This window comes from Gigantopelta aegis, chromosome 13 (assembly GCF_016097555.1).
Source record: "Gigantopelta aegis isolate Gae_Host chromosome 13, Gae_host_genome, whole genome shotgun sequence".
Classification (NCBI taxonomy): domain Eukaryota; kingdom Metazoa; phylum Mollusca; class Gastropoda; order Neomphalida; family Peltospiridae; genus Gigantopelta; species Gigantopelta aegis.
The window spans coordinates 27,017,370-27,305,727 of record NC_054711.1 but is presented as its reverse complement, the minus strand read 5'-3'; the positions used below and the strand labels follow the sequence as shown (position 1 = coordinate 27,305,727).

General features: G+C 38.1%; 3 protein-coding genes across 9 annotated transcripts; 1 reads left to right on the top strand and 2 right to left on the bottom strand.

Annotated features, from left to right (window-relative positions):
• Window positions 1-12,666: 12,666 nt before the first annotated feature.
• Window positions 12,667-54,589, bottom strand: LOC121387445 (solute carrier family 35 member F5-like). Its single transcript, XM_041518561.1, has 13 exons — window positions 54,524-54,589; window positions 46,014-46,201; window positions 42,611-42,748; window positions 38,582-38,629; window positions 35,984-36,059; window positions 33,348-33,410; window positions 30,432-30,568; window positions 23,070-23,239; window positions 22,310-22,476; window positions 20,647-20,806; window positions 17,605-17,695; window positions 16,780-16,937; window positions 12,667-14,191 (listed from the first exon to the last, which is right to left on the bottom strand). Exons 2-13 carry the CDS (start codon window positions 46,116-46,118, stop codon window positions 14,131-14,133), a joined length of 1,374 nt encoding a protein of 457 aa, XP_041374495.1. The 5' UTR covers window positions 46,119-46,201; window positions 54,524-54,589; the 3' UTR covers window positions 12,667-14,130.
• A 2,528-nt stretch (window positions 54,590-57,117) lies between these two features.
• LOC121387871 lies at window positions 57,118-67,449 on the top strand. 5 transcript variants are annotated; one of them, XM_041519103.1, is made up of 5 exons: window positions 57,118-57,251; window positions 61,450-61,505; window positions 62,082-62,159; window positions 63,588-63,723; window positions 66,864-67,449. In XM_041519103.1, exons 2-5 carry the CDS (start codon window positions 61,503-61,505, stop codon window positions 67,394-67,396), a joined length of 750 nt encoding a protein of 249 aa, XP_041375037.1. In that variant the 5' UTR covers window positions 57,118-57,251; window positions 61,450-61,502; the 3' UTR covers window positions 67,397-67,449. The 5 variants fall into 5 exon arrangements, with proteins under 5 accessions (XP_041375037.1, XP_041375034.1, XP_041375036.1 ...); XM_041519100.1 differs by having other exon boundaries at window positions 57,119-57,251; window positions 62,079-62,159; XM_041519102.1 differs by having other exon boundaries at window positions 57,127-57,150; window positions 62,079-62,159.
• Window positions 67,450-79,698: 12,249 nt separating this feature from the next.
• On the bottom strand, window positions 79,699-213,244 carry LOC121387435 (mitogen-activated protein kinase kinase kinase 2-like). Of its 3 annotated transcripts, none has more exons than XM_041518547.1 (16): window positions 213,219-213,244; window positions 174,311-174,403; window positions 120,767-120,873; window positions 118,664-118,710; window positions 112,710-112,815; window positions 108,660-108,803; window positions 107,542-107,664; window positions 103,218-103,285; window positions 95,943-96,031; window positions 92,992-93,066; window positions 90,871-91,062; window positions 87,023-87,171; window positions 85,494-85,619; window positions 84,353-84,482; window positions 83,105-83,279; window positions 79,699-82,243 (listed from the first exon to the last, which is right to left on the bottom strand). In XM_041518547.1, the coding sequence occupies exons 2-16, from the start codon at window positions 174,330-174,332 to the stop codon at window positions 82,009-82,011; spliced, it is 1,788 nt and encodes a 595-aa protein (XP_041374481.1). In that variant the 5' UTR covers window positions 174,333-174,403; window positions 213,219-213,244; the 3' UTR covers window positions 79,699-82,008. The 3 variants fall into 3 exon arrangements, with proteins under 3 accessions (XP_041374481.1, XP_041374482.1, XP_041374483.1); XM_041518548.1 differs by lacking the exon at window positions 213,219-213,244 and adding an exon at window positions 190,341-190,494; XM_041518549.1 differs by lacking the exons at window positions 112,710-112,815; window positions 118,664-118,710; window positions 120,767-120,873; window positions 174,311-174,403; window positions 213,219-213,244 and adding an exon at window positions 112,389-112,684.
• Window positions 213,245-288,358: the final 75,114 nt, after the last annotated feature.

Here is a 288,358-nt window from a genome sequence, read left to right as displayed (position 1 = left end):
GTAATCCTAATTTAGTTTGCTAATACAATCTACTGATTCCAGTATGGTTTACTGGCTAATGCAAATATCTTTTATCTTAATCTAGTTTGCTAATACAATTTACAGCTTCCAGTACGGTTTACTGGCTAATGCAAATGACTTTCGTCCCATTGCAGCATGCTAATACAATTTACCGAGTTCAGTACGGTTTACTGTCAAATGCAAGTGATTGCCTTCGTAATGCAGTTTGCTATTGTAATAAATTTACTAATACAATGTTAGGTTTACTATCAAATGCAATTTATTGCCTTCGTAATGCAGTTTGCTACTGTAATAAATTTACTAATACAACGTTAGGTTTACTATCAAATGCAATTTATTGCCTTCGTAATGCAGTTTGCTACTGTAATAAATTTACTAATACAACGTTAGGTTTACTGTCAAATGCAAGTGATTGCCTTCGTAATGCAGTTTGCTATTGTAATAAATTTACTAATACAACGTTAGGTTTACTATCAAATGCAAGTGATTGCCTTCGTAATGCAGATTGCTATTGTAATAAATTTACCAACACTGCGTACCGCCTCCCTTGTTTACTTTCTCCCCAACACAATGTAGATTATTGCTGTCTACACTATTCGCTTGTTTTGACCAAGATATACTGCTTCAGTGCGGTCTTTTGTGAAGAATACTGTTGTGCATAAAGCTGTGAAAGTGTTGTATGTCATTACATTTGGTTCTTCCTAGTGTATGGAATTTTCTATAAATGTTTTTCTTGCTATATGGTCTTCTGTTTTATTTCTTTTAAGTAACCGGCTTCGGTGGCGTCGTGGTTAGGCCATCGGTCTACAGGCTGGTAGGTACTGGGTTCGGATCCCAGTCGAGGCATGGGATTTTTAATCCAGATACCGACTCCAAACCCTGAGTGAGTGCTCCGCAAGGCTCAATGGGTATGTGTAATATAATTAAAATTAGCTCCACTATTACATGTGGATCTAACACCAGCCAGTTGGAGTTCATGTTCACCAATCAAAACCTTACTTGCAGAATCCTGCCAGTGATTTAAAAATAATTTGAAAACATTCCGAATTATCCTGAGGGTATACGATATGTTTCGTGTGAATTACTAATGCCTTAAAACATGTTTTATTTTATAAAATAAATAATTTGTAATGTAAAACTGAAGACTGATTTAGTTGGGGGGTTTTTATAAATAAATAAATAATTTTTAATGTAAAATTGAAGACTCACCCCGTACGAATTGGTATGGTTCGCTGTACTGCGGCCACTAAAATAGACTCGCCCGATATTTTTAGAATTTGTATGCTCCCAAATTATTATTTACAGAAGAAATGTTACCTGGACATTGGGGACTACACAGTGTTGTTAGCAATCCGATTAAAATTAGTTCTACTGGTCTAAATAAGGCATTCGTAATTCACATGAAACATATCATATACCCTCAGGATAATTCGGAATGTTTTCAAATTATTTTTAAATCACTGGCAGGATTCTGCAAGTAAGTTTTTGATTGGTGGACATGAGCTCCAACTGGCTGGTGTAAGATCCACATGTAATAGTGGAGCTAATTTTAATTAGATTGGGGTAGGTGTAAACCACTTGCACCGACCAGTGATCCATAACTGGTTCAACAAAGGCCATGGTTTGTGCTATCCTGCCTGTGGGAAGCGCAAATAAATGATCCCTTGCTGCCTGTCATAAAAGAGTAGCCTATGTGGCGACAGCGGGTTTCCTCTAAAAAAACCTGTCAGAATGACCATATGTTTGACGTCCAATAGCCAATGATAAGATAAAAAATCAATGTGCTCTAGTGGTGTTGTTAAATAAAACAAACTTTACTTTTATTATCCACATGATTCAAGTAATGATGTCATTTAGTCCTAAAGTTGACGATGGTCATTCTTCACACCCTTGTTTTGGCTTCATAAACTATAAATATATAATATCCAATAGCAATTTTTATATATATATATTTGACAAAAGGTACTTTTTATTTGTCATTTTTAAAAATGTAAACTTAATATTTTGTCCAAAATTATGACAAATAAAAACATACCGATCTGTAAACTATGGAAAAGCATTGGTGCCAAGTGAAAAAAAAAATCTTTTTTTTCTTTTTCGAGTAGTTAACTAGAAACTTTGATGGTTTCTCGGGCATTAACAAAGAAAATAGTTTTAATTTTTTGATGGGCAATAATTCACAAACAAATAAGTATTTGTTGGATGTTGACAGAATTTTCGGGTTCCTAATATAGAATAATTAATAATGAAGTTAATTCACACTTCTGTTGCGTGGCCTCCCATTGTTCAAGCCCACCGATTTGTAAACCGGGTTATTTTTGCGAGATCTCGCATTTGTTCACGGTTAGCACTGCTACACGCACATGCGCAGTGGAATGTGGGGCAGATGTCTGGTGCTGGATTACGTTTACATAACAATGAACAGAAATCTAACTGTAGCAATAAACAAAGAACAATGAAACGAATTCATGCATTATTTGTCCAGTCGGAGATTCGATGACGTGGCCAGATGGATCAGAAGATTGGATACCGTAATGGTCGAAGTTATTCTTTGTTACTGGATACCTAAAACGGCTCATATATACACTGTGTGTGTGTGTGTGTCTTGCATGTATGTATATATATATGTGTATATATTATATATATAAATATATATATATTTTTTTAAATCACCACAGACATTCGCCACATTGATTATTTTGTTGCCACTTTTATATTTCTATCGCATTTGGCGATTGTGGCGACCGACCGGCCGAGCACTGGTATTTGTTAATGTTTTATGCAAATTCTGCAATACAGCTTAAATTATTTTGTGTTGTGTCCCAAACTTTTGTAACCTCAAAATGACCTTTAATAATTCAAGTAACATTTAGATTCACCAGATTCCTAACCAAACCTCAATTTCAGTGTCTTTGTACAATAACAAATTAAGTCAAAGTCCTATCCTCAAAATATATAAGTACATGCTTTTCTATTTATCCGTTTTTCAAAAATCATTTCCAACAATTAAGAACTTTTTATCAGTTATTTGGTGAAATGCATCAAATATATTTTCATATTTGCATTCAATATTATCCTTAAATTATTTTCAGGAAACAAGAAATAAAAAAAACAATCTTTAAAATGTCTTAAACTAAGTTAAAGGGACAGACCCTAGTTCCAGCCCACGAAAATGTACACCCAGTTGAGTTAATCTACAAACGTGTAACAAATTTGGATAAAGTTACAATTGAGTGAAACATGAGTGTGACTTTGAAATGGTGAAATACTCTCTAAAAATAGACTAAACTCCACTCCATATCTGTTACTACTCGGACACACGTGCGTTTTTAAAAATACGAGAAATGTATTTTGTAGTATTAAAAATACCAGGATGACCAAAAACACTTCGAATGTACGGAAATGGATAATCTAAACAATAAAATCTAAGTAAAGTATGATTTCAGTTATCAAAAATGGCTCTAATAGTCAAACATATGCCTTAATGTTTAAAAACTAGGTTATGTCCCTTTAGTTTGTGGAATTTTCCTTTTTCGGGTAAGGAGTAGTATTGCCCCAATTACATGTAGTAGAGCTCTGTAATCCCTTTGTAAGGTGATGTCTAAAGACTTTCAGTGTTTGTGAATTGCAGAAGTTGATGTTACATCAATTATTTAAGTTCATTTCATCAAAATACATAGACATAAGATGTTTTTTCAAGTTGGTTTTATCACACAAACTGTTTTAATATACAATGGCACAAATGTTCCTCCATTACTGGTAACAGAGGGACAGGTTTTTAATTGGTCACAATGACTAAATTTATATAATTTAAAAAATATATAACTTGGTAATACTTCCAAGCTATTAGTTGATCATAAGGATTTTAAAAACAAATATTTTTAATTTGCTTTGTCATAAACAAATTGAAAAATCATGTTTTTCGATAATGGAGGGACACCACAAGTATATTTTAATTAATTACTAGTAAATAGCTAGCTTTTTATTGCTATTTCTACCCTTCAAATGAACACTAAATTAGCTGTTATGCAGCAAAGTTTCCTGCATGAGCGTCAAGAACTGTTACATCAACCATAAATATTAGCAATGATGCCTGTTTCAGTAGCTGAAACACTTGATGGACTTCTAGAAGTTTAGAGGAAACCTGCTGTCGCCACATAGGCTACTCTTCTACGACAGGCAGCAAGGGATCTTTTATTTGCGCTTCCCACAGGCAGGATAGCACAAACCATGGCCTTTGTTGAACCAGTTATGGATCACTGGTCGGTGCAAGTGGTGTACACCTACCCACTGAGCCTTGCAGAGCACTTACTCAGGGTTTGGAGTCGGTATCTGGATTAAAAATCCCATGCCTCGACTGGGATCCGAACCCAGTACCTACCAGCCTGTAGACCGATGGCCTAACCACTACGCCACCGAGGCCGGTCACCTTCTGATCATACCACACAAGTTACTGAATTCATAAATAATTTATTTTCTCAAAGGTGGCATTTTGCTTGATCTTGCCCATACATGTATGTATGCTGCTACTAGAAAGGGGCGGTATTTACATATAGTTGATATAGACTAGGGGTATAGTTGATATAGACTAGGGGTGCTTTTAATAATAGTTTTTTAAAACTATACTTGGTATAGACTAGGGGTGCTTTTAATAATAGTTTTTTAAAACAATACTTGATATAGTGTAGCTCAGTCGGTTGAGTGCTCGCTTGAGGTGTTTGCGTCAAAGGATCGAACCACCTCAGTTGATTGGGGGGTTTTCTCGTTCCAACCAGTGCACCACAACTGGACAAAGGCCGTGGTATGTGTTTTCCTGTCTGTGGGAAAGTGCATATAAAAGATCCTTTGCTGCATTAGAAAAAGGGTTTCCTCTGATGACTACAAGTCAGAATTATCAAATGTTTGACATCCAATAGCCGATGATTAATTAATCGATGTGCTCCAGTGGCGTTATTAAAGACATACTGTCACGGATTTAAGAACCTTATTTCTCTAAAAATGGACCAGCCTTGGTGGCGTCGTGGCAGGCCATCGGTCTACAGGCTGGTAGGTACTGGGTTCGGATCCCAGTCGAGGCATGGGATTTTTAATCCAGAGACCGACTCCAAACCCCGAGTGAGTGCTCCGCAAGGCTCAATGGGTAGGTGTAAACCACTTGCACCGACCAGTGACCCACAACTGGTTCAACAAAGGCCATGGTTTGTGCCATCTTGCCTGTGGGAAGCGCAAATAAAAGATCCCTTGCTGCTAATCAGAAGAGTAGCCCATGTAGTGGCGACAGCGGGTTTCCTCTCAAAATCTGTGTGGTCCTTAACCATATAACCATAAATAAAATGTGTTGAGTGCGTCGTTAAATAAAACATTTCTTTCTTTCTTTCTTTCTCTAAAAATTGATAATAAATAAAAATTACATTAATTGTTGGAAACCAAATCTATCGTATCACCGTAACTGAACCATGATCGAGTGAAGTCCATGTCAACCCTCTCAGCAATTTTAGTTTTTGAATTATGGACCATTGCCATAATTCAATTATTTTTACAAAATCTCATTAATAAATGGAGTATAGTGGTTATGAAGATGGTTTAATAATGTACATTTTGGGACAAATCAAATTATTTTTGTTCAGGTAATACTTTGTTAGGCCATTAAATAGGTTAGTGATCTGTGCCTTTAAATAAAACAAACTAACTTTTGCTACTAGAAAAGTAGCAAAGGATCTTTTATATGCATGTTTTTATTGTTCATTCATTTAGTTAGTAATTCTATTTGCCACCATGCAGTGACCATATACAGTTGATGGATACGGTACAGGTACCTGTAAACGTATGGTGGGGATGGGGATGGGGATGGGGATGCCATATTCAACATATAAACAAGGAAACATCGGAGAGAATGATTTTATTTGTCACAAAGGATATTATTAACAATACATGTACAAACAGAGTTAATCACTTTCACAGGAGCTCATACATTGTGTAATTCAGTATACAATCCGAATATCTGGCGCCTACTTCACTAAGTAAAGTATGTTTTATTTAACGACGCCACTAGAGCACATTGATTTTTTATCTTATGAACGGCTATTGGGCGTCAAACATATGGTCATTCTGACACAGTTTTTTTTAGAGGAAACCTGCTGTCGTCACATAGGCTACTCTTTTACGACAGGCAGCAAGGGATCTTTTATTTACGCTTCCCACAGGCAGGATAACACAAACCATGGCCTTTGTTGAACCAGTTGTGGATTACTGGTCGGTGCAAGTGGTTTACACCTACCCATTGAGCCTTGTGGAGCACTCTCAGGGTTTGGAGTCAGGATCTGGATTCAAAATCCCATGCCTCGACTGGGATCCGAACCCAGTACCTACCAGCCTGCAGACCGATGACCTAACCACGACGCCACTGAGGCCGGTACTTCACTAAAGAGACTGTCCCCACTTTGTCACTGTTGTAACATATTTCCAATGGAACTTTGTTAAACGACTAAAATTATATACATGTATAACAAATATTTTCTTGTTCATAATATTAGTGTCTGTATATCTAATGTATCTTCTTGTTCCAAGGGGTGGGACATAGCCCAGTGGTAAAGTGCTCGCTCGATCATTTGGCCATTTCTCGTTCCAGCCAGTGCACTACTACTGGTATATCAAAGGCTGTGGTATGTACTACCCTGTCTGTGGGATGGTACATATAAAACATCCCTTGCTGCTAATCGAAAAGAGTAGCCCATGAAGTGGCAACAATGGGTTTCCTCTCTCAATATCTGTGTGGTCCTTAACTATATGTCAGACGCCATATAACCGTAAATAAAATGTGTTGAGTGCATCCTTATAATAAAACATTTCTTTCTTTCTTTCTTATTCCAATGTTTGTAATGGCCAAAACTGGATTTTACCTCTCAAATACTTTCTTGTATATGAACAAAGTATTTATTAGGAAGTAAAATGAAATCATAAGGACCAGAAACACACTTGAGTATATACTATATAGACATTGATTTTTTTAATAGGAAAATAGTTATAATGGACATACATTTAACCAAGTGATAACGTGCACTTCCGATGTGCGGTCAGTCCAGGATCAATCCCCATCGGTGGGCTATATCAAAGGCCTTGGTATGTGTTATCCTATCTGGGATGCTGCATATAAAAGATCCCTTGCTACTGATGGAAACATTTATCGGGTTTCCTCTCTAAGACTATGTTAGAATTACCAAATGTTTGACATCCAACAGCCAATGATTAATAAATCAATGTGCTCTAGTGGTGTGGTTAAACAGAACAAACTAGTTATTAAGGATATGTTAAACACATTTTAACAGCGGCGGTAACTTCAGAACTGTTTCAAATTTTCAGAAAGAGCATAAGGGAGCTTAAAAGAGCATACACAATCTTAAAAGAGCTTATGGGAGCTTAAGCGATCTTTGTTAACTTAGCCTAGCTCTTGCAGCCTCACCTAGTCTCCATTAGGAAAATTAACATGAGACAAGGACTGTTCCACACTTATAATGGGGAGAGGCAAATTGGTTTATATCCCCATCACACAAAATAAAATGATGTATTTAAACCATGTATACTTGTACATAGAGAAAGTATTGTAGCAGACCCAGTAGGCAGAAAAAATATAATTGAGGTGCATCCTCAGATGTGGATTTAGGTAGGGGAAGGGGAGATCCCAGCGGCCTGGCACCTCTTATTTTTGGTTACATTTTTCTTTACTGGCCTCGGTGGCGTCGTGGTTAGGCCATCGGTCTACAGGCTGGTAGGTACTGGGTTCAGATCCCAGTCGAGGCATGGGATTTTTAATCCAGATACCGACTCCAAACCCTGAGTGAGTGCTCCGCAAGGCACAATGGGTAGGTGTAAACCACTTGCACTGACCAGTGATCCATAACTGGTTCAACAAAGGCCATGGTTTGTGTTATCCTGCCTGTGGGAAGCGCAAATAAAAGATCCCTTGCTGCCTGTCATAAAAGAGTAGCCTATGTGGCCGACAGCGGGTTTCCTCTAAAAACAGTGTCAGAATGACCATATGTTTGACGTCCAATAGCCGATGATAAGATAAAAAATCAATGTGCTCTAGTGGCGTCGTTAAATAAAACAAACTTTACTTTTTACTTTACATTTTTCTTTGTACAAGGTCAGGAATTGTATTATCAGTGCCACCAAACTGGCCTCGGTGGTGTCGTGGTTAAGCCATCGGACATAAGGCTGGTAGGTACTGGGTTCGCAGCCCGGTGCTGCCATGGGTCCCACTCGGAATGAGCTTTAACGACTCAATGAGTAGGTGTAAGACCACTACACTCTCTTCTCTCTCTCACTAACCACTAATAAATAACCCACTGTCCTGGACAGACAGCCCAGACAGCTGAGGTGTGTGCCCCGGACAGCGTGCTTGAACCTTAATTGGATATAAGCAGAAAAATAAGTTGAAACGAAATGCCACCAAAGGAACAAGGTTTGGTTTTGGTTTTGTGTATGTATGACAATATATTGGACAAAAATTTGTTACTGAGATACTAGAAAACCATGATGTCCAGAAATGCATGGGTTATAAATTCCACATTTATCCCTTTCCTTAAGTCTTAAAATTATACAAATTAATCTTGCTTTTGAGTGCACGACCATTGTGAACACAAAAGTTTAAAATCTTCAAGGGTAGAATCAGCCCTTTCCCTAGCCTTCCTGGATTATCTATTGTATTTAATTAACAAAATCAGATCACAGTGGGAGACCGAGTAACTCTTGTTCACATCAGATGTGGTATTGCAAGCACAGGACAAGAACAGCATGCCCTGTAATGCATGCAGCATGGTTTTGGTTTTGCTTTCAAATTGGAATCAACTTGACAGAGCTATGAGCAAACATACAACAAAACATCCCAACTTGATTGTAGGAATGTTTATACAATGGGGACAAGCTAACAGAAATACTGGTATAGTAATTTGATGAGCAAATGATTCTGTGAAAAAAAAGAAAAACAAAGAACAGACTCTCTGTTATTGCTTGAGCTATTTACTGAGCTGTTAATAGCTACATGTACACTGCAAAAAAAAAAATAGATAGCTAATCATGCTAATAATGATACAATGATATTTATGGCCACATACTATATGACGTTATTCATGCTTATTACAATTACCATATACATTGTATCTTTGCCTGTAAGTCGATCTCAGCTATATAAGTCGAGTCCCTAATTTCAAGCCCTGAAAAAATAAATCTTTTATTGACCCGTTTATACGTGGACCCGGCAGGTGTGAAAACTCGAAATATATACATGTAGCTTAGATGATTATGCTCAATGACGATCATATACAAATTACAAGAAGTTACCACTGGGGATAAAATTACACAGCAATTTCTCAGATTTCTATTTTAAAGGGACGGACCCTAGTTTTTTTTCATTAAAGCATATTTTTCACCTAGACCCTAGTTTCAACCCGTAAAAATGGACACTAAGTTTGGTTAACTTACAAATGTGTAACACATTTGGATACAACAGAGTGAAACAAGAGTCTGTGATGTTGAAATACCCTTCAAAATAGACTCAAACGCGACTCCATAACCGTTACCTCTCAGACGCACGTGTTTTTAAAAATATGAAAAATGCATTTTGTGGTGTTAGAAACACCCGGATGACCAGAAACATGTCGTTTGTACGGAAATGGATAATCTAAACAATAAAATATAAGTAATGTTTGATTTCAGTGATCATAAACGACTCTAATAGTGAAAAATATGCCGTAGTATTTAAAAACTAGAGTTTGTTCCTTTAAGGGGGAGGTAGGTATAATTTTCACCAAGTAAAATGGATTTCATCTGAAATACTGAACACTTACCGTTACCGGGTATTTGAGCTTATGCTTCAGCTTTTAGTTTAAATTGTTATCACATCCCTATATGAAACAGTGCACAATGGGTCTTTTATGGCTAAACGATGATTAATTAATGTGCTTTAGTGGTGGTGTTAAACTTTTTTTTTTTTTATGGCTAAAATTTTCCATTTTAATAGAATCGTCTATTACAATACAGGGAAAAATGCAATCAGTTTAAAAAAAAAAAAAAAAGTTTGTTTTATTTAATGACAACACTATAGCACATTGATTTATTAATCATTTGCAACTGGATGTCAAACAAATTAACTGCTAATTTTGACATATAGTCTTAAAGAGGAAACCCACTACATTTTTCTATTGGTAACAAGGGAACCATTAGTTTACGGTCAGGTTAATATTCATCAAAAGAGAAAAAAACTATCCACATTTTGTACAGTTATTTTAAAGTAATTAAAGCTCAACATTTTAATGGTTTTAAGGCAAAATGTTCTGAGGTCAACTTGTTTTTACGTAATCTGGTTTTTATTATATTGGGTATACTTATTTTTGGCACAGTGCCCATCTAGATATTAATTGGTGCAATCTAAAGTCAAGCCAAATTTCAATGAAATACAGAACTGTATTTCATTTTGGACAAAATTCACGAGTAAATGAACAGTGCCCATCTAGATATTAATTGGTGCAATCTAAAGTCAAGCCAAATTTCAATGAAATACAGAACTGTATTTCATTTTGGACAAAATTCACGAGTAAATGAACAGTGCCCATCTAGATATTAATTGGTGCAATCTAAAGTCAAGCAAAATTTCAATGAAATACAGAACTGTATTTCATTTTGGACAAAATTCACGAGTAAATGAAAAGTGCCCATCTAGATATTAATTGGTGCAATCTAAAGTCAAGCCAAATGGCAATGAAATCAAGAACTGTATTTCATTTTGGACAAAATTCACGAGTAAATGAACAGTGCCCATCTAGATATTAATTGGTGCAATCTAAAGTCAAGCCAAATGGCAATGAAATCAAGAACTGTATTTCATTTTGGACAAAATTCACGAGTAAATGAACAGTGCCCATCTAGATATTAATTGGTGCAATCTAAAGTCAAGCCAAATTTCAATGAAATACAGAACTGTATTTCATTTTGGACAAAATTCACGAGTAAATGAACAGTGCCCATCTAGATATTAATTGGTGCAATCTAAAGTCAAGCCAAATTTCAATGAAATACAGAACTGTATTTCATTTTGGACAAAATTCACAAGCAAATGATCAGTGCCTATTTAGACATTGGTGCAATCTAAAGTCAAGCCAAATGTCAATGAAATCAAGAACTGTATTTCATTTGGACAAAGTTCACAAGCAAATGATCAGTGCCTATCTAGACATTGGTGCAATCTAAAGTCAAGCCAAATTTCAATGAAATCAAGAACTGTATTTCATTTTGGACAAAATTCACGAGTAAATGAACAGTGCCCATCTAGATATTAATTGGTGCAATCTAAAGTCAAGCCAAATGTCAATGAAATCAAGAACTGTATTTCATTTTGGACAAAATTCACGAGTAAATGAACAGTGCCCATCTAGATATTAATTGGTGCAATCTAAAGTCAAGCCAAATTTCAATGAAATACAGAACTGTATTTCATTTTGGACAAAATTCATGAGTAAATGAACAGTGCCCATCTAGATATTAATTGGTGCAATCTAAAGTCAAGCCAAATGGCAATGAAATCAAGAACTGTATTTCATTTTGGACAAAATTCACGAGTAAATGAACAGTGCCCATCTAGATATTAATTGGTGCAATCTAAAGTGAAGCCAAATGTCAATGAAATCAAGAACTGTATTTCATTTTGGACAAAATTCACGAGTAAATGAACAGTGCCCATCTAGATATTAATTGGTGCAATCTAAAGTCAAGCCAAATTTCAATGAAATCAAGAACTGTATTTCATTTTGGACAAAATTCACCAGCAAATGATCAGTGCCTATCTAGACATTGGTGCAATCTAAAGTCAAGCCAAATTTCAATGAAATCAAGAACTGTATTTCATTTTGGACAAAATTCACGAGTAAATGAACAGTGCCTATCTAGACATTGGTGCAATCTAAAGTCAAGCCAAATTTCAATGAAATCAAGAACTGTATTTCATTTTGGACAAAATTCACGAGTAAATGAACAGTGCCCATCTAGATATTAATTGGTGCAATCTAAAGTCAAGCCAAATTTCAATGAAATCAAGAACTGTATTTCATTTTGGACAAAATTCACGAGTAAATGAACAGTGCCTATCTAGACATTGGTGCAATCTAAAGTCAAGTCAAATGTCAATGAAATCAAGAACTGTATTTCATTTTGGACAAAATTCACGAGTAAATGAACAGTGCCTATCTAGACATTGGTGCAATCTAAAGTCAAGTCAAATGTCAATGAAATCAAGCAAATTAACAGTGTTTCATTCATGATTTACTTATCTCCCCTAAAATACAATGATAACAGTAATATGAATGAACAAGGATTCTTAAGAGTACTGCTAAAGCAATACATGTCCCCTACCAACCAATTTTTTTTACCTCCCAAGATCACGGGTCATAAATCACAGAAAAATTAGTAACTCGCTACGAATATCAAACTTTACATGATAAAGCTATACACAAAATTTCAGCTGAACATCTCCCGAGACATTGCACAACAAAAAAAGATCAGGCAAACTTTTTTTCTTTTTTTTCTATGTTCAAGAGCCATAACTCTGTGAAAAATGGGTAAATCACCATGAAAGTCGAACCTTATCTGGAACAGTACATGATAAAGCTATATAAAAAATTTCAGACCAATATCTCAAGGCATTGTGGACAGACCTACAGACAGACAGAATGACGAGGACAAAACCTATAGTCCTCTCTGGCTATACCAATAGAGACAAATAACAAAGCTAAAACTAAAAGGAACAATACTTTGTTCATGTAAAAATAATGGTTTATTTACTGAATGAATTGGGGGAAAAAAAGACTGCATCATATGCAGTCATGTGGGATATAAAAAATACACCAGAAGTGGTGAAAATTTCGACCTGGGACGAGGCTTGCCTTCTTTAGGCAACCATTGGAATCGCTAAATGTTAGGTAATCCATCTCATAATCTTATGCTTCCAACCCAAATTTCTGGGATTTGATGAAACGTGGATTCCTGGTAAATTCACTGCTCGTACCTTTCTAAAGCCATGTCCCTAGTAATTAGACCATATCATATGTCTTGGGCTACCACAACATTTCTTTTTACTGTCAACTTTAACATTACTTTCAATGTTTTGGTCAATTTATGAATTTTGAGAAATTCATGTTCCTTACAATGGTCAACCTGTTGTTTTGAGTAGTCCAAAGTTAATTTTATGCAAAAGTAAAAAGAAACTAGAGCCTTGGATTAATTAGTTGTTCTTTTAAAAACATTTTTATTCATAGATTGTTAACAGATATATCTCAACACATTACCAGGGAATATTGGAAAAGATTTATAGATATTAAAGAAAAAATCCATACTAAAAAATTTGAAGAAAAAATCAACTAAAAAAATTAAAGAAAAAAATCAATACTCAAAAAATTAACAAAGCTATTATACTATGTAGCATAGAAATGTAAATAAAGCGGAGCAAATAATCCCCGAAAGTTATATTTGTTTAGAAAATGATAAAGAAACAGGTAATATATATATAGTTGGATTAATTTAATAACAACAATAAAGAGAATTGTAATCATGATAAATTTGTTGTAACTGACAGGTCACTCTTACAGGTTACTATTACTGTTATAAGTTACAGGTTACCGTTACTGTTAAAGGTTACTATTACAGTTGCAGGTTACCATTACAGGTTACAGTTACAGGTTATCAATATAGGTTACTGTTACAGGTTATCAATACAGGTTATCAATACACGTTACTGTTACAGGATATCAATACAGGTTACTGTTACAGGTTACCAATACAGGTTATCAATACAGATTACTGTTACAGGTTACCAGGTCCGTATTTTGTGGTATCTGGTACATGGGTTAACAGAATGGTTTCTAAAATCATGTCGCAAATACTGTAAAGTTTAAAGTTTGTTGTACATACATGTACATGTAGTCTAAAGTCATTTATTCACATATATAGATAACCAACACAGAGACACATGAATGACTAGGTACATTGCTCTCTCAGTCAGAGTACATTCAACATATATTTATAAATATCATTAGTGTATATACAGATTATATTCCTCAAATATCACTGGTTGCTTTCAGAAATGATTAAACTTTCTGTCTGTTCACGATCGAGTTCTCGTATTCTGAAAGATAAATAAATATATAAAGTTAAGTAAAGCAATAATTCATACAATTAGGTGCCTTATTTGGCACATTATGCCTCACGTATTATAATTTCATTACTAATGCAAAATACAGACACAATTACAGTTTTAATAAACTTGTGTGCTTTCACTATTGTTAGCTACTTTCATACAATTATACCTAAAGTTTGTTTTATTTAACGAAGTCACTAGAGCACATGGATTTTTTATCTTATCATTGGCTATTGGACATAAAACATATGGTCATTCTGACAGTTTTTTTTTTAGAAGAAACCAGCTGTTGCCACATAGGCTACTCTTTTACGACAGGCAGCAAGGGATCTTTTATTAGCGCTTCACACAGGCAGGATAGCACAAACCATGGCCTTTGTTGAACCAGTTATGGATCACTGGTCGGTGCAAGTGGTTTTACACCTACCCATTGAGCCGTGCGGAGCACTCACTCAGGATTTGGAGTCGGTATCTGGATTAAAAATCCCATGCCTAGACTGGGATCCGAACCCAGTACCTACCAGCCTGTAGACCGATGGCCTAACCACGACAATTATACCTATCTCATGGTCCATTCCTTGACATGGTGAGGAAGCCAATAAAAAGGACGTAAAAACAATGATTTGTGTGACGAATGCTATGTTATATTGCAGCAAAACCATGTTTTTCTCAAAATGTCGTTTATGAATATATAGTGAATTTTTCATATGTTACTATACAGTAACATAATTAAAGTGGATACTCTATCCTAAATTGTTAAATAGTAAAAATAGACTCAAGACTGATGTATTTTTTAGGCTACATCATAATGTTGAATTTTCTTCATGCACATAAAAGCAATTTAAAACATAATTTTTTTTTTTTTCATTTGGAAGATATTTAGCATTCAAATAATTTACAATGAACTACAGTAAAGTACACTTAGAACAAACTACTGCATACAACGAACTGGTTATAAAGTCCCATTTTTTTCACGCTATATATTATTAAAATGAACCAAATATTTTGTCCCAAATTGTGAATTTCAGTGTAAATTATTGACTATACAACGAACCGAACATAAATGAAACACGACCACACAGAACAGATCAAAGAATGTTTGTTTTTACTTAGTAGAGTGGTGTCAAGGGATTAAGTTATTGAACAATTAACAGTACATTCTCACTTCCCTGCACTACATGCTGAGATGACTTCTTCGTGACCCCTTCGTGTATCGTCAAATGTTTTGCAAAGCGTAGCTTCAAAAGTACCATTTCTTGTGACAGTCAACAAAAGTTCAAATGAAATTGATGATGACACACCATTGGCTACACTTAAGAAATGTACAGACAACCAGCGACCCCAGTTTCATATGTTATCATTCAATTGTTCAGATTAAGGAATTGTCTTTGATGAGGAACTGATGCATGATGATATTATCTGACAAATTACTGTGAAACAAAATGACCATAATGATAAGACATTCGGACAGTTTTGCAAATTATGAGGCCACCACTAAGTAAGCAGACAAAAACAAATTATAATTTAAAAACCCAACATGATTAAATGCACTTTGTATTAAGTTTTTTTTTTTTTTTTTTTTTTTTAAATAAATTGTTAAAATTTGTGTATGTAAGGCATTTTAAATGAGAAAAATCCAATATGTCCGACTTTTGAAACGAAAATGGACAACTTCTTCAAATGTATACAACGAACAACTATTTATCATGGTCCCTTCTGGTTTGTTATAAGAGTACTTTACTATATTTTAAACAATATAAGATCACAGATAAAAGCATTAGGTCCGATTTCAGTTGAGGGCTGTTCAGGAATTGATTATACGAGGGTGGGGGAGGCATCAATATTTTTTTTTATGTCTGATGGGTCCGCTACAATTCTTTTCTATGCACTCGTATCAAATAAAATTTAATATACAGGATGTAGATATATTAAAAGGTTTCCTCCCAACCCCCACTGCCATTGATAAATTCTCGAACAGCCCTTAGAGCTCATGGTTACAGGACGTTTCATACCCGATTTGTTTCATCCCTGGACATTTAGTACACACTACCATTTTATACCCTAGACATTTCATCCCCTGGTCATTTAGGACATGTTTTGTGATGAATTGTACCTGTATATTGTTTGGTGTCTTAGTTGTTCCCTCGGGGGATTATAACTGAGGGGTTTTTTCAAGGTTCAAACATGCTTGCTGCACGGAAAGATAGTAATTTCTGAGAGAAAAAACCCCAAAACAAACTTCAATATGTTTTTTCATCCCCTGGTCATTTATACGCTGGTACACACTTTGTAATAATTTATCTCTGTGACACAGGTTGTTGCAAGACGATATCATTTGATACAGTAATATACAATTCAAACAATAATGTTTATAATATTTTTTATTGAGATTAACAAATACTGTATTAAAGATTAAATTATTAAAGATTGTTAAAGAATACATTAAGAACTATAAACGTGTGCTAAATGACCAGGGGACGAAACGTCTCGGGAATAAAACGGTAGGGTGTACGAAATGTCCACGGACTAAACAAATCAGGTATGAAATGTCTCATAACCGAGCCTATGAATGTTACCTTGGTTTCATTGTTCTTCGCCTAAACACAACGTGTAAGATTTTTTTAACTCCCAGCAGAACTGGGTCCCAGTTTTCATAATGAGTGAGAAAACTGATGGCAAAAAATGAGATAAAAACAGGAACAGATCCAAGATAAAACAGCCATGAGTAACCAACCTGAAAATAGTATTAACATAATAAGTTAATATTCACTGAAATACAATTCCTGTATGCAATAGGGAAAATGCATTAAAGAGGCAGTGTTGAGTTTGTTTTGCCAATGTAATATGTTTCCCAATTACAGAGCCTTTTTTAACAACCAAAATTAGTGATTAAATCAAAAACAATTATTCGGAGTATCAGTGTCTGTAAACTCAAGGCTTCTAGATTATGGTAGCCCACTCCCATGGCTAGTGATATTCAATGTTGGGCTAGTAAATAACTACTATTGCCATGCCCAACAGCTAGTGAAAAAAAGAAGGAGAGTTAAATGTTGCAGTCTATTTTGTAAATATGAATAACCAGTCCTCACCCAAACCCTCCAATGTTAGTGTTTTTAACCTCTTTATCCCTCTTTAGGTAACATATCTGATTATTACTATTATTTAGTAAAATTGTATAAACTTAAAGTAAAATAGGACTAGTGAATTTTTAATCGTGGCTAGTAAAAAAAATTAATCACTAGTGGATTTTATAAAAAGTTTTGTTGTGAATTTGGTTGGTTAAAGGTCAGGTAAAGATGAAAAGAAAAAATATTTTACATTTTGTAATATCTGCTAAGTTTAATATTTGCTAATCTTTTGTGTATTAATTTTTTTTTTTTTTAAATGACGGAGAGTCTCACCCCTTTCATTAAGACGTCTGCCATCATAGTCATCGGTATCGTCAGACTGAGCGACAACGTGGCAATCAGAGAGGATGTCAGGAAACAGCCCCTGTGGTGAAAATAACACAAAAATACTATTGTAATGTCTCTGTTTTCTTCTCTTGGAAACAATGGAACTTCAATCCAAAGTTTTAAACAGAAGACACAATTCTGAATGCTATAATCACAACAAATTATCTTTTAAACATTAACTGTGAAATCTTAATTCCCAACTTTCCTTTATATTACAGTCAGTTGTTTGTTTATACTTAGTTTTGGGCTTATATCCAATTAAGGTTCAAGCACACTGTCCTGGGCACACACACCTCAGCTATCTGTGCTGTCTGTTCAGGACAGTAGGTTAGTTTACTAGTGGTTAGTGAAAAGGAAGTCGGTATAGTGGCCTTACACCTACCCATTGGGCTATTTTCTCATTCCAACTAGTGCTCCACAACTGGTATAACAAAGGCCATGGTATGTACTATCCTGTCTGTATACTGCATATAAAAGATTCCTTGCTGCTAATCGGAAAGAGTAACCATTGTTTGGTAGCAGCGGGTTTTCGCTCTCAAGGTTCGTGTGGTTCTTAATCATATGTCCGACGCCATGTAACCATAATTAAACTGTGTTGAGTGCATTGTTGAATAAAACATTCTTTCCTTCCTACTCACTGAGTCGTTTTCTTAATTAAGTATGGTGTGCTACATATGGATTGAGGGCAGTAGCTCCACAGATAATAGGTCACCACATTTTTAAAGAAAATCGACAATAGTCTACCATCTGTTTTGGGGTTTTTTTCTCATCTTAATAAAGTCAAACGGTGAGATAAAGCTCTTGTTTTTCCGATGACAAAAAAGTCGCTGTGGGTAGGAGCCGGTACCAGGATGTAAACTCAGTACCTACCAGCCTTATTAGTGTTTTCCCTAGCTTGTTTTAGCATGGTGCGGCACCATGCCTCAATAGTCTAGCACCATCTTGCCTTAATGAGCACCATGCTGCCCTGAGATTAAACAAGCCTTTTTCACTAATTAATTCTAAAATTCTAAAAACACACAAAAAGTTATTATTAATTAATAAAATATGCCTTTTATATCTTTTGCCATTCATTTATTAAAGCAAGCACATAAATTACATTAATGTTTATTTCAATTAATTTTTGTGTATTTTTAATGAAAAACAAGTGCCCCGAAAATGGTGAAAATGCCCCAAAAGTATTTGGTCTATCATGCCTAGCCAAATTTCTTGGGAAATCACTAGCCTTAAGTTTGGTGTCTTAACCACTACACCCTCCAAGACCAGTGAAATGTGTAAGAAGAGACAATTAACCACCATGTATTGTATATTATCTACATGATGCACTGGTATAATCACAACAGGCCAACAGTACATGATGCACTGGTATAATCACAACAGGCCAACAGTACATGATGCACTGGTATAATCACAACAGGCCAACAGTACATGATGCACTGGTATAATCACAACAGGCCAACAGTACATGATGCACTGGTATAATCACAACAGGCCAACAGCCATATCAAAATATTGTTTAAACTATACTGTCTATAAAATATAAAATAGACCAAATAATATAACTAAAATAGTTATAGAAACTCTTATCCAATGTTTAAAAACATGAGTTAACTTTTCACTGGTATTTAAAAAAAATTTAATAAAGAAAAATCCACATTGTTTAAAGGAAAAGTTTTAGTTAACGACGCACTCAACACATTTTATTTACAGTTATATGGCGTCAAACACTGGTTAAGGACCACACTGATATTGAGAGAGGAAACCCGCTGTCACCACTTCAAAGGCTACTCTTTTCGATTAGCAGCAAGGGATCTTTTATATGAACCATCCCACAGACAGTATAGTACATACCACAGCCTTTGTTATACCAGTTGTGGAGCACTGGCTGGAATGAGATATAGCCCAATGGGTCCACCGACGGGGATCGATCCTAGACTGACCGTGCATCAAGCGAATGCTTTACCACTGGGCTACATCCCACCCGTCCACATTGTTTAATGTCACTAGCATGGTTATTATGGCAATAGAGAGGAAACTGACAATGACACATGGGCCACGCCAAATAAATAGAACTAAGCAGTAACCCATTTCCTTTAGATCGATGTCACAGAGTTAATGTACATCAGGTGAGTGCTGTACTGCTGACCTACTGAAACATGTACTGGCGAGGTACACGATATACCTGTCGTAAGTAGGTCGCAATCACCTAGTTACGGTACGCGACCCACCGCCAACAAAGTTGTGCTTGCATGCAAGGTTTGATGATCCTATATGAATTGATAAGGAACATATGGCGCGGACAAGGATTTCCTTTTATGTCCAGTAATGTGTGAAAAGTAGGTCGTGGTGACCTAGTTATGGTACATAACACACTGCCATCCCAACACACTGCCATCCCAAGTTGTACTTGCATGCAAGGTTTGATGATCTTATATGGATAGATAAAGAAGATAAAATATGGCCTGGACAAGGATTTCCTTTAATGTCCAGTAATGTGTGAAAAGTAGGTCGTGGTGACCTAGTTATGGTACATAACACACTGCCATCCCAACACACTGCCATCCCAAGTTGTACTTGCATGCAAGGTTTGATGATCCTATATGAATAGATAAGGAAGATATTGCCTGGACAAGGATTTCCTTTAATGTCCAGTAATGTGTGAAAAGTAGGTCATGGTGACCTAGTTATTGTACACGACACACTGCCATTTCAACACACTGCCATTCCAACACACTGCCATCCCAACACACCATCATTCCAAGTTGTACTTGCATGCAAGGTCTGATGATCCAATGTGAATTGATAAGGAACATATGTCCTGGAAACGAAAAGTCTACGGACAGACATACGTTCGGACAGACAACACCATACCCAAATACGACCGGTTAAAGATGGGCATATAAAAAGTGAAGTGAAATTCCTCCCTTACCCAATAATCTCTTCCAACTATAGATTTGTGCATTAAAAATAAATCCTTCAACAACATACCACAGCCACAAAAACTCTGAGAAGATTGTGCCCACAAGACCATTAACCGCTATGAGGAGCCATTGTTGACCGTTCGGCCACTCGAACACTTCACACTTCGTGTAGTGGAGAATGAGAAAGCCTGGCCACAGGACCAGTGCACAAAACATCCCAACAAACCCTGAAACAACACACACACACAAATTGTAAACATAACAAGAATTATATGGAATTACACGTCTCGCCTACCATAAACTTATTTTGTGTCACTCTTTGCTGCATCCGTAAATGTCAATCTAAATGCATGCTTCAAAAATAAATTAATTAATTTAAATAAAAGAATTAAAGGCATATTGTCACAGACCACCGACCTATTTAATGGTCTAACAAAGTATTACCTCAACAAAAATAATTTGATTTGTCCCTAAATGTACTTTATTCAACTATCTTCATAACCACCATACTTCATTTATTAATGACATTTTGTAAAAATAATTGAATTATGGCAATGGTCCATAATTCAAAAACTAAAATTGCCAGAGGGTTGACATGGATTTCACTCCATCATGGTTCTGTTAAGGTGATGCGATAGCTAGATTTGGTTTTCAACAATTAATGTAATTTTTATTTATTATCCATTTTTAGAGAAATAAGGTCCTTAAATCCGTGATAGTATGCCTTTAATAATTAAAATATCAATTTAAAGGTGCAGACCCACAACCCGTGAAAACAGACAGTGAGTTTGGTTCATCTACAAACCTGTAACACATCTGGATAAAGGTACAATAGAGAGAAACAGGAATGACTGATTTTGTGAAGTAAGGTCACAGAGTCTAGTTTCAACCTTTGAAAAATGTTAATTAAGTTTACTTCATGTACAAATCTGTAACACATTTGGACAGAGTTGAAATAGAGTGAAACAACAGTTTGTGATGTTGAAACAGGGAAATATCTTTAAAACATAGACTAGAGCTCATCTCGGAAATAACTTTAAAAAATAGACTAGAGCTCATCTCGATAACCATTACTATTCAGAGGTACATAACTTTTTTTTTTTTTAAGTATTTTGTGGTATTAGAAACACCAAGATGACAAGGAACACTTAGGATGTATGGAAATGGATGATCTAAACAATAAAGTGTAAGTAATACAACAGTTGACATCATTGCCTTTACTATCTCTCTCTCTCTCTCTCTCTCTCTCTCTCTCTCTCTCTCTCTCTCTCTCTCTCTCTCTCTCTCTCTCTCTCTCTCTCTCTCTCTCTCTCTCTCTCTCTCTCTCTCTCTCACTGCCTCTACCATCTCAAACAATCTCACTGCCTTTACTATCTCAAACAATAACACCTATATCTCACCTTTTGACTTTATCAAGGCAAGATAATAAAAAATATACCTAAAAGAAGTTTCAGACACACCAAAATATAACAAATATGCCTCAATGAAACTGGAATATTTTTTAAATATACCTCAGGTAACCTGAAATATGTATTCAACAAAAAAAGAAGAAGATTTTTAAACAAAAACATATTTCAGTCAAGTAAGAGACCCACCAAAAAACAAGGTTATAAAAATATGTCTGATTTAAATTGGAATATTTTAAAATATATATACCTCAGGTTACCTGTATTCACACAAAAACAAAGATAATTGTTTTCTAATATGCCTCAGTCCAGTAAAAGACTCACCAAAAAACATGGGGATATCAAACTTGTCTTCATGATCGACCTTACGTCTGAGAGAGACGAGGTAGAGGGCATAACAGAGAGCACCCACCACAGCCCACAGGGCCCCCGCCGGCACCCCCTTCTCCATGGAGATGTCCGATACACTGACCACCGCAATACCTCCAATACTAAAAGAAACCAGAGAAGCATTGTACCAAGTTTCAGAACAATTCAATCAAAACTGTACAAGACATACCTCCAATACTGAAATAAACCAGAGAAGCATTGTACCAAGTTTCATTTGGTATTTGTACGGTTTAAGTATTATGGTAGTATTTATATAGTGAATGTGTTATATAAAATATTGTCTTTGGCTTAAATTAGTATTTATGTATTGAAAGTGCAATATAAAATATATATAATTAGATTATTATTATGAATGTGATTCTGGTGTGATGCAAATGTATTCACTCTTCGTTAATTACCATGTAATTTTAAATGATCATATATACATGTACATGTATTTGTTATCATAAGGAATAATTTGAATATTTATAATATATATATATATATATATATTAAACATAGTATTTACTATTGTTATATTATGTATTTTAGGTCATTTTTTTCGTGTTTATGTATGCTGGAAATAAAACACAATAATCAACAGAACTTGCAGTTTGTGTTAATTCAACACAAAACCCACCTGCTACATACACAATATTATATCGTTTTAATATGTGTACTTATACAAATATTGTATTTAAAAATGACACCATACCTGAGTAAAACAGACACCAGTTTGGAGAGAGTGAACTTGTCGCTGGGTCCGCTAGGACAAACAGCCGAACAGACCAGAGTGAATAACCCTGATGTAGACGAGAGAACATTCACAACACCAGCCTGGGTGTTGCGCAGTGCTTCCTGGTATGAATAATTAGCGAAAAACCACTGGAAAAGACAAAAAATATGTTTTGCTTAAAGGTCTACATTTATCAAAAGTGTAATTCACTATTGTTTGGTATCTATGTATACCTTTTACAATATATATGAAGTATCAATAAAATAAATTTTAAAAAATTTACCCTTTTTTAATATATTCGCAATAAAAAGTCACGTTTTTACCATCGCTTGCCAAAAAGCCTCTGAACTCCAAAAGTCAAGTCACGTGACCCCTTTCGGTCATTTTACATGGAAGTGGAACACATGTACACCTGTATTTTTAAAACGCGAAAATGTTATTCTGTTGAATTGAATTGTATGTTTGGAATATTTTTTTGAAGATATCTTTCAAATGTGAAACATGGTGAACCATTGTTCGGTGTATGGATGTACAAAAGCTGCAGTTAAAGGCAAAAAAAGTTTGCATATTTTTCCGAAAGACAAACCGACATTGTTTGCATGGAAGCAGTTCTTAAACCGAACACATGCGTATTGGAAAGGACCGTCAAGATGGGATCTGATTTGCAGTGACCACTTCACACCTGGGGATTACGACAATTATTTAAGATGATCGATGGGAATGGCACCAAAACTTTTGTTAAAGAACTTGTCTGTTCCAAGCCTGTATCCCCCCTGTATTTGCAGCCCGGAGCCCAAACGTCGCCGGAGACAAACACAAAGCCCGAATGTTAATGCCGAGGGATTTTCTCCTTCTTCCTCACCAATCGAGGTAGCATTAGAATAAATAGACAAATGCGACAAGTCTGAAATGTCCAAACTAATGTCCGATAAAAAATCAGCTATTTTCTGAAGAATCATTACATGCTGTCACCATGCTAACCTACTAATGAATGAGTGGAATTTACCTGATGCTACGTCACAGGTCAGATGCGGGTCAAATCAACTGGATCAGTGTTTTTTCCTACAAGCGTTTTACAAAAAGTCGCTTTATTAATAATTGGGGTTGTATTTTTGTTTTTTATGGTTAATTAATGTAACCTTTATGTATTTTTTATATATATTGTGTATTAATAATGTGCCATGATTGTGGACTTTTAAAGTGACAGCAAGACTCTAGTTTTTAAACACTACAGGATATTTTTCACTATTAAAGGAATGCTAAAGCAAGGCTTTTGGACTGGTATGCATATTCAACGATACATAATGCACATTATTGCTTAATATCAACAAGTATAATCGTATAGTTAATTACTAAAACGGTTAAATGTGACGTCTATTATATACAATGGGTGCAGCCATTTTGTACCATCACAGTAAATACGCCCTCTGGTGAGCTGGTGGTTACGTAATACCTAACGTGTCACGTCAGGAATTAGTCTTCGAACTGAAGAAACAAAACATACCTGATTTTTGCCGATGTATCGCAATGTTCTGTAATAATATCCATCCCACTAACATAGCATCGTGTATATGTGGTTTATTTTTCAATACAAAATAAACCACCATTGTTAAAGTGTTGAAATAACTGCATTATGTTTTGTATATAAATTAACCCACGTACTGAAATAATATTCGGAATCTTTTCTTGGTTAATTGGTCTTTTCTTTCTGTGGCCTGTACCTGTGGTTCTTGATTGGCAGGTGTATATTTAGACGGTCCCCAGACATTGTGTTTATTTTATTAAGATCACAGGATATTGTGTGATAACCTCAAATCGTAATAGACCTTACCAGCCGTCCTGCTGCTTTATTATTGTAAGTAATTCTGTAAAACTCTTGATTAAGTAGACTTTCCCATCTAAAATCACAAAACTGACCAATTAAGTAGTCAAAAAAAGGAGAAAATGATCACTTGGGTATCGTAAGTGGTCGTTTTTGCTTGAACATATCCTACCAATAGGCCTAATAATATGCTTTTTTTCTTTGGATTTTTTAAAAGAAAAAAATACTATAACTCCATTTTGTTATATATTGAAATATATTTAGTTAAATAGTTTATTTGTGTGGTTTTACAAGTCAGGTTGTTGAAAGCGAAGCGCTTTGTCGTAAATTAGACCATTTGTTTACACTGTGCATAATAGAGAAGTTTGACGGAGCTGACATCACTTCGCCCCAAGCTATACCACCGACGTCACAAAAACTAAACAAAATGGCTGCCCCTAGTTAGCAAGAATAATAATGTTTTTTTATTAAATCTAAAATTACGCATTTTTCATTTGTTAAATTGTCAGTATGTGTTGGTGGTCCGGGTATGCATCTTTCTTGTTGGAGTTTAGTCTACCTTTAAAACCGTGTTTGATAATTTAAATTAGATGTATACTTACATTTTATTATTTAGAATATTCATTTTCATACACCTGAAGTGGTTCTGGTCATCTAGGTTTTTGTAATATCCAGAAATTCATTTTTCATAATTTTAAAAACGCATGCTCTTCTGAGAGGTAATGATTATCGGGACGAGCTCTAGTTATTTTTAGACAGTATTTTCCTGTTTAACCTTCTGACTACTGCAGGCGAGATATCTCTACCGACAGCACGCCAGTCGATATACTGCGCACTGTATACAATGCATTTCTCAATTCATATTTCACGCCGTTCTGACTACTGCAGGCGAGATATCTCTCCGAAAGCACGCCAGTCGATATACTGTACACTGTATACAATGCATTTCTCAATTCATATTTCACGCCGTTCTGACTACTGCAGGCGAGATATCTCTCCGACAGCACACCAGTCGATATACTGTACACTGTATACAATGCATTTCTTAATTCATATTTCACACCATTCTGACTACTGCAGGCGAGATATCTCTCCGACAGCACGCCAGTCGATATACTGTACACTGTATACAATGCATTTCCCAATTCATATTTCACGCCGTTCTGACTACTGCAGGCGAGATATCTCTCCAATGCATTCCTCAATTCATATTTCCTGCCACAGCACGCCAGTCGATATACTGTACACTGTATACAATGCATTTCTCAATTCATATTTCACGCCGTTCTGACTACTGCAGGCGAGATATCTCTCCGACAGCACGCCAGTCGATATACTGTACACTGTATACAATGCATTTCCCAATTCATATTTCACGCCGTTCTGACTATTGCAGTCGAGATATCTCTCTGACAGCACGCCAGTCGATATACTGTACACTGTATACAATGCATTTCTCAATTCATATTTCACGCCCTTCTGACTACTGCAGGCGAGATATCTCTCTGACAGCACGCCAGTCGATATACTGTACACTGTATACAATGCATTTCTTAATTCATATTTCACGCCGTTCTGACTACTGCAGTCGAGATATCTCTCCGACAGCACGCCAGTCGATATACTGTACACTGTATACAATGCATTTCCCAATTCATATTTCACGCCGTTCTGACTACTGCAGGCGAGATATCTCTCCCGACAGCACGCCTGTCGATATACTGTGCACTGTATACAATGCATTCCCCAATTCATATTTCCTGCCATTCTGACTACCGCAGTCGAGATATCTCTACCGACAGCACGCCAGTCGATATACTGTACACTGTATACAATGCATTCCCCAATTCATATTTCACGCTGTTCTGACTACTGCAGGCGAGATATCTACCGACAGCACGCCAGTCGATATACTGTGCACTGTATACAATGCATTCCCCAATTCATATTTCACGCCCTTCTGACTACTGCAGGCGAGATATCTCTCCAAACAGCACGCCAATCGATATACTGTACACTGTATACAATGCATTCCCCAATTCATATTTCCTGCCATTCTGACTACTGCAGGCGAGATATCTCTACCGACAGCACGCCAGTCGATATACTGTACACTGTATACAATGCATTCCCCAATTCATATTTCACGCCGTTCTGACTACTGCAGGCGAGATATCTCTACCGACAGCATGCCAGTCGATATACTGTGCACTGTATACAATGCATTCCCCAATTCATATTTCACGCCCTTCTGACTACTGCAGGCGAGATATCTCTACCGACAGCATGCCAGTCGATATACTGTGCACTGTATACAATGCATTCCCCAATTCATATTTCCTGCCATTCTGACTACTGCAGTCGAGATATCTCTACCGACAGCACGCCAGTCGATATACTGTACACTGTATACAATGCATTCCCCAATTCATATTTCACGCCGTTCTGACTACTGCAGTCGAGATATCTCTACCGACAGCACGCCAGTCGATATACTGTACACTGTATACAATGCATTCCCCAATTCATATTTCACGCCGTTCTGACTACTGCAGGCGAGATATCTACCGACAGCACGCCAGTCGATATACTGTGCACTGTATACAATGCATTCCCCAATTCATATTTCCTGCCATTCTGACTACTGCAGGCGAGATATCTCTACCGACAGCACGCCAGTCGATATACTGTACACTGTATACAATGCATTCCCCAATTCATATTTCATGCCGTTTTGCACACAACTTTTTTAAACACTAAACAGTTTATTTCACAGCATGCTATAGCTTTTGTTTGTTGTTTTTCAATGGAAAATATATTGGAATTTTTAGTTCAAAAACTGGTTTTCGGGAAGTATTTTCGTTTGACAACAATGGCAGCACATCGCGATAATTTTCAAGGATCGATAGCTGATTGTCACAGCTAATTTGATCTTTTTAGCAATAACGAAAATCACCAAGTATTGGGATATGAATCATAGTTCGTTTTTAAAACACAATTCTGGTGAGAAAACCACTGTTATTGGGAATAATGGACATAAATACTGGAAAGCTGGCAACAAATGCCCGTAAGTAAACGTTACTTTTTCAGACCTGTCAACCTTTAGTCAAGAGAAAGCAGGAGGTGTGTGTTGAAAAAGCAGGTGATTTTGTCAAAAAGCAGGAGATTTTTTTAATTCACACAATTTAACCCAAAATCGCAAGATTTAAAAACAACATTATTACAATAAGTTATATGAATACTATATAATGTCATATATACTTCTTAACCTTAGATCTTGGCATTTTTTTTTTTTAAGTTTAAATATCCAAAAATGTTAAGAACATGAACAAGAAATAAAAAATTTAATTAGTACATTTACGGTATTACACTTACAGCCTTACAGTTTGCTCTACATTATCATTTGTGGTTAGTGTACCTAAGTACCAAAGACAAATTTATATAAATCTTATAAATTAATATTCAGTTTTTACTATAATGAGGAACGGTGGCGTGGTACTTATTTAAAATCATTATAATGATGCAATAAACATTGTATTTTCATTAATCATAAGTAAAACCTCATTACGGACATCATGTGAAATATACCGGAATTATACCCATTTCCGTGAGTAACTTTATGTCAATGTCAAACACAACATTTTTTAATTGTACAAAAGTAATTTCTTGAAGAGTACCCTTATAACCAACATTTTACTGCACAAACATACAAAATTAACTGACACAAGTATGTTTATACAGTTAATTAGTCTTTTCGTTGTCTTGCTGTGACATGTGATTTTAACATGCATCGTGTGTATCGCTGTCAACTCGGAGTCTGGCAGTTCAGATTCGTCATAGTTGCATTATGTAATCCAGTGGGAAGACATTTTACAATTCAGAGGTGTTATTAGAACTAAATTGGATAGGTGTTTTTTTTTATATGCAACACTGAATGTCAATACACAGCCTGTTGAATTAGCGGCAACACGCTTCGTAGCCATTACGATGACAACAAACATTATAATAACACGTCATTTTATAAACTCCATGTGCTTTTTTAACAATATAAATAGGCTATCCCACAATTCTCACTTCGGCAAAGGTTAAACAGTCGGGACAATTCGGCCTGTTACATTCTCGGAAACCGAAAGTAGTCGACATTTTCCGAATGAGAAAAAAAGGCAGAGTTACTTCCCTTCTGTTATTTTGACAAAAGAGGATCGATTTTTTTTTATGCTTACAAAAATGTCATTTAACAGGAGAAACTGTCTCCCGCACAGGTGAAAGGAGATTTGATCAAATACCGGGAGACTCCCGCGGAATCTGGGAGGGTTGACAGGTCTGCTTTTTCTATTTTTTGCCTAAATTTAATTGCTTCTACAGTCACCGATTGGCTGGCTTAAAAATCACGACGTTTGGTTGGTTGCTTGCCATCGCCGGAACTTCACTTTCATTCATATAATGTTTCCATTCATGAGTCAGGTTACACATACGTTATATAATGTACAAAGATTTTCAAAAACAAATGGACTCATTTGTTTCGTAAACATGAAATGGTATATTTTCGTAAGCAGCGGCTTTAGTAATATATAAAAATAATTATTTTCAAATGCAAATACAGTTGTATTATTTTGTACTGTAAAAAGAACGCCATTATGCTATGACGTCACTTACATTACGACATGTAATGCGCGTATGATTATATGACTTAATGGCTGATGGCTTTGTTGTAGACTGCAGAGCAATTTTTACATTAAAATCAGTTAAAATTGACAATGGGCAATAAAGAGAATAACCAACTTGCTAGAGGAGTTATGAATTATCTGTCCCTCGTGAACGAATGTTGTGAAACATTCATTCACTCGGGACAGATAATTCATAATTCCTCGTAGCTCGTTAGTTATTCTCTAAGTATTACCACAGCATGCACTCATAACAGGGAAAATACTTTCCATATTTTCTCAGTGACAAATATTCTGCATTGGTCTAACGAACAATACTATTGGACAATTTGACACTTACAAACCAATGACTTTATCGGTACTAAATATGACGTCATCACGATTTGTCAAACACACAAAATGATGTCATGTAGTTTAAAGAGTTTGCGTTTACGGCTCTCTGTTTTTGGTGTTAAATTTATAACAAAATGTAATTTTAATGCAATAATTATAGATTTTGAAGCAGAATAAAGAGAACTGTGTTTTTGAAAATTATCTATGAACGTGATTAAATTACAAGATTATAGTTATTCTCAGAACAGTGCGTAAAGTGGTTTACATAGTTTATATACAAGTTAGCCTTCGTACATGTGCATGGAAAATAAAGGTTTTTAGAGCAAAAATAGCCGAGGCAATAAATAGAATAACAAACTCAGTACCGCTTATTATCAAATTTATGTCCCTCGTGAAATAATTTTCATTTGTCACTCGATAAAGCTCGTGACAAATGAAAATTATTTCACTCGGGACATAAATTTAATAATAACTGGTAACTCGTTTATTATCCTCTATATAACCAATACATGTACCACTCACCAACATACAGAACAGGAAGGCCATCTTCAAAACTTGCCGGACCGACAGCTTGCCGAGTGCGTGTAGTTTCTGTTCCTCCGCTCGTATTGATGCAGCGTACGACAGGCGAGCCAGCAGATGCTCTTCTGCATAGCGGTCTGAGAGAGAAACAGGAAGGAATGTGTGTTTAATGTCATAACGAGCAGCACATTTTAAACTATGGCTATTTGGAAAGGAAAGGAATGTTTGTTTAATGTCATAACGAGCAGCACATTTTAAACTATGGCTATTTGGAATGGAAAGGAATGTGTGTTTAATGTCACCTCAAGCAGCACATTTTAAACTATGGCTATTTGGAATGGAAAGGAATGTGTATTTAATGTCACCTCGAGAAGCACATTTTAAACTATGGCTATTTGGAAAGAAAAGGAATGTGTGTTTAATGTCATAACGAGCAGCACATTTTAAACTATGGCTATTTGGAAAGAAAAGGAATGTGTGTTTAATGACATAACGAGCAGCACATTTTAAACTATGGCTATTTGGAATGGAAAGGAATGTGTGTTTAATGTCACCTCAAGTAGCACATTTTAAACTATGGCTATTTGGAATGGAAAGGAATGTGTATTTAATGTCACCTCGAGAAGCACATTTTAAACTATGGCTATTTGGAATGGAAAGGAATGTGTGTTTAATGTCACCTCAAGCAGCACATTTTAAACTATGGCTATTTGGAATGGAAAGGAATGTGTATTTAATGTTACCTCGAGAAGCACATTTTAAACTATGGCTATTTGGAAAGAAAAGGAATGTGTGTTTAATGTCATAACGAGCAGCACATTTTAAACTATGGCTATTTGGAAAGAAAAGGAATGTGTGTTTAATGACATAACGAGCAGCACATTTTAAACTATGGCTATTTGGAAAGGAAAGGAATGTGTGTTTAATGTCACCTCGAGCAGCACATTTTAAACTATGGATATTTGGAATGGAAAGGAATGTGTGTTTAATGACACCTCAAGCAGCACATTTTAAACTATGGCTATTTGGAATGGAAAGGAATGTGTTTTTAATGTCACCTCGAGAAGCACATTTTAAACTATGGCTATTTGGAAAGAAAAGGAATGTGTGTTTAATGTCATAACGAGCAGCACATTTTAAACTATGGCTATTTGGAAAGAAAAGGAATGTGTGTTTAATGACATAACGAGCAGCACATTTTAAACTATGGCTATTTGGAAAGGAAAGGAATGTGTGTTTAATGTCACCTCGAGCAGCACATTTTAAACTATGGATATTTGGAATGGAAAGGAATGTGTGTTTAATGACACCTCAAGCAGCACATTTTAAACTATGGCTATTTGGAATGGAAAGGAATGTGTTTTTAATGTCACCTCGAGAAGCACATTTTAAACTATGGCTATTTGGAAAGAAAAGGAATGTGTGTTTAATGTCATAACGAGCAGCACATTTTAAACTATGGCTATTTGGAATGGAAAGGAATGTGTGTTTAATGACACCTCAAGCAGCACATTTTAAACTATGGCTATTTGGAAAGGAAAGGAATGTTTATTTAATGTCATCTCAGCACATTTTAAACTACGACTATTTGGAAAGGAAAGGAATGTTTATTTAATAACAAGCTTCAACACATTTTAAACTGGCTATTTGAAAATGAAAGCAATGTTTATTTAATGACACCTCAGCACATTTTAAACAATGGTTATTTGGAAAGGAAAGGAATGTTTATTTAATGACACCCCAGCACATTTTAAACAATGGTTATTTGGAAAGGAAAGGAATGTTTATTTAATGACACCCCAGCACATTTTAAACTGTTTGACATCCAATAGCCAATAATTAATTAATCAATGTGCTCTAGTGGTGTCGTTAAACAAAATAAACTTTCTACATGTATATTTTGTGGGTTTTTTATAAAAAAACTTGTTGAAGTGTCTTGTATTTTTTTATAGATAGACATGTCCGAAAATAAGGTCAAATCAAGCAAATAAATAAAGATTGAACTTAACCCACTCATAACAATGGGATAACCGGGTGGGGACATTGGACCACCACCCATCTCCGATCACACCTCTTCCCCCCACACCCCCTCATTACCTTCTATATTTGTCCATTGCCCCCAAAACAAAGGGATGTTTTATTTGTGCTTCCCACAGGCAGGATAGCACAAACCATGGCCTTTGTTGAACCAGTTATGGATCACTGGTCGGTGCAAGTGGTTTACACCTACCCATTGAGCCTTGCGGAGCACTCACTCAGGGTTTGGAGTCGGTATCTGGATTAAAAATCCCATGCCTCGACTGGGATCCGAACCCAGTACCTACCAGCCTGTTGACCGATGGTCTAACCACGACGCCACTGAGGCCGGTTTTACTTCTGAAAAGTTCTGGCTGTATTCTAATCCATTACATGTTTCAGCTACTGAAACGGGCGTCACTGCTAATATTTATGGTTGATGCAACAGTTGTTGATGCTCATGCGGGAAACTTTGCCGCATAACAGCCAATTTAGTGTTCATTTGAAGGGTAGAAATAGCAATAAAAAGCTAGCTATTTGCATAAAAATTACCTCTTTATAAACATTGATATACTTTAGAACCAATTTGTGTAAGTCCATTAAAACTGATCTCTTATGCCAACTATAATATTGGTTTAAAAAGAATAAAATTTGGGCTATTCAAAAATTGCATGGACAAGACAAAGTGCTGACATGACTCGCCTGAATGGCAATTAAAAACAAAAAAATTCCTGATGGTATAAAATGTTCTAAATTCTAAACCACAACCCTATAAACTTGGAATCCTGTCTAAATCAGATAACTATTAAGTCACCGGCATGATCCGGTTTAGACCGGTTTCACTGTAATACCTTACACAAAAGTAAAACAGAACTAAACAAGCTGAAAATTAATAATTACCTGAAAGCTGTCTGACTTCGGATAAGTTACTAAATCGAACATTTCTTGCAGGTTTTTCTTTAGCTGAAAAACAAACATAAATCATCTCAATCATAGCCGAGGAAAACATTTAAAAACAATATTGTTTACTCTAACCCATCTTATTTGCAGCCATTATTAAGTACTACATGTATGTGAAGAAAGAAAAACCTGCTATCACCAGAACAGGTAGTAGAGGACTCATTGGATGATTTTTAGCCTCCTATTAACTGTTCGGATGTTCAGACCGGTCTACTGTTATAGCGGAAAATAAATGTATGTATGTATGTATGTACGTACGTACGTACGTACGTATCTAGGTATGTATGTATTGATGTATGAATATCTATATATTGTATGTATGTCGAAGTTGACTATTACATACATAGATATTAACGCACTGGCGCAGGGGATAATTAAATCCTTTCTGGCCTCAAAAATTGTCCCATGCCGTTGCTGGGACTCGAACCTGTGGCACCGATTCGCCCGCAAATTGCAAGACTAACCACGATACGCTCTGAGCTATTGAAGCTTCCATAAAAGGAAGTTTCTTTAACTCAACCATATGCATGGGGCCATGTATGTATGTATGTACGTATCTATGTATGTATATACGTATGTATGTATCTATGTATGTATGTATTATGCATGTATGTACGTATGTACGTATGTACGTATGTATGTATGTACGTACGTACATATGTATGTATGTATGTATGTATGTATGTATTATGTATGTATGTACGTATGTATGTCCAGTAAAAGACATGAGTTAACTTCTTACTGGTATTTTAAAGATTTTTGATAAACAAAACTACACGATTGTTTTAGGACACCTCAGCCACTAGCGTGGTTATTTGAACACTGGTCTATGGCACTAGAGAGGAAACTGACAATGACACATGTAACAAGCAGACCTCTAAGAATTGAAAACAAACAAATTACGTAACCCATTTCTTTTTGGGGGTAAATTGTTATGTCTATGGTGGTTTCAGGTCAGGTTAAGTTGAAAAATAAAATATTGGTTAATTTGGGGGTTTTAGTGACAATTAAGTACTGACTTCCTGGTCACAATGTTTTAAAATTTGAGGTAACCAATTGTCAGCTCATGCAATTTTTACTCAGGTAACCAATGGTTCAGTTATAATGTCAGTTATATTGGTGGTGTTACCTAACCCAATGGTTCTGTTCTACCGGCCTTGGTGGAGTCATGATTAAGCCATTGGATATAAGGCTGGTAGGTACTGGGTTAGCAGCCTGGTACTGGCTCCCACCCAGAGCGAGTTTTAACGACTCAATGGGTAGGTGTAAGACCACTACACGTTCTTCTCTCACTAACCACTAACAACTAACCCACTGTCCTGGATAGACAGCCCAAATAGATGAGGTGTGCCCAGAACAGCGTGCTTGAACCTTAATTGGATATAAGCACGAAAATATGTTGAAATGAAATGAAGGTTCTGTACTATACTGACTATCCATAAATATTTTAAAGAAATATAAACTGTGTTAATTGGCTACAAAAAAATAATGTCCATGGTCTGTTTCAGACAGACATACTGATGTCAGAAGGGTAAAATGTTTTTGACTGAAATAGTTTGCTGAATGAAGGTTTGCTATGAATTTAGCTCCATTTCAGACAAGAAATTTTAAATAAGGAGAGCTGTAACAATATGAGCTTAAAGGGACATTCCTGAGTTTGCTGCATTGTAAGATGTTTCTGACTAATGAAATATTTCTATGATTAAACTTACATATTAAATATATTTTCTTGTTTAGAATATCTGTGTCTGTATATTTAATGTGTTTCTGGTCGTCTTAATATTAGTAAGCAGCCCAAACTAGATTTTGTCTTCAAATAATTTTGAATGTAAGAAAAAATTATATTTTTGGAAATAACATGAAATTTAACCTAGTACAAATATTAGAACGATCAGAAACACGTTTAATATACAGCCGCCAATATTTTATGCAGAAAAATATATTTGATATCTAATCATCAAAACGTCTCTGTTAGTCGGTAACATGTTAAAAATTGCAGCAAACTCAGGAATGTCCCTTTAAGTTTAAGTTTGTTTTGTTTAACAACATCACTAGAGCACATTGATATATTAATCATTGGTTATTGGATGTCAAATATTTGGTCTTAAAGAGGAAACCCGCTACATTTTTCCATTAGTAGCAAGGGATTTTTTATATGCCTGTGGTGTGAATATGAGGTGTGGATGGGACAAAGTCTGCCTGTCATTGAGAAGCTTGAAAGAGATTCGCCCAAACGTTTACATTTTTCGGCAGCAAAGAATACTGACACACATATACCTCACACAGCTACATCTGTGAATGATCATGTACTACTGTTTAACAAGAAAATAACAGAAAAAGTGCTGTGAAATCACTTTTATTCGTGGCCGACTAATGGTCATGTAATTCGTGGACTAGTGCAGTCAACAAATTTACGAACACAATAAAAATAATTATAATACGTGCAAACTTATAATACAAATTTATAAGTATACTGTCTTTTTGAACCACAAATTTAAGTATCAAACAAAATGTGAATTTTAGCAAAACCATGAAAACTGAAGCACACAAAAATAAATGATTTAACAGTAACATACCAGCTGCATCATCTGACTCTGTCCCACTGGTGCTAAGTTTATCATCGTGTTTCAGTGGCACAAAGATAGGATCACTCTGAAAACATAAAAGAAAAATACTTCAAAATGTTAAACCTTATGATACAAAAACAAACCGTCAGTCAGTTGAGTTCTCGCTCGAGGTGCTTGCGTCGCAGAATCGAACCACCTCGGTGATCCATTCAAGTGATTGTTTAGTAACATACTGATATAAGTATTCTGCCTTTTGAGAGCTAGACGAACATTTGGACAGTTATCTCTATAATGAAAGCATGGGGTGAGATTTAGCTCAGTCGGTTGAATGCTCGCTTGGTGTGCTTGCATCGCAGGATCAAACCACCTCGGTGATCCATTCAAGTGATTGTTTACTAACATACTGATCTAAGTATTCTGCCTTTTGAGAGCTAGACGAACATTTGGACAGTTATCTCTATAATGAAAGCATGGGGTGAGATTTAGCTCAGTCGGTTGAATGCTCGCTTGGTGTGCTTGCATCGCAGGATCGAACCACCTCGGTGGATCCATTCAAGTGATTGGGTTTTTTCTCGTTCCAACCAGTGCACAACAACTGGGCTGTGGTATGTGCTTTCCTGTCTGTGGGAAAGTGCATATAAAAGATCTCTTGCTGCATGGGAGAAAATGTAGAGGGTTTCCTCTGATGACTACGTGTCAGAATTATCAAATGCGTGACATCCAATAGCCGGTGATTAATGAATCAATGTGCTCTAGTTGTGTCATTAAACAAAACAAACTTTGAAACTGAAGATCAGTAACTAACAGCAGGGCTTACCCTGTCCCTTATCAAGTTCGTTCCAGTGTGAGCCCTGTACCAGTACCGTAATAGGCACCCTGTGTTGTTTTATTTAGCAGCTTAATATCGTACACTTTTAGAAATACATGTAGATCTTTACTAAGAAAAGAATATAAAATACGGAAATGCCTTTTCAAATCAATCTTCAACGATTTCAAGTAGGTTAACCTCTGTAGTATTTAAATAACTCACTGATTTGAAGTTACTGTATTATTTTTATTACTAAATGTTGCCTCTTAAATAACAGCAAACTGAAGCAGTGCTCGGGCTAAACGGTAGACAATTCAAACATTTTGTGGTCAACCTATATTGATTTTTGTGCTTGGTAGTTACAAAAGTATTGGACTTTCTGAAAACAGTAGTCAAATAGCTGTCTCAAAATTGTCCTATTTAACACGGAATATATTCACAGACATAGAAACTGTATTGAAATGCATGCAAAAGTGAATGGTGGTATGTAACCTTTATGTAGCCTATACTCTGTAACAATTAGCACTAAAATTCATATCATGTACATTTTAAACTCTAAAAACTCATAAAATATTTTTGGAAAAGAAATCTCAATGTAAATAAAATAAGTTTCTTTATAAATTTCCATCAAATTGCATATAGGTTAAATCTTCTTTTTTGATAGAGGGGGGGGTCAAGGCAACAAAAAATGCTATGACAGTTGGTACAGGTTTAAAAGTTACTAACATATATTTATATGAGTATGAGTAGAGTATGTAGTTATAAGCCGATTCATTGGCTTTTACACGAGTAAGAGTACAGTAAGTAGTTGGTTATTAGGGTTTAAGTTGTCAATCACGTCAAATTGCCAAATGCAATTAGGAGATAACCATATGGAGTTTTTAGATTTGCGGATGTTATTGTCTATTTGATCCTGCAAATGTCATTTCTGACTGAAGGCGTTAGCCTGAGGCAAAAAATGAAACATTTGATCAAATAGATAATAACACCTGTAAATCTAAAAACTCAACATATGGTTATGTCCATTGTAAACAGAATCATTTTTCTACGGAACTAACTGTATATTTGGCATTTCTTGAAAAAAAATACCTGGCTACAATCTAACTGTAGACCCTTGAATCGTCAACTTTGCCTGTTCCAATTGCTAATGACATCACTTTCTAATGACGTCATTAGCTTTCTGGGTGTTATTTTCATTTGATCCCGGAAAAAGAATGTAATTAATCAATCAATCACAATACAGAACACACTCCAGTCAGTTTACAATTTAAAATTGAAATTAGTGAAAACATCTCATTACCAATTCGCCAAAAAGCTAATTTTACAACAGTGCTGTTTGTATGTGTATAGCTATTGTCAAAAATAATTCTGTGTAACTAAATGTTACCTGGATTTGGCTACAGGTTTTCTCATTAAATTCGATAAATTGCTATTAATGTTTTGTGAGCAGCTTAACGTCTAAGTTATATGCCAATTCATCGGTTCCCTTTTGCCACAAACGGACGATACATTGAAAGGGAAGCTTTTTTAATGACGCTTGCACTGAACTGCTCTTCCAGGGCCATAGCTAGGATTTTTTGTTTGGAGGGGTGGGGAGGCCACTGAGTAGTTAATAGTCTAAAACTCCTTAAACAGTTAAGAAGAGAATTGTCTTTAAATTTCTAGAATTTTTTATGATTTTTTTTTTTGGGGGGGGGGGGGAGGCAAGTAACCCCCCCCCCTGAACAGCCCACCCCCCAACGAGCTACGACCCTGTCTTCTTATTCAACAAGGAATGGCTACCAAACAACTGAACGTACCAGTAAGTTGTCCGACGCTTCTGGACTGTCTAGAGCAGAATCAGTAATCTGAAAGCAAAGGAATATGTTTGTTTAAGATAACATAATAATTAAAGTTTTCTTACATTCATTATGTGCTTTAAAGTCCAGCTGTACCAATGTGAGTTTGTTTATTTCTCCCCAAAACTATGACTATATGGTCTCCAACATGGTTATTTCAACATTTCCCCAAACTATAACTATATACGGTCTCCAACATGGTTATTTCAACATTTCCCCAAACTATAACTATATACGGTGTCCAACATGGTTATTTCAACATTTTCCCCAAACTATAACTATATACGGTGTCCAACATGGTTATTTCAACATTTCCCCAAACTATGACTATATGGTGTCCAACATGGTTATTTCAACATTTCCCCAAACTATGACTATATACGGTGTCCAACATGGTTATTTCAACATTTCCCCAAACTATGACTATATGGTGTCCAACATGGTTATTTCAACATTTCCCCAAACTATGACTATATACGGTGTCCAACATGGTTATTTCAACATTTCCCCAAACTATGACTATATACGGTGTCCAACATGGTTATTTCAACATTTCCCCAAACTATGACTATATGGTGTCCAACATGGTTATTTCAACATTTCCCCAAACTATGACTATATACGATGTCCAACATGGTTATTTCAACATTTCCCCAAACTATGACTATATACGGTGTCCAACCTGGTTATTTCAACATTTCCCCAAACTATGACTATACAGTGCCCAACATGGTTATTTCAACATTTCCCCAAACTATGACTATATACGGTGTCCAACATGGTTATTTCAACATTTCCCCAAACTATGACTATATACGGTGTCCAACATGGTTATTTCAACATTTTCCCCAAACTATGACTATATGGTGTCCAACATGGTTATTTCAACATTTCCCCAAACTATGACTATATGGTGTCCGACATGGTTATTTCAACATTTTCCCCAAACTATGACTATATGGTGTCCAACATGGTTATTTCAACATTTTCCCCAAACTATAACTATATACGGTGTCCAACATGGTTATTTCAACATTTTCCCCAAACTATGACTATATGGTGTCCAACATGGTTATTTCAACATTTTCCCCAAACTATGACTATATGGTGTCCAACATGGTTATTTCAACATTTTCCCCAAACTATAACTATATACAGTGTCCAACATGGTTATTTCAACATTTCCCCAAACTATGACTATATACGGTGTCCAACATGGTTATTTCAACATTTCCCCAAACTATGACTATATGGTGTCCAACATGGTTATTTCAACATTTTCCCCAAACTATGACTATATGGTGTCCAACATGGTTATTTCAACATTTCCCCAAACTATGACTATATGGTGTCCAACATGGTTATTTCAACATTTTCCCCAAACTATGACTATATGGTGTCCAACATGGTTATTTCAACATTTCCCCAAACTATAACTATATACGGTGTCCAACATGGTTATTTCAACATTTTCCCCAAACTATGACTATATATACGGTGTCCAACATGGTTATTTCAACATTTCCCCAAACTATAACTATATACGGTGTCCAACATGGTTATTTCAACATTTTCCCCAAACTATGACTATATGGTGTCCAACATGGTTATTTCAACATTTTCCCCAAACTATGACTATATGGTGTCCAACATGGTTATTTCAACATTTTCCCCAAACTATAACTATATACGGTGTCCAACATGGTTATTTCAACATTTCCCCAAACTATGACTATATACGGTGTCCAACATGGTTATTTCAACATTTCCCCAAACTATGACTATATGGTGTCCAACATGGTTAGTTCAACATTTTCCCCAAACTATGACTATATGGTGTCCAACATGGTTATTTCAACATTTCCCCAAACTATGACTATATGGTGTCCAACATGGTTATTTCAACATTTTCCCCAAACTATGACTATATGGTGTCCAACATGGTTATTTCAACATTTCCCCAAACTATAACTATATACGGTGTCCAACATGGTTATTTCAACATTTTCCCCAAACTATGACTATATATACGGTGTCCAACATGGTTATTTCAACATTTCCCCAAACTATAACTATATACGGTGTCCAACATGGTTATTTCAACATTTCCCCAAACTATAACTATATACGGTGTCCAACATGGTTATTTCAACATTTTCCCCAAACTATAACATTATACGGTGTCCAACATGGTTATTTCAACATTTCCCCAAACTATGACTATATGGTGTCCAACATGGTTATTTCAACATTTTCCCCAAACTATGACTATATGGTGTCCAACATGGTTATTTCAACATTTCCCCAAACTATAACTATATACGGTGTCCAACATGGTTATTTCAACATTTTCCCCAAACTATGACTATATATACGGTGTCCAACATGGTTATTTCAACATTTCCCCAAACTATAACTATATACGGTGTCCAACATGGTTATTTCAACATTTCCCCAAACTATAACTATATACGGTGTCCAACATGGTTATTTCAACATTTTCCCCAAACTATAACATTATACGGTGTCCAACATGGTTATTTCAACATTTCCCCCAAACTATGACTATACAGTGTCCAACATGGTTATTTCAATATTTTCTCTAAACTATGACTATACAGTGTCCAACATGGTTATTTCAATATTTACCCCAAACTATGACTATACAGTGCCCAACATGGTTATTTCAACATTTTCCCCAAACTATGACTATACAGTGTCCAACATGGTTATTTCAACAATTCCCCCAAACTATGACTATACAGTGTCCAACATGGTTATTTCAACATTTCCCCCAAACTATGACTATACAGTGCCCAACATGGTTATTTCAACATTTTCCCCAAACTATGACTATATGGTGCCCAACATGGTTATTTCAACATTTCCCCCAAACAATGACTATATACGGTGTCCAACATGGTTATTTCAACATTTTCCCCAAACTATGACTACATGTATATATTGTATCCAACATGGTTATTTCAACATTTTCCCGAAACTATGACTATATATTGTATCAAACATGGTTATTTCAACATTTTCCCCGAACTGTGACTATAGGGTGTCCAACATGGTTATTTAAAATGTTCCCCAAACTATGACTATATATACGGTGTCCAACATGGTTATTTCAACATTTTCTTCAAACTATGACTATACAGTGTCCAACATGGTTATTTCAACATTTCCCCAAACTATGACTATATATTGTATCCAACATGGTTATTTCAACATTTTCCCTAAACTATGACTATATATTGTGCCCAACATGGTTATTTAAACATTTTCCCCAAACTATGACTATATATCGAGTCCAGCATGGTTATTTCAACATTTTCCCGAAACTATGACTATATATCGAGTCCAGCATGGTTATTTCAACATTTCCCCCAAACTATGACTATACGGTGTCCAACATGGTCATTTCAACATTTTCCCCAAACTATGACTATATATATGGTCTCCAACATGGTTATTTCAACATTTTCCCCAAACTATAACTATATACGCCATTCAACATGGTTATTTCAACATTTCCCCCAAACAGTGACTATATGACTAGTTTATGAAAGGCTCTGGTATGTGCTGTTCCACCTTTGGATCAGAATTCTCAAATGTGTGACATCCAATAATCTCCGATTAATAAATGAATGTGCTCTAGTGATGCAGTTAAACAAAACCAATCTCTCTCCACGCCCTCCTCTCAATAAACATAACAGCACATGCATTGGTATTTGATGTACCAATAATCGGGTATTTAAAAAGATATATGTTTTATTTAAATTCTTGTTTAAGTTGAGCCATGTTTGTAGTAAGTTATGTTTCTGCTAAAGTATGTGATATTTTTAAAAATTAATTTATATTTTCGCAATAATAACATTAAAAAAATGAGAGAAAAAAATATGAAAAAAAGATTGGAATGATTTTTAAAACAGCCTCTTAGTTCACAAGTGTTGTGGAAAAAAACAAAAACACGTTTAAACTTACCTTTACAGTGCGATTCCAAAAACATTGTTCCCTCCATGGTTTCCAGATGAGAAACCCAAACAGATACGCAGCAAACATAACAGTTTTAACATACGTTGTGAAAAATGGCTTTCTGTATCCAGTCTGTTCAAATAAGTACTGAAAATTGAAAAAGAAAACAAAATTTAAAATGTTGAATCAACTGCAATTTATGATCTGTTCAGTAGGGCCTCCGGGAGTTCAAATTATTGGACTTGAGTACTCAAGGGTCATACTCGACCCAGACGCGAGTACCCGACACTTACACTAGATGATGAGACTAAGGAATAAAAAAGAAAGAAAGAAAGAAATGTTTTATTTAACGACGCACTCAACACATTTTATTTACGGTTATATGGCGTCAGACATATGGTTAAGGACCACACAGATTTTGAGAGGAAACCCGCTGTCGCCATTACATGGGCTACTCTTCCGATTGGCAGCAAGGGATCTTTTATTTGCGCTTCCCACAGGCAGGATAGCACAAACCAAGGCCTTTGTTGAACCAGTTATGGATCACTGGTCGGTGCAAGTGGTTTACACCTACCCACTGAGCACTCACTCAGGGTTTGGAGTTGGGTATCTGGATTAAAAATCCCATGCCACGACTGGGATCCGAACCCAGTACCTACCAGCCTGTGGACCGATGGCCTAGCCACGACACCACCGAGGCCGGTAGACTAAGGAATAAAGTAAAATAGCTTTATCAGGGCTAGCTCTGCTACTTGACAAATTCTTCAACTGCAACTTTTCAGAACAACTGGCAAATTTTATTTTAATTTGGCAAAAATAAATTGGGTAATAATTTATTTTATTTTTATTTGCATTTTTTTAGATAATTTAACGAAATTTTTCCGATCAGCCAGAGCTAGATCATGCATCTTATTTCCAGCACTGAACTTCGATGTCTAATCATGCCATTGTATTGCATTAAACATTTTCAACCTTTGCTTTCCCTCCATATCTCATAGTCCTGCAATATAACCGGCTGCAAGCAAATATGGCAAAATGACATAAAAGATATAATTAAATGAGAGTACTCTTCCTTGCATGGGTACTCGAGTTCTGTGAACAGACACGAGTCTTACTGGACTCGGCCCGTGCCCGAGTACTAGAGTACTCATGGAGACCCTACTGTTCAGTTTACCATGTTAATAAAGGTTTTGGTTACTTAAAAATATATATATACTCTATAAGTTATATGTAATATAAACATGTAGGCATAGAATAAGCACAGTGCCTGGTAACCCATGAACAGGTTACCACAAAAAACAGAGCTAGTAACCTAGGGTGTGGTGGCCGTACATTGGGCATTCCCCAAAAACATAATACCGCCGTGTAGATAGCCAGTCCTCATAAGCCTAGGCAAAATACACGGCCGCCGAGTAAATAGCCACTTCTGTGTTAAGCAACAAATACATGTATGCTCACATCCATTATGGTTGCATTTATGGAATTCATCTTTGTTTGAAATATATACATGTAGCACTGTGTATGTACAATAGTCAAATGGACCTGAACGCAAAATGATCTTTTCAAAATAGGGCATCAAGTAAGTTCAAAGAATGCGGTTGGCAGTACAAATCAAATGAGGTAGTCACAACGATGGATGTTTGTTAAAGCAACCATGTATATGACATTATAGATTAAAAAACACACAGAAAATATGTAGGTGCAGAGCTAGGATTTTTTAATGTGGGGAGGGGTGGCCATATCATTATGTAATATGTTCAGTCATGCTAATAAATAAGACTTCTCACTTTATGTGAATACAAAGGCAAAATTAATTACTTGATAAATATATACAATAAATATATAATACATGTGTATATGATCATTTTTTTAGAATATGCATCTTTAATATGTGCAATCAAATTATTTATACGAAACAAAACAAATTTAAATAAACAAACATACGAAGTGCTTAAACATCCAGTCTTTCCTTCGAAAATAAAGCTTCTTGTGAAAAACAAATCGGGAAGTAGAGAAATATATAAAGTACTGAATAATGCTACTGTAGTTCCTACATCACAATTGAAATATTCTCATGAAGGATGCTGTTTTCCTACTTCAAAATGGGCAAAGTATTATAGTCTTCCATTTATGATTTTGAAAGACCCAACTCTACTATGGTTTCAGTACCAAATTTTACATAGGATTATACCAACAAATTAGTTTTTATATAAAATAAAGTATATTGCTTCCAGTACTTGTAACTTTTGTTATCAGCAATCAGAAACATTGCAACACTTGTTTTATGATTGCGCTAAAGTCAGTGAACTTTGGAAAACTATAGAACAATGGTTACAGCAAAAAGACGAATATATTCAGCTTGATAAAAGTATGGTTCTATTCGGCAGCATACATACAAATCATAAATTTGTGAATTGGCTTATTGTCAATGTAAAGCATTATATATATATATATATATATATATATATATATATATATATATATATATTAAAAATGTAATTACAGATAAATTACAAATAGAGAAATAAATACTCTATAAAAAAAACTGTTCACATAAAGAGTTTGTTGAAAACTGGGCACCTTGGCAAAGATGTCTAGAAAATTAAAGTTAGCCTTAATAGTTAAAAATAACTCCAATATAAGACACATACTGGAGGTTCTTTTTTTTTGTAACCTAAAAGCCAATAACGTTTGTTTCCTATATTTGGAAATATGGATTTTTCTTTTCTTCTTTTCTCTCTGTCTAGCTATTTAAATTCTCTTTTATCATATATTTATTCTAACATTAATTTTTGTGCTCCAAATTTGACTGTTTCAATTAATTAGTAAAAAAAATTAATGCACATTATATTTATATATCTATTGTAAGATAAGACCGGCCTTGGTGGCGCAGTAGTTAAGCCATTGGACTACAGGCTGGTAGGTACTGGGTTCGGATCCCAGTCGAAGCATGGGATTTTTAATCCAGATACCGACTCCAAACAATGGATAGGTGTAAACCACTTACACCAACCAATGATCCATAATTGGTTCAACATAGGCCACGGTTTGTGCTATCCTGCCTGTGGAAAGCGCAAATAAAAGATCCCTTGCTGCCTATCATAAAAGAGTAGCCTATGTGGCGACAGCGGGTTTCCTCTAAAAAAAAAAACCAGTGTCAGAATGACCATGTTTGACGTCCAATAGCCGATAAGATCAAAAATCAATGTGCTCTAGTGGTGTCGTTAAATAAAACAAACTATACTTTACTATTGTAAGATAAAAATTTCAGGGCCCCAACCCTGACATTATCAATATATAAATATCTGGGGCAATAAATATTTATTAAAAAAAAAAAAAAAAAAAATTACTTGCTAAATAAGGGGAGGGTCCTTTTGGACTCCTACCAATACGAACATCCACGTCTACGTACCTCTGTTAATTCTGATGACGCCACCCATATTAAATCAACTAATATTAAGATAACAATTCCAGCAATGAGTCTGTGAAGTCTTGAAAGGCCACTGAGTCCCAGCATGACTGTTGAGAGTTGGTTTCTCCTGTCGTATCATACCACACACACAGTTCGACAGACATGGACAAATCTTTGTATTGCTAAATCTGTTGGGGGGAAAAAAAGAAGATTATTTTAATGACATGTACCATTCCTCGGTCTAGAGTATAGTAATATCTTAAATGGCTCATATAATTTAAATTACATGTATGGGAGAAATTAATTCAATTCCCCTCAATCTTTTTTTAATCTTAAAGTTTGACGGAGTCAATGGTACACGTGTGTGATCATGTCACATGCAGCTAAAGATACACATTGCATGTAGACTTATCGTCATAGAATTAAAGGATCGACATTCCTGAGTTTGCTGTAATTTTTAAGATGTTATCAACAGAGACTTTTTAACGATTGTAATTACATATCAAATATATTTTTCTGCATAATATATTAGTAGCTGTATATTAAACGTGTTTCCAATCATTCTAATATTTGTACTAGGTCAAATTTCATTTTATTTCCTAAAATATATTTTTTCGTATGTACAAAATTATTTGAAGACAAAATCCACTTTGGGCTTCTTACAAATAGTAAGACGATCAGAAACACATTAAATATACAGATAATGCTATTCTAAACAAGAAAATTATTTAATATGTAAGTTTATCGTAGAAATATTTTATTAGTCGGAAACATCTTACAATCATAACAATTGGGTTAGCCTATTTACCGCCCGGTAGCCCCCGGAGACAAAACCAGAGCCCGGAAGTTAATGCCGCAGTGTATATTGTTCATATTTGGCACAAAGATACACCTCGGGATGGTGCATCTATATATGTTACAAAAAATAAATATAGGAAAATGTCTTTTTGAAAAAATTGCATTTTTCATGTTCGGGCTGTACATAACGAAATCTGAATTCACCGCTCAAAGAAGGAAACATCAATTAATCAATTAAATATGGCATATACAATCATAGAATTTGACATAACAATACCTATAAGTGTCATGTATTTAAATATGTAAAAACAAATAAGTGTACAAAACGAAAATAATTTTTAATAACGTTTTTCATCTTCGGGCGGTGTACGTTACAAAAACGTTCCTCACAGCCCGGAGACAAAACCAGAGCCCGGGTGTTAATGCCGCGGTGTACATTGTTCATATTTGGCACAAAGATACACCTCGGGATGGTGCATCTATATATGATAAAAAAATAAATGTAGGACATTTTTTGTTGTTGACAAAATCGCATTTTTCATGTTCGGGCTGTACATAACGAAATCTGTATTGACCGCCCGAAGAAGGAAACATCAAAATTGATTAAATATGGCATATACAATCATGGAATTTGGCATAACAATACCTATAAGTGCCACGAAAACGTTCCTCACAGCAAACGTTCCTTCTAGCAAAAACATGGAATTTCTGTGTCAGTTCAGAATGAAATCTGCTCCAATATCTTTGGCGAACGTGGGCTCACTAATTCGTTAAATGAACAAATATTCGACGTTAAAATGACCGATCTCAAGAGATCGAAGGATAGAAACACTTGTCCCTAAGTGTAAAGAATACCTCGACCGGGTGTTAATGAATGTAAAAACAAAAGAATATTTCTGCCGCAAATTCAGAGTGATTGTATTCCACTGAACTGGAAGAATAATAACTGTGAGTCGATGAATCACATTGTTAAGCTAAAAACAGACTGGAAAATTAAGAAAATTCCAGATCTTGTCGACATATTCTACAAGATAGTACAACTTCAAACAAAAGAGGTGAGACGTGCTATCCACGGCCAGAAACATAAGCTGGTCTTCAAAAACAGAGGAAGAAAAACAGAAAGCCTTAAAAAAAGATTGTTCAAAAAAATTAAATCTGACCAGGTGCAATCAACAGACGGCAAGTTGACAGTTACGCTTGTAAAGAAAGTCGAACACAAACATCCTTTCAGCTGGAGGTAAACAATTTCCAGAGGCGTAGGCTAGTGGGGCAAATGGTCCGCTTTCAGAGCTAAAACATACAGGTTTATACATATGGAGTTTTTGGTGGTGCAAAAACAAAATAGAAAAAGGTCCACTTGGTTCATAATCAACCCATCCCCCCCCCCCCACCCCCCACCAGGTCCAGATCACGCTACGCCCCTGATTTCCGTACTAGTATAACTGTCCTCCGTGATTTTGCCGATCCCTATCATGTAATAGATGTACATAGCTATTTTTCATTATTATTATTAATTTGCGATGTCATTTTTTCTAATAAGATGTATAATATTTATTATGTATATGTAGGTATATAACACGGATGTAAATGTGGCATTTCATGGAAATAAACGTTTTTGATGAAAACAATGTTACTGTTAGTGAAAGTATTACTGTTTAAAACCATGTTCTAATTTACTTTCAGCTAAACTCTATGACTTGTAGGCGTAACTTTTTCAGCCATCCAGCAATCGGTGAAATTTAGGTTAGACACGCTCGTGTTTCTTAAATAGATACACCACGAGCCAAATTGAAATGACCGACAACAAAGTGTGGTACAATAATTGTTTAAAATGGTGAATGTATTTTTATACAATGTATTTTACAGTTAATGATTGTTTTACTTTGTATTTTATGTGTCCTATAATATAGGACGGGGGCTTCTTTAGATGATTAACTGTTGTATCCGGTGACACAACAAACAGCAAATATAAATTTAATCCACATATTTAATATTTGATGTATTCATTTCATGTTGTGTGCCGTGCCATGTATCACCGGTACAGATCAAATTACATTAATATATATATGTCCATTTTTTAACCCTGATGAAGATGTGCAGTTTGTTGATAAATATGTGAAAGGAGAATTTGAAGTTATGTTTGACGAATTAAATATTGCTATTTCTTGTGATGAAATTATGAAGGCAGTTGATAGTTTACATAATTCTAAGAATAGTGGTCCAGATCGTATTTTGAATGAATTTATTATGAGTGGTAAACATGTACTTTGTCCATATTTTTGCACTTTATTCAACACTATTTTTATGTCTGGTCACCTTCCACGCTCATGGGCTGATGGTGTATTATACCACTGCACAAAAAGGGTAGCATTAATGATGTTAATAAGTATAGAGGCATTACCTTACAAAGCTGTCTGGGCAAGTTATTTACGAAAATCTTCAACAGCCGCCTCACAGATTGGGCTGAAAATTATCAGATTTATATTGAAGGACAGTCTGGTTTCCATTCAGGTATGGGCACTGTTGACAATATTTTAGTTTTACACATTAATTACTCATTTTGTTAATAATAATAACAAATTATTTTGTGCTTTTGTTGATTTTTCAAAGGTGTTTGATTATGTTGTAAAAACATAATCTGTGGTATAAACTGATACAGATAGGAATTCGTGGAGAAATGCTAAATATAATAAGATCGATGTATAACTGTACTAAATCATTTGTTAGAACATGCAACACTCAATCAGAACCTTTTGTTTGTAACATCGGTGTTAGACAAGGCGAATGCCTTTCACCTTTTTTATTTGCTATGTATATAAATGACTTGGAGGATGAGATCATTCACAAAGGTGTTGGTGGAGTGGATACAGCATGCTTAAGCTGTTTATTCTTTTATATGCAGACGACAGCGTTATTAGCGGAAAATGAATTAGATTTGCAAAATTGTCTGAATGCATTGTATGAATATAGTATTAAATGGAGGCTATGTGTAAATATTAAGAAAACAAAAGTTATGGTATTTCGTAAAAGTGGTAGACTATCAAATGATTTAGAATTTAGATATGGTAATTATCCAATAGAAATTGTACGCAGATTTTCATATTTAGGTGTTGTATTTACGACAGGTGGATCATTTACTGATATGCAAAATATCCTCGTGGGACAAGAGCAAAAAGCAATGTACCAAATGTAAAAGTATTTACAACAATTTATGTCGTTAAAACCTTGTCATGAGTGCGATATATTTGACAAATTAATACATCCTATTCTAAGCTACGGCTGCGAAGTCTGGGGGTTTATTCAGGGAACGGCAGTAGAAAGAATGCATTTGAAATTTTGTAAGCAATTACTTAGTGTACAGCAGACTACTCAAACTGATCTTGTATATGGCGAATTAGGTAGATATCCTTTGATTGTGCATAGACATTATAGAATTATTAAGTTCTGGTTGAAAATTATAAAAGGTGACAACAGGAAATTTACACAAATATGTTATGATATGATGATAAGTGGTATGATTTTGTTCCCCACTAAAAATAACTGGGCTATGCGTGTTCGAAATTTGTTAAATAATACTGGCTTTTCTAGTCTGGCAAAATCAGGGTGTAGGGAATGAGATGGTGTTTTTATCATTATTAAAGCAAAGATTAAAAGATATGTTTATACAGGGATGGCACTCGCGATTAAACCTTTCTTCAAGAGCATCACTATACCGACATTTTTCAAATACTTTTTCTTACAAGTCATATTTAGACAGTATTTCTGTTGGAAAATATAGAACTGCTTTAACGAGACTACGCATTGCTGCTCATAGATTATTAATTGAAACGGGAAGATAAAAACAAAAAAAAAAAACAAAAAAAAAAAAAAAAAAACAAAAAAAAAAACAAACAAAAAAAAAAAAAAAAAAAAAAAAAAACACACCAAAAAAAAAAAAAAAAACAAAAAAAAAAAAAAAACAAAAAAAAAAAAAAAAACAAACAAACCAAAAAACAAAAAAAAAAACAAAAAAAAAAAAAAAAAAAAACAAAAAAAAAAAAACAAAACAAACAAAAAAAAAACAAAAAAAAAAAAAAAAACAAAAAAAAAAAAAAAAAAAAAAAAAAAAAAAACAAAAAAAAAAAAAAAAAACAAAGAGCAAAACCTAACCCAATTGCACTGGATAATCATAAATGTGCTACTTGTAATTTAATAGATGAATTCCATTTTATACTTGTTTGTCCTATGTACAAATCTATCAGACATTACCTACCAGAATATTATAAAAATAACCCTAGTATGTTCAACTTTATAGAACTGTTAAATAACAACAATGAAAGAATAGTAAGATGGTTAGCTGTGTATTGTTTTAAAGCCTTTGAAAAAAGAAACATAATTTTGTACAATTAAGTTTTCCCTGCATGTGAATGTGAATGCGTAAGTAAAACGTTTGTTATATATATTATGTGTATCTTTAATTTTGCATTTAGTTATTTTATAAACATCATGTTAATACTCATGGGCCATGTCGCTAATGTATCCCATTTATGTGTCAATACGATTTACACGTTGTATACAAACATTATATATCTGTGTATATATATATGTATATATTATGTGCTCAAGGGCCATTAGCCTAATGCGAATAAAGTTCATTATATACCTATTTTGGATACCCCCCACCCCCCCACCCCCAATCAGTGTTTCTGCCAGAAAGAAATTTTTGGGTATGGCGCTATGAAATTGAATGCAGCCACAGTCAACAGGGGATAAGGGGGGCCTCCCCAACAAAGAAAATGGGTTACATTTAGGGTTTGGGTTAAGAAAATTTAATCATACAATAATAATATTGTCTCCGGGCAACATTCGGTCTCCGGGCTGTGAGGAACGTTTTCGTGACGTACACCGCCCGAAGATGAAAAACGTTATTAAAAATTATTTTCGTTTTGTACACTTATTATTTTTTTTTACATATTTAAATACCAGGGCTCGCACTGTCGGTAGCCAAATTAGCCATTGGCTAATTTTTACAAAAAATGGCTAATAAAATTTGCAAGTGGCTAAAATTTTGGCTAAGCCATTTTCTGTCTTCTGATGTGAACAAACGGTTACGTAATCTATCCGACATCGCAAACATAATAATACTACCAAATATTCTATTAGCGTAATAGCGATCTCGCGACCGGTAACGAGAAACGGTGTCATGCAGAATACAGCGTAGGCCTTATAATGTTTGCTTATTTTAATAATCACGGTTATTAATTTTTAACGGCAAGCATTCAACATGTATGACAGCAATGTCTGGAAGATCTATAACTTGTTATTTTTACTTTGTAAAATCTTTGAACCAAAGTAATAAAAACAGACCAACAATGCGTGTCAATTTGAATTACACATGCCAGTTCAGGGCCAAAAGACATGTAGGACCATCTCAAGGGCCGAGTTCAGCCAGACCGAGCGAAAACAAAACGTTCGTTAGACTGGTTTGTGCGCTTCACGTTAAACCAAATGGACAAGACGAACACCAATCAAATAGTTCGCGAACGTTAGGAAGAACGTTCGTTGGCTGAATTGAGGACAGCTCTCAGTGCGAATATACGTCACGCTTCAGAGTCAGCTGACACCCGCGTGTCAAGAGACATCGTTGCGGACATTAAACAATACGATTACGCAAAAATAAGTTTGTAGAAAACTAGTTATTCGCATCAATGAATGCCTAACTGCAGTTTTTGTTTATTCCTTTGTCTTTGTTAGTTTCGTACCCATGGTCGAGAGCACGCATGCAGATCGCGATCGCCGGAAATGAATATGTAGTATTTAAATTATACAAATTGCAGTTAAATGGACACTGAATAAAATTAGTTTACTGTAATCATATTTGTTAGATAATTTTAGATATAAATTTGTAAGACTGTGAGGTGACATTTAATAAGTTAGCTGGATTTTAAAAAGACCGTAAATTTTAATTTTATTAAAGGGTTTTTGGGTGGTTTTTTTTTTTTAATAAATGGAGTATACTGTGGCGAAGTCGGCATTCTTACCTGAGGTATTTTGTAAGCAGAAATCAAAACAAGCATTTAACACGACGCTGAAATCAACAGCAACAACATGGCACAAATTATGAAATCGTTTGGTGTGGGGAATTGATGGGTCACTTAAAAAAAAAAATTAATAATAAAAAAAAAGTTATTCAAACTAACATAAAGATTGTTATTTAAAGAAATGAGTTCCATATAAAAAAAAAAAAAAAAAGCTCTCAAATTTTTATTTGGGAAAAAAGGAAGAAAGAAAAAACACCACCATCCATAAACATCCACCCACCCCCATATTTCTGTATGTTTGTTAATTTAATGTCATAGGCCTTAGAAGTGGGTGTGGGTGTATGGGGTACTGGCTTCAGACTCTGAAGATATTGCTTAACCCCATCCCAACCCCACCCCTGCTGAAAAAACTGGAAGTAATATATTAACTGCCCCTACCCCCATTAAGGTTTTGTTATTCCTATTTATTCCAGTTTGTACACAATTAGCTGAAAAAGATACATTTTCATATTCATATATAAATACTCTATACAGTACTGCATAAAACAAATTTGGCTAAAGCATTTTCAATATGGCTAATGAAAATTCCATTTGGCTAATATTTTGGCTACAGGTATTTTTGATCCAGGGTGAGCCCTGAAATACATGACACTGATAGGTATTGTTATTCCAAATCCCATGATTGTATATGCCATATTTAATTGATTAATTGATGTTCCTTCTTCGAGCGGTGAATACAGATTTCGTTATGTACAGCCCGAACATGAAAAATGCGATTTTGTCAACAAAACTAAAATTCCTACATTTATTTTTTTAACATTATAACATATATGGATGCACCATCCCGAGGTACATCTTTGTGCCAAATATCAACAATGTACACCGCGGCATTAACACCCGGGTTCTGGTTTTGTCTCCGGGCTGTGAGGAACATTTTCGTGACGTACACCGCCCGAAGATGAAAAACGTTATTAAAAATTATTTTCGTTTTGAACACTTTTTTTTTTTTTTTTTTTAAATATTTAAATACATGACACTGATAGGTATGGTTATGCCAAATCCCATGATTGTATATGCCATATTTAATTGATTAATTGATGTTTCCTTCTTCGGGCGGTGAATACAGATTTCGTTATGTACAGCCCGAACATGAAAAATGCGATTTTGTCAAAAAATTAAAGTTCCTACATTTATTTTTTTAACATATATATATGCACCATCCCGACGTATATCTTTGTGCCAAATATGAACAATGTACACCGTGGCATTAACATCCGGGCTCTAGTTTTGTCTCCGGGAAATGCCCGGGCATCCGGGCGGTAAATAGGCTGACCGTAACAATGTAGCAAACTCAGGAATGTCTCTTTAAGTAGCCTAATTTACAACAAATATTTACATAAAATAAATAAATGACAGATATGGTGTCAGTCAATTGTTATTGACTGTCAGTTACTGATATTGACAACTGACAGGTCTCAAACGTAAAACCATGTCAATTTCGTCTGTCATTTGAGAATCCACAGCAAACAGTGGCGAACACCGGCGATGACCCAACTGACAGGTTGCACCTTCCCGGAGGTCGCGCATAATCTTGACACATTTACCACTTTGATTTAAAAATTAGAAAAATGTGTCAAGATGTCTAAACTACTAATCTAATAAAGAATGGAATCAACAAAAAAAGATAGAAACCCATAATATGGTTCAGATATGACAAAAGCTCATCCCCGGAAGTCTATTATAAACAGGAAGCAGTTTATTTTGACAGGAGTGGCTATTGATACGGAGTCCGTGACATTAAACAAAACTATCAAAAGTTAAAGTTTGTTTTGTTTAACGACACCACTAGAGCACATTGATTAATTAATAATCGGCTATTGGATGTCACACATTGGTAATTCTGACTCGTAGTCATCAAAGAAAACCTACTAAATTGTTCCATTAGCAGTAAGGGATTTTTACATGCACCTTAGCACAGACAGGAAAGCACATACCGCGGCATTTGACCAGTTGTGGTGCACTGGTTGCAAAGAGAAAAAAACCAATCAGTTGAATGGATCTACCGAGGTGATTTGATCCTGCGATGCAAGCACCTCTGACGAACACTCAAACTATCAAAGGCTGATGGCTAAACTTTAAAGTAAAGCAAAAGAAGTTTTTATTATATATATATGTGTGATTTGCAAACACTGTGACTAGTCGAGATCACACTTAAAAGTCGAAGTTAATTTGTTTTGTTTAACGTCACCACTAGAGGCTAAGAGCACATTGATTTTATTATTATTAATCATCGGTTATTGGATGCCAAACATTTGGTTATTGTGAGAGGAAGCCTGCTATATTTTGCTATCAGTAGCAAGGGATCTAAATATGCACCATCCCACAGACAGGATGAATATATATTTATTTATTTATGTATAGATAGATAGATAGATAGATAGATAGATAGATAGATAGATAGATAGATAGATAGATAGATAGATAGATAGATAAATATGGGGGGAGGGGAGGGGCGAAACGACCCGTTTGGAGAACAAACCTACCCGGGACGAAACGACTCAGGGCGAATCTGGATAAGGACGAAATGACCTGATACCGACAGGATCGTACATCCCATAGCCAGTTGTGGTGTACTGGCTAGAACTAAAACTGAATAAATAAATGGACCTACCGATCGCGCATCAGGCGAGCGCTTTACCAAACTAAATTTCATATATCTTATGGGGTTTTGGAGGGTATCAGGTCGTTTCGCCCTTATTCCCGATCGCCCCGTGTCGTTTCGCCCCGTGTCGTTTCGCCCCCATACCGGGTCGTTTCGGCCTCTATACAGGGTCGTTTCGCCCTCATGTTTATGTTTGTGAATGATGAATAAATTTGTTTACGTGACTCTAGTTGCAAATCAGATATAGGTTATCAATTTGTAACCCTTTATCAACCATAAACACCATTTATATGTATATAATTAAATTTCTGTTACATTCATTACAACGTAACGTCATGCGATTGGTCCAGACGTAGCAACGGGAGTTTGTTCATTTTTCGATGAACGTAAAAATTACGTCGTCAGGGAACGTCATATGTGATGACGTCATTTTATATGGGCAAGTTGTCTTAATGAGCGTTAATGTTTATGGATAAAAAATAATTCAAAATAACGTATGACGTTTTAGTGTTATTATTAGCATGTATCATTCAAATTTAATTATAAGTATTGTCTGTGATTTTTTTTGTTCATACCCCGATGAACGTAAAAGAAATAACAGACAATCCTTAATTGGTGTGTGTGTGGGGGGGGGGGGGGGGGGCGCTTTTTGCAAATTTGCGAAATTGGCCTCTGTAATATCCATTGACGTGTCATGTTTACATCTATACTGAAGAAGATTTATGATGAAATATTAAAAGGTCCATTTGCTTCAGTTTACATTTAAATACATGCAGTTTTTCTGCTGTCTGCCATTTTGGGTTTTTATGGAATACTCTTCAAGAGGGGTGAAAGACTCTAAAATATTAATATAAAATCAATGATCTCTAGTGGTATCTTTAAACAATCAAATAATATTAATAATAATAAAATAATACAACGTCATGACATTTGCATTTATATCATAACATGTTATTACATTCAACGGTTGTTAGATTAAGTCATATCCTTTCACCCCTCTTGTCGAATATTCCATAAAAAGTCAAAATGGCAGCCGGCACAAAATTACATGCTTTTTGCCCTATGCGATCTCAGCGAAGTCGATACAGGTGACATGGTTATCATCTAGTATGTGGAATCCATACCATTGTAATTGTTTTTTCAAGGTTATGGTCTGGACAAAATGTGGGTAAAATCTAACGAAAAATAAAGGTAGGAGCAATTTATTGTAGTTGTCCACATTTTGTTTCGGACTTTACGTTTAAGTCTACAACCTTGTTGCCTGTTAGGTGACTATTACGACAAAATTATGGGTAAAATTATTTTTATATACCAAATTTTGCATACTAGTACCACCCCAATACATAAGGGCGAAACGACTCATAATGGAGGACGAAACTACTCATTCTAAGGGGTCGAATAGAAATAAGAGCGAAACGACCCGAATTCGTTTTTGGGGGAGTGTTGTTGTTGTTTGTTTGTTTGTTTGTTTGTTTTCGTTTGTTCGTTTATTTGTTTGTTTGTTTGTTTACCAGTTTTAGGTTCGATGGATTAACTATTAAATCACCGAGGCGGTCATTTAAAAAATATTAGGCCTATATACACGGCCGGTGTGTAAATAGCCTCCTGCAGCGTAAATGAAAAAGGAGAAAATTCCGAAGAATGATAAAAAAAACATGTAGGCCTATGCAATTCTAATCGTCTTTATGAAAGTTTACACAAACTATGAAGCTATGAAATAGAAATCGCCAGGATTCCTTGTTATTCCCATTGACATATGTAATTAGATTAGTGGTGATATTGTCCAAGAATGTTTGCACGGTCATCAAACACCAGGATTCTGTAAATTAAAATTGCACACCACGAGTCTTTTTCTTTTTTGGGGGTGGGGTGGGGGAAGAGGGGTACCTATACTGTTTTTGAAGCAACCCGTGTTATGGGGTGGGTAGGAAAATATAAGAATAGATTTAAAAAAAAAAAATTTTAGTTGTGGTATATACATTAAATAATGTATATATACAGGGTTTCTGCCAGAGGGTAAAAAGGGTATGGCGCCATACCCAAATTATTTTTTGTATTTTTTTTTTTATTGTTTTAAAGTTAACCTTTTGACAAAATTAATTACTCTTATCATTACTGTACAACTTTCTTAACCTTAACAGTAATTTTAACCTTTTTTCTTTCTGGGGGAGGCCCCCATACCCACTGTTGACTGGTTGCATTCAATTCCACAGTGCCATACCCAAAAATTTCTTTCTGGCAGAAACACGATATATTTCAATCGGTAAAAAAAAATGAGCATGGAGGTATTACTAATGTGAATCAATTTCCATCTTGTAAAAATAATTTCAGCTTGGTTTGACGTAAGACGAAAAGTAAAAGTGTTTTGGAAATAACCATTCTTTTTACTATTTTTTTGTGCAATTTAGAAAGGAATTGGCTCCGAAATAAATAACTTATAGTAGGCTAAATTCCATACTGACCATTTAATGAAAAAAGGTGTTCCCTGTGGGAAGGAGTATACACATATTAGTATATATAGAGAGAAAGTAAAGTAAAGTTTGTTTTATTTAACGACGCCACTAGAGCACATTGATTTTTTATCTTATCATCAGCTATAGGACGTCAAACATATGGTCATTCTGACACTGTTTTTTTTTAGAGGAAACTCGCTGTCGCCACATAGGCTACTCTTTTATGACAGGCAGCAAGGGATCTTTTATTTGCACTTCCCACAGGCAGGATAGCACAAACCATGGCCTTTGTTGAACCAGTTATGGATCACTGGTCGGTGCAAGTGGTTTACACCTACCCATTGAGCCTTGCGGAGCACTCACTCAAGGTTTGGAGTCTGTATCTGGATTAAAAATGCCATGCCTCGACTGGGATCTGAACCCAGTACCTACCAGCCTGTAGACCGATGGCCTAACCACGATGCCACCGAGGCCGGTATATATAGAGAGAATAACAAGTTAAGAAAAAAATCTGCCCGATTCCCCCCCCCCCCCCCCCACACTCCCGGCGTCGCCTCAATGTAAAGATGGGGCTTATATATGGAATGAATGAAGTGGGGGGGGGGGGGGACCAGGCGGATATTTTGCCCTGGTTAATGACGTCGGATGTAGATCTGCTTTATCTTGTGAAGGTAAAAATCGGAAATTCTGCGAGGCTCTGCCATGCGGAATTTCTCATTCAGCCTGAACAGGATAAAGCAGATATCCGACGTCATTGACTAGTTAATATCTTTATCCTGCAGACCATAAAAATTAAGGGGAAAAGCTATTATTTATGTTATTTCAGCCATATTGTACAATGACCTAGAGGTCAAATGAGCGATTTTGTAATGTAGCTATGTGTGTAATGTCACATGAGTGACGTCAAAAGTCAAATCCTGTTAGTAGCAGAATATGACTTTTCTTCATCCGTTATCGTATTCTATCACTAGAAAAGGTGGTTGCAGAACAAAAATAAAAATGTAACACAATCCAGTAATTATTTAAACTGTTAATTTCTAACCAGGTTTTATAAAGCACATGCATTTGAAAAAATATCCTTGGTACCTCGTGCACAGTTTGTCATTATTCACTTTTAAAGCCACTGTGCATCATTAGCACATGATAAAATATATATTTCTAAAATATGCACAGTGGATGAACACTTCAATTAATATTTTTTTAAAGGAAAAATTCAGTTTGTCATGACTAGTCAGTTCAACACTTTCTGCCTACTGGTACATCAAAGGCCATGGTATGTGCTATCCTGTCTGTGGGATGGTGCATATAAAAGATCCCTTGCTGCTAATCGAAAAGAGTAGATCATGAAGTGGCGACAGCAGGTTTCCTCCTTCAATATCTGTGTGGTCCTTAACCATATGTCTGACACCATATAACCGTAAATAAAATGTGTTGAGGGTGTCGTTAAATAAAACATTTCCTTCCTTCCTTCTTTCTGCCTTGATTGCTACTTGATGTCAATACAGATAGGCTTAACATTCATACCTGTGAATAGTTGGTAAAATATCAATTTTCTGATGTACAGGAGCCAATTTCACAAAGCATCGTAAGTTTACATCTGCGACTAGCAGTTATACCAGACGTATACCTTACTCATGTTTGACATCTATTTCACACAGAAAATTATATCATTGTGGAAGATGGAGCATTTTAAGGACAAAATAAAATATGTGAATTTCTAACTGTATTTATTGTACGATAATAGTAATAAGAATTGTGATTTTGTCATAAATTTATGTTTACGTGCAAAACTAGGCTTACGATGTTTTGTGAAATTGGACCCTGATTCTTAATTAAAATAACTTAAACACTCAAAATTGTTTACAATTATTTGAATGTACTATTACATGTAATGGCAATAAAATGCAGCATACTTTTTTCAAATCTAATATAATAATGGAACAAAATTCTAACAACAGGCCATGAAAATCATAAAAATTAAATTATTTAGCCTTGTTGATCTGACATCAAGTGAAAGAGGGTGAAAGAGCAGAACTGACTGTTCTTAACAAACTGTGCATATTTTAGAAACATTTCAGGGATTCTACAATGTTTATAAAATCCACTAGCCATGGGATCAGTGATTTTAAAAATTTACTAGCCACAATTAAAAATTCACTAGGGCTCTGTACTTTACCTAATACAATTTTGCTAACCGTAATAATCAGATATGTTACCTAAAGAAGGAGATAGAGATTAAAACCACTAAAATTGGGGGCGGGGTTGCAGGCAGGATATTAATATTTACAAAATAGACTTGAATGCAGCATTTGATAACTTCTTTTTTTTCACTAGCCGTCGGGCATGGCAGTTGTAGTTATTTACTAGTCAAACATTGAATATCACTAGCCATGGGAGTGGGGTTACCATAATCTAGAAGTCCAGCATATTTTTTCATGTGGTGGCTTTAAAAATAGAAAATTATGAACTGCGCTGCACATGCTCAAAGAATGTATGTTTTTCCAAATGCATGTGCCTGAATTGATGCAGCTAGAAACTAAAATACTTTCCTGTTTACTGTCCAGAATGGATTTGTTTTACGTCCATGTTGTTGATTATTGAACTATTTTAATTTCATGTTCCGTAACAGAAAAATATAGAATATTATTTCCATAAGTATCGTATTCCTTTTTTTTTCATTAGCTGAACGTAGTTTAGGACATCGATAGTATACTGATGGAAAGAAATAAGGGAACACATCAAATTGTAGACCAAATTTAATTCACTACTGGCGTAGTAATGTCTGTATTTCATACCAAGTTGTAATGTGGGACTGAATGTCTGTAGTGTTGAATGTGCTGCCTATATGTTCCCAGTCAATTTCTGACAATATGAATTGATTTTTGATGCAGTCATTATTTCTTGTTGCTATCTGTGTGATCCTTTATTTCTTTCCATCAGTATATATATTACATCGGCTCATTCAAATCAGTGGATGCATATATGTAAACATTGTTTTGTTGACATTTTCTTTTATGTTGTTTAAAGGAACTATCCTAAGTTCTTCTCTTGCATTTGTCTTACCTTTTCCGCTTTAATTTTTTTTTTACAAAAATAAAATAACCACATGTGGTATTGTACATATACCCTATGTGCTATCCTGTGTATAAAAAGAGCACACATATCCCTTTTTGATAGGAGCTGCAGAGGTGCAGAAATTAAAAATATTTCACTAGCCACCAGAATTTCTACTACTCTGCCAGCCTATAGAACAATATATTGTTGTTTAACAGTATTAAAAATTATAATATACACTGTCCTGACCTCAAATGAAATATATCAAGACCTAAACCTTGATTGAGAAGTTTTCACATTTCTTTCATATAAATGTAGATTTACAAAATGACATCCCACAAGTATTTAACAGAACAATCTATTCAAAACACACTGGCAACATACTTTCAATGTAAACAAGTTATTTCTAGGAAGTACATGTATTGACCTTTGACCTATTCTGTTTTCAGAATGTTGCGTTTGAGCCTTTTAAAACTGTGATGTCTATTAGACTATTACCAATATGGTAAGTCTATTGTGTATTTCGTCATCATTCTGAACCTGTAGTTTGAATGTTTTGGATATCTGGCATGGCTGCTGTGGAGTCACAGATTTGATGGAAAAATGTTTACAGTTAGTCATAAAACCCCCACTAGTAGTTGTATTTTGTAACTTGTACGTCAGAATGTTTACTCGCTTTTGTATTTTTGGTGAGTGGGCGAGCATTTTCTGCACCCATGATCATCAAAATTGTGTCTGCTATAGTTCTAGGCACAATTTCACAAAATATTGTAAGCCTAGTTTTGCACGTAAACATAAATCTGCAACCAAACCACAATTTTTATTACCATTATAATTCAACAAATGTAGTTTGAAGAAAATATACAGGTATTTCATTTTCTTTTGTCTTTAAAATACTCTAGCTTCCGTAATGATGTAAATTTTCTGCACGAAATTGATGCCAAACACACGCAAATGCACAACCAGTATAACTGCTAGTAGCAAACATAAACTTATGATTTTTAGTGAAAATGGGGCCCAGACTATAAACTCGTGGTATTTTTATTTGTTTATTTATTTAAATAGTTTGCTTTTCCAGAAGATGATACCGTGGATTCGCAGACAGATTGCAAAGAATTTGAGACTACCTCAGAGAGGACTGTTTGGATATTACATATCGGTAATCAATAAGTAACTATACATAGAAGTAATGCTGTGTCATAAAGGTAGCTAGGAGACATCGGGGGATAGTGCTGGAGAAAAACATCAAATTTGGCCAAAAACTATAGATATTTGTGCAAAATATGCTAACCTGAGACCTTTTTACAGTGTATTTCCATCATTTTACCCTCAAAATTAGTTGTAATCCATGTAAAAATGTGTAGTGATTCACCCTATATAGCTGTTTGATAGTACCGTAATGATAATATGGATAAATGTAGTCTGTCCACAGGACTCGAGTACCCGTACACGGTAGAATACAGTGATCAACTATAATACAATGGACAATGTATGACAATGATTTCAGCAGTAGGTAATCAATTATATAAGTTGCACAATAATTATATGATCATGCGCTAGTTTCTCTTTTTAAACTGGCCATCCATCCATCACAACACTGAACATATCAACCGGTTTCTAACTGCAGTATAATGGCATGATTTGGCATCCATGTTCAGTACTGGAATTCAGATGTATATAATGCTATTTTACTTTATTCCTTAATCTCATTATCATCTAGTGTAAGTGTCAGGTACTCTGGTCCAGGTCGAGTTTTGCCCTAGAGTACTTTAGGCCAATATGTTGACTCGTGGAGGCCCTAGATAAACGTTGTTATCCAGATTTGGGCATTTTCTATTAATTTGGGTGAAAACCAGCCTGTCCCCCTACAAAAATGTACATCTATGCAGATTGTATTTAAGTAAGTGTGGATGCATGGAAAATCTATGCACAAGCAGCTGTAGGGGCATATTTACCATTTTTCATGAATCAACACTTAGAACTATTAATCACAATCACAACTTAATCCATTTTTCACCAAATGTGCCTGCAAAAATAAGGATTATTTAAAACATTTAAAATAACAGTTTGGCTAAAATCACAATGATTAACTACTTACTAATGTGTTGTTTATTTATAATTAGATTTTTTATTTAATAATTTCGAAAAAAAAAAAAATTCATTTCTATTTTTAGAGAGTTTTCAAGAAGTGGAATTCTTTCCTGGAGCAAAATGCTGTTCACATTTAAAATAACAATTTCGCTTAAATCACAATGATTAACTATATATTAATGTACTAGAGTATGGTAAGCCAAACCAAAAATCAACCCTTTTGTTTATTTTTAACTAGATTTTTTAATTTAATAATTTCAAAATGACATTTTCTCATTTCTATTTTTATAGAGTTTTTAAGAAGAGGAATTCTTTCCTTTGAGCGAAATGCTGTTCGCATTTAAAATAACAATTTCGCTTAAATCACAATGATTAACTATATATTAATGTACTAGAATATGGTAAGCCAAACCAAAAATCAACCCTTTTGTTTATTTTTAACTAGATTTTTTAATTTAATAATTTCAAAATGACATTTTCTCATTTCTATTTTTAGAGAGTTTTTCAGAAGAGGAATTCTTTCCTTGAGCGAAATGCTGTTGAACTCTGCAACATCCAGCCTCATCATCAAGTTCTCGAGGTGGGCTTCGGCCCGGGTATAGGCCTGGAAGAAGCCTATCGCTACATAAAAGGTCAGAGTTCATCACGCATACAGCTGGATCCATGTTGATAAAACTTTAAAGTCCAAAGAAAGAAATGTTTTATTTAACGACGCACTCAACACATTTTATTTACGGTTATATGGCTTCAGACATATGGTTAAGGACCACACAGATTTTGAGAGGAAACCCGCTGTCGCCACTACATGGGCTACTCTTCCGATTGGCAGCAAGGGATCTTTTATTTGCGCTTCCCACAGGCAGGATAGCACAAACCATGGCCTTTGTTGAATCAGTTATGGATCACTGGTCGGTGCAAGTGGTTTACACCTACCCATTGAGCCTTGCGGAGCACTCGCTCAGGGTTTGGAGTCGGTATCTGGATTAAAAATCCCATGCCTCGACTGGGATCCGAACCCAGTACCTACTAGCCTGTAGACCGATGGCCTGCCACGACGCCACCGAGGCCGGTATTTTAAAGTCCAGACTCTAAACTTAGCCACATGTTATTTTTTAGCTTTTTATCTGTTGAGGGGGGATTTTTGTTGTTTGGGTTGGTTTTTTGTGTGTATTTTTTGTAGACAGTAATTTCCTCACAATAGAATCCAGGGCTAACTTTATCACTAACCAAATTTTAGAAACAAACGACTATTATTTATTTTTTTAATTTGATAAAAAAAAATTATGTAATGAACAATAGTTTGTTCAGAAATAGCTATGATGCTGCAATTTTTGAAGTTTAATAAATAATTTGGCCAAATCTGCTTATTCAGAGCTAACGTTTGTTTTGTTTAACGACACCACTAGAGCACATTAATCATCAGCTATTTGATCATTCAGAGCTGGTCCAGGAATGAACCTGATGTCACATCTTGAAACTGGTGCAGTTTTAAGCTTTTAAAAGATTATTTCAGATTTTGTTTGTAAATTATTACATCCCTATCTCCAGTCTTCACTTGTATACTCAGTGGCAGATATAAGGGGTGCCCCAGTGGCCCGTCCCCTCCCCACTAATTTTTTTTTTTTTTGCAACACATATATATATATACATGTATATTGTTTTTTGTTTTTTATGTTGGAGAATCTGAGAAATTCCTTTGAGAACGTTTGTGGCCTTTGCCCACATGTCATTGGGGTCTCCCCAAATGGATTTCGTGGATCCACCACTGATGCTACCACAACTCTTTTATATGCACTTTCCCACAGACAGGAAAGCACATACCACGGCCTTTGACCAGTTGTGGTGCACTGATTGAAACAAGAAAAAACCCATGGATTCACCGAGGTGGTTTGATCCTGCGATGCAAGCACACCAAGCGAGCACTCAACCGACTGAGCTAAATCTCACCCCATGCTTTCATTATAGAGATAACTGTCCAAATGTTCGTCTAGCTCTCAAAAGGCAGAATACTTAGATCAGTATGTTAGTAAATTTTCTTTTTTATTTTAATTTTAGAATTTATCACCCTATATATGAAGTGTTTCTCATCTGTTGTGTGTGTGTATATATGTATATGTATATATATGTGTGTATACTGAACAAAAAAAGAAACTTCCGATTTGTACATATAGTATTTGTTGTGTTAACGAATTCATTGTATAATGAAATGATATAGGTAGTATTAGCCGTGAGCTGTATTATCAGGATTCATGAATTTTATCAATTATTTTTGCACTGTTAATCGTCGACAACGTGAAATTCAATTTGCACGTGCATGCATGGTTTGACATGTCCCGTGTAGTATTCAGTCAATTTGTTTTACTTGTCTTACCGACATTGTTGTCAAGTGAACGAAAACGCTTCAAAATTTAAAAAAAAAATAAAGTTTTTTACATTGTAGCCATTTTAGTATGCCAAGAATACCCAATAATGTACGCGAATGGGCGATTGGCATGCTTGATCCTGGCATCTCGACAGAAGACGTTGCAAGTCATGTTGGGAGTTCTAGTCGAGCGATACGAAATCTTCGCGTAAGATTTCGAACGACAGGAAGCACCAACGACTTGCCATGTCGTGGACGTCCGCGTGTTACAACGCGTGGTCAAGACCGCTATATGATGAACACACATTTGTGCAATCGATTCCAAACTGCCACCGCTACTGCTGCTAACACACCTGGGCTTCATAATAACCAAATCAGTGGGCAAACTGTTCGTAATCGTCTGCGGGAGAACAGTTTACATGCACGACGTCCTTACGTCGGATGCGTTTTAACGCAACGTCATTGTCTAAATCGTCTTAGTTGGGCACGTGTACACACTTGTTGGATATGGCGACGCTGGAATACCGTTCTATTTTCGGATGAATCCAGATTTTCTTTACAACGTGGTGATGGCAGGGTGCGTGTCTACCTTAGGAGAAATGAATGCTATGCTGACTCTTGTGTTCTTGAACGAGATCGTTTTGGGGGTGGGGGTTGTGTCATGGTCTGGGCAGCCATTGCCCATGGTTATCGTTCACCACTAGTTGTCAGTGATGGCAAATTAAATGCTCAACGTTACCGCGATGACATTCTCGCTCATCACGTCATTCCTCTGTTCCATAACGCCAACATCTCGATTTTTCGGCATGATAATGCCATATCTCATACAGCTAGAGACACTGTAAATTTTCTTAGGACAAATAACATTGATTTCATTGATGACTAGCCCGCTAAAAGCCCTGATCTCAACCCCATCGAGCATGTCTGGGATAGTCTGGACAAACGATTGAGGTGTCGTCCCAACCCACCCGCTAACGTCAACGAACTTCATCAAGCGCTCATTCAGGAATGGAACAACACAGGCAGAAATCAACACTTAGTAAATTCTATGTGCCTGCGATGCACTGCAGTGGTCAATTCAAGAGGTGGTCATACCCGTTAGTAAGTGTTTTTTTTTTTTTTAACCCCTACCACACTTGGTCAAAATTTCGCCCAGTTTCTGTTAACCTATGGCCATGATTTTTGCACCAAACGATGCATCATGGAACACTCTTTAAACGCATATATAACAATTATTCCCCCGGTTTGTTTTCATCAAGTTATGTTCAAGCAAAGTTAGCGGAAGTTTCTTATTTTGTTCAGTATATATATATATATATATACATACATACATACATACATACATACATACATACATACATACATACATATATATATATATACAATATTTTTTTATATTTTTTTTTACAGATGGTCCAGGAAAGGTTCACGGAGTTGATCTGTCCGAGTACATGGTATCCATGGCAACTGGCCGATTACAGCAACAGATTGACGAAGGGAAGGTTGTTCTTCGTATGGCAAGTGTCGACAACTTGCCGTACAACACGGACACGTTCGACGCGGTGTACCACTGTAACTCGTACTACTTCTGGCCCGGCCCCCGCGAGTCCATCAGAGAACTGTATCGAGTGATGAAACCAGGTGCAACCATGGTTACCACTTTGAATTTGAACAGAATAAAGAAGATTGCAAAACAAGGTCTAATCACAAATCGAAGCTACGACCCTCTCAGATTCATGATGTGTTTGGAACAGTACGGATTTGAAAATGTAAAGTTTAGATATTTAACTGTTAGGGGTCAAACATTCGAGGCGATATTTGCTGAAATAACACAAAAACCTGTTTATTTTGATCTAGATAAAATTGAAACAGATGCCAGTGAATCTAAAGACTGCGATACACCAGAAAAGACAGTGGATTTAAAAGTGAATGAAAAGGTTTGATGTGCTGTTAACTAGCTATGTCATCATATGTATTAATAAATGTTTTTAATATATTTTGTTGTAGATTTTTTTGTCCTCTCTATGGGGAAAATGCATAGATTTTTTAATATTTTGTATAGATTTTTTTGTCTAGTCTGTGGAGAAATGCATAGATTATTTAATATATTTCGTATAGAATTTTTTGTTCCATCTATGGGGAAATGCATAGATTATTAAATATATTTCGTATAGAATTTTTTGTTCCATCTATGGGAAAATGCATAGATTTTTAAATATATTTTGTTATAGATGTTTTTGTGCTGTCTATGGGAAAATGCATAGATTTTTAAATAGATTTTATATTGATGTTTTTTGTGCTGTCTATGGGGAAATGCATAGATTTTTAAATAGATTGTTTTGTCCTATCTATGGGGCAATTCATGTAAAAGATCCCTGGTTTCTTCTCGGTATCTGTGTGATCCATAAGCATATGCCTGATGTGCTGAGCATGTCGTTAAATAAGAAAACATTCCTTTCTTCTCTCTTTCTAACAAGTGTCAAAGTAACCATTTATTAGGAAACAAAGAGCCAAAGTTCAAAATCTGGTGGGGCATTGTTAAATAAACTTTCCTTTATTTTAAAGTTTAATGTTTAACAATATACATTTAAAAAAAGAAGTTTGTTTTGTTTAATGACACCACTAGAGCACATGTATTTATTAATCATCGGCTATTGGATATCAAACATTTGGTAATTCTGACATAGTCTTAAGAAAACAAACCTACAATATTTTTCCATTAGCAGCAAAGGATCTTTAATATACACCACCCCACAGACAGGATAGCACATACCACAGCCTTTGATATACCAGTTGTGATGTGAATTTGTTTGTACAAAGTATGTGCACACACACCGACACATCCACTCTGGCATCCAGAGACAGGACTTGGGATAGACATGCTCGAAACCTTGGTGGTATAGGAGTATGATAAAATTTAAATAACAATAATAACATCCCCTCTGGATCTAGATGAACAGCTCAGCCAGTTGTACATGTAATTTGGATAAAAGCATAACATTGAAAATCATGAATCTTCAAAACCAATTGTTAGTAAATAAATAACAAATCACAAATTATTTTGATTGTAACTTTATTTCTTTTCACTTCCTTCTTACAAAAGGTTGCATAATGAGATTAATGAAATGAGTCGCTTAGTATATAAAATACTATAAACAAAATGGTTGCAGTGATGTAAAAATGGTTGCACAGAACACCATGTTACTGACCTTTTTACATGTTTATAATTAATATTGTTTAGTCAACGAGCATATACATAATAATTATTGACAACCATATATACATGTGTATATTAATGGCACTGGCAATTTTTTCCTTCACTTTAGAGTGTTTTTCCTTTTTTACTGAATTCATCATAGAATTCAGGTTTAAAGTAAAAACTGGGATACAGTAACACCTATTTGTGATTCAGTATTACCCCATTCCACCCTTGGTGATGGTTTCCCTTGCTAGTACTACCCCCGTATCCCACCCATAGCTTTGTGGACAACAACTCCTGAACACTTGTATCGAGACAAATAAATGAAAAGGTTATTAAAATATATAATGCACCGTAACTGATTTTATACATTAAGCATATTAAAAAGTAACACAAAACGTATGGTGTTTTTATTATTAGTAAACAATGTTAAAAGATGGAAGTCTTTAATCATTACCGTACTATACATAATATATATCGGTAAAATAATAGAACATCGCAACCACTGTTTAAACATCAGACATCATTCACTTTGTCGCAATTTCATAACATTTTCTTATTCTATTTAACAACATTCATAACAGAATTTAATAGTAACACCAGTCTACATTTCATATAACAAGTTTTGTATCGGGTCAAAGGTCAACAAGTATATATTATTATTATGATAAATGTTTACAAAAGAGATAAGAAAATAAGATATAGGTAATAATTATTGTAATAAAAATAGCTGCAAAATTGTCTTACAGTTGCTGGATGGATTTTTCTGAATGAAAATGTAAATGCAGCCAAATTAAAAATATATAATTATATCCCCTCCCTCATTTCCCCCACCCCACCCTTGCTGAATTAATTTTCCAAGTTAAACCAATTTTGTTTAACACAAGCATTTTTCTAAAATAGCATACCCAAAGGATTTCTAGTATTTTATTGTTAATAAATAAATCAAGGCACAATGTTGCATATGTTCAGAAATACAAATGACTGGTTAACAATTGTAAATTCTACCAACAGGGATTACATTAGGGATCATGAATCAAAAAAAAAAAAAAACCCCTCATATTATGACAGACAAAAGTTTAACATTTGACCACTGCTACACTTTTTTGCTTAGAATATTAATTTCTGTACATCCAGTAGAAACTGAAGATTGTGTCTTCAGCTGAGTGAGTGACACACACCACAATTTGCATGATACTGGTTTTTGAAAAGGTTTTTTTCTTTAAAGACACCACTAGAGCACATTGATTTATTAATCATTGGATATCGTTGGATGTCAAACATTTGGTAATTTTGACATATTCCGTAGTCTTAGTGAGGAAACCCACTACATTTGTGCATTAGTAGCAAGGGATCTTTCATATGTACCATCCCACATACTTTGATATACCAGTCATGGTGCACTGGCTGGAACTAGAAATAGCCCAATGGGCCCACCGAAGGGATCGATCCCAAACAGACCACACATCAAGCGAGCGCTTTACCATTGGGCTATGTCCCGGCCCAGTTTTTGTATAAATACATAAAGGATTCATCACAAGTGTTTTATAAAATGGAAAATATCAACAGAGTCTGTGTTAATTAGTATTTGTTGAGGCTTGGCCGTGTTAATTGGTATTTGATGAGGCTCCACCAAGATAATTACCTATTAACTGGTCATGGTTGATATTGTACAAATAAATAAACATGAGTAGTGAATTATTTTTATCCTTGAGGTACATGTTTTTAGAATTATGAGAAATGTATTCCACAAATCAGAATGGCCAGAAATACTTGGGATGTACAAAAATGAATATTCTGAACAAAATGAAACTATAGTCCGTCCCATCATTCATGGTGGCCGCCATTTTGGTTTTATGGACTGCTATATGAGATAACTCTTGATTATTTCCTTGTTGCTACCTCTGTAGTGAACCAGAGTTATCTCGTATCAAGACTACCAGTCCATAAAACCAAAATGGCAGCCAAAATGTTACAAGTGTCGTTTTCTTACTACGGTATGTATTAGTTTTATTTATTTATGATTTTTTTTTTTTTATTGCACACAAAAATGGTACTTTTCTGTTACTTCCAAAACACTTTAAATTTACTTTTCTTCTTACGTCAAACCAAACCGAAATTATTTACAAAAACCATTTCTGTAGGAGATGGGACGGACTAAGGTAAATGCATGACTGTAATAGTGAAAAATATGTCTTGTCACTTTAACCTTTGACCACAATGTTAGTAAAAATGCAGAATGTAAGAGCAAATTCATCTCAGAATCCACTCCTTGTAATATAACAACAAAATATTTACTGCTAACTTCATCAGAACAGAAGTTAAAACATAACAATCATTAAAGTTTGAAGTTAAAAAAAACAACACATTAAGTTATAAACACTTGAAGGTCAAGGCTGTATTAATTCAATCAGCCTTGAACTTGAACTCAGTGTGTCAAGGCTGAAAGTCTGAACGGGCACAGCCATCTGTCCCACACTGGGAGATTATGAATGGAGGTATATAACAAACATATCATCTATGTACAACAGGAATTATAAACATGATTGCACTATAATATACAATATTATGAATTAGGGCGGTTCCAAAAATTATTTCATAGGAGTTAAGGGTATCGATTTATTATTATTGTTTTTAATACAAACTACATGTAGGTCTGTCTATTATATACATGAGTGTTTTCTAATATTACGTGGTTAGGCCATCGGTCTACAGGCTGGTAGGTACTGGGTTCGGATCCCAGTCGAGGCATGGGTTTTTCAATTCAGATACCGACTCCAAACCCTGAGTGAGTGCTCCGCAAGGCTCAATGGGTAGGTGTAAACCACTTGCACCAACCAGTGATCCATAACTGGTTCAACAAAGGCCATGCTTTGTGCTATCCTGCCTGTGGGAAGCGCCAATAAAAGATCCCTTGCTGCTAATCGGAAGAGTAGCCCATGTAGTGGCGACAGCGGGTTTCCTCTCAAAATCTGTGTGGTCCTAAACCATATGTCTGATGTCATATAACCGTAAATAAAATGTGTTGAGTGCGTCGTTAAATAAAACATTTCTTTCTTTATCCTGTAACACTTCTAAAATAACATTTTAATTCGATATTTAGTAAATCAAAGTTCTGAAGTCACCTCGCCAGTAATATAACGCCGAGCACTAACTAAATCTCATCAAAACGTTATGCTTCTGTTTACATGTCTTGTTGGCTGTAAACAAATGGTCCATTGAAAACAAAACATTATCAACAGAGTTAATAATGAAAAATATCTAATGAAAAATATCAAATGGGTTTATGAGTGGATATATAGAGGATATTTCATGTTTTTTGTCAAATATGATTTATATCTCATCGAGTGAAGTTTGCAATCATATCTCACAAATCCTGCTTGTGCGACGAGTGTGATATGATTGCAAACTTCACGAGATGAGATATAAATCATATTTGACGAAAAAACATGAAATTTTCTATTTATTATATAACTTTTGGCAATTTACCTTTATTTTTTAAAATGCCAGCAGCAAAATAGTTCCGGCTTTCTTACATTGAAGTTAACACTATCTACAGTGACAATAACGCATTTTAGAGTGAAATTTTCACTTTAAAATGTGTTATTGTCACTGAGTGACTGATAACACTTTTATTTCACTGATATTTTAAGATATTTCACTAAATGTTATATAATAATATGGGTAAGTTTTAGGATAAATAGTTTAGTACAGGGCTCGAAATATCAGCATGCAAAACGCAGTCAATTTTGTTTGGACCTAAAAGGTGAATAGAAATTAACCTGCTAAAACCATCAAAAAAATTGTAGGTCGTCGTTTTTCTGGAGAGAAATGTATGTGTGATTACACATGTGGCTCATCATTCCATCATGCTCCAAAATACATCTCCGAGTTCCTAATTAAAAAGTTTGTTTTGTTTAATAACACCACTAGAGCACAGATTTATTAATCATCAGCTATTGGGTGTCAAACATTTGGTAATTTTGACATATATAGTCTTAGAGAGGAAACCCGACATATTTTTCCATTAGCAGCAAGGAGTAATTTATATGCACCATCCCACAGATAGGAGAGTACATATATGTACTACAGCTGTTGATATACCAGTCGTGGAGCACTAGCTAGAACAAAGGTGTTAATTGTTCACATATTATTCCAAACCCTCGATTCACCTCATGCTATCTTTTTTCCAGCATTCCATGTTATGTTTTTTCTTAGGACCTTTCTCTTTTGACCTTTTAACAGGCCATATTTTACTTCCCATTTCGAGCCCTGAATAACTTTTTAAAAAACCTAACAAATAAAAGTTGCTGGTTGACTTTACTGTTACACCATGTACTGTATATTTTGTTTAGATCTTCCACAAGAACAAAATATATTTCTGTGAATTTTTGTACATACTGTCAATATTTTTAAATCTGCATTATAAACTTTTTATTATGCTTGAAGCAATAATTATGCAATAATTACTAGTATACGAATCACAATAATCTAAATGTAAAAATTATTATTTGAGTATATTAAATGACATTTTCATGAGAAACAGGATTTTAATAAATGTACATGAAAAATCTGCAAACTTTGAAACAAGGACCTTTAATGCATATGACTCATTACGCAATGACGCAAGGACCTTTAAATCCTTATATTAGAATTTTAAAAACCCCCCAACCATACGAGACATCGAGAGTGTTAACTGTGTAAGCCTTTCAAAGCTGATAAATTATTTCTGTGGTTATTTCACTTAACTTTTAGTGTGTTAATTAACACTATACATACACGTTGTACCTTACACGTCACTGATAACACACAACTACAGAACGTGTGTATTACTATAAACCATTACGAAAGCCATTATATCCACCAGTAAATACCCTGAATTTCCTTACCAGAAAGTACTTGTGTGTAATTTCAACCAATTAAATCTAAATACAGTCAGGTTTATTGTGATCAGTTTTGAAGCTGGTGCTATCAAAATTAAGGCATTGAGGATTTGGTTTTCAGAGGCTACAAGTCTAAAATTATTCTTTGCGAGTTTGTAGAGGGGATTTAGATTTAACTAGAAATCACCTCACCCGTCAACTCCTCCCTACTATTTTAATCTCTTAACTTGGAAAGGAGTCACTCACAATTTTTAGCAATTTTACAAGCATACAAACCATTTAAAAAAAAAAGAAGTTGTTTTTGGGGGGGGGGGGGGGGGTGGGGCAAGGGTTAATATCAGCATACCCTATTAAAACAAAACAACGTCAATAAAAAATATCTCTTTAGAAAATCTACTTTTTGATATATATTTGTCTCAATGCATGTTAAAAAAATTAATTAAAATTTTAATCTAATAATTTTTTTTTTTTTTTAAACATGCATTAAAGATGCACATTCATAGATAAACCAAGTTTCATTGATTCAGAAATTACAGTTTTTAAGAAATCGAGCTCACTTTAACGTTGAGCCTAATCCAAAAGTTGATGTCGTCACTGCCCTGGCTGCTGATCGAATAATACACATAGTACAACTCACGTTTCATTTCATTTCAACTTATTTCCGTGCTCATGTCCAGTTAAGGTTCAAGCACGCTGTCCTGGGCACACACCTCAGCTATCTGGGCTGTCTGTCCAGGACAGTGAGTTAGTGGTTATTGGTTAGTCAGACAGAAGAGGGTCTAGTGGCCTTACACCCACTGAGTTGTTAAAACTTGCTTTAGGTGGGAGCCGGTTCCGAGCTGCGAACCATGTACCTACCAGCCTTGTGTTCGATGGCTTAACCACGACACCACCGAGGCCGGTCCACAACTCACAATTCTACTTCGTAAAGGCAAGAAAAAAACAGGGAGACTATCCTTTGTATATTTGTGAATAAAATGTTTACAATTGTGAATGACTCCTAAGTTTGTCAAGTAACCTTTCACAGACACAGAAAGCCTGCCTATCCTCAACAGCACCAATCAAAAACCGAGAAACAGTTCAGTCAGAAATCAGCAGTAGAAAGAAATATCACAGCACATGTACAGGTATTTTATGTTGCACTTCAGTTGCATTAGTCACACGATATGTTCCATTATTAGGCTCAAATTATCTCCCTTGACAATATTACTATACTTACCTCCCTTTTAATATTGCTAATTATCATTATCTCTATCATTCTCAGAAATTCGTATCTCCCTTTTAAATATTGAAAATTTGCATTACATTCATTACAATAAAATAAAATTTCTGTTACATTCATTACCACATAATGTTATCCCATTGGTCCAGACGTAGCAACAGGAGTATTCAATTCTTGACGAACGTAAAAATTACGTCGTCAGGGAATGTCATACCGGATGACGACATTTTATATTGGTAATATGTCTTACTGAGTGTTATTGTTTTTAAAAATTTTTTTATTAAAAATAAAATATACTTACTAATAATAACATTAAAAGATCATGTTTCAAATTTAATTACAAGTACCAAATTGTCTGTTATTTCTTTTACATTCATCTGGGTATGAAAAAAAAAAAATATTCGCAAACTTAAGTGAGAACGGCGTCGCCGATTCACAGTTTGCGGATGACTTTTTTTTTCATACCCCGATGAATGTAATAGAAATAACAGACAAACCTTAATTATTAGTAATACTTATTTAATATAATGATTACAGTATTACATAATAAGCAAAGCTTTAGATGCATGAAACTCATTGATGTATTCAGGGCTTCTAGAATTTTTATAAAATCCACTAGCCATGGGATTAGTGATTTAAAACATTTACTAGCCACAATTAAAAATTCACTAGCCGTAGTTTAAATTAATACAATCTTTTTTTCACTAGCCGTCGAGGATGGCACTAGTAGTTATTTACTAGCCCAATATTGAATATCACTAGCAATGGGAGTGGGGCTATCATAATCTAGAAGCCATGTCAGTCATGGCAATAGTAGTTATTTACTAGCCCAACATTGAATATCACTAGCCATGGGAGTGGAGCTACCATAATCTAGAAGCCCTGTCAGTCATGGCAATAGTAGTTATTTACTAGCCCAACACTGAATATCACTAGCCATGGAAGTGGTGCTACCATAATCTAGAAGCCCTGTCTGGCATGGCAATAGTAGTTATTTACTAGCCCAACACTGAATATCACTAGCCATGGGAGTGGTGCTACCATAATCTAGAAGCCCTGTCTGGCATGGCAATAGTAGTTATTTACTAGCCCAACACTGAATATCACTAGCCATGGGAGTGGAGCTACCATAATCTAGAAGCCCTGTCTGGCATGGCAATAGTAGTTATTTACTAGCCCAACACTGAATATCACTAGCCATGGGAGTGGAGCTACCATAATCTAGAAGCCCTGCTGTATGTATATTAGTAGGCATTACTGGGGGAAAATGCAGTATTCTTGTGCTGCTAATAGTGCTTAAAATATCACTGTTTTCTGCTATGTACACGACCCTTTAAGAACGTTTATCATGTAAACATTTATATACACAAACATATATATGACAAATATATTACTATAACATATATTGCTGTTAGTTTCTTTCAAATCTTGAGAATGGCAATCACTTAATTTGTAAAAATATCCAAACACATAGAAATATATATATATATATATTTTCACAGATATCAATAGCTAGAAAAGATGTAAATTTGTGGAAACACTATTCTGTGGTAATACTTAAAGACGGTTGAAAAGATTATCTTGAGCTTCTTGCCAATGTTAAGATGTTTTCGACTAATGGAGATTTTCTAATAATATAACTATGTTGGGGGTTTTTCTGTTGGGGAAAATATTACTATTATTAACAATGACAGCAATCTCAGAATAATAATAAGATCAAATTATCAAAAAACTGACCTATACCAGCAGGCGTTGTTAATTAATTAATGCAGACTCGTTATAGCTATTGCACAATATCACATGGAGATTGAAATATAGTCAACAGGAGCAGGTTTAGAATTTGACTGACAGTTCATGTAGTCATCAGTGGCTGGTTTAAAATTTGACTGACAGTTTGTGCTATGTAGTTTTTTGTATTATTGTCCTGTGCTTTTCTAAATACAGTCAAACTTCAATCACTCCACCTTCGATCTTTCAAAAACTTCGATCTCTCGATCTGAAGCGACGGTCCCGGCCAAGTTGCTATACAAACTAGTAATATCGACCTTCGAAAACTCAAACTTCGAAAACTCGATAAACTCGATCTCTCGACCTAATTCTTTGGTCTCGCCATAAAGATTTAATAGAGTATGCACCTGCCTCAGGTAGTCTGGGCTGTCGAGGAGTAAGGTGATAATTACAAAATAATAGATAGCCGACTAAGTGGAACGAAATGGTCCTTTGTTTGGTAGTCAGTTTACTTTCGTGGTGGAGAGCCTCGCTACGTAATACATAATTACAGACACAGTCTGGTTAACTTCAAAGAGCATTTGTAATAATTGTCAGCACTGTTTGTTTTTGCTCTCAATGGCGTGAATCGTGTCAAACTTCAGCTTTTCTATTTATGTATCATTTAATGTTTATCAATTACCAGTCATTTAGTTATGTTAAAAATTGATACATCACAGATCGAGCAATCTGGGGAAGGACCTGGTAATGTGCGGTTTGCCAAATCGGTTTTATAAAGTTGTGCTTGTCATCCAAGCAATTTTGGTCTGGGTTGAGATGACAATATATTAATTCGCCTTTCAACTGTGGATGCATACTTTTCAGAGTTCAGAGGTAGGCAGCGAAGCGCACGCTTCTTACAATATTAAGCGAAATCAACCAGCTGCAATGCTGCAACCAGCTGTAATGCAGTTTCAAATATGAACTTTTATATATTAATTTCGAACACTCTTAACTCCCTGAAACTCAAACTATTTCCTCGTCCTCTTCAAGATCGAGTTATCGAAGTTTGACTGTATTACTTTGAAGTACATTTTCAAACAAAATCCCCTGAATTAACTTATGCATGAAGATTCCTTTTTAAAAATTGTAATTAAATTATGTGTGAAGATTCTACTTTAAAAAATTTTAAATTAAATTATGCATGAGGATCCTACTTTAAACATTTTTTAATTAAATTATGTGTGAGGATCCAACTTTAAAAAAAAATGTAATTAACAATCATGAATCTATTATTTTGTATGGGGGGGAAGGCATAATGTGTTTTATTTATTTAATATTAATGCAATGTAATTTGGTAAACAAGACTCGTCACCAAAGACATACCTGCCCCCTCCCAAAATTATCAACACCTAATTAATGCCAAATATTTTATTTTGCTGTTGGTATAGGTTAATTTTTTATTTATTTTTTTAGCTTTTTGCACCTCTGTGTCATCTCTGATGGAAAAAACCACACAACCTGAAAATTACTAAACATATCTTGGACAATACACCTGCAGTTTGCATCGAGGAAATTGCTGTTTTTACTACAGCATTTGCATTCAGAGTTGGACTATTTGTGGGTGGGTGAATATCAAAGCACTGTGACATTACAGGGAGTGGGGTGCATAAACCGAACAGCGTTACGGTACGTAACATGTTTTAAAAAAACTTAAATGTTTTAGTTTTTTTCTCATTCCACAGTGACAATGTGTTATGTAATACCTATAGTTATAGTTAGACATCAAAGGCTGTGGTATGTGCTATCCTGTCTGAAGGATGGAAAAATGTAGCAGGTTTTCTCTCTAAGACTATACAAGACTATATAATGACCAAATGTTTGACATCCAATAGCCGATGATTAATAAATCAATGTGCTGCAGTGGTGTCGTCAAACGAAACAAACAAAATTTTAAATGATAGTGATTATAAATAAAGTTGAAATGTGAACCCATGATCTAAATAATTCCATGTTATAAACTGATAATTGACAGCCCAGTGTTAACAGAACTCTGAATGCATATGCCAGTATAAAACACAAGCTGCGTGTAACATACGGAATATATTTCACATGTAGAGGTCATTTACAAACTCTTACTAATTCATTCACATTTAGGCGAAGAAGAAAAGAAAAAAAGACTTATTTTCACATTATGCCATTTTTTATGCAATATAAATAATTTATGCGGCATACATGTACATTAATTTAAAAAATGTACTAGACACACTGTCAGTTTGCAAATTAGCTATTTGTACATGTGTCAGTTTAATACCAAATACCCACCTAAAAGTATCTGCCTTATCAGATTTGATTTAAACTGACTTTTCTTTAAATAGCTAATCAATAAAAAAAACTAAAAAAATTATTTTTAAAAAACTTCTGATAAAATATACTTGGAATTAGTCACTTTCAGAAGACTTTACTTCAAACCTTACTAAATAAGACTAAACCAAAACCATTACAAAAACAAAACAAATCTGGAAATTGGTTTAGTTTTGACCATTTCAGCTACCACAGAGGAAAAACACTAACATGTTAAATATATAGGAGATCTTTATGATTGTCTACAGTATCTGTTATAAGAAGTCTCGCACTCAGTGCCTGGCATGGTTTCGTATTGTATACTTGTAAGCAATATATATATATGTAGACATCGAAAGATGCCAGCAACACAAGAGGCCAGTAATATATTAATTTACCTTTAAACTTGGGGTAGGGGCAATGCATATAATCTTCAGAGACGTGGCTGTCTAATTCTGATCAGATTAGTGTTATCTAACAAGTGAACAACCCACAAGGTTTTAAGATAACATCAGCAATTGAATGATGACCTGTGTTCTAGCATTGTGCTTCGTTTCAAAGAACACAACAATTATATTATGACCATTAGCACAAGTGGCCTGATTAACGGATGAAAACATGATTGTTAAAGTCATAATTAAAGGACACCATGACTGACAGACAAAAGTACTATTAAAAAAACAGATTATATCTTAAAAATATTGGGCCGAATTTATGAACCCTTGTTTTCTCAGACGACGACATTGTAAATGTACGTAGTAACACACATGTGCAAGACATAAACAGGCTTTAATAAATTTGGCCATATTAGATTAATAAATAATGCCAATAAATTATTGTTCTTATTTTAAAGTGAGGGGGGAAAAAACAGCTGAAAAAGAATCTGTGAAAACATGGCTTGACTTTTTATGTTATCTTTTCAATTGTACAGTATATCATAAACTAATTGTTATATAGTAGCCAACACATTAATTTTAATAAAGGTCTGTGGCCAAAATCATAGAGGAAGTGTTGACATTGCAATTGAAATTCAGACTTGTGTTGTCATCCAGTTCCTCTGTTCTTGAAGTGAACACAATTACTTAAAATCCAGTCCTTCAGTATTTGTTTTATGAAATAGGCTAGGATCCATATATTCCTGACCGTGACCTCATCTGAAAATGAACACAATTACTTAAATTCCAGTCATTCAGTATTTGTTTTACGAAGTAGAATCCATATATTCCTGACCTCGACCTTGAAGTGAAATCTGTACTTTCGTGTTAATTGGGTGGGTTTTTTCAGATCCTTTCCTTGAAATGAAATTAATGACTTCATGAAGTCACAGTGCCTCCAGTATTTTTCTGAAGTCAAATCCACAATTTCATGGCATTCTTCTGATCTTGGAGCAAAATGTGTAGGATCATGTAAATTGGTTATTTTATTCAGTTCTTCTCTCTTTGAAATGAAATGAAGTGACTCCGAACATTTTTCTGAAGTCCGATCCACAATTTGATGGCATTCTACTGATCTTTAATTGAAGTCCACAACTTCATTAGATTACTCAAGCCTGAATTGAAACTGGTGCTTCAGTTTTCTTCATCACGAAATGAGACTAATCATTTTGTGAAGTGCCTGTGAAGTTTCTGCATTCTGGAAGTGAACTTGGTGACTTCTTGAAGTGAAAGCCGCTGGTTGTTGAAGTTCATTGAAACCTTCAGTTCATGAAGTCTTTTTTTCCTTGAAGTAAAATACAGGTTACTTATTGAAATGCCTCTGAAATGAAATCAGTCAGCTCAGGAAATTTCATGATCCTTGAAGTGAAATTTCTGGATTTTGAAGTCTTTTCACTTCTCCGACATCTGAACTTGAAATGGAATTTGGATCTTCGTGAAGTGCTGTTGTCCTCACAAATAAAACACGCAGATTATATCACACTTATTTTCAATCCACAATCTTTCTTTGGAATAGCACAAGCATTATTGCCAAGATACATTTTCTTTCTTTTCACATGATTCAATCTCCCAACTATGAAAGATTTATATACAGTAGACCTCATGGTAGTGTTGTTAAAGGTTCCTGAAATTCTTTGTTACTCTTGGTGCCTTAATATCGGGTTAAAAACTTGAGACTTCAACATTGGTATGAGAATGTCATGGTAAGATGAAGACTTTTTATCAAAACTTCATAGCCGCCAGCAGCTACGAAGTCCAAGATAAGACTTCATTGTTGCATAGATGTAGAATCCTTCTGAACTAATGTTCACTACGTCTGATCCGGTCAATATGAATGGTAATATATGTACAGGTACACACATCGCTTGTTGGCAAATGAAAACACATTCCGATTATATTTAACATGAGGCAAGTCCGTGGTTTTGTTTTGTTTTACGTGCTCTGTGAAATGTTCTTTGATATTTCTTGGGTTAATTCCACATGTTAGTTACCTCCCCTTGTTAATGATCTTTTGTCTTCAGGAGTTATGTTTTTTTCATACAGTCGAGACTGCAGTACACCGGAAGGCATATTCCTCCATTAGCAGAGAATATTAAAACACACTGGCATTTACAATGTCTTGGTGGGTATAGTTTGACTGCATGGAAAGTGGGAATACATAATGGCAAACCGAAAAACCACAAACAGATGAAAACCAAAACCCATTCCAGTTAAATTACACTTACCACTTTTCTCAAATCCATCTAGAGAATTCAACAGATTGTAAAACTAAACATTGGATGGATACCAAAATCCCAATCCAGTTAAATTACACTTTCCACTTTTCTCAAATCCATCTAGAGAATTCAACAGATTGTAAAACTAAACATTGGATGGATACAAAAATCCCATTCGAGTTAAATTACACTTTCCCTTTTTTCTCAAATAATCCTGAGAATTCCTCCTTGAAACCAAACATCAGATGAATATTAAATCCCATTCCAGTTAAATTATACTTTTCACTTTACTCAGAATCCATCCTGAGAATTCATCGAAACACGACACCAAAAAATAAATCAACTGAACACCAAATCTCATTCCAGTTAAATTACACTTTTAATTTTTCCTCCAATCAATCTTCAGAATTCATCGTGAACACACATCATAAAACAAATCTCTTTCCATTTCTTTTATGTATTCCTACTTTTTCATACACTTTCCAACAACAGACAGGCATAAGCCATCGATTATAAAACAAGGCGTGAGCCATATTAATTCCAAGTCTGGACTATGAGACGCCATTGAGAAACCGATGCCGTAACAAGTCATCTGCAGATGGTCTCTCTTGACCAGTCCTTTGAAATGTCAATGACAAAAACTCTCTACAAGTCACTGAGGTGTCTGGGGGGAGGTCGTATTTGGGGTATTTACAGGTAGCAATCTGGAACATGGCGGCAAATGATTCGTATTCAGCAAACGGTGGCTTTTTAGTGAGCATTTCCACAATGGTGCATCCCAGGCTCCTGAAAAAGAAAGAAGTAGAAACTGAAACACATGAGCTTGTCCACAACAGGATATCCAAGTCCCAGGAAGAAAACAATATAAAGGAAGGAAGGAAATGTTTTATTTAACGACACACTCCTCAACACATTTTATTTACGGTTATATGGCATCAGACATATGGTTAAGGACCACACAGATATTGAGAAAGGAAACCCACTGTCGCCACTTCATAGGCTACTCTTTTCGATTAGCAGCAAGGGATTTTTTATATGCACCATCCCACAGACAGGATAGTACATACCACAGCCTTTGTTGCACCAGTTGTGGAGCACTGGCTGGAACGAGAAATAGCCCAATGGGTCCACCGACGAGGATCGATCCTAAACTGACTGCACATCAAGTGAATGCTTTACCACTGAGCTCATCCCTCCCCAGAATAAAATAAAAACATTTTTTATTTAAATCAAGCATATGTCTGCATGTATGTATGTATGTTTGGTGTATGACACTTTGGTGTGTGGAACTTTGGTGTATGGCACTTTGGTGTATGGCACTGGGATACGACACTGGTGTATGGCAGTTTGGTGTATGGCAGTTTGGGGTATGACACTTTGTTGAATGGCACTTTGGGGTATGACACTTTGGTGTATGGCAGTTTAGGTATGACACTTTGTTGTATGTCACTTTAGTGTATGGCAGTTTGGTGTATGGCAGTTTGGGGTATGATACTTTGGTGTATGTCACTTTGGTGTATGGCAGTTTGGTGTATGGCAGTTTGGGATATGGCAGTTTGTTGTATGGCACTTTGGTGTATGTCACTTTGGTATATGGCAGTTTGGTGTATGGCAGTTTGGTAGAGCAGGATGAAATGAAAATCGTACCACACATCAGCTTTCCGTCCATATCCCTCTCCATTGATCACCTCTGGGGCCATCCAGTGGGGAGTGCCGAGGGCGGTCTTCAGATTACTTGCACTACAGATTGTTTGCAGCCGTTTACTGGCGCCAAAATCAGCCAGCTTGATATTTCCCTGAAGATCTCGCAACACATTTGCAGCTGTGAAACAAAATCGGTTATCAGCAGATATATTATCGTAATTGCATGTCATATTATGCTGTTTTTTTATATTACTTATTGATAATAACTGCAAATTAGTCTATCACAAATAAAATCTTTGAATAATTAATTGATTACTTACTGATATACATATAGTTTGCAAAAACCCTTTTTAAAAACACAGTTTTAAAAATACAGTTTACAAAGGTTTTAAAATTCACTTTACAAGCAAACTTTTAAAAAATATACTGTATAAACACATGTAGCTTTTTTTTAAAATAGCATTTTAAAATTATTCTTTACAAACAGCCTTTTCAAATGACTTTTTTAACCTTCTGACAACTAAGTAACTGCAGGCGAGATATCTCACCTGACATCATGCCAGTTGACATACTGTACACTATATAAAGTGCATTCCCTAATTCATATTTCCTTCCGTTTTGCACATGGCACTCACCGGAAACTAATATATAATACAGGAAACTTGATTTCTTAACAAGATGATGTCTTCTTTTTATGTTTTTTTCAATTGAAAATACTGTGGAATTTTGAGTTCAAAACATGGTTCACCATGGTGCAGGGGTGTAACATTCTCTTTGAGAATGGCCAAAACAGCACAAATCCCCTTGTTTTTTTCGAGATACAATTAAAATTTTGAGTAAACATCAGTATCTATCTGTAATATTTGTATTTTTGCACAGTTCTTTACACTATTTTTATTTAAATCTTGAATTTTTATATTGATGTTGATCATCACTTTATTTGTTTGCATTACCATAGTTTGACACCTAATAGCCGATGTATTTTTCGTGCTGGGGTGTTGTTAAACATTCATTCATTCACTCACTCACTCACTCACTCACTCACTCACTCACTCACTCATTCAAAAATTAATCTAGTATTCTGAAGGTTAAAGAACATTTTAACTTTTTGTCGCAAAGGATCATGACAACTAGTTCTTCCAAAAAAACATTCAACAAATACATCTTTTATAATTTTATTTCCTAGAAAACAAGAAGGAAAAGGAAAAAAAACCCACCCATTCCTTGAATACTTTGTTGAAAGAAATTTACCTTTAATATCTCTGTGAACGATGACGTTCATGTGTAGAAATGCTAAACCTTCCAACATCTGCTTTGTGTATTTCTTTGTCACGATTTCCTTCAGGGCACCATACTGATTAATATGATCCTTGACAGAACCCTACAATAGTCAATATTATAAACATAGGGAGCATTTTTACACAAAAGAAAGGAATGTCTGTCTTAATGATGCCGTCAGATATGTTTTGGGTTTTTTAATCAGCATCTAAATGGAATCGTTTGCTTTGACTAACTACTATCCCAAGGAGAATATGTCTTTGTTTGAGGTCAGGTTAAGACTACTATCCCTAGGAGAATATGTCACTGTTTGAGGTCAGGTTAAGACTACTATCCCTAGGAGAATATGCCACTGTTTGAGGTCAGGTTAAGACTACTATCCCTAGGAGAATATGCCACTGTTTGAGGTCAGGTTAATACTACTATCCCTAGGAGAATATGCCTCTGTTTGAGGTCAGGTTTAGACTACTATCCCTAGGAGAATATGCCTCTGTTTGAGGTCAGGTTAAGACTACTATCCCTAGGAGAATATGCCACTGTTTGAGGTCAGGTTAATACTACTATCCCTAGGAGAATATGCCTCTGTTTGAGGTCAGGTTTAGACTACTATCCCTAGGAGAATATGCCACTGTTTGAGGTCAGATTAAGACTACTATCCCAGGAGAATATGCCTCTGTTTGAGGTCAGGTTTAGACTACTATCCCTAGGAGAATAAGCCTCTGTTCGAGGTCAGGTTAAGACTACTATCACTAGGGGAATATGCCACTGTTTGAGGTCAGGTTAAGACCACTATCCCTAGGAGAATCTGCCCCTGTTTGACGTCAGGTTAAGACCACTATCCCTAGGAGAATCTGCCCCCGTTTGAGGTCAGGTTAAGACCACTATCCCTAGGAGAATCTGCCCCCGTTTGAGGTCAGGTTAAGACCACTATCCCTAGGAGAATCTGCCCCTGTTTGAGGTCAGGTTAAGACCACTATCCCTAGGAGAATATGCCACTGTTTGAGGTCAGGTTAAGACTATTATCCCTAGGGGAATATGCCATTGTTTGAGGCCAGGTTAAGTAGGAGAGAAATAGGGTCTGTCGCTTTAACCAGTTAGTTTCTATTTAACTTACACCAGGCATGAGCTCAATAAATATGGATAAGACTTTGTTGTCTTGCTGACAGCCGAAATATTGGACAATTCTCTCGTGTTGAAAATTCTTCAGAAGTTGAAGTTCGTTTTCCAGTGCCCGAACTTCCTGCAAAAGAGTTTTAAAAAATGTTGTTAATGGAAATACCTTTAAAACCCAGCTAAGAAAACCAGGAGCCAAATATTTATTTTAGGAGCAAAAACTTGATTGATAAAAATTTAAAAATAACAGTAAATTTCATTTATGTCCCACTTCTGAACAGTTAAGATTGTAAGCACTTGTTTAGATATTTTGTTCATCGAAGTATTTTAGTTATACAATACTGTATTCTGCATACTGCATATGTATTCTGCAGTGTGTTTAGTTATCATGTTTTTGACGTGCACAACTGAATTAAAATGACCATTACTTCGATATACAACTTACATCAAACATCAGTTTCAATGCTTTTAGCAGTGCAGTAACTGAATAAATCACAATAGAATAATGGTTAAAGTTCTCGATGAACAATTATGGTCGCATTTACGACTAAGCAGTCCTAAGTTTGAGCCCTGGTATTAATTCCTACCAAGGGGCAGGACGTAGCCCAATGGTAAAGCGCTCGTCTGATGGGTAGTCAGCTCTGGGGTCAATCCCAGTCAGTGGACCCATTGGGCTATTACCTGTTCCAGCCAGTGCACCACGACTGGTATATCACAGGCCGTGGTACATGTATGTGCTATCCTGTCTTTGGGATACTGCTTAAAAAAAAGATTCCTTGCTGTTAATTGGAAAGAGTAGCCCACTGTATGGCTGCAGTAGGTGTCTTCTCTCAGTACCTCTGTAACCATACTTAAAGGTCGTGGTATGTGCTATCCTGTCTGTGGGATACTGCTTAAAAAAGATTCCTTGCTGTTAATTGGAAAGAGTAGCCCACTGTATGGCTGCAACAGGTTTCTTCTCTTAGTACCTCTGTAACCATACTTAAAGGCCGTGGTATGTGCTATCCTGTCTGTGGGATACTGCTTAAAAAAGATTCCTTACTGTTAATTGGAAAGAGTAGCCCACTGTATGGCTGCAACAGGTTTCTTCTCTCATTACCTCTGTAACCATACTTAAAGGTCGTGGTATGTGCTATCCTGTTTGTGGGATGGTGCATATATAAAAGATCCTTTGCTACTAATGGAAAGGTTGTGAGTGTTTCCTCTCTAAGACTATACGTCAAAACTACCAAATGGTTGACAACCAACAGCTGATAATTAATAAATCAATGTGCTCTACTGGTGTCATTAAACAAAGAAAACTTTCTTCTTCTATTTTTTTTAAGAGTAATTTTATTGAGTTATGATAACCAAGATGACTCCTGAAACGTGCACAAATGAATGTTCTAATCTAAATAGGATTTAGGACGGGTTCAATTAGGAGCCTAACTTGGACCCCTCTATTTTTGGTTAAGTAATCACATTTTTCATTGAATAAGATGAGGTATCTTTGTTATCAACACTTCCACACAACATTACATTAATTCGAACCTTTGAAGTTTCTGCGTTCAGGTCTCCGAGTTGGACCTGCTTGACAGCCAGTTCCACCCCTGAGTCGACGTCGTAACACATGAACACCTCCCCGAACGCTCCAACCCCCAGCTGCTTTCCTTTCTTCCAGTTAATTGGGCATCGCGGAGCTAGAGACATGTAATAGAAAGAAAAGTTAGATCAACAACATTCTTAACACAGGCCTCTGTAAATTGCGAGAACGGTCGTTTCGTTCCAGTGTTGCTCACGCAAATCTACTTTTGTGTAACCTAACGTTTTTACATGCAAAATTTCTAGCACCATTTACTTGTATATACAGAGGTTATTACCAGAGTGTTTTTAAGTATCGTCAATATCATATATTAGGAATAAAAATTGTATTATGCGAGCCTTTGGTGAGCATAATACATTATTTTTATTCCTAATATATTATATTGACGATACCGAAATACACGAGGGTAATAATCTCTTTATCATATAAGCTCAAGCTTAATACAACATGTTTTTGTAAACTGTACATGCAACTTTAATTCCAGTCCGCCATTACTAGATATTCAAATGACGTTAGAATATGTGGCGCGGTGTATTTTTGAATGGAAATGATGTCAAACTCGAATGACGTCATTTTTGATGTCCTTACATCAAAATAAAGTTATGCCTAACGTTTTTTGTTTTCTGAATACTGGACAGCTTTCAGTGTCAAATTGCCATTGAAATGTTTTTATTTGATGACTATGAATGCATACGTCAATCATGGAGTGTCACCCAAATACGTTTGCTTAAATGTCAATAAACCTAGTACATCTAATTCGCAAAGTTATCAAATTCTTAAAGTATGTGATGTGAAAAATATCACATACTTTGATTGCACTGAAAATGTAAGATATTATATGATGAAACGGGTAACGCAAAAAGGAAGTGGGTGACATGGATTTATTTCTGCGTAACCGATAAATGGGTCACGCAGATTTTCAATTCTCAGAGGCCTGTAGCACGTTATTAAAGGCACATGTCCTAGTTTCAACACATGCAAATGGACACTTAGTTTGGTTAACCTGTAACCTGTAGCACGTTATTAAAGGCACAGGTCCTAGTTTCAACACATGCAAATGGACACTTAGTTTGGTTAACCTGTAACCTGTAGCACGTTATTAAAGGCACAGGTCCTAGTTTCAACACGTGCAAATGGACACTTAGTTTGGTTAACCTGTAACCTGTAGCACGTTATTAAAGGCACAGGTCCTAGTTTCAACACGTGCAAATGGACACTTAGTTTGGTTAACCTATAACCTGTAGCACGCTTTATTAAAGCTACATTAGAGTTAAACAAAATGGACATAGAGTCTGTGATGATGAAACGTGGAAATCTTACATTTTGAAATCTGTACATACATGTGTAATACATTGTGTAATATGTAACACAAGACTTACATTTTGAGAACTGTACATACATGTGTATGTTAACTGTAACACAAGACTTACATTTTGAGAACTGTACATGCGGTAATATAAGACATACATTTTGAGAACTGTACATGCGGTAACATAAGACTTACATTTTGAGAACTGTACATGCGGTAATATAAGACATACATTTTGAGAACTGTACATGCGGTAACATAAGACTTACATTTTGAGAACTGTACATGCGGTAACATAAGACTTACATTTTGAGAACTGTACACGCGGTAACACAAGACTTACATTTTGAGAACTGTACACGCGGTAACAGAAGACTTACATTTTGAGAACTGTACACGCGGTAACATAAGACTTACATTTTGAGAACTGTACACGCGGTAACATAAGACTTACATTTTGAGAACTGTACACGCGGTAACATAAGACTTACATTTTGAGAACTGTACACGCGGTAACATAAGACTTACATTTTGAGAACTGTACACGCGGTAACATAAGACTTACATTTTGAGAACTGTACACGCGGTAACATAAGACTTACATTTTGAGAACTGTACACGCGGTAACATAAGACTTACATTTTGAGAACTGTACACGCGGTAACATAAGACTTACATTTTGAGAACTGTACACGCGGTAACATAAGACTTACATTTTGAGAACTGTACACGCGGTAACATAAGACTTACATTTTGAGAACTGTACACGCGGTAACATAAGACTTACATTTTGAGAACTGTACACGCGGTAACATAAGACTTACATTTTGAGAACTGTATACGTGGTAACATAAGACTTACATTTTGAGAACTGTACACGCGGTAACATAAGACTTACATTTTGAGAACTGTACACGCGGTAACATAAGACTTACATTTTGAGAACTGTACACGCGGTAACATAAGACTTACATTTTGAGAACTGTATACGTGGTAACATAAGACTTACATTTTGAGAACTGTACACACGGTAACATAAGACTTACATTTTGAGAACTGTACACGCGGTAACATAAGACTTACATTTTGAGAACTGTATACGTGGTAACATAAGACTTACATTTTGAGAACTGTACACGCGGTAACACAAGACTTACATTTTGAGAACTGTACACGCGGTAACACAAGACTTACATTTTGAGAACTGTACACGCGGTAACACAAGACTTACATTTTGAGAACTGTACACGCGGTAACATAAGACTTACATTTTGAGAACTGTACACGCGGTAACATAAGACTTACATTTTGAGAACTGTACATGCGGTAACATAAGACTTACATTTTGAGAACTGTACACGCGGTAACATAAGACTTACATTTTGAGAACTGTACACGCGGTAACATAAGACTTACATTTTGAGAACTGTACACGCGGTAACATAAGACTTACATTTTGAGAACTGTACACGCGGTAACACAAGACTTACATTTTGAGAACTGTACACGCGGTAACATAAGACTTACATTTTGAGAACTGTACACGCGGTAACATAAGACTTACATTTTGAGAACTGTACACGCGGTAACATAAGACTTACATTTTGAGAACTGTACACGCGGTAACATAAGACTTACATTTTGAGAACTGTACACGCGGTAACATAAGACTTACATTTTGAGAACTGTACACGCGGTAACACAAGACTTACATTTTGAGAACTGTACACGCGGTAACATAAGACTTACATTTTGAGAACTGTACACGCGGTAACACAAGACTTACATTTTGAGAACTGTACACGCGGTAACACAAGACTTACATTTTGAGAACTGTATACGTGGTAACGTAAGACTTACATTTTGAGAACTGTACACGTGATAACAAGACTTACATTTTGAGAACTGTACATGCGGTAACATAAGACTTACATTTTGAGAACTGTACACGCGGTAACATAAGACTTACATTTTGAGAACTGTATACGTGGTAACGTAAGACTTACATTTTGAGAACTGTACACGCGGTAACACAAGACTTACATTTTGAGAACTGTACACGCGGTAACACAAGACTTACATTTTGAGAACTGTACACGCGGTAACACAAGACTTACATTTTGAGAACTGTACACGCGGTAACACAAGACTTACATTTTGAGAACTGTACACGCGGTAACACAAGACTTACATTTTGAGAACTGTACACGCGGTAACACAAGACTTACATTTTGAGAACTGTATACGTGGTAACGTAAGACTTACATTTTGAGAACTGTACACGCGGTAACACAAGACTTACATTTTGAGAACTGTACACGCGGTAACACAAGACTTACATTTTGAGAACTGTACACGCGGTAACACAAGACTTACATTTTGAGAACTGTACACGCGGTAACACAAGACTTACATTTTGAGAACTGTACACGCGGTAACACAAGACTTACATTTTGAGAACTGTACACGCGGTAACACAAGACTTACATTTTGAGAACTGTAGGCTGGTTATGTTGTACATGGAGGGCGAGTCTATGTCGATGGGGTCGGCTGGAAGACCGCTGCTACTACTACTGCACGTGCTGGGCGAGTCAGCGCTGCTCCGCGAATTGAACGACCTCACACTCATCGTCTCCAGGTCAATGCGACGAATCGCTGAGCGGGGAAATGTCTGGTGACCTGTGAGCAGAGAAATTGGAAAAAAAATCCACATGATTGAAAAACTAATATGTTATCTATCTCATGGTCTTTAATGAGTTTCTTGCCACCTCACCATCTTTATTCTTTCTCACTTTCTCTCAAACTATCTCTCTCTCTTTCTCTCTCTCTCCATCTCTCTCAAACTCTCTCTCTCTCAAACTATCTCTCTCTCTCACCATCTTTCTTTCGCTCTCTGAAACCATCTCTCTTTTTTTCTTTCTCTTCCCTCTCACTCACAAGCACATACCACTGCTTATGCAGATCATCTACCAAGAAGATTCTCCCTCTCTACCCTCTTTATGCCTCCCTCTCTCTTCTATCCCTCTTGTCTCTCCATCTCTCCTCTATCTCCATCCCCCTTTCCCTCCCCTTCCTCCCTTTCTCCCCCCCCTCTCTCCCCCCCCTCTCTCTCTCTCTCTCTCTCTCTCTCTCTCTCATCATTTCTTAAGGACATCTTCTAAAATAAAAAATATATTAGTTTAGACTCAAGTCTCTAATGATGTCACATACAGTTGCAAATGTAGTATGGTGATGCCATGATGTTAATTTAAAGTCTTTCACTCTTTGAGCTGGGCATAACATGATATGAACTAAACATCCAGAAACACTTGGATACAATTGTGACCTACGTACAAGCTTTTAAAATTCAAAATTTAGCCAAAAATGTAATGTCAGTCATTAAGGAATTGCAACAATGATTAATCTGGCTACTGACATCATAAGCCTGATAAACCTGTTTGTGTTCAAATGGATGATTAAACCATTACCTCACCAAGACTGGTGTCAAGGTCAGAATAAAAATTTGTGTTAAAACTAAAATAATTAAATGTCTGTTACATTCATTACAACATAACATCATCCCATTGGTCCAGACATAGCAACAGGAATTTGTTAATTTTTCGATTACGTTGTCAGGGAGTGTCATATCTGATGACGTCATTTTATATGGGTGAGTTTTCTTACTGAGCGATATTGTTTACAGATAAAAAATAATTCAAAATAAAGTATGAAGTTTTAGTGTTATTATTAGTAAGTATGATTCAAATTTAATTACAAGTATTGTGTGTTATTTCTTTTGCATTCATCTGGGTATGAACCCCCAAAAAATCATCCACAAACTTATGTGAGAACGACTTTGCCGATTCACACAGTTTGTGGATGATTTTGTTTTGTTCATACTCCGGTGAACGTAAAAGAAATAACAAACAATCTTTAAATGACTATTAAAGCATATGAATCAATGTTGAACAAATACTACAATTCATATTCATGAATACATAAATGTACTGTACATCTATGATTATGGTGCTAACACTGAACAAACCCCCATGATGTTAAAAACACTATAACTTGAGAAGTTTTAAAGTCAGTATGCTGATATTGGTGTCAAATTAAAGCTAGGATAGTGTAGAATATAAATATATAGCAAACAAATGACTCCCACTCAGTCTGTTTTTATGAAAAAGAAATAGCACTGAAATTGGGGTATTTCTAGGGACGTCAAAAAGGAAAACGAGGTGTGGTTACTTAATGATGATTTAGACATGGTTTTTAAGTATATATCTTATATATCTTATGTCATATTAACCAGGAGATCATAAGCTTCAATTTGATGTATAATACATGTCACTGATATACTTGTAGACATTTTGATGAATACAATATACATGTAGAGAGCATTGACTACGGCATAACGTCAATGCAATTTTATCGTTTTCTAGGGTACTGTCCAATATTGGTACCAAATGAGTAGTTACCAATTTTTTCACTGTTACCTGTTTGTACCATATTCTAGAGATACTAGGGTTCCTAAAAAACTTAACGTGGTTGAGTTGGGAAGGGGGGGTGCACATGGACCCTATGTAGCCCACGGGCTATAAACTGACTGACTGAAACACAAAACTGTACCTGTTCTTTCGTTCTCTACATAATGATGATTAACTGGGTCGTATCCACGTGGGAAGGTCCCACAAATTTTTCGAGCTGAAAAGTCAAAAAATATTTCTTTTTAAAAAACATAAAACAAATTAAACAATCTGAAAAAAAACATACAAGCATTCTGAGAGTCATGCTAAAGCAATACATGGCCCAATGAATTTTCGTATCTCCTAAATTTAAGGGCCATAACTCTGTTAAAAAAGGGTAAATCGCTATGAAAGTCAAACTTATCTGAAACAATACATGATAAAGCAATACACAAAATTTCAATTCAATATCTTGAGGCATTGCCAAAAACCATCTGGACAACAAATGTTCATATCTCCTAAATTCAAGGGCCATAACTCTGTCAAAAATAGGTAAATCGCAATGAAACCTTTTAACAGTACATGATAAAGCTACATGTATACCATGATTGGTATATCAAAGGCTGTGGTATGTACTATTCTGTCCGTGGGATGATGCATATAAAAGATTCCTTGCTACTAATGGAACAAATGTAGTGGGTTTCCTCTCTAAGACTATATATCAGAATTACCAAATGTTTGACACCCAATAGCCGATGATTAATAAATCAATGTGCTCTAGTGGTGTTGTCAAGCAAAACAAACTTTAACTTTTAACTTTAATTTCGACGCATGCTAAGGAGACAGCTTGTGAACTTGATGTCAACATATAAGCTACTTTTACCAATAAAGCAGTAAAGGATTGTAACAGGCTGATGGTTGGAAGTACTATAATAAAATCTGTTTCAGTTGTTTTTTAATACAAGTTTTAGAAAACCCCGACTGTATTACCGTGAGGGACGTCATTCTAACAAGCAGATTGTTGGAAGTACTATAATAAAATCTGTTTCAGTTGTTTTTGAATACAAGTTTTAGAAAACCCAGACAGTATTACCGTAAGGGACGTCATTCTAACAAGCAGATGGTTGGAAGTACTACAATAAAAAATGTTTTGGTTATTTTTGAATACAAGTTTTAGAAAACCCTGACTGTATTACCGTGAGGGACGTCATTCTAACAAGCTGATGGTTGGAAGTACTACAATAAAATCTGTTTCAGTTGTTTTTAAATACAAGTTTTAGAAAACCCTGACTGTATTACCGTGAGGGACGTCATTCTAACAGGCTGATAATTGGAAGTACTACAATAAAATCTTTGGCAGAAAAGAATTCTATCGGGCAGATGCTGAAAAGTACTACAATAAAATATGTTTTGGTTGTTTTTGAATACAAGTTTTAGAAAACCATGACTGTATTACCGTGAGGGACGTCATTCTAACAAGCAGATGGTTGGAAGTACTATAATAAAATGTTTTGGTTGTTTTTGAATACAAGTTTTAGAAACCCCCGACTGTATTACCGTGAGGGACATCATTCTAACAGGCTGATGGTTGGAAGTACTATAATAAAATCTGTTTCAGTTGTTTTTGAATACAAGTTTTAGAAAACCCAGACTGTATTACCGTGAGAGACGTCATTCTAACAGGCTGATGGTTGGAAGTACTATAATTAAATCTGTTTCAGTTGTTTTTAAATACAAGTTTTAGAAAACCCCGACTGTATTACCGTGAGGGACGTCATTCTAACAGGCTGATGGTTGGAAGTACTATAATAAAATCTGTTTCAGTTGTTTTTAAATACAAGTTTTAGAAAACCCCGACTGTATTACCGTGAGGGACGTCATTCTAACAGGCTGATGGTTGGAAGTACTATAATAAAATCTGTTTCAGTTGTTTTTGAATACAAGTTTTAGAAAACCCAGACTGTATTACCGTGAGGGACGTCATTCTAACAGGCTGATGGTTGGAAGTACTATAATAAAAAATGTTTCGGTTGTTTTTGAATACAAGTTTTAGAAAACCCCGACTGTATTACCGTGAGGGACGTCATTCTAACAGGCTGATGGTTGGAAATACTATAATAAAATCTGTTTCAGTTGTTTTTAAATACAAGTTTTAGAAAACCCCGACTGTATTACCGTGAGGGACGTCATTCTAACAGGCTGATGGTTGGAAGTACTATAATAAAATCTGTTTCAGTTGTTTTTAAATACAAGTTTTAGAAAACCCAGACTGTATTACCGTAAGGGACGTCATTCTAACAGGCTGATGGTTGGAAGTACTATAATAAAATCTGTTTCAGTTGTTTTTAAATACAAGTTTTAGAAAACCCCGACTGTATTACCGTGAGGGACGTCATTCTAACAGGCTGATGGTTGGAAGTACTATAATAAAATCTGTTTCAGTTGTTTTTAAATACAAGTTTTAGAAAACCCCGACTGTATTACCGTAAGGGACGTCATTCTAACAGGCTGATGGTTGGAAGTACTATAATAAAATCTGTTTCAGTTGTTTTTGAATACAAGTTTTAGAAAACCCCGACTGTATTACCGTGAGGGACGTCATTCTAACAGGCTGATGGTTGGAAGTACTACAATAAAATCTGTTTCAGTTGTTTTTGAATACAAGTTTTAGAAAACCCCGACTGTATTACCGTGAGGGACGTCATTCTAACAAGCAGATGGTTGGAAGTACTATAATAAAAAATGTTTCGGTTGTTTTTGAATACAAGTTTTAGAAAACCCCGACTGTATTACCGTGAGGGATGTCATTCTAACAAGCAGATGGTTGGAAGTACTACAATAAAATCTGTTTCAGTTGTTTTTGAATACAAGTTTTAGAAAACCCCGATTGTATTATTGTGAGGGTCTTCTTTGGCAGAAAAGAATTCTATCGGGCAGATGCTGAAAAGTACTACAATAAAATATCTTTTGGTTGTTTTTGAATACAAGTTTTAGAAAACCATGACTGTATTACCGTGAGGGTCGTCATTCTAACAGGCTGATGGTTGGAAGTACTATAATAAAATGTTTTGGTTGTTTTTGAATACAAGTTTTAGAAAACCCAGACTGTATTACCATGAGGGTCTTCGTCTTTGCCATCATCAGACAGAACACTACGTCGTGAATCACGTCGGCCCCGCGCTGGATATGTGTTATTACTGCTGCTACAACAACAACAAAAACAAACATTAAATCTGTACACATGAACATGATTAGTATAGGACTACAGGCGACTGTCAGGCTATGCTCCCCCAGAAATTATATTGGCATCAAAAAAAAGAAGAAATATTGCTTTAACTGGGGGGTTAGGGGGTTGACCCTTGAAACCCTCCTTCCTGCAGTATTATGAGGGCAGATACAACTGAGGTTTGTGAGGGCAGCTATGACTGAGGGCAGGAAGTTAGACTGTGAGGGCTGATGGTTTGTGAGGGCAGGAAGTTTGACTGTCAGGGCTGGTATTACTGTGAGGGCAGGAAGTTAAGACTGTAAGGGTTGAAGGTTTGTGAGGGCAGGAAGTTAAACTGCGAGGGCTGAAGGATTGTGAGGGCAGGTATGACTGAGTGCAGGAAGTTAAACTGCGAGGGTTGAAGGTTTGTGAGGGCAGGTATGACTGAGTGCAGGAAGTTAAACTGCGAGGGTTGAAGGTTTGTGAGGGCAGGTATGACTGAGTGCAGGAAGTTAAACTGTGAGGGTTGAAGGTTTGTGAGGGCAGGTATGACTGAGTGCAGGAAGTTAAACTGCGAGGGTTGAAGGTTTGTGAGGGCAGGTATGACTGAGTGCAGGAAGTTAAACTGCGAGGGTTGAAGGTTTGTGAGGGCAGGTATGACTGAGGGCAGGAAGTTAAACTGCGAGGGTTGAAGGTTTGTGAGGGCAGGTATGACTGAGTGCAGGAAGTTAAACTGCGAGGGTTGAAGGTTTGAGGGCAGGTATGACTGAGGGCAGGAAGTTAAACTGCGAGGGTGAAGGTTTGTGAGGGCAGGTATGACTGAGGGCAGGAAGTTAAACTGCGAGGGTTGAAGGTTTGTGAGGGCAGGTATGACTGAGTGCAGGAAGTTAAACTGTGAGGGCTGAAGGTTTGTGAGGGCAGGAAGTTAAACTGTGAGGGTTGAAGGTTTGTGAGGGCAGGTATGACTGAGTGCAGGAAGTTAAACTGCGAGGGCTGAAGGTTTGTGAGGGCAGGAAGTTAAACTGTGAGGGTTGAAGGTTTGTGAGGGCAGGTATGACTGAGTGCAGGAAGTTAAACTGCGAGGGTTGAAGGTTTGTGAGGGCAGGTATGACTGAGTGCAGGAAGTTAAACTGCGAGGGTGAGGGTGAAGGTTTGTGAGGGCAGGTATGACTGAGTGCAGGAAGTTAAACTGCGAGGGCTGAAGGTTTGTGAGGGCAGGTATGACTGAGTGCAGGAAGTTAAACTGTGAGGGTTGAAGGTTTGTGAGGGCAGGTATGACTGAGTGCAGGAAGTTAAACTGCGAGGGTTGAAGGTTTGTGAGGGCAGGTTATGACTGAGGTTTGCAGGAAGTTAAACTGTGAGGGTTGAAGGTTTGTGAGGGCAGGTATGACTGAGTGCAGGAAGTTAGATTGTGAGGGTTGAAGGTTTGTGAGGGCAGGTATGACTGAGGGCAGGAAGTTAAACTGCGAGGGTTGAAGGTTTGTGAGGGCAGGTATGACTGAGTGCAGGAAGTTAAACTGCGAGGGCTGAAGGTTTGTGAGGGCAGGAAGTTAGACTGCGAGAGGGCAGGAAGTTTGAAGGTTTTGAAGGTTTGTGAGGGCAGGTATGACTGAGTGCAGGAAGTGAGTGAGGGCTGAAGGTTTGTGAGGGCAGGTATGACTGAGTGCAGGAAGTTAAACTGCGAGGGTTGAAGGTTTGTGAGGGCAGGTATGACTGAGTGCAGGAAGTTAAACTGCGAGGGCTGAAGGTTTGTGAGGGCAGGTATGACTGAGTGCAGGAAGTTAAACTGCGAGGGTTGAAGGTTTGTGAGGGCAGGTATGACTGAGTGCAGGAAGTTAAACTGCGAGGGTTGAAGGTTTGTGAGGGCAGGTATGACTGAGTGCAGGAAGTTAAACTGCGAGGGCTGAAGGTTTGTGAGGGCAGGTATGACTGAGTGCAGGAAGTTAAACTGCGAGGGCTGAAGGTTTGTGAGGGCAGGAAGTTAGATTGTGAGGGTTGAAGGTTTGTGAGGGCAGGTATGACTGAGTGCAGGAAGTTAAACTGCGAGGGCTGAAGGTTTGTGAGGGCAGGTATGACTGAGGTTCTTGCAGGAAGTTAAACTGCGAGGGCTGAAGGTTTGTGAGGGCAGGTATGACTGAGTGCAGGAAGTTAAACTGCGAGGGTTGAAGGTTTGTGAGGGCAGGAAGTTAGATGAGGGTGAAGGTTTGTGAGGGCAGGTATGACTGAGTGCAGGAAGTTAAACTGCGAGGGTTGAAGGTTTGTGAGGCAGCAGGTATGACTGAGGGCAGGTATGCAGTGCAGGAAGTTAAACTGCGAGGGCTGAGGGCAGGTTTGTGAAGGTTTGTGAGGGCAGGAAGTTAGTGCAGGAAGTTAAACTGTGAGGGTTGAAGGTTTGTGAGGGCAGGTATGACTGAGTGCAGGAAGTTAAACTGCGAGGGCTGAAGGTTTGTGAGGGCAGGAAGTTAGATTGTGAGGGTTGAAGGTTTGTGAGGGCAGGTATGACTGAGTGCAGGAAGTTAAACTGTGAGGGCAGGTATGACTGAGTGCAGGAAGTTAAACTGCGAGGGTTGAAGGTTTGTGAGGGCAGGTATGACTGAGTGCAGGAAGTTAAACTGCGAGGGTTGAAGGTTTGTGAGAAGGTTTGTGAGGGCAGGAAGTTAGATTGCGAGGGTTGAAGGTTTGTGAGGGCAGGTATGACTGAGTGCAGGAAGTTAAACTGCGAGGGCTGAAGGTTTGAAGGTTTGTGAGGGCAGGTATGACTGAGTGCAGGAAGTTAAACTGCGAGGGCTGAAGGTTTGTGAGGGCAGGAAGTTAGATTGTGAGGGTTGAAGGTTTGTGAGGGCAGGTATGACTGAGTGCAGAAAGTTAAACTGCGAGGGCTGAAGGTTTGTGAGGGCAGGTATGACTGAGTGCAGGAAGTTAAACTGCGAGGGTTGAAGGTTTGTGAGGGCAGGTATGACTGAGTGCAGGAAGTTAAACTGAGGGAGGGAGGGAAGGTTTGTGAGGGCAGGTATGACTGAGTGCAGGAAGTTAAACTGCGAGGGCTGAAGGTTTGTGAGGGCAGGAATGTTAAAAGTGCGAGGGTTGAAGGTTTGTGAGGGCAGGTATGACTGAGTGCAGGAAGTTAGATTGTGAGGGCTGAAGGTTTGTGAGGGCAGGAAGTTAAACTGCGAGGGCTGAAGGTTTGTGAGGGCAGGAAGTTGAGTGCAGGAAGTTAAACTGTGAGGGTTGAAGGTTTGTGAGGGCAGGTATGACTGAGGGCAGGAAGTTAAACTGCGAGGGCTGAAGGTTTGTGAGGGCAGGTATGACTGAGGGCAGGAAGTTAAACTGCGAGGGCTGAAGGTTTGTGAGGGCAGGTATGACTGAGTTTAAACTGCGAGGGCTGAAGGTTTGTGAGGGCAGGAAGTTAGATTGTGAGGGTTGAAGGTTTGTGAAACTGGGGTTGAAGGTATGACTGAGGGCAGGAAGTTAAACTGCGAGGGTTGAAGGTTTGTGAGGGCAGGTATGACTGAGTGCAGGAAGTTAGACTGTGAGGGTTGAAGGTTTGTGAGGGCAGGTATGACTGAGTGCAGGAAGTTAAACTGCGAGGGTTGAAGGTTTGTGAGGGCAGGTATGACTGAGTGCAGGAAGTTAAACTGCGAGGGCTGAAGGTTTGTGAGGGCAGGAAGTTAGATTGTGAGGGTTGAAGGTTTGTGAGGGCAGGTATGACTGAGGGCAGGAAGTTAAACTGCGAGGGTTGAAGGTTTGTGAGGGCAGGTATGACTGAGTGCAGGAAGTTAAACTGCGAGGGCTGAAGGTTTGTGAGGGCAGGTATGACTGAGTGCAGGAAGTTAAACTGCGAGGGCTGAAGGTTTGTGAGGGCAGGTATGACTGAGGGCTGAAGGTTTGTGAGGGCAGGTATGACTGAGTGCAGGAAGTTAAACTGTGAGGGTTGAAGGTTTGTGAGGGCAGGTATGACTGAGTGCAGAAAGTTAAACTGCGAGGGCTGAAGGTTTGTGAGGGCAGGAAGTTAGATTGTGAGGGTTGAAGGTTTGTGAGGGCAGGTATGACTGAGTGCAGGAAGTTAGATTGTGAGGGTTGAAGGTTTGTGAGGGCAGGTATGACTGAGTGCAGGAAGTTAAACTGCGAGGGTTGAAGGTTTGTGAGGGCAGGTATGACTGAGTGCAGGAAGTTAAACTGCGAGGGTTGAAGGTTTGTGAGGGCAGGTATGACTGAGTGCAGGAAGTTAGATTGTGAGGGTTGAAGGTTTGTGAGGGCAGGTATGACTGAGGCAGGAAGTTAAACTGCGAGGGTTGAAGGTTTGTGAGGGCAGGAAGTTAGATTGTGAGGGTTGAAGGTTTGTGAGGGCAGAAAGTTAAACTGCGAGGGCTGAAGGTTTGTGAGGGCAGGAAGTTTGATTGTGAGGGTTGAAGGTTTGTGAGGGCAGGTATGACTGAGGGCAGGAAGTTAAACTGCGAGGGTTGAAGGTTTGTGAGGGCAGGTATGACTGAGGGCAGGAAGTTAAACTGTGAGGGTTGAAGGTTTGTGAGGGCAGGTATGACTGAGTGCAGGAAGTTAAACTGCGAGGGCTGAAGGTTTGTGAGGGCAGGAAGTTAGATTGTGAGGGTTGAAGGTTTGTGAGGGCAGGTATGACTGAGGGCAGGAAGTTAAACTGCGAGGGTTGAAGGTTTGTGAGGGCAGGTATGACTGAGTGCAGGAAGTTAGATTGTGAGGGTTGAAGGTTTGTGAGGGCAGGTATGACTGAGTGCAGAAAGTTAAACTGTGAGGGTTGAAGGTTTGTGAGTGCAGAAAGTTAAACTGCGAGGGCTGAAGGTTTGTGAGGGCAGGAAGTTAGATTGTGAGGGTTGAAGGTTTGTGAGGGCAGGAAGTTAGATTGTGAGGGTTGAAGGTTTGTGAGGGCAGGTATGACTGAGGGCAGGAAGTTAAACTGCGAGGGTTGAAGGTTTGTGAGGGCAGGTATGACTGAGTGCAGGAAGTTAAACTGCGAGGGTTGAAGGTTTGTGAGGGCAGGTATGACTGAGTGCAGGAAGTTAGATTGTGAGGGCTGAAGGTTTGTGAGGGCAGGAAGTTAGATTGTGAGGGTTGAAGGTTTGTGAGGGCAGGAAGTTAAACTGCGAGGGTTGAAGGTTTGTGAGGGCAGGAAGTTAGATTGTGAGGGTTGAAGGTTTGTGAGTGCAGAAAGTTAGATTGTGAGGGCTGAAGGTTTGTGAGGGCAGGAAGTTAAACTGCGAGGGTTGAAGGTTTGTGAGGGCAGGTATGACTGAGGGCAGGAAGTTAGACTGTGAGGGTTGAAGGTTTGTGAGGTTAAACTGCAGGTATGCAGGAAGTTAGACTGTGAGGGTTGAAGGTTTGTGAGGGCAGGTATGACTGAGGGCAGGAAGTTAAACTGCGAGGGTTGAAGGTTTGTGAGGGCAGGTATGACTGAGTGCAGGAAGTTAAACTGCGAGGGTTGAAGGTTTGTGAGGGCAGGTATGACTGAGTGCAGGAAGTTAAACTGCGAGGGTTGAAGGTTTGTGAGGGCAGGTTATGACTGAGTTTGCAGGGCAGGTAGTTAGACTGCGAGGGCTGAAGGTTTGTGAGGGCAGGTATGACTGAGTGCAGGAAGTTAAACTGCGAGGGTTGAAGGTTTGTGAGGGCAGGAAGTGAGGGCAGAAGTTAAACTGAGAGGGAGTGAAGGTTTGTGAGGGCAGGTATGACTGAGTGCAGGAAGTTAGATTGTGAGGGCTGAAGGTTTGTGAGGGCAGGTATGACTGAGTGCAGGAAGTTAAACTGCGAGGGTTGAAGGTTTGTGAGGGCAGGTATGACTGAGTGCAGGAAGTTAGATTGTGAGGGTTGAAGGTTTGTGAGGGCAGGTATGACTGAGTGCAGGAAGTTAAACTGTGAGGGTTGAAGGTTTGTGAGGGCAGGAAGTTAGATTGTGAGGGTTGAAGGTTTGTGAGGGCAGGTATGACTGAGTGCAGGAAGTTAAACTGTGAGGGCTGAAGGTTTGTGAGGGCAGGAAGTTAGATTGTGAGGGTTGAAGGTTTGTGAGGGCAGGTATGACTGAGGGCAGGAAGTTAAACTGCGAGGGCTGAAGGTTTGTGAGGGCAGGAAGTTAGATTGTGAGGGTTGAAGGTTTGTGAGGGCAGGTATGACTGAGTGCAGGAAGTTAAACTGCGAGGGTTGAAGGTTTGTGAGGGCAGGTATGACTGAGTGCAGGAAGTTAAACTGCGAGGGTTGAAGGTTTGTGAGGGCAGGTATGACTGAGTGCAGGAAGTTAAACTGCGAGGGTTGAAGGTTTGTGAGGGCAGGTATGACTGAGTGCAGGAAGTTAAACTGCGAGGGTTGTGAGGGGTATGACTGAAGGTTTGTGAGGGCAGGTATGACTGAGTGCAGGAAGTTAGATTGTGAGGGCAGGTATGAGGGTTGAAGGTTTGTGAGGGCAGGTATGACTGAGGGCAGGAAGTTAGACTGAGAAATGGAAGTTAGACTGTGAGAGCTGAAGGTTTGTGAGGGCAAGTATGACTTGGAGGGCAGGAAGTTATACTGTGAGGGCTGGTATGACTGTGAGGGCAGGAAGTTAGACTGTAAGGGTTGAAGGTTTGTGAGGGCAAGTATGACTGGGAGGGCAGGAAGTTATACTGTGAGGGCTGATGGTTTGTGAGGGCAGGTATGACTGGGAGGGCAGGAAGTTATACTGTGAGGGCTGATGGTTTGTGGGGCAGGTATGACCGAGGGCTGAATATTTGCGAGGGCACATATGACTGAGGGCTGAATAGTTGTGAGGGCAGATATGACTGTGAGGGCAGGAAGTGAGACTGAGGGCAGGAAGTGAGACTGAGGGCAGGAAGTGAGACTGAGGGCTAAATGTTTGTGAGGGCAGGTATGACTGAGGGCAGGAACTTACTGTGAGGGCTGAAGATTTGAGGGTAGGTATGACTGTGATTTTTTTAGTCTATATTAAAACTACCAATGTCTTGTCAATATTTCAGACTCATTTTGGCAGTCTTTACCAAATTAATTGTATCATGACAAAATATATTTATATTAAAATATTCTTGTTTCTTTTGTTGTTCGGTATATCTACAACATTAATTATGATGTAAAATGCATGTACTGTAAAACACAGCTAGTGTAAAGCTGACGTTAGTTTAAGAAATGTTACAAAAAGATTATTCAGGGGAGGTAACTTAGGGAATACTCACTGTCCACTAATGTAACTACTGTCAATGGATGACAAGCTGTCCAACGAGTCCCGGCTTGAAAATGCATTCTGAAACAGCAGAAAGATAAATGACACATGTACTGGGTCGTTAAGGCAATGAAAGGAATCTTTTCTATAACACCACCATAGTTTATTGTTCAACCTACAATTCTATGCCAGGCTCATATTTCAGCACGAATCTGCACATTTGATTCCTATTCTCCATCGGTGGCCCACTGGGCTATTAATCATTCAAGCACCATGACTAGTATATCAAAGGATGTGGTGTGTGCTACCCTGTCTGTGGGATGGTGCATGTAAGAGATACGTTAGTTACTAATAATGGAAAAATGTAGTACGGTCGGTTTCCTCTGAGACTACAGAAAACCCTCACCTAACGACCACCCTGGTACTAAGACCACCCAACTATAAAGACCAATATTTTAAAGACCGAAATATTTCCTTATTATTTTATAGTAAAAGTACCCTGGTATTAAGACCACCCCACTGTTATGGATAGTCGTTTTCAGTGCATTTTGACCCCACAAATGCGACCACAACATAAGCAACGAGGAAGAAATAATGTGGTAAAATCTTGCCTAGTTTGTCCACGCTATAGTGTTAAAGTTAATTGCTGGTATGTATGTATGTATATATATATGTGTGTGTGTGTGTGTGTGTGTGTGTGTGTGTGTGTGTGTGTGTGTGTGTGTGTGTGTGTGTGTGTGTGTGTGTGTGTGTGTGTGTGTGTGTGTGTGTGTGTGTGTTGCTCAAATTAGCATTTAGATGGGCCCACTGGGCTATTTCTCGTTCCAGCCAGTGCACCACAACTGGTATATTGATTAAAGGCCGTGGTATGTGTCATCCTGTCTGTGGGATGGTGCATATAAAAGATCGCTTGCTACTAATGGAAAAATGCAGCGGGCTTTCTAAGACTATATGTCAAAATTACCAAATGTTTGACATGTAACAGCCAATGATTAATAAATCAATGTGCTCTAGTGTCATAGTTAAACAAAACAGACTTCTGGTTTTTAGATTTTAAAAAGGGGGGGGGTGTTGCTGTAAGCTTGTCACCCAAGTATATGAAGAGATTTTGGACATTGCTAAAATAATTGTTTAATCTTTGCAATAATTTTTTTTTTTTTAAATCACAAGTAAAGAGTTTTTAGAAATCTTGGGCTGCATTTATAAAATCTGTTTTTTGTACTACACTCCTGCAACTACAGGTACATTCATTTACAATCCTTAAATACCTGCATTTAGTCCACTGTGTTAAATCCACAAAATTACTATTTTAAATATTAACATTGTCAATATGAACAACAACAACGTTTTGTTTCTCAACTGTACAAGACTAAATCATTTTGGAATACCCACTGCGCTTATAATCTTCATTGCTATATTAAAGGCATATTGTCCCAGACCACTGACCTATTTAATGGTCTAACAAAGTATTAACTGAACAAAAATAATTTGATTTGTCCCTAAATGTACTTTATTCAACCATCTTCGTAACCACCATACTCCATTTATTAATGATATTTTGTAAAAATAATTGAATTATGGCAATGGTCCATAATTCAAAAACTAAAATTGCTGAGAGGGTTGACATGGATTTCACTCCTTCATGGTTCAGTTAAGGTGATGCGATAGCTAGATTTGGTTTCCAACAATTAATGTAATTTGTATTTATTATCCATTTTTAGAAAAATAAGGTCCTTAAATCCGTGACAGTATGCCTTTAAATAAACAATTTATGTAGTTATCTTAATTGTTCCCAAATTGTGAACTTAACAAAGTTTGTAAAAACTATCAAATTTCAATGAATGGCCTAACCCTCTTTCCTTTTTTTTTTTTTTTTTTCAATTTTCAATTTTTTCAATGTTTATTTCTTTTACACATAATTTGTGTCTATACAACCTAGCAGGCATTAACAAGATTCAGTCGAATGCATTATGACAATAGTTGAATCAAAGTTCTGTTTATTACTACCAAGGTTATTCAGGTGACTGGTTTTCCAAATTCCTATCTGACAGTTTATAAAGACTTCTTTGTCCTGCAACTTTGACAAATTTGTCAGTTGCATTTGAAGATCCCATTAGTCTGGAACAACAACCCACATACGCACACGTCCTGTTTCCTTCAATGTCTGTGTTAGTGCAAGAAAAATTACAAGTTAAAGTTTGTTTTGCTTAATGACTCCACTAGAGCACATTGATTTAATAACATCCCATTAGTCTGGAACAACAGCCCACATACGCACAAGTCCTGTTTGCTTCACTGTTTGAGTTAGTGCAAGAAAAATTACAAGTTACAGTTTGTTTTACTTAATGACACTACGAGGCAGGACGTAGCCCAGTGGTAAGGCGCTCACTCAATGCGCGGTCGGTCTGGGATCAATCCCCGTTGGTGGGCCCATTGGGTTATTTCTCATTTCAGCCAGTGCACCACGACTGGCATATCAAAGGCTGTGGTATGTACTACCCTGTCTGTGGGATGGTGCATATAAAAGAACCCTTGCTGCTAATCGAAAAGAGTAGCCCTTGAAGTGGTGACAGCGGGTTTCCTCTCACAATATCTTTGTGGTCCTTAACCATATGTCCGACGCCATATAATCATAAATAAAATGTGTTGAATGCGATGTTAAATAAAACATTTCCTTCCTTTTAGTTTAAAACTGATTTTTTTTTTTTTTTTTTTTTTGAATGATCAGTGTTAACAAAAACCTGGTCACTATACTATTGTGTTTCAAGTCATGTCATGGTTGCCATCCTTACTTGCTGATGTGTCCTGAAAATAGGATGTTGTTGACAGCAGTTGAGTGCGTTGTTAAAAAAAAAAAAAATAATAATAATAATAATGACATCACTAGAGCACATTGATTTACTAATCATCAGCTGCTGGATGTCAAATATAGTCTCAAGACCTTTAGTAGAAGCAATATTTTATAATGCACTGTATACTAGTCTTAGAAAGGAAACCCGCTACATTTTTTAATATCTTTTATATGCACAGTCCCACAGATAGGATAGTACATACACAACGTACCATGGCCTTTGTATTCCATATATGTATAAAAAGTACGAGTATTCAGTACTGTGTCCTGAAAATTAATAAACAATAACACCGTTGGAGTAGTTGACAACTTGAGCTAGCACACCTTTAGACAAAACAATTAATAACGGTGTCCCCGATTGGATGACATTTGACCTCTACTGGCTCTAGAGATAGCCGGGTTAGCTATTCCAGCTCACTCCCACTTGTAACAAAAAAGGTGGAAACCTTTTTTTAATTTTAAAATCCTTTATAATTATTTGATACACTACATTGAACAGTCAACAGTAAATGCATTTATAGATTATTTCAGTATATTTTATGCCATTTTCAAACAGTTTGTATTTCACAAAAGCCTCTTGCCTCGGGCACTCAACCCGACAGAGCTCCGTACATAGGTGTTGACAAGTGTTGATTGTGATCAGTTGCAAACTGTGGGTTCTTTGTTTTAATTGGAGTGTAATACCTTGGTAGCCTTCTCACCAAGAATGGTGTTATTGTTAACGGCTGTTTAATCTCGTGACCAGCTCAGCGGCTTTGACAAATGTCCAGTCTAGTGGCAGTGGATTGATACTATTGTAGGTCTGACTTATGGCAGACTTTAGAATCACAGACGTCTGAAACACCAGTCAGTTTGACCACTATTTAGTTATTTATTTATTATTATTTTAAATAATGCACAAGATACCGATGTCTGGGCAGGCTGATCCAATTGACGGATAGGAATTTGTTCCAATAACAGAAACGGACAGGTGCTTCGGACCGACAAGAATGACAGAAGTGGGACCGGCAAACACACGTTTAAAAAAAAAAAATTCGGTCTCAGAGATCGAGAATCGATCCCATACCGGTAAAAAAGGGCTTTTCCCCACCTCTGGTGTGTAGTGGTCTTACATCTACCCACCGAGGCATTAAAACTCGCTCTGGGTGGGATCCAGTACTGGAGTGCAAACCAACCTTACATGTCCGATGGCTTAACCATGACACCATTGAGACCAGTTCAATTAGTACAAAACACATTTTAATGAATTTCTCGCTCCAGCTCCACAACTGGTGTAACAAAGGCCATGGTATGTACTATCATGTCTGTGGGATGGTGCATATAAAAAATCCCTTTCTGCTAATCAAAAAGAGTAGCCCATGAAGGGGCGACAGCTGGTTTCCTCCCTCAATATCTGTGTGGTCCTTAATCATATAACCGTTAATAAAATGTGTTGAGTGCGTCATTAAATAAAACATTTTCTTCTTCATGTTAACCTAAAACTTACATTATTCTGACCCGGTTCCGGAATAAACTGGCCTTGACCTAGTGAACTGTGTGAGCTACTCCGACTGAAATGTCGTTCGTTGGGGGGTAAGGATCCTGGGGGAGGACTTGGTGAACTTCTTTCCTGAAAAAAGCAACAAAAAAACCAAGAATATGTTATTCTCCAATATTCCTTCTGCTCCAGCATTTTAGTGGCCAACATATGTGTGGCCAAACTACTTTTGACTCTGACATATACGGGGGGGGGGGGGGGGGGGGGGGATAGACTTTGTGAGCAAAGTTTATAGGGGGTCGAGTCATATCTCCATGGAAATATTTAGAAATTAGCTTGAGCAGAAAGGTGTTTTGACCCCCAACCACCCGCAAACCCCACCCACCCTCCCCTCCACCCACCCTCCCCTCCACCCACCCTCCCCCACCCCACCTTGTTCACGCACCTGTTTTATTATATCATGTATGGATAAAGCCTATAATAAAATAATATTTTTCATTTTTGGTTTTAAATGATTCAATATTTAACAAGCATTTTGAGAGTACTGCAATACAGTTCCCCTACTGGGCCCAACAAATGTTCGTATCTCCTATGTTCAAGGGCCATAACTCTGCGAAAATGTCATTTCTGGCTAGGGACATGTCATCATTCCTGGCTAGGGACATGACATTCCTGGCTAGGGACATGACCACATTCCTGGCTAGGGACATGACATCATTCCTGGCTAGGGACATGACATCATTCCTGGCTAAAGACATTGACGTCATTCCTGGCTAGGGACATGTCGTCATTCCTGGCTAGGGACATGTCGTCATTCCTGGCTAGGGACATGTCATCATTCCTGGCTAGGGACATGTAGTCATTCCTGGCTAGGGACATTAAATCATTCCTGGCTAGGAACACGACGTCATTCCTGGCTAGGGACATTATGTCAATCCTGGCTAGGGACATGACATGATTCCTGACTAGGGAATTGATGTCATTCGAGTGAACATGTGAACTAAGTATGTGAGATTTTGTATTACAGGTTTAATAAAATATTGTTTTTAATTGCACACTCAGAATGATCTTTATCACTATATTAAGATTAAAAGGGTACGTATTAAACAGCTATACATGGCACTCACAGTTCTAGGAGACTTCTGGGTGTTACTGGAGGCAGTCGTCACTGCATTTGTTAAAAATATTCGTAAACTGGACGTTTTCTGATTCTGATCCACTAACTGCACTGCAGATTCGAGATCTTTCTGGTTACAGAGAGGAACATACAGCTGAAAATATAATTAACATAACATTAATACATACAATGTACAGCTGAAAATATAATTCATATAACACTAATACATACAGCTGAAAATATAATTAACATAACATTAATACATACAATGTACAGCTGAAAATATTATTCATATAACACTAATACATATAGCTGGAAATATAATTAACATAACATTAATACATACAGCTGAAAATATAATTAACATACATTAATACATATAGCTCAAAATACAATTAACATACATTAATACATACAGCTGAAAATATAATTCATGTAACACTAATACATACAGCTGAAAATATAATTAACATAACAATAATACATACAGCTGAAAATATAATTTACATAACATGAATGTATATACAGAACTTCACATACGTTGTGTTCGCTTCCTATTTATTGCACAAGTTTATTTTGCACAAGAATATATACCACGAGACCGTTTATAGCGGTCAAGTGGTATGTTCTTTCACAAAATAAACGAGTGCAATAAATAGGAAGCAAAAACAACGTATGTGAAGTTCTGTATTTATTACATACCTTCTTTTATGTTTTACAAAAAACGGTTTTTAATTTAACGTCATAACAACACTTTTAAATCTATGATCAAAACTCTTTTCATGGATTTACTTAACATTAAGAATCTTATTCTGCGGGAACCTTAATTGTGTAATGTTTCAAATATTATGTGACGTAATTTGTAAATCATCTACGACGTCAGTAAATAAAAGGCGCTAACTGCAGTAAAAATAAAAAGGGAGTTCCTCATTTAAAACTTCCGGTCCAGACATACTTGTTAACACATGTACGTGTGTTAACAATTTCAAGACATACGACTGGCTGCTCATAGGTTATGACTAGGTCACCGGTGCCATATATCAAATGTAAAATTACATGAGGGAAATCGATTACACTGTGAGTATAGTTAACCTGACAATCATGTGTTTGTGATGTGTTAGTCAGCTACAAGTACAAAGGGTTGTAAATATCGTTTAGTCAAAAAAGATGTTAAAATTGGCTTAAAACCTAGTTTTTGAGGATATGTAAGAAATAGAATAACACATTTGCGTCCATTAGATATTATTTATCTCACAACTCGTTGTTTAAAAATGTATCAAACTTGGTTTTGCTCGTTGGGATACATTTTTAAACAACTCGTTGTGAGATAAATGGTATCTAATGGCCACTCATGTATTATTCTCTATGTACAGCTAAAATAACTGACATGAAATTAATGCAATGTATTAATGTTAAGTCAGTTATATATTTTCAGCTGTGTGTATTAATGTTGTGTTTTAAAACTGTATTTTCATACAGCTGAAAAATTAACATAACAATACATATATGTACAGCTGAAACTAATTAAAATATCAATAAATACACTTTAAAGGCATATTGTCACAGAGCACTTACCTATTTAATGGTCTAACAAAGTATTACCTGAACAAAAATAATTTGATTTGTCACTAAATGTACTTTATTCAACCATCTTCATAACCACCATACTCCATTTATTAATGATATTTTGTAAAAATAATTGAATTATGGCAATGGTCCATAATTCAAAAACTAAAATTGTCAAGAGGGTTGACATGGATTCCACTCCATCATGGTTCAGTTAAGGTGATGCAATAGCTAGATTTGGTTACCAACAATTAATGTAATTTTTATTTATTATCCATTTTTAGAGAAATAAGTATCTTAAATCTGTGACAGTATGCCTTTAAAATGTAATTAACATAACCCTACATACAACTGAAAATATTAGCATAATATTAATATTAATATAACACTACCGCAATACACAAACCTAAACATGTAATAAACATCACATTAACATGAATTAATGATTTAAAACAATCGCAACTGATGTAAAAGAGACATATTAATGGAATTTGGCACCAAATACACAACATACCATATTTCTGTGTTGGCCCTGTTTTCATTCCTCAATTAGTTTTGTCTGAGGTGTAAAGAACTTAAAAATGTCCATGGCCTTGGCTTACATGATTCTTTTTATATTGGGAGGTGAACGCATTGTCATTTGGTTCCTTAGGCATACTTGCCAATATAGGTATGTCATAATCATAAAGCATTTTATATTGTGGGGAAAAAAATCTATATGTGATTTGATAATTTATCTTAAAGCGGACATTTACCTGTCACGAAAAATGATATAATCATACTGAAAAAATGAGAGGAATATATATATATTTTTTTATCAAAAAGTCATCATTGCTGTAATACATTGTCAAAATGTTTGTTTTGTTTAACAACACCACTAGAACACATTGACCGGCCTGGTTGGCGTCGTGGTTAGGCCATCGGTCTACAGGCTGGTAGGTACTGGGTTCGGATCCCAGTCGAGGCATGGGGTTTTTAATCCAGATACCGACTCCAAACCCTGAGTGAGTGCTCCGCAAGGCTCAATGGGTAGGTGTAAACCACTTGCACCGACCAGTGATCCATAACTGGTTCAACAAAGGCCATGGTTTGTGCTTTTCTGTCTGTGGGAAAGTGCATATAAAAGATCCCTTTTGGGGTTTTCTCCGATGACCAAATGTTTGACAGCCAATAGCCGATGATTAATTAATCAATGTGTTCCAGTGGTATCGTTAAAAAAACCCCAAAACAAACTCTTTTTCTTGGTTGGAATGAGAAAAAGACCTAATCAGTTGAACTGGTTTTTTTTGCTTCAACACTCTGTTAAATCTATTATCAAAACTCATTTCATGGAATTACTTAACGCTAAGAATTTGTAAATCATATCTGACGTTAGTAAATAAAAGGCGCTAACTGCAGTAAAAAGAAAAAGGGAATTCCCCATTTAAAAGTTCTGGTCCATATCACACATATGTGTGATACAAAATAAATTTATTACACATTTTCAAAATGTCTTTATCACTATAATAAGCTTGACTAGGTATGTAATAAAACAGATTATTTACGCAAAGTCATAATCATCATGAATTCCACATTGTGGGGCAGGGGCGGGGGGGGGGGGGGGGGGGGGGGGCACACATCTGATTTGATATATTTATCCTAAAGCTTATATGTATGTATCTGTCAATGATATTGATATGCTGACAGTATAAATGATACACTTTTCACTCAAATCTTGGCATTGCATGTATTCCAATTCAGAAATTATAATTAACATTAACCGAAAACATCAGCATACATGTAAGACAACTGTTTTCAAAATACATTATTCTCTCCTGATTTCCAGATTTAGAATATTTTTCACAGCCACGTAAAAACACTTGTGTGTGTGACACAGACAGACAGACAGACAGGGGGAGAGAGAGAGAGAGAGAGAGAGAGAGAGAGAGAGAGAGAGAGAGAGAGAGAGAGAGAGAGAGAGAGAGAGAGAGAGAGAGAGAGAGAGAGAGAGAGAAGAGAGAGAGAGAGAGACACACACAAACAGACATACACACACACACACACAGACAGACAGACACACACCCATACACACACACACACACAGACAGACACACACACACACACTCAGACACACACACAGACTGACAGACAGACAGACACACACACAGAGTAAAATAGCCTTGTTTTGGCTCACCTCTCCATTTGGCGGTGTGTAGAAGATGTTCAGGCTGATGGTATACATTTCCTTGAGCTTGTCCTGGAGATATTCATAGACAGACAGACACACAGACAGACACACAGACAGACAGACAGACAGAAAGACAGACAGACAGAGACAGTAAAATAGCCTTGTTTTGGCTCACCTCTCCATTGGCGGTGTGTAGAAGATGTTCAGGTTGATGGTATACATTTCCTTGAGCTTGTCCTGGAGATATTCATAGACAGACAGACACACAGACAGACACACAGACAGACAGACAGACAGAGACAGTAAAATAGCCTTGTTTTGGCTCACCTCTCCATTTGGCGGTGTGTAGAAGATGTTCAGGTTGATGGTGTACATTTCCTTGAGCTTGTCCTGGAGATATTCATACAATACTGGCCGAGGCATCTGAATCACCCTGCAGTTAAAATAAAACCAATTACAACATACAGTTACAATGCTTAAACACCTGTTTGTGGCTTACACGTGTGTAACTACATACATTTACAATGCTTAAACACCTGTTTATGGCTTACACGTGTGCAACTACATACATTTACAATGCTTAAACACCTGTTTATGTCTTATACGTGTGTAACTACGTACATTTACAATGCTTAAACACCTGTTTATGGCTTACACGTGTGTAACTACATACATTTACAATGCTTAAACACCTGTTTATGGCTTACATGCATGTAACTACATACATTTACAATGCTTAAACACCTTTTTATGGCTTACACGTGTGTAACTACATACATTTACAATGCTTAAACACCTGTTTATGGCTTACATGCGTGTAACTACATACATTAACAATGCTTAAACACCTGGTTATGTCTTACATGCGTGTAACTACATCCATTTACAATGCTTAAACACCTGTTTGTGGCTTACACGTGTGTAACTACCTACATTTACAATGCTTAAACACCTGTTTATGTCTTACATGTGTGTAACTACGTACATTTACAATGCTTAAACACCTGTTTATGTCTTAGACACATGTAACTACATACATTTACAATGCTTAAACACCTGTTTATGTCTTACATGTGTGTAACTACATACATTTACAATGTGTGTGTAACTACATACATTTACAATGATTAAACACCTGTTTGTGTCTTACACGCGTGTAACTACATACATTTACAATGATTAAACACCTGTTTATGTCTTACAAGCGTGTAACTACATACATTTACAATGATTAAACACCTGTTTATGTCTTACATGTGTGTAACTACATACATTTACAATGATTAAACACCTGTTTATGTCTTACATGCGTGTAACTACATACATTTACAATGATTAAACACCTGTTTATGTCTTACATGCGTGTAACTACATACATTTACAATGATTAAACACCCGCGCTTAAGAAAAACAGGCTTTGTAAATACGGCTCTCAATGGCCGGAGGATACTCTATAGCACCAATACTGGATGTCAAACATTGGATAATTCTGACACATAGTTTCCAGAGAACTTTGATTACTTACTCATCGGCTATTGCCAATATTGGATGTCAAACATTGGATCATTCTGATAGCTTTCTAGAGAACTTTGATTAATTAATCGGCTATTACTAATATTTGATGTCAAATATTTAGCAACTCTGAAGAATAGTTTCCAGAGAACTTTGATTAATTAATCATGGGCTATTGCCAATATTGGATGTCAAACATTGGATAATTCTGATAGCTTTCTAGAGAACTTTGATTAATTAATCATCGGCTATTGCCAATATTGGATGTCAAATATTTAGCAACTCTGAAGCATAGTCTCCAGAGAACTTCGATTACTTAATCATCGGCTATTGCCAATACTGGATGTCAAACATTGGATAATTCTGATAGGTTTCTAGAGAACTTTGATTAATTAATCGTCAGCTATCAAATTGCCGGTATTGGAGGTCAACCAATTTTTAGAATAAACTCATACATTTTTTCATTTGGAACTAGAGATCTTTCATATGCACTTTCTAATAGACAGAACAGTACACACAATAGCCTTAATATGCAGGGCTATGACTGTAGAAAAAACTAAGAATTTATTCAATGTGATCGATCGTATTGACCCATCACACATAAAAAAAATAAAAAAAATGTTTTATTTAACGACACACTCAACACATTTTATTTACGGTTATATGGCGTCAGACATATGGTTAAGGACCACTTCATGGGCTACTCTTTTCGATTAGCAGCAAGGGATCTTTTATATGCACCATCTCATAGACAGGATAGCACATATCACGGCCTTTGATGTACCAGTCGTGGTGCACTGGCTGGAACGAGAAATAGTGCAATGGGACCACTGACGGGGATCGATCCCAAACCGACCGCGCATCAAGCGAGTGCTTTACCACTGGGCTATGCCATCACACATCATCAATCGAGTGCTCTACCACAGAACTACATGCATCCAGCCCCTTTCAAGGCCAGGCAAACGCATTGGTTATTTCGCAGTGGGTAAAGTGCACATAGACTTTTTATAAGCATGTATATCAGATGTCAAGCTAACACAGATTCAGGCCAATTAGACCGGTGGATTCCACCACGGAACACAGACTGTAACATTCGGTGCAAGGCTGATAAGACCTGTTAACCAAATACCAAGACGCTGTGATAAATACACACTGTGAAATTAAACAAAAAACCACCTTCTTAGACATCTTACTATTAAGATGTCGGGACAAAAGAGATTCATTTCTTCCATCTAATGAAAAGTAACAGAAAAATTACACCACTAAGTGAAAAAAATGCAATGACAATTGAACAACATAAGGAATATAGGGAATGGGAGGAAAAAGGGAAGCAAGTGGATTTGAAATGGGGGATGGGAGAAGCGATAACGACAAATATGGATTTGATGAAAACATCATAAATCTTACTCGACTAAGACATTGGAACAAAGAGATTCACTTTCTTTCATCTAATGAAAGTAACAAAAATGTAATTATGACAATTCAACAAAATAAGGAATGGCAGGAAGAGGGAAAGCAAGTGGATTTGAATTGGGGAATGGGAGGAAGAGGGGAAGCAAGTGGATTTGAATTGGGGAATGGGAGGAAGAGGGGAAGCAAGTGGATTTGAATTGGGGAATGGGAGGAAGAGGGGAAGCAAGTGGATTTGAATTGGGGAATGGGAGGAAGAGGGGAAGCAAGTGGATTTGAATTGGGGAATGGGAGGAAGAGGGGAAGCAAGTGGATTTGAATTGGGGAATGGGAGGAAGAGGGGAAGCAAGTGGATTTGAATTGGGGAATGGCAGGATGAGGGAAAGCAAGTGGATTTGAATTGGGGAATGGCAGGATGAGGGAAAGCAAGTGGATTTGAATTGGGGAATGGCAGGATGAGGGAAAGCAAGTGGATTTGAATTGGGGAATGGCAGGATGAGGGAAAGCAAGTGGATTTGAATTGGGGAATGGGAGGAAGAGGGGAAGCAAGTGGATTTGAAATGGGGAGTGGGAGGAAGAGAGGAAGCAAGTGGATTTGAAATGGGGAGTGGGAGGAAGAGGGGACTAAGTGGATTTGAAATGGGGAATGGGAGGAAGATGGGACTAAGTGGATTTGAAATGGGGAATGGAAGGAAGATGGGACTAAGTGGATTTGAAATGGGGAATTGGAGGAAGAGGAGAAGCAAGTGGATTTGAAATGGGGAATGGGAGGAAGATGGGACTAAGTGGATTTGAAATGGGAAATGGGAGGAAGATGGGAAGCAAGTGGATTTGAAATGAGGAATGGGAGGAAGAGGGGAAGCAAGTGGATTTGAAATGGGGAGTGGGAGGAAGAGGGGAAGCAAGTGGATTTGAAATGGGGAGTGGGAGAAAGAGGGGAAGCAAGCGGATTTGAAATGGGGAATGGGAGGGAGTGATAACGACAACTATGGATTTGATGAAAATATCATAAATGTATAGTAAGGACAAATCTAGGATAAGATGGTAAGGATCGTAAGGATGGTAAGGATGGTAAGGATGGTGAAGGTGTACTGGTAAGATGAGATGTGATATAGTAAATAACAGACACAATGTGATGGTAATGATATGACACCTTGTAATGGTCATGATAATACACATTGTCATGGTAATGACACACTGTCATGGTAAAAAAGAAGTTTGTTTTGCTTAACAACACCACTAGATTTATTAACCATCAGCTATTGGATGTAACAAATTTGGTACTTTGACATACAGTGATGGTAATGACAGGCAGGGTGTGTCTGATTGACTGTGATAGCAAGGACAGACAGGGTGTGGTAGTAAGGACAGACACCATGTAATGGCAAAGATGGAGACAGGATGTAATGGCAAAGATGGAGACAGACAGGGTGTGGTGGTAAGAATGAAGGCACACAGGGTGTAATGGCAAGGATGGAGACAGACAGAGTGTAATGGCAAGGATGGAGACAGAGTGTAATGGCAAGGATGGAGACAGGCAGAGTGTAATGGCAAGGATGGAGACAGGCAGAGTGTAATGGCAAGGATGGAGACAGACAGAGTGTAATGGCAAGGATGGAGACAGGCAGAGTGTAATGGCAAGGATGGAGACAGAGTGTAATGGCAAGGATGGAGACAGGCAGAGTGTAATGGCAAGGATGGAAACAGGCAGAGTGTAATGGCAAGGATGGAGACAGACAGAGTGTAATGGCAAGGATGGAGACAGGCAAGGTGTGGTGGTAAGGATGGAGACAGACAGGGTGTGGTGGTAAGGACAGACACCATGTAATGGCAAAGATGGAGACAGACAGAGTGTAATGGCAAGGATGGAGACAGGCAAGATGTGGTGGTAAGGATGGAGACAGACAGGGTGTGGTGGTAAGGACAGACACCATGTAATGGCAAAGATGGAGACAGACAGGGTGTAATGGCAAAAACAGACATGGTGTGATTGTAAGGACAGACACCATGTAATGGCAAAGATGAAGACAGACAGGGTGTATGGCAAAAACAGACATGGTGTGATTGTAAGGACAGACAGGGTGTGACCAACCTCACCATTAAAATAAATTATTGGAAGCCATTTAAAATACTACTATATTGTTACCATATAAATTCATATTCTAAGGGGAGCTAAAATTGTTCCTCTTGAACTAGTTTCAGAGAAGCGATGGGGAGCAAGAGCAATAGCTACCCTTAAATGGTGGGGTCAGGTATGAGGGCAGACAAAATGTTTGATGGCAAGGATGGAGAGGGTTGCATGTTAAGGGCAGACACGATGTCATGGCAAATATGGAGAGGGTGTGATGTTAAGGGCAGTGTTTGATGGTAAGGATGGAGAGAGTGTGATGTTAAGGGCAGTGTTTGATGGCAAGGATGGAGAGGGTTGCATGTTAAGGGCAGACACAATGTCATGGCAAGGATGGAAAGGGTGTGATGTTAAGGGCAGTGTTTGATGGTAAAGATGGAGAGAGTGTGATGTTAAGGGCAGTGTTTGATGGTAAGGATGGAGAGGGTGGGATGTCAAGGGCAGACACAATGTCATGGCAAGGATGGAAAGGGTGTGATGTTAAGGGCAGTGTTTGATGGTAAGGATGGAAAGGGTGGGATGTTAAGGGCAGAATGATGTCATGGTAAAGATGGAGAGGGTGTGATGTTAAGGGCAGAATGATGTCATGGTAAGGATGGAGAGGGTGTGATGTTAAGGGCAGTGTTTGATGGTAAGGATGAAGAGGGTGTGATGTTAAGGGCAGACATAATGTCATGGTAAGGATGGAGGCGGTGTGATGTTAAGGGCAGACACGATGTCATGGTAAGGATGGAGACGGTGTGATGTTAAGGGCAGACACGATGTCATGGTAAGGATGGAGAGGGTGTGATGTTAAGGGCAGTGTCTGATGGTAAGGTTGAAGAGGGTGTGATGTTACGGGCAGACACGATGTCATGGTAAGGATGAAGAGGGTGTGATATTAAGGGTAGACACGATGTCATGGTAAGGATGAAGAGGGTGTGATGTTAAGGGCAGTGTTTGATGGTAAGGTTGAAGAGGGTGTGATGTTATGGGCAGACACGATGTCATGGTAAGGATAAAGAGGGTGTGATATTAAGGGTAGACACGATGTCATGGTAAGGATGAAGAGGGTGTGATGTTACAGGCAGACACGATGTCATAGTAAGGATGAAGACGGTGTGATGTTAAGGGCAGACACGATGTCATGTTAAGGATGGAGACGGTGTGATGTTAAGGGCAGACACGATGTCATGGTAAAGGTAGAAGAATATGGTTGTAAGAATAAACAGGGTATGAAATATTAATTTACCTGTTTTCTCCATTAAACTCGCACTTCACTTTGATTGAATTCTTTTTCTAAACAAAAAAATAGATAGAGTTGAAAAATGTTATTTGCATGTACCATTGGTGATAAAAAAAAAGTAAAGTTTGTTTTATTTAACGACACCACTAGAGCACATTGATTTTTTATCTTATCATCGGCTATTGGATGTCAAACATATGGTCATTCTGACACTGTTTTTTTAGATGAAACCCGCTGTCGCCACATAGGCTACTCTTTTACAACAAGCAGCAAGGGATCTTTTATTTGCACTTCCCACAGGCAGGATAGCACAAACCATGGCCTTTGTTGAACCAGTTATGGATCACTGGTTGGTGCAAGTGGTTTACACCTACCCATTGAGTCTTGCGGAGCACTAACTCAGGGTTTGGAGTTGGTATCTGGATTAAAAATCCCATGCCTCGACTAGGATCCAAATCCAGCACCTATCAACCTGTAGACCAATGGCCTAACCACGACCCAACCGAGGCCGGTCCATTGGTGATATTTCAATTAACATAGTAACAATAAATATTTAACTAATGAGACATACCTGTAATAAAAGTATTCAACTAACAAATGTCACTATTCAACTAACAGACTAATAATGTAACTATTCATAAGAGACTTACTTGTAATATAACAATTCTAAGAGATTTGCATGCACATGCAATTGTATTCAGTTAAAAGACTTACTTGTCATTATTCAACTAAAAGACTTATTTGAAATATAACAATTCGAAGACACTCACCGGTACATGTGCATGCAATGTAACTATTTAATTAAAAAAACATATTTGTAATTATTCAACTAAAAGACTCACTTATAACTTAACAATTCTAAAAGACTTATATGTACTTGCAATGTAACTATTCAACAAACTGACATGGAATGTAATTATTCAACTAAGTGACATAATTGTAACATAACTACTCACATAAAAGACTTACTATTAACTAACTATTCAACTAACAGGCTAACTTGTAATTTAACCAATGAACTATTCAAGTAATAGACTTACATGTAATTTAACCAATCGACTATTCAACAAACAGGCTTACTAGTAATGTGTCCATTCGACTATTAGACTAACAGGCTTACTTGCAATTTGACCAATCAACTATTAGACTAACAGGCATATTTGCAATTTGACCAATCAACTATTAGACTAACAGGCATACTTACAATTTGACCAATCAACTATTCAACTAACAGGCATACTTGCAATTTGATCAATCAACTATTCAACTAACAGGCATACTTGCAATTTGATCAATCAACTACTCAACTAACAGGCTAATTTGTAATTTGACCAACTGACTATTTGACTAACAGGCCTACTTGTAATTTGACCAATCAACTATTTGACTAACAGGATTACTTGCTTACTTGTAATTTGACCAATTGAATATTCAACTAACAGGCTTACTTGTAATTTAACAAATCAACTAACAGGCTAACTTGTAATTTAACCAATCGACTAATCGACTAACAGGTTTACTTTTAATCTGACCAATCGACTATTTGACTAAAAGGTCAACTTGTAATTTAACCAATCGACTATTTGACTAACAGTCTTACTTGCAATTTGACCAATTGACTACATGTATTCAACTAACAGGCTTACTTGTAATTTAACAAATCGACCAACAGGCTAACTTGTAATTTACCCAATCAACTAACAGGCTAACTTGTAATTTAACCTATTGACTAATCGACTAACAGGTTTACTTTTAATCTGACCACTCGACTATTTGACTGAAAGGTCAACTTGTAATTTAACTAATAAACTATTCGACTAACAGGCCTACTTGTAATTTAACCAATCGACTAATCGACTAACAGGCCTACTTGTAATTTAACCAATCGACTATTCGACTAACAGGCCTACTTGTAACATTTAACCAATCGACTATTCGACTAACAGGCCTACTTGTAATTTAACCAATCAACTATTCGACTGACAGGCTTACTTGTAATTTAACCAATCGACTATTCGACTAAAAGGCCTACTTATAATTTAACCAATCAATTACAGTATTCAACTAACAGGCCTACTTGTAATTTAACTAATCAACTATTCGTCTTACCTGCAGCTTAAGGAAGGCAGCATGTCGTGCATCCCTGTCACCATGACGCAAGCCATGTGCGAGACTACTCTGGATAGAAAGAAGGACATCATTCACATCCTGGTTATCTGAGGAAAAGAAAAATTACTTCAGTTAAAAACAGCTTGTATACAGTGACCACTAGCCAGTTACTTCAGTTAAAAACAGCTTGTATACAGTGACCACTAGCCACAGTTACATCAGTTAAAACAGCTTGTATACAGTGACCACAAGCCACAGTTACATCAGTTAAAAACAGCTTGTATACAGTGTCCACAAGCCACAGTTGCATCAGTTAAAAATGGCTTGTATACAGTGACTACTAGCCATGGTTACATCAGTTAAAACAGCTTGTATACAGTGACCACTAGCCATGGTTACATCAGTTAAAACAGCTTGTATACAGTGACCACTAGCCAGTTACTTCAGTTAAAAACAGCTTGTATACAGTGACCACAAGCCACAGTTACTTCAGTTAAAAACAGCTTGTATACAGTGACCACAAGCCACAGTTACATCAGTTAAAAACAGCTTGTATACAGTGACCACTAGCCACAGTTGCATCAGTTAAAACAGCTTGTATACAGTGACCACTAGCCACAATTACATCAGTTAAAACAGCTTGTATACAGTGACCACAAGCCACAGTTACATCAGTTAAAAACAGCTTGTATACAGTGACCACAAGCCACAGTTACATCAGTTAAAACAGCTTGTATACAGTGACCACTAGCCATGGTTACATCAGTTAAAACAGCTTGTATACAGTGACCACTAGCCAGTTACTTCAGTTAAAAACAGCTTGTATACAGTGACCACAAGCCACAGTTACATCAGTTAAAAACAGCTTGTATACAGTGACCACAAGCCACAGTTACATCAGTTAAAAACAGCTTGTATACAGTGACCACAAGCCACAGTTGCATCAGTTAAAAACAGCTTGTATACAGTGACCACAAGCCACAGTTGCATCAGTTAAAAATGGCTTGTATACAGTGACCACAAGCAGTGACCAATGGCTTGTAGCCACTAGCCATGGTTACATCAGTTAAAACGGCTTGTATACAGTGACCACTAGCCATTTACTTCAGTTAAAAACAGCTTGTATACAGTGACCACAAGCCACAGTTACATCAGTTAAAAACAGCTTGTATACAGTGACCACAAGCCACAGTTACATCAGTTAAAAACAGCTTGTATACAGTGACCACAAGCCACAGTTACATCAGTTAAAAACAGCTTGTATACAGTGACCACTAGCCAGTTATTTCAGTTAAAAACAGCTTGTATACAGTGACCACTAGAAACGGTTACATCAGTTAAAACAGCTTGTATACAGTGACCACTAGCCACAGTTACATCAGTTAAAACAGCTTGTATACAGTGACCATTAGCCACGGTTACATCAGTTAAAACAGCTTGTATACAGTGACCACTAGCCAGTTACTTCAGTTAAAAACAGCTTGTATACGGTGACCACAAGCCACAGTTACATGTACATCAGTTAAATAGCTTATATACAGTGACCACAAGCCACAGTTGCATCAGTTAAAAACGGCTTGTATACAGTGACCACTAGCCAGTTACTTCAGTTAAAAACAGCTTGTATACGGTGACCACAAGCCACAGTTACATGTACATCAGTTAAATAGCTTATATACAGTGACCACAAGCCACAGTTGCATCAGTTAAAAACGGCTTGTATACAGTGACCACTAGCCAGTTACTTCAGTTAAAAACAGCTTGTATACAGTGACCACAAGCCACAGTTACATCAGTTAAAAACAGCTTGTATACAGTGACCACTAGCCAGTTACTTCAGTTAAAACAGCTTGTATACAGTGACCACTAGCCAGTTACTTCAGTTAAAAACAGCTTGTATACGGTGACCACAAGCCACAGTTACATGTACATCAGTTAAATAGCTTATATACAGTGACCACAAGCCACAGTTGCATCAGTTAAAAACGGCTTGTATACAGTGACCACTAGCCAGTTACTTCAGTTAAAAACAGCTTGTATACAGTGACCACAAGCCACAGTTACATCAGTTAAAAACAGCTTGTATACAGTGACCACTAGCCAGTTACTTCAGTTAAAACAGCTTGTATACAGTGACCACTAGCCACGGTTACATCAGTTAAAAACAGCTTGTATACAGTGACCACAAGCCACAATTACATACGTTAATAAGAGTACTGGTGAGGTACATGATATCTATATTAATGAATAAGTTATGGGTACGATTCAAGTCATGTGTAATTTTTGCAATGGGATGGATGAACAGTTTGTTTTGGACCAACCACCATCCCAAGTTGTTCTACATGTGAGGTTTGATGGTCCTGTATGCATCTGTAAGCAAGATATGGTCCGGACAAGGATTTACTGTTATGTGCAGTAGACCATGAAAAGTAGGTCACAGTGACCTAGCAAATAGTATGTGACACAAGAAAAAGTTAAGAGATGGACAGACGGACGGACGTATGGACATCGCCATACCATAATATGACCCATCATAGACGGGCGTATAAAAAAAAGCTTGTATATACTGTGACCACAAGGCATGTGCAAGACAGTTATATATAAGTTTAAAAACAGCTTGTATACTGTGACCACAAGGCATGTGCAAGCCACAATTATATATAAGTTTAAATACAGCTTGTATACTGTGACCACAAGGCATGTGCAAGCCACAATTATATACAAGTTTAAAAACAGCTTGTGTACTGTGACCACAAGGCATGTGCAAGTCACAATTACATATACGTTTAAAAACAGCTTGTATACTGTGACCACAAGGTACAGTAGGGCGCGTGTGCAGGGGGAAGGTTTCCGGGGTCAAAACCCCCTGCTTACGCAAATGTTCTCCTTTTTTTACAATTTATTTGTTGGTAGGAACATGACTCAAAGCCCCCCCCCCCCCCCTCCCCTAAACTACACTCCCCAGTCTAGACATCTGGCTGCTAAAAATTCCTACACACATGCCTGTACAGTTATAGGATATAAGCCTCTTTAATTTTTTAAAATGTGCATGGGCTATAAATAAAAATTTAATTCCTGGTATGCATAAAACGTTGCAAGGTATACATGCAGCTTCATCATGAACTTTTTACTTGTGATGGTACACGAGAATAGGTCTGATCAATCAGACTCATGAGACGTGACTGTGATTAGACGTCCAGGCAGTGACCAGCTGGCTTGCAGCGATGCACATATTCCTGAGCGACGAAACGACACAGAAACAAACCTACGTGCTGGTCCCTATCGGAGTCGATCATGCATAGCTTTGTACACTCAACAAGAGCGTGCACCAACGATAACCAACGACGTGCAGGTCGTACAAACGATAACCCGGTCTCCTTCATTCATTCATTTCCTTTTATTTCCATGCTTATGGCCAATTAAGGACTGCAATCTAGCTTGATCCATACAGAAGGAAAGGAAGGTAATATTTTTATTTAACGGCGCACTCAACACATTTTATTTACGGTTATATGGCATCAGACATATGGTAAAGGACCACACACATATAGAGGAAATCCGCTGTTGCCACTTCATGGGCTACTCTTTTTGATTAGCAGCAAGGGATCTTTTATATGCACCATCCCACAAACAGGATAGTACATACCACAGCCTTTGTTATACCAGTTGTGTAGCACTGGCTGGGATGAGAAATAGCCCAATGGGTCCACCGATGGGAATCGATCGTAAACCGACTGTGCATCAAGCGAGTGCCTTACCACTGGGCTATGTCCAGCCCCCAATCAGTACAGGTATGTGTGCAGAGTGAGGGTTTCTGGGATTGAAACCCCTCCCTGCTCAAGCAAAAAAAAACATTTTTCTATATATATTTTCTTGAGAAAAATTACTCGATCCCTCCCCCCTATAAACTTTGGTCACTACAGTCTAGACCACCCCCACCCCCCTCCACTAACATTCCTGCACATGTACCTGCAGTGGCCTCGGTGCACTCATGATTTTCCCATTCCAACCAGATTTGCAGGACTTGGGGCCCATAGAACAAAAATTTATAAAATAAAAATCTGGTTTGTGCCCCATCTACTAGAGATGAAGGTGTTGGTCGGTATTTACAGATTACATTATTGACCATCAGGTCGTTTTTACCAGCTGTGGAGCGATAGTTCTAAATTGTATGACAAATGATTTTTCTTCACATCACTTGTTCAAGTGTTAATAAAAAGCCTTCAGTTTCTCCATGGCATCATATCAAGCATCTCTTTTCTTTCAATTATCTACTGCAATCAGATATACATTTTAAAAATGTTAAATATTATTGGTATTCTCATAGTATGAACTGGCGTGTCTGTGTCTGTGAAAAACAAATGGGTGGTGCTTAACTTTTGCACAGGTGTATATAACATGAGGCTGTTTAATATAGGTTATTCAGTATTATAGATATCCTGAGGAATGGTCTGTATTGACAATGATAAATGACTGATAAATAGGTGTGGCTGGGAAGGATCAGAGGGTTCAAATACCCACCCACGCCCTCGCTAAGGGTTCAAATACCCACCCACACTCTCACAGAGGGTTCAAATACCCACCCACCTCCTCGCTGGGGGTTGAAATACCCACCCACCCCCTCACTGAGGCTAAAATATTTTTCACTGTGCAATATTAGACTATTCATTTAGGGTTATATGGTGTCGGACATATGGTTAAGGACCACACGGATATTGAGGGAGGAAACCCGCTGTTGCCACTTCATGGGCTACTCTTTTCGTTAAGCAGCAAGGGATCTTTTACATGCACCATCTCATAGACAGGATAGTACATACCACGGCCTCTGATGTACCAGTCGTGGTGCACTGGCTGGACTATTCATGAAGTATGTGTCAAGCACAAATGTACGCACAAGAGTTTCTAGGTTTTTTTTAGACCCACCACCTAGATGCAAACCACTAATGATTATTATCGCTATCATTTCATGCCATCTATTTTTGTCCACTATACACATAGTAGTCAAATATCTCTTTAACATTTCACTTGAGAAAATAGGCCAGGTTAACATGACACAGATATATATGCTTTTTTTTTGCTTTTTTTTTACACCCATCAAAACAGCAGCATCTTAGAATAATATAGTAACACAGATCTGAAGCTAACAACAACACCCAACAGCAGTAAAACATTGAATGTCTGCATGCACATGTCTAGTTTGATGTTTATGATGGGTATGGCCACTCATTGCGGCCATAAAACAGTGCAGGAAAATATTATATACACCCACACACATTGGAAAACATTTACACAAGCTGAGATGTTTACTTACATGAGTATTAACAATGAAAAGTAAACTGCATGTATACTCAAGAAAGTTTTGACAGCTGGCGTCCAACAGGAGTTCTAATGATGCCTTAATTTATGTGGTTTGTGTTTGAACAGCCATTTAATTGACTGGTTATCAATTTTTATGATCGACTGGTCATCAGTTGAAATATGAAGCCAAGGTGACCGTGACCTTTTACGTACATCATTAATGTAAAGTTAAGGGACATTACTGAGTTTGCTGCAATTTTCAAAATGTTATCGACTAACAGCGACTTTTTAATGATTGTATTTACATATCAAATATATTTTTTTGCATAAAATATTAGTGGCTGTATATTAAACATGTTTCTGATCGTTCTAATATTTGAACGAGGTTAAATTCCATTTTATTTTCTTAAATTATATTTTTTTCGTACGGAATTATTTGAAGACAAAATCCAGTTTGGGATTCTTACAAATATTAAGATGATTAGAAACACATTGAATATACAGACACTGATATTCTAAACAAGAAAATATATTTAATATGTAAGTTTAATCGTAGAAATATTTTATTAGTCGGAAACATCTTACAATGCAGCAAACTCAGGAATGTCCCTTTATGCAAGGGTCGAGATAAAATGGAATATTTTACAATTAATAAATTGTACATGTACAGTGAAACCTTTTTAATCCAGACACCCACAGGATCAAGTGAGAAGTACGGCTTAAAGGGGTATCCACTTTAGAGAGGTTATGTTCATGTACTGGCCAATTGATTGAAAACATATTTTATTGTACAAAGAACAAAAGAATTGGACACAAGTTTGACAACTTAAAGACCCTCTTCTATATACATACAATATACATGGGCAATATATTACATAACTGTATATTTACAGGGGCGGTTTCCCAGTTGCACAGAACCCCCCCCGCCCCCCCCAATAAAAACAACAACAACCCCACCACATGGATCTAAATTGATGTCCACATAAAATTTATAATTTCAAATTATAAACATTTACATAGTTTTGGACCCCCCCCCCCCCCCCCCCTTTACCTAAAGCATAATCCACCCCTGATTTAAAGTACATAAACAGTCAAAGATGTTTAAAAGAGACCATAAAAATCACCTGGTTTTGAGGGAAGGAAGGAAAATATTTTATTTAATGACGCACTCAACATATTTTATTTACAGTTATATGGCATCAGACATATGGTTAAGGACTGCACAGATATTGAGAGTGGATACCCACTGTCGCAACTTCATGGGCTACTCTTTTCGATTAGCAGCAAGGGATCTTTTATATGACCCATCCCACAAACAGGATAGCACATACCACGGCCTTTGATATACAAGTCGTGGTGCACCGAGTGGAACGAGAAATAACACAATGGGCCCACCAATGGCGCATCAAGTGAGTGCTTTACATATATGCACTTTACTAGACAGGACAGCACATACCACAATCTCTGGTGTACCTTAATAATCAGACTAGATGTTTGTTTCTTGAAGACTAATAGTACAGGAATCTAATTAGATTCATATGAATTTCATTACAGTAACATATTATAGGCAATGGAGAATTTGTTTTGTTTAACGGCACCACTAGAGCATAGTGATTAATTAATTAATCATCAGCTGTTGGATGTCAAACATTTGGTAATTCTGACTCGTAGTCATCAGAGGAAACCCACCACATTTTTCCTAATGCAGCAAGGGATTTTTTATATGCACTTTCCCCACAGACAGGATAACACATCCCACGGAGTTTGATATGCCCTCATCATGGTGCACTGGCTGGAACGAGGAATAGCCCAATGGGCCCACTGATGGGGATTGTTCCTAATCCGACCGTGCATCAAGCAAGAGCTTTACCACTGGGCTAAATCTCACCCCTTTAGGAGTTGGATTCCTGGCTCCGTATTCATAAACATACTTAAGTCAATGTATGATACCTAAATACATACTTAAAGTACATTGATAAGTATCATACATTGACTTAAGTACTTTTATGAATATGGAGCCTGCTGAAATTCAAGTTCTAACTAATGCAATTGTACTGACTGACCAACTCACAAACAAAAATAAATAAATAAAAAATTAATAATTGGTTTCAGTAGATATCAGCAAGTAAATAAAAACAATTTTAAAAGATGAATCGGGTTCCTATTAACTCCTCTCTTTTTTCATAGCCATAGTCTGTCTATAAGCTTATCTCACATGTATATAAATCTTACTTATCTGTACTCATAAATCTTAACACCGAGTATCGCCAATCTCTGACCTGTTTTCCCACAGGGCAGACTGCAACAAAGATGCTAAAACACTGAGCTATTCATTACATGTAGACCCGATCTTACTTACATACATCTTAACTTATCAGCAGTCATAAATCTCAACATCAGCTGCTGTAATCTACGCTGACCTCTCTCCCACCCCCCCCCCCCCCTCCCCCAGGGCAAACAGCAAGCAAAATAATGGTGAGCTGTTGAAAACACTGAGCCATTCATTCAATGAGCTTTAATAAAGCTTAGAACGGTCATCCTATAAAACCCTGTATTCCACTGCCCTGAGGAACCCACCTCATTGGTTAAACCATCCTATATAAGGTTGGTAGATACTAGGTTCACAGCCCGGTACTCCCTCACCCCCAGGGCGACTTTATCAACTCAGTTGTGTGGTGGTTAAGCCATCAGATATAAGGCTTGTAGGTACTGGGTTTGCAGTCCGGTTCTCCCTCACCCCCAGGGCGAGTTTATCAACCCAGTGGTGTGGTGGTTAAACCATCCTATATAAGGTTGGTAGATACTAGGTTCACAGCCTGGTACTCCCTCACCCCCAGGGCGACTTTATCAACTCAGTTGTGTGGTGGTTAAGCCATCAGATATAAGGCTTGTAGGTACTGGGTTTGCAGTCCGGTTCTCCCTCACCCCCAGGGCGAGTTTATCAACCCAGTGGTGTGGTGGTTAAACCATCCTATATAAGGTTGGTAGATACTAGGTTCACAGCCCGGTACTCCCTCACCCCCAGGGCGAGTTTATCAACTCAGTTGTGTGGTGGTTAAGCCATCAGATATAAGGCTTGTAGGTACTGGGTTTGCAGTCCGGTTCTCCCTCACCCCCAGGGCGAGTTTATCAACCCAGTGGTGTGGTGGTTAAACCATCCTATGTAAGGTTGGTAGATACTAGGTTCACAGCCCGGTACTCCCTCACCCCCAGGGCGACTTTATCAACTCAGTTGTGTGGTGGTTAAGCCATCAGATATAAGGCTTGTAGGTACTGGGTTTGCAGTCCGGTTCTTCCTCACCCCCAGGGCGAGTTTATCAACCCAGTGGTGTGGTGGTTAAACCATCCTATATAAGGTTGGTAGATACTAGGTTCACAGCCCGGTACTCCCTCACCCCCAGGGCGAGTTTATCAACTCAGTTGTGTGGTGGTTAAGCCATCAGATATAAGGCTGGTAGGTACTGGGTTTGCAGTCCAGTACTCCCTCACCCCCAGGGCGAGTTTATCAACTCAGTGGATAGATGTATGACCACTATACCGACCTCTCTCACTAACAACTAATCACTAAGCACTAACAGTAGGACAGACTTCTATCTCAGTAACCATTAACAACTAACCCTCTGTCTTGGACAAACAGTTCAGATAGCTATGGTGTGCGTGTCCAGGATAGCATGCTTGAACCTTAACTGGATAAAAGCATGAAAATAAGTTGAACTGAATGGCAAGGTCTGGTGTATTGTTTTGAATGTTGGCATGTTTGTAGTTTACAGTTTGTTTTGTTTTAAACACCACTAGAGCACATTGATTTATTAATCATTGGCTATTGGATGTCAAACATTTGGTCTTTCTGAAATATAGTCTCAGAGAGGAAACCCGCTATATTTTTCCATTAGTAGAAAGCGATCTTTTATATGCACCATCCCACAAACAGGATAGCACATACCACAACCGTTGATATATACAGTCATAGTGCACTGGCTGGGACGAGAAATAACCCAATGGGCCCACCGATGGGGATCGATCCCAGACCAATGGTGCATCAAGTAAGCGCTTTACCACTGGGCTTGTTTTTTTCAACTTAATTCGAACATGATAATTTTTGGCAAACATATTTTGGGCAACAATGTTTGGCGCACTGTAAAAGCCCGGCAAATATTCTCTTTCATGACATGACATTAATTGATCACTGCGGAGTCACAATGTCTGTGATTTAAATCCACGTTCAAAGGATTTCTTGACTGCAATAACCCAAACATTATTGAGTAACTCTTTTATATGACAAGGGTGAAATATTTCTCCACGGTGCATTCTAATTATATATTTCTCATCGTTCAGACCCAAATGAACTGCATTGTTAACTGTAGCAAAAAGAAATGTTTTTTAAAAGTTACAAAGACTAAATCCAATCTGATGGTGCAAAATGCCAGTCATTACGTTTTATGTCCCATTGTCATAAACTGCAATAATATGCCAAAAATATATATCAGAACTCTAAAATTATAACGCATTAATAAAATTTGATAATTCAAAAAATTAACCTTTAATTCCTATAAGAGGTTATCTATACGAGCAGTCAAAAAGTGACAGCTTTAGACAGGTGACTGCTTTGGACAGGTGATTGCTTTAGACAAGTGACTGCTTTAGACAGGTGACTGCTTTACACAGGTGACTGCTTTACACAGGTGACTGCTTTAGACAATTGACTGCTTTAGACAGGTGACTGCTTTAGACACGTGACTGCTTTAGACAGGTGATTCCTTAAGACAGGTGACTGCTTTAGACAAGTGACTGCTTTAGACAGGTGATTGCTTTAGACAGGTGACTGCTTTAGACAAGTGACTGCTTTAGACAGGTGATTCTTTTAGACAAGTGACTGCTTTAGACAGGTGATTCCTTTAGACAAGTGACTGCTTTAGACAGGTGATTACTTTAGTCAAGTGACTGCTTTAGATAGGTGATTGCTTTAGACAGGTGATTCCTTTAGACAAGTGACTGCTTTAGATAGGTGACAGTTTTATAGACAGGTGACTGCTAAATGCACAGGTTCCTGTTAGCCTCTTCCTCCAGATTAGGTGGGGATTTTGTTTACTTAAAAAACTTTTTTTTTGGCCAATCTTAAAATATTGTTTATTTATTTTTATTTTTTTAATAAATAGATTGAAAATTTTTATTTTGTTAAGTCTGTCAAAATTGCTCTAACCATCATATGGCAGATTAGTCAAAACTTTATTTTTGGCTTTAAATGTTCACACTGAGATTTCCGACTTTCTTCTAGCTATAGGTTTTCAAAATTCCACCCACTTTAAACTACCCCCATGCACACACCCCCCCCCCCCTTCTTCCCTAGACACTGTAACTGGCAGGAGAGCGGGATGTAGCCTAGTGGTAGAGCGCTCGCTCAATGTGTGGTTAATTTGGGATCGATCCCCATCGGTGGACCCATTGGGCTATTTCTCGTTCCAGCCAGTGCACCACGACTAGTATATCAAAGGCTGTGGTATGTACAACCCTGTCTGTGGGATGGTGCATATAAAAGATCCCTTGCTGCTAATCGAATTTTAAGAGTAGCTCATGAAGTGGCGACAGCGAGTTTCCTCTCTCATTATCTGTGTGGTCCTTAACCATTGGTCTGACGCCATATAACCGTAAATAAAATGTGTTGAGTGCGTCGTTAAATAAAACATTTCTTTCTTTCTTCCTTTCTTTCTTTAAAGTGACTGGCAGAATCAGATGCATGCAGCGCCCAAAACCCCCTATACAATGACTGCTACATACATTAGGACAGGACCGCTGGATACAGGTGTAGGTATTCTAATCAAGAAAATATCTGTAATATGTAATTTTAGTCATCAAAAAGGCTCTAGTAGTCAGAAACATCTTACAATAGAAGCAAACAGAGGACAGTCTCTTTAATATGTATTTCTAATTTAAATGATCAAAAACAGCTTTAATAGTGAAAAATTGTGTTTAAATAGTGTTTAAAAACTAGGGTCTATCACATTAAATGTAAACAAAAAAACAGGATGAAAAAAAAAAATGTCATGGTATAGATCCTAAATAAAAATCATCATTCAATACCCTCATTAACTGCAACTGAAACAAGGGTCTAAGTATGAAGATTTTGTTGCAGTTCTTTTGTTTAACAATAGAACTAGAGCATATTGATTTACTAATCATCAGCCATTGGATATCAAATGTTTGGCAATTTGAAATATAATCTTAGAGACGAAACCTGTTACTTTTTTCCATTAGCAGCAAGGGATATTTTATGTCCACTTTCCCACAGAAGGGCAGCACATACCATGTCCTTTGATATACCAATCATGTTGGACTGGCTAGAACAAGAAACAGCCTAATGGGCCCATCGACGGGGGATTGATTGGGTGGGTTTAATTAATAGTACTTAATTTTAAATGTTTTTTGGTCACATTATCCAAAATAAAACTTATCCTTTAATACTTTCAGGAACTGCAACTGAAATAAGATTGTTTGTTTGTGTTGTTTAACGACACCACTAGAGCACATTGCTTTGTTAATCATTGGCTATTGAATGTTAAACATTTGGTAATTCTGACACATAGTCAAAGAGCCAGTGCACCACGACTGGTATATCAAAGCCTGTGGTATGTGCTATCCTGTCTGTGGGATGGTGCATATAAAAGATCCCTTGCTGCTAATTGAAAAGAGTAGCCCTTGAAGTGGCGACAGTGGGTTTCCTCTCTCAATATCTGTGTGGTCCTTAACCATATGTCTGACACCATATAACCATAGATAAAATGTGTTGAGTGCATCGTTAAATAAAACATTTCCTTTCCACAGTCAAAGAGGAAACCCACTACATTTTTACATTAGTAGCAAGGGATCTTTTATATGCACCATCCCACAGACAGGACAGCACATAACACAGCCTTTGATATACCAGTCGTGGTGCACTGGCTGGAATGAGAAATAGCCCAATGGGTCCACCGATGGGGATTGATCCTAGACCAACTGCACATCAGACGGGTACTTAATTTACTAGGCAACGTCCCACCCATTTGAAATAAGAATGCATAATGGTGTGTTTCCATGAATTACGTAAACCTAATCTCAATTTAACTTTTGTTAATCATAATTTCCAATTTACCTCAATTTTTTTTAAATGTAAACAAAAAACAAGGACGGCAAAAGAGACTTTGTTAACAAGCTGTCACCGACATGAACAGATCTACAGAGCTAGTAACAGGATCTCCAGCTGTGCTGTGTCAATTAAACAGATTAAAATCAGACATGTTGGTGCCCTTCATGCAACACTGACTACAGATGCCAACTGCATGCCGACTGGACAAGATTTACAGGCATGGTGCACTGTGTTTATACAGCGTTTGTATTGGTGTTTTATGTCTGTAAAGTCTTGAGCTGTGACAAACTGGTGTAATCTTAGACTAATATAGCTGTCAGCAATCAGCAGTCTACAGACTGAGTCACAGAATGGAATGTTTAGTAAACAATATCAATCAGCGACTACGGATTGAGTCACAGAATGGAATGTTTAGTAAACAATATCAATCAGCGACTACGGATTGAGTCACAGAATGGAATGTTTCGTAAACAATATCAATCAGTGACTACAGAGTCACAGAATGGAATGTTTAGTAAACAATATCAATCAGCGACTACAGATTGAGTCGTAGAATATTACAATATCGAGAACAAGCCTTGATGTCTGTTTCTGAAAGTTTAATCTGAAAGCTAATAATAATAATGAGAGGCGGGACATATAGCCCAGTGGTAAAGTGCTCGCTTGATGCATGGTCGGTTTGGGATCGATCCCCATTGGTGGGCCCATTCCAGCCAGTGCATCACGACTCTTATATCAAAGGCCAAGGTATGTGTTATCCTGTCTGTGGGATGGTGCATATAAAAGATCCCTTTCTACTAATGGAAAAATGTAGCGGGTTTCATCTTTAAGACTATGTGTCACAATTACCAAATGTTTGACATCCAATAGCCAATGATTAATAAATCAATGTGCTCTAGTGGTGTTGTTAAACAAAACAATCTTCTTTTTCTGGAAGCTATAATGCTAAAAACTGAGATGCAGATCTAAACTACAGCGGTTTTTTTAAACTTGTTTTAATCTGAATAGTGTACAATAGATGAAAAGAAAAAACTGTTCATGAAATTGATTATCAGAATTATTCAAACAGTTCGACATGAGAGTACATTCCATGGCTATTGATGTACCAGTTAAATTAAGGTCACTGGCTGGGATGTGAAAAACGTAAAGTCCATCACTGGTAGCAACAATCCCGTGCACGATGACTGGCATCCGAACCCAGTACCTACCAGCCTGTATAGACCGATGGCCTAACCACGATGCCACCGAGGCCGGTTCACCTCAAACACGTACTCAACCGACTGAGCTAAATCCCTCCACCAGCTGAGTCACAGAGTCAAAGAGTTAAATACATGCAGATAAACACTTAGCAAACCAGATTCCTAGACCATTACTTGGCCAGACTGCATTCTTAAAGTTGCAAGCTCATCTTAAAAAATTATAAAGTGTTTTTGTTTAACACTTATGGGGCCAAATTTACAAAGCCTAGTTTAGACTTACACGCGTGTAACTACATACATTTACAATGCTTAAACACCTGGTTATGTCTTACATGCATGTGACTACATACATTTACAATGCTTAAACACCTGGTTATGTCTTACACGCATGTAACTACATACATTTACAATGCTTAAACACCTGTTTATGGCTTACATGCGTGTAACTACATACATTTACAATGCTTAAACACCTGTTTATGGCTTACACATGTGTAACTACATACATTTACAATGCTTAAACACCTGTTTATGGCTTACACGTGTGTAACTACATACATTTACAATGCTTAAACACCTGTTTATGGCTTACACGTGTGTAACTACATACATTTAGAATGCTTAAACACCTGGTTATGTCTTACATGCATGTGACTACATACATTTACAATGCTTAAACACCTGGTTATGTCTTACATGCATGTGACTACATACATTTACAATGCTTAAACACCGGTTTATGGCTTATACGCGTGTAACTACATATATTTACAATGCTTAAACACCGGTTTATGGCTTACACGCGTGTAACTACATACATTTACAATGCTTAAACACCTGTTTATGTATTACACGTGTATAAATACAGACATTTACAATGCTTAAACACCTGGTTATGTCTTACATGCATGTGACTACATACATTTACAATGCTTAAACACCGGTTTATGGCTTACACGCGTGTAACTACATACATTTACAATGCTTAAACACCGGTTTATGGCTTATACGCGTGTAACTACATACATTTACAATGCTTAAACACCTGTTTATGGCTTACACGTGTGTAACTACATACATTTACAATGCTTAAACACCTGTTTATGGCTTACACGCGTGTAACTACATACATTTACAATGCTTAAACACCTGGTTATGTCTTACATGCGTGTAACTACATACATTTACAATGCTTAAACACCTGGTTATGACTTACACGTGTGTAACTACACACATTTACAATGCTTAAACACCTGTTTGTCTTACACACGGGTAACTACACACATTTACAATGCTTAAACACCTGTTTATGACTTACATGCGTGTAACTACACACATTTACAATGCTTAAACACCTGTTTATGTCTTACACGCGGGTAACTACACATTTACAATGCTTAAACACCTGTTTATGACTTACACGCGGGTAACTACACACATTTACAATGCTTAAACACCTGTTTATGACTTACACGCGGGTAACTACACACATTTACAATGCTTAAACACCTGTTTATGACTTACACGCGTGTAACTACACACATTTACAATGCTTAAACACCTGTTTATGACTTACACGCGGGTAACTACACACATTTACAATGCTTAAACACCTGTTTATGACTTACACACGTGTAACTACATACATTTACAATGCTTAAACACCTGTTTATGTCGAAACCCCTCCTTGCTCCAGCAATCAATCAGGCGAGCGCTGTACCACTGAGCTATGCCCCGCCCCCTTTTTAGCCACACATGCCCTACAGTATATAGAGGTACAAGAACCTTTAATTTATAACATTATATATCCAGTGGCATTCCCCTAAATTTTGGGACAGTTATATTTTAATTTAATTTTTTTTTTTTTTTTTTTTCAACATTGGAGAATCTGAGATATCCCATCAGGAACATTTGTGGCTTTTGGCCACATGTCATTCCACCCCCCTCCACCTCCACCCCCCCCCCAATAGATTTTCTGAATACACCACTGATATCAGAAATATCAAATGTTAGACATCCAACATCTGATAATTCAATTAATGTACATGTAATTAAAAAACCCAAAAACGTTTAAGACTATGCATATACATGTGTCAGAATGATCAAAGGTTTGACATATACAGGTAACAGCTGATTATCTGCCATGGGGGTCATTAAAGAAATCAATGTGCTCTAGTGCTACCTTTAAGCAAAACAACCATTAAAGGGACATTCCTGAGTTTGCTGCATTGTAAGATGTTTCCGACTAATAAAATATTTCTACGATTAAACTTACAAATTAAATATATTTTCTTGTTTAGTACATCAGTGTTTGTATATTCAATGTGTTTCCGGTCGTCTTAATATTTGTAAGAAACCCAAACCCAAACCCAAAAAATATTTTAGGAAATAAAATAAAATTTAACCTAGTACAAATATTAGAACGGTCAGAAACACGTTTAATATACAGCCTCTAATATTTTATGCAGAAAAATATATTTCGTATGTAATTACAATCGTTAAAATGTCTCGGTTTGTCGATAATTAACATCTTAAAATGTGAAGCAAACTCAGGACTGTCCCTTTAACTGAAGACTACGAGTTAGAATTAACAAATGTTTGCTATTCAATACCCAACAATTACTTGTTCAATGGTCTCTAGTGATTGTGAAACAAAAGTTAAAAGTTTTTGTTTTGTTTAACGACACCACTAGATCACATTGTTTATTAATCATTGGCTACTGGATGTTAAACATTTGATATAATTTTTACATATAGTCTTAGAGAAGAAACCTGCTAAATTTTTTCATTAGTAGCAAGGGATCTTTTATACATATTTCACTATCCCATGACCTTTGATATACCAGTCGTGGTGCACTGGCTGGAACGAGAAATAGCCGAATGGGGATCGATCCTAGACTGACCATGCATGCATCATGCAAGTGCTTTAATACTGGGTTACATCCAACCTGTGATTACTTAATCAACGAGTTTTAGTGATCGTTAAACAAAAACAAACGTTTACTTTCTAAGTACTTCTAAGCTACATGCTAGCCTAGTGTGTAATAAATGTAAATGGCCAGTGACATATTAAATTAACAGCCTGCTAAAACCCGGCCATTGAGTACATCTGTTATTGCCCAGCAGGCTATTGTCTAGGATATAGATCCCAACAGTAATGTCATGAATAATTCAATAATGTCGCCAAGGTCATCTGCTTCATTACTGAATGCCGTCACTAGTGTAATAGATACTCAACAAAATTAATTAAGATACATATTTTCGACATTTTTTTTATTTTTTTAATATGGTAAAAAAGAAGATATAGATTCTTGTATTGTACAGTTAAAGTTAAAGTTTGTTGTTGTTTAACGACACCACTACTACACAATGATTTATTAGTCATCGGCTGTTGGATGTCAAACACTGGGTAATGTTTTACATGTAGGTTTTAGTCATGGAGTTTTACGTGCACATTCAGAGCAAGCTGTTGTAGTGCACACCTGTCATGGACACAGGTGCCTGCCTTGGCTGGCTCCTCTGTCCAGGACAGTTAAAGGGGTTGGGGTGGGTGGGAAAAGGGATTGCCCGCATTGGCAGGTACAAGAGAACACCAGCAGCCTGACTGGGATTGGTAGCGGGTGGGGGGTGGGGTGAGTGTGTGTGTGTGTGTGTGTGTGTGTGTGTGTGTGTGTGTGTGTGTGTGTGTGTGTGTGTGTGTTGGTGCTATTGAATTTTTAAAAGTCCTGTAGGATTAAGCAAATAAAGAAAGGTTGCGCAGTTTCAATGAAGGAATCTGGGCGCTTTTTGAACCGTCCACCAAAAGATAAAGGGGGGATTTTTTCATTAGTAGCAAGGGATCTTTTATGTTCACCATCCCACAGACATACCATGGCCATTGATATACCAGTCGTGGTGCACTAGCTGGAACAAGAAATTGCCACCAACAGGGATTGATCCCAGACAAGTAGGGCATCAGGCAAGAGCTTTAACACTGGACTATATGTCTCGCCCATGAACCAGTGAGTATAGAAAGAAAGAAACAAAGGAATGTTTTATTTAACGACGCACTCAACACATTTTATTTACGGTTATATGGCATCAGACATATGGTTAAGGACCACACAGATTTTGAGAGGAAACCTGCTGTCGCCATTACATGGGCTACTCTTCCGATTAGCAGCAAGGGATCTTTTATTTGCGCTTCCCACAGGCAGGATAGCACAAACCATGGCCTTTGTTGAACCAGTTATGGATCACTGGTCGGTGCAAGTGGTTTACACCTACCCATTGAGCCTTGCAGAGTACTCACTCAGGTTTTGGAGTCGGTATCTGGATTAAAAATCCCATGCCTCGACTGGGATCCGAACCCAGTACCTACCAGCCTGTAGACTGAAGGCCTAACCACAATGCCACCGAGGCCGGTCAGTGTGTATAGAATCCAGTCTGTATGTGTGTTTCCATGTGCAAGATTTGTATCATACAAATTTAGGGGCGGGATGTAGCCTAATGGGTCCACTGACGGGGATCGATCTTAGACTGACTCTGCCTCAAGCGAAAGCTTTACCACTGGGCTACATCCAGCCCACGGCACCAGTGGGTTTCCTCTCTCTCTCCAGTTCTCAATCACATGTCAAAATAACCACATGCTATAGGCTGTTTTTTGTTTTTGTTTGAGGACACTCTTTACATTTTTCCATTAGCAGCAAGGGATCTTTTATATGCACCATCCCACAGCAAATGCCATATCACAATACAACCCATAGATGGGTGTATAAAAGTGAGTAAATTGCCATAAAAGTCAAACTTGAAATGTGACTGTACTTGATAAAGCTATACACACAATATGAGTTCAATATCTCAAGCCAATGTGTAAATGGTTTTTATGTGGTACAGATGGACAGATGGACCAACAGACAGACAGACAGACAGACAGATGGACGGATGGGCAGATGGACGGATGGGCGGATGGACAGACAGAAGGATGAAGATGAAACTTATATGTGACTAATTAGCAATTGGCTAATTAGGCTACGTGTAGGTTCAGTCCTGCATAATAACTGAACCTTGCATAATAACTAGACACCAAACAATCAAATGTGCCAAAGTATTGTTACACAAATGTTCCTTTTATTTTCTTCCCATTGCAAGGATCAGTTTAATCCCCATCTGTGGGCCCAATAGACCATTCCTTGGCCCAGCTAAGTACCATGGTATGTGCTATCCTGTCTGTGGGATGGTGCATATAAAAGATCCCTTGCTGCTAACAAAGTGGCGGCAGTGGGTTTCCACTCACTGTCTGTGTGCATGCTCCTTAACCATATGTTCCATGCTATATATACCAGAAATAAAAATGTATTCAATGTGTCTTTAATTCTTTATTTTTATAATTAACTTTCTTCTTCTTCTTCCCAATGCATTCATTCATTCATTCATTTATACTTATTTTTGTGCTTATATCCAATTAAGGTTCAAGTACGCTGTCCTGGGCACACACCTCAGCCATTTGGGCTGTCTCTAAGTGATTAGTGACAGAGACGTTGGTGTAGTGCACTGTCTGTGGGGTGGTGCATAGATCCCTTGCTACTAATGGAAAACATGCAGCAGGTTCTCTCTCTAAGATGTAATGTCAAAATTGCCAAAATGTTTGATATTCAGTAGCTCAAGATTAATAAATCAATGTGCTCTAGTGGTGTCATTATAAAAAACCCACCTGTTTAACTTTAATTCACAAAGCTGAATTAAGAAACTATGCTTCGTCAATGCAAGTCTTTTTCAGTTACACTGTGAGATGGGAAAGTTGTGAGAGTTCTATGAATTACCCCCCCCCCCCCCCCCCACCCCAAATAAGATTTTGATACACAGGTGTATTGGCTTCTTGGAGGTAACTGTATTTAGTCCTGGCCTGGTGGAGATAAATATTTACACACACACACACATGGGAAGCATATGTGAACACCGGGCATGTAGGCCAGTCCTAATCTCTAACATTATCTCTAGCTGTCTAGCTGAAGAAAACACAGAATAAATAGGTCAATGACTAAAACACCAAAGAAACTGGTATAGTTTGGTGGTAGAGTGCTCTAGTTATTTAGCTGAAGAAAACAGAGAATAAATAGGTCAATGACCAAAAATAGATAGGTCAATGACTAAAACACCACAGAAACTGGTAGTTCGGTGGTAAAGTGCTCTAGTTATTTAGCTGAAGAAAACACAGAATATATAGGTCAATGACTAAAACACCACAGAGAATGGTATAGTTTGGTGGTAGAGTGCTCTAGTTATTTAGCTGAAGAAAACACAGAATAAATAGGTCAATGACTAAAACACCACAGAGAATGGTATAGTTTGGTGGTAGAGTGCTCTAGCTATTTAGCTGAAGAAAACACAGAATAAATAGGTCAATGACTAAAAATAAATATGCCAAAGACTAAAACGCCATGAAGAATGGTATGTTTCAGTGGTAGAGTGCTCTAGTTCTTTAGCTGAAGAAACACAATAAATAGGTCAATGACTAAATATAAATAGGTCACTGGCGAAATATAGATAGGTCAATGACTAAAAAGAAAATAGGTCAATAACTAAAATACCATGGAGAATGCTGTAGTTCTGTGGTATTGGGTTGCATAACACATTTGTTTTGTTTAACGACACCACTAAAGCACATTGATTAATTACTCACTGGCTATTGGATGATAGTCTTAGAGAGTAAACCCACTACATTTTTTCATTAGCAGCAAGGGATCTTTTATATGCACTTTCCTACAGACAGGAAAGCACATACCATGGCCTTTGAACTGTTGTGATGTACTGGTTGTAATGAGAGAAAAAACCCAAATCAGTTGAATGGGTCCACCAAGGTGGTTCGATCCTGCGATGCAGGCACCTCAGGCAAGCACTTAACTGACTGAGTTAAATCCCGCCAGCTAGCTAAACATTTACTTCATCATTATAACTTGCATTATTTATTTATTTATTTATTTCAACTTATTTTCGTGTTTATATTCAATTAAGGTTCAAGCATGGTGTCCTGGGCACACACCTCAGCTATCCGGGCTGAACATATGTGATCTGATAAATATAACAAACTTTGATATTATACACTGGCTATGCTAGTTAATATATGATAAACACACACAGACACACACACACACACACACACACACATATATATATATACATAGATATATACATACATACATACATACATACATACATACATATATATATTATATATATATATATATATATATATATATATATATAAAAACATATTATACACATATATTATACATATACACAAATAAATACATATATACACACACACTTACATATATAGACACACATACATACAGCTGTATATTTATATATCTGTTGATCTCATTGCACTATAGGTCCCATATGGTACATGTACAGTGTTTACTGCATCCAGCCATGTTAGATACATACATAAATATATACATACACACTCATACATATATACATGTAAATGTATATATACATATTTAAAAAAAATATCTGAATCATAAAAGTATGAATATGACACTATGTATCCAGCCGTGATAGAAACACATATAACGTTTCACACTGTGATGTAAACATAAGACACCTGACCAACACAGGCAGTCACTGAAGCAGAACGATGCAGCCAAGCTATTTTTAGCGAAAAGCATGCTCAGGTACACTGTACTTGTCACCGAGGTGAATTCCATCTTATTTGATGAACTTGTACTGAGCGCATTCTTTGTCAATACAAACATACCAACTGATCTGTCTTTAGTAGCGAGTTTCTGTCATACTACAACTCTTCTTTATTGAGCTAGCTAGGTAGCCATTTTGTGTGTGTGTGTCATTTGCCAAACTGTCATGAATCAAAGATCCATCATCAGAGAAGAGGAAAGGAATGTTTGTTTAACGACAGCCTTTGTCCATCTTCAACTGTGGCTATTTGATGTCCATCATATGGTTGTTTTAACATTATAGAGACAAAGACAGGCAGACAGACAGACAGACAGACAGACAGACAAAGACACAGAAACAAATTTAAAAGTTAAAAGTTTGGTTTGTTTGATGACACAACTAGAGCACATTGATTGGATGTCAAACATTTGATAATTTTGACTCGTAGTCTACAGAGAAAACCTGCTACATTTTTCCATTAGCAGAAAATAAAGAAGTTTGTTTTATTTAACAACACCACTAAAGAACATTGATTTTTTATCTTATCATCGGCTATTGGACGTCAAACATATGGTCATTCTGACACTGATTTTTAGAGGAAACCCGCTGTCGCCACATAGGCTACTCTTTTACGACAGCCAGCAAGGGATCTTTTATTTGCGCTTTCCACAGGCAGGATAGCACAAACCATGTCCTTTGTTGAACCAGTTATGGATCACGGGTTGGTGCATGTGGCTTACACCTACCCACTGAGCCTTGCGGAGCACTCACTCAGGGTTTGGAGTCGGTATCTGGATTAAAAATCCCATGCCTCGACTGGGATCCGAACCCAGTACCTACCAGCCTGTAGACCGATGGCCTAACCACGATGCCATTGAGGCCAGTCCCATCCATTAGCAGCAAAACAAAATTATATATATATATATATATATATTTTACTTTAAATTTACATACAATGACAGTCAAGTTTATAACAATACAAGTGGGCTGGGACTGCTTCTCAATTTCTAACATTTTGCTTACAGATTAACATTTCAGCACAGATTGCTTCACATTCTAAAAAATTAATTTCAAGCCCTTCCACTGTTCACGGGTTGGGACAGAAAACACTAAGTCCCTCATGGAAGGAAATGGAAGGAAATGTTTTATTTAACGACGCACTCAACACATTTTATTTATGGTTATATGGCGTCAGACATATGGTTAAGGACCACACAGATATTGAGAGAGAAAACCTGCTGTCGCCACTTCACGGGCTACTCTTTTCGATTAGTAGCAAGGGATCTTTTATATGCACCATCCCACAGACAGGTTAGTACATACCACAGCCTTTGTTACACCAGTTGTGGATCACTGGCTAGAATGAGAAATAGCCCAGTCGGTCCCTCAAGGGTGATTGATCCTATGACCCATCACACCTCAGACAAGCAAGCACTCCAATTAATAAACTTAAAAATACATAAATTCTATCAGCTGACTTATATAAATAGGACAAATGAAGACAATGTGCATAACGTTGCTTTCAAATAGCATCAAGAAAATGTCCTAGTAAAATGTCTGGGTCCCATATGTGTTTCTGTGGTTACTTGATAATCTAGACAGAAATGAAAACAGCCGCATCTGGTGGACCGATACAGAGAGTAATCGGTGTCTCATTGTCTATTTATAACCACTACTGTTCTAAATAAAATAGCCTTATAGGAGTTAGGAGTTAAAGAAGCAATCTCTACAATATATATTTTTGTAATTATTTAATAATTAAAGTAGGTAGCCAATGAAATTCGGACAAGTTTGCTATGGCAGTTAAGTGCCATCGCAAATCAATTTTGCAACAGCACTACGGGGGCAATTTTAAAGAAAAGATTAATGCTGTTATAATTATTCATCTATGATCCACTGCAGTAATAATATGCTGAAAGATGACATCTCAGCGTACTTTAGTACATTTCTATACCGGAATAAACCGATTTATATTAATTGAGGAGAACTTGGGCCACACTAGATTATAAATGCTTTTTTCTGGGATCTGTAATTGGACAGAGTTCACAGAAAAATGCCTACAGATTTTTCACCACTCTCAGATTTACGACGGCAAGGAAATGCTGTCGCAAATCAATTTTGCGATAGCTTTTGCAATGGCATTGCTGATTGCCGCCACGAATTTCGAGGACCGAGTAAGGCATCCTGTTTAAGTTTTCTTCCACTGACACCATTCTTGAGTGAGTTTAGATTAGCAAAATCAGTCTTTGAGTGGCAGTACATCCTACATGCAAGGTATACAGGATGTTTTATTCTGGGGAATGCATATTCCTTTAAAATTATAAGCAAAGTAGAAAGGATATTTGGCTCTAAAAATGACAGTCTTCTTACAAACAAGGAAGGTAAAGTTTCTTTTGTTCAACGACACCACTAGAGCACATTGATTTATTAATCATCGCCTATTGGATGTCAAACATTTGGTCATTTTGACATAGTCTTAGCGAGGAAAAAACATGTGTTTTCTTTGACGACCCCACTAGAGCACATTGATGTAATGTTGACATATAGAATTAAGAGAGGAAATCCGCTACATTTTTCCACTACTAGCATGGGATCTTTTACATGCACAATCCCATAGACAGGATAGCGCATACCACAACCTTTGGTATATATACCAGTCGTTGTGCACTGGCTGGAACTCTTAGAAAAGGAAACCCAGTACATTTTCCCATTAGTAACATGGGATTTTTTTATAATGCACAATCCCACAGACATTCATGGTGCACTGGGTGGAATAAGAAATAACCCATCAACAGGAATCGATCCAAAACTGACTGCACATCGAGTGAGTGCTTTACCACTGGGTTACATTCTGCCCCTAAAGGAGGAAAGAGGCATAGTGTTGGAGAATGGCAGTCCTCCTACAGGCAATCACCTTGTGACCCATAGAAACCTTAACACTTAACTGCCGTATTCATCCTGTCCCAACACGTATTGCACAACTGGTATGACAAAAAAAGGAAATGTTTTATTTAACGACGCACTTAACACATTTTATTTACAGTTATATGGCATCAGACATATGGTTACAGACCACACAGATATTGAGGGAGGAAACCTGCTGTCGCCACTTCATGGGCTACTCTTTTCGATTAGCAGCAAGGGATCATTTGTATGCACCATCCCATAAATAGGATAGCACATACCATGGTCTTTGATGTACCAGTCACGGTGCATTGGCTGGAGTGATATGACAAAGACTGCAGTATACTATAAATATTTTTTTTAAACTAGCATACGTAGGGCATTAGTAGGGCAAAAGCACTTCACGGGCATAGGAAGGTGCCAAAGGGGGGGGGGGGGGGGGGGGGGGGGGGGGGACACATGCACACACATATATATATATATATAAATACATGTATAAATATATAAAAACCATTGCTGCTGCTACAAAGTGGGGCGGGGGCATATGTTGCATTTCACCCAGACACATACACACACACACACACACCCCGCTTCCTATGCCGTAGCACTTTTTCTTCCTTTAAAAAAAAAAAAAAAGACAGGAAAAAAAGATGTCAAATAATAAATAACTTAATGAAACACTAACCAATGAAAACACTGCTAAGATAAGTCAGGTGAAAGCAAACAGTTTTAGAAGATGGCCTAGAGCGTACATAATTATAAGACCGTGAAGCATCATTTATTTTACGATCTGTCGGATTGATTTCACTAACATGAGTCCCATAACAACCAGACCATGCTGGACACGGGATACGACCTGGTAATGACATCTGATCTAAGATATTTGCCCAATGTCAATAACAAAGCTAGTGCTTAACAACAGGGAATATCTCCAGAGGACACTGGTGACCAGGATGCGTATATCAGTTTATTACACGTGTGTCATACCTCCGATATCTAACATCTGTATATATATATATATATATATATATATATATATATATATATATAGACAAGTGTACTCACATAACCCCATACAAGACAAAACACTTTTCAAAATCACTTCTATATATGGAGGGCACTTTGTATAGCAACTACCTCAATATAAAGGAGGGGCAGGATGTAGCCCAGTGGTGAAATGCTCGCCTGATGTACGGTCAGTGTGGAATCGATCCCTGTTTTCTCATTCCAACCAGTATACCACTGCAGGTATATTAAAAGACTATGGTATGTGCTATCCTGTCTGTGAGATAGTGCATATAAAAGATCCTTTGCTACTAATGGAAAAATGTAGCATGTTTTCTCTTCAAGACTATGTGTCAAAATTACCAAATGTTTGACATCCAATAGCTGATGATTAATAAATCAATGTGCTCTAGTGGTGTTATTAAAGAAAAAATTTAACTTTTCAATATAAAGGACACACTGTTGCCATCTGCATTATAAAAAAATGACACAAACATTATATCACATATCATGTAGCCTTAACTTGCATTTAAATGGAAACTACCGGCCTCGGTGGCGTCGTGGCAGGCCATCGGTCTACAGGCTGGTAGGTACTGGGTTCGGATCCCAGTCGAGGCATGGGATTTTTAATCCAGATACCGACTCCAAACCCTGAGTGAGTGCTCCGCAAGGCTCAATGGGTAGGTGTAAACCACTTACACCGACCAGTGATCCATAACTGGTCTAACAAAGGTCATGGTTTGTGCTATCCTGCCTGTGGGAAGCGCAAATAAAAGATCCCTTGCTGCCTGTCATAAAAAGAGTAGCCTATGTGGCGACAGCGGGTTTCCTCTAAAAAAACAGTGTCAGAATGACCATATGTTTGACGTCCAATAGCCGATGATAAGATAAAAAATCAATGTGCTCTAGCGGCGTCGTTAAATAAAACAAACTTTACTTTTAAATGGAAACTACATATAGCATGTATACCGGCTTCGGTGTTGTGGTTAAGTCATCGGACCTAAGGCTGGTAGGTACTGGGTTCACAGCCCGGTACCGGCTCCCACCCAGAGCGTGTTTTAACGACTCAATGGGTAGGTGTAAGACCACAACACCCTCTTCTCGCTCACTAACAACTAACCACTAACAACTAACCCACTGTTTCCCGGACAAACAGCTCAGATAGCTGAGGTGTGTGCCCAGGACAACGTGCTTGAACCGTAATTGGATACAAGAACAAAAATAAGTTGAAATTAATTAATGTAGCATGTAGAACAATGGGTTTATTTATGTTAATATTTGTTTTCTTTAAAGGGGCATTCCTGAGTTTGCTGCATTGTAAGATGTTTCCGACTAATAAAATATTTCTACAATTAAACTTACATATTAAATATATTAACTTGTTTAGAATATCAGTGTCTGTATATTCAATGTGTTTCTGGTCATCTTAATATTTGTAAGAAGCCCAAACTGGATTTTGTTTTCAAATAATTTCGTACGCACGAAAAAATCTTTTTTAGGAAATAAAATGAAATTTAACCTAGTACAAATATTAGAATGATCAGAAACACGTTTAATATACAGCCACTAATATATTATGCAGAAAAATATATTTGATATATAATTACAATCGTTAAAAAGTTTCTGTTAGTCGATAACATCTTAAAAATTGCAGCAAACTCAGGAATGTCCCTTTAATGACACAATTAGAGTACCTTGATTTATTAATTATTGATGAGTTCTTGGATGTCAACCATTTGATCATTCCGACATATTGTCTTAGAAAGGAAACCCACTACATTTTTCCATTAGCAGCAAGATAATTTGCTTGTGACTCACAATGTATATTACACACAAAAAGGATGACACATCATGGAAAAAAACCCTTAGAAATATTACAGTATTTTAATACATTGTTCATTCTTGTATGAAGAGGTTTTAATGCAGGCATTGTCTATTGACCTATCCTTGATCATTATATTTTGATAATAAATACTGTCTATTGACCTATCCTTGATCATTATATTTTGATAATAAATACTGTTCAAATTCGAAAGAAAAAAAAGATTTTGTTTTGTTTAATGACACCACTAGAGCACATTGATTTATTAATCATTGGCTATTGCATGGATGTCAAATATTTGGTAATTTGAACATATAGTCTTAAAAAGGAAACCCGCTACATTTTTTCATTAGTAGCAAGGTATCTTTTACATACACCATATATCCCACAGACAGAATAGCACATACCATGGCCTTTGATATACCTATTGTGGTGCATTGGTTGGAACGAAAAATAGCCCAATGGGTCCACAGATGGGGATCGATCCCAAACCGACTGCGCATCAAGCGAGCGCTTTACCACTGGGTTATGTCCCACCCCAAATTGGAAAGAAAAACAAACTGGTCATGGGCAGCAACTAGTGCTTAATCCGGGTGCAGACGAGTGTTAAAAACTGCAGTGTGATTGTAGATGTACGCCGCTCGTGTATGTCTACTTGTGCTGCGTCATCATTCAACTAGCGATGGATCATGGAGTTCTGTATACTTTTTTTCAGTCATGTGACGTAATCATGTGACATGTAGAAAATGGTAACACACATGATGACTATGCTTTGTAGAAAATATTCAGTAGTAAACTGAAAGTGAAGAGGTGTACAAATGATAAAATGAAAAAAAATAATAAAGGAAGGAAGGAATTGATTTATTTAATGACACACTCAACACATTTTATTTACAGTTATATGGAAGGAAATGATTTATTTAATGACACACTCAACACATTTTATTTACGGTTATATGGAAGGAAATGATTTATTTAATGACACACTCAACACATTTTATTTACAGTTATATGGAAGGAATTGATTTATTTAATGACACACTCAACACATTTTATTTACGGTTATATGGAAGGAAATGATTTATTTAATGACACACTCAACACATTTTATTTACAGTTATATGGAAGGAAATGATTTATTTAATGACACACTCAACACATTTTATTTACAGTTATATGGAAGGAAATGATTTATTTAATGACACACTCAACACATTTTATTTACAGTTATATGGAAGGAAATGATTTATTTAATGACACACTCAACACATTTTATTTACGGTTATATGGAAGGAAATGATTTATTTAATGACACACTCAACACATTTTATTTACGGTTATATGGAAGGAAATGATTTATTTAATGACACACTCAACACATTTTATTTACGGTTATATGGAAGGAAATGATTTATTTAATGACACACTCAACACATTTTATTTACGGTTATATGGAAGGAAATGATTTATTTAAGACACACTCAACAGATATGGAAGGAAATGATTTATTTAATGACACACTCAACACATTTTTGTATTTACGGATTTAATGACACAACTCAACACATTTTTGTATTACGGTTATATGGAAGGAAAATTGATTTTTTTAATGATGCATTCAACACATTTTATTTACGGTAATTGTTTTGTATAGCATGGCATCGGACACATGGTTAAGAACCATACAGATTTTGAGAGAGGAAATGTTTTTTAACTACGTCACTTCATGGGCCACTCTTTTTTTGTTAGCACAAGGGATGAGTAATCATTGGCTATGTTTTTTAACTATGTTGAGTAAAGGTTAAAGTTTGTTTTGTATATACATTGATTTATTACCTGTAATCATTGGCTATGTTTTTTTAACTATGTTGAGTAAAGGTTAAAGTTTGTTTTGTATAGCACATTGATTTATTACCTGTAATCATTGGCTATGTTTTTTAACTATGTTGAGTAAAGGTTAAAGTTTGTTTTGTATATACATTGATTTATTACCTGTAATCATTGGCTATGTTTTTTTAACTACGTTGAGTAAAGGTTAAAGTTTGTTTTGTATATACATTGATTTATTACCTGTAATCATTGGCTATGTTTTTTAACTATGTTGAGTAAAGGTTAAAGTTTGTTTTGTATATACATTGATTTATTACCTGTAATCATTGGCTATGTTTTTTAACTACGTTGAGTAAAGGTTAAAGTTTGTTTTGTATAGCACATTGATTTATTACCTGTAATCATTGGCTATGTTTTTTAACTACGTTGAGTAAAGGTTAAAGTTTGTTTTGTATATACATTGATTTATTACCTGTAATCATTGGCTATGTTTTTTAACTACGTTGAGTAAAGGTTAAAGTTTGTTTTGTATATACATTGATTTATTACCTGTAATCATTGGCTATGTTTTTTAACTACGTTGAGTAAAGGTTAAAGTTTGTTTTGTATATACATTGATTTATTACCTGTAATCATTGGCTATGTTTTTTAACTACGTTGAGTAAAGGTTAAAGTTTGTTTTGTATAGCACCTTGATGTATTACCTGTAATCATTGGCTATGTTTTTTAACTACGTTGAGTAAAGGTTAAAGTTTGTTTTGTATATACATTGATTTATTACCTGTAATCATTGGCTATGTTTTTTAACTACGTTGAGTAAAGGTTAAAGTTTGTTTTGTATAGCACCTTGATGTATTACCTGTAATCATTGGCTATGTTTTTTAACTACGTTGAGTAAAGGTTAAAGTTTGTTTTGTATAGCACCTTGATTTATTACCTGTAATCATTGGCTATGTTTTTTAACTACGTTGAGTAAAGGTTAAAGTTTGTTTTGTATAGCACCTTGATGTATTACCTGTAATCATTGGCTATGTTTTTTAACTACGTTGAGTAAAGGTTAAAGTTTGTTTTGTATAGCACCTTGATGTATTACCTGTAATCATTGGCTATGTTTTTTAACTACGTTGAGTAAAGGTTAAAGTTTGTTTTGTATAGCACATTGATTTATTACCTGTAATCATTGGCTATGTTTTTTAACTACGTTGAGTAAAGGTTAAAGTTTGTTTTGTATATACATTGATTTATTACCTGTAATCATTGGCTATGTTTTTTAACTACGTTGAGTAAAGGTTAAAGTTTGTTTTGTATAGCACATTGATTTATTACCTGTAATCATTGGCTATGTTTTTTAACTACGTTGAGTAAAGGTTAAAGTTTGTTTTGTATAGCACATTGATTTATTACCTGTAATCATTGGCTATGTTTTTTAACTACGTTGAGTAAAGGTTAAAGTTTGTTTTGTATAGCACATTGATTTATTACCTGTAATCATTGGCTATGTTTTTTAACTACGTTGAGTAAAGGTTAAAGTTTGTTTTGTATAGCACATTGATTTATTACCTGTAATCATTGGCTATGTTTTTTAACTACGTTGAGTAAAGGTTAAAGTTTGTTTTGTATAGCACATTGATTTATTACCTGTAATCATTGGCTATGTTTTTTAACTACGTTGAGTAAAGGTTAAAGTTTGTTTTGTATAGCACATTGATTTATTACCTGTAATCATTGGCTATGTTTTTTAACTACGTTGAGTAAAGGTTAAAGTTTGTTTTGTATAGCACATTGATTTATTACCTGTAATCATTGGCTATGTTTTTTAACTACGTTGAGTAAAGGTTAAAGTTTGTTTTGTATAGCACCTTGATTGTAATCATTGGCTATGTTTTTTAACTACGTTGTAAAGGTTAAAGTTTGTTTTGTATAGCACCTTGATGTATTACCTGTAATCATTGGCTATGTTTTTTAACTACGTTGAGTAAAGGTTAAAGTTTGTTTTGTATAGCACATTGATTTATTACCTGTAATCATTGGCTATGTTTTTTAACTACGTTGAGTAAAGGTTAAAGTTTGTTTTGTATATACATTGATTTATTACCTGTAATCATTGGCTATGTTTTTTAACTACGTTGAGTAAAGGTTAAAGTTTGTTTTGTATAGCACATTGATTTATTACCTGTAATCATTGGCTATGTTTTTTAACTACGTTGAGTAAAGGTTAAAGTTTGTTTTGTATAGCACATTGATTTATTACCTGTAATCATTGGCTATGTTTTTTAACTACGTTGAGTAAAGGTTAAAGTTTGTTTTGTATAGCACATTGATTTATTACCTGTAATCATTGGCTATGTTTTTTAACTACGTTGAGTAAAGGTTAAAGTTTGTTTTGTATAGCACATTGATTTATTACCTGTAATCATTGGCTATGTTTTTTAACTACGTTGAGTAAAGGTTAAAGTTTGTTTTGTATATACATTGATTTATTACCTGTAATCATTGGCTATGTTTTTTAACTACGTTGAGTAAAGGTTAAAGTTTGTTTTGTATAGCACATTGATTTATTACCTGTAATCATTGGCTATGTTTTTTAACTACGTTGAGTAAAGGTTAAAGTTTGTTTTGTATAGCACATTGATTTATTACCTGTAATCATTGGCTATGTTTTTTAACTACGTTGAGTAAAGGTTAAAGTTTGTTTTGTATATACATTGATTTATTACCTGTAATCATTGGCTATGTTTTTTAACTACGTTGAGTAAAGGTTAAAGTTTGTTTTGTATATACATTGATTTATTACCTGTAATCATTGGCTATGTTTTTTAACTATGTTGAGTAAAGGTTAAAGTTTGTTTTGTATATACATTGATTTATTACCTGTAATCATTGGCTATGTTTTTTAACTATGTTGAGTAAAGGTTAAAGTTTGTTTTGTATACATTGATTTATTACCTGTAATCATTGGCTATGTTTTTTAACTACGTTGAGTAAAGGTTAAAGTTTGTTTTGTATATACATTGATTTATTACCTGTAATCATTGGCTATGTTTTTTAACTACGTTGAGTAAAGGTTAAAGTTTGTTTTGTATATACATTGATTTATTACCTGTAATCATTGGCTATGTTTTTTAACTACGTTGAGTAAAGGTTAAAGTTTGTTTTGTATATACATTGATTTATTACCTGTAATCATTGGCTATGTTTTTTAACTACGTTGAGTAAAGGTTAAAGTTTGTTTTGTATATACATTGATTTATTACCTGTAATCATTGGCTATGTTTTTTAACTACGTTGAGTAAAGGTTAAAGTTTGTTTTGTATATACATTGATTTATTACCTGTAATCATTGGCTATGTTTTTTAACTACGTTGAGTAAAGGTTAAAGTTTGTTTTGTATATCACATTGATTTATTACCTGTAATCATTGGCTATTACTCAGTCTTAAACAACACCTGCTACCATTTCCTATTAGCAGCAAGAGATCTTTTATATGTACTTTACCACAGACAGGACAGCACATACCACGGCCTTTGATTACCAGTCATGGGGCACTGGTTGGGATGGGAAAAACACAAATCAGTGATGGATCCACTGAGGTGGTTCGATCCTGTGACGCCAGCACCTGAAGCGAGCATTTGACAGACTGAGCTAAATTCCATCCAATCAGTGATGGATCCACTGAGGTGGTTCCATCCTGTGACGCCAGCACCTGAAGCGAGCACTCGACAGACTGAGCTAAATTCCATCCGACACCCCAATCAGTGCATGGATCCACTGAGGTGGTTTGATCCTGTGACGCCAGCACCTGAAGCAAGTACTCGACAGACTGAGCTAAATTCCACCCAACACCCCAATCAGTGATGGATCCACTGAGGTGGTTCGATCCTGTGACGCCAGCACCTGAAACGAGCACTCAACCGACTGAGCTAAATCCAACCCAATCAGTGATGGATCCACTGAGGTGATTTGATCCTACGACATAAGCTCCTCAGGTGAGCGATCTTCTTAAAATGTGTTGAGTGTGAAACCTTAAATAAAACAGCGGGGCAGGATGTAGCCCAGTGGCAAAGTTCTCGCTAAAGGTGCGGTCAGTGTGGGATCGATCCCCGTCGGTGGGCCCATTGAGCTATTTCTCATTCCAGCCAGTGCACCACGACTGGTATATCAAAGGCCCTGTCTGTGACATGGTGCATATAAAAGATCCCTTGCTGCTTATCGAAAAGAGTAGCCCATGAAGTGACGGCAGCGGGTTTCCTCTCTCAATATCTGTGTGATCCTTCACGATATGTCTGATGCCATATAACCGTAAATAAAATGTGTTGAGTGCATTGTTAAATAAAACATTTCCTTCCTTCATTTTCACACCTGCCTCTGGCTCGGGGTAAGAGAGCACTCGGAGGGTTCATAAAAATCCATTTACCCCTCGCTAAAACTTCTTTTATAAACGACAAGCAAAAACTATATGTCAGCTTGGGGCTTTAAAGTGTAACCAAGACCAATATGAAGTAATTCTTTAGTAAGTATTTAGCCAGTTGTGCGATCGTTACACTGGTCGGCAGGTACAAACCAATTGTACTGTCACAGGTGACACCATAACCTTGTCTGTGATAACAAAAAAAACCTTAATATAAAACATACTTTATTGCTAATCAAATTACACCTGCAGGATCGTTCCCTCACATTCAGGGTCTAAAATTATATATACAGTCAAACCTGTCCTAGCGGCCACCTGTATTCAGCGGTCACCTGCCTTAAGTGGCCACTTTTTCCCCTCCCAAATGATTTATAACGTAAATGCACCTGTAATAAGTGGTCACCTGTCTAACGTGGCCGGCAGCCACCCAAATCGGATCCCAAATCGCTAAAATACCTGTGTTAAGCGGCCACAGTAAATGTTTACTATTATATAAAAGGGATATTTAACAACAGCGATAAGATGCAGCAAATAACCGATCTTCACACATTCAGGTATACTAGTACCCATTCAGTCCCGACATCTCTGCTGTGTATCAATTAAGAAAGTATAACTATGGAAAGCATCTAATTGCCTCTGGGCAAGCTACGCTTGACATTTGTCAATTCACTTACTATGACAATACACCACATGAAGTAGAAATTAAATAATTAAATGAAAAGAGAAAACAAACTTGTTGAGAACAGTTAATTTACTACATTCCAGTTGCAGTTTTTCCTGAAGGAGGCGACATGTCAGAAGTTTATTTATAGTAAACTGTGAAGCACACATGCATTAATTAGCAGTAAAGACGCTAAAACAAAAAACAACAACATATGTTTTAGAGACTATATGTCGCAACCTGTAATCAGCGGCCACCTGTCTTAAGTGGCCACTTTTATCTACTCCCTTGTGTGACTGCTTAAGACAGGTTTGACTGTATATAAAACACACTTTAAACATAATATTTATACATTACAATTTGTATATCTGTAAATTAATTTTTGTTGTGATAAAAAAAAATTCATTCATTTTTTATTTATTTTAATATTCATGGTTTATTCATATTTAGACCCATAGGTATACTACCTTCATAGAAAGCTGAATATGAAAGGACAACCTTTATTGCAAGTGGTTTAGTCATGTTCTATTCTGTTTTGATAAAGGAGAAAAAAAAAATATATATATAATCAGAGTGCTTTGTAACACAGCATTGAAATGTTTTTATCATCCAGCCATTCAAGAGAGCCAATAGCAGAATAAACAACTATGGATGTTTTCCATCATAAAAGACCACATATTATACTGCATACTTTCCCACATGTTTTAAAAATAGATTGCCGAAGCTGTGTTGACGAGTTTTTTAAACTGGATGCCATATACACAAGAGAAACTTAGTAAAAAAGACATCCACCGATTCATGGCTTGTTTTTAGTGATTCGTGGCTTGTACGAAACGTAAAGAAGAGGAATGTGTGTGTTTAATGACACCTCAGCACATTTTTATTACAGGGGTGGGAAGGATGGTGGAGACCGAGAAACAGACAGAGAGGCCCAGACAGACAAATAGAGACAGAGACAGAAGTGGAGGGAGATACAGAGTACAATGAGAGAGAGAGTGATGGGGAGAGGGAGAGAGGGAGAGAAAGAGGAGAAAGAGAAGGGGAGGAAGGCAGGGGGAGAGAGAGACAGAGATGAAAGAGAAAGGGAGGGAGGGAGAGAGAGACACACACACACACAGACAGAGAGACACACACACACACAGACAGAGAGACACACACAGAGATGAGAGGGAGGGAGGGGAGGGGAGGGGAGGGGAGAGAGAGAGAGAGAGAGAGAGAGAGAGAGAGAGAGAGAGAGAGAGAGAGAGAGAGAGAGAGAGAGAGAGAGAGAGAGAGAGAGAGAGAGAGAGGTGGAGGTGGAGGAGAATACAGAGTACAATGAGAGAGTGACCGGGGGGGGGGGGGAGAAAGAGAGGGATAAAAAGGGGAGGAAGGCAGGGGTAGAGACAGAGATGAAAGAGAGGGAGGGAGGGAGGGAGGGAGGGAGGGAGGGAGAGAGAGAGAGAGAGAGAGAGAGAGAGAGAGAGAGAGAGAGAGAGAGAGAGAGAGAGAGAGAGAGAGAGAGAGAGAATGAGACAGAGATGAGAGACATATAGAGATGATAGAGAGACATAGAGAGACAGAGACAAAGACAGACAGAGAGATGAGAGAGAGAGAGAGAGAGAGAGAGAGAGAGAGAGAGAGGGAGAGAGGGAAAAAGGAGAGGGAATGAAAGACAGACAGATGGAGGAGTGATAATATATTGAGAGAGAGACAGAAAAAGACATGGATGGAGGAATGGAGATTACAATGTGAGTAAAAAACGATGCCTCTAGAGCACATTGATTTTTATCTTATCATCAGCTATTGGACATCAAACATGGTCATTCTGACATTCTTTTAAAGGAAACCCGCTGTCACCACATAGGCTACTCTTTCTGATAAGCAGCAAGGTGTCTTTTACATGCACTTTCCTGCAGACAGGACAGCACATACCACAGCCTTTGATGAACCAGTTATGGAGCACTGGTTGGAAGTGAAAATAGCCCAAACTGCAAATGTGTCTACTGAGAAGGATCGATCTGATGACCGACCACTTCACAGGCGAACACGCTACTGCTCGAGCTACACCCCGCTCACAATGAGAGAGAGAGAGAGAGAGAGAGAGAGGCGGAGAGAGAGAGAGAGAGAGAGAGAGAGAGAGAGAGAGAGAGAGAGAGAGAGAGAGAGAGAGAGAGAGAGAGAGAGAGAGAGAACTTTCGCCACAGCACAGCCAGCTTATTGAAAACCAGCAAGAAATATTTAGTATTTATATTTTTTTATAGACAGAACAGTACATACCACAACCTTACATGTGTAGGATACAGCAGGTTATTCTCGTTAGGACTTAGTTCTTTGACCCACCAATCCCCCACCCCCATCCCCACCCCCCACCCCCCACGCCAACCCCCACACCCCCGGCATGGACTTAGTCACTGATGAAAGAGACTAAGCCCATGACAGGCGTGTGTGAAGCTTCCGTGGCATATACACACATAAGAACCGTAACAGACAGACAGAGAGGAATACTGCTCTAGCCATGTCAGGGCTACTCTTTTTGATCACCAGCAAGTAATCTTTTGGAAATGTTGGTAATATATACTGACAAATACAGGTACATATAAAAAAGGTTAAAAGTTTATTTTGTTTAAAGACACCACTAGAGCACATTGAAAAAAGAAGAAGAAAGAAATGTTTTATTTAACGACTCAATCAACACATTTTATTTACAGTTATATGGCGTCAGACATATGGTTAAGGACCACACAGATTTATTAATCATCAGCTATTGGATGTCAAACGTGCATATAATCATTAAATATGTATTTTTAGTTTTATTTTACACTTCTTTTTTTCATTTTATTTCCAACTTTTTATTATATATATTGTTCAAGGCAAAGGTATTTAAAAGGATTAAACAGACATTTACATAAAAACTTAAATGGAGGTATGTAAGGTTTTAATATTTGTTTAAAAAGAAGACCGAATTTAAAATATTTATAATAGTAATTAAATATATATATATATTATTTACTTTTTCTTACAATGCAAGTTTATGTGTAAGTTTGTAGGTCAAGTATCAGCCAAAAAGACTACAGAGAAAAACAGCCTAGTACAAAGCAGAACAGTATTGTACAATGCAGAACAGTGTGGTACAATACAGAACAGTGTGGTACAATACAGAACAGTGTGGTACAATACAGAACAAGGTTGCTTATTGTGATTTGGAGTGGGAGAGAAGAACTGGGTCAAGTACAGGACTGTATATAATCAAACACCTGTGGGAATTTCCAACACAAAACACATGGAAGAAAACAAGATAAGGAATATCAATTTAATAATACAACAGAACACTTTCAATTATAGATATTCGGCCTCAAGTGAGTGAGTGAGTGAGTGAGTGTGTATGTGTGTGTGTGTGTGTGTGTGTGTGTGTGTGTGAGAGAGAGAGAGAGAGAGAGAGAGAGAGAGAGAGAGAGAGAGAGAGAGAGAGAGAGAGAGAGAGAGAGAGAGAGAGAGAGAGAGAGAGAGAGAGAGAGAGAGAGAGAGAGACAGACAGACAGACAGACAGACAGAGACAAAGACAGAGACAAAGACAGAGAGAGAGAGAGAGACAGACAGACAGACAGACAGAGACAAAGAGAGACAGAGAGAGAGAGAGAGAAAGAGAGAGAGAGAGAGACAGACAGAGAGATACAGAGACAAAGACAGAGAGACAGAGACAAAGACAGAGAGACAGAGAGAGAGAGAGAGAGAGAGAGAGAGAGAGAGATACAGAGATACAGAGAGAGATACAGAGAGAGAAAGAGAGAGAGAGAGAGAGAGAGAGAGAGAGAGAGAGACAGACAGACAGACAGACAGACAGACAGACAGAGACAGAGAGAGAGAGAGAGAGAGAGAGAGAGGGAGGAAAGAGAGGAAGGGAGAGAGAGAGAGAGAGAGAGAGAGAGAGAGAGAGAGAGAGAGAGAGAGAGAATTCGTTTATTTTGCACCACTAAAACATACTGATTTATTAATCATCGATTATTAGATAATAAACATTTGGTCATTTTGAAATATAGTCTTAGAGAAGAAACCTGTTACATTTTTCCTTTAGTAACAATGGATTTTTTATATGCACCATCCCACAGACAGGATAGCACACACCATGACCATCGATATACCAGTCTGGTGTACTGGATGAAATGAGAAATAGCCCAAATGGCCACCAACAGGGATGGAGTCTACACTGACCACACATCAGAAGAGCGCTTCACCACTGGACTACTTCCCAACCCATCATGACAGCTTCACCACTGGACTACTTCCTAACCCATCAGAAGAGAGCTTCACCACTGGGCTACTTCCCAACCCATCAGAAGAGAGCTTCACCACTGGACTACTTCCTGCCCCATCAGAAGAGAGCTTCACCACTGGGCTACTTCCCAACCCATCAGAAGAGAGCTTCACCACTGGACTACTTCCCAACCCATCAGAAGAGAGCTTCACCACTGGACTACTTCCCAACCCATCAGAAGAGAGCTTCACCACTGGACTACTTCCCAACCCATCAGAAGAGAGCTTCACCACTGGGCAACTTCCTGCCCCATCAGAAGAGAGCTTCACCACTGGACTACTTCCCAACCCATCAGAAGAGAGCTTCACCACTGGACTACTTCCTGCCCAATCAGAAGAGAGCTTCACCACTGGACTACTTCCCAACCCATCAGAAGAGAGCTTCACCACTGGACTACTTCCTAACCCATCAGAAGAGAGCTTCACCACTGGGCTACTTCCTGCCCCATCAGAAGAGAGCTTCACCACTGGACTACTTCCCAACCCATCAGAAGAGAGCTTCACCACTGGACTACTTCCCAACCCATCAGAAGAGAGCTTCACCACTGGACTACTTCACACCCATCAGAAGAGAGCTTCACCACTGGACTACTTTACGTCCCATCAGAAGAGGGCTTCACCACTGGGCTACTTCCCAACCCATCAGAAGAGAGCTTCACCACTGGACTACTTCCTGCCCCATCAGAAGAGAGCTTCACCACTGGACTACTTCCCAACCCATCAGAAGAGAGCTTCACCACTGGACTACTTCCTAACCCATCAGAAGAGAGCTTCACCACTGGACTACTTCCCAACCCATCAGAAGAGCGCTTCACCACTGGGCTACTTCCCAACCCATCAGAAGAGAGCTTCACCACTGGACTACTTCTTAACCCATCAGAAGAGAGCTTCACCACTGGACTACTTCCTGCCCCATCAGAAGAGAGCTTCACCACTGGACTACTTCCCAACCCATCAGAAGAGCGCTTCACCACTGGACTACTTCCCAACCCATCAGAAGAGAGCTTCACCACTGGACTACTTCCCAACCCATCAGAAGAGAGCTTCACCACTGGACTACTTCCCAACCCATCAGAAGAGAGCTTCACCACTGGACTACTTCCCAACCCATCAGAAGAGAGCTTCACCACTGGACTACTTCCTGCCCCATCAGAAGAGCGCTTCACCACTGGACTACTTCCCAACCCATCAGAAGAGCGCTTCACCACTGGACTACTTCCCAACCCATCAGAAGAGAGCTTCACCACTGGACTACTTCCCAACCCATCAGAAGAGCGCTTCACCACTGGACTACTTCCCAACCCATCAGAAGAGAGCTTCACCACTGGACTACTTCCCAACCCATCAGAAGAGGGCTTCACCACTGGACTACTTCCCAACCCATCAGAAGAGAGCTTCACCACTGGACTACTTCTCAACACATCAGAAGAGAGCTTCACCACTGGACTACTTCCCAACCCATCAGAAGAGAGCTTCACCACTGGGCTACTTCCCAACCCATCAGAAGAGAGCTTCACCACTGGACTACTTCCCAACCCATCAGAAGAGAGCTTCACCACTGGACTACTTCCCAACCCATCAGAAGAGAGCTTCACCACTGGACTACTTCCCAACCCATCAGAAGAGAGCTTCACCACTGGACTACTTCCCAACCCATCAGAAGAGAGCTTCACCACTGGACTACTTCCCAACCCATCAGAAGAGAGCTTCACCACTGGACTACTTCCCAACCCATCAGAAGAGAGCTTCACCACTGGGCTACTTCCCAACCCATCAGAAGAGAGCTTCACCACTGGGCTACTTCCTGCCCCATCAGAAGAGAGCTTCACCACTGGACTACTTCCTGCCCCATCAGAAGAGAGCTTCACCACTGGACTACTTCCCAACCCATCAGAAGAGAGCTTCACCACTGGACTACTTCCCAACCCATCAGAAGAGAGCTTCACCACTGGGCTACTTCCTGCCCCATCAGAAGAGAGCTTCACCACTGGACTACTTCCCAACCCATCAGAAGAGAGCTTCACCACTGGACTACTTCCCAACCCATCAGAAGAGAGCTTCACCACTGGACTACTTCCCAACCCATCAGAAGAGAGCTTCACCACTGGACTACTTCCCAACCCATCAGAAGAGAGCTTCACCACTGGACTACTTCCCAACCCATCAGAAGAGAGCTTCACCACTGGACTACTTCCCAACCCATCAGAAGAGAGCTTCACCACTGGACTACTTCCCAACCCATCAGAAGAGAGCTTCACCACTGGACTACTTCCCAACCCATCAGAAGATAGCTTCACCACTGGGCTACTTCCTGCCCCATCAGAAGAGAGCTTCACCACTGGACTACTTCCTAACCCATCAGAAGAGAGCTTCACCACTGGACTACTTCCTAACCCATCAGAAGAGAGCTTCACCACTGGACTACTTCCTAACCCATCAGAAGAGAGCTTCACCACTGGGCTACTTCCTGCCCCATCAGAAGAGAGCTTCACCACTGGACTACTTCCCAACCCATCAGAAGAGAGCTTCACCACTGGACTACTTCCTAACCCATCAGAAGAGAGCTTCACCACTGGGCTACTTCCTGCCCCATCAGAAGAGAGCTTCACCACTGGACTACTTCCTAACCCATCAGAAGAGAGCTTCACCACTGGGCTACTTCCCAGCCCATCAGAAGAGCTTCACCACTGGGCTACTTCTCAACCCATCAGAAGAGAGCTTCACCACTGGACTACTTCCCAACCCATCAGAAGAGAGCTTCACCACTGGACTACTTCCTAACCCATCAGAAGAGAACTTCACCACTGGACTACTTCCCAACCCATCAGAAGAGAGCTTCACCACTGGACTACTTCCCAGCCCATCAGAAGAGAGCTTCATCACTGGGCTATTTCACGCCACATCAGAAGAGAGCTTCACTACTGGGCTACTTCTCGCCACATCAGAAGAGAGCTTCACCACTGGACTACTTCCCAACCCATCAGAAGATAGCTTCACCACTGGACTACTTCCCAACCCATCAGAAGAGAGCTTCACCACTAGACTACTTCCCAACCCATCAGAAGAGAGCTTCACCACTGGACTACTTCCCAACCCATCAGAAGAGAGCTTCACCACTGGACTACTTCCCAACCCATCAGAAGAAAGCTTCACCACTGGGCTACTTCCCAACCCATCAGAAGAGAGCTTCACCACTGGACTACTTCCCAACCCATCAGAAGAGAGCTTCACCACTGGACTACTTCCCAGCCCATCAGAAGAGAGCTTCATCACTGGGCTATTTCACGCCACATCAGAAGAGAGCTTCACTACTGGGCTACTTCTCGCCACATCAGAAGAGAGCTTCACCACTGGACTACTTCCCAACCCATCAGAAGATAGCTTCACCACTGGACTACTTCCCAACCCATCAGAAGAGAGCTTCACCACTGGGTTACTTCCTGCCCCATCAGAAGAGAGCTTCACCACTGGACTACTTCCCAACACATCAGAAGAGAGCTTCACCACTGGGCTACTTCACGCCCCATCAGAAGAGAGCTTCACCACTGGACTACTTCACACCCATCAGAAGAGAGCTTCACCACTGGGCTACTTCCCAACCCATCAGAAGAGAGCTTCACCACTGGACTACTTCTCGACACATCAGAAGAGAGCTTCACCACTGGACTACTTCCCAACCCATCAGAAGAGAGCTTCACCACTGGACTACTTCCCAACCCATCAGAAGAGAGCTTCACCACTGGACTACTTCTCGACACATCAGAAGAGAGCTTCACCACTGGACTACTTCCCAACCCATCATGAGAGCTTCACCACTGGGCTACTTCCCAACCCATCAGAAGAGAGCTTCACCACTGGGCTACTTCCCAACCCATCAGAAGAGAGCTTCACCACTGGACTACTTCCCAACCCATCAGAAGAGAGCTTCACCACTGGACTACTTCCCAACCCATCAGAAGAGAGCTTCACCACTGGACTACTTCCCAACCCATCAGAAGAGAGCTTCACCACTGGACTACTTCCCAACCCATCAGAAGAGAGCTTCACCACTGGACTACTTCCCAACCCATCAGAAGAGAGCTTCACCACTGGACTACTTCCCAACCCATCAGAAGAGAGCTTCACCACTGGACTACTTCACAACACATCAGAAGAGAGCTTCACCACTGGACTACTTCCCAACCCATCAGAAGAGAGCTTCACCACTGGGCTACTTGACACCCATCAGAAGAGAGCTTCACCACTGGGCTACTTCTCAACACATCAGAAGAGAGCTTCACCACTGGACTACTTCCCAACCCATCAGAAGAGCGCTTCACCACTGGACTACTTCCCAACCCATCAGAAGAGAGCTTCACCACTGGACTACTTCCCAACCCATCAGAAGAGAGCTTCACCACTGGACTACTTCCCAACACATCAGAAGAGAGCTTCACCACTGGACTACTTCTCAACACATCAGAAGAGCACTTCACCACTGGACTACTTCTCAACACATCAGAAGAGAGCTTCACCACTGGACTACTTCCCAACCCATCAGAAGAGCGCTTCACCACTGGACTACTTCCCAACCCATCAGAAGAGAGCTTCACCACTGGGCTACTTCCCAACACATCAGAAGAGAGCTTCACCACTGGGCTACTTCTCAACACATCAGAAGAGAGCTTCACCACTGGACTACTTCTCAACACATCAGAAGAGAGCTTCACCACTGGACTACTTCCCAACCCATCAGAAGAGAGCTTCACCACTGGACTACTTCCTGCCCCATCAGAAGATAGCTTCACCACTGGACTACTTCCCAACCCATCAGAAGAGAGCTTCACCACTGGACTACTTCCCAACCCATCAGAAGAGAGCTTCACCACTGGATTACTTCCTGCCCCATCAGAAGAGAGCTTCACCACTGGACTACTTCCCAACCCATCAGAAGAGAGCTTCACCACTGGACTACTTTACGCCCCATCAGAAGAGGGCTTCACCACTGGGCTACTTCTCAACACATCATGAGAGCTTCACCACTGGGCTACTTCTCAACACATCAGAAGAGCACTTCACCACTGGACTACTTCTCAACACATCAGAAGAGAGCTTCACCACTGGGCTACTTCTCGCCACATCAGAAGAGCACTTCACCACTGGACTACTTCCCAACCCATCAGAAGAGAGCTTCACCACTGGACTACTTGCCAACCCATCAGAAGATAGCTTCACCACTGGGCTACTTCCTGCCCCATCAGAAGAGAGCTTCACCACTGGACTACTTCCTAACCCATCAGAAGAGAGCTTCACCACTGGACTACTTCCTGCCCCATCAGAAGAGAGCTTCACCACTGGACTACTTCCCAACCCATCAGAAGAGAGCTTCACCACTGGACTACTTCCCAACCCATCAGAAGAGAGCTTCACCACTGGGCTACTTCCCAACCCATCAGAAGAGAGCTTCACCACTGGGCTACTTCCTGCCCCATCAGAAGAGAGCTTCACCACTGGACTACTTCCTGCCCCATCAGAAGAGAGCTTCACCACTGGACTACTTCCCAACCCATCAGAAGAGAGCTTCACCACTGGACTACTTCCCAACCCATCAGAAGAGAGCTTCACCACTGGACTACTTCCTAACCCATCAGAAGAGAGCTTCACCACTGGGCTACTTCCTGCCCCATCAGAAGAGAGCTTCACCACTGGACTACTTCCCAACCCATCAGAAGAGAGCTTCACCACTGGACTACTTCCCAACCCATCAGAAGAGAGCTTCACCACTGGACTACTTCCCAACCCATCAGAAGAGAGCTTCACCACTGGACTACTTCCCAACCCATCAGAAGAGAGCTTCACCACTGGACTACTTCCCAACCCATCAGAAGAGAGCTTCACCACTGGACTACTTCCCAACCCATCAGAAGAGAGCTTCACCACTGGACTACTTCCCAACCCATCAGAAGAGAGCTTCACCACTGGACTACTTCCTAACCCATCAGAAGAGAGCTTCACCACTGGACTACTTCCCAACCCATCAGAAGAGAGCTTCACCACTGGGCTACTTCCTGCCCCATCAGAAGAGAGCTTCACCACTGGACTACTTCCTAACCCATCAGAAGAGAGCTTCACCACTGGACTACTTCCTAACCCATCAGAAGAGAGCTTCACCACTGGACTACTTCCTAACCCATCAGAAGAGAGCTTCACCACTGGGCTACTTCCTGCCCCATCAGAAGAGAGCTTCACCACTGGACTACTTCCCAACCCATCAGAAGAGAGCTTCACCACTGGACTACTTCCTAACCCATCAGAAGAGAGCTTCACCACTGGGCTACTTCCTGCCCCATCAGAAGAGAGCTTCACCACTGGACTACTTCCTAACCCATCAGAAGAGAGCTTCACCACTGGACTACTTCCCAGCCCATCAGAAGAGCTTCACCACTGGGCTACTTCTCGCCACATCAGAAGAGCGCTTCACCACTGGACTACTTCCCAGCCCATCAGAAGAGAGCTTCACCACTGGACTACTTCCCAACCCATCAGAAGAGCGCTTCACCACTGGACTACTTCCCAACCCATCAGAAGAGAGCTTCACCACTGGACTACTTCCTAACCCATCAGAAGAGAGCTTCACCACTGGGCTACTTCCTGCCCCATCAGAAGAGAGCTTCACCACTGGACTACTTCCCAACCCATCAGAAGAGAGCTTCACCACTGGACTACTTCCTAACCCATCAGAAGAGAGCTTCACCACTGGGCTACTTCCTGCCCCATCAGAAGAGAGCTTCACCACTGGACTACTTCCCAACCCATCAGAAGAGAGCTTCACCACTGGACTACTTCCTAACCCATCAGAAGAGCGCTTCATCACTGGGCTATTTCACGCCACATCAGAAGAGAGCTTCACTACTGGGCTACTTCTCGCCACATCAGAAGAGAGCTTCACCACTGGACTACTTCCCAACCCATCAGAAGATAGCTTCACCACTGGACTACTTCCCAACCCATCAGAAGAGAGCTTCACCACTGGACTACTTCCCAACCCATCAGAAGAGCGCTTCACCACTGGACTACTTCCCAACCCATCAGAAGAGAGCTTCACCACTGGACTACTTCCCAACCCATCAGAAGAGAGCTTCACCACTGGACTACTTCCCAACACATCAGAAGAGAGCTTCACCACTGGGCTACTTCTCAACACATCAGAAGAGCACTTCACCACTGGACTACTTCTCAACACATCAGAAGAGAGCTTCACCACTGGACTACTTCCCAACCCATCAGAAGAGCGCTTCACCACTGGACTACTTCCCAACCCATCAGAAGAGAGCTTCACCACTGGGCTACTTCCCAACACATCAGAAGAGAGCTTCACCACTGGGCTACTTCTCAACACATCAGAAGAGAGCTTCACCACTGGACTACTTCTCAACACATCAGAAGAGAGCTTCACCACTGGACTACTTCCCAACCCATCAGAAGAGAGCTTCACCACTGGACTACTTCCTGCCCCATCAGAAGATAGCTTCACCACTGGACTACTTCCCAACCCATCAGAAGAGAGCTTCACCACTGGACTACTTCCTGCCCCATCAGAAGAGAGCTTCACCACTGGACTACTTCCCAACCCATCAGAAGAGAGCTTCACCACTGGGCTACTTCCTGCCCCATCAGAAGAGAGCTTCACCACTGGGCTACTTCCTGCCCCATCAGAAGAGAGCTTCACCACTGGACTACTTCCCAACCCATCAGAAGAGAGCTTCACCACTGGGCTACTTCCTGCCCCATCAGAAGAGAGCTTCACCACTGGACTACTTCCCAACCCATCAGAAGAGAGCTTCACCACTGGACTACTTCCTGCCCCATCAGAAGAGAGCTTCACCACTGGACTACTTCCCAACCCATCAGAAGAGAGCTTCACCACTGGACTACTTCCCAACCCATCAGAAGAGAGCTTCACCACTGGATTACTTCCTGCCCCATCAGAAGAGAGCTTCACCACTGGACTACTTCCCAACCCATCAGAAGAGAGCTTCACCACTGGACTACTTTACGCCCCATCAGAAGAGGGCTTCACCACTGGGCTACTTCTCAACACATCATGAGAGCTTCACCACTGGGCTACTTCTCAACACATCAGAAGAGCACTTCACCACTGGACTACTTCTCAACACATCAGAAGAGAGCTTCACCACTGGGCTACTTCTCGCCACATCAGAAGAGCACTTCACCACTGGACTACTTCCCAACCCATCAGAAGAGAGCTTCATCACTGGGCTATTTCACGCCACATCAGAAGAGCACTTCACCACTGGACTACTTCCCAACCCATCAGAAGAAAGCTTCACCACTGGGCTACTTCCCAACCCATCAGAAGATAGCTTCACCACTGGACTACTTCCCAACCCATCAGAAGAGAGCTTCACCACTGGACTACTTCCCAACCCATCAGAAGAGAGCTTCACCACTGGACTACTTCCCAACCCATCAGAAGAGAGCTTCACCACTGGGCTACTTCCCAACCCATCAGAAGAGAGCTTCACCACTGGACTACTTCCCAGCCCATCAGAAGAGAGCTTCACCACTGGGCTATTTCACGCCACATCAGAAGAGAGCTTCACCACTGGGCTACACTTCTAAAGCATCACTAACAAGAGGAATATTAATATTTTTTCTTTATTGATCCCCTCTGTTAGCCAACAAGCTAGCAAGCAATCTGACGGGAATCATACTGGATAATGAGTGAATTATTGACAACCAAGCTGATTTTTATGTCATTTATTGATCTGTATGCAGTAGAAGAAGGTAAACATTTACAGTCATGCAGGTAAACATTTACAGTCATGCAGGTAAAATATAAACAGGTAAACATACAAGAAAAGTTAAAAGTGGGTTTCACTTAATGACACCACTAGAGCACATTAATTATCAGCTACTGGATGTGAAATATTAGATTATAATTGTGAAATGGTCATTAATTAATTAAGCCCCATCTGAAATGTATGGTAGCCAAAACAGCACTTAGAAGTAACTGTCCATGCCGACATGGTTTAAACCAGATATTGGGAATTGTTAAATATTCTGTATTTACAGGAAGGAAGGGAATGTTTTATTTAACAACGCACTCAACACATTTTATTCTGTATTTACGGGATGTTTACAGGAAGGAAGGAAGGAAGGGAATGTTTTATTTAACGACGCACTCAACACATTTTATTTACAGTTATATGGTGTCTGACATATGGTTAAGGACCATGCAGATATAGAGAGGAAATCCACTGTCACCACTTCACGGGCTACTCTTTTCGATTAGCAGCAAGGGATCTTTTATATGCACCAGCCCACAGACAGGATAACACATACCACGGCCTTTGATATACCAGTCGTGGTGCACTGGGTGGAACGAGAAATAGCCCAATGGGCCCACCGATGGGGATCGATCCCAGTCCGACCACGCATCAAGCGAGTGCTTTACCACTGGGCTACATCCCGCCCCCGGATATTTACAGAGATGGTGGTGCAGTGTGGGCGGGGCCACCAGGGCGGTTGTCCTGGGTGCAAAATTCTGGATTGGTGGAAAGGGATTCGGGGAGTGCTAACAGCCCACTGGTTAGGGGGTGCAATACTTGCCTTGCCCCCAGGCGCTGTCAACCCACGCTATGCCACTGGAATATATTACTTATGATAAGCAAACCACTAACAACTAACCAAAAACCTACTGTCCTGCATGCTCCCCCTTCCCCCCCACCCCACCTCCCCCATTTCAAGAAGCAATCTTAGTGCTAAGATCACCTTAAGAGCATATATAACTTATGCACTCAAGGTGATCTTAGGGCTAAGATTGCTTTACGGAACAGGCACTGGCATAGCCAGGATTATAGATTTGGGGGCAACCCACTATGGGGGGGGGGGTAGAGACCCACACTATGTGTGTGTGTGTGTGTGTGTGTGTGTGTGTGTGTGTGTGTGTGTGTGTGTGTGATTTTACAAAATTTAATACCTGTGATAAAAAAAAAAGATTAAAAAAAAGGTTCGATTTGGGGGGAATGGCCCCTATTGCCACCCTTGCTATACCACTGGTAACAGGGCCCTGGCGGTGCCCAGGATAGCATGCTTGCAGTAGAAAAATGAACTATAAAATGAATGAATGAATAAAAAACAATGCACGGTTTTATTGAACATGAAATGTTCATTACAGCTCAATGGCCACTACACCGATATATATTAAACAAATACTCTGCTGACAAATATCTGCAGTTAATGTCAAGACAGAACGAGTGAAGACCGTCCGGAATGCTTTGTCGACTGTTGCTGGTCACTGAACACACAGCGAAAGAAGAACAAACATTTAATGTACTACTTGGTAACGGCTGGATGCTTCTTACAAGACAAGCCTCGGTGAGTTGATCCGACAATAAACATGCGAGAATGACAGATTTATGAACATACATCAACTGAAGCTTGAACAGTGTCAACTACATGTATGTATGTATGTATGTATATGTATGTGGGCTACGGGTTTAATACTCCGTGACCAAGAGGTTTAAGTACAAGCTGGTCAGGACAGAAAAGAAATCTATGTGTGACTGTGGCTATGAACAAGATGCCCATGGGCCTAAACGGTGATCTGAGTAAATTGTTGACCCACACCTACCAGATACAACACCCATTTTTTTCTTCTTTTTTTTTTTGGAGAGTAGGGGTGGGGAGAGGGGAAGAAATTGGGGGCAGAATGACCAGATTCATGATTTTGTTTCTCCATGTGTCAAAGAAGCTTCCTACCAAGTTTAGTTGGAAATGGTCTAATAGTTGTGAAGAAAATAGAGTTTAAAGGCATACTGTCACAGATTTAAGAACCTTATTTCTCGAAAAATGGATTATAAATAAAAATTACATTAATTGTTGGAAACCAAATCTAGCTATCGCATCACCTTAACTGAACCATGATGGAGTGAAATCCATTTTCATCCCTCTCAGCAATTTTAGTTTTTGAATTATGGACCATTGCCATAATTCAATTATTTTTACAAAATGTCATTAATAAATGGAGTATGGTGGTTATGAAGACAGTTGAATAAAGTACATTTAGGGACAATTATTTTTGTTCGGGTAATACTTTGTTAGACCATTAAATAGGTCAGTGGTCTGTGACAATATGCCTTTAAATGCATTTCTCTACAACTAGTAAACTTCACCCAAGGGCAGGAATAGCCTAGTGGTAAAGTGCTCACCTGATGTGCAGTCAGTCTAGGGTCGATCCCTGTCAGAGGCCCAATGAGATCAAAGACAGAGGTGAACCCTAGATTGACCGTGCATCAAGCGTGTGTGTTACCCACTGGGCTACATCCCATGCGTACATGTATTAAAAGGAAAAATACCGGCCTCAGTGGCATCGTGGTTAGGCCATCGGTCTACAGGCTGGTAGGTACTGGGTTCGGATCCCAGTCCAGGCATGGGTTTTTAATCCAGATACCGACTCCAAACCCTGAGTGAGTGAGTGCTCCGCAAGGATCAATGGGTAGGTGTAAACCACTTGCACTGACCAGTGATCTATAACTGGTTCAACAAAGGCCATAGTTTGTGCTATCCTGCCTGTGGGAAGTGCAAATAAAAGATCCCTTGATATCTGTCATAAAAGAGTAGCCTATGTGGCGACAGCGGGTTTCCTCTCAAAATCTGTGTGGTCCTTAACCATATGTCCGACGCCATATAATCGTAAATAAAATGTGTTGAGTGCGTCGTTAAATAAAAAAATTCTTTCTAAAAGGAAAAATATGCCAGTCGCAGGAGAGAGATGAATCATAATGTATTTTTAATGGCAAAATTACCCACAGCTACAACAATTACATGACCCAGATTTGCCACAAGTCATCACTTTGATCCTGTTTGATTGCTTATCAGTCGGTGTCACATTTCAAACTGCCACAAATGATGGGTTATAACCAAACATTTGTGAACAGGAAATACCAGTGTTCCAGTGTGTTCTTTTTTCACGTGTACAGTCAAACCTGCTTATTTGGATCTAGCTCAACACAGGCGTAGGAAGGTGCCAAACAATTGAGTTCATATTAAAGACTTTATGTTCCAGTGTGTTATTTTTTCACGTGTACAGTCAAACCTGCTTATTTGGATCTAGCTCAACACAGGCGTAGGAAGGTGCCAAAAAGTGGGGGGCGCACACACATAGACACATATATATATAAATACATGTATAAATATATTTAAAAACATCACTGCTGCTACCTGCAAGCAAGCACCTCGGGCACTGACTAAGCTGAATACTACCTGTGTGGAAAGTAGGTCACAGTGACCTAGTTATGGTACTTGACAAACCACCATCCCAAGTTGTATTCAATGCAATGTTTGATCATCCAGTATGAATTGTTTAAAGTTTGTTTGTTTTTTGTTTAACGACACCACTAGAGCACAATGATTTATTAATCATCGGCTATTGGAAGTTAAACACGTGACAATTTTGACATATAGTCCCAGAGAGGAAACCCTCTACATTTTTCCATTAGAAGCAAGTGATCTTTTATATGCACCATCCCACAGACAGGATAGTACATACCACGGCCTGTGTTACACCAGTTGTGGAGCACGGCTGGAAGAAGAAATTGCCCAATGGGACCACCGACGGGGATCGATCCCACACCAACCGTGCATCGAGCAAATGCTGTATCACTGGGCTACGTCCAGTCCCATCAAGGAAGGAATTGTTTTATTTAACAATGCACTCAACACATTTTATTTACGGTTATATGGCATCAAACATATGGTTAAGGACCACACATATTTTGAAAGCGGAAACCTGCTGTCGCCACTTCATGCACTACTCTTTTCGATAAGCAGCAAGGGATCTTTTATATGCACCATGCCACAGATGGGATAGTACATACCACGGCCTTTGTTACACCAGTTGTGGAGCACTGGCTGGAATGAGAAATAGCCCAATGTGCCCACCGACAGGGATCGATCCCACACTGACCGCGCATCGAGCGAGTGCTGTACCACTGGGCTACGTCCCTTCCCTGATCCCAGCTTGAATTCACTCTGTAAGTACTGTTAGGGCTATAGGATAGTACATACCACGGCCTGTGTTACACCAGTTGTGGAGCACTGGCTGGAACGAGAAATAGCCCAATGGGCCCACCAACGAGAATCGATCCTAGATCGATCGCCCATCAAGCGAGCTCTGTACCACTGAGCTACATCCTGCCCCTCCAGGAACATCAAGGGTGTTATGTCATGATCAAACAAGAAGAAAGTGTTGATAATAAATCCACGGTGAATCTGTCGAGATATTTATCTCAAATAAATAATCCACACCAGCAATACGTTTTTGTCTTCAAAGCAACCTTGCGCCCAGCTATACACAATCCGGGGTAATCCAACCATGCCAGCCATCACTGTCGTACAAGTTGTGTGTAAAATAAATTTCGTACTACAGTGTAACTCCTCTAAACAGGGCTCAAAACTTGCCAAAAAATATGGTGGCCCAGCAAATTATGGTAAGAGAACAACGAGCAAGATTTCAATGTGCAATACAAATTAATAGTGGCTCATATGTTATAGCTCTAAAGAAGATCACCCACATAATATTATTTGGGTGACTAATGACATTATTGTTTTAATATTTAAGTCACCCAAACAGGACATTGGTCGCATTTGGCTACCTGGCCACAGGCCATTTCGAGCCCTGCTTAACTGGACACCCTAGGGTCCAAGAAACAAGTCAGGTTTTGAGGGAATGTTGATTTAGAGAGGGTCCTGTTTTGAGAGGTTTCGCTGTATTTAAATCTGACGTGTGATATGAATGAGGTGTTGGTGCTACTTCACAAAACATTAAAGATTAACAGTTTTCTGCATTTTTAAAGGCATATTATCACAGACCACTGACCTATTTAATGGCCTAACTAAGTATTACCTGAACAAAAATAATTTGATTTGTCCCTAAATATACTTTATTCATCCATCTTCATAACCACCATACTCCATTTATAAATGATATTTTGTAATAATAATTGAATTATGGCAATGGTCCATAATTCAAAAACTAAAATTGCTAAGAGGGTTGGCATGGATTTCACTCCATCATGTTTCAGTTAAGGTGCTGCGATAGCTAGATTTGGTTTCCAACAATTAATATAATTTTTATTTATTATCCATTTTTAGAGAAATAAGGTCCTTAAATCTGTAACAGTATACCTTTAAAGATGTTACTGACTGACAGACATTTTAACGATTGTAATTACATATCAAATATATTTTTCTGCATAAAATATTAGTGACTGTATATTAAACGTGTTTCTGATTGTTCTAATATTTGTACTAGGTTAAATTTCATTTTATTTCCTGAAATATTTTTTTTTTTCATACGTACGAAATTATTTGAAGACGAAATCCAGTTTGAGCTTCTTACAAATATTAAGATGACCAGAAACACACTGAATATACAGACACTGATATTCTAAACAAGAAAATATATTTAATATGTAAGTTTAATCGTAGAAGTATTTTATTAGTCGGAAACATCTTACAATGCAGCAAACTCAGGAATGTGCCTTTAAATGTTAACTAGAAGGGACCCCGATAGTAATTAAGTTCGTTGTAGCAGTAGTTCATTGTACACATCTGCATACGTTGGTTATTAATATATAGGGAAATAAAACGGGACTTTTATATGCAGCATCCCACAGACAAGATAACACATACCACGGCCTTTGTTACACTAATTATGGAGCACTGGCTGGAAAGAGAAATTTACCAACTGGCCCACCGATGGGATTGATCCTAGACTGACCGTGCATAATGCTGTAAATGAATGGATGAACTACAGATGGATGGGAAGATGGATAGACATATGGATGGATGGATGGATGGATGGAAAGATGGATAGATAGATGGATGGATGGATGGGAAGATGGATAGATAGACGGATGGATGGACAGATGGACTGAAGGACAGCTTGTTTGTTTGTTTGGTTTACAACACCAATAGAGCACACTGATTAATTAATCATCGGCTATTGGATGTCAAACATTTGGTAATTCTGACACATAGTCATCAGAGGAAACCCACTACATTTTTCCTAATGCAACAAGGGATCTTTTATATGCATTTTCCCACAGACAGGATAGCACATACCATGGTCTTTGATATACCAATCGTGGTGCACTGGCTGGAATGAGAAACGGCCCAATGTGCCCATCGATGGGGATCGATCCAAAGACCGACCGCACATCAGACGAGAGCTTTACCACTGGGCTATGTCTTGCCCCCTGGATGGAAAGATGGAAAGATGGATGGACGGACTGACGGACAGATGTTTTGTGATGAGAAAACAAAAGTGCATGTACTTACCCTTGCCTGGTTGCGGGTTCATCTTCAACAACCAGACAGGATGTAGGTCACATGGAATTATGGGTAATTGAGTTTATCCATTTCACAGAAAACCTGAAAAGATACCAAGCATTAAAATTAATGATGTTCAACATAATAGAAACTGTTCACTTCCATGAGGATTCTTGAAGGGTGCTTTTTACATACATTTACATAACTTAATTGTCAACATAAAATTTATAATCGACTTATTGTCAAAACTGTTAATTGTAATTATGTTTGACATCCAGATAAGGGACAGGCCACGAAAAAATCACATAAGTGTAATTTCTTTTCCTGTTTGTTTTTTTAATTACATTTTCACTCTTTTCATTTACATAATAACATAAAAAATAAAAGTAAAATAAAGTTTGTTTTATTTAATGAAGCCAACACAAAATATAATAATAGTGCATAGAAAGAAAATTTAGGTCGGCCCGCTTTTTATGTACATGTATAGTCTGTTTTTTAAGACCTGCATGATGGCATTTATTTGAAACATCTATTGGGCTTTGAGTTTGTTTTCAATGTATATACATATATGTATTAAATAGATATTAAGGAAAAATTAGAAAAATTAGAAAGATGTGTAAGGTCCACATAATCTTAGCTTTGCCTACAATTTGCATGATACTGTTTATATAACTGTAACAGAAGAATCAACATCCACTGAAGAGATTTGAACCACAGACTATCAGAACGATAGTCTAGCACTCTACCAACTGAGCTAATAGGGAAATGATCATGAGTTACTGCCAGTAGGAGCACAGAATACTAACACTACTACATACTCTCTCCCCCTTCCCCCCCTCTCCACTCCCCCCCCCCCACCCCTCAAGTGAAGTGATGTCCCGGAGCTGTGGGCCACGGTCAGTTCACCTGTTACGGGTCCCGAATGGGTTATAATTGTATTCTTATTCTTAACTCACCCAGTCCCTACATTGGCTCCAAATGTAACAGAAAAATCAACCTCCACTGAGGGGATTTGAACCACGGACTCTCAGTACAGGAGTCTAGCGCTCTACCAACTGAGTTAATAGGGAAATTCCCACTAGCTACTGCCAGTAGGAGCACTTCATACCAACACTATTACATAACCACACCACAGTGTTATTAAAGTTTAGTATCACCATATATACAACTGACACACAAGATTAGGTAGATATTATGTCAAAGCACCAACATAAAAACACCAACGTAAAAAGAGCAAAAAAAAAAAAGTCATCAATGAAAGCAGCCAAGCATATTTGACACTGTGCACTTGTGCGGAACTAAATTAACACATCCATTTAGTTTTTCACGTCATTAACTTTCTGTTGCACTGAACGTCAAAAAGGCTTTCAAACAAATCTACATAGAGATACCAGGCTGAAGGCTGAATTCATGTTCTCAAGTCTCAAATAGGTGAAGAACAACAATCAGGGTCAGCACCATATTCCAGGTAGATATGGGCGGTATATACCATACATGTATACCGTTCGGTATCAATATCATGTCAAGACGGATTTACCATACCAAACAAATTTCAAAATACCGAAATAACGATATATCTGACGAACAACGTAAAATAGCTGAAAAGAAGAAGAGAGACATGATGGCCTTGAGTATGGAATTTCATTTTATTTAGATGAAATTAGTTGGTGAGACTTAACTCAGGCATGCATTTAAAGCTGAGTGTACCGAAAATACCACTCGGTATCTGTATCAGTATTAACCTTTAGACTACTGGATTGATTTTTAACAAAAACCACGTTGAGTGGGTACAAGTTTATAATTTTTACTCACATATATATTCACTTAAATGTTTTATAAATACATGAAATAAAGTTCATATATGAATCGGTAATTATTATTTTCGGGTCTTTTTTGTAATTTTTTCGAAAAAGTTGCATTTACTTACGGGCATTTGTGGCCAGCTGTCCAGTATTTATGTCCATTATTCCCAATAACAGTGGTTTTCTGACCAGAATTTTTTTTTAAACCCGAACTACGATTCATATTGCAATATTTGGTAATTTTCGTTGTTGGTAAAACGATCAAATTTATTATTAAAATTAGCTGTCACAATCAGCTATCGATGCCTGAAAAATTTTATTTTTTTTTTTTTTTTTTTTATTATATTTCCGTTTCCGGTGAGTGTCGTGTGCAAAACGATGGGAAATATGAATTGGGGAATGCACTGTATACAGTGTACAGTATGTCGACTGACGTGACGTCGGGCGAGATATATCTCGCCTGCAGTACTCAGGAGGTTAATACTGAATACTGTACTGGTACCAAGGTAAGTCACCCCCAAAATACCGATACCGAACCTGAAATGTCAATACCACCCAGCTCTAACTCCAGGCTAATTTTATATTCACAAACAAAATTTAAAAAAAAAACTATTCAGTGATCCCAGCTTGAAAGAAAGAAAGAAAAAAAATATTTATTTAACGATGCACTCAACACATTTTATTTATCGTTATATGGCTTCAGACATATGGTTAATGACCACACAGATATTGAGAGAGGAAACCCGCTGTCGCCACTTCATAGGCTATTCTTTTCGATTAGCAGCAAGGGATCTTTTATATGCACCATCCCACAGACAGGGTGGTATATACCATGGCCTTTGTTACACCAGTTGTGGAATACTGGCTGGAACGAAAAACAGCCCAATGTGCCCACCGACGGGGATCGATCTCACACCGACCGCTCATCGAGCGAACGCTGTACCACTGGGCTACGTCCCGTCCCTGATCCCAGCTTGAATTCACTCTGTAAGTACTGTTAGGGCTATAGGATAGTACATACCATGGCCTTTGTTACACCAGTTGTAGGATACTGGCTGGAACGAAATGCATTATTTTTATTCCTAAAATATGATATTGACGATACTGAAATACACGAGGGTAATAATCTCTTTATCATATAAGCTCAAGCTTAATACAACATGTTTTCGTAAACTGTACAGGCAACTTTAATTCCAGTCCACTATTACTAGATATTCAAATGACGTAAGAATATGTGGCGCAGTGTATTTTTGAATGGAAATGATGTCAAACTCGAATGACGTAATTTTGGATGTCCTTACATCAAAATAAAGTTATGCCTAACATTTTTTGTTTTCTGAACGCTGGACAGCTTTCAGTATCAAATTGCCATTGAAATGTTTCTATTTGATGACTATGAATGCATACGTCAATCATGGAGTGTCACCCAAGTACGTTTGCTTAAATGTCAATAAACCTAGTGCTGAGATCTCAACTAATTTACATCTAATTTGCAAAGTTATCAAATTCTTAAAGTATGTGATCTGAAAAATATCACATACTTTGATTGCACTGAAAATGTAAGATACTATATGATAAATATATATATTTATACACAACAGCACATACAGATACACACAATGACCTTTTGACATCTATTTTCATGTCTATACCACAAAGCTAGTTCACTGTTATTTAATTAAAATACACAGGATAGCACATACCATGGCTTTATGCCACACCAATATCCATGCCTGTACAAAGCTGGTACTTCAAAGCCAATTAAGTTATTTACTTAATATATAAAGAAAACAGTACATACCATGGCTTTATGTCACACCAATATCCATGCCTGTATCTGTACTTCAAAATCAATCAAGTTATTTATGTAATAAATACAGAACAGCATACACCATGACTTTATGTCACACCAATATCCATGCATGTACCGATACTTCAAAATCAATTAAGTTATTTAATTAATATATACAGAACAGCACATACCATGGCTTTATACTACACCAATATCAATGCCTGTACCAATACTTCAAAATCAATTATTTAATTAACATATACAGAACAGCACATACCATGGCTTTATACTACACCAATATCAATGCCTGTACCGATACTTCAAAATCAAGTTATTTAATTAATATATACAGAACAGCACATACCATGGCTTTATACTACACCAATATCAATGCCTGTACTGATACTTCAAAATCAATTAAGTTATTTAATTAATATATACAGAACAGCACATACCATGGCTTAATACTACATCAATATCCATACCTGTACCCGTACTTCAATGGTAAGTAAGTTACCACTTACAAGTACCCACTTGTACTTTGTCCCATGCCCATACCTCATAGCTAATTGACCATCATGAAACAATTACACGGAAATGTCTTTAAACGCCATCACGTCTTGCTGCATGCAGTCATCAAAACACAGTAACTATCCGTTTCAGGGCTGTTTGTGTTGCGCTCGGCAACCCACCGACCACGCAAACAACACACACAATATGTGGTGTTATTACGAGCTTACTTTATGACCTGCACCCGTAGAAAGGTAAACTCCAGCTGAGATGTCCCTTCAGAAAGCCTTCAGAAAGGTGATAATCAATTTATGGAATCCCTCGTCAATGGAATGTACCTGTTGCTTTTTTTCCCCAAGCACAATCGCACCTGACATAGCTTGATAAGGGTATTTATGAAGAAAGCTTTCAGTTGCTTAGACATTTTTTTTTGAAAAAGCCAGTGATGCAGACATGAGTAGCATGGTTGAATACATGTTGATATACCATGGCCAACAGTTTTCAAATCGATGTGTAGTGGTGCAAAGATGAGTACCAAAGAAAGAAATGTTTTATTTAACGACGCACTCAACACATTTTATTTACGGTTATATGGCGTCAGACATATTGTTACGGACCACACAGATTTTGAGAGGAAACCCGCTGTCGCCACTACATGGGCTACTCTTTCCGATTAGGGATCTTTTAGTTGCGCTTCCAACAGGCAGGATAGCACAAACCATGGCCTTTGTTGAACCAGTTATGGATCACTGGTCGGTGCAAGTGGTTTACACCCATTGAGCCTTGTGGAGCACTCACTCAGGGTTTGGAGTCGGTATCTGGATTAAAAATCCCATGCCGCGACTGGGATCCGAACCCAGTACCTACCAGCCTGTAGACCGATGGCCTAACCACGACGCCACCGAGGCCGATAGATGAGTACCAATACTACCATACACCTAGGGCCCAATTCACCAACTCCTGCGACTTTGCCATCTTACATGGGCGGGGCGTAGCCCAGTGGTAAAGCACTCGCTCAATGCACGGTCAGACTGGGATCGATCCCCGTCGGTGGGCCCACTGGGCTATTTCTCGTTCCAGCCAGTGCACCACGACTGGTATATCAAAGGTCGTGGTATGTACTACCCTGTCTGTAGGATGGTGCATATAAATTATCCCTTGCTGCTAATTGAAAAGAATAGCCCATGAAGTGGCGACAGCAGGTTTCCTCTCTCAATCCGTGTGGTCCTTAACCATATGTCCAAACAAAAATATGCACTTGAATATATTTAGAAGGGACAGGTCCCCTGAACCACCCCCCCCCCCCCCCCCCCCCCCCCCCCCCCCCCAACCCCACCTCCTGGATCTGCCTCTGTCCAAGGCCGATGAGGACTAAGAAATATAAAAAGCATGTTTTATTATAGCCACTATTTTCCATGTTTAATGGCGGTTCCAGGGTCTGGCCTACTGCACTTTGTGGTTAATAATTCACAGGAGGAAATAATCCCTTAGCTCCCACAACAGCAGTTCTCTTCCTGCTACATGTATTAATACAAACAGTTCTTTTCTTTCACAACTGATGCAAAAAAAGGAATATTCGTTTACAGTGACCATCCCAAGTTTCGAAACACTACCACATAATTTTCACCTATTATAGCGGTTTTTAATCATTGAAATAAAACATTATATCCAAAGTATCTCTGGTCATCCTAGTGTTTCTAGATGGTGCATATAAAAGATCCCTTGCTGCTAATTGAAAAGAGTAAGTAGCCCAAGAAGTGGCAATAGCTGGTTTTCTTTCTCAATATCTGTGTGGTCCTTAACCATATGTCCGATGCCATATAACCATAAATAAAATGTGTTGAGTGCGTCGTTAAATAAAACATTTTCTTCCTAGTGTTTCTAATGCCATAAAATAAAATAAAATTAATGTCATCCTAGTGTTTCTCATGCCATAAAATGCTATTTTTTTAATGTCATTTTAGTGTTTCTAATGCCATAAAATGCTATTTTTTCAGTCATTCTAGTGTTTCTAATGCCATAAAATGCTATTTTTTCAGTCATTCTAGTGTTTCTAATGCCATAAAATGCTATTTTTTCAGTCATTCTAGTGTTTCTAATGCTATAAAAAAAATAAAAATTAATGTCATCCCAGTCTTTCTAATACCATAAAATGCTATTTTTTAAATGTCATCCCAGTCTTTCTAATGCTACAACTATTGGGTGTCTAACAGGATTATTTCAATGTTTGGTTAATAGAGTCAGCAGATTTTAAAACTACAGCTATTGGATGTCTTAACACAGGATTATTTCAATGTTTGGTGAATAGAGTCAGCAGATTTTAAAACTACAGCTATTGGGTGTCTAACACAGGATTATTTCAACGTTTGGTGAATAGAGTCAGCACATTTTAAAACTACAGCTATTGGGTGTCTAACACAGGATTATTTCAACATTTGGTGAATAGAGTCAGCACATTTTAAAACTACAGCTATTGGGTGTCTAACACAGGATTATTTCAACATTTGGTGAATAGAGTCAGCACATTTTAAAACTACAGCTATTGGGTGTCTAACACAGGATTATTTCAACATTTGGTGAATAGAGTCAGCACATTTTAAAACTACAGCTATTGGGTGTCTAACACAGGATTATTTCAACATTTGGTGAATAGAGTCAGCACATTTTAAAATTACAGCTATTGGGTGTCTAACACAGGATTATTTCAATGTTTGGTGAATAGAGTCAGCACATTTTAAAACTACAGCTATTGGGTGTCTAACACAAGATTATTTCAACGTTTGGTGAATAGAGTCAGCACATTTTAAAACCACAGCTATTGGGTGTCTAACACAGGATTATTTCAACGTTTGGTGAATAGAGTCAGCAGATTTTAAAACTACAGCTATTGGGTGTCTAACACAGGATTATTTCAACATTTGGTGAATAGAGTCAGCACATTTTAAAACTACAGCTATTGGGTGTCTAACACAGGATTATTTCAACGTTTGGTCAGTAGTGCAAATCCACACCTAATATAAATGCAACAATAATTTTATTACTTTCCTGCATACTTGAATAGTTTTCTGATATCCGTACCCATGTACTGCTTTATAAACATTTCAAATATGGACCCATTATGATTTGACAGACATGGATTAGATTAGAGGTGGGACATATCTAGTCCACTGGTAAAGCACTCGTCTAATCTGTGATTGGTGGACCAATTGGGCTCTTTTTAGTTCCAGTCAGAGCACCACGACTGATATATCCAAGGCTGTGGTATGTGCTATCCTGTCTGTGGGTTGGTGGATGAAAAAGATCCTTTACTACTAATGGGAAAAAACATGACAGGTTTCTTCTATAAGACTATATGTCAGATTTACCAAATGTTTGTCATTCAATAGCCGATTATTGATAAATCAGTGTGCTCTAGTGATGTCTTAAACATAACAAATTATCATTTAGACTAACTTGTTATCATCAATAAAAAAAACCCGGCCTCGGTGGCGTCGTGGTTAGGCCATCGGTCTAGAGGCTGGCAGGTACTGGGTTCGGATCCCAGTTGAGGCATGGGATTTTTAATTCAGATACCGACTCCAAACCCTGAGTGAGTGCTCCGCAAGGCTCAGTGGGTAGGTGTAAACCACTTGCACCGACCAGTGATCCATAACTGGTTCAACAAAGGCCATGGTTTGTGCTATCCTGCCTGTGGGAAGCGCAAATAAAAGATCCCTTGCTGCCTGTCGTAAAAGAGTAGCCTATGTGGCGACAGCAGGTTTCCTCTCCAAATCTGTGTGGTCTGACGCCATATAACCGTAAATAAAATGTGTTGAGTGTGTCGTTAAATAAAACATTTCTTTCAATTAAAAAAGTAAAACCATAAAATATTCTTTAAATAGTTAAGTTTCTTTTTTCTTCTACAAAAGTATATATCTAACAGGTATATATATATATATACATGTATAGTCTAAGCATTATGCATTACAATATTCCTTCAAAGTACTTTTCCCAGGTAACATAACAAATACAAAGTTGAAAGTCAGACACTGCACCTTTTTCCCACACCTGTACACACACAGAAGACGAGATAACTTCCATAGGTATACAGGTACATGGATACAGTCAAACCTGTTTAAACTGACACGTACCTGTTATAAATCAAGCATGGATCTAGGATTTCGTAACAGAGGAGGAAGTAACATTAATGTAACGTTGTTTGGTGATGACAAGATTCCTCATCTCATTCAATGAAAAATGTAATTACTTAACCAAAGATAGAGGGGTCCAAGTTAGGCTCCTAATAATTGAACCCGTCCTAAATCCACCTTAGATTAGAACATTCATTTGTGCACATGCTTCACGATTCATCTTGGTTATCATAACTCAATAAAATTACTTTAAAAAATAGAAGAAAAAAGTTTGTGTTGTTTAATGACACCTCTAGAGCATATTGATTTATTAATCATCGGCTACTGAATGTCAAATATTTTGTAATTTTGATATACAGTTTTAGAGGGGAAACCCGCTAATTTATCCATTAGGTTAGGTCATAGGGTTTTACGTGTACATTCAGAACATGCTGTTGTAGTACAGGCCTGTCATGGGCACAGGTGTAGGCTTCGGCCAGATTCAGCCGGCTCCTCTACCCAGAACATGAATTTTTCCATTAATTAGTAAAAAAGGTATCTTTTATATGCACCATTCCACAGACAGGACAGTACATACCACGGCCATTGATACACCAGTCGTGGTGCACTGTCTTAGGTCATAAATGTTCAGTAAAAATTGGTCATAAATGTTCAGTAAAATATTGGTCATAAATGTTCAGTAAAATATAGGTCATAAATGTTCAGTAAAATATCGCTCATAAATGTTATACTATATTTTTTACCATAATTAAAGAAAAAAAGCTGAAAATATCACCCTCAACCCTTAATTAATTTTGTTGAGTATATAGAAGTTCAAGACTTTATCTAGAGGTGACCGTTTGGCTGGTGCCACAAATAACCATATATTAAAAATGTGCTGAACATATATTCTCTTCCTTTCTTTGCTTTCTCTTGGTAAACAGATAAATTAACCACGTTAGAGACCAAATAGCTGTTGTGTCTGTATTAGAATGATGTCAAAGTGATCTCAGCATGCAGCATGCTATCACGTTCACAACAATTAAATTGATGGTGCGCAACCATGCTAAGGGTTGAAATATTCCTCTTCTTAAAAGAGACTATATGTCATAACAGTGGATCTCTCCTTCCCTTCTACCCTCTGTTTCCCTCCCTCTCTTTTTCTACCTCCCTCAATCCATTTTCATTCCTCTCCATGTTTTAATTCCTCCCTCCCCCTATCTCTTTTTCTCTTCCCTTCCTTCCTCTTTTTCTCTTCCCTCACTTCCTCTTTTTTTCTCTTCCCCTGTCATATCTCTCTCTCTCTGTGTCTCTCTCTCTCCCCCCTCCCATATCTCTTTCTCCCCCCTCCCATATCTCTTTCTCCCCCCACCTCTCTCTCCCACCTATCTCTCTGTCTCTCTCTCCCTATGGCTCTCTTTCTCTCTCTGTTTTTATCTCTCCCACAACCTCTATCCATCTGGCTCTCTCTCTGTCTCTCCCTTCTACCCTCTGTAAGTAAGTATCTCTCTCTCTCTCTCTCTCTCTCTCTCTCTCTCTCCCTCTCTCTGTGTCTCTCTCTCTCCCCCCTCCCATATCTCTTTCTCCCCCCCCACCTCTCTCTCCCACCTATCTCTCTGTCTCTCTCTCCCTATGGCTCTCTTTCTCTCTGTTTTTATCTCTCCCACAACCTCTATCCATCTGGCTCTCTCTCTCTCTCTCTGTCTCTCCCTTCTACCCTCTGTAAGTATATATCTCTCTCTCTCTCTCTCTCTATCTCTCGCTCTGCTGTCTTTTTAACGTTGGTCAGACTGTACATTTACACCTCAGACAGAAGCCACAATCACACACAGCAATGAGACATGTACTTGTCAGCCAGTGACGGAGACACCACGACCTCCAACACTTTATTATGAGTAGCACATACAGGAAATTAATGACAGGGAGATGTGAGATAAATGTGGTATGACACTTCTACAGTTGATATTGGGTTCAGCTGTCAACGGTGACCTAGAAACTGGTAGTAACACAAATCTAAACAGATCTGCAGATAATGTAGTCACAAGAACGTGCACGCATATGCCAGTAGACCGTACTAAGAACCAAACAGAACCGAGTACAATAGATCACAACCTGATGAATAGCACACAGAAATGGCATATATATTTATAGCTATAATTTTACATCTGAATATAGTTTATGACATAACTAATGGCCCATATGCTGTTATACCTAGCATAGCTATTAATATATACTTCTGTAGTATATTATAGTAAATGTCATAACAATTAACACATGTATGCTGTTATGTTATGAAAAATGAGGAAGTAAAGCGTTCATGAAAATAGCTCCACGAGTCTCGATTATACAGGCAAATTAACTCTATTTAATGAATCCTCACTTTAGAGTGCTTTCAACTTAATCTACTATTTAATAAGTGTTTTAACATGACTACTAAATTAACTTCTATTTTATATTTTTAAAGGTTAACTAGATAACAATGTTAATACCAGACCAAAAAAAAAAGAAAAGGTTTTGGCAAGTTGTAATCAAATATCTGGAGATCACATTGTGCATGTTTTCATTTCCAATAACGGCTATTTCAATGTTATAAAAATACCATTGAAAATCCTGCATTAAAATAGCTTTTTTGCTTAAAGAAAAAATTAGCAAGAGTTATAAATAAATATTACAACTCTCTTGAATACTGACATACATGTAGTTCATATGACTAGTGACATAATTTGTATATACCGGCCTCGGTGGCGGCGTGGTTAGGCCATCGGTCTACAGTCTGGTAGGTACTGGGTTCGGATCCCAGTCGAGGCATGGGATTTTTAATCCAGATACCGACTCCAAACCCTGAGTGAGTGCTCCGCAAGGCTCAATGGGTAGGTGTAAACCACTTGCACCGACCAGTGATCCATAACTGGTTCAACAAAGGCCATGGTTTGTGCTATCCTGCCTGTGGGAAGGGCAAATAAAAGATCCCTTGCTGCTAATCGGAAAGAGTAGCCCATGTAGTGGCGACAGCGGGTTTCCTCTCAAAATCTGCATGGTCCTTAATCATATGTCTGACGCCATATAACCGTAAATAAAATGTGTTGAGTGCATCGTTAAATAAAACATTTCTTTCTTTCTTTTTAATTTGTCTAATTTTCTCCATCTGCTTTATATTCTATAGTGTATATACTGAAAGCATTAAAATGACATCATGTATTTGGTGTCCTTATTTTTGGGATAACATTTGGCATGTTTAGCATAGGTACATGTATTTTATAAGACGCTTTGCAGGGCTAACGTGTTATCAAAAGTAGGAACAGCACATTTTACTATTTATTGGGAATACAAAGCATTCAGTAAAATACTAGTAGATTTAAACGATTCAGTAAAATACTAGTAGATTTAAACGATTCAGTAACATACTAGTAGATTTAAAACCATTCAGTAAAATACTAGTAGATTTAAAACCATTCAGTAACATACTAGTAGATTTAAACCATTCAGTTTGCTGCAATTTTTAAGATGTTTTTGACTAACAGAGACTTTTTAACGATTGTAATTTCTTAAAATAATTTTTTGAAGACAAAATTCTGCTTGACCAGAAACACATTGAATATACAGACACTGATATTCTAAACAAGAAAATATATTTAATATGTAAGTTTAATCGTAGAAATATTTTATTAGTCGGAAACATCTTACAATGCAGCAAACTCAGGAATGCCCCTTTAAAGAAAACAAATATTAACATAAATAAACCCATTGTTCTACATGCTACATTAATTCATTTCAACTTATTTTTGTTCTTGTATCCAATTACGGTTCAAGCACGTTGTCCTGGGCACACACCTCAGCTATCTGAGCTTTAATAAATCAATGTGCTCTAGTGGTGTTGTTAAAGAAAATAAACTTTTAACTTCTCAGACTCCTATACTTTCAAAGATAAACTCCTTTAAGTGACAGATCCTAATTTCAACCTGTTGAAAGTGGACACTAAGTAAAAGTGGACACTAAGTAGCAGTTACTACGTTTGGTTACTCTACAAACCTGCAGTACAATGAAAAGGACCAAGAATCTTTAATGTTGAAACATGGAAATACATTAAAAACAGTGCTCGTCTCCATAACTGTTACTTCTCAGAGGTATGTATGTTTTCAGAATTATTGAAAATGCATTTGCGTGGTATTACAAACAACAGGATCACTGGAAACATTCAGATGTATAGAAATGGATATTCCGAGCAATGACATATGGATAAGGACCACACAGATATTGAAAGAGGAAATCCGCTGTCGCCACTTCATGGGCTACTCTTTTCGATTAGCAGCAAAATATCTTTTATATGCACCATCCCACAGATAAGATAGTACATACCATGGTCTTTGTTACACCAGTTGTGGAGTACTGGCTGGAATGAGAAATAGCCCAATTAGTCCACCGGTGGGGATCGATCCTAGACTGACCGGGCATCAAGCAAACGCTTTAACACTGGGCTATGTCCCACCCCCTAGTGTCTAAAAACTAGGGTCTGTCACTTTAAACTAGTGACGTCACAACAATGTCGTAACAATCACTGTTATGACATATGTTGTACAGATAATATCAAATAACATGATATTTACATAACCATTTATTATAAACCTTGAAAAGATTAAATAGAGGTTTCGTCATGAGTATTTTTTAATCTATCATGAGTAGTTTTTGATAATATAGAAACTATCAAGTGAGTCTATATTAATTAAATGGCATTTGTCAAAGTTAAATAGTGTTCTTGTTTCACATTAGTAAACGATGTTATAAAACATGGAGATGAAATTGCACCTTTTAACACCGGTATTTTTGAGTGCCAATCCTTATGTCACATGCTATTGTGTTTACAGATATAACATGTATTCTTTAAGGTGTGCCATTGTACGATATACACTTCTTATACTCTGTTCCCCTTTTTAACCTACTCTTTTAGTTGACATATTGCATAAGTTCTTTTATTTATTTATATTAGGTGGAAACGTAAAGGAATATTTGTTAAATGACACCTCAGCATATTAAAAACCCCACAAATATTTAGCTGACAAATTGAGAGAGAGAGAGAGAGAGAGAGAGAGAGAGAGATAGAGAGAGAGAGAGAGAGAGAGAGAGAGAGAGAGAGAGAGAGAGAGAGAGAGAGAGAGAGAGAGAGAGAGACAGAGACAGAGACAGAGACAGAGAAAGACGGAGAGAGACAGACAGAGAGAGACAGACAGAGAGAGACAGAGAGAGAGAGTTAAAGAGAGAGGGAGGGAAGGATAAAAGAATGAGAGAGACATAGCCAGTCGGACAGACAGAGACAGACAGACAAAAGGGAGGAAACCTGCTGCTGTTATTTACGCTACTCTTGCTAATAAGTAACATGTGATCTTTTATATGCATTTTCCCAGACAGGACAGTGCATACCACAGCCTTTATGTACCAGTCATGAGACATTGGTTGGATGTTGCATACTTAAAAATATGACTTGCAGTCAGCCAATACAGAAATATTTCATCATTAATGTCACATCAGTGGGCCCATTGGGCTATTTCTCGTTCCAGCCAGTGCACCATGACTGGCATATCAAAGGCTGTGGTATGTACTACCCTTTCTGTGGGATGGTGCATATAAAAAAAATCCCTTGCTGTTAATCAAAAAGAGTAGCCCTTGAATTGGCGACAGTGAGTTTCCTCTCTCAATATGTGTGTGGTCCTTAACCATATAACCGTAAAACAAATGTGTTGAGTGTGTTGTTAAATAATACATTTTCGTAATTCCTTCATTATAGCCATTTTCCTTGTCCCAACCAATAAGGCATAACACAAAATATTATTTGTTTCTAGGTATCTGACAAACCATAATTATAACCTGTCAACAAATGTTTTGTTTAACCATTGTGAACCAAGAAACCACTAGAGCACACTGAATTATTAATCACTGGCTAATGGATGTGAAACATTTGGTAATTTTGACATATAGTCTTATAGAGGAAACCTGCTACACTTTTCCATTAGTAGCAAGGGATCTTTTATATGCACCATCCCATAAGACAGGATAGCACATACCATGGCCTTTTAAGACTACACTGTATATGTCAAAATTACTGAATGTTTGACATCCAATAGCCGATGATTAATTAATCAATGTGCTCTAGTGGTGTTGTTAAACAAAACAAACGGGAAAACAAGCAAAACAAATTTTGTTTGGCCCAATATATTCATGGCAGGGGACAATATTTCAAAATCTTAGGTAACCGGAAGTCACTTCATGTGAGTTTTACTTAGGTAACCGATTGTTCGGTTACGTGAATATAGTTCCCGTAACCGATGAGTTAGGCCTACCTAATCCTAAAACACTTGAACTGTGGTTCTGTGCTACATTGGTGGTTCAAATGTATTTAAAAACATAAACTGATTTTCTCTTTCGTTACTTTTAATTGTAGAATGTAATTGTTCACCACGTAACCGATTGGCAGCTCTCGTGATTTTAAAGTTGTGTAACCGACAAGCGAACAGAACAATGGAAGGAAATATTTTATTTAACAACGCACTCAACACATTTTATTTACGGTTATATGGCGTCGGAAAGAACAAGGGCCCTTCTTGGTTACATGTAGTGTAGAACAAGAAAATGATACAAAACAATCATTTTGGTGTTGTGATGATCAGAAATCCACCACATAAAATAATGTCTCCTTACCCCTTTATGTTTTAAGTATATATGTAACAGGAAAGAAACAATTTTGTTTTCAGTCTAATATACTCATGATTTAAATAAAGGTCAACTCTACAAGACTGTTTCTATTTTTGGACAGTGTACAAGTGCATACATGTTCCTGAATTCACATCACAGGAAGTGACTTTTCCGTTTGAAAAATTTCTGTTCCTTATTTGTTTTCTGCAGGAAATTGGAGTAGCTGAACAATGAACGAAGGTCGTATTTCAATCAGCGCTCTGCACAAACAGCCCACCACAAAGTGAGCCATTATGAAAACAATATTTGTAACGAGCAGCATGCACAAATGAATCATAACAGCCTGATTACATTTTAAACACCAGTGGGAAAAGCCTCACAGTATATGACTGTAACTTGAATGTAAGCAAAAAAACATCTGTTATATACAACCATACACAGCGCTCACCCGGTCCATTGTCAAATTAGCCAATTGTTAATTTTTATACAAAGTGAGACTGCCCATTGTCACATTAGCCAATTGTTAATTGTTATACAAAGTGAGACTGCCCATTGTCACATTAGCCAATTGTTAATTGTTATACAAAGTGAGACTGCCCATTGTCACATTAGCCAATTGCTAATTTTTATACAAAAGCTACAAAATTTAAGTTAGCCACTATTGAATAATTTGCAAGGAAATTCTCTACAGATCAGAAAATTAGCTAAAACTAAACTTGTTCTAATTTAATACCTGATGGGAAGCAACATGTGTTGGGATGTAAGATCAAGGGTTTGATCCTACAACCCAAGGATCTCACGTGAGTAATTTACCAACTGAGTAATAACTCTGACCTGCCATGCTTTTAAAGTCACTGATCCTCAATCCTGAGGTTTGTATTTTTTTCTTTCATGTGAAATGCATTTAGAGATACTACAATACAAGGACTAAAAACACACTGAATCTGTCAAAATATATAATTAAAAACAAAAATATTTTCAAAAATAAGTAAACCAATGGTAAAAAAGGCTTAACAACCGTATCTATTTAACACTGCTAACAACTATGGTCAGTACCTTTAATTTTTACACATCCCTTATAAAAAAAAATTAAAAAATGGGACATGTCTCTTTAACAGATATATAAAGAAATGTCGACTTACATGACAATTACACTGAGGTGTAAACCGGACCACACTACCACCACTGCTATCAAGTAAATTCCATCTGGCACGTTACTGTGGCTGTAATCAACACAATCTCCTCCAACAAATTCAGAGCACCAATGACATAAAACTAACACCAGTGATTCTTGTCTTGTACGCTGTCACAGGTTCTCAAAGATGTAACGCACAGAGACATACATGTCTGTAAAACATACTTTCGTCCTAGGAGGACCGTAAAAAGTTTTATTACAGTACTACAGGGTCATGTATAGCAGCGACCAACAAGTGTAGGAGTTGTTGAACTAGCTTCCTCTCTTAGCAGCCAAATTATGTCATGTGGAGGAGTATATCTTCCGATGGTGCTAGACTTGGTTCCGAGCAATAATATCAAATTATTATGTTTAAGGCCATTCTTAAAAAAAACAATATTGTATCATTCCTAGACTTGGTTCAGAGCAATAACAACATATTATGTTTAACACCATTCTTAAAAAACCCACCATTGTTTTGTGGCTAGACTTGGTTCAAAGCAATAACAACATATTATGTTTAACACCATTCTTAAAAAAACCACCATTGTTTTGTGGCTAGACTTGGTTCTAAGCAGTAACAACAAAATATTATTTTTAATGCCATTCTTTAAAAAAGTATTCTTTTGTTGCTAGACTTGGTTCAGAGCAATAATAACATATTATATTTAAGGCAATTCTTAAAAAACATTGTTTGGTTCCTAGACTTGGTTCCAAGCAATAACAACATATTATGCTTAAGACAATTCTTAAAAAAAACATATTGTTTGGTTCCTAGACTTGGTTCAGGTCAATAATAACATACTACATGTATGTTTATGGTGATTCTTAAAACATTTATTATTTGGTTTCTAGACTTGGTTCAGAGCAATAATAAAAAATTATTATGTTTATAAGGCCATTCTTAAAAAAAGTATTGTTTTATTCCTAGACTTGGTTCAGAGCAATAATAACATATTAATCATCTAATATAAGATAACCTGTATTAAGCAGCCACCTGTCTTAAATAGCTATATTTTAATTTTGGTGGTCGCTAAATATATAGGTTTTATTGAATATATTTTAAGGCCATTCTTTAACAAAAAGTGTTGTTTTGTTGCCAGACTTGGTTCCGGCAGTAGTAATAAAATATTATGTTCTAAGGCCATTATTTAAAAAGTCTTGTTTTGCCGCTAGACTTGGTGTATAGGCAATAATAATGTGTTTTAAGGCTATTCAAAAAACTGTTGTTATTTCCTAGACAAATTAGTGCAGGGAATAATAATAAAATATTCTGTTCTAATGTCAATCTTTTAAAAAATATTGTGGTTTCATTGCTAATCTTGATACGAGCAATAATAAAATATTATGATCTAAGGTCCTTTTTTTAGGGGCCGTCCATAATTTTCAACATTTTCACGAGCTTCCCCACTGTGCGCGGGGGGGGGGGGGGGGGGGGGGAGAGAGAGAGGTAATCAAGGGGCCAGCGTACACTTTTTGGAAAATGAAAAATGTCTATCAACATTTTTCATTTGGGGATGTACACTTTTAGTGGGGGGAGGGGGTGGTCAAAAGTGTACGGTTTGTACGCTCATGAAAATGTTGAAAATTATGGACGGCCCCTTATATAACTTGTGTTGCTTTTCTGCTAGACAATAACACATGTCCTCAAGCTATTTTTACATGTAAACAATAATTCCATGGATTCATTTATCTATCTGCAATAAAGTTAAAGTTTGTTTTGTTTAACAACACCACTAGAGCACACTGATTTAATAATCATAGGCTATTGGATATCAAATATTTGGTTACTCTTATATATATAGTCTTAAAGATGAAAACTGCTACATTTTTCCATTAGTAGCAAGGGATCTTTTATATATGCACCATCCCAGACAGGATAGCACATACCACGGCCTTTGATATACCAGTCGTGGTACACTGGCTGGAACGAGAAACAGCCCAATGGGCCCATTGATGGGGCTGCAATAAAGTGATTTAAATTTATTATTTATTTAACGTTTGTTTTGTTTAACACCACCACTAGAGCACACTGATCTATTGGTCATAGGCTACTGGATTTCAAACATTTGGAAATTCTGACATATACTGGTAGTCTCAAAGGATATTTGCCACATTTTCCCCACAGACCAGCACATACCATGGCCTTTGATAATATATATATATATATATATATATATATATATATATATCATATAATATCTTACATTTTCAGTGCAATCAAAGTATGTGATATTTTTCAGATCACATACTTTGAGAATTTGATAACTTTGCAAATTAGATGTAAATTAGTCGAGGTCTCGGCACTAGGTTTATTGACATTTAAGCAAACGTACTTGGGTGACACTCCATGATTGACGTATGCATTCATAGACATTAAATAAACAAATATCAATGGCAATTTGACATTGAAAGCTGTCCAGCGTTCAGAAAACAAAAAAAGTTAGGCATAACTTTATTTTGATGTAAGGACATCCAAAATGACGTCATTCGAGTTTGACGTCATTTCCATTAAAAAATACACCGCGCCACATATTCTTACGTCATTTGAATATCTAGTAATGGCGGACTGGAATTAAAGTTGCGTGTACAGTTTACAAAAACACGTATTAAGCTTGAGCTTACATGATAAAGAGATTATTACCCTCGTGTATTTCGGTATCGTCAATATCATATATTAGGAATAAAAATAATGTATTATGCTCGTCAGAGGTTCGCATAATACAATTTTTATTCCTAATATATGATATTGACGATACCGAAAAACACTGGTAATAACCTCACTCTCTCTCTATATATATATATATGCCAATCATGGGGCACTTGATGGAACAGAAAAAAAAGCAATCTGAGATTAGGTCCACCGTAGGTAAGCACTCTACTGACTGAGCAGTACCTAAACATGTTACAAAAACTTTAAATAGATTAAATTAAAACAATTATTACGGTAATATTATTAAAAGAAATTTGTTCTATAAAATGTATTATTAATCCAGTTAAATCTATAAAAGAAAAACACTTGTTTTTTCACAATTATTGAGAAAAAAAAACATTCTAACTGAATACAATTTCAACTTTTGTCATTAGCAATCAACTAGTTTAACAAGGTAGTAGTACAGTATATGTCCTATATTTGGGGCTAGCTGGAGAGTGCGAACATTTAATTTTTGGTCTAACTTTGTCAGTTAGGATATGCTGAATGCAAATATTTTCGGTACCTTTTTTATTCTACATCTTCAGCTGCCATCTTGGATTTGAAAATGGCTACTATTTTTAGATCTTTCTTTTTTAAATACCTTAACAGGGCTCGAAGTTAAGAATTTGTCTCCCACGGCAATTAAAAAAAAAAATTGCCATGGGTGAAACGTCCCACCGACGGCAATTGTGAATCTGCCTATGGCAATTTTTTAAAAAGTGACAAATATAAACATGGCTGAAAGGCTATTTTGCTCTATGTAGATATATTTCAAATGTGCAAATGTTAAATATTGGCAGACAATGTACACCAGGTGTATATATTTTACCATTGTTGAGGAGCTTTAACCGATGGCAGAAAAGTGCCATCAGTGATGATCTCTACCTACGGCAATTTATATCTCAACGACGGCAATTGCTGTCGGTGCGGTCATTAAGTTCGAGCCCTGCTATAACTTACAGACTACTAAGAACTGTTGTTTTTTGTGTGGGAACATGTTTATTTATTTTGTGTTAAAGAGAGGGGGAAAACACGGTAAACAGAATTATTCTTTAATATTTATTTTATGTCTACATATGGTTTTAATTCATAAGTATTTACAGGCCTATATATATATTTTTTTTTTTTTTTTTTTTTTTTTTTTTTAATAAATAGTTTATTGCCCCAGAAATATGTTATGATGGTGTGAGGGTTGGGGCCCTGATTTCACTACCTTACAAAGTACATAGCAAACAATATAAAAAAGGAGCAGTGACAAAAGTGGAAATAAAAAGAAGATTGAAAAGAGAAAACTTAAAATGAAGTTATAGATATACTTCCAAATTGGCGTCATACTTAAAATTATACACATAACAAAAGTACTAAGTGTCTCAGTTGTGGCCTTCTAGAACTTTTAACCATGGTTCCCAATTGTCGTCGAATTCTGTATGTAAACAGTTTTTGTAATATATATATTTTTCTATTTGTAACTTATCTTTAATAAAATTGTTGATACCAGTTTCATTTAGTGTACTCTTTTGTAATTGACCAGTTTACAAATATATGTTTACTATTTATAATTCCAAATAAGACTGTGTTCCTATTCAACTGGGTATAATCACCTTTTTGTAATAACCATTCAATGACTTTAGGACTTTAGGACAGTCATAAAGTAGATGCTGCAGTGTTTCTGGTTCATGTGAACAAAAGTTACACATACTAGAATCAATCAGTTTTATTTTATTTTATTTTACAGGCCTATATTTGCCCTCCATGTCTCTAACAGAAAGAAAGAAATGTTTTATTTAACGACGCACTCAACACATTTTATTTACGGTTATATGGCATCAGACATATGGTTACGGACCACACAGATTTTGAGAGGAAACCCGCTGTCACCACTACATGAGCTACTCTTTCCGATTAGTAGCAGGGGATCTTTTATTTGCACTTCCCACAGGCAGGATAGCACAAACCATGGCCTTTGTTGAACCAGTTATGGATCACTGGTCGGTGCAAGTGGTTTACACCTACCCATTGAGCCTTGCGGAGTACTCACTCAAGGTTTGGAGTCGGTATCTGGATTAAAAATCCGATGCCTCGACTGGGATCCGAACCCAGTACCTACCAGCCTGTAGACCGATGGCCTAACCACGACGCCACTGAGGCCGGTTGTCTCTAACACTACATTAGCAATCAATTTAAAGGCGCAGATCCTAGTTTCAGCCATAAAAAAATGGATACTAAGTTTGGTTAATCTACAAACCTGTAACACATCTGTATAATGTTATGATAAACCAAGGGTCAGTAAAATTTGGAAATATTTCATAACTGTTACTTCTCAGAGGTATGTGCATTTTCATAATTATGGAAAATATATGTATTACAAACACCAGGATGACCCAAAATCAACAAATCTATAATCCGTCCCATCATTCTATAAAAATGTTTTTTGTAAATAATTTCAATCCGTCCCATCATTCTATAAAAAATGGTTTTTGTAAATAATTTCAATCCGTCCCATCATTCTATAAAAATGTTTTTTGTAAATAATTTCAATCCGTCTCATCATTCTATAAAAAATATTTTTGTAAATAATTTCAATCCGTCCCATCATTCTATAAAAAAAGAAATTTGTAAATAATTTCAATCCGTCCCATCATTCTATAAAAAAAGAAATTTGTAAATAATTTCAATCCGTCCCAACATTCTATAAAAATGTTTTTTGTAAATAATTTCACTTTGGTTTGGTATAAGAAGAAAAGTAAAAGTGTTTTGGATATAACAAAAAAATACTATTTTTTGTGTTCAAATTACAAATCAATTGGCTCAGAAATAAATAACTTGTAGTAAATTCCATAGTATGAAAAATGGTGTTCCCTGTGGGACGGCCTGTAAACAATAAAATGGTGTTCCCTGTGGGACGGCCTGTAAACAATAAAATGGTGTTCCCTGTGGGACGGCCTGTAAACAATAAAATGGTGTTCCCTGTGGGACGGCCTGTAAACAATAAAATGGTGTTCCCTGTGGGACGGTCTGTAAACAATAAAATGGTGTTCCCTGTGGGACGGTCTGTAAACAATAAAATGGTGTTCCCTGTGGGACGGCCTGTAAACAATAAAATGGTGTTCCCTGTGGGACGGCCTGTAAACAATAAAATGGTGTTCCCTGTGGGACGGTCTGTAAACAATAAAATGGTGTTCCCTGTGGGACGGTCTGTAAACAATAAAATGGTGTTCCCTGTGGGACGGTCTGTAAACAATAAAATGGTGTTCCCTGTGGGACGGCCTGTAAACAATAAAATGGTGTTCCCTGTGGGACGGCCTGTAAACAATAAAATGGTGTTCCCTGTGGGACGGTCTGTAAACAATAAAATGGTGTTCCCTGTGGGACGGCCTGTAAACAATAAAATGTAAGAAATGTCTGACTTCAATTACTATGCAGGGGGTGGGACGTAGCCCAGTGGTACAGCGCTCGCTCGATGTGCGGTCGGTGTGGGATCAATCCCCATTAGTGGGCCCATTGGGCTATTTCTCATTCCAGCCAGTGCACCACGACTAGTATATCAAAAGCCGTGGTATGTACTATCCTGTCTGTGGGATGGTGCGTATAAAAAAGATCTCTTGCTGCTAATTGGAAAGAGTAGTCCAGGAAGTGGCGACAGCGGGTTTCTTCTCTCAATATCTGTGTGGTCTGTAACCATATGTCTGATGCCATATAACAGTAAATAAAATGTGTTGAGTGTGTCGTTAAATAAAACATGTTTTTCTTTCAATTACCACGCATGTTCAAAACAGATATAACAGTGAAAAAACCTACAAACACGGCAATGTTTAAAAACTAGGGTCCGTGACTTACAAATGTACAAACGTACAAATGTACGTGTACTTTTTGTGCATCGGTATTTAGTAGACCTCCATGCCCCTACCCATGTGGTATGGTGAATCAGCAGAACAGATTACATATTGATCTAGTCATGAAATAACGTACGTACAGATATCTGATGTCAGCTGATACCATGATCGAACAATACACACTGTATCACACACTTAAGAGGTCAGCCAGCATTAATTAATACTATTACTAACCTGGTGACCCAATCCCTCTTTTAAGGGTCAACATGGCCATGCCATTTTGTATTTAATATTTGGCTTGATTATCAGGTCATCACCAAAAAACAATCTGTTTTTTTTTTTTTTTTTTTTTTTTTTTTGATTTGACAATCTCCAAATTGATTTGACAATCTCCAAATTGATTGGTAACTGCTATTTAACAATTTGGAAAGGTGTAGTGATTAAGACATCACTTTTTAAAGACGAACTATCAATCCATCTCTCTTTTAGTCAATTTTGCATAGACAGGACAGTACATACCGCAGCCTTTGGTATAGTAGTTGTGGTTGGAACAGTAAAAAGGTCCCATGGTCAGGGCTTCTAGAATTTTTATAAAAAATTTTAAAAATGGGATCACTGATTAAAAAAATTTACTAGCCACAATTAAAAATTCACTAGCCCTACTTTACTTTAAGTTAATACAATTTTACTAAATAATAGTAAAAATCAGATACGGTACGTCACCTAAAGAGAGAGATACATATATAACTTAAAAACTTTGGAGGATGGGGGTTGGGTATTTACAAAATAGATAACTGCAACATTTGACAAAAAACATTTCACTAGCTGTCGGGAATGGCAATAGTAGTTATTTACTAGCCCAACATTGAATATCACTAGCCATAGGAATGGGGCTACCATAATCTAGAAGCCCTGTCTGGCATGGCAATAGCAGTTATTTACTAGCCCAACATTGAATATCACTAGCCATAGGAGTGGGGTTACCATAATCTAGAAGCCCTGATGATAGACAGGCAAGTGCTCTACCAGCTGATGTAAATGTTGCCGTTGGTAACAGCTCAGTATGGAGGTGCAAGTCCACTACACTGACTTCTCTCAACAAACTCCTCTAAAACCTGGGGTGGGATGTAGCCCAGAGGTAAAGCGCTCACTTAATGCGCAGTCGGGTTTGGGATCGACCCCCATCAGTGGATCCATTGGGCTATTTCTCGTTCCAGCCAGTACACCACGACTGGTACATCAAAGGCTGTGGTATGTGCTATCCTGTCTATGGGATGGTGCATATCAAAAATCCCTTACTGCCAATCGAAAAGAGTAGCCCATGAAGTGGCAACAGCAGGTTTCCTCTCTCAATATCTGCTTGGTCCTTAACCATATGTCTGACATCATATAACCGTAATTAAAATGTGTTGAGTGTGTCACTAAATAAAAACATTTCCTTCATTTCCAGACTACAACCACATGTTAGTGAAGCTAGGTGCTGCCTTGAAATTTATTTCAAACTGGTGATCTGATTTTAACTTTTAAGTTCTATGCTTATATCTAATTAAGGTTCAAGCCCACTGTCCTGGGCACACACCTCGGCTATTTGTACTGTCTGTCCAGGACACGTGGTTAGTTGTTAGGTTTAGTGAGAGTTAAAAGTTTGTTTTATTTAACAACGCCACTAGAGCACATTGATTTTTTATCTTATCATCGGCTATTGGACGTCAAACATATGGTCATTCTGACACTGGTTTTTTTTTAATAGAGGAAACCCGCTGTCGCCACATATGCTACTCTTTTACGACAGGCAGCAAGGGATCTTTTATTTGCGCTTCCCACAGGCAGGATAGCACAAACCATGGCCTTTGCTGAACCAGTTATGGATCATTGGTCATTGCAAGTGGTTTACACCTACCCAGGCATTGAGCCTTGTGGAGCACTCACTCAGGGTTTGGAGTCGGTATCTGGGATCGGATCCCATGCCTCGAACCCAGTACCTACCAGCCTGTAGACCGATGGCCTAACCACGACGCCACCGAGGCCGGTAAACCCACCAACGACGATCAATCCCAAACAGACCGCATATCAAGCGAGCGCTTTACCACTGGGTTACGTCCCACCCCGTGGTTCATATAGCAAGTCAAAACAGATTTTATATTATGAAAAAAAAAAAACATGCACACTTTAAATCATTGGCTTTGTAAATGTTAATGGCCTGCAGAGAAAGAAAAGTGTTGATCTATATTTAAAAGGAACATCACAAGGTGCAAGCCATTTTATGACATTAAAATCAGATGTTATCTACAATTCAAGGATGTTAAATACTGTTTTCCATTGAACTACATCTCATTTCTTTTTTCCTGTCATTGTCTGGTGTTTGTTGTATGTGCAGATTGAAGATAATGTTACATCTTGAATAATGTATGTGCATTTTATATTGCTTTGTAAATTTTGCCGGCCCCAGGCTAAATGTACGGGTACCCCTCCTCGTACATGTACTATATAGTTACATATGATGAGTTCAGGCACAAAACACGATATAAATCGTTTTCTTTCTAGTTTTTAGTTAAAGCCATTATTGTATGTCAATAAGAGCTAATTGTAGGCCCGCCGGTTTGCTGCAAAATGTGACTGATCCTTATGAAATTGTAAAGGGTAAATCCCGTTTTTTTATTTATTTATCAAAACGTGATATACGCCAATTAAAAAACTCATTTTTACTGAAGATGAAAAATGGATATATCGCGTTTTGTGCCTGAACTCTTCATATATAAAGAGTACTCAGGCTAAATGCACAGGTACCCCTCCTCGTACATGTACTATATAGTTACATATATAAAGAGTGCTCTTTATTATATAACGTAATTATAACATATCCGACATTGTTGTTTGGGGATACCTGTGGCTAAATGCGGTCCTGTGGTAGAGCACTATATCACAATGAAACATTAGTTAACTGCGCAATCATTCTTCAACGTTTCAGCTTTCATCCTTCCCAGTCAGTGCCCCGTGACTGGTGCCTGAACCTCACTGCCCATGGTATGTACTGTGCTGTCTATGGCAAAGTGAATAAAAAGAAAGGAAGTTTTTGTTTTGTTTAAGGACATCACTAGAGCACATTGGCATTTTTGTAGTTTCTGTTTTGTTTAACAACACTACTAGAGCACATTGATTTATCAATCATCAGCTATATAGGAAACCTGTTACATCTTTTCATTTGTACAAACGGATCTTTTATATATATGCACCATCCCACAGACAGGGAGCACATACAACGTTTTTTGATAAACCAGTTATGGTGCACTGGCTGGTACGAGAAATAGCCCAATGGGCCATCCGACAGGAATTGATCCCAAACTTTACCACTGGGCTATGTCCTGCCCTAATGTACAACTGGACTGCCTGTGGGGGGGGGGGGGGGGGGGGGGGGGGGGGGGGGGGGGGAGGGGAAACGAGATCTTTGGGGGTTTGTTTTAGAAACATCATGAGTTGCAAGTCATTCAAACAAACCATCAGCTGATAAATAAAAGAAAACAGTGACAAAACATTAAGACCCCCAAAGGCCACCCTTGAAAAGTAACTGTTTACTGTAACCAAACTGCTGCTGGTAATAACTTGGTACTTGGTGATGTCTCGACCAGAAGCGGTCAGGCCCTTTATAAGGGCCCTATGGGTAACCTAGGGAGACACCACAGCATCGTAGGTCTAAAATTAACGAGCTACTATCGATTCACTAATATCAAAACCTATATTAGCTCAGCCATTTACCTTTCGACCGACCGTTCAAAAATTGCGCCAAATTCCCACAATCAAAACTGTGCACCCTTTTCTCTTTGGCATTTAACTGCTCCATTCAAATTCCATAGCACCACCAACACCCCCACCCGCCTGCTACCGATTTGATTGGGCTGCTGGTGCTCCCTTGCACCTGCCAGTGCAGGCGGTCCCTCCTCTCCCCTCCCCCCACCTTTCCTGTCATGGACGGAGGAGCCGGTCAAGGCCGACTCTTGTGCCCACGACAGGCGTGCACTACAACAGCTTGTTCTGAATGTGTACCTAAAACCCTATGACATGACATGACATGTAACCAAACAGGGAGGCCAAATCTGTGTTGTTGTATAATTTAACCCACCTCACCATGTGGCTTATTGCCCAGTCGTACAGCGCTCGTTCGATGCGCGGTTCGTGTGGGATCGATCCCAGTCAGCGGGCCCATTGGGCCATTTCTCGTTCCAGCCAATGCACCACGACTAGTATATCAAAGGCTGTGATATGTACTACCCTGTCTGTGGGATGGTGCATATAAAAGATCACTTGCTGCTAATCGGAAAGAGTAGCCCATGACAGTGTGTTTCCTCTCTCAATATATGTGTGGTTGTTAACCATATGTCTGACGCCATATAACCGTAAATAAAATGTGTTGAGTACAGCGTTAAATAAACCATGTCTTTCTTTTATTCTTTTTCATTATTAGCAACAACAGATTTTTTTTTATATGCAGCATCCCACATACATGATAGTACATACCATAACCTTTGTTACACCAGTTGTAGAGTACTGGGTAGAATAAGAAATAGCCCAATGGGCCCACCAATGGGGATTGATTCAAGATCCAGCCAGGTCAAAGTTCGAACTGCACTCAAGTTTTTATAGTGCAGTAAAAAGCGATAAATGTGACAGTGATTTGTTATCAAAAATGTGTTTCATCTTAGCAATAAATGTATGCCATTTTTTTTTAATTCAGTACCACAATGTCAAGCAGCTGTGGCTTAAAACAGGTATGGTGTACCTGTATAACTGAGTACTATAAAAAAAATCCATTGTATAAAAAATGTGCCATGAAATGTTACTCTTTCTTCATTTAATACATTGGATGTATTGGACGGGTCGAATTTGTTTTTGACATAATTTATTTTACTGCATATTGTACCTTTAGGTGTATGTTAACATTGTCACCTATGGAATTTTATTTGGTACAGTACAATCTATAGAGATGCCTAACTGCATGCAGTTGGGTGACTTGGTGACATTGGTTTAGCAATTCACTAGGAACTACGTAACACTATTTTCTTGCAACATGGCAACAAAGCCAACTGAGAAACATTCACCGTAACAAAATATAAACATCGCAGTGAGGATTCGTAAACAACGCGACACAACAATAAATGAAAGGTCATGAAATATGTAAGCCTATTTTTTTCAACAATGCTACTAAGTTGCTGTACTACGTATTTTATTTATACTCCATCCCTGCCTCCATAATGCTATTTTTGATTGTATTGTAATCTGTTCCATTGTGTGGGGAAAATTGTAAGTGATATGGAATTCTAGTATATTATATTCAAATATGTGTAATAAGTATAAGAACAATTTTGAATGATTTCCACTAGAACACCCCAGCACAGTGTTAATGTGAATGTTTAACAACACCCCAGTCCATTGTTAATGTGAATGTTTAACAACACCCCAGTCCATTGTTAATGTGAATATTTAACAACACCCCAGTCCATTGTTAATGTGAATGTTTAACACCCCAGTCCATTGTTAATGTGAATATTTAACAACAGCCCAGTCCAGTGTTAATGTGAATGTTTAACAACACCTGTCCATTGTTAATGTGAATGTTTAACAACACCCCAGTCCATTGTTAATGTGAATGTTTAACAACACCCCAGTCCATTGTTAATGTGAATGTTTAACAACACCCCAGTCCATTGTTAATGTGAATGTTTAACAACACCCGTCCATTGTTAATGTGAATATTTAACAACACCCCAGTCCATTGTTAATGTGAATGTTTAACAACACCCCAGTCCATTGTTAATGTGAATGTTTAACAACACCCCAGTCCATTGTTAATGTGAATATTTAACAACACCCCAGTCCATTGTTAATGTGAATGTTTAACACCCCAGTCCATTGTTAATGTGAATGTTTAACAACACCCCAGTCCATTGTTAATGTGAATATTTAACAACACCCCAGTCCAATGTTAATGTGAATGTTTAACAACACCCCAGTCCATTGTTAATGTGAATGTTTAAGAACGCATCAGCATATTGTTAATATGAATGTTTAAGAACACCCCAGCACATGAAAATATGAATGTTTAAAAACACCCCAGCACATCGTTAATGTGAATGTCTAACAACACCCCAGCACATCAATAATATGAATGTTTAACAACATCCCAGCACATTGTTAATATGAATCTTTAACAACACCCCAGAACATAGAAACATAAATGTTTAACAACATCCCAGCACATAGTTAATATGAATCTTTAACAACACCCCAGAACATAGAAACATAAATGTTTAACAACATCCCAGCACATTGTTAATATGAATCTTTAACAACACCCCAGAACATAGAAACATAAATGTTTAACAACATCCCAGCACATTGTTAATATGAATCTTTAACAACACCCCAGAACATAGAAACATAAATGTTTAACAACATCCCAGCACATTGTTAATATGAATCTTTAACAACACCCCAGAACATAGAAACATAAATGTTTAACAACATCCCAGCACATTGTTAATATGAATCTTTAACAACACCCCAGAACATAGAAACATAAATGTTTAACAACATCCCAGCACATTGTTAATATGAATCTTTAACAACACCCCAGAACATAGAAACATAAATGTTTAACAACATCCCAGCACATTGTTAATATGAATCTTTAACAACACCCCAGAACATAGAAACATAAATGTTTAACAACACCACAGCACATTGTTAATATGAATGTTTAACATTAGTAGCAAGGGATCTTTTATATGCACCATCCCACAGACAGGATAGCACATACCACAGCCTTTGACATACCAGTCGTGGCAAGTGGAAGAGATAGCCTTGATAAATACAAAAAGAGTTTTACACAAACGGTAACAAACTCCAGCAACAACAACAACACTACATTATGTAATATGATAAAATCACTTCTTTGTTGAGGTGTGGAAGTAATCCGTACATTGCTTACTGTACATTAACTTATCTTCCACATCTAGTTTCCGCTTGAAATCACTGTAACTGTGTGTCAGAAGCACTAGCATCAAAGGGCCACACACATTTGTGATCGTCTACAGTGAAACCTCTCAAGACCAGACCCTCAGTAAACCGGACATTTGTCATGGTCCCTTTTTAAATGTCAATACAGAAGAGAACCTCTCTAAACCGGATACCTCTTAAAACTGGACTTTTTACTTGGTCCTGAGGATGTACGGTTTAAAGGAGTTACACTGTAGTAGCCGTAGGGTCTGTACGTCTTACAGTAACACCTGTTTACTGCTTCTCCATACCAGCAAGTAAACAATAAAGTCGTGATATGAAGATTATTGAGATATTGTAAATATTTTCTACCATAATGTTTGAAGATATTTTATAGTATGTCTGAATTTGGATGGATGGATGAATAAATGAATGGATGGATGAATGGATGAATGAATGAATGAATGAATGAATGATTTAATGAATTAATTAATTAAAGGATAGATGGACGAACAGATGAATGGACAAACGAACAAACAAACAAATGGATGGATGGATGGACGAATGAATGGGCTATGAATGGATTAGAGGGTTGATAGTTTGGTAAGGGAATGACTGGACGGACTGTCGACATATGGATAGATGAATGGATGAATGGAAGAATGGATTGAATGGATGGGTGAATGGAAGAATGGACTAAATGGATGAAATGGATGGATGGATGTATGGATGGATGGATGGATGAATGAATGGATGGAAGGATCAAAATATTTAGTTTTAATGTGGATGGATGGACAGATGGATGGATGGATGGATGGATGGATGGATGGATGGATGAAAATATTATATTTTTGGATGTGAAGGAATAGATGGATGGATGGATTGATGGATAAAAGGAATGGTTGAATAGAAGGATGAATGGATTGACAAAACAATGGATATGGATGGGCTATGGATAGATGGGTGGATAGGTAGGTAGCTGGATGAATAGATGGTTCAATGGATGAATGGATGGATGGACGGACAAAAAGATGGATACACACATGGAAGGAAGGATGGATCGATGGATGGACGGATGAACACCCTGTTCATACCAACAAGCTCTGTACATTCTGTCCCAGTTAGAGACATTTTGAGATAAATGTCAAAATGAGAGACGAGACTAGAGGTACCTGGTCATTTTGACTGCGTAACAAGGTCAAGGGGATTAGCCAGTGTACTTTGATGTTTCACCGTGATTCATGTTACAATGTATTAACTGCCACTTTACAACCAATTCAATTCAACCATTCATAGAAAGCCATGTATCCACTATTCAACGATAGCCTGTGACTTACACATATTATCCATTTGATATAAAGCCAGTTAATATGTTTTTAATTTCAATGTGTCATTTGCTTACAAGGCAACAAGACCTGTATGTACGTACATCTTTACAAGGCAACAAGACCTGTATGTACGTACATCTTTACAAGGCAACAAAACCTGTATGAACGTACATACATCTTTACAAGGCAACAAGACCTGTACGTACGTACATACATCTTTACAAGGCAACAAGACCTGTATGTACGTACATACATCTTTACAAGGCAACAAGACCTGTATGTACGTACATCTTTACAAGGCAACAAGACCTGTACGTACATACATCTTTACAAGGCAACAAGACCTGTATGTACGTACATACATCTTTACAAGGCAACAAGACCTGTACGTACATACATCTTTACAAGGCAACAAGACCTGTATGAACGTACATACATCTTTACAAGGCAACAAGACCTGTATGTACGTACATACATCTTTACAAGGCAACAAGACCTGTACGTACGTACATACATCTTTACAAGGCAACAAGACCTGTATGTACGTACATACATCTTTACAAGGCAACAAGACCTGTATGTACGTACATACATCTTTACAAGGCAACAAGACCTGTACGTACATACATCTTTACAAGGCAACAAGACCTGTATGTACGTACATACATCTTTACAAGGCAACAAGACCTGTACGTACATACATCTTTACAAGGCAACAAGACCTGTATGAACGTACATACATCTTTACAAGGCAACAAGACCTGTATGTACGTACATACATCTTTACAAGGCAACAAGACCTGTACGTACATACATCTTTACAAGGCAACAAGACCTGTACGTACATACATCTTTACAAGGCAACAAGACCTGTACGTACATACATCTTTACAAGGCAACAAGACCTGTATGTACATACATACATCTTTACAAGGCAACAAGACCTGTACGTACGTACATACATCTTTACAAGGCAACAAGACCTGTATGTACGTACATCTTTACAAGGCAACAAGACCTGTACGTACATACATCTTTACAAGGCAACAAAACCTGTATGAACGTACATACATCTTTACAAGGCAACAAAACCTGTATGAACGTACTTACATCTGAGCATAACATTTTGATGAGATTTAGTGTGACGTCAAACTACATTTGTGCTAATCGTGATGACATATTACAATGAAGGCAATGTTACTCATCCCATCCTCCCAGTTACTCATCCCATCCTTCCAGTTCCTCATCCCATCCTCCCCATTACTCATCCCATCCTTCTAGTTACTCATCCCATCCTCCCAGTTACTCATCCCATCCTCCCGTTACTCATAATCATCCTTCCAGTTACTTATCCCATCCTCCCAGTTACTCATCCCATCCTTCGAGTTACTCATCCCATCCTTCGAGTTACTCATCCCATCCTCCCAGTTACTCATCCCATCCTGCTAGTTACTCATCCCATCCTTCTAGTTACTCATCCCATCCCATCCTCCCAGTTACTCAACCCATCCTCCCCGTTACTCATCCCATGCTCCCAGTTACTCATCCCATCCTGCTAGTTACTCATCCCATCCTTCTAGTTACTCATCCCATCCTCCCAGTTACTCTCCCAGTTACTCATCCCATCCTTCCAGTTACTCATCCCATCCCATCCTCCCAGTTACTCATCCCTCCTCCCAGTTACTCATCCCATCCTTCTAGTTACTCATCCCATCCTCCCAGTTACTCATCCCAACCTACTAGTTACTCATCCCATCCTCCCAGTTACTCATCCCAACCTACTAGTTACTCATCCCATCCTCCCAGTTACTCATCCCATCCTCCCAGTTACTCATCCCATCATGCTAGTTACTCATCCCATCCTCCCAGTTACTCAACCCATCCTCCCAGTTACTCATCCCATCCTCCCAGTTACTCATCCCATCCTTCTAGTTACTCATCCCATTTTTAGTTGGGGTTATTATTCAGAGAGTCGAAACAATGGTCCGAATTAACCTGTTCTTTGTTCATTTTCACCACTTTGAACTCCGGTAGCCGTTTGGTGAATAGAAAGAAAGAAATGTTTTATTTAATGACGCACTCAACAATTTTTTTTAACGGTTATATGGTGTCAGTCTTATGGGATCTTTTGTATGTACCATCCTAAAGACAGGATAGTACATACCACGGCCTTTGTTATACCAGTTGTGAAGCACTGGCTGGAATGAGAAATAGCCCAATGGGTCCACCGACGGGGATCAATCCTAGACCAACCACGCATCAAGCGAACGCTTTACCACTGGGCTACATCCCGCCCCTGGCTGTTTGAACAGTACAAGAAACTTCTATTGATGATTGCCTCTGAACCAATTAAAAGTCTGATAACATTAAGAGATGGTTATCACTGAACCAATTAAAAGTCTGATAACATTAAGAGATGGTTATCACTGAACCAATTAAAAGTCTGATAACATTAAGAGATGGTTATCACTGAACCAATTAAAAGTCTGATAACATTAAGAGATGGTTATCACTGAACCAATTAAAAGTCTTGATAACATTAAGACATGGTTATCACTGAACCAATTAAAAGTCTGATAACATTAAGAGATGGATATCACTGAACCAATTAAAAGTCTGATAACATTAAGAGATGGTTATCACTGAACCAATTAAAAGTCTGATAACATTAAGAGATGGTTATCACTGAACCAATTAAAAGTCTGATAACATTAAGAGATTGTTATCACTGAACCAATTAAAAGTCTGATAACATTAAGAGATGGATATCACTGAACCAATTAAAAGTCTGATAACATTAAGAGATGGTTATCACTGAACCAATTAAAAGTCTGATAACATTAAGAGATGGTTATCACTGAACCAATTAAAAGTCTGATAACATTAAGAGATTGTTATCACTGAACCAATTAAAAGTCTGATAACATTAAGAGATGGATATCACTGAACCAATTAAAAGTCTGATAACATTAAGAGATGGTTATCACTGAACCAATTAAAAGTCTGATGACAGAGGAATGTTTGTGCAATTTGGACTGGTATGCATATTCAACGATATATAATCCACATTATTGCTTATAATATCAACAAGTATATTATTATATTTAATTAATAAAATGGTTAAATGTGACAGCTATTATATACGAGTACAGACATTTTGTTCCATCGCAGTGAATACCCCCTCTGGCTAGCCGGTGGATACATAATACTTAACGTGTTATGCCAGGAATTAGTCTTAGAACTGAAGAAACAAATGTACCTGATTTTTTAGGGATGATGAAACAGGCATGAATTATTTCAATGTTCTGTTATAATATCCATCCCAGTAATTAAGTCAGCAATAAGTATATATTATTTTTTAGTACAAAATAAACCACCATTGTCAAAGTGTCGAAATAACTATCATGTTTTGTCCAAAGAAAAGAAAATTATCACTTAGGTATCGTGAGTGATCGTTTTTGCTCCAACATAGCCTAGTAGTGTGCATTTTTTTTCTTTGGATTTTTTAAGAGAGAAAAATACTATAACCCTATTTTGTTCTGTTAATGACAACTGAAATATATTTAGTCAAATAGTTTATTAAATTATCAAGTCATTTATGTTGTTTTACAAGTCCAGTTGATCAAAGGGAAGCGCCTTGTCGTAAATTACTGCATTTGTTTACACTGTGCATACAAGAGTTGGTAAGAGCTGACGTCACTTCCTTCCAAGCTAGAATACTGCATGTAATAAAAACTAAATAAAATGACTGCCCCCAGTTAGCAAAAATAATCATGTTTTTTTTATTAACTCTAAAATTATGCAATGATAATTTTCTTTTCTTTGAGATTGCATAATTGGTCAGTTCTGTGATTTCAGATGGGAAAGTCTACTTAATCAAAATTTTTACAGAATTATTTACTGTGTTGGTGGTCTGGGTGTACATCTTTCCAACACATACGTCTCATATTTGACTTATCCTCCCCTTTATGTGATAGCCATTACAGTTGAGTACAAGATGAACTGAATAAAAACACAAATAAACAACCGAGATAACAAATTTACATGCCCAGGACAGGATGCTTGAACATTACACAAAACATTCCCTTGATTGAGTGATCTCCATGGCTATCACTGAACCAATCGAAAATCTGATAACACTAAGTGATGGCCATTACAGTTGAATACATTCAGGATATATGTCATCACCAGTTCTTCGCCCGATGATGGAGATAACACATCCTGTATGACACACACATCTTATGATTCAGACACTATTAATGTACACTACAACACTTATATCACAAAAAAATAACTCTGATTTGTTTGACAACACCACTAGAGCACATTGATTTATTAATCATCAACTATTGGTTAAATTTTGTTTTGTTTAACGACACCACTAGAGCACATGGATTTATTAATAATTGACTATTGGTTCAATTTTCTTTTGTCTAACGACACCACTAGAGCAGATCACTGTTTGAGATTAAATTTTTTGGGTTGTATCCCAGTTGGATACTAACATTTCAAAATCTGGTATCCCACCTGAGAATTTAGTATTATATGGCATCCCGGTGGGATACTGGGTTCTTGAAGTCTGGTATCCAAAATTAAATTCTGGTATCCCCGGGATATCGGGATACCTTTAATCTCGAACACTGCACATGGATTTATTAATCATCGACTATTGGTTAAAGTTTGTTTTGTTTAATGACACCACTAGAGCACATTGATTTATTAATCATCGGCTATTGATCATCAGCTACCGGACACACAGAGAGGAAACCTGCTGCTGCCACACAAGGGGCTATTCTTTTTGATTAGCAGCAAGTGATCTTTTATATATGCAGCATCCCACAGACAGGATTGTACATGTACGATGGCCTATGTCACCCCAGCACATTTTAGACTATGGCTACTTGGTTTCTTAACAATTAACATATAGATATTTTAGTACTTGGTAGAGTTAACATTTGCTTAACTACACCACTAGAGCACATTTTTTTTATTAATCATTGGCTATTGGATGTCAAACAATTCGTAATTTTTATATATAGTCTTAGAGAGGAAACCCGCTACAGTTTTCTATTAGTAGCAAGGGATCTTTTATATGCACAATCCCAAAGAAAGAAATGTTTCATTTAACAACACACTCAACACATTTTATTTATGATTATATGGTGTCAGGCATATGGTTAAGGACCACGCAGATACTGAGAGAGGAAACCCACTTTCACCACTTCAAGGGCTACTCTTTTCGATTAGCAGCAAGGGATCTTTTATATGCACCATCCCATAGACAGGAAAGCGCATACCACAATCTGCCTATGATATACCAGTCATGGTGCACTGGCTAGAACGAGAAATAGCCCAATGGGCCCACCGATGTAAATTGATCCTAGACCAACTGTGCATCAAGCGAGCGCTTTTTCACTGGGCTACATTCCACACTCTAAAATATGACAGAAGCAAAAAAAAGAAAGGAATGTTCTATTTAACGACACACTCAACACATTTTATTTACAGTTATATGGCGTCACACATATGGTTAAGGACCACACAGATTTTGAGAGGACACCCGCTGTCGTCACTACATGGGCTACTCTTCCGATTAGCAGCAATGGATCTTTTATTTGTGCTTCCCACAGGCAGGATAGCACAAACCATGGCCTTTGTTGAACCAGTTATGGATCACTGGTTGGTGCAAGTGGTTTACACCTACCCATTGAGCCTTGCGGAGCACTCACTCAGGGTTTGGAGTCGGTATTTGGATTAAAAATCCCATGCCTCGACTGGGATCCGAACCCAGTTGTTGACCAGCCTGTTGACCGATGGCATAACCACGATGCCACCGAGGCTGGTATATGACAGAAGCATTAGCTAAACAGTATAAGTTCTGTCAGTGGTGGGTTCGAATCCCTGATATGAATGAATCCCTGATATGAATGAATCCCTGATATGAATGAATGCCTGATATGAACACATAAAACGTTCAAATTGCAGGGATTCTAGAATTTGTTTTTAATCCACTAGCCATGGGATCAGTTATTTTTAAAATTTACTAGCCATGATTAAACATTTACTCATATTTACAAAATACACTTAACTGCAACATTTGACAATTTTTAAATTTACTAGCTGTCAGGCATGTCAATAGTAGTTATTTACTAGCCCAACATTGAATATTACTAGCCACGGGAGTGGGGCTACCATAATCTAGAAGCCCTGCACAGGTGTTGATTCTTGAAAAATGATCAACACCTAGAACAAATAGTGTGATGTCACAGGTATGGATTAAAATAAATTAATTTAATAATTATGCACTGCATCATTCAATTGCCTAAAAAAAAATATCTCAATTATGATTAAATCAAGCTAATTTCCCTAATTCCATCAGACGTGAGCCCAGACTAAAAAACATGTACTGTAAGCAGCCACCTATATAAAGCGGCCCTCACATATTAGCCAGCATCCACACAATTTTTCTAATCGCAGGAGTCGCCGGGGGATTTAGAGCCCGTGGATGATTCGGGTGAATTTCATGTCTGTGATGTGTACTCTCACATATTAGACGGGGCCCGGGCGGTGCCCTTTAAACATTGGATCGCAGTGGAGACAGCACAGCCACCAGGGCGTCAGGATGATGCTGCTAGATCAAAGAACAGGTTGATAGGCGATTGATGTCAGGCTACCCCCTGGCGCCCGCAATATATATAGATGCTTTGTATAAAGTTGCGGGGGCCATTTAGAAGCCGCTGGGGGGAGCGGTCGGGACCAGTGGGACGCCCAGCTGATGTTGTACAAATCGTCCGGGATCTGTGAGGCTATCATAGGGTGGCTGTGAGGGGCCCGTGAAAATCCCTGGTCAGTTTCCGGCAGGCCGCCAGGCGGGGCCTTAGCTGCATGTCTACAGGATTGCCACGACCTAAAATCGCGCTTGGAAAATCGTAGATTTGGGAGTCAGGTTTTCACACCCGCGGAGTTTGGGCGACCCCTAAAAAGCACAGCGGAGCCCGTAGAAATGGGGCAGCATCCAGCCGGACGCCTCGCAAAAATGCCCTTTTTGGCCTGGTTTAGGAGTCGCTCGGGTACCGCGACCGGTATGTGAGGGCCGCTTAAAGGCTCAAACACACATGCATTTTTAAAATATGAAAAATGCATCTTGTGATATTAGAAACACCAGGATGGCCAGAAACACTGTGGTTCTACGGAAATGGACAATCTAAACAATAAAATATAAGTAATGTTTGATTTCAGTGATCATAAATGGCTCTAATAGTGAAAAATATGCCTTAGTGTTTAAAAACTATGGTCTGTCCCTTTAAACTAAGCACAACAGACCCTTAAAAGCAATGCCACACAATATGAGTGCATCATACGAGAGAAGTCGTTTGCATGGCAATTGATGAAATCATGTTTGTCTTGTAACAACTGGTTATTCTCCAATGAGGTGCATGTATGGTGGGCTGGGATGGGTTTTTTTTTTAATCTTTCTTTTCCTTTCTATACAAACAGACTTTATAGTATTTTCAAAACAAATGCAACTCTTACATGTGTATTATGTTGTATATCCCAAACAGGTCTTTTTTCCACTAAGCAACAATTATCTGTAACACCGTTTCCTAGACCAAATTCCTCAGAACTTCAAAGTACCAAGTGAGGACCCCCGTCTCCTCTCTACCATTCTTGATTATCACACATCAATCCGAGGTACAGATAACACATGACCTAATTATAAAACATCGTGACATGAACTCTGGAATTAATAAACTAGTGGCACGTGACATTTCTTACCAGCGCAACCGCGAGATATTCCACACTACGAGACATAGAATAACTTCTGATATGTCACGCACTTTCCGTACTGGGTCAACTTTGATTAGATTTTAAAAGAAGAGCTTTTAGTCTTTAAATTGTGATCTCGATTACATGTGCGGGTATTTAGCGATCACTCGGTAATGTCATCGTAGATTACAAAGTACCGAGACACAGATAACATCCAAAAATGTAACACATACCTTCCAATACACCACCATCCGCTGCCATTGCTGTGACGTCATATAGTCTAATTTAGGCTTAGTTCATTGGTTGCGAGGTCTCCGGGACGTTTCCCGCATTTCACGTGTTGTAACGGTAAAGGATATACAGTCAAAGTTAGCGTGGTATATGGGTCAACAATTAGACGGTGTTTAACACCGTGTGATTGTTAATACTGTTAAAATTAATGTTACACATTGCAGTCACGATGCATTAGTAATTAAATAAACGGATCGTTAATTACAGCGTTAGTATGTTTGTTATAAATGGCATAGACCTGTGTTCACGTTAAAGGGACATTCCTGAGTTTTCTGCATTGTAAGATGTTCCCGACTAATAAAATATTTCTACGATTAAACATACATATTAAATATATTTTCTGGTTTAGAATATCGGTGTCTGTATATCTAATGTGTTTCTGGTCGTCTTAATATTTGTAAGAAGCCCAAACTGGATTTTGTCTTCAAATAATTTCCTATGTACGAAAAAACATTTTTTGGGAAATAAAATGAAATTTAACCTAGTACAAATATTATTACGATCAGAAACACGCTTAATATACAGCCACTAATATTTTATGCAGACAAATATATTTAATATGTAAATACAATCGATAAAAAGTCTTTGTTAGTCGATAACATCTTAAAAAGTGCAGCAAACTCAGGAATGTCCCTTTAAATATGTTATAACGTTATTAGGGTTACAAGTGCCATATTTTGCTTTTTAAGCATGTATTTGTTACCATCTTTGCATAAATAACTCAGGAATATCGAAAGGGTAATGTACAGTGAACTCTGTCTAAACCGGATTCTGTGTAATCCGGATCTCTGCGTAAACCGGTCCATTTCTAAAGCCCCGTTCAGCTACCGTTTATCTCTTAGGTATAAATCTCTGCCTAATCCGTATTCTGTCTACTCCGGACTCCGGATCAAAAATCAAGAACAAAAGAACCATTCATGTATTAATTACCTCTGTCTACACCGGACTGGGATCCAAAATGCAGCCGATCCAATCAGACGTTGTTGAGTGTGCTGTGCAATTATCCCCCCCCCCCCCCCACACACACACACACCCTGGGGGGACTAATTGCAACTTATGGAAACTTGATCGAGTATCGCGTCTCGTACACCGGGTCACGGGCAACCGTGACCTTGGTGTACGGAGATAGGATTCAGAAGAAAGGAAGGTGGAGGAAGAGGAGACGTGCGCCAGTGGCGGCGCAGGGGGGGGGGGGGGGGGGGACAAACCCGGTGGCTAAACCGCCGGCAGCGACTCCCTTTGCTAGACCGCCCAACGCCGCTCACTCAGGAATATCGAAAGGGTAATGTACATGTACTTGCGTTAAGAAAATAATGGCGGAGCAGGGGAGAGGGGGCAGGGAGCTTTAGCCGACCCCCCCCCCCCACAAGTTTTTAAACATTTTCGCCGAACCTTGCCCATGATTCACCCTTGGTTGAGGGGCGGGACGTAGCCCAGTGGTAGAGAACTCACCTGATGCGCGGTCGATCTGGGATCTATCCCCGTCAGTGGGCCCATTGGGCTATTTCTTGTTCCAGTCAGTGAACCACAACTGGTATATGAAAGGCCGTGATATGTGCTATCCTGTCTGTGGGATGGTGCATAAAAAAAGATCCCTTGCTACTGATGGAAAAATGTGGTGGGTTTCTTTTTTAATGTTTGACATTCAATAGCCGATGATTAACAAATCGATGTGCTCTAGTGGTGCCATTAAACAAATCAAAACAAGCAAACAAACACCCTTGGTAGCGCGTTCACAGCAGTTCTATAGAATTCAATGATTTTTCTAGAATTGATGTAAATGCGCTACCAAGGGTATCATACCAGTTCCGCTAAACTTCTCAATGCAAAAGGAGATAGTTTTTGTTATTATTATTATTATTATTTCATGATAATTTTCAAATGTAACAAATTATATGACTATCGTACAGGGGTGAGGTGGTGGGGGACATTAAAAAAACAACAATTATACACTGTGAAACATGGGTTTAAAAACTGTTACATTTGTACGAAACAGGGGGCGGTGGACGAGGGGGTAACCTTAGCACTGGTGTATGAAGCTGGGGGCAAGGGGGGCATGTGCGCCCCCCCCCTTCAGATATTTTGCTTTATATTTGCTTTATAATAGTGTAAAAGTGTGCCCCCCCCCCCCCCCCCCGACACACACACACACTTTTTGGCACCTTCTTACGCCAGTGCCTAGTGCTGGTGTAATTCCTCAATTTCGGGCAAAAAAGATAGAGATATTCGGGACAAAAACGATAGAGATATTCGGGCAAAATGTGCTAACCTAAGACCTTTTTACCGGTCATGTATTTCCATCATTCTACTTGCAAGACCGGCCTCGGTGGCGTAGTGGTTAGGCAATCGGTCTACAGGCTGGTAGGTACTGGGTTCGGATCCCAGTCGAGGCATGGGATTTTTAATCCAGATACCGACTCCAAACCCCGAGTGAGTGCTCCGCAAGGCTCAATGGGTAGGTGTAAACCACTTGCACTGACCAATGATCCATAACTGGTTCAACAAAGGCCATGGTTTGTGCTATCCTACCTGTGGGAAGTGCAAATAAAAGATCCCTTGCTGCTAATCGGAAAGAGTAGCCCATGTAGTGGCGATAGCGGGTTTCCTCTCAAAATCTGTGTGGTCCTTAACCATATGTCTGACGCCATATAACCGTAAATAAAATGTGTTGAGTGCGTCGTTAAATAAAACATTTTTTTTTTTTTTTTCTATCTGCAAAATAACAGTTGTATTTCATGTAAAAGTGCTTAGTGATTCGTTTGTAACCGTATATAGGTCTTTGGCAGTAATGCTAATACGAATAAAAGTTGTCTTCCAGATTCGGGAATTTTTGGGTAATAACCGGCCTTTCCCGGCCCCTACAAAGATGAGAGCCTATGGTTTTACTTGTTTTATTTTTTGGGAATTGTTCACTCTTTTCCGCTGTGTCGAAGTACGACTATATATTTCTGTCTTATGACGCAGTCACAAATCTTAGGAAATCGGCGAATCTTCGAAATATAGATATCGGGTTGACGGTCGACAGCTGGATAGAGCTGTCGGAGACAAATGTGATGCAATCTGATTAAAATTAGCTCTACTGGTATATACCAGTAGATCTAACAGCATTGCGTGGACTCCCATGTCCAGGTGACATTTCATCTATAAATAATTTAAATATCGACCAATTACACTTCGCCTTTTATAGCGTTATTCGGGAGCATACAAATTCTAAAAATATTGGACGAGACTATTTATGCAATGGGCGAACTTGTTGGTCTATTTCAACATTGAAAAAAACAGGGGGAAAAGTGCAGTAATAAACTCTGGATTGTATACTGGTATAAACAGATTTTATGGCTATACCAGCACGGGGTTCTTTTTTTCGTTTTGAAACGAATTTTATATAAAGTTTTATATTGAAATTAGTTTTCGGCATACTTCGTAATTCACCCGAATCATTTTGTATACCCTCGGCATAATCAAATTTTCAAATCACTGGCATGATTTTGCAAGTAAAGTTTTGATTGGTCGAATGAAAGGTCAACTGGACATGAGCTCCAACGGGCTGCTGTTAGATCCACATGTAATAGTGGATCTAATTTTAATTGGATTGAATGTGATGGACACAGACAGCGAACATGTCGGCAACATGTGTCTGGCATACATTGGCGTAGCCAGGATTTCGTATTGGGAGTACCTTCATTGGAACAGTGGCAACCGCACTGTCTTTCGGGAGTCAGGGAAATATAAAACTATAGAAGGTTGTGAAAAAAGAGGTGTGAGTGTTGGAGGGACATGACCCCCCCCCCCCTTCCGTCCCCACCCCCTCTGCCTGCACCAATGCTGATATAACGTCACAGAGTCTTCGCCTCAACTGAACGCACACGTTCTGTAAAAATTCTTCAATAATGTTTTTTATTTCTAACCTACTAATAAATTAAATTATTTGGTTGTAATTTTTATGGACATATAGTTGAGGGTATATTGTTTTCATTTCAAAGCAAAAGTTAATAAATATTCTTGGTAGGAAGCTGTCATTATGCAACTTTGATACTTTACTATAATTAAAGCTGGGAGCGGTGAAAAATCACTTGATGCGCTGTCGGTCTAGAATCGATTCTCGTCGGTGGGCCCATTGGGCTATTTCTCGTTCCAACCAGTGCACCACGACTGGTATATCAAAGACAGTGATATGTACTATCATGTCTGTAAACTGTTTCTCTGTCAATATAACTATGTCACCATTTTACTTTCCCACAAACAGAACTTTAGTCTGTGGGATGGTGCATATAAAAGATCCCATGCTGCTAATGGGAAAATGTACGGGGTTTGCTCTCTAAATTTCCAAATGTTTGACATCCAGCAGCCGATGATTAATACATCAATGTGCTCTACTAGCTCGAATCACCCCTAACCTGATTGATACATACACTGGTGACTCCAGCTAGTGACGTCATTAAACAAAATAAACTTTTTAAAACTGGTGTCATCCACCCCTACTTTGGCAATGGATTGTGCTCTATTAAAGGGACATTCCTGAGTTTGCTGCAATTTTTAACATGTTATCGACTAACAGAGACGTTTTAACGATTGTAATTACATAGCAAATATATTTTTTTGCATAAAATATTAGTGGCTGTATATTAAACGTGTTTCTGATCGTTCTAATATTTGTACTGGGTTAAATTTCCTTTTATTTCCTAAAATGTTGTTTTTTCGTACGTACGAAATTATTTGAAGACAAAATCCAGTTTGGGCTTCTTAGAAATATTAAGACGACCAGAAACACATTGGATATACAGACACTTATATTCTAAACAAGAAAATATATTTAATATGTAAGTTTAATCATAGAAATATTTTATTAGTCGGAAACATCAGCTCTCTGTTCCGTCAGCTCTATATTCCCTCAGCTCTGTGTTCCCTTAGCTATGTTCCGTCAGCTCTATATTCTCTCAGCTCTGTGTTCCCTCAGCTCTGTGTTCCCTCAGCTCTGTTCCGTCAGCTCTGTGTTCCCTCAGCTCTATATTCCCTCAACTCTGTGTTCCCTCAGCTCTGTGTTCCCTCAGCTCTGTTCCGTCAGCTCTGTGTCCCCTCGGCTCTGTTCCGTCAGCTCTATATTCTCTCAGCTCTGTGTTCCGTCAGCTCTGTGTTCCCTCAGCTCTGTGTTTCCTCAGCTCTGTTCCGTCAGCTCTGTATTCTCTCAGCTCTGTGTTCCCTCAGCTCTGTGTTCCCTAACCCTAACCCTGAGGGAACACAGAGCTGAGGAACCCTAACCCTAACCCTGAGGGAACATAGAGCTGAGGAACTCTAGCCCTAACCCCGAGGGAACATAGAGCTGAGGAACCCTAACCCTGAGGGAACATAGAGCTGAGGAACCCTAACCCTGAGGGAACATAGAACTGAGGGAACATAGAGCTGAGGGAACATAGAACCGAGGAACCCTAACCCTGAGGGAACATAGAGCTGAGGGAACATAGAGCTGAAGAACCCTAACCCTAAGAGAACATAGAGCTGAGGAACTCTAACCCTGAGGGAACATAGAGCTGAGGGAACATAGAGCTGAGGAACCCTAACCCTAACCCTGAGGGAACATAGAGCTGAGGAACCCTAACCCTGAGGGAACATAGAGCTGAGGGAACATAAGCCTGAGGGAACATAGAGCTGAGGAACCCTAACCCTGAGGGAACATAGAGCTGAGGAACCCTAACCCTGAGGAACCCTAGAGCTGAGAGAACCCTAACCCTGAGGAACATAGAGCTGAGGAACCCTAGAGCTGAGGGAACATAGAGCTGAGGAACCCTAACCCTAACCCTGAGGGAACATAGAGCTGAGGAACCCTAACCCTGAGGGAACATAGAGCTGAGGAACCCTAACCCTGTGGGAACATAGAACTGAGGAACCCTAACCCTGAGGGAACATAGAGCTGAGGAACCCTAACCCTGAGGGAACATAGAGCTGAGGAACCCTAACCCTGAGGGAACATAGAACTGAGGAACCCTAACCCTGAGGGAAAACCCTAACCCCCTGAGGGAAAACCCTAACCCTAACCCTGAGGGAACATAGAGCTGAGAAACCCTAAGCCTAACCCTGAGGGAACATAGAGCTGAGAAACCCTAAGCCTAACCTTGAGGGAACATAGAGCTGAGAAACCCTAAGCCTAACCTTGAGGGAACATAGAGCTGAGAAACCCTAACCCTAACCCTGAGGGAACATAGAGCTGAGAAACCCTAAGCCTAACCTTGAGGGAACATAGAGCTGAGGAACCCTAACCCTGAGGGAACATAGAGCTGAGGAACCCTAACCCTAACCCTGAGGGAACATAGAGCTGAGGAACCCTAACCCTAACCTTGAGGGAACATAGAGCTAGATCTGTAGGGGGTTCGGGAGCATATTGGGGTGGGGTTCTTTTTGGGGTTTTTTTTTTTTGGGGGGGGGGGGGGAAAATTTTGAAATAAAGATGGTCAAAAACCCGTTTTCAAGGCAAGTTAGTGTTATGCATTATAGATCTAGAATTAAAACAAACAAACAAAAATAATTTAAAAGTCCACTTCAAACTGCCCGCCCCCCTGGATGTACCAATGTGCTAATTTAACAGGGGGGGGGGGGAGGGGGGGGTAAATAAAGAAATTGCTGACATTAACTGAAGGGAAACGTTAAGATATGAGATTGCCTGTTCGCCAATATCATTCCTAATATTGAAAATAAATATTGTTTGAAACGGAAGAAAAAACTACAGACATATTAATGCATCTTTTCTTTCGTGGCCTATTTCTAGCCTGGATGTAGCTGCTGGCGATTTCGTAAACAGGACCAGTGGTGGCTGTGAGTGAACTTAAGTGGATGTATGCACGTGATAGGTGGGGTTTTTTAAATTTATTTTATTATTATTTATATATATATATATATATATATATATATATATATATATATATATATATATATACACACCATGACCGTTGTTTCTTGAATTTTTTGCAAAGCTGTAAGGGAGGTAACCATGTAATTACTTAAAGTAACGTTTTGTGACAGCTTACCTCTCCATATGCTCGTTCACGTATCATAATAATGATCATATATCGTCAACGTCCCTAACTGCGTTATGCTTCAAATTCCGTTCACTTTGTTTTCTCGTGCACGGTTCGCGCAATCAGCATTCGATTTGTTGTCATCGGTATGTCGTTTATTTATGAGGTTTTTCTTCACAGTTCATTCATTTATTCATTTCAACTTATTTTCGTGCTTATATCCAATTAAGGTTCAAGCACGCTGTCCTGGGCACACACCTCAGCTATCTGGGCTGTCTGTCCAGGACAGTAGGTTAATTGTTAGTTGGTTAGTAGGTAGTGAGAGAGAAGAGGGTGTAGTGGCCTTACACCTACCCATTGTGCCCTTAAGAACTCGCTCTGGGTTGGAGCCGGTACCGGGCTGCGAACCTGTACCTACCAGCCTGTAGTCCGATGGCTTAACCACTACGCCACCGAGGCCGGTTTCACAGTTCAGGAACATTTTTATAAACAATAAAGTTGAGAAAAGTAAGTATCTAAATACAAAACTTGACAAACCCCTAAAACTATTAATTTTATTAAGTCGTTTTTGTTTATTCCTTAAAATTACCGACTCGTAGAAATTGACTTAAAATGGAGAAAGATGAATTAACATTCGGTGCGTGTCATATGACCTCATACGTGCCAGATCAACAAGGCCAAAGAATTTAATTTTTACTATTTTTAAGACCCCTGTTGTTAGAATTTGTTTTCAATTATTATATTCGACCTGCAAAAGGTATGCTACATTTTTGTGCAGATGTAAATAATTTTGAGTATATAAATTTTGTTAATTTAGAATCAATTCATTAAAAAAATTATATTTTACAAACTATGCGCAGGTATGGACGTAATGCCTATCAGTATTGACATCAAGACTTAGTGTGAGCGATGTGTGTTGGTAAAACGAGGACCGGACCAGAACGCTTGACAAATTGAATTTTTCCTTTAAAAAAAATTGAATAAATTTAGTGTTCGGCAACTGTGCATAATTAAGAAACATATTTTTTCATGTAGTTATCTTAAAAATGGAAAATGATGAACTGCACATGCGCATTACGATACTTTTTGCAAACGCATGCGCCTGAACGCAGTAAGAAACGTCGCACGTTTTCCTGTTTACTGTAGGGTGTTTCACTTTTGTTTACTAGAATGGATTTGTTTTATATTCAAATTGTTGATTTTTTATGTTAAATGATTACAATCTATTTTGTTTCACGTATCGTAACTAAAAAATGTAGAATAATATTTCTGTAAATATCTTATTCGTGTTTTTGTTGTTAGGTGAATGCAGTTTAGGACGTCGATGGTATATATTTTTTTATTCATTATTGCGTACCTGCAGGCTGCAGGCCCTTAGTTAGGATTTGTTTTGTTTTGTTTTTGGGTTTTTTGTTTGTTTGTTTGTTTGTTTGTTGTTGTTTTGTTGTTGTTTGTTTGTTGTTGTTGTAGTTTTTTGTTTGGGGGGGGGGGGGGGGGGGGGTCGTTTAGGCTTATGGCGAGGCACACGAGGGCGCAAAGCGTCCGAGTTGCAATTTTGCGTTGACAAATATTTTAAAAAAATCAACGGTAAGAGAGTGGGGTCGACAGACACCTCCCCCCCCCCCCCCCGACTCCTGTTACCGGGCCTGTTACCTATAGGCTATATTCAGTTGAGTTATACCGAGGATATGTTTACCAGATATATACTGAGGATATATGTCAGTGTTTACCAGATATAAATGTATACTGAGAATATATGTCAGTGTTTAACAAAGATATACTGAGGATATACGTCAATGGTTATGATCAATATTTTTCATTTTTCTTTACTAATTTTTAAATTTAGTGCCGATTTTTTGATAGAGCATGTTCTAAAAATATATTTATTTGCACCGCAAAATTCATCGTAACTGTTATATTATACAGCTGAATATGAATTATTTGGGCTAATTTAGGAGACCATGTTTTCTCAAAATGACGTAGACCAATGGCAAAGCGCATGCCTGATGCGCGGTCTTTCTAGGATCGATCTCCGTCGGTGGGCCCATTTAGCTATTTCTCGTTCCAGCCATTGCACTACGACTGCTATATCAAAGGCCGCGGTATGTGCTAGTCTGTCTGTGGGATGGTGCATATCCAAGATCTCTTGCTACTAATAGAAAAATGTAGCTGGTTTTCTTTTAAGAATATCATTCAAAAATTACCAAATGTTTGACATCCAATAGCCGATGATAATAAATCAATGTGCTCTAGTGATGTCGTTAAACTTTAATATTAGCCCAAGTAAACTGCCGTTAGAGAGCTAGATGGACATATAATGGATCAAAATGTCAGTCTGGCTGAGTACTCTGGCAACAGTAGACATAATATCAGGGTTCGAACTTAACGGTCGCTCGATCGCCCCTGGCGACTGAAAACGATGACGAGCGACTGAAAAACCACAGTAAGGTTGCCCGCCTGGCGACCGATGTTTTGTGTGTACAATTTTTTTTTTGTTTTAGAAAATATTATTCGGGCAAGTGAAAATAGACCTGGGCAAGTGAAAGTGCTATCACCACTTACCCGGATGGCAACTCAAAAAAAAAGAGTTAAGCGCAGACACTGTAATATATTCTACTTTCTGGAAGTTAAATAGCGGACGCCGTATATCATTACTATGTCACACCAAAGGAAAATCTGCACAAAACCAGTTTATTGTATTGTGGAATGGTCACTTTGATACGCACGCACACACACACACACACAGACACACGCACGCACGCATGCGCACGCGTACACGCACGCGCACACACACAAACACACGCACGCACAAACACAAACACACATGCACACACACGCACGCACGTACACACACAAACACGCACGCACGCTGGATTTTTTTTTTGGTAATTTACTCGTAGATGGACTTAAACGCGATTTCTTGGCACCTGAATCTATCAACTTTCAACTTTTTGTTCGAGCTTATAGCTAATTAAAGTTCAAGCACGCTGTCCTGGGTACACACCTCAGCTATCTGGGCTCTGTCCAGGACAGTGGGTTAGTTGTTAGTGAGAGAGTAGTGGTCGTACACCTACCGATTGAGTCGTTAAAACTCGCTCTGGGTGGGAGCCGGTACCGGGTTGCGAACCCTGTACCTACCAGCCTTATGTCCGATGGCTTAACCACAACACCACCGAGGCCGGTATTGATTTATTAATCATCGGCTATTGGATGTCAAACATTCGGTAATTGCGTCATATATAGTCTCAGAGAGGAAACCCGCTACATTTTTCTATTAGTAGCCAGGGATCTTTTATATGCACCATCCCACAGACAGGATAACATATGCCACGGCCTTTGATATACCAATCGTGGTGCACTGGCTTAAACGACAAAAGCCCAATGGGGCCCACCGACGGGGATCGATCCCAAAACCGACCGCGCATCAAGGAAGCGCTCCGTATAACGTAGTCGAAACCAAATATCTGCACAAGGCAGAGTCGAAAAGGTACTCTGGCAAAGCCATGGTAGCTTCCATGAATCATTATCAGGTGTCTCGTCCACAGGAGGACTGCCACTCCCAAGGCGATCCTTAAAGGGACAGACCCTAGTTTTTAAACACCAAGGCATATTTTCACTATTAGAGCCGTTTATGATCACTGAAATCAAACATTACTTATATCATATTGTTTAGATTAACCATTTTCGTAAAATCGAAGTGTTTCTAGTCATCCTGGTGTTTCTAATACCACAAAATGCATTTTTCATATTTTTAAAAACGCACGTGCGTCTGAGAAATAACAGTTATGGAGTCGAGTTTTAGTCTTATGTTTAACGATATTTTACCATTTCAATGTCACAGACTCTTGTTTCACTCTCTTGTAACGTTATATACAAATGTGTTACAAGTTTGTAACTTAACCAAACTTGGTGTCCATTTCTACGGATTGAAACTTGATTCTGCGCCTTTAAGACTTGTCCACATGAACGCATTGTAAAATTAATAAATTGTCCGACTCATTTACATATTCCATGAGTGCCGCTGTTGTATTAAAGTGTATAAATATGTTTACGATGCGCTAGTGTGTAGTTAAAAAAACAACAAAAAAACACCAAACAAAGAAAGAAACCCAGAACCTACTGACAAATAAAAGTTTGTTTTGTTCAACGACACCACTAGAGTACATTGATTTTATGAATCGTCGGCTATTGGATGTCAAACGTTTGGTAATTATGACTCGTAGACACCAGAGGACACCCGCTAAATTCTTCAATTAGTAGCAAGAGATCTTTTACATGCACCGTCCCACAGACAGGACTGACTGAAACGAAAAATAGCCCAATGAGCCCACCGATGGGGATCAATCCCAAACCGACCACGCATCGAGCGAGCGCTTTCCCACTGGGCTACGTGTCGCCCCCTGACTCAAATAAAATGCCGTGTACTTTTAATTATGTCAGGGGCGTGCGCAGGAAATTTTGCAGTGGTAGTGGGGGGGGGGGGGGGGGTCGAGGTGTCTGGTGAAAAATTGACCTCTTCTAAGGCTATTCTGAGGTGTTTTATGCTGGCTAGCCGAGCTGCTTTCTGACAAAAAATGTGTTCGCCTTGAGCGGGGGGGGGGGGGGGGTCGACCTCCAACCCCCCCCCCCCCCCCCCCGCGCACGCGCCTGTATGTAGTACCGTAATAGTACTGTTACTGTTACTCATAGAGATATAATTATATTATACGGTGCAGGCAGCAGTGCATTGGGAGCGTTTAGGGGGCGGTCCTTCAACCCCCCCCCCCCCACACACACACACACACCCAAACCAACTATTCATATATATGTAACACACTCGTTGTCTTTGGAAAGAAAACAAGGCGGGGTCAAGGTTCGGGAATTTATTCCCAGGCGGAACCAGAAGTTGTAGAAAAACTATACACACGACTCTTCGCTGTGGGCGGTGAGTCTCACAGAGATAAAGGAATGATCACATCGAAACCTGTGCTGTGTTCAATGGCGATGAATCGAGAAAAAGACCACCAGACCCTTCTTACTTAATCAAAATCTTATGGACCGGCCTCGGTGGCGTCGTGGTTAGGCCATCGGTCTACAGGCTGGTAGGTACTGGGTTCGGATCACAGTCGAGGTATGGGATTTTTAATCCAGATACCGACTCCAAACCCCGAGTGAGTGCTCCGCAAGGCTCAATGGGTAGGTGTAAACCACTTGCACCGACCAGTGATCCATAACTGGTTCAACAAAGGCCATGGTTTGAGCTATCCTGCCTGTGGGAAGTGCAAATAAAAGATCCCTTACTGCCTGTCGTAAAAGAGTAGCCTATGTGGCGACAGCGGGTTTCCTTTATAAAAAAAAAAACAGTGTCAGAATGACCATATGTTTGACGTCCAATAGCCGATGATAAGATAAAAAAAATCAATGTGCTCCAGTGGCGTCGTTAAATAAAACAAACTTTACTTTTTTACAAAATCTTATGGTGTTGTGTGTGTATGTGAATGTTGCACGGACGTTACATGAAACATCACGTGATAAAATAAAACTATATCATTGGCTATTGGCAAATAACAAGCTTGGGCGTTGTCCAAACGAAATACGATATTCTCAACAGAATATCGTAACCTAGAAAACTGAAATAAAATACATATACAGCAAATATTAAAATAAACTAATTACAAATATTTACTCCCCGTTACATATATAGTTTTGTTTTGTTTTACATATGCCATATACCGTATTTAACCATTTTGATAGCCAACTCGTGTTTGACATCCAACATTTTGTATGCCCCTTCTCATTTATAAAACCCTGTATCCGTTCCTGGTGAAATTACGACCCAGAGTATTGCTGAATCTTTCCATGTCTTTGTTTTTACCATAATATTTCAGTCTGAACCAGTACTCAGTGATTTCCGTATTAAATTCCGTGGTACATGCGCTATCTTTCAAAGGTAGACAACGGCGTGTGGTATAGTCACACAAATAAAACATGTCGTAGTTGTTTCCCTTGAGTAGCAATTATCGATTTGTTTTCATAAATGTTTTCTCAGCTTGTCTGGAATAATGTCAATGGCATATTTTTTTTATAGAACTGAAAAAGGGTCGGTGTAGGCCTACCCCAAATCCGCTCCTAACACGAAGGCAAACACTGGATTAGATCTATAATTTATGATTAAACTAGGACTGTTTTAATTGTCCTTAAAATTTAAAAAAAAAAAAAAAAAAAAATGTTGAAGGTCTGTGTTTGATGAACAATGTTTCTTGTTGAAAACGTAAAGCTTCCTGCTATGACTTGTCATAATGTAACAGATACAAATCAACCTCCCTAAGGCGATTCGAACCGAATTCTCAGTACGGGAGACCAGCGCTCTACCAACGGAGTTAATAGGGAAATTCCCACTAGCTACTGCCAGTAAGAGCACTTTATACCAACACTACTACATACTTCCCACTCAAGTGAAGCTACGTCCCGGAACTGTGGGCCACGGGCAGTTGATCTGTTACGGGTCCTGACTGGGTTGCAGTTGTATTATTGTGTTAAGAACACACCCAGTCCCTACATCGGTTCCAAAAGTAACAGATAAAAATCAACTTCCATTGAGGGGTTTCGAACCATGGACTCTCAGAACGATAGTCCAGCGCACTACCATCTGAGTTAATAGGGAAATTCCCACTAGCTACTGCCAATAGGAGCACTTTATACCTACACTACTATAATAAAAATGTTTATAGATATCAAAGACATTGTTCTACAATAAAGACCGATAAATCACATGGTAGTCATACCCTATTATCTAACTCTCTTCGTAAGCACACGAGAAAGGGGGGCGGGGGGGGGGGGGGGAGGCAGTTTTAGCCTATTAGCAAACTAATTGTTGTTAATTAAACTTTTGAATATTTTAATTATACAAAAATGAATGACAAATTTGGTTTTCGAATGTGCCGGTAAATGATATAACGTGTTATCGACACGCTTTACTGATATCTGTTCATAAACGAAATATTACTCTAAATCAGTACAGAATAATAATATTAAAATATACAGCATAAACACACTTCATTAAACAATAAGAACCGAGAAATTCCGACACATGCCGATAAAAGCCGAAGATTTCGTAAACAAAATCTGATATAGGTCATATTGACCCGGCGTAGTAATTCGAAGTTAGACTATTACGTAATAATTCAAACGTAGTGTTTTTCCCTGCGTATTTACAATTTCAGTGTTGGGAGTCATTTCTTGTCTGTACAATACAGTACTCTAGGCGGTGGTAGAATTGGACACGAGTTCCGAGTACGTCTTGATATATTTCCGATCCATTTAATCGAGGATCTAGATTGTGTAAATTCGCGGAAGTAAAACGCAGGGAATCTGCAAAGCAACCGAGGTGGCAACCATGTGGGTAAACGTCACGGGTTAAAAACGAGTTAAGATATACAACTGTCTGTGTGCGCTGTGGTACGTGTCAGGTAAGTTTAACACTTGTTGATGACTATTTCTTCCAAGTCAGTTACACGTATTAATATTCTGTAATGCCGACTGAACGTCCACTGGTGTTTCTGCGAGCATTGGCGAGTTATATAAGTACGTCAATGTGTGCGGTACAGCCCGTAGCCTACAGTGTAGGTTTTTTTTGTTTCATAGTACTGAACGTCTCGAAGAGTTATTATTTTTGTTATACAAATGTTACAACCGAACTTACCAGAGGTGGTGGAGGCAAAAACCCACAAGAACTTAAAACAGTTGTAACTTGTATCTATACATTCTTCTTTAAGTTGACAAATGCGCACCCCCCCCCACACACACCTTAAAAACGTATTTTAGGGGTGGCAGTCCTCCCCTCTCGTGACGTGATACAATAATATTGTGATTATTCTGACCATTCATTATAATTGTAATGTTACTTAACAGTGTTCAACATTGTTAAATTCTGTTAAAGGTCCATACACTGGTTTTATATAATTATATAAATAATATTTTCATATACTTACCATGTGTGACATCCAATAGCCGATGTATATTTTCTTGTGCTGGGGTGTCTTAAACATTCATTCATTCATTCGTTAAAGGTCCAGGCTTATCGATAATATAATTCACTATTATTTGGTATCTACATATACCTTTTACATCATATATGATGTATCAATAAAACAAATTCCAAAAAATTTACCTGTTTTTAATATATTTGCAATAAAAAGTTGTGTTTTTTCCATCACTTGCCAAAAAACCTTTTGACTCCTCAAGCTAAGTCCACGCAGGGTTGGATTTTTTTTTTCAATTTAGTCATAGCCCACCGGGCTACCAGATACCTAAGTTGTGGTAGCCCAGCATCATACTCTGGTAGCTGCAAAATATCCTTACACAGTATTATCTATGCTTTATAGTTCGGATTCTGATAATTATTTTCAAGAATAATAAAACTACAAATAAACGTTATCATTTGTCTCATTTACTTGTGTTTATTTTCATATTTATATGAAATAAAACAACATGAGTTCTTATAATAATAATAATAATATATTATCATGAATTACCAAGTCCTCAAATGTTTATTTGGGATGTTTTGTGTGTGTTGGGGGATTTGCCATTGTAAATTCAAAATGGGAATAATAATAAGCATAATAATAATAAAAACCAAAACGAACAAACCAAAAAGCCCCTTTTTTATTATTATTATTTTTTTTTTTGGTTAACATTTCCAAATCGGCCACCCTGTATCGCCAAGGACCGAAAATCAAGGTTATTCAGGGATTCTAGATTATGGTAGCCCCACTCCCATGGCTAGTAATATTCAATGTTGGGCTAGTAAAAACTACTATTACCATGCCCAACGGCTAGTGAAAAAAAAAAGTTGCATTAAAGTCAATTTTGTAAATATGAATATCCTGTCCCATCTCAACCCCCCTATGTTAGTGTTTTTAAGCTCTATCTACCCCTTTAGGTGACATATCTGAATATTACTATTATTTAGTAAAATTGTATTAACTTAAAGTAAAGTAGGGCTAGTGAATTTTTAATTGTGGCAAGTAAATTTTTTAAATCTCTGATCCCGTGGCTAGTGAATTTTATAAAAATTGTACAAGCCCTGGTTATTTAATTCCGGACTGGTTTTTAAGCAATCTGTGTATGTGTGAACCTTGACATTTGAATAATTGTAGTGTGAAAGTAAACATCGTACTGATACAAGCCCTGGTTATTTAATTCCGGACTGGTTTTTAAGCAATCTGTGTATGTGTGAACCTTGACATTTGAATAATTGTAGTGTGAAAGTAAACATCGTACTGATAAAAGTATAGAAATGAGAAAGAAACGTGTAAGAATTTAGTTTTTTCTTCATAAAATGCCCAGAAGCCATTTTCCGTTAATACCCCGATTTTTTACCCATTGAGGATAATCACACTTCAGGAATATCAGTGATGTAAATACGAAAAAAAATTCACTAGTCCACCGGACAAACACATCTAGAGATCGACTTGTCTGACAATACTTTCACTTGTCCAAATAAATAGTTTGTTTTATTTAAGTACAAGGATGACGTTTTTCATTGCTCAAAATGAAACTTCATTGAACATTTTTACTTGTCCACGGGACAACCACCAAGGTACATTTTGTTTGTCCGAGCAGATTTTCACTTGTCAGGACAAACGGACAAGTGCTTATTTCGAACACTGAATATCCTTACAATACCACTGGTCAGCGATGAAATGATAGCATACGTAAAGCCTCTTCAACTTCTTGTTTACTATGTGTGTTATGTTTTATGTGTCGTATAGTATTAATTAACTGCTAACCTTTATTCCACACGCGAAAACAGCAATTATATTGCACACGTGTGAACCTACTTTACAAGGTGGCAACTCTGTTGGTGATGTGACACATATTTGACTTCAGGTTTATTTAAACACGATGCACTATACACCTAATTCTAATTAGATCATTAGATGTTGGGTTTTATAGTATGTTTGTTTTACTTGGACTGGGTAGACAAGGTTAAAGACGGTTGTCAGTATACATGGATAAATTAAGTCTGTGTTCTAAGTATCATATAACCAGTAAATGACCACTGCACTATTAATTGGGCAAATAATGAAGGAATAGGTAATTATTATCAAAACACGTACTGTGATATTTCAATGGGATTAACTTCAAGTCAGACATCATTTGAGAGATGAGAACACCAATAAATTGTTAAAGTATGTTCAAAAATGCAAACAAGACAAAAGTTTTAACACCTTACTTGACATTCAGTGCCGTTCACAATTGTCGCATTGTTTTAAAAAATAAAAGCAAAATAAGATCCACATGCGCACACAATATAGGCCTACCCGAGAGAAAAAAATTGATGTAGGCATTTTAGCCATGACAATGAGCATGTATGCATCTGCAGTAATGACAAACTGTGCCACTGAAGAAAATGATTTGGAAACCGATCATGCGATGTGATCAGGGGTTTCCCCAGAGCCGTATGGCGTAGGGGCCCACTACACCTTAGGTGTGTAAGTAAGCGCTTTGGCATCATGGAAGGGTCTTAAATCAATTGCCCCTATGCTTTAATTGGCTTCTTTTATATGTGACATTCAACTGTTGGTTGTAACAACTTTTAAAACTTTACAGTACACAGGTATTCACACTTCTAATAGGTGACACATGTCCTTTATACCTAATTAGGTGCAAGGTCCTCGGCACCCTTTACAATACACAGGTATTCACACCTCTAACAGGTAAAACATGTCCTTCATACCTAATTAGGTGCAAGGCATATCCTTCATACCTAATTAGATGCACGGCCCTCGGCACCCTTTACAGTACACAGGTATTCACACCTCTAACAGGTGAAACATATCCTTCATACCTAATTAGGTGCAGGGCCCTCGGCACCCTTTACAGTACATAGGTATTCACACCTCTAACAGGTGAAACATATCCTTCATACCTAATTAGATGCACAGCCCTCGGCACCCTTTACAGTACACAGGTATTCACACCTCTAACAGGTGAAACATATCCTTCATACCTAATTAGGTGCAGGGCCCTCGGCACCCTTTACAGTACACAGGTATTCACACCTCTAACAGGTGAAACATATCCTTCATACCTAATTAGATGCACGGCCCTCGGCACCCTTTACAGTACACAGGTATTCACACCTCTAACAGGTGAAACATATCCTTCATACCTAATTAGATGCACGGCCCTCGGCACCCTTTACAGTACACAGGTATTCACACCTCTAACAGGTGAAACATATCTTCATACCTAATTAGATGCACGGCCCTCGGCACCCTTTACAGTACACAGGTATTCACACCTCTAACAGGTGAAACATATCCTTCATACCTAATTAGATGCACGGCCCTCGGCACCCTTTACAGTACACAGGTATTCACACCTCTAACAGGTGAAACATATCCTTCATACCTAATTAGGTGCAGGGCCCTCGGCACCCTTTACAGTACACAGGTATTCACACCTCTAACAGGTGAAACATGTCCTTCATACCTAATTAGATGCACGGCCCTCGGCACCCTTTACAGTACACAGGTATTCACACCTCTAACAGGTGAAACATGTCCTTCATACCTAATTAGGTGCACGGCCCTCGGCACCCTTTACAGTACACAGGTATTCACACCTCTAACAGGTGAAACATATCCTTCATACCTAATTAGATGCACGGCCCTCGGCACCCTTACAGTACACAGGTATTCACACCTCTAACAGGTGAAACATATCCTTCATACCTAATTAGATGCACGGCCCTCGGCACCCTTTACAGTACACAGGTATTCACACCTCTAACAGGTGAAACATATCCTTCATACCTAATTAGGTGCAGGGCCCTCGGCACCCTTTACAGTACACAGGTATTCACACCTCTAACAGGTGAAACATATCTTCATACCTAATTAGATGCACGGCCCTCGGCACCCTTTACAGTACACAGGTATTCACACCTCTAACAGGTGAAACATATCTTCATACCTAATTAGATGCACGGCCCTCGGCACCCTTTACAGTACACAGGTATTCACACCTCTAACAGGTGAAACATGTCCTTCATACCTAATTAGGTGCAGGGCCCTCGGCACCCTTTACAGTACACATGTATTCACACCTCTAACAGGTGAAACATATCCTTCATACCTAATTAGGTGCAGGGCCCTCGGCACCCTTTACAGTACACAGGTATTCATACCTCTAACAGGTGAAACATGCCCTTCATACCTAATTAGGTGCAAGGCCCTCAGCACCCTTTCATTTAACAACAGTTGATTACTAATTGTCATAGACAACCAAGCTGGCACTGAAAATGTAAGTGCCTTAAAAATATCCTGGGGAAAGGTCTGGTGATATGTCACGTGTGATAGTTTATTTATATAGTAATATTTAATAAAGTGCTAAAATAATCCTGGGACAATAGTGTAGTGTTGGTGGGCTACAAAGTGCGGTCATGGGTGGTCTATAAATAGTGGGGTCACCGATCCACATCTACTACGCTGAAACATCAGACATGCAAATAATTTTGGATACAAATGGGTGCCTTCATTTATGCACAATTTTAAAATGTTTATTTACTACAGACACAAAACAATTTGTAGTGTATCTCAGATTATGCACTGCTTCATTGGTGAGAGATACATTTTATTAAGTATTTCACAGTGTTCACATAGAAAATGGTCTTTGAATGCTTTGGTGCGCCGATACACCGCACAGCACTGTAGTCATTTGGCTCGCCAGATCATCGTTGTATTCACGCTCAAATTGATAGGGAAGTACCCCTAACGGATTTTATCCTTCTTTGTCACCAACCGAGGTATCATTAGAATAGATTAACAAATGTGATAAAACCAAAATGTCCAAATTAGCATCCGTTAAGAATCAGCCGTTTTAAAAAAAATCATCATCTGCAGTTGGCCTACTAACAGCATGAGTGGATTTCACCGCATGCTACATCACAGGTCTGATGCGATACAAATCGACTGGATCAGTGTTTTGTTTTTTCTCTCAAGCATTTGACAAAAAGTCACTTTATTAATAATTGGGGTGGTATTTATTAATAATGTGCCATAAGCCTGGACCTTTAAAACATATTACTCAATATGTAATACATTTTGGACATTATGGTTAAAACATATTACTCAATATGTAATACATTTTAGAACATTAGTATATAAAGAAATACATAATAAATATTAGTGTCACTTGTAATTTCTTTAAGTTTTTTTGCCTACTGGACTCAAATAGCCAATATTTGTATGGGGTTAGATTAATCTGTCGTCAGACCCTAGAGCTAGATGATTTTTAAATACTCATAGCTCGAGTGCTAACGGATGTAGAAAGAATATGTGGCATTGACTTAACCTTCTGACTACTGCAGGTGAGGTATCTCACCCAACGTCACGCCAGCTGACATACTGTACAGTGCATTCCCCAATTCATATTTCCCGCCGTTTTGCACACGACACTCACCGGAATCAATTTATTCACAGGAAATGGAAGGCAATTCAGCTTCCTGTGTCTTTAAATTTAGATTTTTCACTGTAAAATGCCTTGAAATTTTGCGTTGAAAAAAGTGGTTTTCGGCAAGAATATTCGCTTGACAACAATGTCGGCACGTCACAGTAATTTTCAGGGATCAATAGCTGATTGTCAAGGCTAATTTGATAATAAATTTGATTTTATTACCAACAACGAAAATCGTAATTCGTTTCTAAAAAACATTTCTGGTCAGAAAACTACTATTATTTGGAAAAATGGACATAAATACTGGACAGCTGGCCACAAATGCCCTTAAATAAACAAATTTTTTTTCAATTTTGTGCCTAATTTTAATCAACATTAACTGATCTAAAATACTATTAAAATTTGAAAGAGCCACGAAAATAATACTTACTGATTCAAATATCAACTTTATTTTATATATTTATAAAACATTTAAGTGAATATATGTTGGTAAAAATTATAAACTTGTAGTACACACTCAACGTGGTTTTTGTCAAAAATTAATTCAATAGTCTAAAGCTTAAAGGGACACACCCTAGTTACAGTTATTTGTTAAATATTACGGCGTTGTTTTTCGCTATTAAACCCCATTTTTCACAAATAAAATTGCACTTACATTTTATTATTTAGAACACACATTTCCATTCACCTGAAGTGCTTTTTGGTAATCCTGATGTTTGTAAAACCACAAAATGCATTTTTTGCATTTTTTCACAAGACGTGCTATTGAGAAAAAAACGTTAAGTAAGCGAGGTCCAATCTATTTTTAGAGGGAATCTTCCTGTGTAAACGTCACAGATGTTGGTATACCATGTGACCGTTATCATTTTGGTTCGGTTTGTTTTCTCGTACATGGTTCGCGCAATCAACATCCGATTTGTTGTTGTTCATTTGTGAGATTTTTCTTCACAGTTCGTGAACATTTTCAGTAACAATAAAGTTCAGACAAGTAAGTGTCTCCATACAAAATGTTACAAACCCTTAAAACCAATAATTTTGCTAAGTCTTACGATATCTGGAGAGGGGATACAACCAGGACAGAACAGTGGAACATGTCCAGGAGAGGTGAAAAGAACGCACCCCAAGTCTGTGCGCACTCTGTGAAATTTGTCGTGACTTAGGCATTGTTGTGCTTCGAGCGACATCTACCGGTGACATCAGAATACTAACTTTCAAAATTATTTCAAGCAATTGGGACATGGGGATTCCCATGGTATTTATCGATATAAAACCTGCTTTTTCACTCCATTTGATAAAAACGTGATCTAAGTGTGTTACAGGTTTGTAGATTAACCAAATTATAATTTATTTTCGCTGGATGGAACTAGGGTGTGCGGCTTTAATGTGTGCATGTTTTATGAGGATTCAGGTTATATGTTTTAGATTTCTGTTGAATTCCCCAAGTTGCCATTTCATGTTGAATCATTGTTTTAAAAATATTTAAACAAATTAATATTTCTGTTAAGTTAATTGTTAAATTTTTATCTCTATAGTTGCCTAATGTTGACTCTTATTTTTTCTGTATTAATTTTTAAGTGAGTTTGTAGGTGAAATGGTTATTAATCGGCCATTCATAATAGCTTACAAAATTAATGTTTTGTTACTGTGATTGAATGGGCAAGAAAAGTAATCAGTTACCATTATGAGCTGTAGATACGGCAATTCCAACCTATGAGACAGTCTTGTTTTTGTCCCTTGGGTTGGAATTGCTGGATGTATAGCTCACAACGATAATAGATTCTATTAATCTATGTTTTAATATTATTTTTATTTGTAATTTGTGTATCTAGGTATATATACATTTCTCTGTAGTGTCGTAATTGCCATGACGTCATTATATTATTATCCTGTTACAGGTGTGGCATACTTTGTAAATAGAACTGAAAAACCCAAGTTAATGAGGGAAACGACACACGTGGTTATTTTAGTTAGTTTTTTTATATATGCATATGCTTTAATAAACTTAAAGATGACACTTCATTGAATGCGTGTACAACGTGGGATAGTGGTGTGTCATGTACCATAAGGGGGCAGGGTGTAGCCCAGTGGTAAAGCACTCGCTCAATGTGCGGTCCTCCGCAAGGCTCAATGGGTAGGTGTAAACCACTTGCACCGACCAGTGATCCATAACTGGTTCAACAAAGGCCATGGTTTGTGCTATCCTGCCTGTGGGAAGTGCAAATAAAAGATCCCTTGCTGCTAATCGTAAAGAGTAGCCTATGTAGTGGCGACAGCGGGTTTCCTCTCAAAATCTGTGTGGTCCTTAACCATATGTCTGATGCCATATAACCGTAAATAAAATGTGTTGAGTGCGTCGTTAAATAAAACATTTCTTTCTTTCTTTATTTCTTTCTTTCTTTCTTTACCCAGTGGTAAAGCACTCGCTTGATGCACAGTCAGTCTAGGATGAATCCCCATTGGTGGGGACATGAGTGTGGTTTTCGTTCCGGTCTGTGGGATGGTGCATTTAAAAGATTTTTAAAATATGAAAAATGTATTTTGTGATATTAAAAACACCAGGATGACCCAAAACACTTCGAATGTATGGAAATGGATAATCTAAACAATATAATCTAAGTAAAGTATGATTTCAGTTATCAAAAATGGCTATAATAGTAGAAAATCTGCCTTAGTGTTTATAAACTAGAGTATGCCCCTTTAAGAATTTGGGGCAGAACGTAGCCCAGTGGTAAAGCATCCGCTCGATTCGCGGTCGGTCTGGGCTATTTTTCGTTCCAGCCAGTGCACCACGACTGGTATATCAACGGCTGTGGTATGTACTACCCTGTCTGTCAGATGGTGCATATAAAAGATCCCTTCATGCTAATCAAAAAGAGTAGCCCATGGAGTGGTGACAGCAGGTTTCCTCTCTATATTTGTGTGGTCCTTAACCATATGTCCGACACCATATAACCGTAAATGAAATGTGTTGAGTGTGTTGTTAAATAAAACATTTCTTTCTTTCTTTATTTGTGTAATTAAACCAATTACTTTCAAGATTATTACATTATTAAGCACTGTATTAAATTAAATAGGAGTAACACAATTGGTTACCTTAAGAAGTATGGGCAAGTGGAAAAATATATGGGGCAAGTGCATATCTGATTGGCACTTGCCCTGTGGTAAGTAATTTTTTTGAAAATCTTTGAACTCTTGATCACTGTATGTTAGACACACCAAATAGCCATAGTTTTAAATGTGTTGTTGAACATATATCACTGTATGTTAGACACACCAAATAGCCATAGTTTTAAATGTGTCATTAAACACACATCACTGTATGTTAGACACTCCAAATAACCATAGTTTTAAATGTGTTGAGGTATCATTAAACACATGTATCCCATTTCTTTAATGAACACTTCCTATTGTAATGCAACTCACATTATAATGAGTTATTTTGAGGGTTTTGTTTCTCTTCTTTTTTGTTTTCTGCAACAGATCCATCAATTTCAGTTTCTGATTACAAAAAAACAAGGGAGATAAATTACACCATCAGAATGGATGAAAAACGTGCCTGTGGCAGAACTTTTAACGGCTGGCATGAATAACGACCGAGAATTCATCTTGCAAATTTTGTCTTCAAAATCTGTGGGGAGTGAAGCCCAATATGAGTCTAGCATTGAGCACGTATGTGATAACATCCTGTAATGAATGTGTATGTGATAACATCCTGTAATGAGTGTGTATGTGATAACATCCTGTAATGAGTGTATATGATAACATCCTGTAATGAGTGTATGTGATAACATCCTGTAATGAGTGTATGTGATAACATCCTGTAATGAGTGTGTATATGATAACATTCTGTAATGAACATATATGTGATAACATCCTGTCATGAGTGTGTATGTGATAACATCCTGTAATGAGCGTGTATGTGATAACATCCTGTAATGAGTGTGTATGTGATAACATCCTGTAATGAGTGTATGTGATAACATGTAATGAGTGTATGTGATAACATGTAATGAGTGTGTATGTGATAACATATAATGAGTGTGTATGTGATAACATCCTGTAATGAATGTGTTTGTGATAACATCATGTAATGAGCATGTATGTGATAACATCCTGTAATGAGTGTGTATGTGATAACATCCTGTAATGAGTGTATGTGATAACATCCTGTAATGAGTGTATATGATAACATTCTGTAATGAACATGTATGTGATAACATCCTGTAATGAGTGTATGTGATAACATGTAATGAGTGTGTATTTGATAACATATAATGAGCATGTATGTGATAACATCCTGTAATGAGTGTGTATGTGATAACATCCTGTAATGAGTGTGTATGTGATAACATCCTGTAATGAGCATGTATGTGATAACATCCTGTAATGAGTGTGTATGTGATAACATCCTGTAATGAGTGTATGTGATAACATGTAATGAGTGTGTATGTGATAACATCCTGTAATGAATGTGCATGTGATAACATCCTGTAATGAGTGTGCATGCGATAACATCCTGTAATGAGTGTGTATGTGATAACATCCTGTAATGAGTGTATGTGATAACATCCTGTAATGAGTGTGTATGTGATAACATGTAATGAGTGTGTATGTGATAACATCCTGTATATATGGTAATTTATTTCTTTTGTCACTAACAAGAATTTACGAATAAAATATTAGTTTTTTCAAACGTTTTTTTTAAAGAGTCGTGACCGTACCTCTGCACATCCCAAAAGGCGCAGGATACACAGAAACTGCAGTGTATGCTGGGTATACTCCATGACATGACAAATGGCACACACATGTACATTTATATACTAGTATATTGTGGCATCATGTCTACCCCCCCCCCCCCAAAAAACAAAACAAAAAGTACATAAATAAAGACATAATATGGGTAGGTTCAACAAAGGCCATGGTTAGTGCTATCCTGCCTGTGGGAAGCGCAAATAAAAGATCCCTTGCTGCCAATCGGAAGAGTAGCCCATATAGTGGTGACAGCAGATTTCCTCTCAAAATCTGTGTGGTCCTTAACCATATGTTGATGCCATATAACCGTAAATAAAATGTGTTGAGTGTGTCGTTAAATAAAATATTTCTTTCTTTCTTTCTGTATACTGAAATTAAATGGGAAAGCCAACTTAGTGCATGATTTGGAATTTTGTACCCCCTCCTCCCAAATGTGCAAGCACTCTATGTTTAAAAAATTATTTAACATTTAATTGTTGTTAATTATATAGGGAAATTGAATGAGACAGCTAATTAAATGCATGTGCATGGATGTAATTATTCCAGTTATCACGCAGGCACTGATTTATGTAACATGGGTATTAACGCGTGTCACACTTCAAAGCTGTGGTTTACATGTGCCCAGTGCACCATATTAATTGCACCCATTACAATTAGTGCCTGAAGTGTGAAGGGTCATTGGATCAATTCACCCTGGTGGAACCAGTGCCTTTCCCGTGAAAGGTGCATGTTGCGTCTGACAAGTAATAACGACACCACTAGAGCACATTGATTAATTAAACATCGGCTATTGCATGTCAAATTTTTGGTCGTTTTGGCTTGTACTCGGTACAACTTGTAATCTTCAGATGGAACTCATTTTCCAAAAGCAGCAAGGGATCTTTTAAATGCACTTTCTGACAGACAGGAAATCGCATACCATAGTCTCTATATTTAATATACATGTAGTTGTTTTTAAAAAGTTTGTTTTGTTTTAACGACACCACTAGAGCACATTGATTAATTAGTTATCTAAACAATTGGATATTGAAAATTCAAAATTCTTAAGAGGAAACTCGCTACTTTTTTCCATAAGCAGCAAGGGATTTTTTATATGCACATCCCCACAGACAGGACATCACATACCACTGTCTTTGATAGTTGGATATAAAGCTGAAAATAAATAGGTTACGTCAACATCAAACAATCTTTTAAATACACTTTCTGAAATTTTTTAATTAAGTTGGGTCATTATCAAGGGATTTTTTTGTATGCACTTCCGTATGGACAGGACAGCATGTACCATTGCATTTGACAGTTGGGTATAAGACCCCACCAATAATAGTCGGGTATCTGGTTCCAGAATTAACATGGTGATGGAAGGTTTTTTTGTGTGTTTTTTTCCTTTTTTGGGATTGGGGAGGAGGGTGTGGGACTTAGCCCAGTGGTAAAGTGCTCGCATGATGCGCAGTCGGTTTAGGATTGATCCACGTCAATGACCCCATTGGGCTATTTGTCATTCCAGCCAGTGCTCCACAACTGGTGTGACAAAGGCTGTGATATGTGCTATCCTGTCTGTGGGATATGGTGCATATAAAAGATCCCTTGCTGCTAATCGAAAAGAGTAGCCTATGAAGTGACGACAGCAGGTTTCCTCTCTCTACATCTGTGTGGTTTTTAACCATATGTTTGACACCATATAACTAAATAAAATGTGTTGAGTGCATCATTAAATAAAACATTTCCTTCTTCTTCTTCCTTTATTTTTGGAAAAGCATGGATTGCACAGAAACGGGAATATTTGGGGGTTCTTTTTATGTCCCAGTCTGCCTAGGTTCCTCTTGCAGTTGATAGTTTGATATAAGACCCCATCAAAAATAGATTTGTCTCTGATTCCAGAATTAACCTGGCAATGTATTTTTTTTTTTTCTTTTTTTCTTTTTTTGTGTGAAAAGCATTGAGTGTACAGAAAAAAAAGGAATATTTTGTGGTTCTTTTTGTCTTGGTCCCTTTTGCATTTGATAGTTTGATATAAGACCCCACCAAAAATAGTCTTGTCTCTGGTTCCAGAATTAACATGGCAATGCATTTTTATTTTTTTTATTTTGTGTGTGTGTGAAAAGCATTGAGTATACAGAAAAGAGGGAATATTTTGGGGTTCTTTTTGTCTTGGTCCCTTTTGCATTTGATAGTTGTTTCCTCATCTGTTCTGAGCTTCTGTCCAGGCAGCTGAATTATGAACTGAGAACAAACATGCATGAAAAGTAGTTGAATATGTAGAGATTATTATATGAGCTTGTGTGTCGTATTAATTTTATGAAACGAGTGTCAGGATTTTTGTATTGCCCAAGCGAGAGCAAGGGTAATAACACGAATCCTGACACAAGTTTCATAAAATTAGTACGACTCGCACGCGAGTGAAATAATTTCTTTAGTATCCATATTATTATTGTAGTTTTCTTTATGAATAACAAGACCCAACTCAAAATGTTTCAGCTACAACTAGAAGGAGATGACTAAATGACGTCATATTTCAAATTGCAAAGAGTGAGCTAGGCTTGGGAAGCAACATGTTATGATGTTGCTTCCAAAAATTACGTTATTACACTTGTTATTATATGTGTGCTTTGTATGATTATTATAAACTCAGTTATGTTGACCCATGTGGATAATAAAAGCATGAACGTTATCATCGTAGTAAAATTATCATTGGTAATGTGATAAAAGGCATCTGTATCCAACAAGGGGCATAGACCAAGGCACCATACAGGTGAAATAATTTTCATCTGAGAAAATCTGATAGAAAGCAAGTTGCCTTCATGCCTCTGTTTTGATGGAAAGAAATGAAGAGTTCAGATGCAAAAACAGACAAATCCATTTTGATCATTTTCTGTAAAAGAGGTTTTTTTGGTGTGCTTTCTAGGTTAAGCATATCAATTTAGTATAGGGTGATTCTGAATTGTTATAAGTGAAGTAAACCAAGGACAGAATTTCAAAAATATTAATTTATTAATAAAGTAGAAAAATGTAGTTTTTGATTCCGTTTTACGGCAAAAACAGACAAATCCATACATTTTTTTTCTTCAAATAATGGTCGAAACATATGTTTCAAAGTACACAAATATGTTAAAAATGGCAAATATTATGACTGTTATTCAATATTCAACATAAATCAGTATTAATCTAACAAAACAAGAGGTCCTGGAAGAAACAAACATTCATATGACTAGAAATCTAATCAGATTGATATTAACTACAAAGGAATAATCACCGCCATGAAAGAGAGTCAAGGTTCTTAAGGTTTATACAGTTTGTGACTAGTATCGCCACACAAAGTTCCAGTAGGATATAATGTAGCACTGGCTTGAAACCAACCAATGACAGTTCAGTCCTCATCACTGCTTTCCTCGAGGTCCTGTCTGCCAATGTCACGCTGGCCGACATCGGCGAAGATATTCTCATAAAAGATCCGGACAGTGTCAGCTGCACCAATCTCATCAATAAGTTTGAGGACATCAACTTTCTTGGCAGGCTTCACACAGTTGACCATGGGAGTGATGGCTGGCTTGAAGTTCTCCCATTTTCTACCCTTCTTGAGAATAACGTGTTCACAAAAGTCACCACCATAGACTTGCTTGAAACCAACTTGATCCGAATTGATGCGTAGGACCTTGGCGTCGCTGATCTTGAAGGACCTCTGGGACTTGCAATGCGCTGCTGCAGCTGTCTTGAAATCGCGACATTGCCAATCTGTACAATACTCATGTACTTTGCCGTGTTTGTTTAGAATAGCAACATACTCATCAGGTAGGAGAATAGTATTATTTTTCCTAATGTCTTGCTCGATCCTCCCGAATACCCTATCTGCTGGAAGAAAACTGTGGCCTCGGACAGGGAATGTGTATTCGATGCTCAGCTGTGGAAAGTTCTGTTTTCGCATAGCACACAGCATCGACAAAACATTGATGTTTTTATTTTGGCCATAGCAGGAGTCTGAAAACAAGCGCAAGTGTTGATTCCTTTTCAGTTGGTCCCCCACAACAGAAATGAAAAAATGGTTTAAGGCTGAAGCCACCATATTGCTATCCTTGCGGTTCTGGCTTTCTAACCATATGTATAGGTGAATGTCATCTTTTCCCTGTGGAAGACCTCGGCCGCGGTGGTGAACTACACCAAAAACATAGAGGTAGAGCTGCCGAGAATAGAAGGTTTGTCCTATGGGAGACTTCGGAAGAACAAGATTCTCCATGATATCAAAACAAACGGTGAATGAATCCTCGACATTATTTAAACTGTCATAGAATCTCCTTGCCATACGCCTGTGAAGAATGAACATGGCCAAACAATTCCGTTTATTATCATCTGTGATGAATGGGTTCTTCAGCTGTAGCCTGAACTTCAGGCATGTGCTGCATATATCCACAGCAGGATGACCAAAGGCCAAGTTGAAATCGTAGACAAAAACACTGTAGTATAGTGAATACGATATCTGTAAATTATTCTGATCCTGAAACATTTGGTGCATCTTTTTGACGTTCAGGTCGGCTGGTAAGTATTTCCGGCCAGGGGCGCCACGCCGAGCATAATGGCTAGCTCGACAAGTGAACGTTGTGATGTGGTCACGAATGGCATGCTTTCTGGCAAGGTTCCTCTCCACATTTCGCACACCTCCACGATGTTCTGGTCTCGCAACTCCATTCTCTGACCAATATTTGGCAATATTCGCTAACCGATCTTTCTTGACACCTGAAACAATAAAATGGAAATGAAAATAAGAAAATTATTAAAATAACGATACTGGAGCACATAACAATAAGCAGTTATCATTCGGCATGCAATCTGGGGAAGATCCACGATTTTATGAAGGTGGGTCCCACCTGAAGGCTCAAAGTACGTGACTATGTCATTAGATACGACCTGAGCCACTCCCAAAGCCCATATAGTAAGGTTAAAATGTGTGGGAAGGGGGGGGGGGGGTGTCAGAATAAATGGGTATAGCCTGGTCTTGGGTAGGGGTGAATATTTGCTAAGTGGAGCTAATTTAGCAGTCATGTAACCATACAGGGGCGTGCGCAGGAAATTTTGCAGGGGGGGGGAGGGTCGAGGTGTCTGGCGAAGCCCCTTCTAGGGCTATTCTGAGGTGTTTTCTGCTGGCTAGCCGAGCTGCTTTCTGACAAAAAAAAATTCGCCTTGAGCGGGGGGGGGGGGGGGTTCGACCCCTAAAACCCTCCCCCTGCGCACGCGCCTGCCATACCAGGAAATATGGCCGTTGGAGCAAACAATTACATAGCCTTGGTCAGTTGGTGTGGCTAGCCACTCTCTGGTTCGGGGGCTAATATTAATTATCTCGCCTGCATGTAAAATACTTGAATTCCATTGATCATTTAGCCTTTGACAAAACCATTATACACTGGAAGGCAAAGCCAGATTCTCTTATTGAATTGTATTCCCCGCCGAGATATAAATGACGTCATTTTCTAAGGTTTGACGTCATTTTTGTTTTAGGTTTATGGAAGGAAAACATTCAGTTTTAGGGAGACGCCGTACTCTTAGAAAAGTGTAAACCTTTAATCGCGGAAATTTGTAAATACATCATAATAATATATAGTTAAATGTCGGCCAGATAAATCCGTTGAAGAAGTATCTCTCGGGGTAAATGGATTTTTATGCACCGTACCCTCTGTGTGCTCTTTTACCCCCAGTCGAAGCACACAGAGGGCACATAAAAATCCATTTGCCCCTGTGATGTTTCTACAACTTATAATACTTTTTTTATTTGCATGGCATTTTGATACTAATGAAAACTAGATCATTTATGGCCTAGGGTCTAGAACTTTATTACACTGGGTACTATACTCACCGAAAATGCTCATGAATGAGGCCTTGCACACTGGTATCTTCTCTTTGTTTGCAGTCAAAGTGAAGTACTTCACTGAAATTTCTCTATTCCTCTTAATTTTAGAAGAATCGTCTATCCTTGGTCGCCTCCGCACACATTTACCGATATCCATGTAAGAAAGCAGGGTGGCATCCTGAGTAACCTTGTTTTCAGTAGAATATAACCGATCATGTGCGTAGGTTAAATCATCATTGGACAGGGAAGTCGCCAAGCACACATTACGTACATTATGTACACACGAAATGCTAGCAAGTTTTTCAGCACCACTATGTCGCGCGTTTTTTGCAAGGGAGCGTCCAGAATTGCCTGAATTGTTCTCCCGTTTACGCCCAATTGGTGATAATACCACTGTCTCGTCAATGTCATCAAAGTTCTTCATTATTAAAGGAAATTTTCGATAAAATACGTAGAAACTTTAGTGAGTAATGAGAGGGATCCTGGGCGCTGCCATGTTGAATCACGTGACTAATTACGGCGTATAGATTGGATAAATGGAGTTGTCGGTATTTGCGAAAAATGATACCCGTCACTTGTCGGTTTCTGAAACGAATCATGGAATTGTTGTGGGTTTTATGAAGTAGGTGTCGGCTTTTGCAAAGAAACAGATATGCTGTCAGTAAATACGGCACCAGTACTATGTAATGGTCGCCATGGTTTATTTTCGACCAAAATGGCGTTTGTCGGTTTTTGCGCCTGAACTCTTCAAATGTTTTATTTAACGATGCACTCAACACATTTTAATTACGGTTATATGGCGTCAGACATATGGTTACGGACCACACAGATTTTGAGAGGAAACCTGCTGTCGCCACTTCATGGGCTACTCTTTCCGATTAGCAACAAGGGATCTTTTATTTCCGCTTCCCACAGGCAGGATAACACAAACCATGGTCTTTGTTGAACCAGTTATGGATCATTGGTCGATGCAAGTGGTTTACACCTACCCATTGAGCCTTGCGGAGCACTCACTCAGGGTTTGGAGTCGGTATCTGGATTAAAAATCCCATGCCTCGACTGGGATCCGAACCCAGTACCTACTAGCCTGTTGACCGATGGCCTAACCACGATGCCACCGAGGCCGGTTATCTTTTGATGGAAAAGTTTGCCTTGGTGCCCCTCCAACATGCATTGGTGCCCTTCCAATTTGGCTTGGTGCGATAATTTTTGTTATTAAATCAAATTAAGGCAAATGAAAATTCTACCTCTGTCGATCAACATCAACATAGTCAGGAGCAAAAGGCTTTCTAGGGTAAATTTTTATAATGGGTTTTTATTTATGTTGATACAGTAATGATGGCTACTATAAATGAACGTGTGACATATTTTTATGTTTCTGCTATTTTTATCTGCTGCGTGCTTTCATATTATTTTTTCTGCTCAATTTGAGAATTTTTAGTCAATATAATAATGATGGCTACTATAAATGAACGTGTGACATATTTTTATGTTTCTGCTATTTTTATCTGCTGCGTGCTTTCATATTATGTTTTCTGCTCAATTTGAGAATTTTTAGTCAATATAATAATGATGGCTGCTATATATGAACATGTGACATATTTTTATGTTTCTGCTATTTTTATTATTACATTTCTGCATGTCACCGTTTGAATTTTTAGTCCACAAATTTAAAGTTTTATTTTGTTTAACAACACCACTAGAGCAGATTGAATAATTAATCATCGGCAACTGGATGTCGTTTAGTCTATAAATGAAATAATAATAATAATGATAGCTACTACATTTGTATATATCAAAATGTGTGACATATATTTACGTTTCTGCTATTTTTACCTGTCACCATATTATTATTTTTTCTGCTCAGTTTGAGAATTTTTAGTCTATGAATGAAACGTGATGCCGACAGTTTTGTACTGCACACAATGATTGGAAATCCAGCCTGTCTACAGGAGATCCATTAAGTGCAGAGTCTTCAGAAGGAATTGTTATATCGGCCTTGAACAGGATGACTATCAATGGATTTTCAATTTTCTTTCCCTCGGGTCACCGTGACCTTTTGTGACGGCTTCTAAAGAGCTTTAACGTCCCATTCATAAGACCGATGTGTATAGGACAATGGGTTTTATTGCAGATGGCAAGATAGGACTCAAAAATAAATTATTTTCCGATGAGAAAGTATGATTATTACTGTGGCAGTGGGTTGGTGTGACCTACATTGTAAATTGATGGGAAAGATTTTTTATTTTAATAAATATTTTTAATTAAAAAAAATAATAGCAAATTGTAAATTGACAAAACAACTTTCTAATTTATATATAAAGAGTTTAGACACAAAATGCGTTTTCATACAATAATGGCTTAAACTAAATACTAAAAAGAAAAATGTTTATATCACGTTTTGTGCCTGAACTCTTCATATATATACACACACACACACACACACACATATATATATATATATATATATATATATATATATATATATATATATATATATATATATATATACTGACTATATGTATACAAACTATAAATTGGTGGGGGGGGGGGGGGTCCCCCATGATTTATGAATTATCTTTTCACCTGACAGAAAGGAGGTTAATGTGATGCAGTGCTTAGTGTTCATTTGTGTTTTTCCCATTCCAGCTGGGGCATCTCAATAGGTAGAGTTATATCATATATGTATACCAAACAGTACGATACACATATATTTATGTTGTTTCCTGTCTGTGATTAAAGGCCCAGGATACACAGGAACTGCAGTATATGTCTGGTAATCATCCCTCATATGGGCAGGACTTCTAGAATTTCTTTAGAATCCACTAGCCATGGAATCGTTGATTTTTAAAATTTACTAGCCATGATTAAAAATTCACTAACCCTACTATACTTAAAGTTAATACAATTTTACTAAATAATAGTAATAATTGGGTATGTCACCTAAAGAGGGAGATAAAGCTTTAAAACACTTTAAAACATTGGGGAATTGTGGTGTGGGCAGGATATTCATATTTACAAAATAGACTTAACTGCAACATTTGACCCAAAACATTCACCAGCCGTCGGGCATGGCAATAGTAGTTATTTACTAACCCACCATTGACTATCACTAGTCATGGGAGTGGGGCTACCACAATCTAGAAGCCCTGTCGGGCATGGCAATAGTAGTTATGTACTAACCTAACATTGAATATCACTAGCCATGGGAGTGGGGCTACCATAATCTAGAAGCCCTGTATATGGGGTTATATACTTTGGAGATATGCACCAATAAACACCCGTGAAGTGGATGAAAGTGTGTATGTGGCCATGTACCCAGCCATTGAGCTAGCCTAGCAGTGCACTTGCTCTGGGTGCAGACATGAACAATCTACTATTGCCTCGGATGGGGATTGAACCCAGTTACTACATCTACCAGTCTCAATTCCGATGGCTTAACCACTACACCACTGACCGGCCTCGGTGGCGTTGTGGTTATTCCATTGCTCTACAGGCTGGTAGGTACTGGGTTCGGATCCCAGTCGACGCATGGGATTTTTAATCCAGATACCGACTCCAAATCCTGAGTGAGTGCTCCGCAAGGCTCAATGGGTAGGTGTAAACCACTTGCACCGACCAGTGATCCATAACTGGTTCAACAAAGGCCATGGTTTGTGCTATCCTGCCTGTGGGAAGCGCAAATAAAAGATCCCTTGCTGCTAATCGGAAAGAGTAGCCCATATAGTGGCGACAGCGGGTTTCCTCTCAAAATCTGTGTGGTCCTTAACCATATGTCTGACACCATATAACGGTAAATAAAATGTGTTGAGTGTGCGTCGTCAAATAAAACATTTCTTTCTTTTACTACAACACTGAGGCCGATAATAGAATTTTTTAAACCTGGGTTATGGTACGGTAAGCATCTAAACAGTGATAAAAACAGACTTAAGACAGAAGTAAACTAAGTCTGGCTAAGTTAACTGCAACTGTACCTGGCTATTTTAGCTGCAACCGTACCTGTACCAGGGTCTGGCTATTTTAACTGCAACCGTACCTGTACCAGGGTCTGGCTATTTTAACTGCAACCGTACCTGTACCAGGGTCTGGCTGTTTAAACTGCAACCGTACCTGTACCAGGGTCTGGCTATTTTAACTGCAACCGTACCTGTACCAGGTTCTGGCTATTTTAACTGCAACCGTACCTGGCTATTTTAACTGCAACAGTACCTGGCTATTTTAACTGCAACCATACCTATACCAGGGTCTGGCTATTTTATTCACTCAGGGTTTGGAGTCGGTATCTGTTTTATGATTTATGTTGAACCAGTTGTGGATCACTGGTCTGTGCAAGTGGTTTACGCCTACCCATTGAGCCTTGCGGAGCACTCGCTCAGGGTTTGGAGTCGGTATCTGTTGTATGATTTATGGAGTCTGATGTTTTATGATTGCAGTCCAACTTGACATATTTTTTCTTCCTGGTTCTCCTTAGTAGCTTTAATTTGATCTAGGATGACTTGATTCCATGCATCAGTGTCATGCTCACTCTAATGCGATGGTCTGGGCAGCTTCATGGATATTTGTTGTGGTAAGCTAGTCACTTGGTTATGTTTACATAAAATGTTTTTCATGCTCCAGATATGGGGCACTGATTGGGGGAAAAAGAAAGAAAAAACTGTTTTACTTGATGGCACACTCGACACATTTTGTCATTGGTTATATGACGTTGGACATATGATTAAGGACCACAAAAATAATTAGAAACAAAGAGGTTTGTTTTGTTTAACAACACCACTAGAGCACATTGATTTATTAATCATCAGCTATTGGATGTCAGACTTTTTGTAATTCTGACATTTGTTTTTAATGCAGCAAGGGATCTTTTATATACACCATCCCACAGGCAAGATATCACATACCATGGCCGTTGATATACCAGTCGTAGTGAACTGGCTGGAACGAGAAATATCCCAATGGGCCCACCGACAGGGATCGATCTCAAACTGATGGCATATCAAGCGAACGCTTTACCACTGGACTACATCCTGCCCAAATTAGAGAGGAATCCCGCTGTCGCCACTCCATGAAGTATTCTTTTCTATTAGTAGCAAGACATCTTTTATATATACCATCACACAGTTTATAATGCATCATCCCATATTCATAGTTTTGCCATTGTTTGACATCCAATATAGCCAATGCATTTTTGTGCAGAAGCATCATTAGACATTCATTCATTCAGTCAAGTCAGTCGGTCATTCCCACAGACAGGATAATACATTCCACAGCTTTTGTTGCATCAGTTGTGCACGGAGCACTGGCTGGAATGGGAAATAGCCTAATGTTCCCACCAATGGGATTGGTTGGCATGGAAAAAGTCTAAATCCTAGTGTTGGAATGTAGTTAAAGAATGCTTGCTTGGGATGGGATGGATTGCAGCATCGATCACAATCTAGGGACTGATGTTTTTCCCATGCCAACCAGTTCCCCACAACTATATCAAAGGCTGTAGTTTGGATACACTGTCCTGTCAACATAAAATATCCTTTGCTGCTTTATCAGTAAAAACTAACTGTGTGGTACCTTCTCTCTCTCTCTCTCTCTCTCTCTGTCTGTCTGTCTGTCTGTCTGTCTGTCTGTCTGTCTGTCTGTCTGTGTGTCTGTCTGTCTGTCTCTCTCTGTCTGTCTCTCTCTCTCTGTTTCTCGCTTGCTCGCTCTTTCTCTCTCTGTCTGTCTGTCTCTCTGTCTCTGTCTCTGTCTCTCTCTCTCGCTCTCTCTTTATCTCTCTCTCTGTCTCTCGCTTGCTCTTTCTGTCTGTCTGTCTGTCTGTCTGTCTGTCGCTCTCTCTCTCTCTCTCTCTCTCTCTCTCTCTCTCTCTCTCTCTCTCTCTCTCTCTCTCTCTCTCTCTCTCTCTCTCTCTCTCTCTCTCTCTCTCTCTTCCACCCCACTTTCCCTTTTTTTCTCCCATCCTCTTTTTTTCTCCCATCCCCTTTCTTTATCCCTCGTCCTGTCTTTCACCCTCCCCTCTCTCCAAAGTATCAACATAACTACATTAGATATCAATTAACTGTACTTAGAATTAGTCATTGGATCAAACCCTCTCTGTAGACTCATTCTTTGATTAGGTTTTTCCATTCTGACCTGTACCGCATGACTAGTATATTAAAGGCCATGGAATGTGCTGTCCTGTCTGGGGAAAAGTGCATATAAACAAATCCCTTGCCGCTAACGAAAAAATGTAGTGTCAGAATTATCAAATGTCTGTGGGATGGTGCATATATAAAAGATCTCTTGCTACTGATGAAAAACAGGTAGTGGGTTTTCACTCTTAAGACTACGTGTAAAATTACCAAATATTTGACATCCAATAGCCAATGGTTAATAAATCAATATGCTCTAGTGGTGTCATTAAACAAAACAAACTTTAACTTTTAAAACAAAGGCTTTATAGCAGTGTTCGAGATTAACGGTGTCCCGATATCCCGGGGATACCGGAATTTAATTTTTGGATACCAGACTTCAATAACCCAGTAGCCCCTGGGATGCCATATAATGTTTTTTTTGTTTTGTTTTAATCCTGTGTTTTAATTTTTCGCTGAAACAGTGAAAGTCACCATTTAAGTATCAGTGTCGTCCAAGTTTGTTATGATGTTATTTATGAATTTCATTTAAGTTCGATACTAAATTCTTAGCTGGGATACCAGATTTTGAAATGTTAGTATCCCAACTGGGATACTGCCCAACATTTTTAATCTCGAACACTGCTTCATAGTACTATCTAAACATTGTTTAAAACATGCTGAGGTGTGCTCGTACAAACGTTACTTTCTTTTTCTCCTAAGTCATACATATATAACCGTAATTAAAATGTGTTGAGTGTGTCATTAAATAAAACACCAGACGCGAATTCAGGGGGGGGGTCGAGGGGGTCTGGACCCCCCCCCCCCCCCCGCTCGTGACCAACAAGCAGGATTTTGATAACAGGAATATACTTCAAATCCATCTAAAGCTATCTTCGATTATGAAAATTTCCTATCAAGGGGGGGCCCTTCAAAGGCTCAAGACTGAAACACCCCCCCCCCCCCCCCCCGCTAAAATTCCTGGATCCGCCCCTGAACACTTCTTCCTTCCTTCCTTCCTTTTGGAAATTGGTACCCAGTCTGGACATCGGAAACTTCTTGGGCTCACCCAAGACAACAACCCTTCTGCCAACCTTTGCCTCCTGTGGGTTTGGACTTTCTCGGAATAGTGCGATACTTTTTTTGTTTTGGCAGTCTGTCTAACTTGCTGAATTCACTTTCAAACTTTGCAAGAGCTAGTACTCACATTTTTGGTTTGGCTCCTGATAAGACATTCTCAGCTTGTACTAATTCTATTCAAAATTCCGCGCACTTCATCTGCCAATGAAACCCATGTTAAATTGCCCAACTTCAAATGAAGATTGCCAATAGAACGGGTTCTCGTTGGCACAAACAACATACAACATTGCAAACATACACTATATAAGCATTTATTATCACTCCAAAATTGAGAACATTTCCGTCTCAGTTTTTTGCTATATGACCGCATCTGGCTGTAGTACCGGTTCGAACAGGTGGTTCATTAACCGATTCACTCCGGCTGTGTCTTGTACTATACACCCATGTCCCAAAAGGTCAATGCACAATATTGCAAAATAGCATGGGCCACATGCAGCCAGAAGGCTTACCATTAAACATACATATTGTTTTAATTCTTCACCATTTCCTAGATGTGAATATGTTAACCATAACTTGTATCACAGTTAGGAACTATAATGGACCGTGATGAATGAACTCTCACCCAAAAGTGATCTGTGTAGTGAGACCTCAGTCACTGGCGAAGTTGGAGGTTAAGTCCCGGATGGGCGTGCCTGAACATTTAAAAAAGTGCCAATCCCATCCTTCCTTTCTTTTTCTGGGTAAGTTGACCAGTGTGCCATTGTTTTCATTCAGTTTGGTGTTGACAGATGTCATGGTCTTTAACCTACATGTAACAGTACAGCGTGGCTACCTGGCATTCAGAAGCTATTGTTACCTGCATACAACATGCGTCTCACCTGTCTCACCTGTAAATCAACCCACATTACACAGATAAAGAAAGAAAGAAAGAAAGAAATGTTTTATTTAACGACGCACTCAACACATTTTATTTACGGTTATATCGCATCAGACATGTGGTTAAGGACCACAGATTTTGAGAGGAGACATGCTGTCACCACTACATCGGCTACTCTTTTCTGCTTAGCAGCAAGGGATCTTTTATTTGCACTTTCCACAGGCAGGATAGCACAAACCATGGCCTTTGTTGAACCAGTTATGGATCACTGGTCGGTGCAAGTGGTTTACACCTACCCATTGAGACTTGCGGAGCACTCACTCAGGGTTTGGAGTCGGTATCTGGATTAAAAATATCATGCCTCGACTGGGATCTGAACCCAATACCTACCAGCCTGTTGACCGATGGCCTAACCATGATGCCACCAAGGCCGGTTTACACAGATAAACCCACCAGACCTGTTTGATCTTTGAGGGGGGGGGGGGGGGGGTAGTCCAGTGATAAAGCAATGACCTGATGCAGGTTCAGTCTAATTTCGATCCCTGTTGGTGGGTCCATCGGGCTATTTATCATACCAGCCAATGCAACATGACTGGTATATAAAAGGCCATTTCTTTCTAACACTATATGTTAGAATTACCAAATGTTTAACATCCAATAGCTGGGGGCGAGGCATAGCCCCCAGTGGTACAGTGCTCGCTTGATGCGCAGTCTGTTTATAATCGAAAAGAGTAGCCCATGAAGTGGCAACAGTGAGTTTCCTCTCTCAATATCTGTGTGGTCCTACATATAACGGTGGTATGTGATATCCTGTCTGTGGGATGGTGCATATAAAAGATCCCTTGCTGCTAATTGAAAAGAGTAGCCCATGAAGTGGTGACAGCGGGTTTCCTCTCTTAATATCTGTGTGGTCTTTAACCATATATCCGATGTCATATAACCCCAATTAAAATGTGCTGAGCACATCGCTAAATAAAAATTCCATCTGACGCCATATAACCGTAAATAAAATGTGTTGAGTGCATTGTTAAATAAAACATTTCCTTCCAATGGCTGATGATTAATAAATCAGTGTGCTCTAGTGGTGTCGTTAAGCAAATGTTAACTCTACCAAGTTTATACGTTAACTGTTAAGAAACTAAATTACCATAGTTTAAAATGTGCTGGGGTAACATAGGTCATGAGATGGGATGCTGCATATAAAAGATACTTGCTGTTAATAGGAAAGAGTAGCCCATATTGTGTGGTGGGAGCGGGTTTCCTCTCTTATTATCTGTGTGGTCTTTAACCATATATCCGATGTCATACAACCCCAATTAAAATGTGCTCAGCGCATCGCTAAATAAAAATTCCTTCATTTTTTTTTTTATATTCCTTTCCTTTCACAGTACATTTTCACCACATTCCTAGCTGGAACCGTGCAAACATCATAGCTGATGATTAATTAATTCATGTGCTCTAGTGGTGGTCTGAAAACAAATTATCACTCTACGAAATAACTGTTTTAGTTATCTGTTGAGACAACAATTAGCTGTAGTTTTAAATGTGCCGCGGTGTCGCTAAGCAAATATCTTTTCTTTCACTGTACATTTTCACGTCGGTGGTAGCTCGACCAGTGTTAGTGTCCTAGTCAGTGTGCTTTGGTGGTGGTGTTAAATCAAATTATTACTCTATAAAATAACTAATATACCAAACAGCTGTAGTTTTAAATGTGCTGTGGTGTCGCTAAGCAAATATCTTTTCTTTCACTGTACATTTTCACGTCGGTGGTAGCTCGACCAGTGTTAGTGTCCTAGTCAGTGTGCTTTGGTGGTGGTGTTAAATCAAATTATTACTCTATAAAATAACTAATATACCAAACAGCTGTAGTTTAAAATGTGCTGAGGTGTCGCTAAGCAAATATCTTTCCCTTCCTTTCACTGTTCATTTTCACGACATTCCTATAGCTGGAACCGTGCTAGTGTCATAGCTGATGATTAATTAATCCATGTGCTCTAGTGGTGGTGTGTAAACAAATTGTCACTCTACGAAATAACTGTTTAAAGGCATTCTGTCACAGATTTAAGGACCTTATTTCTCTAAAACTGGATAATAAATAAAAATTACATTAATTGTTCGAAACCAAATCTAGCTATCGCATCACCGTAACTGAACCATGATGGAGTGAAATCCATGTCAACCTTCTCGGGAATTTTAGTTTTTGAATTATGGACCATTGCCATAATTCAATTATTTTTGCAAAATATCATTAATAAATGGAGTATGGTGGTTATGAAGATGGATGAATAAAGTACATTTAAGGACAAATCAAATAATATTTTTTCAGGTAATACTTTGTTAGACCATTAAATAGGTCAGTGGTCTGTGACAATATGCCTTTAAGTTATCTGTTGAGACACCAAATAGCTATAGTTTAACAATGATTACTCCATGAAAGAACTAACATACCAAATAGTTGTAGTTTAAAATGGGCTGAGGTGTCGTTAAGCAAATATCTTTCCTTTCCTTTTCTTTCACTGTACATTTTCTACACAGTGCTAGCTGGACCTGTGCTAGTGTCATAGTTGATGATTAATTAATCAATGTGCTCTAGTGGTGGTGTTATAACAAATTATTACTCTATGAAATAACTAACATACCATATAGCTGTAGTTTAAAATGTGCCGAGGTATCATTAATTAAACAAACATTCCTTTCTTTTCCATTCCTGTCACTACATTTTCACCACAGTTCTACAGTTAGACCTGCACTAATGTCATACCCGGCAGTTAATTAATCATTGTGCTCTAGAGGGGGTGTTAAAACAAATTAGTACTCTTTGAAATACTAGTAATTAAGATACCATATAGCTGTGATTTAACATAGAGTCAATGTGTCCAAATATCTTCCCTTTCTCGTTTCCTTTCACTATTCATTTCCACCACAGTCCTATAGCTGGACCAGCGCTAAGCTAATGTCATAGTGACCCAGCTGTCTATGGACAGGCAGGACCGCCCACAGGTACATGCTTGTTCTCCATCCATCCCCCCTCTCACCCTCAACGACCCTCCCCCCCCACCACCGAGGTCATCAATCAACAAGCAAACTGAGGAACTGGACAGCTGCCTGACAGATTGCCTGGTCAGTTCTAGACTGGCGTCCGGGCTCTTTCGGTGGCGTGGCGTGTTACATACATGGTCCAAGGTGTCGGTTGCAGTATATGTCATTTTTGAAGGATTGCCAAGGTGATGATTTTTCCTGTGGTATGTCCAGTGGAATAACCAGCCAGAAGTGGGTCATTTTGTTGTGTCATGAATGAGGCTTGCTGTTAACTTTTATGTAATAGTTGTATTATGTATGAACAGTGTGCTTCTGTATATACAATGTGTGTGTGTGTGTGTATATATATATATTATGTGTATATATATATATATATATATATATATATATATATATATATATATATATATATATATATATATATATATATATATATATATATATATATATATATATATATATGCAGGGCTTCTAGCTTATGGAAGCCCCACTCCCATGGCTAGTGATATTCAGTGTTGGGCTAGTAAATAACTACTATTGCCATGCCCGATTGATTGCTAGTGAATTGTTTTTGGTCAAATGTTGCAGTTAACTTAAGTCTTATTTCATAAGTACTAGTATATGAATACCCTGCCCCCACCCCAAGCCCCCAATGGTAGTGTTTTTAAGCTCTATCTCCCTTTTCAAGGCAACTTATCTGATTATTATTATTATTTAGTAAAATTGTATTAACTTAAAGTAAAGTAGGGCTGGTAGGTACTGGGTTCGGATCCCAGTCGAAAAATGGGATTTTTAATCCAGATACCGACTCCAAACCCTGAGTGAGTGTTCCGCAAGACTTGCACCAACCAGTGATCCATAACTGGTTCAACAAAGGCCATGGTTTGTGCTATCCTGCCTGTGGGAAGCGCAAATAAAAGATCCCTTGCTACTAATCGGAAAGAGTAGCCCATGAAGTGGCAACAGTGGGTTTCCTCTCAAAATCTGTGTGGTCCTTAACCATATGTCTGATGCCATATAACCGTAAATATAATGTGTTGAGTGCGTCGTTAAATAAAACATTATTTTCTTTCTTTTTTTCTAATACTCATAGAGTCTGAGACTGTATCGTCATGACAACACCATACAAACTGTATGCATGTGTGTGATGTCATTAAAGGTTAGGGACGGGACATAGCCTTGTGGTAAAGCGCTCGCTTGATGCACGGTCAGTCTGGGATCGATCCCCATTGGTGAGCCCATTAGGTTATTTCTCATCCCAGCCAGTGCACCACAACTGGTATATCAAAGACCGTGGTATGTGCTATTCTGTCTGTGGGTTGGTGCATATAAAAGATCCCTTGCTGCTAATTGAAAAAAGTAGCCCATGAAGTGGCGACAGCGGGGTTCCTCCTTCAATATCTGTGTGGTCCTTAACCATATGTCCAACACCATATAACCGTAAATAAAATATGTGCATTGTTAAATGAACCTGGACTCTATAAGCAGAATAAGTGAAATCAGTAATAATGGTTGGCATGCATTGTGATTACTAAAACAATAAAATATGAGAATAAAATTATGTGGAACAGTTGTATGAGACATAAAAACATATATTTTAATCTGCCTGCACTATAATTATGTTAGTAGTGACCAGGTTTTTTGTTGATGCTGCAGTCTTTCTAAAACAAAAAGATTATTTACTTGAAAAAGACCCAATTTTTAATGGATTTATTGAATTAGAATGAGGATAACTTTGTTGTATTTGACCATTTGTGGACAATAATGCTGGATTTACTGTTGTAAATACAGATATCTGTAAAACTCCATTTGTGACAATAAAAACAGCATTAAAGTCCACAAATGGTGAAATACAAATATCTGCTTTACCATCTAAGCTGTAAAACTCCATTTGCGACAGTACAACCAGCATGAACTTCAACAAATGGTCAAATGCAACATATACTCTTCAAAAGAAGAAACGCAAAACCACATTGTCGTAACATTTGGAGAATTGATTTAATTATTGAATGGTGAGTCCGATAATTACCAAATGTTGCAGGATTGTTCACAATTCACTCTAGTCCATTGTGAGTAAGTGATAGGACACACCACCAAGGTCAAGGTCATCTGGAGTCAATACCGGGTGTGGCCTCCGCGTGTGTTGACAACTGCCTGGCACCGCCTGCCCATTGAAGCAACCAGAGTACGGATGACGTCCCGGGGGATGGTGGCCCACTCACTCGGCCTGCAAGGCTGCTGCCAGCTCGGGCAGGGTCTGGGGCTGTGGTTGTCGCTGTCGGAGGCGTCGGTCCAACTCGTCCCATAGATGCTCAATTGGGTTCAAATCCGGTGATATCGATGGCCAAGGAAGGACATTAATGTTGTTGTTCTGTAGGAAAGCCGTTGTGAGACGTGCTGTGTGAGGCCTGGCGTTGTCATGTTGGAACACTGCGTTGGCGTTGGCCATAACTGGAACGATGTGTGGCCGGAGGATCTGGTCAATGTAGCCCTGTGCATTCAGGTTGCCCTGCACGTGGACCAGGTCAGTTCTGCCAGTGTGTGAGATGGCTGCCCACACCATGACACTACCCCCGCCGAATCTGTCCACTTCCTACACGCAGTTTGCCGCATAACGTTCACCACGACGCCTATACACGCGACATCTTCCATCATGACGTCGGAACAGAAATCGGGACTCGTCACTGAACCACACCTGTCTCCATCGCAGTTGAGGCCATTGTCGATGAATCTGGCACCACTGCAGTCGGAGTCGACGGTGTTGTGGTGTTAAGATGACACCTCGAACTGGACATCTGGCACGAATTCCTACCTCACGTAGGCGGTTCCGTACGGTCTGGTCGGATATCCTGCGCAAACCTGGTATTGCTGCGGCTGTGGAGGTGGCAGTAGTCAATCGTTCCCGAAGGTGGCGTACCCGGATGTAGCGGTCCTGCCCGGGGGTAGTGACCCGTGGTGATCCAGGTGTTTGATCCATGTTGCTGGTAACGGTCCCACAGTCTGGAGATGGTACTTGGGGACACATGGAATGCCCTGGCAACGGCCGTTCTGGATTCGCCTGCGTCTAGTCGGCCGATGGCATTGTTTCTCTGCGGTTCACGGAGACGTGGCATGTCCTGGATTGTCAACTGTCGGCCAGATACAGAGGCCAGGCAAGCGAACACCCTGCACTTTTATACTGTCGGTGTTCATGTTGCACGTGCAGACAACGCACGTGCAGTGGTGACATGGTTTGCACGTGGCTGCATTTTTGCGAATATTCACATTTTGGAACTTTATTGTACAGTAGATGCGTTTTATCGAATGTAACCGTGGGAATGTGTTTGGGACATGCAATGACCTTATATTCACAAAGCATGAACCGGTAGGAAACATAAAATCGGAGTTATAACCCATTTGTACCCTTTTGCGTTTCTTTTTTTGAAGAGTATATATGTACATGTAGTTATGCCCTAATTTATAAACTGTAAATATTTTTATATTTCTGAAACCTACCAGCAGCAAGACTTAATGGTCATTTATTTCAACTTATTTTCGTGCTTATATCCAATTGAGGTTCAAGCATGCTGTCCTGGGCACACACCACAGGACACTGGGTTAGTTGTTAGTGATTAGTGAGAGAGAAGAGGGTGTTGTGGCCTTACACCTACCCATTGAGATCTTAAGAACTGGCTCTGGGGTGGGAGCCGGTACTGGGCTGCGAACCCTGTACCTACCAACTGGTAGTCCGATGGCTTAACCACTGCGCCACCGAGGCTGGTCTTAATGGTCAGCATAATGGCACAGATACAATGTAAACACTTTTTTGCAGGTCTGTGCATGTTGAATGGTGTTTTTTTCCAGTCTTGTGTGTGTTCAAACAGGTATTAATGACCAATTACTGGCCAACTGAACACCTGGTCTGCCTGCTTCCAGGAAGTGTTTACCCAGTGGCCTGGGGACACTGAGAAAATAACTGGCCAATCTTAAAGTGTTGGCATTAACAGTGGGAGTCCAGGCATGTAGAGCCTGGAATGGCAGGAATGGTTCATACATACCCCAGTAATGTACATATGATAGACTTCAGGCTCTATAGACCGGCCTCGGTGGCATCGTGGTTAGGCCATCGGTCTACAGGCTGGTAGGTACTGGGTTCGGATCCCAGTCGCGGCATGGGATTTTTAATCCAGATACCGACTCCAAACCCTGAGTGAGTGCTCCGCAAGGCTCAATGGGTAGGTGTAAACCACTTGCACTGACCAGTGATCCATAACTGGTTCAACAAAGGCCATGGTTTGTGCTATCCTGCCTGTGGGAAGCGCAAATAAAAGAGTAGCCCATGTAGTGGCGACAGCAGGTTTCCTCTCAAAATCTGTGTGGTCCTTAACCATGTGTCTGACACCATATAACCGTAAATAAAATGTGTTGAGTGCTTCGTTAAATAAAACATTTCTTTCAGGCACTATAGAGGCAGGGATTTAGCTCAGTGGGATGAGTGCTCGCTTGAGGTGCATGTGTCTCAGGATCATATCACCTTGGTGGATCCATTCAGCTGATTGTTTTTCTCTCTCGTTACAGCCAGTGCACCACAACTGGTCAAAGACCATGGTATGTCCTTTCCTGTCTGTGGGAAAGTGCATATAAAAGATCCTTTACTGCATTAAGAAAAATGTGGCGGGTTTCCTCTGATGACTACGAGTCAGAATTACCAAATGTTTGAAAAACCCATAGCCAATGATTAATTAATCAATGTGCTCTAGTGGTGTCGTTAAACAAAATGAGACAAATGTACTACTGGCCTTGGTAGTGTTGTGGTTAATCATCGGCTGTTGGAAAGAAAGAAAGAAGTGTTTTATTTAACGACGCACTCAACACATTTTATTTACGGTTATATGGCGTCAGACATATGGTTAAGGACCACACAGATTTTTTTAGAGGAAACCCGCTGTCGCCACATAGGCTACTCTTTTTACGACAGGCAGCAAGGGATCTTTTATTTGCGCTTCCCACAGGCAGGATAACACAAACCATGGCCTTTGTTGAACCAGTTATGGATCACTGGTCGGTGCAAGTGGTTTACACCTACCCATTGAGCCTTGCGGAGCACTCACTCAGGGTTTGGAGTCGGTATCTGGATTAAAAATTCCATGCCTCGACTGGGATCCGAACCCAGTACCTACCAGCCTGTAGACCGATGGCCTGCCACGACGCCACCGAGGCCGGTCGGCTGTTGGATGTCAAAATGTCATGACAGTGCCATACACGCTGCTTGTGTACAATGGCATTAGATATTTAATTACCTTGTAGAGTCGGTAGAGTCCAACCGAAAGTTTTATAAGTACATGGATTAGTGTTTAACATAATTATTTTTGTCAAGAGATGGTCAGACTGTAAGAAAAAAAGACAGACAGACAGACAGAGAAAAAGTCGCTGCAATTGATGGAAACTCAAATGAGTAATGATGTCAGAATGTGTTAGCCAATGAAATGTCATTCATCTGTAATGATGTCAGAATGTGTTAGCCAATGAAATGTCATTCATCTGTAATGATGTCAGAATGTTTTAGCCAATGAAATGTCATTCATCTGTAATGATGTCAGAATGTTTTAGCCAATGAAATGTCATTAAGCTGATTTTTACAATGATGTCAAAATATTTTAGCCAATGAAATGTCATTCATCTAATGATGTCAGAATATTTTAGCCAATGAAATGTCATTCATCTGTAATGGTATCAGAATGTTTTAGCCAATGAAATGTCATTCATCTGTAATGGTGTCAGAATGTTTTAGCCAATGAAATGTCATTCATCTGTAATGGTGTCAGAATGTTTTAGGCAATGAAATGTCATTCATCTGTAATGGTGTCAGTGTCAGAATGTTTTAGCCAATGAAATGTCATTCATCTGTAATGATGTCAGAATGTTTTAGCCAATGAAATGTCATTCATCTGTAACGATGTCAGAATGTTTTAGCCAATGAAGTGTCATTCATCTGTAACAATGTCAATATTTTAGCCAATAAAATCTTATTCATCTGACTAATGACCTTAGAACATTTTACCGATAAAATGTGATTGAATTTACATGTAGCTTTCCGTGACATACCTGATTATATAATTGGATTGATTCTGCTAAACTGAGAATTACAGCATTAATTTTACACCTAATTGATAATATCCTTTAATTATATCTATTTCTGAGACTATTGTATGATATTGTGTAGAAGCTATGGACTGTTGTCCATTGATCAGAATCAGAATGATAATAAATGGGTTGTTTGCTGACAAATTCCGTTATTAAGGAACTTAGTGTAAAACCCGTAATTCGAGTTTATTTTAGGCTCGTTGTATCCATTTATCATGGGGTGAAATAATGGCTCTGTGGTAAGCACTGGCTTGAGATGCAATACGTTGTAGGATCAACTGTCTTTGGTGGATATTCAGGGTCTTTCTTGTCCCAACTAGTGTTTTATCATTACTGGCCTGAGGTGCAGTGGTTTGTAGGGTCAATCCTCTTTAGTGGACATTTCAGTGTCTTTCCTATCCCAACTAGTGTTTCATCACTACTGGCCTGAGGTGCAGTGGTTTGTAGGATCAGCTCTCTTTAGTGGACATTTCAGGCTCTTTCCTGTTCCAACTAGTGTTTGATCACTACTGGCCTGAGGTGCAGTGGTTTGTAGGATCAGCTCTCTTTAGTGGACATTTCAGGCTCTTTCCTGTTCCAACTAGTGTTTGATCACTACTGGCCTGAGGTGATGGTTTGTAGGATCAGCTCTCTTTAGTGACATTTCAGGCTCTTTCCGTTCCAACTAGTGTTTGATCACTACTGGCCTGAGGTGCAGTAATTTGTAGGATCAGCTCTCTTTAGTGGACATTTCAGGCTCTTTCCTGTTCCAACTAGTGTTTGATCACTACTGGCCTGAGGTGCAGTAGGATCAGCTCTCTTTAGTGGACATTTCAGGCTCTTTCCTGTTCCAACTAGTGTTTGATCACTACTGGCCTGAGGTGCAGTGGTTTGTAGGATCAGCTCTCTTTAGTGGACATTTCAGGCTCTTTCCTGTTCCAACTAGTGTTTGATCACTACTGGCCTGAGGTGCAGTGGTTTGTAGGATCAATCCTCTTTAGTGGACATTTCAGGCTCTTTCCTGTTCCAACTAGTGTTTCATCACTACTGGCCTGAGGTGCAGTGGTTTGTAGGATCAGCTCTCTTTAGTGGACATTTCAGGCTCTTTCCTGTTCCAACTAGTGTTTGATCACTACTGGCCTGAGGTGCAGTGGTTTGTAGGATCAACTCTCTTTAGTGAACATTTCAGGCTCTTTCCTGTTCCAACTAGTGTTTGATCACTACTGGCCTGAGGTGCAGTGGTTTGTAGGATCAACTCTCTTTAGTGGACATTTCAGGCTCTTTCCTGTTCCAACTAGTGTTTCATCACTACTGGCCTCAGGTGCAGTTGTTTATAGGGTCAACTCTCTTTAGTGGACATTTCAGGCTCTTTCCTATCCCAACTAGTGTTTCATCACTACTGGCCTCAGGTGCAGTTGTTTATAGGGTCAACTCTCTTTAGTGGACATTTCAGGCTCTTTCCTATCCCAACTAGTGTTTCATCACTACTGGCCTCAGGTGCAGTGGTTTGTAGGGTCAAGCCTCCTTGGTGGACATAGCAGGATTTGTCTTGTTCCTCAACTAGTGTTTTACTGCTCGCAGTACAAGCCTGAGGTGTTGAGGGTTGTAGGATCAATCCTCTTTGGCGGATATGTAATATCCCCTCCCTATTCTAGCTAGTGCTCCACTGGTACACAAAAGGCCATGGTATGTGTTGTTCTATCTGTGAAAATGCATATAAAAGATTCCCTGCTGCTATTCAGTAGTATGGGATGGGATTTAGCTCAGTGGGTTGAGTGCTTGCTTCAGGTGCTTGTGTCACAGGATTGAACTACCTCAGTGGATCCATTCAACTGATTGGGTTTTTTCTTGTTCCAACCAAATGAATGAATGAATGTTTATCGACACCCCAGCACGAAAAATACATCGGCTATTGGGTGTCAAACTATGGTAATGCAAACAAATAAGTTGATGATCTACATCAATATAAATATTCAAGATTTAACTAAAATCATTGTAAAGAACTGTGCAACAATACAAATATCACAGATAGATACTGACTTTTACTCAAAATTTCAATTTGTGCTGTTTTGGCCATTCTCAAAGAGAATGTTACACCCCTGCACCACGGTGAGGTTACAGCACGCGCAGGGGCTTGTTCCAACCAGTGCACCACAACTGGACAAAGACCAACACACAACAAGATATGCTAACCAAGCTTTCCCTTTTCTTCTTCTTTTTTTTTGTCTTTTCGTTGTTTAGTTTTTTCTGCTTTTTTTTAAGGTTGTGGTGGCGCGTGGCCGCCCTCCATTAATTTTCACCCAGCGAGAACACTGGTATATGTATATGGTCTAGGAGTTGTGGTACATGGTGCAAGCCCATTTGATAAAAAAACAAAAACACCACTAGAGCACATTGATTTATTAATCATCGGCTATTGGATGTTAAACATTTGGTAATTCTGACATATACATTGTAGTCTTAGATAGAAAACCCGCAACATTTTTCCATTAGGTGCAAAGGATCATTTATATGCATCATTCCACAGACAGGATAGCACATATTATGTCCTTTGATATACCAGTCGTGGTGCACTGGCCAGAGTGAGAAATGGCCCAATGAGCCCACAGACGGGAATCGATCCAAGATCAATCGTAAAGCAAGCGAGTGCTGAGATTGTGTACAATACTTATATGTATGAAGGTATCACTGTAAAAATGTTATCATACTGTTACACATAAAACCTCTGTGAAATTTTGTATAGCCCACTGACAAAGATCGATCTTAGACCAACTGTGCATTAAGTGAGCTCTTTACCACTGGGATACGTCCCACCCCTTCCATTTGATGGTCAAAATATTGTTTTGGCTGTACAGGGTCATTTCTGACCTTACTGAGGTTTAAGTGTATAGATGTAAATAATAGCCAGAAGGCAAACAATAAAAAGTTACCTATCAACATAAAGTTTCCACCTGTTAACTGTCAGTCAGGGTAATACACTGTAAATAATGAAAATAATATTTCATGATATTAGAGAGATTTTACTATACCACACTGTTAAATGGATAGTAATAGGTCACCCCTTTGAGTGTAGTTGGTGACTTCGCAGCAATAGGTCACCACTTTGAGTGTAGTTGGTGACTTAGCAGCAGTAGGTCACCACTTTGAGTGTAGTTGGTGACGTCGCAGCAATAGGTCACCATTTTGAATGTAGTTGGTGACTTCACAGCAATAGGTCACCACTTCGAGTGTAGTTGGTGACCTCGCAGCAATAGGTGACCACTTTGAGTGTAGTTGGTGACTTCACAGTAATAGGTGACCACTGAGTGTAGTTGGTGACCTCACAGCAATAGGTCGCCACTTTGAGTGTAGTTGGTGACCTCACAGCAATAAGTCACCACTTTGAGTGTAGTTGGTGACTTCACAGTAATAAGTCACCACTTTGAGTGTAGTTGGTGACTTCACAGTAGTAGGTCACCACTTTAGTTGGTGACTTCACAGTAGTAGGTCACCACTTTAGTTGGTGACTTCACAGTAGTAGGTCACCACTTTAGTGTAGTTGGTGACTTCACAGTAATAGGTCACCACTTTAGTGTAGTTGGTGACCTCACAGCAATAGGTGACAACTTTGAGTGTAGTTGGTGACCTCACAGCAATAGGTCGCCACTTTGAGTGTAGTTGGTGACTTCACAGTAATAAGTCACCACTTTGAGTGTAGTTGGTGACCTCACAGCAATAGGTCGCCACTTTGAGTGTAGTTGGTGACTTCACAGTAGTAGGTCACCACTTTAGTTGGTGACTTCACAGTAGTAGGTCACCACTTTAGTGTAGTTGGTGACTTCACAGTAATAGGTCACCACTTTAGTGTAGTTGGTGACTTCACAGTAATAGGTCACCACTTTTAGTGTAGTTGGTGACTTCACAGTAATAGGTCACCACTTTAGTGTAGTTGGTGACCTCACAGCAATAGGTGACAACTTTGAGTGTAGTTGGTGACCTCACAGCAATAGGTCGCCACTTTGAGTGTAGTTGGTGACTTCACAGTAGTAGGTCACCACTTTAGTTGGTGACTTCACAGTAGTAGGTCACCACTTTAGTTGGTGACTTCACAGTAATAGGTCACCACTTTAGTGTAGTTGGTGACTTCACAGTAATAGGTCACCACTTTAGTGTAGTTGGTGACTTCACAGTAATAGGTCACCACTTTTAGTGTAGTTGTAGATCTGCCCATATTTTTGCAGCATCTTTGTGCTATGAAATCATAAAACCATTTGTAGGTTGTAACATCACTACAGAACATGCCATAGTGACGTCATAGCTTACGATGGTTTTACGATTTCGTAGGCAAAAACTGCTCGGAAAATATGGGCCCATGCAGGTATATATGTAATAAATTTCAATCTTAATATATAATATAATAATTTTTAAATTTTTTTTAAGAATGCCATCACCTTTGAGTCACTAATTATGCTGGCCTGCCTGTAAAACTAGCTAAAGGATTAGTACTATTAGTGAATCATATTTGGGTCAAATTTACAAAGCCTGCATGTGTTTCTTAAAGGCAGGTGTTTAAGCATTAACCTTTAGACTACTGGATTAATTTTTTTGAACAAAAACCACGTTGAGTGGGTACAAGTTTATAATTTTTACTCACATATATTCACTGAAATGTTTTATAAATACATGAAATAAAGTTCATATATGAATCTGTAAGTATTATTTTCGTGGATTTTTTGGTACTTTTTATTATTTTTAGATCAGCTAATCAGGCAAAAAATCTAAAAAGTTGCATTTACTTACGGGCACTTGTGGCCAGCTGTCCAGTATTTATGTCCATTATTCCCGATAACAGTAGTTTTTTTACCAGAATTTTTTTTAAAACACGAACTACGATTCATATTGCAATATTTGGTGATTTTCATTGTTGGTAAAACGATCAAATTTATTATCAAATTAGCTGTCACAATCAGCTATCGATCCCTGAAAATGACCGCGACGTGCCGCCATGGTTTCAAGCGAAAATACTTGCCGAAAACCACTTTTTGAACTCAAAATTTCAAGGTATTTTCAATTGATCAAAACAAAAGCCACCATTTTGAAAACAAATCTTTTTTCTTTTATTATATTTCTGTTTCCGGTGAGTGTCGTGTGCAAAACGGCGAGAAATATGAATTGGGGAATGCACTGTATACAGTATACAGTATGTCGGCTGACGTGACGTCGGGCGAGATATCTCGCCTACAATACTCAGAAGGTTAATTGTAAATGTATGTAGTTACACGCATATAAGACATGAACAGACTTTGTAATTAATAGGGGCGGGATGTAGCCTAGTGGTAAAGCGCTCGCTTGATGCACGGTTGGTTTGAGATCGATCCCCGTCAGTGGGCCCATTGGGCTATTTCTTGCTCCAGCCAGTGCACCACAACTGGTATATCAAAGGCTATGGTATGTGCAATCTTGTCTGTGGGTGGTGCATATAAAAGATGCCTTGCTACTAACGTAACAAGGTTTCCCCTCTTAGACTATATGCCAAATTACCAAATGTTTGACATCAAATAGCCGATGATTAATAAATCATTGTGCTCTAGTGGTGTCATTAAACAAAAATAATCTTAACTTAACCATACCAGAATTAAAACTTGGTTTTGGTGGGAACCAGCACTGACATGTGAAATCAGTACCTTATAGTCTTAAGACCGATGACTTAACCACCACACCACCAAAACCAATACTCTAACCTATAATGTTGATACAGCACCCCTTTAAATCTAACTGGGCTGCATATGTAAATCTTCTTAGTGACTCTAACGTATAATGTTGATACAGTACCCCTTTAAATCTAACTGGGCTGCATATGCAAATCTTCTTAGTGACTCTAACGTATAATGTTGATACAGTACCCCTTTAAATCTAACTGGGCTGCATATGTAAATCTTCTTAGTGACTCTAACGTATAATGTTGATACAGTACCCCTTTTAATCTAACTGGGCTGCATATGCAAATCTTTTCAATGACTAACCTATAATTAATGTTCAAGCACGCTGTCCTGGACACACACCTCAGCTAACTGAGCTGTCTGTCCAGAACAGAGGGTTAGCTGTTAGTGGTTAGTGAGAAAGAAGAGATTGTAGTGGTCTTACACCTACCCATTGATTCGTTAAAACTCGCTCTGGGTGGGAGCCAGTACCGGGCTGTGAACCCTGTACCTACCAGCCTTATATCCGATGGCTTAACCACGACACCACCAAGGCCAGTTCTATAATGTTTGATACAGTGCCCCTTTAAATGTAACCTGGACTACATGTACGTCTTCGCAGTGACTCTAACCTATAATGTTTGATACAGTGCCCCTTTAAATGTAACCTGGGTTGTACATGTAAGTCTTCTCATTGACTCTAACCTATGGATTTCTTCAACAGGTAGGTAGTAATGGTAACTGACGTTCTCATTGGTTAATTTACTGCTCTGCTTGTCATGCTTTCTGATGTGCCACATTGGCAGGCTGAATATTGTAGCAGTAGGCCTAGAGGGCAGTTTGCCCAGAAAACAGGTCAGGGCGTTCCATTTACGCTCCATATCTTCTCCACGTAAACAAGGTCGATTATTGTTTCGTAGCTCCGTAAACATCCAACCACTGCCGTTCTATTTATAGTCTCAAGGATGTCATAAGTATATTTGATGAATATGTCATTGTGCATCTGTGTTTTCACTGTTTGTCCATATTCCAAATGTTATGAATTAGTGATACGAGTAAACAAGGATACTAGAGGAGAAACCTGTTGCCATTGTTTAGTGTTTGAAAAAGCAAATAGCTAGAATACTTCATGTAATATCAGTGATGTCAGTGAAGTTACTGTCATGATTACATTATTGACTTGTGCTTTGCAGTTGGCCATATCACAGATGTAATGAATTGGTGGTGTGAGTAAACTGAGATTCGAGAGAAGAAACCTTTGGCCATTCATAAATATTTTGTAAAGCAGAAAGAATTCTTTTGGATTTCACAAGTAAGTTTATACATTATGCATGTCTGTTTACTCAGTTGACCATATATCAGATGCAATGAATTATGGATACATGTAAACAGGGATACTAGATGAGAAACATGTTGCCATTCTTAAAGGTGCTATGTCAAAGTTGCAATAATTATGGTTCCCGCCAAAGATATTTCTTAATTTTTGCTTTGAAACATTAAGTTTATACTTCAGCTATATTATATATGCCTATAAAAAAACATTACAACCAAATAATTCCATTTACTAGTTTAAAAAGGTGTTCTAGGGGGGAATTTTGCGAGTGTGTTAAACACATTAACTAGTGATATCACTGTTTTATGTGTACACCTTAACACACTAAGTGTTTTCTAGGACCTTGTCTACTCTCTATGATGTCATAAGTGAGTTTGGTAAATATATCATTGTACATATAGTCTGCTTTTACTGTATGTTGTCCATATTACTAGAGTAGTGAATTAGTGACTTGGGTAAACAAGGAACGAAGGAAGGAAATGTTTTAACAACGCACTCAACACATTTTATTTACGGTTATATGGTATCAGACATATGGTAAAGCACCACACAGATATTGAGAGTGGAAACCCACTGTCGCCACTTCATGGGCTACTCTTTTCAATTAGCAGCACGGGATCTTTTATATGCACCATCCCACAGACAGGATAACACATACTACGGACATTGATATACCAGTCGTGGTGCACTGGCTGGAGCGAGAAATAGCCCAATGGGCCCACCAATGGGGATCAATCCCAGACCGACCATGCCCCCCCCCCCAAAAAAAATAAAAAAAAAATAAATAAATAAAAAATAAAAATGTATTACTTGCCTTAACATTAGACAGATTTCCAATTTTAATTGAGATAAAATGGTGATCGGTTTCTAGACTTTAAAAAAAAAAACCCCACTAGTCATGGGATCGGAGTGCTAGTGCGAATAATGTTTACATGCTCATATATACCACTAGAGTTTCGAGCATGTCCGTCCCAGGGCCTGTCTCTGGATAGCCAGAGGCTTGTTCCAGGACAATTTTGAATTTACATCCAAAAATTAAATAGTGGGCTTTTAAAAATGTTATGCACATCTCTAGTTAATAAAGAAAATTCTACTCATTAAATTTGGTCACTAAATATAGATCAGGTGGTCAAAAAGAAATTAGATAAGATCGGTGGCCTGACTCAGGATGGAGGGGGGGGGGGGGGGGGGGGTGGAAGAGGGGTATTGTTGAAAATGGGCATAATTTTGAAAATAGCAATTAGTAAAAAAGTTAATAGAATTTTTAAAAAGAGAAAAGTTACAAGCCAAAAATAAAAAGAATTGACTGCTCGGTCGAATATTTATATAATTTGGAGCATTTTAGAAGGACAGTCCAAAAATAAATAAGAGAAAGAAGAGAGGATCGGACTATTTAATAATATTAAAAAAAAGATAGTAATTTCAACATCAACTTTTGAACGAAGGTCTAAAAGTTTAAAGTCCGATCTATATGTCCACATGATTGACCTCGTTATGGCCGTTAGGGTGCACAGCTTGTAGGGACAAGATGCATTGCATCCCATCAAGAAAACCCCTAGATTGACAGTCAATAGACGTTGAAGGTGTAGTGCTGTGCTGAAATACAGATCTTGAGAAGCCGGATCCGTCTGAACGAGAGAGAGAATAAGACTAGGGTATATAGTCCAGTTGTCATGGATGGGATTGGAGATTTAAAAAATTTACTATCCATGATTAAAAATTCACTAGCCCTACTTTACTTTTAAGTTAATACAATTTTACTGAATAATAGTAAAAATCAGATGTTGCCTAAAGAGAGGGATATAGCTTAAAAAACTGACGATGGGGGTTGGGGGGAAGGATATTTATATTTATATTTACAAAATAAACAACTGTAACATTTGACTTTCTTTTTCTTTTCTTTTTCACTAGCCATCGGGCATGGCAATATTAGTTATTGACTAGCCCATCATTGAATATCACTAGCCATGGGAGTGGGGCTACCATAATGTAGAAGCCCTGGGTTATCTCAGAAACCTGAAATATACTGAATTCCAAAAGAAACTAATACTCTGAGACTTCTGAAGAAAAACCTAAATATACTCTTCAAAAGAAGAAACGCAAAACCACATTGTCGTAACATTTGGAGAATTGATTTAATTATTGAATGGTCGACCGGATCTAGGGAGGTCACGTGTTGATCCATGTTGCTGGTAACGGTCCCACAGTCTGGAGATGGTGCTTGGGGACACATGGAATGCCCTGGCAACGGCCGTTCTGGATAAGCCTGCATCTAGTCGGCCGATGGCATTGTTTCTCTGCGGTTCACTGAGACGTGGCATGTCCTGGATTGTCAACTGTCGGCCAGATACAGAGGCCAGGCAAGCGAACACCCTGCACTTTTATACTGTCGGTGTTCATGTTGCACATGCAGTCAACGCACGTGCAGTGGTGACATGGTTTGCACGTGGCTGCGTTTTTACGAATATTCACATTTTGGAACTTTATTGTACAGTAGCTGCGTTTTATCGAATGTAACCGTGGGAATGTGTTTGGGACATGCAATGACCTTGTATTCACAAAGCATGAACCGGTAGGAAACATAAAATCGGAGTTATAACCCATTTGTACCCGTTTGCGTTTCTTTTTTTGAAGAGTATATATTGCACGTTTAAAACCTATATTCATGAGAGCAGTGTTTTGGCATGTTGGGAACAAAATTTCATTCCATAAAAGCAGAAAGAAATTTAACCACTATTTTATTTTTATTATCCAAATTGTAAAGAAAATTTAATTTTTCTTAAATATATGAAAAAGCTTTAAAAATGGTTTAATTGCAGTGAGAGATGATAGCTAATGATATTTATCATATAATATACCATAATCGTGATATCCATGTAATATATAGAGATTATTAAATCAGCTTGTGTGTTTTACTGATTATACGAAATGAGTGTCAGGATTTTTGTATTGCCTGAGCGAAAGCGATGCAAGTTTCATAAAATCACACAAGAGTGTAATAATTTCTTTATTATCCATATTATTATTGTAGGTTTTTTTTATGAATAACAAGACCCAACTCAAAATGTTTCAGCCACAACTTGAAGGAGATGACGAAATGATGTCATATTTAAAATGCACAATCTGAGCTAGGACATTGCTTCCCAAAATTACGTCATCACCCTTGTTATTACACGTGTGCTTCCTATGATTATTATTAACTCGGTTATGTTGACCCATGTGGATAATAACACTTGTTATTACATGTGTGCTACCTATGATTATTATTAACTCGGTTATATTGACCCATGTGGATAATAACACTTGTTATTACACCTGTGCGTCCTATGATTATTATTAACTCGTTATGTTGAACCATGTGGATAATAACACTTGTTATTACACATGTGCATCCTATGATTATTATTAACTCGGTTATGTTGACCCATGTGGATAATAACACTTGTTATTACATGTGTGCTACCTATGATTATTATTAACTCGGTTATATTGACCCATGTGGATAATAACACTTGTTATTACACATGTGCATCCTATGATTATTATTAACTCGGTTATGTTGACCCATGTGGATAATAACACTTGTTATTACATGTGTGCTACCTATGATTATTATTAACTCGGTTATATTGACCCATGTGGATAATAACACTTGTTATTACACATGTGCATCCTATGATTATTATTAACTCGGTTATGTTGACCCATGTGGATAATAACACTTGTTATTACATGTGTGCTACCTATGATTGTTATTAACTCGGTTATATTGACCCATGTGGATAATAACACTTGTTATTACACCTGTGCGTCCTATGATTATTATTAACTCGTTATGTTGAACCATGTGGATAATAACACTTGTTATTACACATGTGCATCCTATGATTATTATTAACTTGGTTATGTTGAACCATGTCGATAATAATGTAATGTTTTAACCTGATTAATAATGGTATGCAGATATGCAAGGTCTCTAGGTAATGTGTTGCTGTGGATGGGTCATTTGTTTACAAGCCAACCAAACCTGTATACCTGAGTTTAACGATTAGGTAAAATGCGTGACATCAAACTTATTTGTGCTAATTGTTATGACATCATATTACCAATGGTGGCGACTTTAGTACTATGATTTACTAAAAATGTAATTGAAATATTATTTTAGAAGTGTCATAGGATAAATAAAATTTGCTACTCATGTTTTTTAATATGTAAAATATCAACCTCGTCTAGTTAATTGATATTTGTTGAGGCTCTGCCGATACAAATATCCATTAACGTAGACTTGGTTGATATTTTCCTTACTAAAAATACTCGAGACGAATCCTCTATATATGATCTGAACGTGATAGTCTGAAATACAAATATGTGTTTTAGAGATTGAACGTAACTGAAATTGGTTGGCTTTTAGTAATGATCAGGCTTGTTGCTTTTAGTAATGATCAGGCTTGTTGCTTTTAGTAATGATCAGGCTTGTTGTTTTTAGTAATGATCAGGCTTGTAGCTTTTAGTAATGATCAGGCTTGTTGTTTTTAGTAATGATCAGGCTTGTTGCTTTTAGTAATGATCAGGCTTGTAGCTTTTAGTAATGATCAGGCTTGTTGTTTTTAGTAATGATCAGGCTTGTTGCTTTTAGTAATGATCAGGCTTGTTGTTTTTAGTAATGATCAGGCTTGTAGCTTTTAGTAATGATCAGGCTTGTTGTTTTTAGTAATGATCAGGCTTGTAGCTTTTAGTAATGATCAGGCTTGGTCTTTTTACAGTCTAGACCCATGACTCTAATAGAGTCTGCCAATTGGGCTATTTCTTGTTCTTGTTCCAACCAGTGCACCATGACTGCTATATGGGCGACTGGCCATGGTATGTGCTGTCCTGTCTGTGGGAAAGTGCATATAAACGATCCCTTGCTGCATTGGGAAAAATGTAGTGGGTTTCCTCCGATGACTACGTGTCAGAATGACCAAATGTTTGACATTCAATAGCCAATGATTAATTAATCAATGTGCTCCAGTGGTGTCTTTAAACAAAACAAAAGTAATAAGTGTCTGAGACTTTATCGTCATGACAACACCATACAAATTGTATGTGTGTGATATCATTGAAGACTGAGTCTGGACTGTAGAAGGTTGATAAGTGTGGGCCCAGTTATGAAATCCATAATTGATTGTTGTGGTAATTGTTAAACAAATCGTTCCAGCCAGTGCACCACGACTGGTATATCAAAGGCTGTGGTATGTGCTATCCTGTCTGGGATGGTGCATATAAAAGATCCCTTGCTGCTAATGTGTTGGGTTCTGGTAATTAAGGACATGGAGTGGAAGGAAGTAGCGTCTGGGTACCCCTGGGAATTCTGGGTAATGCTGGAAATCATGGGTACATGTGACTATATGTGTGTACTGGAGTGGAAGGAAGTAGAGTCTGGGTACCCCTGGGAATTCTGGGTCGTGCTGGAAATCATGGGTATATGTGACTATATGTGTGTACTGGAGTGGAAGGAAGTAGAGTCTGGGTACCCCTGGGAATTCTGGGTCGTGCTGGAAATCATGGGTATATGTGACTATATGTGTGTACTGGAGTGGAAGGAAGTAGAGTCTGGGTACCCCAGGGAATTCTGGGTAGTGCTGGAAATCATGGGTATATGTGACTATATGTGTGTACTGGAGTGGAAGGAAGTAGAGTCTGGGAATTCTGGGTAGTGCTGGAAATCATGGGTATGTGTGACTATATGTGTGTACTGGAGTGGAAGGAAGTATGGTCTGGGTACCCCTGGGAATTCTGGGTAGTGTTGGAAATCATGGGTATATATGTGTAATAACGCATAGATTGCTATTAACCAGTGTCACTTAGCGGCATTACGACGCATGCGGGACGAGAATGGTGTTTGCGTTAATGTGATTTCCTCACTCAGGCCGAGAGCACCACTGCTAATACATTGAGCCTGTCCCTAGTTACTGCTTTCAATTGAATAACTCTGTCCCTCTTAACACACTTATCCAGGCAAGATCAATACACTAACAGTTGTGGTTACAAATGTCCGCTTAAATTGTAACTAATACCAACTGCGTTGTTGTTAGGGCAAGATTTTTAGTGAATCCATTGACTGATGGAGTATTGGAATGTCCTTGGGAGTTTTCACTGACACCACTGACTGATGGAGCACATCCTTCCAGGAGTGAAATCTGCCAATTACACAGCAGGGGTTTTCGTTTTGTTTTAGGCATTTAAAAAGTACAGTGCATGACATAATGGTAAGGTCAATGACCGACCCATAGTTCTTTTTCTCTCCAAATAACCCCACTCTGCAGACCATACCATGAACAATACAAGAGAAGTAATGAATTGCTCCTCCAACCTGGATTAATTATGTTGAGCCATTTAAGATGTTACCACATTGAGCATTTATATTTAATCCTGTAGTTTACAGGTTTTTTAAATTCACTTGCTAAGGGCCGGCCAGAAAGAAAGAAAGAAAGAAATGTTTTATTTAACGACGCACTCAACACATTTTATTTACAGTTATATGGCGTCAGATATATGGTTAAGGACCACACAGATTTTGAGAGGAAACCCGCTGTCACCACTACATGGGCTACTCTTTCCGATTAGCAGCAAGGGATCTTGTATTTGCGCTTCCCACAGGCAGGATAGCACAAACCATGGCCTTTGTTGAACCAGTTATGGATCGCTGGTCAGTGCAAGTGGTTTATACCTACCCATTGAGTCTTGCAGAGCACTCACTCAGGGTTTGGAGTCGGTATCTGGATTAAAAATCCCATGCCTTGACTGGGATCCGAACCCAGTACCTACCAGCCTGTAGACGGATGGCCTAACCATGACGGTGATTTGAAAATAATTTGAAAACATTCCGAATTATCCTGAGGGTATACGACATGTTTCGTGTTAATTACGAATGCCTTAAAACATGTTTTATTTTATAAAATAAATAATTTGTAATGTAAAACTGAAGACTGATTTAGTTGGGTTTTTTTTATAAATAAATAAATAATTTTTAATGTAAAATTGAAGACTGATAACACATCCTGTACGTATTGGTATGGTTCGCTGTACTGCGGCCACTAAAATAGACTCGCCCGATATTTTTCGAATTTGTATGCTCCCAAATAACGTTATAAAAGGCGAAGTGTGATTGGTCAATATTTAAATTATTATTTACAGATGAAATGTTACCTGGACATTGGAGACTACGCAGTGTTGTTAGCAATCCGATTAAAATTAGTTCTACTGGTCTAAATTATTTTCAAATCACTGGCATGATTCTGCAAGTAAGGTTTTGATTGGTGGACATGAGCTCCAACTGGCTGCTGTTAGATCCACATGTAATAGTGGAGCTAATTTTAATTAGATTGTTTTTTCTCTGATGACTACGTGTCAGAATTACCATATGTTTGGCATCCAATAGCCGATGATTAATTAATCAGTGTGCATTAATGGTGTTGTTAAACAAAACAAATTTTCTAATTGCTCCCTTCTCCAAATGACCCCACTAATACAGACCTTGCCATGAAAAACATGCAGTAAGGGGAGTGGTTCATTTCTCCCCTAACTCAGGGTCATCATGAGGAACCATTTAAAGGAACAAACCCTAGTTTTTAACCTTCTGAGTACTGCAGTCGATATACTGTACACTGTATACAGTGCATTCCCCAATTCATATTTCCCGCCGTTTTGCACACGACACTCACCGGAAACGGAAATATAATTAAATAATTTTTTAATTTTTTTTCAAAATGGTGGCTTTTGTTTTAATTTTTTCAGTTGAAAATACCTTGAAATTTTGAGTTCAAAAAGTGGTTTTCGGCAAGTATTTTCGCTTGACAACAATGACGGCACGTCGCGGTAATTTTCAGGGATCGATAGTTGATTGTGACAGCTAATTTGATAATAAATTTGATCGTTTTACCAACAACGAAAATTACCAAATATTGCAATATGAATCGTAGTTCGGGTTTAAAAAAAAAATTCTGGTCAGAAAACCACTGTTATCGGGAATAATGGACATAAATACTGGACAGCTGGCCACAAATGCCCGTAAGTAAACGCAACTTTTTAGATTTTTTGCCTAATTTTAATCATCATTAGCTGATCTAAAAATAATAAAAATTACAAAAACCCCATGAAAATAATACTTACGGATTCATATATGAACTTTATTTCATGTATTTATAAAACATTTCAGTGAATATATGTGAGTAAAAATTATAAACTTGTACCCACTCAACGTGGTTTTTGTTAAAAATTAATCCAGTTGTCTAAAGGTTAAATACTACAGCATATTTTTCACTATTAAGAGCTGTTTCTGATCATCAAAATCAAACATTACATATATTTTATTCTTTAGATTGTCCATTTCTGTAGAACCAAAGTGTTTCTGGTCATCCTGGTGTTTGTAGTACCAAAAATAGCATTTTTGATAGTTTTAAAAAACACACGTGCATCTGAGAAGTAGCAGCCTCAAGATATTTTGAGCTGAAATTTTGTGTAAAGGTTACAGATCAAGTTTTAAAGGATATTTCCTGTTTTAACATCACAGACTCTTCTTTCACTCTGTTGTAACTTTATCCAAATGAGTTACAGGTTTGTAAATTAACTAAACTTAGCGTCCATTTTTTACGGGTTAAAACTAGGGTCCGCTCCTTTAAGCTATTGCTATACTGAACATGTCATATTTAATCCTGTAGTACTATGTTTTTTAAACTGACTTGCTAAGTGGAGCCAAAAATTACTTTCTTTGAAATGGGGTGGGTCGTAGCCCAGTGGTACAGCGCTCGCTCGATGCGCGGTCGGTCTGGGATCGATCCCCGTCGGTGGGCCCATTGGGCTATTTCTCATTCCAGCCAGTGCACCATGACTTGTATATCAAAGGCTGTGGTATGTACTACCCTGTCTGTGGGATGGTGCATATAAAAGATCCCTAGCTGCTAATCGAAAAGAGTAGCCCATGAAGTGGCGACAGCGGGTTTCCTCTCTCAATATCTATGTGGTCCTTAACCATATGTCCGACACCACATAACCTTAAATAAAATGTGTTGAGTGCATCGTTAAATAAAATATTTCTTTCTTTCTTTCTGTCCTTAACCATATGTCCGACGCCACATAACCGTAAATAAAATGTGTTGAGTGCGTCGTTAAATAAAACATTTCTTTCTTTCTTTCTGTCCATAACCATATGTCCGACGCCACATAACCATAAATAAAATATGTTGAGTGCGTCGTTAAATGAAACATTTCTTTCTTTCTGTCTTTTTTCTTATAAATAGTCTCAGGAGAGTGGTTAATTGCTCCCGTAACTTAGATTATGGGGAGTCATTTAAGATACATCTATATTGATGCCATATAAATTCACATGCTAAGGGGAGCTAAAATTTATTATGTCCGTCAATAACAGGGACATCTCATTGTTAATGATTACCCAATGACAGTATTTACGTTAATACCTGAGCAGGGGATCGATCCTAGACTGACCACACATCAGGTGAGCGCTTTACCACTGGGCTATATCCCACCCCCAGTTATCGAATGACGATATTTACCTGAATCCGTCAATAACAGGGACAGCTCATTGTTAATGATTACCCAATGACAATATTTACCTTAACACCTGAGCAGGAGACTGATCTCAGACCGACCACACATCAGGCGAGCGCTTTACCACTGGGCTATATCCCACCCCCAGTTATCGAATGACGATATTTACCTGAATCCGTCAATAACAGGGACAGCTCATTGTTAATGATTACCCAATGACAGTATTTACCTTAACACCTGAGCAGGGGACTGATCTCAGACCGACCACACATCAGGCGAGCGCTTTACCACTGGGCTATATCCCACCCCGAACATGGTTACAGTTACAAACGTTGTAACTAATGCTAACAGCACCAGGATTTCCACTGACACCTATGACTGATGGCACATTACCTGCCAAAGCCAAATTAACCAATTACTGTTCTTACCGTCTCACCTTTACAAAGTAAAAAGCTGAGATACAAAAGACAGAACCACATACCAGTTGTTTTGCCATTTTATTTATTGCATAAGTTTATCATGAGCAAGAATATTATACCACGAGCAGGGCTTCTAGAATTATTAAAAAATCCACTAGCCATGGGATCAGTGATTTAAAAAATGTGCTTGCTATGATTCAAAATTCACTAGCCATGGGATCAGTGATTTAAAAAATGTGCTTGCTATGATTAAAAATTCACTAGCACTACTTTAAGTATATACAATTTTACTAATAGGAATAGTAGGATATGTCACTTGAAGAAGGAGATACAGCTTAAAAAAACCTTAGATTTAAAGAGTGGGGGGTGGGGCAAGTTATCCATTTTTTTTTCACTAGCCGTCTGGCATGGTGATAGTAGTTATTTACTAGCCCAGCGTTGAATGTCACTAGCCATGGGAGTGGGGCTATCATAATCTAGAAGCCCTGTCTGGCATGGCAATATTAATTATTTACTAGCCCAACATTGAATATCACTAGCCATGGGAGTGGGGCTACCATAATCTAGAAGCCGTCTGGCATGGCAATATTAATTATTTACTAGCCCAACATTGAATATCACTAGCCATGGAAGTGGGGCTACCATAATCTGGAAGCCCTGATAAAACTGCATAGCATTTGAGTGGTATAAATCTTGCACACTATAATATACACTGAAAAAAAAATGTTTTGACCAATATTTTATCCAATTGTTTTCAGTTAAAAATGATAGTTTAAATTGTAGCTAATACTATTGTCATTAGAATGTTTATAATTACAAGTGATAGGCCAGTCAAAATTCACTAATTACTTTTAAAAATATTAATAGAATCCATCACTGTTGTGAGATATACATGTAGATACAGCAATTCCAACCCGAGGGATAAAATGTTTTTTTGTGAGGGCCGAGTTTACCGAGGCCCTTACTAAACAATATTGTGTCCTGAGGGTTGGAATTGCCGTATCCATATTTCACAACGATGATTGATCTTTTTCTTGCCCATTTAATTACAGTGACAAACATTCATTTTGTAAGCTACAGTTTGTTTATTGTAGAACGATTCATAAACATTCACCTACAAACACCCCCCCCCCCCCCCTCCCACCCAAAACCCCAACAAACAAAACAAACAAAAAACTCAGCTCATTTAATCATATGCGGGAAAATATTGTCCACATTATATATTTGCAATAACATAAAAATGTAACAACTTAACAATAAACCGGCCTCGGTGGCGTCGTGGTTAGGCCATCGGTCTACAGGCTGGTAGGTAATGGGTTCAGATCCCAGTCGAGGCATGGGATTTTTAATCCAGATACTGACTCCAAACCCTGAGTGAGTGTTCCAAAAGGCTCAATGGGTAGGTAGGTGTAAACCACTTACACCGACCAGTGATCCATAACTGGTTCAACAAAGGCCATGGTTTGTGCTATCGTGCCTATTAAGCACAAATAAAAGATCATTTGCTGCTAATCGGAAAGAGTAACCCATGTGGTGGCGACAGCGGGTTTCCTCTCAAAATCTGTGTGGTCATTAACCATATGTCGGATGCCATATAACCGTAAATAAAATGTGTTGATTGCGTCGTTAAATAAAACATTTCTTTCTTTCTTTTTACTTAACAATAAATATAAAGTTAAAAATATTAATTTGTTTAAATACTTTTAAAGCAATGATACAACATGAAATGACAACAAAATTCTGAAACACATGAGTTATGACGTCAGTCGTTGTAGAGCATGAGTTATGACGTCAGTCGTTGTAAAACATGAGTTATGACGTGAGTCGTTGTAAAACATGAGTTATGACGTCAGTCGTCATAGAGCATGAGTTATGACGTCACGCGTATGTAGAAATCATCCAGCACCAGGGTGCTAGACAGATTTATCTAGCACCGTGCAAAAGCTGGCTAATTTAGTCCAGTGGGCAAGAAGTACATGTATATACTGTAGATCTTGAAATTAATGCGTCCCTAAATTAATGCGAGTGACGGTGGGCAGATTAAAATGTGATATGAAATTAATGCGAGTGGCCTCCATGTGAAATATTGCTTTCCTAATAATACACGTCTGTGTACATTTTGGTTAAATCCGAGTTCCAGGGCCTGTGCTTATAAAACTTAAAGTTTAGTCTTTAATAAAGTCCAGACTTTAAAGGGACATTCCCGAGTTTGCTGCATTGTAAGATGTTTCCGACTAATAAAATATTTCTAAGATTAAACTTACATATTAAATATATTTTCTTGTTTAGAATATCAGTGTCAGTATATTCAATGTGTTTCTGGTCGTCTTAATATTTGTAAGAAACCCAAACTGGATTTCGTCTTGAAATAATTTCGTACGTACGAAAAAATCGTTTTTAGGAAATAAAATGAAATTTAACCTAGTACAAATATTAGAATGATCAGAAACATGTTTAATATACAGACACTTATATTTTATGCAGAAAAATATATTTGATATGTAATTACAGTCGTCAAAAAGTCTCTGTTAGTTGATAAAATCTAAAAAATTGCAGCAAACTCGGGAATGTCCCTTTAACGTAATGCTGGACTTTATTAAAGTCTAGACTTCAAGGTTTATAAGCACGGAGCCAGGCGTCTTCAATGAGATCAACTCACTAACATATCAATGTACACATCAATTAACCTGTTTAGTCCCTAGTGTTTTTGGTGAGATTAACTCAAAAACATATTTGCAGCAATCATTTACCTGACGTGTATACGGTAGTTACTTAAATCTGGCTACATTAGCATACATGTACCATTACAACAGTATCTTCATAAACTGCAGTCCCTGTCGGTGGGCCCATTGGGCTATTTCTTGCTCCAGCCAGTACACCACAACTGGTATATCAAAGGCCGTGGAATGTGTTATCCTGTCTATGGGATGGTGCATATAAAAGATCCCTTGTTGCTAATCGAAAAGAGTAGCCCATGAAGTCGTGACAGCAGATTTCCTCTCTCAATATCTGTGTGGTGCTTAACCATATGTCTGACGCCATATAACCATAAATAAAATGTGTTGAGTGCGTCGTTAAATAAAACATTTCCTTCTTTCATAAATTGCAGAGAAAGTTGCAGCAAACTTGAACAGTAAGAATAAAGAAATGGTCAACATCAGGATTAGCATTATAAAACCCATTCAAATGAGATGATTTTGTGTCCACTTTTGCTGGACTATTGGACAATTAGTCTGTCTTGCCTAAGATGAATTGTGCTCCAGTTGTTTTATAAACATATTAAAATTTTAATCTTTGTTTTAATAGCGTGTGACACATAGCTTGCTGGACTATTGCTGGGCAGAACATAGAAATAAATGCATCATATTAATTAATGTGAATAACACAAACTCATATTATGATCGCATTAATTTCAGGATCTACATGTACAGTATATACTTGGAAATTAGAAGACAAAAAGTCTTGACCAGTGTTTTTCCTGATAGGTTGCAGTTACAAATGTTAGATCATATTTTAACTAATAAGAACGCAATCAGGATTTTCACAGACACCTGTGAATGGATACTGTGATAGGGCACATCTGTCTGTAACCCAAATTAACTCAATATTTTATGGCAGTTTATTTTTCAAATTGCACATAAAAAGTAGAAAAGGTGTTGACCAGTTGATTGCAGTTACGAATGTTGTGCTAAACAGTGATTAATACCAATCAACAAAATTATTTATTTTTTAATTTCTAATTTTAAATTTTTATTTAAAAAAAAAAAAATGCATTGGTGAAATAGAAAAGGAGAGAGAAAAAAGTTGACTGACAAATAATTTTCTCGAAATTGGTTGCAGTTAGTTCAAATTGTAACTAACACCGTCGACATTGAGATTTTCACTGACAGATTTAGATTTGACTGATCAGCATATCCTGCTACAAGCCAAATTAACCAATTACTGACGTTTTTAATATCCACTGACAAAATAAAACGGAAAAAAAACCCAACCCTAAAGATGTTTGTTAAATAGTTTTCTACATATTCCACACAAATGAACATGGAATATTACTTTTAGAGTTGCAGAAAAACCTGGAGTGTTTTTAATCAAAATGTCATTCGGATAAGTCATTGAAAATGTCTCTGGTGATAATAATCCATAATATTGATTTTCAGTGGATTTTTTTTTTATCTTAAGATACCACTACAGTGAGTTATACACACGTACCAAGTTTGAAGCTTTAATATAGCTGAGTTGGTAGAGCACTTGTCTCTGGATTTTATATTGGGGGTGGGGTGGGTGGCAACCCACACTGCGCATATATAGAGGATTCATCACAAGTGTTTGTAGAATATCAACTGAGTCTTATGATAATGGGTATTTGTTGAGGCTCTGCTGAGCAAATACCGATTAACTAGACGAGGTTGATATTTTACATATTAAAAAAAACGAGGTTGATATTTTACATATTCAAAAACACGAGTAGCGAATTCTGTTTATCCTATAATTTTTAGTAAATCACAGTTCTGAAGTCGCCATCGGTGATATGACGTCATGACGATTAGCACAAATTAGTTTGACATCACGCATTTTAACTAAATCTTTGAAAATGTTATGCTCAGGTACACAGATCTTGTTGGCTTGTAAGCAAATGACCCATCCACAGCAACACATCAATCACCTAGAGACCTTTCAAATTTGCATACCATACACTAAAATTATCACATGGGTTTATGACATGGATATCATGGGTAAGTTATAGGATAAATGATTTTATAAAATTTAATACAGTAAAAACAAACAAAAAAACCATGTTTGATGTGGGGGGTGGGGTGGACATATGGATCCCCTGCTCCTGCCCACTATGCCACTGGTGTTTGTCTGATTTGTTTGCATCATAGGATCGAACCACGTCAGGGGACCCATTCTCTGATTGAGCTTTTCCTCCTGTCCCAGCCAGTGCATGTAAAAGATCCCTTGCTGGTAATAATAACTGGCCTCAGTGGCGTCGTGGTTAGGCCATCGGTCTACAGGCTGGTAAGTACTGGATTCGGATCCCAGTCGAGGCATGGGATTTTTTATCCAGATACCGACTCCAAACCCCGAGTGAGTGCTCCACAAGGCTCAATGGGTAGATGTAAACCACTTGCACTGACCAGTGATCCATAACTGGTTCAACAAAGGCCATGGTTTGTGCTATCCTGCCTGTGGCAAATGCAAATAAAAGATCCCTTGCTGCCTGTCATAAAAGAGTAGCCTATGTGGCGACAGCAGGTTTCCTCTAAAAAAAACAGTGTCAGAGACTATAATTATATCACATTTACCAATTGTTTCCATGCGAATCACATGCTACATCTGGTATAATAATAATAATTACGGTGCCTCCCGCCTCCCTCCCTCCCCCTCTGTCTGTCTGTACATCCATCTGTCTATCTGTCAATCTGCCTGTCAAATTTTACAAATTTTGCAACGACCCTAATTGTTTTATTTTTCTCTGATGTATTTCAAATATCTTATGAGGATGTGCCAAGGTTGTGCCATACCTCCTATCATATTATGTGAGTTTGTTCTCCATACTATCAGCACCATTATCAACATGCACTGCATGATCTGACAGCATTAATTTAAATGGATAATGCTGGTTGATAGCGACTTGTACTCGGAATCGAGAGTTCATTTCCCCGTGCGCTGATTTCTTTCGGAAATTTACTTGTATGGTCAGTCTGTAATGGGCCTCTGAGTACTGTGTGTTTAGCCGAAGAATTTTGCCTTCCTTTCTAAAGACTTGTCTTTGGCTTGTAGTTTAACGAGCATAATTGCCATTTATTTCCAATCCTGTTGTCGGCGTGCATTGAAAGCACGACTCGGTTTAGCTGTAAAGCAATTTACCTGAATCTGTAAAGACGTCTAAATGTAGGAAAATGACACTGCCAACTGCAGTAGGGCTCTGTAATGGGTTCATTTGTCTGATTTATGTTTGGGCTGTGAATGGCAGTTGCTACAGATGGACTGCACAATACCAACCTCGGCACAGCTGTTTGGCCATTGAACTCGAGGCTAGCAGACACATTGTTCTTGAAACTTACTTGGATATAAGCATGAAAATTACATAAAAGAAAGGAATGTCTATCTAGTTACACCCCAGCACATTGTTTAATTTAATTATGAATGGCAATTGCAACAGATTGTACTTCACAGTACTGGCTTTGGTCTGCTGACACCCCAGCACATTGTTTAATTTAATTGTGAATGGCAACTGCTACAGATTGAATTTCACAATACCAGCCTCGGTGGCACAGCTGTTTGGCCATTGAACTCAGGCTAGCAGACACATTGTTCTTGAAACTTACTTGGATATAAGCATGAAAATTACATAAAAGAAAGGAATGTCTATCTAGTTACACCCCAGCACATTGTTTAAGTTAATTGTTAATGGCAATTGCTACAGATTGAATTTCACTCGAGGCTAGCAGACACATTGTTCTTGTAACTTACTTGGATGTAAGCATGAAAATTACATAAACGAAAGGAATGTTAGTTTTCTGACACCCCAGCACATTGTTTAATTTAATTGTTAATGGCAATTGCTACAGATTGAATTTCACTCGAGGCTAGCAGACACATTGTTCTTGAAACTTACTTGGATATAAGCATGAAAATTACATAAAAGAAAGGAATGTTAGTTTTCTGACACCCCAGCACATTGTTTAATTTAATTGTGAATGGCAATTGCTACAGATTGAATTTCACAATACCAGACTCGGTAGCACAGCTGTTAGGCCATTGGACAAGAGGCTAATAGACATGGTGTTCTTGAAATATACTTGGATATAAGCATGAAAATTACATAAATGAAAGGAATGTCTATCTAGTTACACCCCAGCACATTGTTTAATTTAATTGTGAATGGCAATTGCTACAGATTCTACTTCACAGTATTGGCTTTGGTGTTAAAATTGTTAGACCATTGGACTTTAGATTAGTAGTAGACACATTGTTCTTAAAACTTACTTGGATATAAGCATGAAAATTACATAAACAAAAGGAATGTCTTTCTAGTTACACCCCAGCACATTGTTTAATTTAATTGTGAATGGCAATTGCTACATATTGTACTGGCTTTGCATGGTGTTACAATTGTTAGACCATTGGACTTTAGATTAGTAGACACACTGTGCTTTGAAACTTACTTTGATATGATCAGTTAAAGGAAACGAATTAGGGATTTATCTGGGATTATTCACCAGGATCCCATGTCTGATGGGGTTGGGGAAAATTACAGAAAGTAAATCATATTTGGGATATTTTTTCAGGCCACTGAATGATGCAGTAGACCACTGTTCAATTAATTTATTCCATCATGCATGTGTTAAACATATATATTGGGGAATTTTAGAATAGAAATTGGGAATTTTCAGTGCCACTTTCATTTGGGAAGGAACTTACATCAGGGCTTCTAGAATTTGTATCAAATCCACTAGCCATGAGATCGGTAATTTAAAATATTTACTAGCTACGATTAAAAATCCACTAGTCCTACTTTACTTTAATACAATTTTACTAAATAATAGTAATAATCAGATATGTCACCTGAAGGGGGAGATAGAGCTTAAAAACACTAACACTGGGGGTTGGGATGGGGGCAGGGTATTCATATTTACAAAATCGACTTCACTACAACACTGACTCTTTTTTTTTTCACTAACCGTAGGGCATGGCAATAGTGATTATTTACTAGCCCGACATTGAATAACACTAGCCATGGGAGTGGGGCTGCCATAATCTAGAAGTCCTGATTACATCTTCGGACCAACAGAATGCCTGGATAATAAATCCCTTGGAATGTTAGTGACACCCCAGCACATTATTTAATTAGTTGTGAATGGCAGATGTTTTCTCTCATTGGCTGCCTTGGTGGTCAGGGCTGGATTTAGACCTTGGGTCCGGGGCACGGGACACTCCAGGTTCGGGGGGTGTGGTTGGGTGGCCTCAACATGGAAATTAACTTGCATAACGTATGAAAAAAAATGACCTAATTTTATAATTATTACAATTTGTTTATATAGGAAGTACTTAGTCGGGGGGGGGGGGGGGGGGGGGGGGGGGGGGGGGGTGGGTCTTTCTGGCAGGGGGGCCCAGGGCAATTGCCCCCTTTGCCCTCTTATAAACCCGGCGTCGTTAAATAAAACATTTCCTGTTGGTGGTAGAGCTGTTAGGCTATTGGACTTCATGTTGGTAGGTACATTGTGCTTGAAACTTCAGTATCTACAGGGTGGGATTTAGCTCAGTTGGTGGGTCCAATCCTTCACCTGATTGGGGGTTTTTCTCGTTCCAACCAGTGCTCCACAACTTGTCAAAGGCCGTGGTATGTGCTTATCTGTCTGTGGGAAACTTCCTATAAAAGATCTCATGTTGAATTATGAAAACTGTAGCTGGTTTCCTCCGATGACATGGTGTCAGAACTACCAAATTATTTGACATCCAATACCTGATGATTAATTAATCAGTGTACTCTACTGGTGTCGTTAAACAAAATACTTTCTTTCTTTTTTTACTTCTTTCTTTCTTTCGTTTTACTTTCTGTCTTTCTTTGGTCAATTTTTTTCACTCTCTCTCACCTTCCTTCCCGTTTTCACCCCAAACTAAAACAAATACCTGCTTTCAGGGTTTTTTCTGTAAATAGTGTTTCTGACATTTAACACATTTAGACTTATCATCACTGCACTAAGTGTGTATGGTAAAACAGAGTGTATGTATAGTAAACTGTCTGCCTGTAAAGATAAACGACAAGATATTCTGTCTAGCAGTAGTATTTGATGGATGGTACCACTGTCTAAACGGGGGTCTACCTCCTCCCCCTTCCTCAAACTATGATCTCTGATCACTGGTTCCTAGGGGCAGGATGTAGCCCAGTGGTACAGCGCTCGCTTGATGCACTGTCGGTCTAGGATCGATCCCCGTCAGTGGGCCCATTGGACTATTTTTCGTTCCAGCCAGTGCACCATGACTGGTATATCAAAGGCTGTGGTATGTGCTATCATGTTTATGCAATAGTGCATATAAAAGATCCCTTGCTACTAATGGAAAAATGTAGCGAGTTTCCTCTCCAAGACTACACATGTATGTCAAAATTACCAAATGTTTGATATCCAATAGCCGATGATTAATAAATCGATGTTCTCTAGTGGTGTTGTTAAGCAAAACAAACAAACTTTTACTCCTATAACTTTTGTTTAACACCCAGGGCTTCTAGTAGCCCCACTCCCATGGCTAGTGATATTCAATGTTTGGCTAGTAAATAACTACTATTGCCATGCCTGACAGCTACTGAATGTTTTTGGGTCAAATGTTGCATTTAAATATATTTTGTAAATATGAAAATCCTGTCATCTGCCCCCACCCCACCACCCCACCAATGTTAGTGCTTTTAACCTATATCGCTTTCTTTAGATATCCAATTTTTTCTATTTAGCAAACTTGTATTAACTTAAATGAAAAGTAGGGCTAGTGAATTTTAAATTGTGGATAGTAAATTTTGAAAATCACTGATCCAATGGATAGTAACTTTTGAAAATCACTGATCCAATGGATAGTACCTTTTGAAAATCACTGATCCCATGACTGGTAAATTTAGAAAATCACTGATCCCATGGCTAGTGGATTTTGAAAATCACTGATCCCATGACTGGTGGATTTTGAAAATCACTGATCCCATGACTGGTGGATTTTGAAAATCACTGATCCCATGACTGGTGGATTTTGAAAATCACTGATCCCATGACTGGTGGATTTTGAAAATCACTGATCCCATGGCTAGTGGATTTTGGAAATCACTGATCCCATGACTGGTAAATTTTGAAAATCACTGATCCCATGGCTAGTCAATTTTG

Bases quoted from the DNA above. Each gene is read 5' to 3' on its own strand.
- LOC121387445 (XM_041518561.1), bottom strand. From the start codon at position 46,118: ATGCTGGGACTCAGTGGCCTTTCAAGACTTCACAGACTCATTGCTGGA. The intron at 42,749-46,013 runs GTACGTAGACGT...TTCAATTTTCAG, and splicing joins CGTCATCAGAATTAACAGAG to TACTTATTTGAACAGACTGG. The intron at 17,696-20,646 runs GTATGTTGTTGA...TTTTCACCACAG, and splicing joins TCAGAGTTTTTGTGGCTGTG to GGGCTGTTTCCTGACATCCT.
- LOC121387871 (XM_041519100.1), top strand. The intron at 62,160-63,587 runs GTAATCAATAAG...TTCTATTTTTAG, and splicing joins TGTTTGGATATTACATATCG to AGAGTTTTTCAGAAGAGGAA. The intron at 63,724-66,863 runs GTCAGAGTTCAT...TTTTTTTTACAG, and splicing joins AGCCTATCGCTACATAAAAG to ATGGTCCAGGAAAGGTTCAC.
- LOC121387435 (XM_041518547.1), bottom strand. From the start codon at position 174,332: ATGAACCCGCAACCAGGCAAGG. The intron at 120,874-174,310 runs GTAAGTACATGC...TCTTTTCCTCAG, and splicing joins GAACCCGCAACCAGGCAAGG to ATAACCAGGATGTGAATGAT. The intron at 82,244-83,104 runs GTACGATTTTCA...TTTCTTTTTCAG, and splicing joins GGACGGAAAGCTGATGTGTG to GAGCCTGGGATGCACCATTG.